We start from the raw sequence: 230,253 nt of genomic DNA, 5'->3' as shown, positions 1-230,253 counted from the left end.
CCTGATACGGACCTAATAGGTCGCTAATGAACAATGTTAGCCGTTTGGACAGGCATCTCGCGATGAGCTTGTAGTCGCAGTTCAGGAGCGTGATGGGACGCCAGGCTCTCAGGTCAGTGCGTCTCGACTCGTCCTTACACAGGAGAGTGATCAGCCCCTCCCTTTGAGTATCTGACAAAGCCCCCTCACTAAGGAGCCTATTCACTAATGAGGTGAAAGGACCCCCCAGTTGCCCCCAAAATTTGACGTAAAACTCAACGGGGAGGCCGTCCGTCCCTGGACTACGATTCCGATTGGAAGCCTTAATGGCTGCTAAAATTTCCTCTGCCTCTAAAGGACCACCTGGGACATCTACCATTTTTGACGGCCTCTCAAAAGGAAAAGAGGTCGTTGACGGAGGAGGAGCTGTGTATAAATTAACATAAAACTGCCTTGCCAATTTCAAAATGCCCTCAGGTGTTTTTTCAATGGAACCTGTATCGGGATCAGTTACTGCTGAGAGGATCGACTCTGTGCGTGCTAAGTGGCGTCGGAGCAGATGCCTACTGCACCACGTCTCCCTTTCCCACTTTTCAGCGCGCAATGTGGCCCTCAAACAATTCCATCTGCGCTGGAGGAGAGCGCGATATTCTTTTCGAAGTGACTGCAGTGCAGCGGTCACCCCCGGTCCCCCGGAGAGAGGCGCGGAAGCCAGGAGGATCGCATCAGAGACTATTTTAATCTCTTCGCGCTCCTCACGTGCCCTCCGCATTCCCCAGGACCGGCAGCAATCGCGTACACTAGCCTTCACTCTATCCCAATCAGCACCATCGAGAGAATTATTCAGATCGGAGCTTAAAATAGACTTAATGTCATTCGCTACCTCCTTATCTAATAATAATCGCGGGTTGAGACGCCACGGTCCCTTGCCGCGAGGAGCTAACGAACCGTGAGCGAAGCGGAGAATAACTAATTTATGGTCACTAAGGGCTGTTGAAAATGTCCACATGGATTGCATGCTGGGCACCAGTGACTGAGAAACGTAGAACCTGTCGATGCGGCTCTGCACGCGCCTCCCAGACCAAGTCATGCCTGACTGTCCTGAGCGGAGCGAGCGCCATGCATCATCAAGCTCTAGCTCACTCACTACTGCCCCAAGCGCTTGCGCCCCATTGCGGTCCCGCCTCCTTGGGGTACCGCGAGTGGACACTCGGTCCGTAACATCAAGCACGCAATTAAAGTCCCCAACAAAAACAACTCTGGAAGGACCAACCAGGTATGCATCCAAAGACGAAAAGAATGCACCCTGGTCACAGCCCGTACATGGAGCATACACATTCACCACGCGTAAGCCGCAATCAAGATCAACAGACAAAACACGGCCATCAGAATCTCTAGAGTGGCGCAGGACTTTACCGCGAAAACGTTTCATTAAAATAATGGCAACGCCGCGGGAGCCCGATGCTCCATAGCTCCAAAAAGATCTGGTGCCAAAGGTTTCGTCGAAGTTCCCAATCTGGCTTAAGCGATAAACAAAAGTCTCTTGCAAAACCAGTATATCTATGTTCTTAGCTCGCGCGAGTTCAATAACCTCTGCTTGTTTCGGACGGCGAGAAATTCCGCGGCAATTTAATGTGGCAATGGTGAGAGCGGCAGCCATGGCGGTTTATTTATTTTAAAGGAACACTGCAACCAATTATGAACAGAACAACACTGGGAAAGGAAAGGGCGCCAGCTGGAGAACACAGCAGAGGGGAGCAAGAGACTTTCTAAGGGGGGGTTTCCGTACTCGAGGCGTCAGATGCCGCCTCGGGCGAGGAGGGGTAGGTGGTTGACGATAGCAATGAACAATCGCAGCGAAGACTCTTACAATGGACACAAGGGGTTGAAGATTCCTTCTCACCACTTTCGTCCATCTCCGTGTCCGAGCTGCCGTCGTCCGAGAGCACCGCGAACCGACCACCGGTGATCTCAACCTCCGGCCGTTTGGCAAGGGGCTGTTCCAAGGGTGACGCGGTGGAATTCCCATCCGAGTCCTGCTCCGAGCCCTGCTTCTTGCGGTTGGCGACACCGCCGCGCAAGCGGCGTTTCCTGGCTGTCCGCGCGGGCAGATAGTCAGTCTCAGCCGCCGCTGCATCGGCTGCGACAACCGGTTCCTCCGGTGCCGGTCGCACTCCGTCCGGCGTGACCGCGTGGTCAGCTGGCTCCGCAGAAGGAGGGGGAGAAGCAGCTTTACCCTCTCCACTGCTAGCGCCCCCGCCAGCTGGGACCTCAGGCGCGTCGGCGGGAGCGCCGCTGTCAGCTTCCGCGTGGTGTGAAGCCTCGTTGGCGCCACCCGGCACGGCGGCTGCTACGAGGTCTCCCTCGTCCTGGCCTGCCTCCACGTGGGTGATGACGACCTCGGACGATAGACCTAGGGAAGGTACATTCTCCGGAGGTGCCTCTGGCTCCTCCGAGATCGCTGCCACCGTCGAGTACGTCCGCTTAGTGCAGTCGGCATACCGGTGGTCACCGCCGCACTTGGGACAGGGTGCGTTGCACGTCTCGTGCCCAAACTTAGCGCACCGCGGGCACTGCGGCGTCGTGCATGCTGCGGACAGATGTCCTCCGCCGCCGCACTTGCGGCACACACGCACTACACCGTCGTACTCGCACTGCACTGTTTTCTCGCCGATTTTCAAGAGGTTTGGCAGCTCCCTGGTCATTTCCATGCGGACCCTGACATTTCCTGACGGAACGTCGGGGAACCCCGGGACATGCTCCATCGCTCTTCCTAATACCTTACCATAAGCCTCCAGTTCTCTGGTCAGGAGAACTTCGGGCTGGTCCAGCTCGAAACAGTACACGCGCACCGTTTTGGTACGCACCCCTCTATACTCAAACGGTATATCTTGACCTTTCGCATGCACAACAGGTTCGGCTAGAAAGCGATCAACTGCTGCCCGTGTTTTGAAGTGCACTTCAAAACGACCTGCCCCAAAATCCTGAACTCCACCTAACTCATTCTTGGAAAACCTTTTGACAAGGTCCTTGCACAAATCGGTGTTCACAACACCTCTCGGAACGCGCGCATAGAACGTAAAAGGCCGCAGCCTGGACTGGCCTACCATCGCGGCTTATGCCACGTGGCGGCCGGTTGGCGCCTCTAAGCTCCCAAAAAATGCGACGCACAAATATTCCGCGCTACACACTGAAACCAAGCAATCCCGCACTTACCGGCGTAGAACAAACGACGCGGTAATCCACTCCCAGGAAACAGATGATTCCTCAGGCGTGCCGGCGGGAACCCACTGCTGCTTGGTACTTTGTCCTAGCCATAGCGGCGGGAGACGGGCGTCAGACGTGAGCGACGGAAGCGCGCGCAATGCCGCAATGCCCTGGCCCCTGAGGCATGGAGGTAACTGTAACCGTCCTTGGCACCATGCCATGCGTACCCTGAGGCTATCGGCCTGGTGCGCTGCAGCTTTGGCCGAACATGTGGCGCCGTCTGGGAGGCGCCGCTGTAAAACGCGGCTGTCTGGATCCGCAACCGTGGGTAGCACCGACGCTGTGTTCCGATTTCTTTTTGGGTCCCCGTAAGAATAAAAAAAAAATATACACCGACTGAAACAAGGGCCTGTACTTACTTAGTCATTTCGAATCTCATATCGCACCCATTGCTTGTCGTTAAGGCTGCGCATTTCCCACGTTTTTTGTTTTGGTACAGTACTTCACGCTAGGTTTTTTCAAGCATGCACGAGCTATCGCTAGCACGCGAAAAACACAAAATAAACGGGTCTTTTTTTTTTTTTACTTCTGGACCAAACTAGAGCTCTAAAAGTTGTGACAACTACTAAAAGTTGTAACCACAGCTGGCAGGCCTTCGGACACGGCCTGTGTTGTAGAGAGCGCGGAGCCTTCCTGCCCAACGGGAACTTTTTTTTTTTTTTCTAACGACTTCCTAATGACAGTTTCCAGCTGTTCTCGGCGCTCGCTTTTGGGAAGCCTAGCCTGACGCAGAAGACGTAGAAGCACGACATGGAGAGCGAAGCATATTGCAGGAGTGCGCGCTTTCTGACTTGCCGCACGTTCATGGTTCCCCGCAAAGAGAAAACGTCCTTTTAAACTAACAGCTCGATCTGCTCTTGTGTTTATGGGTGTCATAATAGTTATAAAAAAACAACCATCGGGAAGCAATCGAAAATCAAGTTGTTTTTGCGGTTTCCTTGGAAATCATACGAGAGCAATGTGTCGCATCGTTAACAGTGGCACCCGGCCTTGCAGACGCAACTGGCATCCGTGATATTGCGTGGGTTCGCCAACAACTACATACAAAAAGAAAGAATTACATATGTGGTGAAGAGATGCCGAAAGGGCCGAATAAAACTTACCTCCAAGCTGACGTCGTAGAAGGCGGTTTTCATTTCGGCAGCGCATTTTCTGAAGATATCCGAGGGCCCTTCTGCACTTTGAAGTTCCCCGCGCACTCCATGCACGTGCTGGCTGCGTACAGTTTCAGCTAAATGGAGCAGCTAAATGAACAGTAATAACACCATTTTGGAGCAGCCTTAGAGCCATAAAATGTCTTGCAGCATTCGAGTTGTTTTGGAGCATTTTTTTAGGATCAGCTGCTTTAAATAATTGCAATTTTCTATCTCTTAAGTAAAAAAATCATTTGATTTTTTTTATTTGACATTCAATGGTTTACTGACTGCATACACACCTCTAACAAGACAAGGCAAATGGGCAAAATATTGTTAGGGGAAAGTACATGCAGGTAGCTGCAACGGTTCACTGTCAAGGACACACCACTAGAACTAATCCAGCCTAGCTTCAGTGCCTTCTTCACACCAGCACATACTGCACAGCATAGCAGTGCCACCCGCATGGGAGAAGTACAGTGCCAGTGCGTACTACACAGGAAAACTCACATAATACAGTTTCAGGCAGGTGACATGCATGAGTTCTGGGTGAAGGGTTGTGGAAGGATACTTGGGCTGCAGAGGGGTGATCTGAGGTCACATTGAGTTGCGCAAGACGCGATAACGACCAACGCAGCGAGGCTGAAGTTTCTCATGCACGCCCATACAGCAGGCCGGGAGCCAGAAGCATAGTGATGTCACAGTGATTAATGTTGTAGTGATGCTTTTTAGAGTGGTGAGACGTGCCAAGCTGGTTTTGAGCAATGTGGCAGGTAGCATCAGCGTGGCAATGGCATCTAAAGTGTAACCGCAGGAAGAGTCATCAAGTCAGCAAGTTGTCAAACGGGAGTAAAGGGTCTCAGCCGAAAAGTAAATAAAAGGGAGTATCCGGCGGTATCATGCCGTGAGGAGTTATAGGTGAAATGTTACAAAAGGTAATGATCACGATGGTTGTCGGACAAATATATTGACAGTATGTCGGCCAGTGTGCAATTAAGGTGCCTAGTAAGACCATTCATTTGTGGATGGTAGGCCATTGTGAATTGGTGACGAAGCGGAGGTCATGAACTACTTGAAAGAGAAAGCAGCGGCCACGATCTGTGAGCAGTTGATGGGGAGCACCATGAAACAAGATGACATTATGCAGAACAAAGTTTGCAATGTCAGAGGCGCAGCAGGTGGGGATAGCTCTGGTTGTAGTATACCGGGTGGTATAATCAGTTCCCACAGCAATACATTTGTTTCTCGAAGTCGACGTCAGAAAAGGACGAAGATCGAGGCCCACACCACAAAATGGCAAAGTCAGAACTGTGATTGATTGCAGGGCCCACTAGGTTGAAGTGAGGGTGTCTTACCGTGCTGACACAGCTCACAAGCGGCGACACAGCAACGGACAGATTGGTAGAGACCAGGTGAGAAAAATTGTTGCACACTGTCGTACATGCCGACGCTCCCAGATGTAATGCTGTAGAGGAGTCATGAAGTTGAGCGGGAGGAGTAGAGTGCAGATGAGCCGGAACGACCAGTAAAATGCCCGCGCTGTCTGGACGCATATTGCATCGATATAATGTCTCGTGATGGAGCACAAACATGCTGGTGGAACGATCAGAGTTGTGTTGTGCAGCTGGTCAATAATGTGTTGCAGTGCGGGATCACGGTGCTGATTGGCACCGATGTTGATAAAGTCCAAGATGGGCAAATGTAGTCGTCTGTTGTATGGTCAGACAAATCGGGTGGATTTACGTGATTGCAGCACAAGCAATCAATGTCTTGGTGCAATTGGCCTGACTTGTAAACCACAGTAAATATGTACTCTTGCACGCGCAAGGCCCAGCAACCTAAGCGGCCGGTGGGCTCCTTAAGTGAAGACAGCTAACACAAAACATGATGGTCTGTCACTACGCAGGACCTCTCAAACAAATAAGGGTGGAATTCAGTCGATTCCCAAACAAGTGCAAGACATTCCCGCTCCATAATTAAATGTTTGCGCTCAGAGGGAGATAGCACGTGGCTGACATAAGAAATTATGCGGGAGTAACCATGCTGGTACTGGGCAAGGATAGCACCAATACCATGACCTCTAGCATCGGTGCACAGTTCTATAGGTGCAGAAGGTTCAAAGTGTGCCAGGACAGGTAGAGAGGTGAGGCCGGAAATAAGCATTATGCAGGCATGATCTTGATCACTGCGCCAGTGAAAGGGACGTTTTTCTGCAGAAGAGGTAAAAGAACAAGCGCAGTCTGCGAAGTTCTTAGAAACAGGCACAAAGCCCGAAAAAACTTCGCACATCACTTGAGCTATGAGGGTTAGGTAACTCGCTCACAGCTTGAACTTGGTCAGGGCTGGGCTGTGCACCAGCCGCATCAACCTAATGACCCAGGATTTTAATTTGGTGCTGGCCGAAGCTGCCTTTTTTGGTGTTCACTTAAGACGGGCACGGTAAAAATGGCCAGGATGGTAGAAAGTCAATCAAGGTGGGTTACGAACATGGGAGAAAACGATGTCATCGAAGTAGCATAAACATGTTGTCCATTTGAATCCATGGTGGAGCGAGTCCGTCGTGCTTGAATGTCACAAGAGCATTACAGAGGAGTTCATCGGCGGTGACAAATGCAGTTTTCTCACGATCCTGTTCGTCGACACAGCAATTTGCCAGTAGCCGGAACGCATGTCGATGGAAGAATAGCTAGCACCATGCAAGCAGTTAGGTGCATGTCATTTCTCTGAAGAGGATAAACATCTTTCTTTGTTATCCGATAAGGTGGCGATAGTTAACACAAACTCTCCAACTGCGGTCTTTTTGACTAATACAACAGGGGACTCCCAGGAACTGCAGGAAGGCTCAATAACGTTGTTTGCCAGCATCTTGTCAACTTCCTTCTGTACGACATGCCCCCCAGCAAGGGAGGCACAATAAGGCCTTCTGTGGATGAGGCTGGCCCGACCCGTATTGAAGCGATGGATCACAACGGATATTCGGCCCAATGCTCGGTTCCCAAAATCAAATGTACAGATGTTTGAAATAACATATCGTAGCTGACAGGAGTAAGAATTTCGAAAAGACTAGCAGGAAATGGAATACTTGCTTCTATGTTACACACCTGGCCGTCAAGTTCAACTAAAAGCTTTTTACTATTGTGGCATGGTAGATTCAAAGGAGCTTACCACTTTGATGTGTTCAAGCACCACCACTGGCTTGGAGTTCACAGCAATGAGCAGCACATTTCTGCTACCTTGTGCATACTTTTTTGTCCTACGCTTGTATTGATAAATTTACAGTGCCTTCAGGGAGGACAGGTGGCACTGAAGGGATAGCCGAGGAAAACAGCTTCTTTACTTCATTGTCTGCTGCCAGTGCCTCTTCACGTTTTCACTTCAGCGACGTTGGGGCATCCTTAGATTCAACTCTGGCAATAGTCTTTGTGGATCATGTGGCTTACTAACACTCTTGAGAACATTTCTAGTAAATGGCACCTTCGTGATGTCCCCCCATCACACAAGTATGCCTTTGTAGGCTTGACATGCTCATTATTGATGAAGACTATGGTGAGGTACCTCGCTGAATTCTTTCGAAAGCAAAAGCATTAAAGCAATTCGTGTGGCTCTTTGTAGCTGAAAAAGTTTTCTAACGCAGTGTTTGGTCTCTTCTGCATTCACTACTCTCACCATCAATGAGTCAAAAGGATGGGAGAAGTTGCTATTGCACTATTTTTTTCACAATTCCCTCCAATGGATGCGGATCGTTTTAAATTTACTTCCAAATATTTTGCTCCGTGCTTCTCCAGTTAAAGAAAACCTATGATTTGCAATATTGTATGGCAAGACGTTGAGGCAGCCAGATGTTTGGAGCTGTTTTGGAGCAATATTGTATTTTAGAGTAGGTAAAGCAGTTTGGAGCAGAATGGAGCAAATGAAGCAGCACTTCCACCCCAGAATTAGTTAACTTACTTAGTAAATAGAAAAGCTCTTCATGGTAAATGATATCTGCTGTAGCAATGTTTGTTCCTGAGAATATCTTAATTCTGATGTCAACTCCTTTTTGAACGTGCTCGCTGAAATTCTCGGTGCACGTAGCTCTGCTAGCACAGAATTTGCTGGCAGGCTGTGCTGACTGATTTCTGTTAATAGTTGCCTGCATCAGAAGCAGAGGGGACTTACTTGGGTGGTGTAGTCTGGAGAGGTTTATAGCTCAGCATCATACATACTTCCCTGTACGACCACACTATATCGAAGGTTGCACTGTTCATGGGTGTCGGTGACCAGATGTGTCCACTAATCAAGAGAATAGCAAATGCGGGAATGAAAAAGACGAACCTATTGAGACCAATTCATTCATTCGAAATCAGTAGGATCACATACGTGGCACCATGCCTATGGCTAGCAAAAGCAGAAAAGAACAAGGTTGAAATCCTAATTAAAAAATGCGTCAAAACCACCCTGGACCTCCCTCCGTACACATCCACCCAAAAAATTCTCAACATGGGGATTTCAAACACTAGGCGAGCTCATTGAGGCTACCAGAGTAGCACAGCAGCGACTCCTATGCAGCCGATCGGGACTAAAAATGCTAGAAAAGCTAGGTTTCGAACCTCGAGCGAGGCTCAAGCTGACTGAGGATATCGTAACAAACATAAGGAACTAAATAAGGATCCCACCACTCCCAAGGAACACGCACCCGGTATACCATGAGGGTAGACAGAGAAAGCTCTAGGAAAAAAAAGAACTAGCAAACAGGACGTGGCCTACATGGACATGGAATATGAACACAGAATGGACTTCGTAGCCCTCGCAACCAGGGAGGACGGGGACCAGGTCTTGTGCTACAGCCTTTGACAGAGGGACACAACATCGACTGAGGAGGTGGCCATTGCGCCGGCTCTCATTCAACAGAATGCAAGGGTGATTGTAAGCGATTCCCAATCGGCTGTCCGAAACTACAATGCAGGCAGGGTATCCGCCAAAGCAGTTAAAATTCTGGCTGCCGGACTGCTACCGGTGGAGCTAATTAACCTCGTGTTGACTCCGGCCCGCGAGGGCCTGCAAGGAAACGAGACAGTGCACGCATTGGCCCATGAACTTACATACCAGGATACCAGTGCGGTCTCATCGAGCCCCTTCAGTGCTGGGAGCTGAAAAAATCATAATATTCTCAATCATTACAGATCAGAAAGACAGTCATTGCCTTGAGCAGACAAAATTCTAAGCAGGAAAGAAGAGGTTATACGGAGAAAGTTGCAGGCAGAGGTTTTTCCCAACCCACCCGCACTAAGCAGATGGCATCCGATGATACAGGACCCATGGTGCAAACACTGTGAAGAAATTGCAGGCATGATACACATGGTACAATGATACAATGAACCAGACATGAATTTGGAGTCCTGGAAGGCTTTAATGATCGGCGAGAACAAAGACGTCCAAAAGAAAATCATCCATCTGGCTCTGGACACCGCTGAATCTCATTGAATTCTCGCCTGCTGAAAAAGAAGACATCTTGATAGGTGTAAATAAAGGTATTCATCATCATGACGAGGAATGAAAGTACTTTTCCAGAATATCTGAAAAGATGTCACCTGCTTGTAGAAACCGGAGTTCTAGCTGTGCCGCTGGCATGCTAACTATACTGAAATAGAGAATTTTCTTCATAGCGTAATAACAATGGAGAAGGCATCAAAGCTGCCATATGCAAAGAGCAGTGACAGAAAACAGCACACTGCAGAGTTAACCTCTAAACTTAGTTTAATAATGAGTTAACATCACTAAAATCAAAAACCAATGAAGCATGCAGTTCAATGAGCAAAATACCTATGGGAAAGAAGTGGGGAAGACTACAAAAAGTGTGCAGCCTACGACTCAAAGCCACACTGCCCAAAGGTATTGCCGTACAGATTTTGCTCACCAATCTAAAGTTCCATTACTTTAGGTAGGTAAGGCAAGGTGTTCCTTTATGCAAGCTAAACGTTGGCAGTGTTAGAAGCTGCTCACTAGTACTTGCGAGTGGGCTAGTTAACAATGTGCTTTTTGGGCTGTATCTCAACGAGAGAAAGCCAACGGAGCTCGTTACATGCGCATGTTGCAAGCTGCCTTTTTGCCACAGGCTCAAGTTTTTAAGCTTGACAATATCACACCACTTTGTGCGTCGAAGCGAGTCTTTCAGCAGGAGCCATCTACCCAAAGTAAAGGCGACATTAGAGCATACAGCTTGCATTTTCCCAGCACATTTTGAATGTACAGCTATCTAAGCCGGCAGCCCATGTTAATATAGAGATGTTACTAACTGAATAATTCTAAGTTAGCCTGCTCACTGTAGATTTTCTTATGCGGTTGATTTGGTTTCCTTTTTTAAAACAGCACCTAACATTGGTCTCAAAGACTGCAGAATAGTAGCTATTTAGTGCAAAAGCTGTGGATATGGGTACCATCAAGAATATTTTGTAACAATTTCGGTAAGAAAATCTTGCCAATTTCTTTTTTTATTTTTTAGCCCTCGAAAATATTTTGTTTTTGTTACAGGGAACTGTGCTGACAGAGAGGAAACAAGGAAACGAATGAATGCATCCTAATTCAAGCAGGTGCCCAACATTTGCTTACCATACATTTGCATTACCGATGAAGTCAGGGGACACTTGTCAACATCATACGTATATTTTATTAAAGTATTCATTCAAAAAAATTGCAATATTATCACGCATAATATTTGCTTTCTAAACAGAAAGCTCCAGGGTACTCTTCACCATCTGACTTGTACAGGAGGAGTGCAGAGCCTGGTCTGACCTGCGAAGAAAAAAGGACTATAGTAAAAGAAATGCACAATGGAATGCAAAAGGTAACAACGGTTGCAATATCTGCTTCCAGGAAAGCGCATTTTATATTTTTTAGCATGTTTCACGTTTGTAGCTTCTTGTGCAACAGGATTGTCTTTCTATTCTAGTTGATCATTCATATCTTCACTAGAAGCACTCTTTCACTCATAGGGAAACATTCATTGATCACCCTCAGGAAGTATGTGTGTTTGTGCCACAGTTCTTGCCGCTGCTGCCAATGTGGTTCGATGACGATGAAATCATGAAAATTTTCCAAACATTTCTTTGAGTACATCATGAATGGTTGGCTTTTCCGGGCAGTTTATTCCTTCCATTTTCCATTTACCACTAAAAACAAGTCCAAACAAGGAGTTATCGGAAGGATCAGAGATACTGTCAGGGGTGAAATATGGGAGCACAACCAGCTAGTGATGCAGTAGTATGCGTACACGCACGATTTATCTTCTTCAACTTCTAACGAAAAAGCAATACCAATGCCACCAACGTAGTTCAAACAGCAAATATGAAAGAAACTTCAAAATTCAGACTTCAAATGCAGTGTTCCTGAGCTCTGTTATGCCCAGATGTTTATCAGTGGGTGACAGTTCCACTTTCTGACATAACCACCTGCACAATTTTACTCATCGGAGGTGCAGTAGTTTGCAGAAGACGAAGGGTATCGTAAACTTCGAGACAAGCACCACCAGCAGCATGACAGGAATTGTCAAAAACCATTCGACAAATTTTGACTGATAAAAAAGAAATGACACATTATGAGAAATGGCACACACTCACAAGTGCTATCTGACAATAGGTTTTGTTGTCAAAATATCGCATCTTACATAAGAAGGGTTGCTCTGTTCGTTCCGGCAAAATCATTGTGGGAATTGAATGACCAGGCATAAAAATTCATTTTGAAGTCTAGAGGCAAGTACATCTTCAAAGTTTAAAAATCATTTTAAGGATTCACCTTCAAAGACTAAGAAGCTTTCATTTTTGAATTAACCAGGTGCACAAGTCTCTAGGTAAGGGTGCATATCAAAGTAGTAGTTTCTGTTTACAGAGAAGCATTAAGAGATGTGGTGGTCCTCGGGATACTTCCTTCCCTGTCAATATATCACGTCTTCTGGAGGAGTGTCCTTAACGTTGTGTGTAATGTTGTGTTTTATCACATGAATTGCGTGAACCGAAAAGTGCCCCTGAAGGTGAAGGATGAAGACCGGCACGTTGCCTTCTTGACGGCATAGACTGCTTGCACATGTTTGCTTGAAATTGTGCTAAGTCGGGTGGTTTTTTGAAAAAATTGGAAGGACGTTCAAGCTCTGGATTTAAAGGGCCACTGTCCAGGGTAGGCCCTTTTAAGCAAAGGAGCCCAGTGTTTCGATCAGGTACCGGAGATAGTCTGTGCAAAATGCTAGTGACACGCGCGCCGCAAAGCATCGAAAATACAATTCAAAGCTCTCTCATGCTCTCCTTCGGGAAGCCAGCTTCCCCGTTTCCTGCGCTGGCCCAACGCGCCATAGTTATGACGTACGTACCGCAAACGACGTCCATTGGTCCGTCTCGCTGACCGACGGGAGAAGGATGGGTGTCTACTGCTCGCTGCGCGCTTTTCCCTCGCCACGGCCAGACTGAATCCAGCGGCGTGCGCTCCCTCGGCCGTTTTTTTTTTCTTTTTTTGTGCTCGCGGAGTGCCACGCCCCACCTCCCGCCAAACGCGGAGGAAGCGGAATTTGTCTTGCGGAGGCTAGACTTCGGGCAGGAGAGTGAAAGACCTTTGCGAGGGAACGGAAGGAGAGAAGCATGACAGAATCGGGCGATTGCGGTGGCTGTAACTGCATTATTAGTTACTCTTTTCAAAAGCATTTTGCGGCCTTGTGTTCTAGGGGTGAAGTCTCACAGTCAACGGGGAAGAAAATATTTTCGACCGGAGGGTGGACAGTGGGCCTTTAAGGCTTGAACGGGACAGTGTTAATAGCTCTCCTCTGCGGCTTTCCTTGGAGAAGCTTTTTCATTACTGAAGAAAAGTTTGTCTCTTGTTTAGAGAAAGCATTGTTAGAAAAGTTCTCCACAGGATATATTGTTTACTATCTTCCAATAGCATAGAGTCACGGACGACTGCATAAGGCATAAATGAGCACTCCAGAAAAATTTGGATGAAAGTTATGGCTCGTCAAACTTGCCAAGGAAAAATGACATTTCGGTGATTAAGACAAATACTTTTGATAATTCTGATAATTTTGAAAAAAACACTCCTTTAACCCTTTGAGCGTCGAATATTCCTAAAATTTTGAACGATATGCGGCCGCAGTACCCACACAGCAAAAACAGTCAAAGGGTTAAAGTAAGCAATACTGCATGTGCATTCATCTTTTCAGCGATAAAGAAATTATGGCGACAGGTGACCCAGAACCAGATATACTGCTCAAAATGCTGACGTTTCAAAAATGCAGTTGTTTGAAATCCACAAAGAAAAAAAAACGTTTTAGGAAGATTTTTTAAGCCCCGCGGCTAACAGCAACTTATTAAGTGAGTTATAACTGGTTTCTGGTGTGGATGCCCCATTTCCCGTCAAGATATTAACTTTGGGCTCGGCACCGCTAAGATCTTGTCAGCACTCGAGCAGGAATACCCATGACACCCACCCGCCATACTGAAGCCTCCCGGTAGTGTCAACTATACCAAGCATTTTGCTGGCACGATCCACAGGCAGCGCGATGCAGGTCTTGTACAGGAGGCCCGCTGAACAGTTCATAACACAAAAGCAGCAGGGTCACCCCAACCAAGCTGACACTGCTGTCACGTTAATGATCAGAATAACGTGCACATAGTAATGGGTTAGATGGTTATTAGGGATTAATGTCCTAAAGTGACCCACGCTATGAGAGACACTGCAGTAGAGGGTTTCAGAGTAATTTTGACAACCTGGAGATTTTTAACGTGCATTGACATTGCACAGCACATAAATCATCATCATTATCATCATCAGCCTGATTATACCCACTGCAGGGCGAAGGCCTCTCCTATATTTCTCCAATTAACCCAGGTCTGTGCTAGCTGCATCCACTTGACCCCTGCGAACTTCTTAAATTCATCTGCCCACCTAACTTTCTGCCGCACCCTGCTATGCTTTCCTTCCCTTGGAATTCAGTTTGTTACACTAAGCGACCATCGGTTATCCTCTCTTCACACTGTGTCCCGCCCATGCCAGCATACAAATGCCACTCCGTTTTGCCTCTATCGAAACGCAGCCATCAGCGGTCGGGTTTGAACCCGGGTACTCCTGTACAGTAGTCTGGCATTGTAATCACTGCACCACCGTATCGCATATAATAGGTAAACTTGCATAAACACGCTCGGTTATCACTAACTTCAGTTCCAAGCCATAGTTACAACCATTGGCCTTGGTAGCATATAAAGATTAGTGGTGGCACAGTTAGCTGGTATATTTAAACCCACTTATAACGCCATTGAAGTGCCACGAAAATGATTATTATAACCAATTTAGGCCGAAAAAACAAAGAAAACGTTATAAACTACGCATTTAATGACGAGGTAGCTTACACTTATTTCATAGTGGGAAGAAATTCGTAATCTGTAAGCATTGCCGTTTCACGGCAATCTGGCCGACATCTTTCAGCAGGGAATCCAACTGCTGAACATAGTGCAGTGGAAGGTTTTTGGAGGTGACTGCTGTGACAATAGCCTTGTCTGTCAGCTCTTCATCTGTTGCGACTGTATCGTCGGCACGTAAAAATTCTTTGTCCCAACGCGTCGCTGTCACTACCGCTCACTGTAGACCAAAGTTCCGTCATCACTGTGTCAGCAGGAATTACTCGACCTTCCGCGTTGCCGGCATCTCCAGTAAAGCCCACTTTCCTGAAGCAGTTCATGATGGTGGAGGAGCTTACTTCTACCCATGCCCCAAAAATTAACTGCACTGCTATCAGCAGCGAGATCTTCAAGTCTGTCGCCGGTCGCCGTTCTCGGACAGAAATGTCGAGGTTCAGCACGAGCCTGTGCAAAACACGTCGGCGATATAGCGCGTTGAAGCAGGCAGGCATCCATGAGGCTGCAAGCCTGCAGTGGTGTTAGATGGGAGGAAAAAAACTTCCACATGCGACAGCTTCTGAGCTGTCTGGTGCGCAGGGCAATTGTCGAGCACTAATGCCCCCTTCTTGCCATCACGCTGATCAAACTCGACCAGCTACTCGTGGAAAAATGCACTTGTCATCCATGCTTTTCCATTGTGATGGTAGTGAACTGGGACCCTCACGGCACCACGAAAACAGCGGGGATTTTTGGATTTCCCTGACTATGACGAAGGTGGGGCACTTGTCGCTGCCGTCCATGTTATCACATATGAAAATGGTCACGTGCAACCTGCTTTGCTTGCCACCCTTACAAGGGATCGTCCTTACAGGAATCGCCTTTGGCAGCATGCCTCTTCGATGGTAGCATCTGGAAAAATGGCTGTCTCGTCCTCAATGTACAATTCCCAGACAGCGTAAGCTTCTTGGATGCAAGGAAGCATTTCCTCAAGCCGTTTCTGCCTAGCGTCTACGCCAAGCGATCCTGCATCTCCCACGGTTGCCTTGTAGACGATTCCATGTCTCAAATTGAACCGTTGAATCCAAACACCCCCAGGCTGGAAATCGGTGTTGCACAGGAGGTATGCGAAGTTCCTCTGTCCACTAAAATGAAGGCACCAATCAGCAGGTTCGCTGCATAGGCGTTCAAGAACCACTGGTAGAGGGCCTGTTCTAAGCCTTTGCACGCCCCGTGTCGAACCCTTTTTCGGCGTTGTCCATTGCATGGGCAGGACTGGAATCACTTTCATTCTCAATCTTGAGCGTGTTGCAGATGATTGCAGATACTGTCAGTTGCATCAGGCCGTATTTGCGCACCAAGTTGCACACTTGCGCCATCCTTGTACTCTTGTACAATGTTCTGCTTTCCCTCTCCCTCAGAATGCAGTGGCTAGTAGTGCCTTAGGCCTTCCCTCCTCCTCAGCATGAGGAGTGCTCCCTCATGTCTGCAGCATGCAAGCTTCCCCGGCGCACCCGGCCAACACAATGGCTCGACGCGCTCTGTCCTGATTTTCGTTTTTGTCTGCTGCATCAGCGTTGTCGGCGTCTCTGTGTCAGTGGGTGATTTTGTGGCTGTCGCATTTAAGTTTTTGTTGACTTTTGGTGACCATATCTGATTGTTATATCCAACAATGTAATGTGACGCCATTGTAGTAAGTGGTTTATTTTATCATAGAACACATGGAAAATCTGATGGTGCAGTGGCTGCCCATTGTTATATCTGATATGCCATCAAAATCGGCATTATTATAAATGGGTTTGACTGCACCACTCATTTGGCGATAGCAAAATAACCAGTTGCTAAAATCATCAGTACTTCCATCGCTGCTACCGCTTAAATGCCAAGCTTGTTGTGGCCCAACCGCTATAGTGACTGCCTGTGGTCCTAGCTCCTGCAACCCATCTAGAGGCATGGAAATATTTGAACCTCCTTAACATCCAGAAACTGAATTTACTGTTCATCTAAACTCAAGACAAAACACTACGACATTAGTATTTCACTCTTGTCACATGGTTTAACTTGCTTTTTACTCAGAGTATCGACAACTAGCACGCAACAAAAGCCCACGCATGGTAATGTCACGCATTGCATAAAACCGCTACGTTGACAGCAAGCATGTGGGTCCAAAACCAACTGCAGCTGCATGCGGCATGTTACTGGGCTGCACCATCCTGCAGTTGACAGATTTGAGGCTGACAAGCGGCGATTATCTTGCTTCAACCACTGTAATAAGATATGTGGTTCATGCAGAAGCGACTCAGCTTGTGGAAGGTAACAGAAGGAATGAAGTTGTGGCCCACGTGCACAGCTGAAGCTGCTTCGCAGTGACTGCTTTGATTGCTCTCACTCTGTCAGTTATAACCCATAAACTACTTATCTCAGTTCACATAAAGAACAAAAGTGTACAACAGAAACATTGGTGCAGTGCGGCCCTCAAGCAATGGCATCTAATGGTATGGTTTCGTGTTGATGCCTCTGGTTTGCCACAGCATTTGGCCCATCACATGGCTTTTAGTCCGGCAACAACAATGCTCGAGGGCTTAACAGAGGCCAGATCCCGCGATGGTCCTGTTTGTGAACTGATTCCTTTTGCCGCTCCTAACTGGCTGACTGCTGTCATGTCTGGCATGACGTCAAATTTCCGGTGGTGGCTTCGCGCTTTTCGATGACGTCACGAAGCGTGGCCACTGCTTTGAAAGGAACCATTCTGTCGTGCGGTGCAGGAGCCTCGGAGAGTTGGTTCGCTTCAATAGGGAACCGGTCTGCGCATGCAGTTTGTAAACATGACGCCGCGTATGCATCCTTTCCTTTTCGCTGCACTTTGCAGCCGCAGTCAAAAAAGGCGGCAAAAGGAACAAGATGATGCCTTCTGCATGCTTAAGGCGGGTTTGCAGCCAAACGTCAGGCTGACGAATTAAAGCAGTAGGCCTGTGCCGATCGTGATGAGAAGTGGGTACGAAGGGGTAGCGCGAGCAGTACATTTGGCGAAGGCACGACAGGCACTGCTGCCAAAAGCGAAGGTGATCTATGCACTCCGATTACTACTTTGCGATCGGGAGCTCTCTGTTAGTAGAAAGGCAGCCATTAGGCTCCCGCAGTGCCCGAGGCAAATAATTCACGTCGGTAAGTGTGCTGGCTGGGTTTTTTTTTTCGCTTTCTACATCAGCAGATAGGGAGAAGACTGTGGTGGCTAGAAGGGGAGGAGACGCCAGCGCCGGCGTATACGCCAAGAAAGCGCGATCCTCTGGTTCATGCGCTGCCGCAAAGGCCGCGGTGGCGCTGCGGTCAGCTTGGCGATGCAGTCACACGATCGCACTCATGTGCAGGTTCTCGCGGTGTCTGGACGGCATGGCAGCGTTCCTGTTTGTTCGCAGCTGTCAGCGTGATTTCTTGTTTATGGCAAGATGTGTTTCGCTGCTGGCATGTTAATGTGAGTGCCTAACTTTGCCATACAGATGAACTCCAGCGCAAAAAAAAATCGCAGTATGTCCCTCACAAACAAAATTAAGTTTATGTTCTTACTAGGCTCCACTTCAATATTTTAAAGCCCAGAACTGTCAGTGCAACGCTACGCAGGAAAGAAAAAATATGCTGGAACTTAGGAGGGTGCTGTAAGTTGCATATTTATTCAAGGTCGAATGTATTAATTCTTGTTTTAGTGGAAAGTGATATCCTTTCCTCCCCATTTCTTAGTGTCAAGCGATGCAGTGTTGGTATTCAATGTTTAATGTTTTTTCTTTCTAATTACACAGAAGCGTGTGTAAATGTATCTTTTATTCTGAATTACCCTGAATGGTATGATGTGCAGTACATTGCTATTACTATGATGTACAATAAATTTTTGATATGCTTTGTTTTCTTGTTTGGAACCCCAATCACAAATTTTAGGAGTAATGCTGATGCTTCCTATTTTTGAAACTGAAGGAGGTGGAAAACATCGACCAAAGAACAGCCAACCTTTTTTCTTTCGTTTAATACTCCTTTTTAATTTTCTTCTTACATATTCTTTTATGCCCCGGGGCAATAAACAACATCGTTGAAAAAGAAAATGCGACCGCACGGAGCAGAAACTTCTTTCCATCCTTATTCTTTTGGTCTATCTCCTGCTTTCGACATGCACTATCTTGACCAGACGAGAATCATTCAGACCCTTCAATTCCTGAAACTGAAAGGATTCGCGAATAAAGCTTATATAGATACGCTGATGCTCGCGGCACCAGAAGTATTGGAGTACCAATAAATCGATTTTAATGGTTTTGCTTGTCGGGTTTCACGTGCCAAAATTACTCGGGCTATGAGAGACACCGCAGTGCAGGACATCGGAATTTCGACCACCTGGAGTTCTTTAACTTGTACTAACATCAAACAGCACACGGGCGCCTTGCATTTCGCCTCCATCGAAAAGCGGCCGCCGCGGTCGGGATGCGATCCCTCATCCATGGGCACAACAGTCGAATTCAAATTCGACTAGCGTTTAATGAGCTAAACCATTACCTGCGACATCACTGAAAGGCCGCGTGCTGCATGAGCGGCAGGCATGCGTATGCTCAAGTACCGTGGTTCAAGACGAGTGGCGTGTACCATGCATTGCACTACGGCCAACAGCGCCACCTACGCTCGGCTTGAAATGGAGGAGCAGCTTCCATGCGCCGTTGGCGTCCCCTCCCCCTTCTAGCCACCACAGAGAAGACTGACCAATGTCTGGAATGTGGCCAAATTCCCGGTGTCATCGGCTGCATTCTCATCATACTAACAGCCATTCACGAAATTTTCACATGCACTGAAAATGCTTGAGTGGCTGGCAAAGCTGAGGACGCAGCCCCCCAAGACAGGTAGGCGGTTGTGCTGGCGTGGTGCCCCCATATGACGTCACTTGTGCGCCGCGATGGTGACAGTATCTCCTCAGTCATAGAGCTAGCGTGATTTGGAGGCTACGCATCACTATGGGTGTTGTAGACCGTGCTGTTCGAATAGTTTCCACTTTGTGAAAACAGAGAACTTATTCAATTCAAGCAAAATTTTCACTGTGCACGAGAAAGAAGACAAATGTGCGTGCAACACCATCTAGCTGCGAAAAAAGGTACTTGTGCACCAAGAAAACGCTGTGGCAGTTGTTAACAGGAAGTTTTGCACCAATATTTCAGTCTACTATTATCTAATTTGATTTACTACGTAATTATGAGATTTATTTCTTGTTTGACACCAACCCGATAGGCATATTCGGTGTAAGAAAAAGCCACATGCTTGTCGCATACACGCCCGAGATTTGGTGCTCACGCTGATTGGTCGTCGCCTTTCCCACCCTCCTCCCAAAGTGGAACCTGCAGTCTCGTTGACATCAAACTGACGTCATCATGAAAGAAAACGGTTCCCAAAAGGAACCTCCCTTGGATACGGCCCCAGGCTATGTATTGTTTAGAAAGGTGCATTCGAGGTGGCATTCCACAACTGGCACTGTATTGCCGCAGCTCAGGTTGCTCTTGAATCTGCCTTGCATGTCATCTTGTGTTTTGGCAGCTGTGTGTGGCACCTAAATAACTGCTGACAATGTTTCCAGTAAAAGGTGCCTGGCTGCCTTTGCAATGCATCAAAAAAGCACTAAATTTCTTTGTCCCGAGAGAACGAAGTTAAACAGTGATGTGGATTTTGCTTCCATTGAACGCAGTTGCAATCCAAAGGACAGTAAAAAAAAAAGTAATTACATTGCAAGAAGGCTATATCATCTACAAAACAATTTATATTACTCTAAATACTATGATTCCCCCCCCTCGCATATGATTTCTAGTAAACATTACAAATGTAGCATACTACGTACACTAACAATGGGTGAAAAGAAAATTTACAATATCTTGTACTCTTCAGAGTCTCTTGTGGAAATGTGAGGTTGCAGCGGTGGCCTAGTTGTACTACAGGCATGCTGAAGGTGCTGGGTTCGATCCCCTGTGCTCCGATTCAATGAGTACAAGCTTCCCATGGCCTGGTACTTGGCTTATCAATTTAATTTGCAACCAATGTTAATTACTCATATTCACTTTGCAACCAAAAATTTAATATTCATACATCCTCCGTAGCACATAGTATACAGTGCAGTTTGACCATGGAATTTCACTGATTTGCACAATACTCAAGATCAGCCATGTATCATGACAAAGATTGTACTCTAACTGGTAAAACTTGGTAGTAGCATGGCCTCTTTTTTTTCTGCTGCATCGGGACATAAAAACCCCACATAACATTTCTTTTTTTTTTTTTGTCTAACTCCTTTGGCCTGTCATTTTCAACAGTGCCCATGGTTTCAGGGTAGGGACATGTAATATGTAAAATCTCGAGTAATTTGTAAACCACAGTTGCTATAAGACTCAATTCACGTCACACTTTTATTGTTTCAAGTGTCCAAACCTTCTGCATATGCAAGTTTCAAACTTTCATATTCACTAGGGCTTATTTGCAAAGCATTGCAGTTGCCCCCCCCCATTCATGAGTGCACAAGTCTTGTGATCTGAAGCAGTGTGGTTCTTATACCACGAACCAGTACCAATTTTTGCACTGTCACTCGACTGTCACATTGACGCACTGCTGTGACAAAGCCAGTGAACTCACCCACTGCATTTCGGTAGACAGCGAGAAAAAGTGACCGGAAGGAACCCCGCACTGGACTCGTGGGCTAGTGCATGAGTGAATTCGAGTATCATATCCTGCTGCAGCCGGAGGAATGTGTCTGTAGGCACGCCAAGCTGCTCCAGGATGGTGATCAGAGGTCTGTTTAAGGTCACTGCCCCTGGAAAGTAAAAGAAATGAAACATTCTCCAACCTTGACAAATTCCCAGTATACTTAAGGGGGGATATGGATCTTAGAGACATTGTTTTTATTTACAGATCAATTTTAATGAAACTGCACATACTTGTCCAGTTTTTCTTGCTTATTTCAAATATGCAATTATTTTTCTTGTCGGCCAATCGATTCCAGAGATATTAAGAAATTTCATGTCATTGTTTGCTCAAACAATGAAAAAAAATTACTCATCAGAAATTTATTTTTAATATAAGAGTAGATACTGCAGTGTCTGATAAATGCAACACTGGAAGCAGTTTTCAAACTGATCTAATAATATAGATTTAACAGTTCACTGAACTTAGTGCTCCCATAATGGCAGCTGGAGGTGAAAAATTAAGAGGAAAAAAAAATTTGAAGGTGAAAATAAAAACTATTCCCAGCATTGCTTGCCCCGTGCTTTCAGCTGCACACTGCAAAAAGAATTGTAGCTCTAGCTGTCCTAGGTGCCGAGAATGACTTGAGCAAGCTTTGAACATCAACGATAAACACAATTTTGAGAAAATGACAAAAAACAAACAAAACAAATTTAATGAGGGAATGTGAAAAATATGTGCAAATTTCATTTCAAAATGACTAATAAGCTCCTGGCATATATTCTGACTGGGTTTTGCCATGAATATGGTGCTTTCGTAGGGCTTTTTGCACATTCTCAGATTTTGCCCGCCTGCGTGCAGATTCCCTGCTTCTGCGCAAGTCCTTCTCTAACATGCACTTTTCGCTTTGCATGCTTGGTTTTAGACTCATCTCACTGAGTATGGCTGCTGATGAATTTGAGCTACCTGCGTTGAATTTTATTACGGCTTTGGCTACAGCAGCCTCTACAGCAAACAGCGAGGCATTGGACGCCTTAGGTGCCAGAGCCCATATCATTGAATAGAAGCTTTCATTGTTGTTCTGAGTTTTGCCGTGCAGGCATCTCTCAAGCAGCTTCTTGTCTGATAACCGCTGATAGATGGGAAGCAGGGCCTCGAAAACTTGGGGAGGCAGGTTTCTGGGATGCTTAGGCACTGGCTCAGCCCTAGACTTTGCTGAACTTTGCTTGCGCTAGGAGCTAGGCCCTGATGGGCAAAAACTGTGTTGAGACTTTGCATCAATGGATGTGATATGATATGTGGCCATTACTGCCCTGTGCATGGCATCAATGTCTCTTGTGTGTCATTAGGGCCCATCCATAATAGGAGGTCAGCCTACTGATGAGGTCTCCTGTCAGTTTGCCGATGTGCTGTACGCGCAGCTAGCGTAAAATATGGTGGCTGCAGACGTTAAGAAGCAAGTTTTTCTTTTTTTTTTTGCGGGAGTCATTTATCCTTGCATGTATGAATCAACAAAAACATGTGGTCAGCTGCGATCATGATTTGCCCCAAGTGCGGCGTGATAATCGAACCAGGCTTGTGCAATCAAGCCATCATGGGCACTCTGCCAAGTTCACTCCCCACCACCGCAGGAGCTATCAAAAGATAAATGCGCCGTGACGTTATTGCTGCGCAGCATCTTGGCACGCTGCCAAGAAATGAGCTGTGGATGAGACGACCAAAACGAAGTGGCGCGCGCCATCGACATGCAAACGAAAACGCTCGCGATTTCTGCTGCCGCAACACAAAAACCTTGTTTTGAGCTGCCGCGGTGGCTCGAGCAGCGAGAGGGACGCAGTTCCAACAAGTTGGAAATTTTTCGCTCTGTCGCTGCCACTCGCCGCTGAGATCGCTAATCGCTTGCATGTGAGCGAGCTGGCCTTAACGTTTTTTTTTTTTTCAAAATTCTGGGCGCAAAAGTGGAGGGTGAGTTCATTATGCGACAAATACAGTATCGTTTTCTTGCGTAAGTGCCGTTACAAGCAGATTTCTGTATTAGAATTATCGATATATCGAACTATTTCACGATCCCCTTTCGAGTTCGATATATCCGAGTTCGACTGTATATCCATACACCTTTTTCTTGCTCCAAGACGAGGTATGTCTTGCTGTCACCATCACACAGCACTGTAGTGTACCGCAGTTGGTGGCGCTTGAGGGACCTGCTGAACAGTATATCAAGGTGGCCTCCACTTCCATTTCTCCTGCCTTTTTCGTTGTTTTTTTGGCATACATGGCTGGCTGCCCATGTTTCATACGAAGGGTCATCTTCCTTTAGACCCAACTTGCACCCGGCACAGAAATTACTCAACACAACATAATCAAGTATCAAGCCACTGAACAGTTCAATTACTACACCGACGCCGATGTGGGATGAATGTCCGCGTGTCATCCAGGAACCATAGTAAGAAATGGCGATGTTGCCGGGATTATCAACGTTTAGTTCGGAGTAGAGATCGCGCCGCCATGCTGCAAAACGACGGCACGACCTCGAGGAAAGTGAGCACACGCGCGGGTCGGCAAAAAGTAGGGGCAGGGGCACGCGGGCGGTGGTTCGATCACGTGCAGGTCACATGCCAGGCAGACGATGCTAGATTCACTCGCGGTCCCTAGATAGCGTGGCGTGCAAAAGCGCGGGTGATTTAAACACATTTTAGGTGGAGATGATTGATAAAACCGAAATTTAGCGTTTTGAAAATGTTTTTTTTTTTTTGCTTCTTTGCGGATTTTGTGTCGTGTGAATACAAAATATGCTTCGTTATAACCGATTTAGTGTCAAATTTTCAGTTTTTCATTTTGTTATACAGATAGAACTCCCATAGAAATAAAGCACAGCCAACCAAACTTTGCTTTTACTTCGTTATATCCAATAATTTGCTGTATCCGTGTTCGTTATAACGAGGTTCGACTCTATATGGAGCTCGACGGGGATAGCAAAATAGTTCGATATATTGATACAAAAATTGTCTTGAGACGCCACCTGGGATCGTGAAAAATGATAGGGTAATTGTCGCGTAGTCAACCCAGTAGCATAATTAACCCACCCCCAACTTTTGGCCCCGAGAATCTGAAAAAAAAAAAAAAAAAAAAATGTTCGGAGGAGAGTCTCTTCGTTTCAACCGTCGCATCCACCGTTCATTTATAGGCAGCGCGTCAAGATGCTACGCAGCGATAACATCAGGACATGTCTATCTTTTGACTATGTGTTTGATAGATCCAGTGGTGGCAGGGAGCGAACATGGCAGAGTGCCCGTGACGGCTTGATTGCACAAGCCTGGTTTGATTTATCACGTCCCACTTGGGGCGGGCGTAGTCCACTGCCACAAAATCATTGGAAGTGCGATAGCTGCAAATGCCATTTGAAAAAAAACAATGCTAAAAGTCGGTGTCGTAATCGCAGCTGACTGCGTGCTTTCGTTAAATCATAGATAAAAGAATGAACGACTTGCAAAAAAAAAAGACGTTCGCAGCAGCCATGGCTTACGCTGCGCGGCACGTTCAGCACGACAAGTAACATTATGTACAGGGCGAAAAACGAGGATGAAAAAAAAATGCAAACAAACAAGAGCTTGTTTGTTTGCGTGTTTCTGCCCATCTTCGGCCTGTCTACGGCAAGGATGAACGACCCCAATCCCCCCCAAAAAAAGGGAAAAAGAAACTGCCGCTTCTGTGTCCGAAACCACGCATGTGCAGCACGACGACATGAGACGCCTTCATGGACGCGCATCGCGCGTCAGCCGCCGCACGCAGACCGTTCCCAACACACACTGGAGAAAGTGTCTGCCACAGGCTGTGCTGGCTTGTCTGCGCATGCATAGTGCGTGCTGCTGCGAACGGAGACCGGGTAAGAGAGAGAAAGCGGAGAGATGAGTGGGCACATCCTTGCGCTTCGCTCTATCGTGTTTTTCTTCTCTCCTGAACACCACTGCTGCATTGGCTCTTTCGTTCCTTCCCGCACATAGCTTGCAAATGTCACATTATGGCGTGCAGCAGCGATCACCACAGATGCGGGCGCCTTTGGGGAAAGGGCGCGGCGCTGCCCTAGACCCGCCGTCGCCAATCTGCGCCCTCTCATTCCGTCCGCGTGTAGCTTGAAAACGTCATGCAGCAAACGGCCGATGATGCGATCGTCTTTGGGGAAGTTGCACCGTCCAATGCGTGCTGTGGAGTTTGATATATCGAATGACCGGTGAAATTGAGTTCGATATATGACGCAGCTTTCCTATACTTTTACATGAGATTTTCAAGGGGATATTCCATGCGTACGAGTATGGTATAACCAAAATTCAGAATATCCGGGTTCAACTGTAATACGAATTCATAAAATTCCCCGGACAAATTGCATTGCATTCAATGGGCAAAAAATTTGGTTGTTACGAACCCTTGTTCTCTTCACGACGGGCGATATGGACTTCGGTATTACGACCATTGAGGCTCGCGCATATGTACAGCAAGAAAAGCAGCACAGCACGAATCACGCACACATGCCAAAAAAGAAAGCCGGAAAAACCATCTTGGGAACCTGCGGCAACAGCGAAGTTGGTGAAGAAGCGTTTCTCCCTCAGTTGACGGCAGAGATCTCTTTTATTTCGTTGTTGCTCACTGCAAACGAACCAACCAGCCCGGCGGAGTTGTGCCTTGCTGCCCCCTCCACATTTCTCCACCACCCCTCAGTCTCCCCTGCAGAATACTGCAATGTCACGAAAGCGGAAGGCAATGACCTTTAAGGACAAATTGGAAATTTCAAATAAGGTGGACAGAGAGCCCAAGAAAAAGTGCACTGACATGGCCTAGGCCTGCCGCTGTCAACGTTGTCAACAATCGTTGGTCAGCGTGACCAAATTATACAAAATGTACAATGCTTCATGATAAATTCAAAAGAAGCGAAAACTGCCCACCATCTGAAGTTGTAAGAGGCTCTCCTAATGTGGCTCAGAGAGGTCCCGGCAGCCCGCATCAACATCGACAGAAAAGTGCTTCGCAAGAAGGCAGCAGACATTGCACTCACATTGGGAATTAACCTTCAGGCCTCTAGTAGGTGGATTCACCGGTTCAAGGTACGGCATAACCTTTCGTACAAGGCCATTGCGTGGCGAAAGAAAAAAAGTTGACGCCTACGCCGTGGAAGACCGGATGGCAACAGCGCTGCCCTCCTATATACAGTCGAACCTCGATATATCGAACACAGATATATCAAATTATTGATTATATCGAACACTTTCTATATCCCGCGGAAAATCGCATGCATTTTTAATTTTTTATTTCGAACGGCGTCGGTTGCCAAATGGATAAATCGAACTCCACCACCCCAAACCATGTGCACTCTGTTGACAGGAGGCGAGCTTTCCCTCAACGCCCTCGAAGATAGCGGCGGCGCGATGGGCGTTCCCGACTGCTGCGCACGATCGCTGCATACATCGGTCGTGCCGAGGGCGTCATTTGAACGTAGCGGCGTATGCACGCGGCGGCTTGGCCGGGCTAGGGTAGCTAGCCTGATTTAGTTTGTCAACGACTAACCGCGTCTCGGCGCCGCCACTTGTGCTGCGCCAGTCGTTATCGTGTGTGGCCTAGGCCTGTCACGGCGTGGTCAGTGTTGTGATGGCTGCAAACGCGAAGAAGCGGACGACCCTGACATTTGCTGCGAAATTGGAAGTGATCCGCCGCGTTGAAAATGGTGAAAAAAAGTCAAGCGTTGCCGAAGCTTTCAGCATACCGAGGAGCCCTTTGAGCACTCTGCTGAAAAACAAGAGTGACATAAAGGCCAAGGCGGAACAAAACCAGCACTCAGGCGCGGCAGGTACGCAAAGCTGCCTTTGAAGACGTTGAGAAGGCGCTGCACAAATGGTTCATCGACGCAAGGGCCCGGAATATTCCTGTATCGGGACCGATGATACAACAGAAGGTCAAGAACTTTGCGTTCATTCTCGGTGCCGAGAACTTCAATGCCAGCAGCGGTTGGCTGCAACGTTTTAAGGCCCGCTTTAACCTTGTCGGGAAGACAGTCTCGGGGGAAAGTGAGGACGCCAATGAAGGCGAGATCAAGAAGTGGCTTGAAGAAGAGTGGCCTAAGATTCTCGTCAAGTATGAGCCCAATCAGATATTCAATGCTGACGAGACGGGCCTGTTCTGGCAAATGCTTCCGCGACAAACGCTCGACACGTGCGGAGACAAGTGCCACGGCGGCAAGCAAGGCAAGGCTCGTATTACAGTTCTGTTGGCTGGAATATGGACGGCAGCACGAAGCTGCGGCCACTTGTCATAGGCAAGTTCCAAACCCCGAGATGCATGCGCAACTGCCCCAGTGTTCCGGTGACATACGCATGGAACAAGAAATCGTGGATGACTCGGGAGATATTCCAAAAATGGTTGAAGGCATGGGACTCGGAGCTGGCGCGTCAAGGCCGGACAGTTTGCCTCATCGTTGACAATTGCACAGCACACCACACTGATGTCCAGCTGAGCAACATTGAAATTAAGTTTTTGCCGCCGAACACGACGTCGAAGCTGCAACGATTGGACCAGGGCATTATTCGCACTTTCAAATCCATTTATAAACGTCGGCTGATCGACATTTTGCTTCTCAAGCTGCGGATGGGCCAAGAGCTAAAGATAGACCTTTTGGGTGCCATTCAAATGCTGAAAGCCTCGTGGGACAGCGTCAAGCAGTCGACAGTAGTTCACTGCTTTCGGCATGCGGGATTTGTAAGCCGCATTGAAGAAGCTTCCGAGCAAGCAACTGAAGAATCAGCGTTGGACGACAGCACAGAGGAAGAATGCCAGCTCAAAGAAACCTGGAGCCAGTTGGAGCGCTTTGTCGGTGCTGAGCCACACAGCATGTGCATTGATGACTTCGTTGGTGGTGATGACAGCACCGGAACAGTGGCGGAGTTGACAGATGTAGAGATTGCGGCGGAAGTTACTGCTGAGCGGCCAAACGAAGACGCTGCCGAGATTGATCCCGTAAGCGCTGCCCCGCTCCCGACTGCAACTGAGGCTGTAGCTGCTTTGGACCTTGTACGCCGCTACTGCGGCGCAATAGAAGGCGCTGGACTATCGCTTGTGGACCGTTTAGACTACGTTGAGGACGCCGTGGTTAAGCACGCGGTTGCCAATTTGAAGCAAGCTACGCTGCTACAGTACTTTAAGCCAAAGGAATAAATACTTTGTTTGAAACTTCAAGTGAGTATTTATTGCGCCACTGTGCCATGATTTGTACTAGTTTTTGACGCGTTTTCTACGTGATTTTGTATATCGAATTCCGGCAATATCGAACTATTTTGCAATCACCGCGCTGTTCGATATATCGAGGTTCGACTGTAGTAGGATATGAGGCAGGTGATGTCTTTATTGTAGACTAAACAGGGCTGTAGGGCTGTTCTACAATCTCCAGCCCGAAAAAAGTTTTTGCTTCAAAGGCGATACCTGCCAGGACAGAAAAGATGCCACTGACTGTCATTGGCAAGTATCAAACGCCTTGATGCTTTATGGCAGCCGGTGGATTGCCGTGCATCTACATGGCAAATAAAAAGGCGTAAAATTTGTCAGGTACCTTGATCGCAAAATTTCTTGCCAAAATATAAAAATTGTTTTGCTGTTGAACAAGCGTACCACCCACCCGAAACAAATGACACTACAGAGTGCTAAGGGGCTATTCCTGCCCCCGAACACAGCGTCATTTGCAACCACTGGATGCTGGATTTATAAGAAATGTTAAGCACTATTTCAAAGCTTTGCTGGTGCGCTGCCTCCTCACGAAGGTGAACGAAAGGACATGAATTTTCAGATCAGTCTTCTGGACGCTATGCATTTTCTCGCAATGACCTGGGATTGTATCACTCTTGCGACCATCGTTAATTGTTTCACGAAGTATGGGATTTTCAAATCCCAGACCCGATTCTGATCGATGTCTGGAACAAACTTGACGTCGACTGTTGCGTTGACGATTTCGTCACCGCGGACGACGACCTCGCCACCTGTGGTCTCCGCACTGATGAAGATATTGCAGAGGAAGCGTCACAACAGCCTGGCATTCCATGCAGTGACGAAGATGATGGCCAAAGCAGTCATGACTCACAGCCGACGGCAGCAGAAACGATGCACGCCCTCGATATTCTGCGGCGCGCCGTGACCTTTGAGTCTGTGTGGCAGAACCCAGCGGTCCAATTTTTCAGCTTTCATAGCTCTCTGCTGTCAGATTTCACGGAAAAGAAGGCGCAGTATATGCGACTTCTTTCAATGAAAATGAATGTTTCATACATGTTGAAAGGTTTGGAAACTGATTTTGCTCATTTTTTGATGATACGAAATTTCGGGTCATACACAAATTTTCACTTCCCATTGAGTTTCATATCACCGAGATTCTACTGTACCAAGGAATGGAAAGTGTCGCAGGGGGTGGCAGAAAGGCGGACAGATGAAGTTAGAAGTTTGCAAGAGTTAAGTGGGTGCAGCTAGCACAAGATTGGGGTACTTGGAGGAATATGGGAGAGGCCCTCGCCCTGCAATGGGTATAGTCCGGCTGATGATGACCATGCACAGCCTGCACTCGAATGCTGTGCTTATCGCATTTACCAATTCCTGAAGTCCCTTTGCAAAATGGCAGCCAGAGAAGCCAACAGTACTTACGTGGTACAGAAACCTTGATCACTTCCAGATACTCCCAGCTGGTGCAGGGAACCTTCCGCATGCTTGACTGCAAGCACAGCCGCTTATTGGGCAGCTTGGGGTTGACACAGAGCATGCCCTTGGCGCCCGCATAGCGAATCTGCATTGCTGATATGCAGTCCTTCAGTTTTATCGCCTTGTACACCTGCAGGATGCAAGCCACACAGCAGACTCAACATACTGGTGACAGCGGAGTAGTAGTGGACAAGACAGTTTTCATGGACACCACTGCAGCAGCACAATTCTGCCTTTCATCCTTAGGAACTGAACTAAATAAAAGCTTTCTCTCTGGTCTTCAGTGTTGATACTGCACAGAACGTTTCTTGCACCGACCAAAATGTGAGATGGCTGTGCTCAAGCAGATCCGGAAAAATGAAGATGAAGTAGCACTTGGCCTTTATAACAGTTAATTTTCAGAAAAAAGCCAAGTGACCGGAAACTGATGCAAGTTCCTAATGTATCCTCACAACTAAAATCTCGCTAATTCACCCTTCAAGGAGGGACCGGAAAATTGTTCGATTTAATTATCCCAAAGTTTGAATTATCGAATGGGCAGAAAAAACTGCCAAAAACCATTTGCATCAAAGCAATTTTATTTAATGAACACTTGGAATATAGCCGTATATACATTTAAAATGAAAGCTAAATGACAACAATTTCTCTTGGCTTCATCAACTGCTTTGTTTAGTACACTGTCAGCTTTTTCCCCTTGCATTTTTGAGGATGCTTCACCATATGGACGGTGATCCATGCTGTGAAGCGTTTTCACTAATGGCCCCTTTGCATTAAATATGAAAAATATGAAAATAACTGCATGGCACCGTCCCAACACCGAACTAATAAACCAGTGGCACAAGTTGAGATATCTGAAACGGTGTGACCAGGTGATGAGAGTGCCCCGATGGCAACTACAGGATAGAGGTGACTCCCCGACCTTCCTTAAACCTGCCTTAGCATGCACGCCTGAGGTGCACGGGAACCGCGGCTCTATGAAATTCAGGTATGGGGAGGTCAATTTGAACAAGCGATAGCCTAGCGGGTTGTACTTCGACGTGATCGCCCTCTGAATTAACTGATGCAAGCCGGCCCACGCACGAATTACAGTAGAATCTCGGTGATACGAACTCTGCTGATACGAAATTTGGTGTGATACGAATTCATAAAATTCCCCGGCCGAATTGCATTGCATTCAGTGGGCAAAAAATCAGATGTTCCGAACACTTTTTCTTTTCGCTACGGGTGATACGAACTTCGGTATCACGACCGGTCGAGGCCCACGCACACACGCACAGCGAGAAAAGCGTGCGCAGCGGCACAGCACTGATAGCACGGATCACGCACACGCGCGCGAAAGAAGAAAAAAAATTACAGCGGGAAAAAACCGGCTTGGCAACCCGCGGCAGCAGCGAAGTTGGCGAAGGAAGGTGGCGATATCTTGCCCCCCCCCCCCCCCCCCCCCCCCCCGCTCTCTCTCTCTCCCCTCCCCCCCGCATTTTTTTTTTTTAGTTGTGCGCACAGCCTTGCGGCCCTCTCCACATTTCTCCGCCACCCCGCAGGCCAGGCTCTTCCGCTTTCCGGAGTCTCCGCTGCAGCGGCAACACGTTGCTACACGTTGCTTTGTTTTCTCGTTTGTTGAGGCTGACACCGCATTGATAGCGCGTCGTTTTGTGATCATCTCGGCAACGCGAAAAGGTACATCATGCTGCAATGTCACGGAAGAGAAAGGCGTTGACCTTTAAAGACAAATTGGAAATTTTAAATAAGGTGGACAAAGAGCCCAAGAAAAGGCGCACTGACATGGCCAAGGAGCTAGGCCTGCAGCTGTCAATGTTGTCAACGATCGTTGGTCAGCACGACCAAATTATGCAGAATGTGCAGTACTTCGCGATGAATTCTAAAGAAGCCAAAACCGCCCACCATGTGAAGTTGGAAGATGTTCTTCTAACGTGGTTCAGAGAGGTCACGGCGGCCGGCGTCAACATCGACGGAAAAGTGCTTCGTGAGAAGGCAGCGGACATCGCACTCACACTTGGAATTGGTGACTTTCAGGCCTCCGGTAGATGGATTCACCGGTTCAAGGTGCGTCATAATCTTCCCTACAAGACCGTTTGTGGCGAAGGAAAAAAAGTCGACGCCTGCGCCGTGGAAGACTGGATGACAACCACACTGCCGTCTTACATAGCGGGATATGAGGCACGTGATGTTTTCAATGTAGATGAAGCAGGGCTGTTTTACTATCTCCAGCCCGAAAAAAGTTTGTGCTTTAAAGGCAATGCCTGCCGGGGCGGACAAAAGAGCAAACAACGTATCACAGTTTTGTTTTGTTGCAACGCCGATGGATCGGAAAAGATGCCGCTGACAGTCATTGGCAAATATCAAAAGCCCCGATGCTTTAAGGCAGCCGGTCGATTGCCCTGCGTCTAGAAGGCGAACAAAAAAGCATGGATGACGTCTTCTTTGTTTATGGAATTCGTCACGTACCTCGACCGCAAGATGTCTAGCCACAACAGAAAAATAGTTTTGCTGCTGGACCAGTGCACCGCCCATCCAAAACAAATGACACTACAGAGTGTTAAGTGGTGTTCCTGCCCCCGAACGCAACAAGTCATTTGCAACCACTGGATGCTGGGATTATAAGGAATGTTAAGTACCATTTCAAAGCTTTGTTGGTGCGCCGCCTCCTCGCGAAGAAAGAAAGGAAGGACGCGAATCTCCAGATAACTCTTCTGGACGCTGTGCATTTTCTTGCAATTGCCTGGGATTGTATCACTCTTGCGACCATCGTTAATTGTTTCGCGAAGTGTGGGGTTTTCAAATCCGCTGTGGCTACTGCCTCGCAAGTGCCAGACCCGATTCCCATCGATGTCTGGAATCAACTTGACGTCGACTGTTGCGTTGACGATTTCGTCACCGCGGACGACGACCTCGCCACCTGTGGTCTCCGCACGGTTGAAGATATTGCGGAGGAAGCGTCATCACAGCCTGGCATTCCATGCAGTGACGAAGATGACGATGACCAAAGCGTTGATGACCCACCGCCAACGGCAGCAGAAACTATGCACGCCATCGATGTTCTACGGTGCGCCGTGACCTCCGAGTCTGTGCGGGAGAAGACAGCGGCCCAATTTTTCAGTTTTCAAAACTCTGTTATCAGATCTCGCGGAAAAGAAGGTGCAGAAGGATATACGCGATTTCTTTCAAAGAAAATAAATATTTCGTACCTGTTGGAAGGCTTGAAAACGGATTTTGCTCGTTTTTTGGTGATACGAAATTTCGGGTGATACGAAAATTTTAGTCTCCCTTTGAATTTCGTATCACCGAGATTCTACTGTAACAAGTGTCTGACATCATATACTTGTATAGCTGTAGGCCAGGAATACCCTCGTCTCGTCTTCACCGAAAGGTGCAGACACTTTCTTGGAAATGCCTCGAAGTGCTACACTAGCCAGCAGTCCACAGGCACCACCACCACAACCAGACCCACGACAACTGCATGCATTGCACAATGGCAGCAAGCAGTGCATTGGCAAGGCAGACCACCATGCATACCATGCTTAAGGTGCGAATGATGAGGTATCAGGATGAAGTGACATACGTACCCGGGAAAGGCCTCGCAGCCGACAGACTTTCTAGAGCACCTGTGCAGGAGACTGGCGACATAGAGCTAGAGAGCAATGTCGAAGCTTTCGTCCGCTGCATGAGGACAACTCTCCCCATCAAGCAGCACTGCCTTGAGTGGCTAAAAGAAGCCCAGAAATCCAATCGCGTGTGCATATATCTCCGAGAACACTGCACAAAAGACTGGCCTTCCTGACAAGGTTTGCCCCTGGACGTAAGAGCTTTCTACGAGCATCGTCAACAGCTCACCGTAGAAGACGATTTGCTACTCTACGCAACTCGTGTGGTGGTGCCACTCACATGCATAAAAGAAATCTTGTGCCTTTTGCCCGAAGGTCACTTCAGCATCACGAAGACACAGGCCCACGCAAAGGACTCCGTTTGGTGGCCTACAGTGGCCAAAGATATCGAAACCATCGTAAAACATTGTCAAGAATGTGTCAAGACGTCCAGCAACTGCAAAAAGCCGCTTAGGAGTACTGAATTTCAGTCAAGATCATGGCAGAGAGTTGTAATGGACCTTTTCTTGTTCAATAGCTACTGGTGGTTGATTGTGACTGATTACTACTCCAGATACCCGGAACTGACTCGTCTAGAGAAGCTATCATCGAGTGCAGTGATCAATCACTGTAAATCAATTTTTGCCCGACATGGCATTCCAGAGGTGGTGGTCTCCGACAATAGTCCGCAGTTCTAGTCCTCTGACTTCAAGTTTGCTCAAGAATACAGATTCAAACACATCACATCAAGTCCACACTACCCTCAGAGCAACGGACTCGCCGGGGCTGCTGTGAAAATCATTAAAACTTCAATGAAGAAGACTCAAGACCCTTACCTGACCCTCTTATCCTACAGGGAGACTCCATTGAAAAATGGCTACAGCCCCTCTGAACTATTGATAGGGAGGCGGTTAAGGGCAAAGCTTCCTCTTATTCCCAGAATGCTTGTTTGCCATTTGCCAGAGGTCACTAAACTCTGGAATTTTGAAACCCAATACCACGAGCAGCAGCGAAGAAACTAACGACATGGCGTGCGGCAACTTCCCAACCTTCTGGAAGGGGATGAAGTATGAGTGATGGACTTTAAGCGAAAAGAAACCATGGTGGCACCCTCGGGCGAGCCTAGATCGTTTATGGTTGACACTGGAGACGGTACTGTGCGGCAAAATTGAACCCATCTTGTCCCTTTTCTCAAGCCTGCGGAAGAGAAACGAGAGAACCAAGGCATCTATGAGGCTTCTCTACATGGACACACATGAAGGTGACGGCACGGATGTAAGGCTGCCGGAGATTTGTTTCCCCAAGAGATTCACACACAGCTTGCGCGGACGCCTCCCCCCAGCACACAAAGTGTGGACGTTGCGTCATTCCGCCCAAGAGACTGCTTCTCTGTCAGAGGAGATGTAGTAGACAGTAGCTACTATAGCCACTTGCAGTGGCTCGTCTTGGATAGCCTGGGGGATCGCTGCTGTGCGCTCGCAGAAGCTAGAAAGAGCTTCGGGTGCCACGGGCAAGCTGTTGGGGCTTCTCGTCACGGAAGAGGGTACAGCATGCTTCAAATGCTCACTTGAACAGCACGACACTTCCTGCTTCAATGCTGGACATAATGTGGCTGAGTGCTCGCTCCACTGTCGATGGCTCACTCACTGCTCGGTGGAAGGCGGCGATTCGCACAGCGTCGCTTCGCTTCGTAAAGCTTATTCGGTGACGCGAAAAATATTTTATCAGGCCAGTGAAAATGTGTGCAACAGCAGCAATTTAAGGACTGCAACCTAGCAATTCATTTGTGACTATAGAATGCCGCGAATCGAAAGAACGAACGGCGAATGCGACCCACGCACAGCAGATCCGCCGCGTCTCCGCTGCACGGCCGGGCGCACGTCTCCCTACCAAACTGTTCTTCCCGCCGCGAGGGGCGCGCGCGTCGCACCCCGAGTTACTCCTGCACGGTGCCTATTGCAATGCAAGGCTAGCTTTAATCGCTTTGCGTATGCAATAACGTTTTTCAGGCGACTAGCCGCAACAACTTTTAGACTAAGTATTTCACTTGAAGCACGCGGGCAATTGAGCCGCACATACACGAAGAAAAATTTGGAACATTAAACGGCTTACACTCTTAACCCTAAAACTTGTCATCATTCCAAACTGGCACGTGTCTCTTAAGAAAGAGCAAATGCCCGCCAGCTTATGCAATGGAATTAGACCTAAGCTAATTACCGCTGCAGTTTGACAGAAAAGCAGACGACAGTCATGAAGATGTACGCGATAGGGCCACACAATTCTGATCACGCATTCAGCAAATCCTCGAAGGGCCCAGAACAGCATCATGCTGTAGAAAGACATTCATGGCTGAAAACCGTACCACATGAATGAACACAGCCATCAACAGTAAAGCGATCCTGTGCTGCATAAGCGAACTGGGCCAAGTGCCCGACTACAGGCAGCCACGAGACGTACCCGACATAGCGCCAGCATGCGAACGCGAGTGTGTGCAGGAATGTATGTCGTCATCAGGAAAAAAGAAAATAAAAGCAACGCAAGACAGTATACAGCAAGACAACTTACGCAACAACGAATTCATTACAGCGCGCAGCATGCGGGAAACAAATCTGCCTCGCCTTACCTTCTCAGTTCTATCATAGCCGCCACTACTTGGTTCAACTCATGGCCTCATGGCGTCCACAATTGCAGTCATCTTCATTGTGACAGGTGGATGGAATGCGTAAGCGTGCGCACGTAGCGCTGCACCTTTCTCGCGCAAGGTGCACGCGCAATGCCCTGAGGCATGGAGGTAACTGTAACCGTCCTTGGCACCATGCCATGCGTACCCTGAGGCTATCGGCCTGGTGCGCTGCAGCTTTGGCCGAACATGTGGCGCCGTCTGGGAGGCGCCGCTGTAAAACGCGGCTGTCTGGATCCGCAACCGTGGGTAGCACCGACGCTGTGTTCCGATTTCTTTTTGGGTCCCCGTAAGAATAAAAAAAAAATATACACCGACTGAAACAAGGGCCTGTACTTACTTAGTCATTTCGAATCTCATATCGCACCCATTGCTTGTCGTTAAGGCTGCGCATTTCCCACGTTTTTTGTTTTGGTACAGTACTTCACGCTAGGTTTTTTCAAGCATGCACGAGCTATCGCTAGCACGCGAAAAACACAAAATAAACGGGTCTTTTTTTTTTTTTACTTCTGGACCAAACTAGAGCTCTAAAAGTTGTGACAACTACTAAAAGTTGTAACCACAGCTGGCAGGCCTTCGGACACGGCCTGTGTTGTAGAGAGCGCGGAGCCTTCCTGCCCAACGGGAACTTTTTTTTTTTTTTTTCTAACGACTTCCTAATGACAGTTTCCAGCTGTTCTCGGCGCTCGCTTTTGGGAAGCCTAGCCTGACGCAGAAGACGTAGAAGCACGACATGGAGAGCGAAGCATATTGCAGGAGTGCGCGCTTTCTGACTTGCCGCACGTTCATGGTTCCCCGCAAAGAGAAAACGTCCTTTTAAACTAACAGCTCGATCTGCTCTTGTGTTTATGGGTGTCATAATAGTTATAAAAAAACAACCATCGGGAAGCAATCGAAAATCAAGTTGTTTTTGCGGTTTCCTTGGAAATCATACGAGAGCAATGTGTCGCATCGTTAACAGTGGCACCCGGCCTTGCAGACGCAACTGGCATCCGTGATATTGCGTGGGTTCGCCAACAACTACATACAAAAAGAAAGAATTACATATGTGGTGAAGAGATGCCGAAAGGGCCGAATAAAACTTACCTCCAAGCTGACGTCGTAGAAGGCGGTTTTCATTTCGGCAGCGCATTTTCTGAAGATATCCGAGGGCCCTTCTGCACTTTGAAGTTCCCCGCGCACTCCATGCACGTGCTGGCTGCGTACAGTTTCAGCTAAATGGAGCAGCTAAATGAACAGTAATAACACCATTTTGGAGCAGCCTTAGAGCCATAAAATGTCTTGCAGCATTCGAGTTGTTTTGGAGCATTTTTTTAGGATCAGCTGCTTTAAATAATTGCAATTTTCTATCTCTTAAGTAAAAAAATCATTTGATTTTTTTTATTTGACATTCAATGGTTTACTGACTGCATACACACCTCTAACAAGACAAGGCAAATGGGCAAAATATTGTTAGGGGAAAGTACATGCAGGTAGCTGCAACGGTTCACTGTCAAGGACACACCACTAGAACTAATCCAGCCTAGCTTCAGTGCCTTCTTCACACCAGCACATACTGCACAGCATAGCAGTGCCACCCGCATGGGAGAAGTACAGTGCCAGTGCGTACTACACAGGAAAACTCACATAATACAGTTTCAGGCAGGTGACATGCATGAGTTCTGGGTGAAGGGTTGTGGAAGGATACTTGGGCTGCAGAGGGGTGATCTGAGGTCACATTGAGTTGCGCAAGACGCGATAACGACCAACGCAGCGAGGCTGAAGTTTCTCATGCACGCCCATACAGCAGGCCGGGAGCCAGAAGCATAGTGATGTCACAGTGATTAATGTTGTAGTGATGCTTTTTAGAGTGGTGAGACGTGCCAAGCTGGTTTTGAGCAATGTGGCAGGTAGCATCAGCGTGGCAATGGCATCTAAAGTGTAACCGCAGGAAGAGTCATCAAGTCAGCAAGTTGTCAAACGGGAGTAAAGGGTCTCAGCCGAAAAGTAAATAAAAGGGAGTATCCGGCGGTATCATGCCGTGAGGAGTTATAGGTGGAATGTTACAAAAGGTAATGATCACGATGGTTGTCGGACAAATATATTGACAGTATGTCGGCCAGTGTGCAATTAAGGTGCCTAGTAAGACCATTCATTTGTGGATGGTAGGCCATTGTGAATTGGTGACGAAGCGGAGGTCATGAACTACTTGAAAGAGAAAGCAGCGGCCACGATCTGTGAGCAGTTGATGGGGAGCACCATGAAACAAGATGACATTATGCAGAACAAAGTTTGCAATGTCAGAGGCGCAGCAGGTGGGGATAGCTCTGGTTGTAGTATACCGGGTGGTATAATCAGTTCCCACAGCAATACATTTGTTTCTCGAAGTCGACGTCAGAAAAGGACGAAGATCGAGGCCCACACCACAAAATGGCAAAGTCAGAACTGTGATTGATTGCAGGGCCCACTAGGTTGAAGTGAGGGTGTCTTACCGTGCTGACACAGCTCACAAGCGGCGACACAGCAACGGACAGATTGGTAGAGACCAGGTGAGAAAAATTGTTGCACACTGTCGTACATGCCGACGCTCCCAGATGTAATGCTGTAGAGGAGTCATGAAGTTGAGCGGGAGGAGTAGAGTGCAGATGAGCCGGAACGACCAGTAAAATGCCCGCGCTGTCTGGACGCATATTGCATCGATATAATGTCTCGTGATGGAGCACAAACATGCTGGTGGAACGATCAGAGTTGTGTTGTGCAGCTGGTCAATAATGTGTTGCAGTGCGGGATCACGGTGCTGATTGGCACCGATGTTGATAAAGTCCAAGATGGGCAAATGTAGTCGTCTGTTGTATGGTCAGACAAATCGGGTGGATTTACGTGATTGCAGCACAAGCAATCAATGTCTTGGTGCAATTGGCCTGACTTGTAAACCACAGTAAATATGTACTCTTGCACGCGCAAGGCCCAGCAACCTAAGCGGCCGGTGGGCTCCTTAAGTGAAGACAGCTAACACAAAACATGATGGTCTGTCACTACGCAGGACCTCTCAAACAAATAAGGGTGGAATTCAGTCGATTCCCAAACAAGTGCAAGACATTCCCGCTCCATAATTAAATGTTTGCGCTCAGAGGGAGATAGCACGTGGCTGACATAAGAAATTATGCGGGAGTAACCATGCTGGTACTGGGCAAGGATAGCACCAATACCATGACCTCTAGCATCGGTGCACAGTTCTATAGGTGCAGAAGGTTCAAAGTGTGCCAGGACAGGTAGAGAGGTGAGGCCGGAAATAAGCATTATGCAGGCATGATCTTGATCACTGCGCCAGTGAAAGGGACGTTTTTCTGCAGAAGAGGTAAAAGAACAAGCGCAGTCTGCGAAGTTCTTAGAAACAGGCACAAAGCCCGAAAAAACTTCGCACATCACTTGAGCTATGAGGGTTAGGTAACTCGCTCACAGCTTGAACTTGGTCAGGGCTGGGCTGTGCACCAGCCGCATCAACCTAATGACCCAGGATTTTAATTTGGTGCTGGCCGAAGCTGCCTTTTTTGGTGTTCACTTAAGACGGGCACGGTAAAAATGGCCAGGATGGTAGAAAGTCAATCAAGGTGGGTTACGAACATGGGAGAAAACGATGTCATCGAAGTAGCATAAACATGTTGTCCATTTGAATCCATGGTGGAGCGAGTCCGTCGTGCTTGAATGTCACAAGAGCATTACAGAGGAGTTCATCGGCGGTGACAAATGCAGTTTTCTCACGATCCTGTTCGTCGACACAGCAATTTGCCAGTAGCCGGAACGCATGTCGATGGAAGAATAGCTAGCACCATGCAAGCAGTTAGGTGCATGTCATTTCTCTGAAGAGGATAAACATCTTTCTTTGTTATCCGATAAGGTGGCGATAGTTAACACAAACTCTCCAACTGCGGTCTTTTTGACTAATACAACAGGGGACTCCCAGGAACTGCAGGAAGGCTCAATAACGTTGTTTGCCAGCATCTTGTCAACTTCCTTCTGTACGACATGCCCCCCAGCAAGGGAGGCACAATAAGGCCTTCTGTGGATGAGGCTGGCCCGACCCGTATTGAAGCGATGGATCACAACGGATATTCGGCCCAATGCTCGGTTCCCAAAATCAAATGTACAGATGTTTGAAATAACATATCGTAGCTGACAGGAGTAAGAATTTCGAAAAGACTAGCAGGAAATGGAATACTTGCTTCTATGTTACACACCTGGCCGTCAAGTTCAACTAAAAGCTTTTTACTATTGTGGCATGGTAGATTCAAAGGAGCTTACCACTTTGATGTGTTCAAGCACCACCACTGGCTTGGAGTTCACAGCAATGAGCAGCACATTTCTGCTACCTTGTGCATACTTTTTTGTCCTACGCTTGTATTGATAAATTTACAGTGCCTTCAGGGAGGACAGGTGGCACTGAAGGGATAGCCGAGGAAAACAGCTTCTTTACTTCATTGTCTGCTGCCAGTGCCTCTTCACGTTTTCACTTCAGCGACGTTGGGGCATCCTTAGATTCAACTCTGGCAATAGTCTTTGTGGATCATGTGGCTTACTAACACTCTTGAGAACATTTCTAGTAAATGGCACCTTCGTGATGTCCCCCCATCACACAAGTATGCCTTTGTAGGCTTGACATGCTCATTATTGATGAAGACTATGGTGAGGTACCTCGCTGAATTCTTTCGAAAGCAAAAGCATTAAAGCAATTCGTGTGGCTCTTTGTAGCTGAAAAAGTTTTCTAACGCAGTGTTTGGTCTCTTCTGCATTCACTACTCTCACCATCAATGAGTCAAAAGGATGGGAGAAGTTGCTATTGCACTATTTTTTTCACAATTCCCTCCAATGGATGCGGATCGTTTTAAATTTACTTCCAAATATTTTGCTCCGTGCTTCTCCAGTTAAAGAAAACCTATGATTTGCAATATTGTATGGCAAGACGTTGAGGCAGCCAGATGTTTGGAGCTGTTTTGGAGCAATATTGTATTTTAGAGTAGGTAAAGCAGTTTGGAGCAGAATGGAGCAAATGAAGCAGCACTTCCACCCCAGAATTAGTTAACTTACTTAGTAAATAGAAAAGCTCTTCATGGTAAATGATATCTGCTGTAGCAATGTTTGTTCCTGAGAATATCTTAATTCTGATGTCAACTCCTTTTTGAACGTGCTCGCTGAAATTCTCGGTGCACGTAGCTCTGCTAGCACAGAATTTGCTGGCAGGCTGTGCTGACTGATTTCTGTTAATAGTTGCCTGCATCAGAAGCAGAGGGGACTTACTTGGGTGGTGTAGTCTGGAGAGGTTTATAGCTCAGCATCATACATACTTCCCTGTACGACCACACTATATCGAAGGTTGCACTGTTCATGGGTGTCGGTGACCAGATGTGTCCACTAATCAAGAGAATAGCAAATGCGGGAATGAAAAAGACGAACCTATTGAGACCAATTCATTCATTCGAAATCAGTAGGATCACATACGTGGCACCATGCCTATGGCTAGCAAAAGCAGAAAAGAACAAGGTTGAAATCCTAATTAAAAAATGCGTCAAAACCACCCTGGACCTCCCTCCGTACACATCCACCCAAAAAATTCTCAACATGGGGATTTCAAACACTAGGCGAGCTCATTGAGGCTACCAGAGTAGCACAGCAGCGACTCCTATGCAGCCGATCGGGACTAAAAATGCTAGAAAAGCTAGGTTTCGAACCTCGAGCGAGGCTCAAGCTGACTGAGGATATCGTAACAAACATAAGGAACTAAATAAGGATCCCACCACTCCCAAGGAACACGCACCCGGTATACCATGAGGGTAGACAGAGAAAGCTCTAGGAAAAAAAAGAACTAGCAAACAGGACGTGGCCTACATGGACATGGAATATGAACACAGAATGGACTTCGTAGCCCTCGCAACCAGGGAGGACGGGGACCAGGTCTTGTGCTACAGCCTTTGACAGAGAGACACAACATCGACTGAGGAGGTGGCCATTGCGCCGGCTCTCATTCAACAGAATGCAAGGGTGATTGTAAGCGATTCCCAATCGGCTGTCCGAAACTACAATGCAGGCAGGGTATCCGCCAAAGCAGTTAAAATTCTGGCTGCCGGACTGCTACCGGTGGAGCTAATTAACCTCGTGTTGACTCCGGCCCGCGAGGGCCTGCAAGGAAACGAGACAGTGCACGCATTGGCCCATGAACTTACATACCAGGATACCAGTGCGGTCTCATCGAGCCCCTTCAGTGCTGGGAGCTGAAAAAATCATAATATTCTCAATCATTACAGATCAGAAAGACAGTCATTGCCTTGAGCAGACAAAATTCTAAGCAGGAAAGAAGAGGTTATACGGAGAAAGTTGCAGGCAGAGGTTTTTCCCAACCCACCCGCACTAAGCAGATGGCATCCGATGATACAGGACCCATGGTGCAAACACTGTGAAGAAATTGCAGGCATGATACACATGGTACAATGATACAATGAACCAGACATGAATTTGGAGTCCTGGAAGGCTTTAATGATCGGCGAGAACAAAGACGTCCAAAAGAAAATCATCCATCTGGCTCTGGACACCGCTGAATCTCATGGAATTCTCGCCTGCTGAAAAAGAAGACATCTTGATAGGTGTAAATAAAGGTATTCATCATCATGACGAGGAATGAAAGTACTTTTCCAGAATATCTGAAAAGATGTCACCTGCTTGTAGAAACCGGAGTTCTAGCTGTGCCGCTGGCATGCTAACTATACTGAAATAGAGAATTTTCTTCATAGCGTAATAACAATGGAGAAGGCATCAAAGCTGCCATATGCAAAGAGCAGTGACAGAAAACAGCACACTGCAGAGTTAACCTCTAAACTTAGTTTAATAATGAGTTAACATCACTAAAATCAAAAACCAATGAAGCATGCAGTTCAATGAGCAAAATACCTATGGGAAAGAAGTGGGGAAGACTACAAAAAGTGTGCAGCCTACGACTCAAAGCCACACTGCCCAAAGGTATTGCCGTACAGATTTTGCTCACCAATCTAAAGTTCCATTACTTTAGGTAGGTAAGGCAAGGTGTTCCTTTATGCAAGCTAAACGTTGGCAGTGTTAGAAGCTGCTCACTAGTACTTGCGAGTGGGCTAGTTAACAATGTGCTTTTTGGGCTGTATCTCAACGAGAGAAAGCCAACGGAGCTCGTTACATGCGCATGTTGCAAGCTGCCTTTTTGCCACAGGCTCAAGTTTTTAAGCTTGACAATATCACACCACTTTGTGCGTCGAAGCGAGTCTTTCAGCAGGAGCCATCTACCCAAAGTAAAGGCGACATTAGAGCATACAGCTTGCATTTTCCCAGCACATTTTGAATGTACAGCTATCTAAGCCGGCAGCCCATGTTAATATAGAGATGTTACTAACTGAATAATTCTAAGTTAGCCTGCTCACTGTAGATTTTCTTATGCGGTTGATTTGGTTTCCTTTTTTAAAACAGCACCTAACATTGGTCTCAAAGACTGCAGAATAGTAGCTATTTAGTGCAAAAGCTGTGGATATGGGTACCATCAAGAATATTTTGTAACAATTTCGGTAAGAAAATCTTGCCAATTTCTTTTTTTATTTTGTAGCCCTCGAAAATATTTAGTTTTTGTTACAGGGAACTGTGCTGACAGAGAGGAAACAAGGAAACGAATGAATGCATCCTAATTCAAGCAGGTGCCCAACATTTGTTTACCATACATTTGCATTACCGATGAAGTCAGGGGACACTTGTCAACATCATACGTATATTTTATTAAAGTATTCATTCAAAAAAATTGCAATATTATCACGCATAATATTTGCTTTCTAAACAGAAAGCTCCAGGGTACTCTTCACCATCTGACTTGTACAGGAGGAGTGCAGAGCCTGGTCTGACCTGCGAAGAAAAAAGGACTATAGTAAAAGAAATGCACAATGGAATGCAAAGGTAACAACGGTTGCAATATCTGCTTCCAGGAAAGCGCATTTTATATTTTTTAGCATGTTTCACGTTTGTAGCTTCTTGTGCAACAGGATTGTCTTTCTATTCTAGTTGATCATTCATATCTTCACTAGAAGCACTCTTTCACTCATAGGGAAACATTCATTGATCACCCTCAGGAAGTATGTGTGTTTGTGCCACAGTTCTTGCCGCTGCTGCCAATGTGGTTCGATGACGATGAAATCATGAAAATTTTCCAAACATTTCTTTGAGTACATCATGAATGGTTGGCTTTTCCGGGCAGTTTATTCCTTCCATTTTCCATTTACCACTAAAAACAAGTCCAAACAAGGAGTTATCGGAAGGATCAGAGATACTGTCAGGGGTGAAATATGGGAGCACAACCAGCTAGTGATGCAGTAGTATGCGTACACGCACGATTTATCTTCTTCAACTTCTAACGAAAAAGCAATACCAATGCCACCAACGTAGTTCAAACAGCAAATATGAAAGAAACTTCAAAATTCAGACTTCAAATGCAGTGTTCCTGAGCTCTGTTATGCCCAGATGTTTATCAGTGGGTGACAGTTCCACTTTCTGACATAACCACCTGCACAATTTTACTCATCGGAGGTGCAGTAGTTTGCAGAAGACGAAGGGTATCGTAAACTTCGAGACAAGCACCACCAGCAGCATGACAGGAATTGTCAAAAACCATTCGACAAATTTTGACTGATAAAAAAGAAATGACACATTATGAGAAATGGCACACACTCACAAGTGCTATCTGACAATAGGTTTTGTTGTCAAAATATCGCATCTTACATAAGAAGGGTTGCTCTGTTCGTTCCGGCAAAATCATTGTGGGAATTGAATGACCAGGCATAAAAATTCATTTTGAAGTCTAGAGGCAAGTACATCTTCAAAGTTTAAAAATCATTTTAAGGATTCACCTTCAAAGACTAAGAAGCTTTCATTTTTGAATTAACCAGGTGCACAAGTCTCTAGGTAAGGGTGCATATCAAAGTAGTAGTTTCTGTTTACAGAGAAGCATTAAGAGATGTGGTGGTCCTCGGGATACTTCCTTCCCTGTCAATATATCACGTCTTCTGGAGGAGTGTCCTTAACGTTGTGTGTAATGTTGTGTTTTATCACATGAATTGCGTGAACCGAAAAGTGCCCCTGAAGGTGAAGGATGAAGACCGGCACGTTGCCTTCTTGACGGCATAGACTGCTTGCACATGTTTGCTTGAAATTGTGCTAAGTCGGGTGGTTTTTTGAAAAAATTGGAAGGACGTTCAAGCTCTGGATTTAAAGGGCCACTGTCCAGGGTAGGCCCTTTTAAGCAAAGGAGCCCAGTGTTTCGATCAGGTACCGGAGATAGTCTGTGCAAAATGCTAGTGACACGCGCGCCGCAAAGCATCGAAAATACAATTCAAAGCTCTCTCATGCTCTCCTTCGGGAAGCCAGCTTCCCCGTTTCCTGCGCTGGCCCAACGCGCCATAGTTATGACGTACGTACCGCAAACGACGTCCATTGGTCCGTCTCGCTGACCGACGGGAGAAGGATGGGTGTCTACTGCTCGCTGCGCGCTTTTCCCTCGCCACGGCCAGACTGAATCCAGCGGCGTGCGCTCCCTCGGCCGTTTTTTTTTTCTTTTTTTGTGCTCGCGGAGTGCCACGCCCCACCTCCCGCCAAACGCGGAGGAAGCGGAATTTGTCTTGCGGAGGCTAGACTTCGGGCAGGAGAGTGAAAGACCTTTGCGAGGGAACGGAAGGAGAGAAGCATGACAGAATCGGGCGATTGCGGTGGCTGTAACTGCATTATTAGTTACTCTTTTCAAAAGCATTTTGCGGCCTTGTGTTCTAGGGGTGAAGTCTCACAGTCAACGGGGAAGAAAATATTTTCGACCGGAGGGTGGACAGTGGGCCTTTAAGGCTTGAACGGGACAGTGTTAATAGCTCTCCTCTGCGGCTTTCCTTGGAGAAGCTTTTTCATTACTGAAGAAAAGTTTGTCTCTTGTTTAGAGAAAGCATTGTTAGAAAAGTTCTCCACAGGATATATTGTTTACTATCTTCCAATAGCATAGAGTCACGGACGACTGCATAAGGCATAAATGAGCACTCCAGAAAAATTTGGATGGAAGTTATGGCTCGTCAAACTTGCCAAGGAAAAATGACATTTCGGTGATTAAGACAAATACTTTTGATAATTCTGATAATTTTGAAAAAAACACTCCTTTAACCCTTTGAGCGTCGAATATTCCTAAAATTTTGAACGATATGCGGCCGCAGTACCCACACAGCAAAAACAGTCAAAGGGTTAAAGTAAGCAATACTGCATGTGCATTCATCTTTTCAGCGATAAAGAAATTATGGCGACAGGTGACCCAGAACCAGATATACTGCTCAAAATGCTGACGTTTCAAAAATGCAGTTGTTTGAAATCCACAAAGAAAAAAAAACGTTTTAGGAAGATTTTTTAAGCCCCGCGGCTAACAGCAACTTATTAAGTGAGTTATAACTGGTTTCTGGTGTGGATGCACCATTTCCCGTCAAGATAATAACTTTGGGCTCGGCACCGCTAAGATCTTGTCAGCACTCGAGCAGGAATACCCATGACACCCACCCGCCATACTGAAGCCTCCCGGTAGTGTCAACTATACCAAGCATTTTGCTGGCACGATCCACAGGCAGCGCGATGCAGGTCTTGTACAGGAGGCCCGCTGAACAGTTCATAACACAAAAGCAGCAGGGTCACCCCAACCAAGCTGACACTGCTGTCACGTTAATGATCAGAATAACGTGCACATAGTAATGGGTTAGATGGTTATTAGGGATTAATGTCCTAAAGTGACCCACGCTATGAGAGACACTGCAGTAGAGGGTTTCAGAGTAATTTTGACAACCTGGAGATTTTTAACGTGCATTGACATTGCACAGCACATAAATCATCATCATTATCATCATCAGCCTGATTATACCCACTGCAGGGCGAAGGCCTCTCCTATATTTCTCCAATTAACCCAGGTCTGTGCTAGCTGCATCCACTTGATCCCTGCGAACTTCTTAAATTCATCTGCCCACCTAACTTTCTGCCGCACCCTGCTATGCTTTCCTTCCCTTGGAATTCAGTTTGTTACACTAAGCGACCATCGGTTATCCTCTCTTCACACTGTGTCCCGCCCATGCCAGCATACAAATGCCACTCCGTTTTGCCTCTATCGAAACGCAGCCATCAGCGGTCGGGTTTGAACCCGGGTACTCCTGTACAGTAGTCTGGCATTGTAATCACTGCACCACCGTATCGCATATAATAGGTAAACTTGCATAAACACGCTCGGTTATCACTAACTTCAGTTCCAAGCCATAGTTACAACCATTGGCCTTGGTAGCATATAAAGATTAGTGGTGGCACAGTTAGCTGGTATATTTAAACCCACTTATAACGCCATTGAAGTGCCACGAAAATGATTATTATAACCAATTTAGGCCGAAAAAACAAAGAAAACGTTATAAACTACGCATTTAATGACGAGGTAGCTTACACTTATTTCATAGTGGGAAGAAATTCGTAATCTGTAAGCATTGCCGTTTCACGGCAATCTGGCCGACATCTTTCAGCAGGGAATCCAACTGCTGAACATAGTGCAGTGGAAGGTTTTTGGAGGTGACTGCTGTGACAATAGCCTTGTCTGTCAGCTCTTCATCTGTTGCGACTGTATCGTCGGCACGTAAAAATTCTTTGTCCCAACGCGTCGCTGTCACTACCGCTCACTGTAGACCAAAGTTCCGTCATCACTGTGTCAGCAGGAATTACTCGACCTTCCGCGTTGCCGGCATCTCCAGTAAAGCCCACTTTCCTGAAGCAGTTCATGATGGTGGAGGAGCTTACTTCTACCCATGCCCCAAAAATTAACTGCACTGCTATCAGCAGCGAGATCTTCAAGTCTGTCGCCGGTCGCCGTTCTCGGACAGAAATGTCGAGGTTCAGCACGAGCCTGTGCAAAACACGTCGGCGATATAGCGCGTTGAAGCAGGCAGGCATCCATGAGGCTGCAAGCCTGCAGTGGTGTTAGATGGGAGGAAAAAAACTTCCACATGCGACAGCTTCTGAGCTGTCTGGTGCGCAGGGCAATTGTCGAGCACTAATGCCCCCTTCTTGCCATCACGCTGATCAAACTCGACCAGCTACTCGTGGAAAAATGCACTTGTCATCCATGCTTTTCCATTGTGATGGTAGTGAACTGGGACCCTCACGGCACCACGAAAACAGCGGGGATTTTTGGATTTCCCTGACTATGACGAAGGTGGGGCACTTGTCGCTGCCGTCCATGTTATCACATATGAAAATGGTCACGTGCAACCTGCTTTGCTTGCCACCCTTACAAGGGATCGTCCTTACAGGAATCGCCTTTGGCAGCATGCCTCTTCGATGGTAGCATCTGGAAAAATGGCTGTCTCGTCCTCAATGTACAATTCCCAGACAGCGTAAGCTTCTTGGATGCAAGGAAGCATTTCCTCAAGCCGTTTCTGCCTAGCGTCTACGCCAAGCGATCCTGCATCTCCCACGGTTGCCTTGTAGACGATTCCATGTCTCAAATTGAACCGTTGAATCCAAACACCCCCAGGCTGGAAATCGGTGTTGCACAGGAGGTATGCGAAGTTCCTCTGTCCACTAAAATGAAGGCACCAATCAGCAGGTTCGCTGCATAGGCGTTCAAGAACCACTGGTAGAGGGCCTGTTCTAAGCCTTTGCACGCCCCGTGTCGAACCCTTTTTCGGCGTTGTCCATTGCATGGGCAGGACTGGAATCACTTTCATTCTCAATCTTGAGCGTGTTGCAGATGATTGCAGATACTGTCAGTTGCATCAGGCCGTATTTGCGCACCAAGTTGCACACTTGCGCCATCCTTGTACTCTTGTACAATGTTCTGCTTTCCCTCTCCCTCAGAATGCAGTGGCTAGTAGTGCCTTAGGCCTTCCCTCCTCCTCAGCATGAGGAGTGCTCCCTCATGTCTGCAGCATGCAAGCTTCCCCGGCGCACCCGGCCAACACAATGGCTCGACGCGCTCTGTCCTGATTTTCGTTTTTGTCTGCTGCATCAGCGTTGTCGGCGTCTCTGTGTCAGTGGGTGATTTTGTGGCTGTCGCATTTAAGTTTTTGTTGACTTTTGGTGACCATATCTGATTGTTATATCCAACAATGTAATGTGACGCCATTGTAGTAAGTGGTTTATTTTATCATAGAACACATGGAAAATCTGATGGTGCAGTGGCTGCCCATTGTTATATCTGATATGCCATCAAAATCGGCATTATTATAAATGGGTTTGACTGCACCACTCATTTGGCGATAGCAAAATAACCAGTTGCTAAAATCATCAGTACTTCCATCGCTGCTACCGCTTAAATGCCAAGCTTGTTGTGGCCCAACCGCTATAGTGACTGCCTGTGGTCCTAGCTCCTGCAACCCATCTAGAGGCATGGAAATATTTGAACCTCCTTAACATCCAGAAACTGAATTTACTGTTCATCTAAACTCAAGACAAAACACTACGACATTAGTATTTCACTCTTGTCACATGGTTTAACTTGCTTTTTACTCAGAGTATCGACAACTAGCACGCAACAAAAGCCCACGCATGGTAATGTCACGCATTGCATAAAACCGCTACGTTGACAGCAAGCATGTGGGTCCAAAACCAACTGCAGCTGCATGCGGCATGTTACTGGGCTGCACCATCCTGCAGTTGACAGATTTGAGGCTGACAAGCGGCGATTATCTTGCTTCAACCACTGTAATAAGATATGTGGTTCATGCAGAAGCGACTCAGCTTGTGGAAGGTAACAGAAGGAATGAAGTTGTGGCCCACGTGCACAGCTGAAGCTGCTTCGCAGTGACTGCTTTGATTGCTCTCACTCTGTCAGTTATAACCCATAAACTACTTATCTCAGTTCACATAAAGAACAAAAGTGTACAACAGAAACATTGGTGCAGTGCGGCCCTCAAGCAATGGCATCTAATGGTATGGTTTCGTGTTGATGCCTCTGGTTTGCCACAGCATTTGGCCCATCACATGGCTTTTAGTCCGGCAACAACAATGCTCGAGGGCTTAACAGAGGCCAGATCCCGCGATGGTCCTGTTTGTGAACTGATTCCTTTTGCCGCTCCTAACTGGCTGACTGCTGTCATGTCTGGCATGACGTCAAATTTCCGGTGGTGGCTTCGCGCTTTTCGATGACGTCACGAAGCGTGGCCACTGCTTTGAAAGGAACCATTCTGTCGTGCGGTGCAGGAGCCTCGGAGAGTTGGTTCGCTTCAATAGGGAACCGGTCTGCGCATGCAGTTTGTAAACATGACGCCGCGTATGCATCCTTTCCTTTTCGCTGCACTTTGCAGCCGCAGTCAAAAAAGGCGGCAAAAGGAACAAGATGATGCCTTCTGCATGCTTAAGGCGGGTTTGCAGCCAAACGTCAGGCTGACGAATTAAAGCAGTAGGCCTGTGCCGATCGTGATGAGAAGTGGGTACGAAGGGGTAGCGCGAGCAGTACATTTGGCGAAGGCACGACAGGCACTGCTGCCAAAAGCGAAGGTGATCTATGCACTCCGATTACTACTTTGCGATCGGGAGCTCTCTGTTAGTAGAAAGGCAGCCATTAGGCTCCCGCAGTGCCCGAGGCAAATAATTCACGTCGGTAAGTGTGCTGGCTGGGTTTTTTTTTTTCGCTTTCTACATCAGCAGATAGGGAGAAGACTGTGGTGGCTAGAAGGGGAGGAGACGCCAGCGCCGGCGTATACGCCAAGAAAGCGCGATCCTCTGGTTCATGCGCTGCCGCAAAGGCCGCGGTGGCGCTGCGGTCAGCTTGGCGATGCAGTCACACGATCGCACTCATGTGCAGGTTCTCGCGGTGTCTGGACGGCATGGCAGCGTTCCTGTTTGTTCGCAGCTGTCAGCGTGATTTCTTGTTTATGGCAAGATGTGTTTCGCTGCTGGCATGTTAATGTGAGTGCCTAACTGCCATACAGATGAACTCCAGCGCAAAAAAAAATCGCAGTATGTCCCTCACAAACAAAATTAAGTTTATGTTCTTACTAGGCTCCACTTCAATATTTTAAAGCCCAGAACTGTCAGTGCAACGCTACGCAGGAAAGAAAAAATATGCTGGAACTTAGGAGGGTGCTGTAAGTTGCATATTTATTCAAGGTCGAATGTATTAATTCTTGTTTTAGTGGAAAGTGATATCCTTTCCTCCCCATTTCTTAGTGTCAAGCGATGCAGTGTTGGTATTCAATGTTTAATGTTTTTTCTTTCTAATTACACAGAAGCGTGTGTAAATGTATCTTTTATTCTGAATTACCCTGAATGGTATGATGTGCAGTACATTGCTATTACTATGATGTACAATAAATTTTTGATATGCTTTGTTTTCTTGTTTGGAACCCCAATCACAAATTTTAGGAGTAATGCTGATGCTTCCTATTTTTGAAACTGAAGGAGGTGGAAAACATCGACCAAAGAACAGCCAACCTTTTTTCTTTCGTTTAATACTCCTTTTTAATTTTCTTCTTACATATTCTTTTATGCCCCGGGGCAATAAACAACATCGTTGAAAAAGAAAATGCGACCGCACGGAGCAGAAACTTCTTTCCATCCTTATTCTTTTGGTCTATCTCCTGCTTTCGACATGCACTATCTTGACCAGACGAGAATCATTCAGACCCTTCAATTCCTGAAACTGAAAGGATTCGCGAATAAAGCTTATATAGATACGCTGATGCTCGCGGCACCAGAAGTATTGGAGTACCAATAAATCGATTTTAATGGTTTTGCTTGTCGGGTTTCACGTGCCAAAATTACTCGGGCTATGAGAGACACCGCAGTGCAGGACATCGGAATTTCGACCACCTGGAGTTCTTTAACTTGTACTAACATCAAACAGCACACGGGCGCCTTGCATTTCGCCTCCATCGAAAAGCGGCCGCCGCGGTCGGGATGCGATCCCTCATCCATGGGCACAACAGTCGAATTCAAATTCGACTAGCGTTTAATGAGCTAAACCATTACCTGCGACATCACTGAAAGGCCGCGTGCTGCATGAGCGGCAGGCATGCGTATGCTCAAGTACCGTGGTTCAAGACGAGTGGCGTGTACCATGCATTGCACTACGGCCAACAGCGCCACCTACGCTCGGCTTGAAATGGAGGAGCAGCTTCCACGCGCCGTTGGCGTCCCCTCCCCCTTCTAGCCACCACAGAGAAGACTGACCAATGTCTGGAATGTGGCCAAATTCCCGGTGTCATCGGCTGCATTCTCATCATACTAACAGCCATTCACGAAATTTTCACATGCACTGAAAATGCTTGAGTGGCTGGCAAAGCTGAGGACGCAGCCCCCCAAGACAGGTAGGCGGTTGTGCTGGCGTGGTGCCCCCATATGACGTCACTTGTGCGCCGCGATGGTGACAGTATCTCCTCAGTCATAGAGCTAGCGTGATTTGGAGGCTACGCATCACTATGGGTGTTGTAGACCGTGCTGTTCGAATAGTTTCCACTTTGTGAAAACAGAGAACTTATTCAATTCAAGCAAAATTTTCACTGTGCACGAGAAAGAAGACAAATGTGCGTGCAACACCATCTAGCTGCGAAAAAAGGTACTTGTGCACCAAGAAAACGCTGTGGCAGTTGTTAACAGGAAGTTTTGCACCAATATTTCAGTCTACTATTATCTAATTTGATTTACTACGTAATTATGAGATTTATTTCTTGTTTGACACCAACCCGATAGGCATATTCGGTGTAAGAAAAAGCCACATGCTTGTCGCATACACGCCCGAGATTTGGTGCTCACGCTGATTGGTCGTCGCCTTTCCCACCCTCCTCCCAAAGTGGAACCTGCAGTCTCGTTGACATCAAACTGACGTCATCATGAAAGAAAACGGTTCCCAAAAGGAACCTCCCTTGGATACGGCCCCAGGCTATGTATTGTTTAGAAAGGTGCATTCGAGGTGGCATTCCACAACTGGCACTGTATTGCCGCAGCTCAGGTTGCTCTTGAATCTGCCTTGCATGTCATCTTGTGTTTTGGCAGCTGTGTGTGGCACCTAAATAACTGCTGACAATGTTTCCAGTAAAAGGTGCCTGGCTGCCTTTGCAATGCATCAAAAAAGCACTAAATTTCTTTGTCCCGAGAGAACGAAGTTAAACAGTGATGTGGATTTTGCTTCCATTGAACGCAGTTGCAATCCAAAGGACAGTAAAAAAAAAAGTAATTACATTGCAAGAAGGCTATATCATCTACAAAACAATTTATATTACTCTAAATACTATGATTCCCCCCCCTCGCATATGATTTCTAGTAAACATTACAAATGTAGCATACTACGTACACTAACAATGGGTGAAAAGAAAATTTACAATATCTTGTACTCTTCAGAGTCTCTTGTGGAAATGTGAGGTTGCAGCGGTGGCCTAGTTGTACTACAGGCATGCTGAAGGTGCTGGGTTCGATCCCCTGTGCTCCGATTCAATGAGTACAAGCTTCCCATGGCCTGGTACTTGGCTTATCAATTTAATTTGCAACCAATGTTAATTACTCATATTCACTTTGCAACCAAAAATTTAATATTCATACATCCTCCGTAGCACATAGTATACAGTGCAGTTTGACCATGGAATTTCACTGATTTGCACAATACTCAAGATCAGCCATGTATCATGACAAAGATTGTACTCTAACTGGTAAAACTTGGTAGTAGCATGGCCTCTTTTTTTTCTGCTGCATCGGGACATAAAAACCCCACATAACATTTCTTTTTTTTTTTTGTCTAACTCCTTTGGCCTGTCATTTTCAACAGTGCCCATGGTTTCAGGGTAGGGACATGTAATATGTAAAATCTCGAGTAATTTGTAAACCACAGTTGCTATAAGACTCAATTCACGTCACACTTTTATTGTTTCAAGTGTCCAAACCTTCTGCATATGCAAGTTTCAAACTTTCATATTCACTAGGGCTTATTTGCAAAGCATTGCAGTTGCCCCCCCCCATTCATGAGTGCACAAGTCTTGTGATCTGAAGCAGTGTGGTTCTTATACCACGAACCAGTACCAATTTTTGCACTGTCACTCGACTGTCACATTGACGCACTGCTGTGACAAAGCCAGTGAACTCACCCACTGCATTTCGGTAGACAGCGAGAAAAAGTGACCGGAAGGAACCCCGCACTGGACTCGTGGGCTAGTGCATGAGTGAATTCGAGTATCATATCCTGCTGCAGCCGGAGGAATGTGTCTGTAGGCACGCCAAGCTGCTCCAGGATGGTGATCAGAGGTCTGTTTAAGGTCACTGCCCCTGGAAAGTAAAAGAAATGAAACATTCTCCAACCTTGACAAATTCCCAGTATACTTAAGGGGGGATATGGATCTTAGAGACATTGTTTTTATTTACAGATCAATTTTAATGAAACTGCACATACTTGTCCAGTTTTTCTTGCTTATTTCAAATATGCAATTATTTTTCTTGTCGGCCAATCGATTCCAGAGATATTAAGAAATTTCATGTCATTGTTTGCTCAAACAATGAAAAAAAATTACTCATCAGAAATTTATTTTTAATATAAGAGTAGATACTGCAGTGTCTGATAAATGCAACACTGGAAGCAGTTTTCAAACTGATCTAATAATATAGATTTAACAGTTCACTGAACTTAGTGCTCCCATAATGGCAGCTGGAGGTGAAAAATTAAGAGGAAAAAAAAATTTGAAGGTGAAAATAAAAACTATTCCCAGCATTGCTTGCCCCGTGCTTTCAGCTGCACACTGCAAAAAGAATTGTAGCTCTAGCTGTCCTAGGTGCCGAGAATGACTTGAGCAAGCTTTGAACATCAACGATAAACACAATTTTGAGAAAATGACAAAAAACAAACAAAACAAATTTAATGAGGGAATGTGAAAAATATGTGCAAATTTCATTTCAAAATGACTAATAAGCTCCTGGCATATATTCTGACTGGGTTTTGCCATGAATATGGTGCTTTCGTAGGGCTTTTTGCACATTCTCAGATTTTGCCCGCCTGCGTGCAGATTCCCTGCTTCTGCGCAAGTCCTTCTCTAACATGCACTTTTCGCTTTGCATGCTTGGTTTTAGACTCATCTCACTGAGTATGGCTGCTGATGAATTTGAGCTACCTGCGTTGAATTTTATTACGGCTTTGGCTACAGCAGCCTCTACAGCAAACAGCGAGGCATTGGACGCCTTAGGTGCCAGAGCCCATATCATTGAATAGAAGCTTTCATTGTTGTTCTGAGTTTTGCCGTGCAGGCATCTCTCAAGCAGCTTCTTGTCTGATAACCGCTGATAGATGGGAAGCAGGGCCTCGAAAACTTGGGGAGGCAGGTTTCTGGGATGCTTAGGCACTGGCTCAGCCCTAGACTTTGCTGAACTTTGCTTGCGCTAGGAGCTAGGCCCTGATGGGCAAAAACTGTGTTGAGACTTTGCATCAATGGATGTGATATGATATGTGGCCATTACTGCCCTGTGCATGGCATCAATGTCTCTTGTGTGTCATTAGGGCCCATCCATAATAGGAGGTCAGCCTACTGATGAGGTCTCCTGTCAGTTTGCCGATGTGCTGTACGCGCAGCTAGCGTAAAATATGGTGGCTGCAGACGTTAAGAAGCAAGTTTTTCTTTTTTTTTTTGCGGGAGTCATTTATCCTTGCATGTATGAATCAACAAAAGCATGTGGTCAGCTGCGATCATGATTTGCCCCAAGTGCGGCGTGATAATCGAACCAGGCTTGTGCAATCAAGCCATCATGGGCACTCTGCCAAGTTCACTCCCCACCACCGCAGGAGCTATCAAAAGATAAATGCGCCGTGACGTTATTGCTGCGCAGCATCTTGGCACGCTGCCAAGAAATGAGCTGTGGATGAGACGACCAAAACGAAGTGGCGCGCGCCATCGACATGCAAACGAAAACGCTCGCGATTTCTGCTGCCGCAACACAAAAACCTTGTTTTGAGCTGCCGCGGTGGCTCGAGCAGCGAGAGGGACGCAGTTCCAACAAGTTGGAAATTTTTCGCTCTGTCGCTGCCACTCGCCGCTGAGATCGCTAATCGCTTGCATGTGAGCGAGCTGGCCTTAACGTTTTTTTTTTTTTCAAAATTCTGGGCGCAAAAGTGGAGGGTGAGTTCATTATGCGACAAATACAGTATCGTTTTCTTGCGTAAGTGCCGTTACAAGCAGATTTCTGTATTAGAATTATCGATATATCGAACTATTTCACGATCCCCTTTCGAGTTCGATATATCCGAGTTCGACTGTATATCCATACACCTTTTTCTTGCTCCAAGACGAGGTATGTCTTGCTGTCACCATCACACAGCACTGTAGTGTACCGCAGTTGGTGGCGCTTGAGGGACCTGCTGAACAGTATATCAAGGTGGCCTCCACTTCCATTTCTCCTGCCTTTTTCGTTGTTTTTTTGGCATACATGGCTGGCTGCCCATGTTTCATACGAAGGGTCATCTTCCTTTAGACCCAACTTGCACCCGGCACAGAAATTACTCAACACAACATAATCAAGTATCAAGCCACTGAACAGTTCAATTACTACACCGACGCCGATGTGGGATGAATGTCCGCGTGTCATCCAGGAACCATAGTAAGAAATGGCGATGTTGCCGGGATTATCAACGTTTAGTTCGGAGTAGAGATCGCGCCGCCATGCTGCAAAACGACGGCACGACCTCGAGGAAAGTGAGCACACGCGCGGGTCGGCAAAAAGTAGGGGCAGGGGCACGCGGGCGGTGGTTCGATCACGTGCAGGTCACATGCCAGGCAGATGATGCTAGATTCACTCGCGGTCCCTAGATAGCGTGGCGTGCGAAAGCGCGGGTGATTTAAACACATTTTAGGTGGAGATGATTGATAAAACCGAAATTTAGCGTTTTGAAAATGTTTTTTTTTTTTTGCTTCTTTGCGGATTTTGTGTCGTGTGAATACAAAATATGCTTCGTTATAACCGATTTAGTGTCAAATTTTCAGTTTTTCATTTTGTTATACAGATAGAACTCCCATAGAAATAAAGCACAGCCAACCAAACTTTGCTTTTACTTCGTTATATCCAATAATTTGCTGTATCCGTGTTCGACTGTATATGGAGCTCGACGGGGATAGCAAAATAGTTCGATATATTGATACAAAAATTGTCTTGAGACGCCACCTGGGATCGTGAAAAATGATAGGGTATTTGTCGCGTAGTCAACCCAGTAGCATAATTAACCCACCCCCAACTTTTGGCCCCGAGAATCTGAAAAAAAAAAAAAAAAAAAAAAAAAATGTTCGGAGGAGAGTCTCTTCGTTTCAACCGTCGCATCCACCGTTCATTTATAGGCAGCGCGTCAAGATGCTACGCAGCGATAACATCAGGACATGTCTATCTTTTGACTATGTGTTTGATAGATCCAGTGGTGGCAGGGAGCGAACATGGCAGAGTGCCCGTGACGGCTTGATTGCACAAGCCTGGTTTGATTTATCACGTCCCACTTGGGGCGGGCGTAGTCCACTGCCACAAAATCATTGGAAGTGCGATAGCTGCAAATGCCATTTGAAAAAAAACAATGCTAAAAGTCGGTGTCGTAATCGCAGCTGACTGCGTGCTTTCGTTAAATCATAGATGAAAGAATGAACGACTTGCAAAAAAAAAAGACGTTCGCAGCAGCCATGGCTTACGCTGCGCGGCACGTTCAGCACGACAAGTAACATTATGTACAGGGCGAAAAACGAGGATGAAAAAAAAATGCAAACAAACAAGAGCTTGTTTGTTTGCGTGTTTCTGCCCATCTTCGGCCTGTCTACGGCAAGGATGAACGACCCCAATCCCCCCCAAAAAAAGGGAAAAAGAAACTGCCGCTTCTGTGTCCGAAACCACGCATGTGCAGCACGACGACATGAGACGCCTTCATGGACGCGCATCGCGCGTCAGCCGCCGCACGCAGACCGTTCCCAACACACACTGGAGAAAGTGTCTGCCACAGGCTGTGCTGGCTTGTCTGCGCATGCATAGTGCGTGCTGCTGCGAACGGAGACCGGGTAAGAGAGAGAAAGCGGAGAGATGAGTGGGCACATCCTTGCGCTTCGCTCTATCGTGTTTTTCTTCTCTCCTGAACACCACTGCTGCATTGGCTCTTTCGTTCCTTCCCGCACATAGCTTGCAAATGTCACATTATGGCGTGCAGCAGCGATCACCACAGATGCGGGCGCCTTTGGGGAAAGGGCGCGGCGCTGCCCTAGACCCGCCGTCGCCAATCTGCGCCCTCTCATTCCGTCCGCGTGTAGCTTGAAAACGTCATGCAGCAAACGGCCGATGATGCGATCGTCTTTGGGGAAGTTGCACCGTCCAATGCGTGCTGTGGAGTTTGATATATCGAATGACCGGTGAAATTGAGTTCGATATATGACGCAGCTTTCCTATACTTTTACATGAGATTTTCAAGGGGATATTCCATGCGTACGAGTATGGTATAACCAAAATTCAGAATATCCGGGTTCAACTGTAATACGAATTCATAAAATTCCCCGGACAAATTGCATTGCATTCAATGGGCAAAAAATTTGGTTGTTACGAACCCTTGTTCTCTTCACGACGGGCGATATGGACTTCGGTATTACGACCATTGAGGCTCGCGCATATGTACAGCAAGAAAAGCAGCACAGCACGAATCACGCACACATGCCAAAAAAGAAAGCCGGAAAAACCATCTTGGGAACCTGCGGCAACAGCGAAGTTGGTGAAGAAGCGTTTCTCCCTCAGTTGACGGCAGAGATCTCTTTTATTTCGTTGTTGCTCACTGCAAACGAACCAGCCAGCCCGGCGGAGTTGTGCCTTGCTGCCCCCTCCACATTTCTCCACCACCCCTCAGTCTCCCCTGCAGAATACTGCAATGTCACGAAAGCGGAAGGCAATGACCTTTAAGGACAAATTGGAAATTTCAAATAAGGTGGACAGAGAGCCCAAGAAAAAGTGCACTGACATGGCCTAGGCCTGCCGCTGTCAACGTTGTCAACAATCGTTGGTCAGCGTGACCAAATTATACAAAATGTACAATGCTTCATGATAAATTCAAAAGAAGCGAAAACTGCCCACCATCTGAAGTTGTAAGAGGCTCTCCTAATGTGGCTCAGAGAGGTCCCGGCAGCCCGCATCAACATCGACAGAAAAGTGCTTCGCAAGAAGGCAGCAGACATTGCACTCACATTGGGAATTAACCTTCAGGCCTCTAGTAGGTGGATTCACCGGTTCAAGGTACGGCATAACCTTTCGTACAAGGCCATTGCGTGGCGAAAGAAAAAAAGTTGACGCCTACGCCGTGGAAGACCGGATGGCAACAGCGCTGCCCTCCTATATACAGTCGAACCTCGATATATCGAACACAGATATATCGAATTATTGATTATATCGAACACTTTCTATATCACGCGGAAAATCGCATGCATTTTTAATTTTTTATTTCGAACGGCGTCGGTTGCCAAATGGATAAATCGAACTCCACCACCCCAAACCATGTGCACTCTGTTGACAGGAGGCGAGCTTTCCCTCAACGCCCTCGAAGATAGCGGCGGCGCGATGGGCGTTCCCGACTGCTGCGCACGATCGCTGCATACATCGGTCGTGCCGAGGGCGTCATTTGAACATAGCGGCGTATGCACGCGGCGGCTTGGCCGGGCTAGGGTAGCTAGCCTGATTTAGTTTGTCAACGACTAACCGCGTCTCGGCGCCGCCACTTGTGCTGCGCCAGTCGTTATCGTGTGTGGCCTAGGCCTGTCACGGCGTGGTCAGTGTTGTGATGGCTGCAAACGCGAAGAAGCGGACGACCCTGACATTTGCTGCGAAATTGGAAGTGATCCGCCGCGTTGAAAATGGTGAAAAAAAGTCAAGCGTTGCCGAAGCTTTCAGCATACCGAGGAGCCCTTTGAGCACTCTGCTGAAAAACAAGAGTGACATAAAGGCCAAAGCGGAACAAAACCAGCACTCAGGCGCGGCAGGTACGCAAAGCTGCCTTTGAAGACGTTGAGAAGGCGCTGCACAAATGGTTCATCGACGCAAGGGCCCGGAATATTCCTGTATCGGGACCGATGATACAACAGAAGGTCAAGAACTTTGCGTTCATTCTCGGTGCCGAGAACTTCAATGCCAGCAGCGGTTGGCTGCAACGTTTTAAGGCCCGCTTTAACCTTGTCGGGAAGACAGTCTCGGGGGAAAGTGAGGACGCCAATGAAGGCGAGATCAAGAAGTGGCTTGAAGAAGAGTGGCCTAAGATTCTCGTCAAGTATGAGCCCAATCAGATATTCAATGCTGACGAGACGGGCCTGTTCTGGCAAATGCTTCCGCGACAAACGCTCGACACGTGCGGAGACAAGTGCCACGGCGGCAAGCAAGGCAAGGCTCGTATTACAGTTCTGTTGGCTGGAATATGGACGGCAGCACGAAGCTGCGGCCACTTGTCATAGGCAAGTTCCAAACCCCGAGATGCATGCGCAACTGCCCCAGTGTTCCGGTGACATACGCATGGAACAAGAAATCGTGGATGACTCGGGAGATATTCCAAAAATGGTTGAAGGCATGGGACTCGGAGCTGGCGCGTCAAGGCCGGACAGTTTGCCTCATCGTTGACAATTGCACAGCACACCACACTGATGTCCAGCTGAGCAACATTGAAATTAAGTTTTTGCCGCCGAACACGACGTCGAAGCTGCAACGATTGGACCAGGGCATCATTCGCGCTTTCAAATCCATTTATAAACGTCGGCTGATCGACATTTTGCTTCTCAAGCTGCGGATGGGCCAAGAGCTAAAGATAGACCTTTTGGGTGCCATTCAAATGCTGAAAGCCTCGTGGGACAGCGTCAAGCAGTCGACAGTAGTTCACTGCTTTCGGCATGCGGGATTTGTAAGCCGCATTGAAGAAGCTTCCGAGCAAGCAACTGAAGAATCAGCGTTGGACGACAGCACAGAGGAAGAGTGCCAGCTCAAAGAAACCTGGAGCCAGTTGGAGCGCTTTGTCGGTGCTGAGCCACACAGCATGTGCATTGATGACTTCGTTGGCGGTGATGACAGCACCGGAACAGTGGCGGAGTTGACAGATGTAGAGATTGCGGCGGAAGTTACTGCTGAGCGGCCAAACGAAGACGCTGCCGAGATTGATCCCGTAAGCGCTGCCCCGCTCCCGACTGCAACTGAGGCTGTAGCTGCTTTGGACCTTGTACGCCGCTACTGCGGCGCAATAGAAGGCGCTGGACTATCGCTTGTGGACCGTTTAGACTACGTTGAGGACGCCGTGGTTAAGCACGCGGTTGCCAATTTGAAGCAAGCTACGCTGCTACAGTACTTTAAGCCAAAGGAATAAATACTTTGTTTGAAACTTCAAGTGAGTATTTATTGCGCCACTGTGCCATGATTTGTACTAGTTTTTGACGCGTTTTCTACGTGATTTTGTATATCGAATTCCGGCAATATCGAACTATTTTGCAATCACCGCGCTGTTCGATATATCGAGGTTCGACTGTAGTAGGATATGAGGCAGGTGATGTCTTTATTGTAGACTAAACAGGGCTGTAGGGCTGTTCTACAATCTCCAGCCCGAAAAAAGTTTTTGCTTCAAAGGCGATACCTGCCAGGACAGAAAAGATGCCACTGACTGTCATTGGCAAGTATCAAACGCCTTGATGCTTTATGGCAGCCGGTGGATTGCCGTGCATCTACATGGCAAATAAAAAGGCGTAAAATTTGTCAGGTACCTTGATCGCAAAATTTCTTGCCAAAATATAAAAATTGTTTTGCTGTTGAACAAGCGTACCACCCACCCGAAACAAATGACACTACAGAGTGCTAAGGGGCTATTCCTGCCCCCGAACACAGCGTCATTTGCAACCACTGGATGCTGGATTTATAAGAAATGTTAAGCACTATTTCAAAGCTTTGCTGGTGCGCTGCCTCCTCACGAAGGTGAACGAAAGGACATGAATTTTCAGATCAGTCTTCTGGACGCTATGCATTTTCTCGCAATGACCTGGGATTGTATCACTCTTGCGACCATCGTTAATTGTTTCACGAAGTATGGGATTTTCAAATCCCAGACCCGATTCTGATCGATGTCTGGAACAAACTTGACGTCGACTGTTGCGTTGACGATTTCGTCACCGCGGACGACGACCTCGCCACCTGTGGTCTCCGCACTGATGAAGATATTGCAGAGGAAGCGTCACAACAGCCTGGCATTCCATGCAGTGACGAAGATGATGGCCAAAGCAGTCATGACTCACAGCCGACGGCAGCAGAAACGATGCACGCCCTCGATATTCTGCGGCGCGCCGTGACCTTTGAGTCTGTGTGGCAGAACCCAGCGGTGCAATTTTTCAGCTTTCATAGCTCTCTGCTGTCAGATTTCACGGAAAAGAAGGCGCAGTATATGCGACTTCTTTCAATGAAAATGAATGTTTCATACATGTTGAAAGGTTTGGAAACTGATTTTGCTCATTTTTTGATGATACGAAATTTCGGGTCATACACAAATTTTCACTTCCCATTGAGTTTCATATCACCGAGATTCTACTGTACCAAGGAATGGAAAGTGTCGCAGGGGGTGGCAGAAAGGCGGACAGATGAAGTTAGAAGTTTGCAAGAGTTAAGTGGGTGCAGCTAGCACAAGATTGGGGTACTTGGAGGAATATGGGAGAGGCCCTCGCCCTGCAATGGGTATAGTCCGGCTGATGATGACCATGCACAGCCTGCACTCGAATGCTGTGCTTATCGCATTTACCAATTCCTAAAGTCCCTTTGCAAAATGGCAGCCAGAGAAGCCAACAGTACTTACGTGGTACAGAAACCTTGATCACTTCCAGATACTCCCAGCTGGTGCAGGGAACCTTCCGCATGCTTGACTGCAAGCACAGCCGCTTATTGGGCAGCTTGGGGTTGACACAGAGCATGCCCTTGGCGCCCGCATAGCGAATCTGCATTGCTGATATGCAGTCCTTCAGTTTTATCGCCTTGTACACCTGCAGGATGCAAGCCACACAGCAGACTCAACATACTGGTGACAGCGGAGTAGTAGTGGACAAGACAGTTTTCATGGACACCACTGCAGCAGCACAATTCTGCCTTTCATCCTTAGGAACTGAACTAAATAAAAGCTTTCTCTCTGGTCTTCAGTGTTGATACTGCACAGAACGTTTCTTGCACCGACCAAAATGTGAGATGGCTGTGCTCAAGCAGATCCGGAAAAATGAAGATGAAGTAGCACTTGGCCTTTATAACAGTTAATTTTCAGAAAAAAGCCAAGTGACCGGAAACTGATGCAAGTTCCTAATGTATCCTCACAACTAAAATCTCGCTAATTCACCCTTCAAGGAGGGACCGGAAAATTGTTCGATTTAATTATCCCAAAGTTTGAATTATCGAATGGGCAGAAAAAACTGCCAAAAACCATTTGCATCAAAGCAATTTTATTTAATGAACACTTGGAATATAGCCGTATATACATTTAAAATGAAAGCTAAATGACAACAATTTCTCTTGGCTTCATCAACTGCTTTGTTTAGTACACTGTCAGCTTTTTCCCCTTGCATTTTTGAGGATGCTTCACCATATGGACGGTGATCCATGCTGTGAAGCGTTTTCACTAATGGCCCCTTTGCATTAAATATGAAAAATATGAAAATAACTGCATGGCACCGTCCCAACACCGAACTAATAAACCAGTGGCACAAGTTGAGATATCTGAAACGGTGTGACCAGGTGATGAGAGTGCCCCGATGGCAACTACAGGATAGAGGTGACTCCCCGACCTTCCTTAAACCTGCCTTAGCATGCACGCCTGAGGTGCACGGGAACCGCGGCTCTATGAAATTCAGGTATGGGGAGGTCAATTTGAACAAGCGATAGCCTAGCGGGTTGTACTTCGACGTGATCGCCCTCTGAATTAACTGATGCAAGCCGGCCCACGCACGAATTACAGTAGAATCTCGGTGATACGAACTCTGCTGATACGAAATTTGGTGTGATACGAATTCATAAAATTCCCCGGCCGAATTGCATTGCATTCAGTGGGCAAAAAATCAGATGTTCCGAACACTTTTTCTTTTCGCTACGGGTGATACGAACTTCGGTATCACGACCGGTCGAGGCCCACGCACACACGCACAGCGAGAAAAGCGTGCGCAGCGGCACAGCACTGATAGCACGGATCACGCACACGCGCGCGAAAGAAGAAAAAAAATTACAGCGGGAAAAAACCGGCTTGGCAACCCGCGGCAGCAGCGAAGTTGGCGAAGGAAGGTGGCGATATCTTGCCCCCCCCCCCCCCCCCCGCTCTCTCTCTCTCTCCCCTCCCCCCCGCATTTTTTTTTTTAGTTGTGCGCACAGCCTTGCGGCCCTCTCCACATTTCTCCGCCACCCCGCAGGCCAGGCTCTTCCGCTTTCCGGAGTCTCCGCTGCAGCGGCAACACGTTGCTACACGTTGCTTTGTTTTCTCGTTTGTTGAGGCTGACACCGCATTGATAGCGCGTCGTTTTGTGATCATCTCGGCAACGCGAAAAGGTACATCATGCTGCAATGTCACGGAAGAGAAAGGCGTTGACCTTTAAAGACAAATTGGAAATTTTAAATAAGGTGGACAAAGAGCCCAAGAAAAGGCGCACTGACATGGCCAAGGAGCTAGGCCTGCAGCTGTCAATGTTGTCAACGATCGTTGGTCAGCACGACCAAATTATGCAGAATGTGCAGTACTTCGCGATGAATTCTAAAGAAGCCAAAACCGCCCACCATGTGAAGTTGGAAGATGTTCTTCTAACGTGGTTCAGAGAGGTCACGGCGGCCGGCGTCAACATCGACGGAAAAGTGCTTCGTGAGAAGGCAGCGGACATCGCACTCACACTTGGAATTGGTGACTTTCAGGCCTCCGGTAGATGGATTCACCGGTTCAAGGTGCGTCATAATCTTCCCTACAAGACCGTTTGTGGCGAAGGAAAAAAAGTCGACGCCTGCGCCGTGGAAGACTGGATGACAACCACACTGCCGTCTTACATAGCGGGATATGAGGCACGTGATGTTTTCAATGTAGATGAAGCAGGGCTGTTTTACTATCTCCAGCCCGAAAAAAGTTTGTGCTTTAAAGGCAATGCCTGCCGGGGCGGACAAAAGAGCAAACAACGTATCACAGTTTTGTTTTGTTGCAACGCCGATGGATCGGAAAAGATGCCGCTGACAGTCATTGGCAAATATCAAAAGCCCCGATGCTTTAAGGCAGCCGGTCGATTGTCCTGCGTCTAGAAGGCGAACAAAAAAGCATGGATGACGTCTTCTTTGTTTATGGAATTCGTCACGTACCTCGACCGCAAGATGTCTAGCCACAACAGAAAAATAGTTTTGCTGCTGGACCAGTGCACCGCCCATCCAAAACAAATGACACTACAGAGTGTTAAGTGGTGTTCCTGCCCCCGAACGCAACAAGTCATTTGCAACCACTGGATGCTGGGATTATAAGGAATGTTAAGTACCATTTCAAAGCTTTGTTGGTGCGCCGCCTCCTCGCGAAGAAAGAAAGGAAGGACGCGAATCTCCAGATAACTCTTCTGGACGCTGTGCATTTTCTTGCAATTGCCTGGGATTGTATCACTCTTGCGACCATCGTTAATTGTTTCGCGAAGTGTGGGGTTTTCAAATCCGCTGTGGCTACTGCCTCGCAAGTGCCAGACCCGATTCCCATCGATGTCTGGAATCAACTTGACGTCGACTGTTGCGTTGACGATTTCGTCACCGCGGACGACGACCTCGCCACCTGTGGTCTCCGCACGGTTGAAGATATTGCGGAGGAAGCGTCATCACAGCCTGGCATTCCATGCAGTGACGAAGATGACGATGACCAAAGCGTTGATGACCCACCGCCAACGGCAGCAGAAACTATGCACGCCATCGATGTTCTACGGTGCGCCGTGACCTCTGAGTCTGTGCGGGAGAAGACAGCGGCCCAATTTTTCAGTTTTCAAAACTCTGTTATCAGATCTCGCGGAAAAGAAGGTGCAGAAGGATATACGCGATTTCTTTCAAAGAAAATAAATATTTCGTACCTGTTGGAAGGCTTGAAAACGGATTTTGCTCGTTTTTTGGTGATACGAAATTTCGGGTGATACGAAAATTTTAGTCTCCCTTTGAATTTCGTATCACCGAGATTCTACTGTAACAAGTGTCTGACATCATATACTTGTATAGCTGTAGGCCAGGAATACCCTCGTCTCGTCTTCACCGAAAGGTGCAGACACTTTCTTGGAAATGCCTCGAAGTGCTACACTAGCCAGCAGTCCACAGGCACCACCACCACAACCAGACCCACGACAACTGCATGCATTGCACAATGGCAGCAAGCAGTGCATTGGCAAGGCAGACCACCATGCATACCATGCTTAAGGTGCGAATGATGAGGTATCAGGATGAAGTGACATACGTACCCGGGAAAGGCCTCGCAGCCGACAGACTTTCTAGAGCACCTGTGCAGGAGACTGGCGACATAGAGCTAGAGAGCAATGTCGAAGCTTTCGTCCGCTGCATGAGGACAACTCTCCCCATCAAGCAGCACTGCCTTGAGTGGCTAAAAGAAGCCCAGAAATCCAATCGCGTGTGCATATATCTCCGAGAACACTGCACAAAAGACTGGCCTTCCTGACAAGGTTTGCCCCTGGACGTAAGAGCTTTCTACGAGCATCGTCAACAGCTCACCGTAGAAGACGATTTGCTACTCTACGCAACTCGTGTGGTGGTGCCACTCACATGCATAAAAGAAATCTTGTGCCTTTTGCCCGAAGGTCACTTCAGCATCACGAAGACACAGGCCCACGCAAAGGACTCCGTTTGGTGGCCTACAGTGGCCAAAGATATCGAAACCATCGTAAAACATTGTCAAGAATGTGTCAAGACGTCCAGCAACTGCAAAATGCCGCTTCGGAGTACTGAATTTCAGTCAAGATCATGGCAGAGAGTTGTAATGGACCTTTTCTTGTTCAATAGCTACTGGTGGTTGATTGTGACTGATTACTACTCCAGATACCCGGAACTGACTCGTCTAGAGAAGCTATCATCGAGTGCAGTGATCAATCACTGTAAATCAATTTTTGCCCGACATGGCATTCCAGAGGTGGTGGTCTCCGACAATAGTCCGCAGTTCTAGTCCTCTGACTTCAAGTTTGCTCAAGAATACAGATTCAAACACATCACATCAAGTCCACACTACCCTCAGAGCAACGGACTCGCCGGGGCTGCTGTGAAAATCATTAAAACTTCAATGAAGAAGACTCAAGACCCTTACCTGACCCTCTTATCCTACAGGGAGACTCCATTGAAAAATGGCTACAGCCCCTCTGAACTATTGATAGGGAGGCGGTTAAGGGCAAAGCTTCCTCTTATTCCCAGAATGCTTGTTTGCCATTTGCCAGAGGTCACTAAACTCTGGAATTTTGAAACCCAATACCACGAGCAGCAGCGAAGAAACTAACGACATGGCGTGCGGCAACTTCCCAACCTTCTGGAAGGGGATGAAGTATGAGTGATGGACTTTAAGCGAAAAGAAACCATGGTGGCACCCTCGGGCGAGCCTAGATCGTTTATGGTTGACACTGGAGACGGTACTGTGCGGCAAAATTGAACCCATCTTGTCCCTTTTCTCAAGCCTGCGGAAGAGAAACGAGAGAACCAAGGCATCTATGAGGCTTCTCTACATGGACACACATGAAGGTGACGGCACGGATGTAAGGCTGCCGGAGATTTGTTTCCCCAAGAGATTCACACACAGCTTGCGCGGACGCCTCCCCCCAGCACACAAAGTGTGGACGTTGCGTCATTCCGCCCAAGAGACTGCTTCTCTGTCAGAGGAGATGTAGTAGACAGTAGCTACTATAGCCACTTGCAGTGGCTCGTCTTGGATAGCCTGGGGGATCGCTGCTGTGCGCTCGCAGAAGCTAGAAAGAGCTTCGGGTGCCACGGGCAAGCTGTTGGGGCTTCTCGTCACGGAAGAGGGTACAGCATGCTTCAAATGCTCACTTGAACAGCACGACACTTCCTGCTTCAATGCTGGACATAATGTGGCTGAGTGCTCGCTCCACTGTCGATGGCTCACTCACTGCTCGGTGGAAGGCGGCGATTCGCACAGCGTCGCTTCGCTTCGTAAAGCTTATTCGGTGACGCGAAAAATATTTTATCAGGCCAGTGAAAATGTGTGCAACAGCAGCAATTTAAGGACTGCAACCTAGCAATTCATTTGTGACTATAGAATGCCGCGAATCGAAAGAACGAACGGCGAATGCGACCCACGCACAGCAGATCCGCCGCGTCTCCGCTGCACGGCCGGGCGCACGTCTCCCTACCAAACTGTTCTTCCCGCCGCGAGGGGCGCGCGCGTCGCACCCCGAGTTACTCCTGCACGGTGCCTATTGCAATGCAAGGCTAGCTTTAATCGCTTTGCGTATGCAATAACGTTTTTCAGGCGACTAGCCGCAACAACTTTTAGACTAAGTATTTCACTTGAAGCACGCGGGCAATTGAGCCGCACATACACGAAGAAAAATTTGGAACATTAAACGGCTTACACTCTTAACCCTAAAACTTGTCATCATTCCAAACTGGCACGTGTCTCTTAAGAAAGAGCAAATGCCCGCCAGCTTATGCAATGGAATTAGACCTAAGCTAATTACCGCTGCAGTTTGACAGAAAAGCAGACGACAGTCATGAAGATGTACGCGATAGGGCCACACAATTCTGATCACGCATTCAGCAAATCCTCGAAGGGCCCAGAACAGCATCATGCTGTAGAAAGACATTCATGGCTGAAAACCGTACCACATGAATGAACACAGCCATCAACAGTAAAGCGATCCTGTGCTGCATAAGCGAACTGGGCCAAGTGCCCGACTACAGGCAGCCACGAGACGTACCCGACATAGCGCCAGCATGCGAACGCGAGTGTGTGCAGGAATGTATGTCGTCATCAGGAAAAAAGAAAATAAAAGCAACGCAAGACAGTATACAGCAAGACAACTTACGCAACAACGAATTCATTACAGCGCGCAGCATGCGGGAAACAAATCTGCCTCGCCTTACCTTCTCAGTTCTATCATAGCCGCCACTACTTGGTTCAACTCATGGCCTCATGGCGTCCACAATTGCAGTCATCTTCATTGTGACAGGTGGATGGAATGCGTAAGCGTGCGCACGTAGCGCTGCACCTTTCTCGCGCAAGGTGCACGCGCAATGCCCTGAGGCATGGAGGTAACTGTAACCGTCCTTGGCACCATGCCATGCGTACCCTGAGGCTATCGGCCTGGTGCGCTGCAGCTTTGGCCGAACATGTGGCGCCGTCTGGGAGGCGCCGCTGTAAAACGCGGCTGTCTGGATCCGCAACCGTGGGTAGCACCGACGCTGTGTTCCGATTTCTTTTTGGGTCCCCGTAAGAATAAAAAAAAAATATACACCGACTGAAACAAGGGCCTGTACTTACTTAGTCATTTCGAATCTCATATCGCACCCATTGCTTGTCGTTAAGGCTGCGCATTTCCCACGTTTTTTGTTTTGGTACAGTACTTCACGCTAGGTTTTTTCAAGCATGCACGAGCTATCGCTAGCACGCGAAAAACACAAAATAAACGGGTCTTTTTTTTTTTTTACTTCTGGACCAAACTAGAGCTCTAAAAGTTGTGACAACTACTAAAAGTTGTAACCACAGCTGGCAGGCCTTCGGACACGGCCTGTGTTGTAGAGAGCGCGGAGCCTTCCTGCCCAACGGGAACTTTTTTTTTTTTTTCTAACGACTTCCTAATGACAGTTTCCAGCTGTTCTCGGCGCTCGCTTTTGGGAAGCCTAGCCTGACGCAGAAGACGTAGAAGCACGACATGGAGAGCGAAGCATATTGCAGGAGTGCGCGCTTTCTGACTTGCCGCACGTTCATGGTTCCCCGCAAAGAGAAAACGTCCTTTTAAACTAACAGCTCGATCTGCTCTTGTGTTTATGGGTGTCATAATAGTTATAAAAAAACAACCATCGGGAAGCAATCGAAAATCAAGTTGTTTTTGCGGTTTCCTTGGAAATCATACGAGAGCAATGTGTCGCATCGTTAACAGTGGCACCCGGCCTTGCAGACGCAACTGGCATCCGTGATATTGCGTGGGTTCGCCAACAACTACATACAAAAAGAAAGAATTACATATGTGGTGAAGAGATGCCGAAAGGGCCGAATAAAACTTACCTCCAAGCTGACGTCGTAGAAGGCGGTTTTCATTTCGGCAGCGCATTTTCTGAAGATATCCGAGGGCCCTTCTGCACTTTGAAGTTCCCCGCGCACTCCATGCACGTGCTGGCTGCGTACAGTTTCAGCTAAATGGAGCAGCTAAATGAACAGTAATAACACCATTTTGGAGCAGCCTTAGAGCCATAAAATGTCTTGCAGCATTCGAGTTGTTTTGGAGCATTTTTTTAGGATCAGCTGCTTTAAATAATTGCAATTTTCTATCTCTTAAGTAAAAAAATCATTTGATTTTTTTTATTTGACATTCAATGGTTTACTGACTGCATACACACCTCTAACAAGACAAGGCAAATGGGCAAAATATTGTTAGGGGAAAGTACATGCAGGTAGCTGCAACGGTTCACTGTCAAGGACACACCACTAGAACTAATCCAGCCTAGCTTCAGTGCCTTCTTCACACCAGCACATACTGCACAGCATAGCAGTGCCACCCGCATGGGAGAAGTACAGTGCCAGTGCGTACTACACAGGAAAACTCACATAATACAGTTTCAGGCAGGTGACATGCATGAGTTCTGGGTGAAGGGTTGTGGAAGGATACTTGGGCTGCAGAGGGGTGATCTGAGGTCACATTGAGTTGCGCAAGACGCGATAACGACCAACGCAGCGAGGCTGAAGTTTCTCATGCACGCCCATACAGCAGGCCGGGAGCCAGAAGCATAGTGATGTCACAGTGATTAATGTTGTAGTGATGCTTTTTAGAGTGGTGAGACGTGCCAAGCTGGTTTTGAGCAATGTGGCAGGTAGCATCAGCGTGGCAATGGCATCTAAAGTGTAACCGCAGGAAGAGTCATCAAGTCAGCAAGTTGTCAAACGGGAGTAAAGGGTCTCAGCCGAAAAGTAAATAAAAGGGAGTATCCGGCGGTATCATGCCGTGAGGAGTTATAGGTGGAATGTTACAAAAGGTAATGATCACGATGGTTGTCGGACAAATATATTGACAGTATGTCGGCCAGTGTGCAATTAAGGTGCCTAGTAAGACCATTCATTTGTGGATGGTAGGCCATTGTGAATTGGTGACGAAGCGGAGGTCATGAACTACTTGAAAGAGAAAGCAGCGGCCACGATCTGTGAGCAGTTGATGGGGAGCACCATGAAACAAGATGACATTATGCAGAACAAAGTTTGCAATGTCAGAGGCGCAGCAGGTGGGGATAGCTCTGGTTGTAGTATACCGGGTGGTATAATCAGTTCCCACAGCAATACATTTGTTTCTCGAAGTCGACGTCAGAAAAGGACGAAGATCGAGGCCCACACCACAAAATGGCAAAGTCAGAACTGTGATTGATTGCAGGGCCCACTAGGTTGAAGTGAGGGTGTCTTACCGTGCTGACACAGCTCACAAGCGGCGACACAGCAACGGACAGATTGGTAGAGACCAGGTGAGAAAAATTGTTGCACACTGTCGTACATGCCGACGCTCCCAGATGTAATGCTGTAGAGGAGTCATGAAGTTGAGCGGGAGGAGTAGAGTGCAGATGAGCCGGAACGACCAGTAAAATGCCCGCGCTGTCTGGACGCATATTGCATCGATATAATGTCTCGTGATGGAGCACAAACATGCTGGTGGAACGATCAGAGTTGTGTTGTGCAGCTGGTCAATAATGTGTTGCAGTGCGGGATCACGGTGCTGATTGGCACCGATGTTGATAAAGTCCAAGATGGGCAAATGTAGTCGTCTGTTGTATGGTCAGACAAATCGGGTGGATTTACGTGATTGCAGCACAAGCAATCAATGTCTTGGTGCAATTGGCCTGACTTGTAAACCACAGTAAATATGTACTCTTGCACGCGCAAGGCCCAGCAACCTAAGCGGCCGGTGGGCTCCTTAAGTGAAGACAGCTAACACAAAACATGATGGTCTGTCACTACGCAGGACCTCTCAAACAAATAAGGGTGGAATTCAGTCGATTCCCAAACAAGTGCAAGACATTCCCGCTCCATAATTAAATGTTTGCGCTCAGAGGGAGATAGCACGTGGCTGACATAAGAAATTATGCGGGAGTAACCATGCTGGTACTGGGCAAGGATAGCACCAATACCATGACCTCTAGCATCGGTGCACAGTTCTATAGGTGCAGAAGGTTCAAAGTGTGCCAGGACAGGTAGAGAGGTGAGGCCGGAAATAAGCATTATGCAGGCATGATCTTGATCACTGCGCCAGTGAAAGGGACGTTTTTCTGCAGAAGAGGTAAAAGAACAAGCGCAGTCTGCGAAGTTCTTAGAAACAGGCACAAAGCCCGAAAAAACTTCGCACATCACTTGAGCTATGAGGGTTAGGTAACTCGCTCACAGCTTGAACTTGGTCAGGGCTGGGCTGTGCACCAGCCGCATCAACCTAATGACCCAGGATTTTAATTTGGTGCTGGCCGAAGCTGCATTTTTTGGTGTTCACTTAAGACGGGCACGGTAAAAATGGCCAGGATGGTAGAAAGTCAATCAAGGTGGGTTACGAACATGGGAGAAAACGATGTCATCGAAGTAGCATAAACATGTTGTCCATTTGAATCCATGGTGGAGCGAGTCCGTCGTGCTTGAATGTCACAAGAGCATTACAGAGGAGTTCATCGGCGGTGACAAATGCAGTTTTCTCACGATCCTGTTCGTCGACACAGCAATTTGCCAGTAGCCGGAACGCATGTCGATGGAAGAATAGCTAGCACCATGCAAGCAGTTAGGTGCATGTCATTTCTCTGAAGAGGATAAACATCTTTCTTTGTTATCCGATAAGGTGGCGATAGTTAACACAAACTCTCCAACTGCGGTCTTTTTGACTAATACAACAGGGGACTCCCAGGAACTGCAGGAAGGCTCAATAACGTTGTTTGCCAGCATCTTGTCAACTTCCTTCTGTACGACATGCCCCCCAGCAAGGGAGGCACAATAAGGCCTTCTGTGGATGAGGCTGGCCTGACCCGTATTGAAGCGATGGATCACAACGGATATTCGGCCCAATGCTCGGTTCCCAAAATCAAATGTACAGATGTTTGAAATAACATATCGTAGCTGACAGGAGTAAGAATTTCGAAAAGACTAGCAGGAAATGGAATACTTGCTTCTATGTTACACACCTGGCCGTCAAGTTCAACTAAAAGCTTTTTACTATTGTGGCATGGTAGATTCAAAGGAGCTTACCACTTTGATGTGTTCAAGCACCACCACTGGCTTGGAGTTCACAGCAATGAGCAGCACATTTCTGCTACCTTGTGCATACTTTTTTGTCCTACGCTTGTATTGATAAATTTACAGTGCCTTCAGGGAGGACAGGTGGCACTGAAGGGATAGCCGAGGAAAACAGCTTCTTTACTTCATTGTCTGCTGCCAGTGCCTCTTCACGTTTTCACTTCAGCGACGTTGGGGCATCCTTAGATTCAACTCTGGCAATAGTCTTTGTGGATCATGTGGCTTACTAACACTCTTGAGAACATTTCTAGTAAATGGCACCTTCGTGATGTCCCCCCATCACACAAGTATGCCTTTGTAGGCTTGACATGCTCATTATTGATGAAGACTATGGTGAGGTACCTCGCTGAATTCTTTCGAAAGCAAAAGCATTAAAGCAATTCGTGTGGCTCTTTGTAGCTGAAAAAGTTTTCTAACGCAGTGTTTGGTCTCTTCTGCATTCACTACTCTCACCATCAATGAGTCAAAAGGATGGGAGAAGTTGCTATTGCACTATTTTTTTCACAATTCCCTCCAATGGATGCGGATCGTTTTAAATTTACTTCCAAATATTTTGCTCCGTGCTTCTCCAGTTAAAGAAAACCTATGATTTGCAATATTGTATGGCAAGACGTTGAGGCAGCCAGATGTTTGGAGCTGTTTTGGAGCAATATTGTATTTTAGAGTAGGTAAAGCAGTTTGGAGCAGAATGGAGCAAATGAAGCAGCACTTCCACCCCAGAATTAGTTAACTTACTTAGTAAATAGAAAAGCTCTTCATGGTAAATGATATCTGCTGTAGCAATGTTTGTTCCTGAGAATATCTTAATTCTGATGTCAACTCCTTTTTGAACGTGCTCGCTGAAATTCTCGGTGCACGTAGCTCTGCTAGCACAGAATTTGCTGGCAGGCTGTGCTGACTGATTTCTGTTAATAGTTGCCTGCATCAGAAGCAGAGGGGACTTACTTGGGTGGTGTAGTCTGGAGAGGTTTATAGCTCAGCATCATACATACTTCCCTGTACGACCACACTATATCGAAGGTTGCACTGTTCATGGGTGTCGGTGACCAGATGTGTCCACTAATCAAGAGAATAGCAAATGCGGGAATGAAAAAGACGAACCTATTGAGACCAATTCATTCATTCGAAATCAGTAGGATCACATACGTGGCACCATGCCTATGGCTAGCAAAAGCAGAAAAGAACAAGGTTGAAATCCTAATTAAAAAATGCGTCAAAACCACCCTGGACCTCCCTCCGTACACATCCACCCAAAAAATTCTCAACATGGGGATTTCAAACACTAGGCGAGCTCATTGAGGCTACCAGAGTAGCACAGCAGCGACTCCTATGCAGCCGATCGGGACTAAAAATGCTAGAAAAGCTAGGTTTCGAACCTCGAGCGAGGCTCAAGCTGACTGAGGATATCGTAACAAACATAAGGAACTAAATAAGGATCCCACCACTCCCAAGGAACACGCACCCGGTATACCATGAGGGTAGACAGAGAAAGCTCTAGGAAAAAAAAGAACTAGCAAACAGGACGTGGCCTACATGGACATGGAATATGAACACAGAATGGACTTCGTAGCCCTCGCAACCAGGGAGGACGGGGACCAGGTCTTGTGCTACAGCCTTTGACAGAGAGACACAACATCGACTGAGGAGGTGGCCATTGCGCCGGCTCTCATTCAACAGAATGCAAGGGTGATTGTAAGCGATTCCCAATCGGCTGTCCGAAACTACAATGCAGGCAGGGTATCCGCCAAAGCAGTTAAAATTCTGGCTGCCGGACTGCTACCGGTGGAGCTAATTAACCTCGTGTTGACTCCGGCCCGCGAGGGCCTGCAAGGAAACGAGACAGTGCACGCATTGGCCCATGAACTTACATACCAGGATACCAGTGCGGTCTCATCGAGCCCCTTCAGTGCTGGGAGCTGAAAAAATCATAATATTCTCAATCATTACAGATCAGAAAGACAGTCATTGCCTTGAGCAGACAAAATTCTAAGCAGGAAAGAAGAGGTTATACGGAGAAAGTTGCAGGCAGAGGTTTTTCCCAACCCACCCGCACTAAGCAGATGGCATCCGATGATACAGGACCCATGGTGCAAACACTGTGAAGAAATTGCAGGCATGATACACATGGTACAATGATACAATGAACCAGACATGAATTTGGAGTCCTGGAAGGCTTTAATGATCGGCGAGAACAAAGACGTCCAAAAGAAAATCATCCATCTGGCTCTGGACACCGCTGAATCTCATGGAATTCTCGCCTGCTGAAAAAGAAGACATCTTGATAGGTGTAAATAAAGGTATTCATCATCATGACGAGGAATGAAAGTACTTTTCCAGAATATCTGAAAAGATGTCACCTGCTTGTAGAAACCGGAGTTCTAGCTGTGCCGCTGGCATGCTAACTATACTGAAATAGAGAATTTTCTTCATAGCGTAATAACAATGGAGAAGGCATCAAAGCTGCCATATGCAAAGAGCAGTGACAGAAAACAGCACACTGCAGAGTTAACCTCTAAACTTAGTTTAATAATGAGTTAACATCACTAAAATCAAAAACCAATGAAGCATGCAGTTCAATGAGCAAAATACCTATGGGAAAGAAGTGGGGAAGACTACAAAAAGTGTGCAGCCTACGACTCAAAGCCACACTGCCCAAAGGTATTGCCGTACAGATTTTGCTCACCAATCTAAAGTTCCATTACTTTAGGTAGGTAAGGCAAGGTGTTCCTTTATGCAAGCTAAACGTTGGCAGTGTTAGAAGCTGCTCACTAGTACTTGCGAGTGGGCTAGTTAACAATGTGCTTTTTGGGCTGTATCTCAACGAGAGAAAGCCAACGGAGCTCGTTACATGCGCATGTTGCAAGCTGCCTTTTTGCCACAGGCTCAAGTTTTTAAGCTTGACAATATCACACCACTTTGTGCGTCGAAGCGAGTCTTTCAGCAGGAGCCATCTACCCAAAGTAAAGGCGACATTAGAGCATACAGCTTGCATTTTCCCAGCACATTTTGAATGTACAGCTATCTAAGCCGGCAGCCCATGTTAATATAGAGATGTTACTAACTGAATAATTCTAAGTTAGCCTGCTCACTGTAGATTTTCTTATGCGGTTGATTTGGTTTCCTTTTTTAAAACAGCACCTAACATTGGTCTCAAAGACTGCAGAATAGTAGCTATTTAGTGCAAAAGCTGTGGATATGGGTACCATCAAGAATATTTTGTAACAATTTCGGTAAGAAAATCTTGCCAATTTCTTTTTTTATTTTGTAGCCCTCGAAAATATTTAGTTTTTGTTACAGGGAACTGTGCTGACAGAGAGGAAACAAGGAAACGAATGAATGCATCCTAATTCAAGCAGGTGCCCAACATTTGTTTACCATACATTTGCATTACCGATGAAGTCAGGGGACACTTGTCAACATCATACGTATATTTTATTAAAGTATTCATTCAAAAAAATTGCAATATTATCACGCATAATATTTGCTTTCTAAACAGAAAGCTCCAGGGTACTCTTCACCATCTGACTTGTACAGGAGGAGTGCAGAGCCTGGTCTGACCTGCGAAGAAAAAAGGACTATAGTAAAAGAAATGCACAATGGAATGCAAAAGGTAACAACGGTTGCAATATCTGCTTCCAGGAAAGCGCATTTTATATTTTTTAGCATGTTTCACGTTTGTAGCTTCTTGTGCAACAGGATTGTCTTTCTATTCTAGTTGATCATTCATATCTTCACTAGAAGCACTCTTTCACTCATAGGGAAACATTCATTGATCACCCTCAGGAAGTATGTGTGTTTGTGCCACAGTTCTTGCCGCTGCTGCCAATGTGGTTCGATGACGATGAAATCATGAAAATTTTCCAAACATTTCTTTGAGTACATCATGAATGGTTGGCTTTTCCGGGCAGTTTATTCCTTCCATTTTCCATTTACCACTAAAAACAAGTCCAAACAAGGAGTTATCGGAAGGATCAGAGATACTGTCAGGGGTGAAATATGGGAGCACAACCAGCTAGTGATGCAGTAGTATGCGTACACGCACGATTTATCTTCTTCAACTTCTAACGAAAAAGCAATACCAATGCCACCAACGTAGTTCAAACAGCAAATATGAAAGAAACTTCAAAATTCAGACTTCAAATGCAGTGTTCCTGAGCTCTGTTATGCCCAGATGTTTATCAGTGGGTGACAGTTCCACTTTCTGACATAACCACCTGCACAATTTTACTCATCGGAGGTGCAGTAGTTTGCAGAAGACGAAGGGTATCGTAAACTTCGAGACAAGCACCACCAGCAGCATGACAGGAATTGTCAAAAACCATTCGACAAATTTTGACTGATAAAAAAGAAATGACACATTATGAGAAATGGCACACACTCACAAGTGCTATCTGACAATAGGTTTTGTTGTCAAAATATCGCATCTTACATAAGAAGGGTTGCTCTGTTCGTTCCGGCAAAATCATTGTGGGAATTGAATGACCAGGCATAAAAATTCATTTTGAAGTCTAGAGGCAAGTACATCTTCAAAGTTTAAAAATCATTTTAAGGATTCACCTTCAAAGACTAAGAAGCTTTCATTTTTGAATTAACCAGGTGCACAAGTCTCTAGGTAAGGGTGCATATCAAAGTAGTAGTTTCTGTTTACAGAGAAGCATTAAGAGATGTGGTGGTCCTCGGGATACTTCCTTCCCTGTCAATATATCACGTCTTCTGGAGGAGTGTCCTTAACGTTGTGTGTAATGTTGTGTTTTATCACATGAATTGCGTGAACCGAAAAGTGCCCCTGAAGGTGAAGGATGAAGACCGGCACGTTGCCTTCTTGACGGCATAGACTGCTTGCACATGTTTGCTTGAAATTGTGCTAAGTCGGGTGGTTTTTTGAAAAAATTGGAAGGACGTTCAAGCTCTGGATTTAAAGGGCCACTGTCCAGGGTAGGCCCTTTTAAGCAAAGGAGCCCAGTGTTTCGATCAGGTACCGGAGATAGTCTGTGCAAAATGCTAGTGACACGCGCGCCGCAAAGCATCGAAAATACAATTCAAAGCTCTCTCATGCTCTCCTTCGGGAAGCCAGCTTCCCCGTTTCCTGCGCTGGCCCAACGCGCCATAGTTATGACGTACGTACCGCAAACGACGTCCATTGGTCCGTCTCGCTGACCGACGGGAGAAGGATGGGTGTCTACTGCTCGCTGCGCGCTTTTCCCTCGCCACGGCCAGACTGAATCCAGCGGCGTGCGCTCCCTCGGCCGTTTTTTTTTTCTTTTTTTGTGCTCGCGGAGTGCCACGCCCCACCTCCCGCCAAACGCGGAGGAAGCGGAATTTGTCTTGCGGAGGCTAGACTTCGGGCAGGAGAGTGAAAGACCTTTGCGAGGGAACGGAAGGAGAGAAGCATGACAGAATCGGGCGATTGCGGTGGCTGTAACTGCATTATTAGTTACTCTTTTCAAAAGCATTTTGCGGCCTTGTGTTCTAGGGGTGAAGTCTCACAGTCAACGGGGAAGAAAATATTTTCGACCGGAGGGTGGACAGTGGGCCTTTAAGGCTTGAACGGGACAGTGTTAATAGCTCTCCTCTGCGGCTTTCCTTGGAGAAGCTTTTTCATTACTGAAGAAAAGTTTGTCTCTTGTTTAGAGAAAGCATTGTTAGAAAAGTTCTCCACAGGATATATTGTTTACTATCTTCCAATAGCATAGAGTCACGGACGACTGCATAAGGCATAAATGAGCACTCCAGAAAAATTTGGATGAAAGTTATGGCTCGTCAAACTTGCCAAGGAAAAATGACATTTCGGTGATTAAGACAAATACTTTTGATAATTCTGATAATTTTGAAAAAAACACTCCTTTAACCCTTTGAGCGTCGAATATTCCTAAAATTTTGAACGATATGCGGCCGCAGTACCCACACAGCAAAAACAGTCAAAGGGTTAAAGTAAGCAATACTGCATGTGCATTCATCTTTTCAGCGATAAAGAAATTATGGCGACAGGTGACCCAGAACCAGATATACTGCTCAAAATGCTGACGTTTCAAAAATGCAGTTGTTTGAAATCCACAAAGAAAAAAAAACGTTTTAGGAAGATTTTTTAAGCCCCGCGGCTAACAGCAACTTATTAAGTGAGTTATAACTGGTTTCTGGTGTGGATGCACCATTTCCCGTCAAGATAATAACTTTGGGCTCGGCACCGCTAAGATCTTGTCAGCACTCGAGCAGGAATACCCATGACACCCACCCGCCATACTGAAGCCTCCCGGTAGTGTCAACTATACCAAGCATTTTGCTGGCACGATCCACAGGCAGCGCGATGCAGGTCTTGTACAGGAGGCCCGCTGAACAGTTCATAACACAAAAGCAGCAGGGTCACCCCAACCAAGCTGACACTGCTGTCACGTTAATGATCAGAATAACGTGCACATAGTAATGGGTTAGATGGTTATTAGGGATTAATGTCCTAAAGTGACCCACGCTATGAGAGACACTGCAGTAGAGGGTTTCAGAGTAATTTTGACAACCTGGAGATTTTTAACGTGCATTGACATTGCACAGCACATAAATCATCATCATTATCATCATCAGCCTGATTATACCCACTGCAGGGCGAAGGCCTCTCCTATATTTCTCCAATTAACCCAGGTCTGTGCTAGCTGCATCCACTTGATCCCTGCGAACTTCTTAAATTCATCTGCCCACCTAACTTTCTGCCGCACCCTGCTATGCTTTCCTTCCCTTGGAATTCAGTTTGTTACACTAAGCGACCATCGGTTATCCTCTCTTCACACTGTGTCCCGCCCATGCCAGCATACAAATGCCACTCCGTTTTGCCTCTATCGAAACGCAGCCATCAGCGGTCGGGTTTGAACCCGGGTACTCCTGTACAGTAGTCTGGCATTGTAATCACTGCACCACCGTATCGCATATAATAGGTAAACTTGCATAAACACGCTCGGTTATCACTAACTTCAGTTCCAAGCCATAGTTACAACCATTGGCCTTGGTAGCATATAAAGATTAGTGGTGGCACAGTTAGCTGGTATATTTAAACCCACTTATAACGCCATTGAAGTGCCACGAAAATGATTATTATAACCAATTTAGGCCGAAAAAACAAAGAAAACGTTATAAACTACGCATTTAATGACGAGGTAGCTTACACTTATTTCATAGTGGGAAGAAATTCGTAATCTGTAAGCATTGCCGTTTCACGGCAATCTGGCCGACATCTTTCAGCAGGGAATCCAACTGCTGAACATAGTGCAGTGGAAGGTTTTTGGAGGTGACTGCTGTGACAATAGCCTTGTCTGTCAGCTCTTCATCTGTTGCGACTGTATCGTCGGCACGTAAAAATTCTTTGTCCCAACGCGTCGCTGTCACTACCGCTCACTGTAGACCAAAGTTCCGTCATCACTGTGTCAGCAGGAATTACTCGACCTTCCGCGTTGCCGGCATCTCCAGTAAAGCCCACTTTCCTGAAGCAGTTCATGATGGTGGAGGAGCTTACTTCTACCCATGCCCCAAAAATTAACTGCACTGCTATCAGCAGCGAGATCTTCAAGTCTGTCGCCGGTCGCCGTTCTCGGACAGAAATGTCGAGGTTCAGCACGAGCCTGTGCAAAACACGTCGGCGATATAGCGCGTTGAAGCAGGCAGGCATCCATGAGGCTGCAAGCCTGCAGTGGTGTTAGATGGGAGGAAAAAAACTTCCACATGCGACAGCTTCTGAGCTGTCTGGTGCGCAGGGCAATTGTCGAGCACTAATGCCCCCTTCTTGCCATCACGCTGATCAAACTCGACCAGCTACTCGTGGAAAAATGCACTTGTCATCCATGCTTTTCCATTGTGATGGTAGTGAACTGGGACCCTCACGGCACCACGAAAACAGCGGGGATTTTTGGATTTCCCTGACTATGACGAAGGTGGGGCACTTGTCGCTGCCGTCCATGTTATCACATATGAAAATGGTCACGTGCAACCTGCTTTGCTTGCCACCCTTACAAGGGATCGTCCTTACAGGAATCGCCTTTGGCAGCATGCCTCTTCGATGGTAGCATCTGGAAAAATGGCTGTCTCGTCCTCAATGTACAATTCCCAGACAGCGTAAGCTTCTTGGATGCAAGGAAGCATTTCCTCAAGCCGTTTCTGCCTAGCGTCTACGCCAAGCGATCCTGCATCTCCCACGGTTGCCTTGTAGACGATTCCATGTCTCAAATTGAACCGTTGAATCCAAACACCCCCAGGCTGGAAATCGGTGTTGCACAGGAGGTATGCGAAGTTCCTCTGTCCACTAAAATGAAGGCACCAATCAGCAGGTTCGCTGCATAGGCGTTCAAGAACCACTGGTAGAGGGCCTGTTCTAAGCCTTTGCACGCCCCGTGTCGAACCCTTTTTCGGCGTTGTCCATTGCATGGGCAGGACTGGAATCACTTTCATTCTCAATCTTGAGCGTGTTGCAGATGATTGCAGATACTGTCAGTTGCATCAGGCCGTATTTGCGCACCAAGTTGCACACTTGCGCCATCCTTGTACTCTTGTACAATGTTCTGCTTTCCCTCTCCCTCAGAATGCAGTGGCTAGTAGTGCCTTAGGCCTTCCCTCCTCCTCAGCATGAGGAGTGCTCCCTCATGTCTGCAGCATGCAAGCTTCCCCGGCGCACCCGGCCAACACAATGGCTCGACGCACTCTGTCCTGATTTTCGTTTTTGTCTGCTGCATCAGCGTTGTCGGCGTCTCTGTGTCAGTGGGTGATTTTGTGGCTGTCGCATTTAAGTTTTTGTTGACTTTTGGTGACCATATCTGATTGTTATATCCAACAATGTAATGTGACGCCATTGTAGTAAGTGGTTTATTTTATCATAGAACACATGGAAAATCTGATGGTGCAGTGGCTGCCCATTGTTATATCTGATATGCCATCAAAATCGGCATTATTATAAATGGGTTTGACTGCACCACTCATTTGGCGATAGCAAAATAACCAGTTGCTAAAATCATCAGTACTTCCATCGCTGCTACCGCTTAAATGCCAAGCTTGTTGTGGCCCAACCGCTATAGTGACTGCCTGTGGTCCTAGCTCCTGCAACCCATCTAGAGGCATGGAAATATTTGAACCTCCTTAACATCCAGAAACTGAATTTACTGTTCATCTAAACTCAAGACAAAACACTACGACATTAGTATTTCACTCTTGTCACATGGTTTAACTTGCTTTTTACTCAGAGTATCGACAACTAGCACGCAACAAAAGCCCACGCATGGTAATGTCACGCATTGCATAAAACCGCTACGTTGACAGCAAGCATGTGGGTCCAAAACCAACTGCAGCTGCATGCGGCATGTTACTGGGCTGCACCATCCTGCAGTTGACAGATTTGAGGCTGACAAGCGGCGATTATCTTGCTTCAACCACTGTAATAAGATATGTGGTTCATGCAGAAGCGACTCAGCTTGTGGAAGGTAACAGAAGGAATGAAGTTGTGGCCCACGTGCACAGCTGAAGCTGCTTCGCAGTGACTGCTTTGATTGCTCTCACTCTGTCAGTTATAACCCATAAACTACTTATCTCAGTTCACATAAAGAACAAAAGTGTACAACAGAAACATTGGTGCAGTGCGGCCCTCAAGCAATGGCATCTAATGGTATGGTTTCGTGTTGATGCCTCTGGTTTGCCACAGCATTTGGCCCATCACATGGCTTTTAGTCCGGCAACAACAATGCTCGAGGGCTTAACAGAGGCCAGATCCAGCGATGGTCCTGTTTGTGAACTGATTCCTTTTGCCGCTCCTAACTGGCTGACTGCTGTCATGTCTGGCATGACGTCAAATTTCCGGTGGTGGCTTCGCGCTTTTCGATGACGTCACGAAGCGTGGCCACTGCTTTGAAAGGAACCATTCTGTCGTGCGGTGCAGGAGCCTCGGAGAGTTGGTTCGCTTCAATAGGGAACCGGTCTGCGCATGCAGTTTGTAAACATGACGCCGCGTATGCATCCTTTCCTTTTCGCTGCACTTTGCAGCCGCAGTCAAAAAAGGCGGCAAAAGGAACAAGATGATGCCTTCTGCATGCTTAAGGCGGGTTTGCAGCCAAACGTCAGGCTGACGAATTAAAGCAGTAGGCCTGTGCCGATCGTGATGAGAAGTGGGTACGAAGGGGTAGCGCGAGCAGTACATTTGGCGAAGGCACGACAGGCACTGCTGCCAAAAGCGAAGGTGATCTATGCACTCCGATTACTACTTTGCGATCGGGAGCTCTCTGTTAGTAGAAAGGCAGCCATTAGGCTCCCGCAGTGCCCGAGGCAAATAATTCACGTCGGTAAGTGTGCTGGCTGGGTTTTTTTTTTCGCTTTCTACATCAGCAGATAGGGAGAAGACTGTGGTGGCTAGAAGGGGAGGAGACGCCAGCGCCGGCGTATACGCCAAGAAAGCGCAATCCTCTGGTTCATGCGCTGCCGCAAAGGCCGCGGTGGCGCTGCGGTCAGCTTGGCGATGCAGTCACACGATCGCACTCATGTGCAGGTTCTCGCGGTGTCTGGACGGCATGGCAGCGTTCCTGTTTGTTCGCAGCTGTCAGCGTGATTTCTTGTTTATGGCAAGATGTGTTTCGCTGCTGGCATGTTAATGTGAGTGCCTAACTTTGCCATACAGATGAACTCCAGCGCAAAAAAAAATCGCAGTATGTCCCTTACAAACAAAATTAAGTTTATGTTCTTACTAGGCTCCACTTCAATATTTTAAAGCCCAGAACTGTCAGTGCAACGCTACGCAGGAAAGAAAAAATATGCTGGAACTTAGGAGGGTGCTGTAAGTTGCATATTTATTCAAGGTCGAATGTATTAATTCTTGTTTTAGTGGAAAGTGATATCCTTTCCTCCCCATTTCTTAGTGTCAAGCGATGCAGTGTTGGTATTCAATGTTTAATGTTTTTTCTTTCTAATTACACAGAAGCGTGTGTAAATGTATCTTTTATTCTGAATTACCCTGAATGGTATGATGTGCAGTACATTGCTATTACTATGATGTACAATAAATTTTTGATATGCTTTGTTTTCTTGTTTGGAACCCCAATCACAAATTTTAGGAGTAATGCTGATGCTTCCTATTTTTGAAACTGAAGGAGGTGGAAAACATCGACCAAAGAACAGCCAACCTTTTTTCTTTCGTTTAATACTCCTTTTTAATTTTCTTCTTACATATTCTTTTATGCCCCGGGGCAATAAACAACATCGTTGAAAAAGAAAATGCGACCGCACGGAGCAGAAACTTCTTTCCATCCTTATTCTTTTGGTCTATCTCCTGCTTTCGACATGCACTATCTTGACCAGACGAGAATCATTCAGACCCTTCAATTCCTGAAACTGAAAGGATTCGCGAATAAAGCTTATATAGATACGCTGATGCTCGCGGCACCAGAAGTATTGGAGTACCAATAAATCGATTTTAATGGTTTTGCTTGTCGGGTTTCACGTGCCAAAATTACTCGGGCTATGAGAGACACCGCAGTGCAGGACATCGGAATTTCGACCACCTGGAGTTCTTTAACTTGTACTAACATCAAACAGCACACGGGCGCCTTGCATTTCGCCTCCATCGAAAAGCGGCCGCCGCGGTCAGGATGCGATCCCTCATCCATGGGCACAACAGTCGAATTCAAATTCGACTAGCGTTTAATGAGCTAAACCATTACCTGCGACATCACTGAAAGGCCGCGTGCTGCATGAGCGGCAGGCATGCATATGCTCAAGTACCGTGGTTCAAGACGAGTGGCGTGTACCATGCATTGCACTACGGCCAACAGCGCCACCTACGCTCGGCTTGAAATGGAGGAGCAGCTTCCATCCGTTGTTGGCGTCCCCTCCCCCTTCTAGCCACCACAGAGAAGACTGACCAATGTCTGGAATGTGGCCAAATTCCCAGTGTCATCGGCTGCATTCTCATCATACTAACAGCCATTCACGAAATTTTCACATGCACTGAAAATGCTTGAGTGGCTGGCAAAGCTGAGGACGCAGCCCCCCAAGACAGGTAGGCGGTTGTGCTGGCGTGGTGCCCCCATATGACGTCACTTGTGCGCCGCGATGGTGACAGTACCGTAAAAACCCGCGTATAATACGAGTTTTTTTTCCAACTTTCAGCGTTCCAAATTTCCGCCTCGTATTATTTGCGGATCCCAACCAAAATGTCAAAGTTTTGCGAGAAGTTTTGGTTTCGTTGTTGCCGCGTGGCTACGGCTTGGCTTTGTTATCGATGTGCGGCTACGGCTTGGCTTCGTTGCCCTAACGTGGCCGCACCCCGCAGTGGCCACGACGTCGAGGTGTCGTCTCTTTGTTGTTGAGTCGTCGAGTGCGCACAGCATCAGCGCATGTGCTCTCGTGCAAACCACGGTTCGCGAAAAAGTGCACGCTTTTTTCTTTAAGTGAACGAGCAGGATGCCAGGGTCTCGGAAACAGTACTCGGCTGCTTTTAAGAGAAAGGTGATTTTAGTTGCTGAAAACATCGGCAACAGTGCGGCCGGGAGGCAGTTTGGCGTCACCGAGGGAAGCATTCGCGGATGGCGACGACAGAAAGAAGCCCTTTTCGCGTGCAAGGGAGTGCGAAGAAGCTTTCGCGGGCCAAAGAATGGCGCATTCCCGGAAATTGAACTCGCTCTGACGGAGTTCGTACGAGAACAGCGAGCATCGCATCTAGGTGTGAGCGTAGAGCTTATGCAAGCAAAAGCTAGGGAGCTTGCAAGGGAAAAGGGAATTCCGAGCTCCGCCTTCAAAGCAAGCAAGCACTGGATACATCGCTATATGTGCCGTGCTGGATTCTCGCTACGCCGGCGAACCTCGATTTCACAAAAGCTGCCCGAATCCTTCGAAGAGCTGCTGGTGGCTTTTCAGCGCCACGTGATTTCTTTGCGAAAGACCAAAAACTTTCAGCTGGGGCAAATAGGCAATGCTGACCAGACGCCGGTTTACCTGGACATGCCATCGCCCCTCACCGTCCATGAGAAAGGCTCTAAACAAGTTTGTATCCGGTCTACTGGAAACGAGAAGACGCGGGTTACAGTCATGCTATCGTGCACGGCAGACGGCCGCAAGCTCCCGCCCTATGTCATCTTCAAGCGCAAGACAATGCCGAAAGGTGAGGAGCTGCCGAAGAATGTCATCGTGAGATGCCACGAAAAAGGTTGGATGAACGAGGATCTTGTCCTCGACTGGGTGAAGTCAGTGTGGTGCAAACGGCCCGGTGCACTGTTGTCCTTTCCATCCATCCTCGTGCTGGACGCGTTTCGTTGCCATTTGGCCGACTCGGTGAAAAGGCTGCTAAGCGACTGCCGCACAGAACTTGTTGTGATTCCGGGTGGGATGACCTCACAACTTCAGCCTCTCGACGTTTGTGTCAACAAACCCTTCAAGGACGCAGTCAAGCGATGCTACGCGGAATGGATGCGGTCAGGTGAGCCTGCAGTGACGCCGGCCGGGCGGCTGAAGCGAGCATCGCCAGCCACGCTGTGCAAATGGATTGTGGACGCGTGAGCAAGCATCCCAGAGGAGCTTGTGCGCCGTTCGTTTAAGAAGTGCGGCATCTCAAACGCCCTCGATGGCACAGAAGATGAGTACCTGTGGGATGATTTGTCCGACAAAGAAATTTCCGAGGAAAGCGCTGCTGAAGATGAAAGTGATTGAAGTGTGAGGTCCGATTTCAATAAATGTCTTGTTTTTTCTCTCTCGTATTATATGCGGTAAAAACTTTTTTTTTCCATTTCGCATCTCCAGAAGTTCACCTCGTATTATATTCGGGTTCGTATTATACGCGGGTTTTTACGGTATCTCCTCAGTCATAGAGCTAGCGTGATTTGGAGGCTACGCATCACTATGGGTGTTGTAGACCGTGCTGTTCGAATAGTTTCCACTTTGTGAAAACAGAGAACTTATTCAATTCAAGCAAAATTTTCACTGTGCACGAGAAAGAAGACAAATGTGCGTGCAACACCATCTAGCTGCGAAAAAAGGTACTTGTGCACCAAGAAAACGCTGTGGCAGTTGTTAACAGGAAGTTTTGCACCAATATTTCAGTCTACTATTATCTAATTTGATTTACTACGTAATTATGAGATTTATTTCTTGTTTGACACCAACCCGATAGGCATATTCGGTGTAAGAAAAAGCCACATACTCGCCGCATACACGCCCGAGATTTGGCGCTCACGCTGATTGGTCGTCGCCTTTCCCACCCTCCTCCCAAAGTCGAACCCGCGGTCTCGGTGACATCAAACTGACGTCATCATGAAAGAAAACGGTTCCCAAAAGGAACCTCCCTTGGATACGGCCCCAGGCTATGTATTGTTTAGAAAGGTGCATTCGAGGTGGCATTCCACAACTGGCACCGTATTGCCGCAGCTCAGGTTGCTCTTGAATCTGCCTTGCATGTCATCTTGTGTTTTGGCAGCTGTGTGTGGCACCTAAATAACTGCTGACAATGTTTCCAGTAAAAGGTGCCTGGCTGCCTTTGCAATGCATCACAAAAGCACTAGATTTCTTTGTCCCGAGAGAACGAAGTTAAACAGTGATGTGGATTTTGCTTCCATTGAGCGCAGTTGCAATCCAAAGGACAGTAAAAAAAAAGTAATTACATTGCAAGAAGGCTATATCATCTACAAAACAATTTATATTACTCTAAATACTATGATTCCCCCCCCTCGCATATGATTTCTAGTAAACATTACAAATGTAGCATACTACGTACACTAACAATGGGTGAAAAGAAAATTTACAATATCTTGTACTCTTCAGAGTCTCTTGTGGAAATGTGAGGTTGCAGCGGTGGCCTAGTTGTACTACAGGCATGCTGAAGGTGCTGGGTTCGATCCCCTGTGCTCCGATTCAATGAGTACAAGCTTCCCATGGCCTGGTACTTGGCTTATCAATTTAATTTGCAACCAATGTTAATTACTCATATTCACTTTGCAACCAAAAATTTAATATTCATACATCCTCCGTAGCACATAGTATACAGTGCAGTTTGACCATGGAATTTCACTGATTTGCACAATACTCAAGATCAGCCATGTATCATGACAAAGATTGTACTCTAACTGGTAAAACTTGGTAGTAGCATGGCCTCTTTTTTTTCTGCTGCATCGGGACATAAAAACCCCACATAACATTTCTTTTTTTTTTTGTCTAACTCCTTTGGCCTGTCATTTTCAACAGTGCCCATGGTTTCAGGGTAGGGACATGTAATATGTAAAATCTCGAGTAATTTGTAAACCACAGTTGCTATAAGACTCAATTCACGTCACACTTTTATTGTTTCAAGTGTCCAAACTTTCTACATATGCAAGTTTCAAACTTTCATATTCACTAGGGCTTATTTGCAAAGCATTGCAGTTGCCCCCCCCCATTCATGAGTGCACAGTCTTGTGATCTGAAGCAGTGTGGTTCTTATACCACGAACCAGTACCAATTTTTGCACTGTCACTCGACTGTCACATTGACGCACTGCTGTGACAAAGCCAGTGAACTCACCCACTGCATTTCGGTAGACAGCGAGAAAAAGTGACCGGAAGGAACCCCGCACTGGACTCGTGGGCTAGTGCATGAGTGAATTCGAGTATCATATCCTGCTGCAGCCGGAGGAATGTGTCTGTAGGCACGCCAAGCTGCTCCAGGATGGTGATCAGAGGTCTGTTTAAGGTCACTGCCCCTGGAAAGTAAAAGAAATGAAACATTCTCCAACCTTGACAAATTCCCAGTATACTTAAGGGGGGATATGGATCTTAGAGACATTGTTTTTATTTACAGATCAATTTTAATGAAACTGCACATACTTGTCCAGTTTTTCTTGCTTATTTCAAATATGCAATTATTTTTCTTGTCGGCCAATCGATTCCAGAGATATTAAGAAATTTCATGTCATTGTTTGCTCAAACAATGAAAAAAAATTACTCATCAGAAATTTATTTTTAATAGCATTGCTTGCCCCGTGCTTTCAGCTGCACACTGCAAAAAGAATTGTAGCTCTAGCTGTCCTAGGTGCCGAGAATGACTTGAGCAAGCTTTGAACATCAACGATAAACACAATTTTGAGAAAATGACAAAAAACAAACAAAACAAATTTAATGAGGGAATGTGAAAAATATGTGCAAATTTCATTTCAAAATGACTAATATGCTCCTGGCATATATTCTGACTGGGTTTTGCCATGAATATGGTGCTTTCGTAGGGCTTTTTGCACATTCTCAGATTTTGCCCGCCTGCGTGCAGATTCCCTGCTTCTGCGCAAGTCCTTCTCTAACATGCACTTTTCGCTTTGCATGCTTGGTTTTAGACTCATCTCACTGAGTATGGCTGCTGATGAATTTGAGCTACCTGCGTTGAATTTTATTACGGCTTTGGCTACAGCAGGTTCTACAGCAAACAGCGAGGCATTGGACGCCTTAGGTGCCAGAGCCCATATCATTGAATAGAAGCTTTCATTGTTGTTCTGAGTTTTGCCGTGCAGGCATCTCTCAAGCAGCTTCTTGTCTGATAACCGCTGATAGATGGGAAGCAGGGCCTCGAAAACTTGGGGAGGCAGGTTTCTGGGATGCTTAGGCACTGGCTCAGCCCTAGACTTTGCTGAACTTTGCTTGCGCTAGGAGCTAGGCCCTGATGGGCAAAAACTGTGTTGAGACTTTGCATCAATGGATGTGATATGATATGTGGCCATTACTGCCCTGTGCATGGCATCAATGTCTCTTGTGTGTCATTAGGGCCCATCCATAATAGGAGGTCAGCCTACTGATGAGGTCTCCTGTCAGTTTGCCGATGTGCTGTACGCGCAGCTAGCGTAAAATATGGTGGCTGCAGACGTTAAGAAGCAAGTTTTTCTTTTTTTTTTGCGGGAGTCATTTATCCTTGCATGTATGAATCAACAAAAGCATGTGGTCAGCTGCGATCATGATTTGCCCCAAGTGCGGCGTGATAATCGAACCAGGCTTGTGCAATCAAGCCATCATGGGCACTCTGCCAAGTTCACTCCCCACCACCGCAGGAGCTATCAAAAGATAAATGCGCCGTGACGTTATTGCTGCGCAGCATTTTGGCACGCTGCCAAGAAATGAGCTGTGGATGAGACGACCAAAACGAAGTGGCGCGCGCCATCGACATGGAAACGAAAACGCTCGCAATTTCTGCTGCCGCAACACAAAAACCTTGTTTTGAGCTGCCGCGGTGGCTCGAGCAGCGAGAGGGACGCAGTTCCAACAAGTTGGAAATTTTTCGCTCTGTCGCTGCCACTCGCCGCTGAGATCGCTAATCGCTTGCATGTGAGCGAGCTGGCCTTAACGTTTTTTTTTTTTTCAAAATTCTGGGCGCAAAAGTGGAGGGTGAGTTCATTATGCGACAAATACAGTATCGTTTTCTTGCGTAAGTGCCGTTACAAGCAGATTTCTGTATTAGAATTATCTATATATCGAACTATTTCACGATCCCCTTTCGAGTTCAATATATCCGAGTTCGACTGTATATCCATACACCTTTTTCTTGCTCCAAGACGAGGTATGTCTTGCTGTCACCATCACACAGCACTGTAGTGTACCGCAGTTGGTGGCGCTTGAGGGACCTGCTGAACAGTATATCAAGGTGGCCTCCACTTCCATTTCTCCTGCCTTTTTCGTTGTTTTTTTGGCATACATGGCTGGCTGCCCATGTTTCATACGAAGGGTCATCTTCCTTTAGACCCAACTTGCACCCGGCACAGAAATTACTCAACACAACATAATCAAGTATCAAGCCACTGAACAGTTCAATTACTACACCGACGCCGATGTGGGATGAATGTCCGCGTGTCATCCAGGAACCATAGTAAGAAATGGCGATGTTGCCGGGATTATCAACGTTTAGTTCGGAGTAGAGATCGCGAACCGACTGCGCGCACTCATTGGTGTGTTTCCAGGCCGCTCGATCAGCAGCAGGCATTAAATTTTTCGTGTGCAGACTCTGGTGGCTGATATTCGTCACCGAAACCACATCGTTGAAGGCCGTTTGGAGATTACCAGTTGCAAGCATGGCACGCGCTGAGAGAACGTTCACAGTGAAGGGATTCACCTTTTGAGTCCCTTCGACGCACGGCGAACTCCACGCTGGCGCAGTCTCGCTGCAATTGTCACACACAATGTGCAACTTCACAGCAAGTCCATATTCACGTTCATCATTGCGTATTTGCACACCCCCGGAGCACGATTTGCACTTCACAGACTGGAGCAAAGCTTTCAGAGAATTCAGGCACAAGGTGGTGAACGAAGTCCCGCTGTGTGGTCGGACCGCAGCGTCGTCGCTGTCGGCAAGAAGTTCTTTCTTTCTGTCTGTTGCTGCCATCGATGACAGCTTCTTAAGCTTGTCTGCAATTTTTTGCTGGTATTCTGCAGCCTTCCAAGGCTGCAGAAATGCAGTGTTGTGGTGTTCATGGCCGCTGTCAGGTTCCGCTGATGCTAGGCCTAGGCCTGGCGTGGTAGCGTCGCTGCTCCCGTCACAGGATGCGTGAGGCTGGTCCATCAGGGCATCCTGGGATGCTACGGTGCGTTTTTGGAAGTTCTCACTTAACAAACGCTTCAGCTTCTTTCCAAACTGGTGTCTGGCACGAAACTTCGTCAATTCATCGTGAAACCTCTGGCCCCAACTCAAAAACAAAATGGCACTAGGGCTGCAGTTGCTGCCGCGGCCAAGCGCATCTTGCAGACAACAGAGAAAGATTCAGCCAATAGCGTAGTGCCATCGTGTCACGTGCTCCGAGCAACAATCGGGATTGCGTGTCTGACCTTTTTTTTGGCGCATTTTTTTTCTGTAACCAATGGTTGGACGAAGACGTCGGTGGCGGGAAACTGAAGTGCAAAAACTCCTCTTCCGGACGAGACTAAGATGGCCCTGGTAGCGCAGAGTCAAAAGTGCCGTTTTGGTGTCAATTTCGGCTCATATTCTGTCGATACCGATGGCGTTAATTAGCCTTACGTGAAAAATATTGAACGTAGCAGTGTGAAAGTTTGTAGACTGGTGAATAATTAGCTGCAGATTTCAAAAATAACATAAAAAAAAAAGATTTTCCGTCAATTTTTCGAGCTCTAAGACCCGTGTCTTTCCTTAAACCCCCAACCTCCAAGTTTCCCACAACCGGTATCATTCAGGAGCTAACTATGGCACTCCAAGATATAGTTACAGCTCCATTTAAAGGTCCACAGAAACAGTCACCAAGAAGCCACTGATAAATGTGTTCAGTGTATAGAACGAATCCTTTTGAGCATTAACCCAAAGTATAACTCTTTGGAGCAAAGCCAGCAAGTTATTATAAATTTTTAAAAACAGCGTTTTTTGAAATTTGCGGGCAGAGAGGTTGTCGCTTGGCGGTGTCGCATGGAACTATTTCCTTAAACTGTGACAGCACGGGTGAGTTGACTGGTAAGGCTTGCTAGAAGCTGCCATTCGCTACGGCCACTGTAGCCATGACGTCGTGGACACACTTCCGGTAACTGCGAAAGTCGTCAGCTCGTGCGCTGCTCGAACTCTGTGCAGGCTGTTTTTACACAGCAGCAAATTGCTGGTAAGAGCGATAGCCGTGATATAAGCAAGTTTCTGCTTAAGCCAGCTGCCGCTGGTGCATTTCAGCTCATCGGATCTGCTCGTACTAGCTCTGCGATTAATGCGTCGCCAGAGTTAATCCTATGATTATTTTACTATGGCAGGATAGGATTCACAATAAGGCAGTTTTATAAGTAGACGATTTACGACAGCGCTGATCAGTTCCAAAGCGCTGACCGCCACGGCTTCAAAGCGAAACAATGTAGACCTAGCGACGACTAGGGACAGTCACGCACGGCGCCGCCGTTCACCGTGCTCATGCGCCCCACCCCCGTGGTAATTGTGTAACGTACCTAAGCCTGCTCGCGGCATCCCGTGCTGTGTTGCAAACTCGTGTACTTTCATAACTAAGGCCGCGCATTTTGTGACGTTCTGCTCAGCAACAAGCCGCTCAAACGATACTGCAGGCAAGACAAGGCTTCAGTACACAGTCCCTGCGCTGTCGGCCGTAATCGAAGATGTCAGGTGGCACCATATTCTATACATCGATCTCTAAACGTGGTACAGTGGGCAAATAAATAACTTTGTGAAACAGATTTGCTCGTACATTTCGCGCACTTGGGTGCTGAGAAGTAGCCTCCGTGAACAGACGCTGCCATAACCTCGGTTAATGACGCAAACCGAGGTCGCCAAGCTCAGTTTGCGATAAATGCGGTCAGTGGTGTAACCATGGTTTGGTCTGCCATGTACATGGGCTAACCGTGGGTTCGCGTAACTGCGGTTACACTAACCGTCACTGCGTGAACTGGCAAACTTCCCAGGTGTGTGCGAGCAAGGACAGGTTGACGAGAGTACGCCAGCGAGCGCGTGGCAACCGTAAGTTCGTCGAAGTGACGTATTTCTGGGCAGAGCTTTGAACTTGCTTGTATTTTTTATTTTTTTATGACTCCCTTAGGCATACCAGTTGAGGGGGAAAATTGTAAGGGTCATTTTTAATCGCCGATATCTCTGGTGTTGCAGAAGCTAGATCGAAAATGTTTGTGGCAGAATGATGAGTGGCTCAATGTCTATCCGTGTTATGGCGTTGATTACCCTTCTTGGTGACCCATTTCTGTAGACCTTTAACAAACTCAAATGCCATAAACATCTAACAAAGCATCTTAGTCTCCAAAACCTATGTCCACAAGAACAACATGTATGTGTTTAGCTTCAATACAATGAAGTAAATATTGCTGTGCCTTCAACGGAATGAAACTTCGATGCTGGCTTGTACAGGCTCGTTTTACTGCACAGAGCATATATTGAAATGCGCACTATAGACTACACCCCCACTGCCCGACTGCTGGCCGATGTAGAGTGCATGGGAACAGGGAAATGTGACGACAATCGCAGCAGTATATGCACGGTGTCGTACCTTTTGGAAGCGTAGAGGCAGACATACACGAGAGAAGTGGATGGGATAAACGCTACTTGCAATTGTGTTTAGAGGAACCTTCCTGTCTGGAGACCAGTCTGCCTGTGCAGATACAACAGCATCGAGCAATGCAACACACTTAAAGATAAGACGACTATCTATTCAAGAGGTAGATGCCACATGTGCGTGCCACTAAATAGACAATGGGAAGAGTGACCAAACCGCTAACTTCCTGTGCACATAAGCAGCACCTCTTTTTGCAGCAATGTCACTCACGTATTGCTGACACACTTTTCATCCAAGCCGTGAATAGGAAACCTGCACTGGAGTTTTCTGCGTACAGCCAGCGCCGCCTAGTGGCCGTCACGCCACTATCTAGGTAGGAAATAGCTCCATAGCCCCGTAGAGCGCCATTTTGCATTTCACTGCGGATGGGGTAAAAAAAAAAAACATGGCCAAGAACGGCGCTAGTGTGAAGCTGAAAAAAAAAAAGGCAGTGTTCGCCATCCGCACTGTCATCGCCATCAGCAGAATGAAGCGAGGGGAGCGAGGTCAGCCGGAAGTTGGTTCATTTCTAGCCCTACCTTCGTGCAGTGGAGTCGTCGAGCTTCGCCTCAGCATGTGTCGTCGCCATGTGCTTTTTGCATCTACGGTCACGCTTCGCCTACGTGTTTACTGTGCTGCGTGTGTGTATAGAGTGCTGTGCCTGCGCATCTTGACGCTGAGTGCTGCTGCGATAGCGACACCAGCAAAGCAGCCAAAGTATAAAGCGAAGGACCTGTCCACAAAAGTGCAAATATTGAAGGCAATCAAGGAGGGTGTTTCACGCCAAGACGTGATGAACAAGTATGGAGTGAAGAGGACAACCTTGGCCACGTATATAAAAAATGAAAAGAGCATCTTGGAGGCGTTCAACAGTGAAAGCTTCAATGCTAAAAGGAAAAGACTGCGGACAGCGGCTTGCTGATTACATCACCATCGATGATGGCGTCGCAGTCGCCGGACAGCTGACTGAGGACGACATAATTCAGGAAGTTAAAAGTACCAACAACGACGATTCATCAGAAGATGATTGTGAACAGCTGCCCCCGCCGTCGAAGCGCACGGTTAAAGAAGCTGCAGAAGCGCTGTCCGTTCGGGAAGAATTCTGCGAACAGATTACCAATGGTGCGCATGCCTCGGAGCATCTGGCAGCGGTTAGCGCTAATGTCGCTGGTCAAATTCGCCCGAAAAAACAGATGGTGATAACTAACTTGTTTACCAAATAAAGGTATGTCATTCAGGGGCTCATTTCGTTTTTCTTTTTTTCTTTTCATTCGATAATTCGATAGTCGGATTAGACAATTTTTCACGGTCCCGTCGATGTCGAATTAACGAGCTTTTACTGTATAAAGTTCTGTTTATTCGCTTTTATCATTTGCGCAACCTGATGAGAACGTGTTGTGAAGGGCATCTTTAGAACTGGGCGTGATTGGGGCCATTGCAAGATGAACTGCAACTTAAACAACGGGCGAATGTAGTGGAATCCTGATATCCATATTGTGGTCATATAGCTGACAAGCTGGGAGAGTTAACCTATCCGAATACGCAGTAATTTTTCGGAATTACAAAAAGTTGGGTAATGCCCTAACCGGCATGCTTTCAGACTTCTTCCTGCATTAAACCAGCGCGACTCACCTAGTGACCCTTCAATTTTTCAATGGTTCAGTAAATTAGCTGCAAATGGAAACAATTACAGAATTAATTTGTTCGTTGTTTGCTTTGAATAAAAGAGTACTGCTTCACAGAAAGCGCTTTTTCTTTTTAAGTTGGATATTTTAGACTGCTGGCTGACGTATCACCGAAAAAAAAAAATCGTGCAATATTTGTTTTAGCACACGTACAAATCAATAGGTAGACATTCTTCATTCTTAATCCAGAAATACTTGCCTATTGTAAATATCACGCTGTACAATCATGCTGCTTCACAATGAATTATTTATGTAAGGCACCTATGCTGCTAACTGACCATGATTGCTCGAATCTTTTATTTAGGCACAAAATAGTATAGATACGCCGATCTCTAGTCGCAGTCGGCGCACAGGGTGGTTGGGGGGAAGGGTGAGAAGGGCAGAAGGGGAGTATACATCAACGTATAATCACACACATCACACCTTTAAATGGTGCCTGCTGCAATTTTCATTTTGTGCTAGGAACAAAGCATAGCAACTTTGTTACTTCAAGAACGGACTGGTATTTTTTTTTTGTATTATAATCAGCGATAATCACCTTCGATGCTGTTCATTCTTGACTTTTAAGATAGAGCGCGCGGGTTTAGACTAAAGGGATTTAAGGTATGGCATCTTTCCACCACGGTCTCACATTGTAGAGCACCGATTTCCGCCCAACATTTATCAACAGGACAATTGCGGCCACTTAACTATTTACAGTGCTAGCAGTGTGAGAATTTTAGATGCATGCTTCACAGTGGACCTCGGTGTCATTCGCTTGCAACTGCTACCGTTCGTTATTGTGAACAAGTAAGTGTCGAAACGAGACTCCCGATTTTTGTTCCTGCAGATGAGTTCAATAATGTCGCCCTAAAAGCGGCGCATTATATTTCGCGACACAGGAGGCATCATTTTAGTCTACAAGTTTTTCATCATGAAGCTAGTTGAATCATCACTCTTCTTCGAAAAGATAGTAGGTAAGTACTGCACGTGTTCAATGCGCTTAACGCACACAGTATTCTCAAATTCTACCGAATGTTAATATGGTAGGGAGGTCATTCCATTTTGCTTTGATATATTTACCCTCTACTAGCGATGCCTCATCGCAGGTGAATATTAACTGCTAGAAAGTGTGCACGTAATTCACGGTGCACACATACTCTACTTTGCAAGCGCCCCACAGCAAAAAAAAAAAGGAAGAACTGAACCCACGAGAACCGTTTCAAACCTGCGCATAGTGACGATACAGCTTCGATAATGCAGCAGCAGTGTGACTCTTGGCAGGAGGCCGCTAAAATGGTCAGATTGTGCCTTTAAGCCAACCAAAAAGGAAACTCCAAGTTCTTCAGAACATTAAATCTGCGATAAAAGCATTATGCAGGAAATAGAAAGCTCACAATCCGCCGATGGGTGCTGCCACGGCACGAGGAGTGCCGTGCTCCGTCCTACTATACGCTTGCTCATTTTGAAACCAGGAGGCGCTGAGTGTCAGATTTTAGAAGCGCCCCCTGGGCAGCACAGGTTCCCTATAAGCTAGGCTTCCAATATTTCTCTTTTTGCCTCGTCCTACTATAGCAATTTTGTGCAGTGCAGGGGAGCAACCTAAGCACATTTCACAGTGCAGTGACAAGTTTGAGCCACTGCCTGCTGGCAAGGAACGTTCATGCTCCTGAGGCGTTCATTAATACATCGGCCAGACTGGCCGATAGCTCAGTGGTATCGGGTAGAAGACACCTGTGCGGTAGGCAACATATACTCTTTGATGCCGTTTTTCGCAATCATCTCGGTGGCGTGGCCCTTCTACAAGCCTGTACAGCTGTGAGAGCTTGCATGGCACAGAAAACTACACGTCATACTTCGAGGCAATCCTCTTAAGATTATGCGATATTCTGCTGGTAGGGCATAACCTCATACTTATTATTTTTCCCTAGCTGATGTTCCGACGTGCCAGGATCAGAATAAAGGCAATTGGTTTTCTTTAAAAGCGATTCTGCTACCACCTGCACCAGGGCCTTCGCGTGGTCAGATCTGCTCAGTTTCTCAAACTGTGTGACAAACAAAACAGCTATCATGTGTTCACAAGGCTTTGACAATGCTGACTTCAAGCAAGAAGCCACCAGGCCTCGCTTTTTATCACCTTGGAGAGTAGCGAATGGAATGGAAAAAGTTACTTTCTGGACCTCGGCATGTACGGGTTTAACTGCACATGCCGAGGTCCAGAATGTCCCCTCGGCATGTACAGCTAAACCGGGTTATAACAAAATTAAAATGTCCGCAACTTTTCGTTACATCCAGGTTTTCTCTACATGCAGTTTTTGTGTGAATACCGAAAAGGAGAATGTAGAACGAAAACCAGATTATGAACTGATGTAAGGGAAACCACCCTGAAAGTGTTTACAGTAAATCAGAATTATTCGAAGTCATGGAAGCGGTGAAATGTTCCACAATCGCGCTAGCCTCCATCTCCTCTGCGGCTTGCGCGACACAATCTACGAAGGAGCGGGAAAAGGAGGTGGAGAAGGAATCAGTCTAGGGGAGAGAGCACGCGTTGGCGCCGCTGCCATCGCGCGCGCGCTTGCCTACCATCGTTGCCCCAGGAAACCAACTCTATCTCGCGTCGCCAATGCGCTCTGCCGTTCCTGCCCACGAGCAACAGCGTGGCAGCGATGGATGCGCGCTGCTCGTCCCGCATCTTTTTTCTGTTATTTTTGCCCCTTTCAAGTATGAACTGTCATGTTCCGACAGCAAAAGCAGCGGAGACTGCTGCATCTGCCAAGCAGATGCAGTGTTGGTGCTGGAACGCGAAGCTCTGGATCAACTGCGGTCGCTCGTTGCTATAGTAGGCATTCCTCTCACTCCAGTTCGTGTTTTATAGTCCTGAATTTTGCGGAGTTGTGCCAAATTTCCAGTGACTCAACACTAGCTAAGAGGCCGCCGGCGCCGCGAGTTTGTTATATCAAGGGGAACCGCGCCGACGTGTTCGTTACATGGAGTTTTCAAATACATGCACTTCAATGGGGGCAGCGTTGGGGAATTGAAAAACTTCGTAATATCGAGGAATTCGCTACATGGAGGTTCATTACATAGAGGTTTAACTGTATTCCCATGACTGTCGCGCCTAAAAGTAATCTGTAGGTCTAAAATTGAAAGGGCTTTGCCTTTTGGAATTTCCACAGTAAAGCACAACTGCTCAGAACAATTGCTAAAGGACTGTAAGATCTTGTCTGCTGTAGCTCTTAGCTGAGAAGTGTATGATAAATGAAAGTCTACCTTAAAGTCGTCAACGTAGCAGCAGACTAACTACACTCGAATGAGCTGCGTCAAGCTCCTGCAACAGCAGACGGTAAAAATGACCCAAGTATATCTCACATGAAACTGAGGCGACACACGAGCAAATGCAGATAACGCAAGGGTGTCTGCATTGGCTTGTGTGTCGCCCCAGTTTTATGAGAGATATTCTTAACTCATTTTGACGATCTGCTGTTGCAGGAACTGGACACAGCTTGCGCTCGTGCGATCATGTATGCCGGGGATACATGCCGAGGTCCAGAGTCACTTGCCGTTCCATTCGCAAAACTCCACAGTGATAAAGCGAGGACTGGAAGCTCCACTGTGAAAAGTGCTCAGGCTGCTCCCCTGCACTGCACAAAACTACTATCGTGGGACGAGGCAAAAAAAAGAGCTTGAATGAGGAATATTGGAAGCCTCGCTTGTTCAAGGCTTGGGCGAAAAGTGCATCAGTGATACGTCACTGACAGTGCTGCAGAAAAAGTTGCTGTTTAAGGGGGGACCTGGGTCTTTGCAGCCGAAAATCGGTCAGAAAATCGGATTTTCAATCTTATCATTTTCGCGATTCTGGAATCTTTTCGCAGCTATCTCCGAAGTTTTGTTGAAAAATATCGCCTAATTTGCGTGTTACAGCGTTCCAAAGATGAGAACCTGAGGGTGTGGCCACCCTCAGATTCTGAGGGTAGCCACTGAGGTCAAACTGCGCCGAATTTCGATCTCCCGCAGTTCAAGAAATACGCTATCCGCGGGCATAATCTTGGTGTCGTTCGAAAGATCGCGATTCAGGCCATTCCTATATCTCGGTTAGTGACCATAGGCGAGTCCACCGCCCACCGCACGTGAGCAAAAGGCGAGCTTTGGTTGGCTGGCGGCGTCAACTGCTAGCGGTCCGCCGCCATTTTCAAAAGGTCTCTCCTTTAGGCCTAGTCTGCCTAGCGCACAATATTGAGATTCACGCTTCGTTATTAGCCTAAAAAAAAAGTAGCGAGAGGAGATAAACGCGCCGGGGGCGCTGCATCGCCGCATCTGGTTATCTGCGATGGCCTGGTAACGGCGTAGCATAGCCGATCGTGCTCAGTGCGACAGCCAGGAGCGGCACGATCTGCCGCGTACGGAACCGTGAGGGTGCAGATGAGCAAGTGCAGCTTTCAACGCCGGGATAGATCGCCCTGTGAGGCAGTGCCGCGACCAGCCGCAGCAGCAGTCGCGAAGCAGCGTCCCGCGACACGCGGAACATAGAGAAGATTGTGCGGAATCCCAAATCTTGTCGAAATAAACTTTCTTCTGAATGCTACGCAGTGCAAGACGAGCAACGGTCGCTTATCACTAGTTGCAGGCCGACTGCGTTTACTGCATGAACGTGAGAATGGCGATCGCGCGCCAGAACTTGGCACCAACTTTTACGGAGGTCACGATGCAAACGCACTCGTCTTGGTGGCGGCCTCCGCACCATGCGTTCCGTTCGCCGGAAATTTCATTCTTTGAGGGCGAATTATATCGATGGTAAATGATGCATTGGCATCAGAAGCTGGTCAGAACCCACTTTAATAAGTTACTGTTAGCTTTAGTGCTTCGGAAATTTATCAACACGTTTTTCCTCAATTTCTCAAAATCAAAATATTGAGGACAGTACATGTTTGGGGGTGCGATAACTCTGGTTCTACTTATGATATTGCTGTAATTGCTTTTGCACCAGAAAGGTAGACTCATGTACAGTGCAAAAATATAAATGAATTTGTGGTATTTAATGAGGAAAGTTTTTAAAAATTTCATGTTTTCTGGAGTGTCAAGGTGGCTTTTTGGTCTCTGAACGAACTTTGACAAGCTGTAACTTTGGTTAAAGTGGAAACAGGACATTGAATCTTGATTTTTGCATTCTCTATGTGTTCTAAATTGATTTGATATGTCAGTTTTTATTATAACTCCTGTAGTTTTATTGACGGCTCACCTCCAAACAAAGAAAATAAAGTGCTCAATATCTTCAGAATTAAATTGCTTACATAAAATTAATGTGCATATTTGAAATCAGCACAAAAAGCTGCATAAATGGTACAACTTTCATCAAAATCTACCAGTAAATAAAAAATATTGTCTTAAGACCAGGGTTCCCCCTTAAGTGCAAAGGAAGTTAGCGGTTCGGACACGCTCCCCATTGTCTATTTAGCGGCACGCACACGTGGCATCTACCCTTTCATTAGATGATGATTGTCTTATCTTTGATGATTACGTAGCGCTGGTCGATGCTATTGCATCTGCGCAGGAAGACTGGTCTCCGAACAGGAAGGTTCAAATAAGCACAGTTGCAAGTAGCATTTGTCCCGCCCACTCCTCTAGTGTATATCTGCCTCTGCACTTACAAAGGTTATGATGCCATTCCAACTAGCTCAGCAAACAACCTTGTTAAATTACATGCATAATGACAGCTGGGCTATCTTTGTCTAGCATGGGCAATGCTGACACGAGTGTCTGCCTATCCAGCAAGGTCAGCCCGTGGCTCACTACTTGGCCCGAAATTGGGGCTGAATACCGTGGAGAAGCAGCAACGGCATAGAGGTAGAACATCATCTGCCTTGCGTACAAGAGGACAGTGGTTAAAATACAGTAAAAGCTCGTTAAATCGGACTTCTAGGGACCGTAAGATATGTCCGAATTAACCGAATGTCAGAATTATCGAGAGAACAAAAAAAAAAAAAAAAACATGCACGATTTTATCTAAACATACCTTTATTACTTAAAGTAATCACGGATGCTTGTCTGCTTTCCCGCAGAAACCCGCGCGGATACTATTTTCCTCAGTCCTTCCAGGTGCTCAGCAGCACGCATGCCATCTGCAGTGCCCCAACAAAATTCCTCTAACACAACGAGGGCCTCTGCTGCTTCCTTCACAGTGCGAGGGGGCCGAGGCTGCTCCTCTCGTAGCCCCTCTTCCTCCTCCGAATCTTCGCCGTGCAGTACGTCCCGGACAATTTCTTCCTCAACGAGCCGGCTGTAGCAACGCCATCATCAATGCTGATGTAATCGGTGAGTGTCACCGCATCCGGCAGCACACCTCCGAAGTCCGGGCAGTCATCTGCATTGTCGTCTGGCGACACTTCTGCCACTGTGTCATTGCACGGCTCAGGCAAAACGAGCCACTGTGTTGAAAACAGTTAGCAATGACGTGCGCAGGCGTGTTCTTCCAAACGTAGGCAAGAATGTTGACCGCGCTCACAAGATCCACGTCGTACTGCTTACAGACTTCATTGCACAGTAGCATGCATTCCAGCACGCGCCTGCGGTATTTATTCTTCCCATACTGAATTATACCTTGGTCCATCGGTTGGAGGGCCGATGTAGTGTTGGGCGGCAAAAAAACAACTTCAATGTTGTTCAGTCCGGTGGCACTGTTATGTGCACTACAGTTGTCAAGGACAATTAACACCTTGCGGTTCTTCGCAGAAAACTGTCGGTCTAGTTTTTGTATCCAGCCGCGAAAAATTTCCAATGTCATCCAGGCCTTTTTATTAGCCCGGTACTCAACCGGAAGAGCAGGCACGTTCTTAAAGCACCGTAGCTTTTGCGCCTTTTTTTCTTTCTAATTACACAGAAGCCTGTGTAAATGTATCTTTTAATCTGAATTACCCTGAATGGTATGATGTGCAGTACATTGCTATTACTACGATGTACAATAAATTTTTGATATGCTTTGTTTTCTTGTTTGGAACCCCAATCACAAATTTTAGGAGTAATGCTGATGCTTCCTATTTTTGAAACTGAAGGAGGTGGAAAACATCGACCAAAGAACAGCCAACCTTTTTTCTTTCGTTTAATACTCCTTTTTAATTTTCTTCTTACATACTCTTTTATGCCCTGGGGCAATAAACAACATCGTTGAAAAAGAAAATGCGACCGCACGGAGCAGAAACTTCTTTCCATCCTTATTCGTTTGGTCTGTCTCCTGCTTTCGACATGCACTATCTTGACCAGACGAGAATCATTCAGACCCTTCAATTCCTGAAACTGAAAACATTCGCAAATAAAGCTTTATATAGATACGCTGATGCTCGCGGCACCAGAAGTATTGGAGTACCAATAAATCGATTTTGATGGTTTTGCTTGTCGGGTTTCATGTGCCAAAATTACTCGGGCTATGAGAGACACCGCAGTGCAGGACATCGGAATTTCGACCACCTGGAGTTCTTTAACTTGTACTAACATCGCACAGCACACTGGCGCCTTGCATTTCGCCTCCATCGAAAAGCGGCCACCGCGGTCGGGTTGCGATCCCTCATCCTTGGGCACAACAGTCGAATTCAAATTCGACTAGCGTTTAATGAGCTAAACCATTACCTGCGACATCACTGAAAGGCCGCGTGCTGCATGAGCGGCAGGCATGCGTATGCTCAAGTACCGTGGTTCAAGACGAGTGGCGTGTACCATGCATTGCACCACGGCCAACAGCGCCACACACGCCCGGCTTGAAATGGAGGAGCAGCTTCCATCCGTTGTTGGCGTCCCCTCCCCCTTCTAGCCACCACAGAGAAGACTGACCAATGTCTGGAATGTGGCCAAATTCCCAGTGTCATCGGCTGCATTCTCATCATACTAACAGCCATTCACGAAATTTTCACATGCACTGACAATGCTTGAGTGGCTGGCAAAGCTGAGGACGCAGCCCCCCAAGACAGGTAGGCGGTTGTGCTGGCGTGGTGCCCCCCGTATGATGTCACTTGTGCGCCGCAATGGTGACAGCATCTCCTCAGTCATAGAGCTAGCGTGATTTGGAGGCTACGCATCACTATGGGTGTTGTAGACCGTGCTGTTCGAATAGCTTCCACTTTGTGAAAACAGAGAACTTATTCAATTCAAGCAAAATTTTCACTGTGCACGAGAAAGAAGACAAATGTGCGTGCAACACCATCTAGCTGCGAAAAAAGGTACTTGTGCACCAAGAAAACGCTGTGGCAGTTGTTAACAGGAAGTTTTGCACCAATATTTCAGTCTACTATTATCTAATTTGATTTACTACGTAATTATGAGATTTATTTCTTGTTTGACACCAACCCGATAGGCATATTCGGTGTAAGAAAAAGCCACATACTCGCCGCATACACGCCCGAGATTTGGCGCTCACGCTGATTGGTCGTCGCCTTTCCCACCCTCCTCCCAAAGTCGAACCCGCGGTCTCAGTGACATCAAACTGACGTCATCATGAAAGAAAACGGTTCCCAAAAGGAACCTCCCTTGGATACGGCCCCAGGCTATGTATTGTTTAGAAAGGTGCATTCGAGGTGGCATTCCACAACTGGCACCGTATTGCCGCAGCTCAGGTTGCTCTTGAATCTGCCTTGCATGTCATCTTGTGTTTTGGCAGCTGTGTGTGGCACCTAAATAACTGCTGACAATGTTTCCAGTAAAAGGTGCCTGGCTGCCTTTGCAATGCATCACAAAAGCACTAGATTTCTTTGTCCCGAGAGAACGAAGTTAAACAGTGATGTGGATTTTGCTTCCACTGAGCGCAGTTGCAATCCAAAGGACAGTAAAAAAAAAGTAATTACATTGCAAGAAGGCTATATCATCTACAAAACAATTTATATTACTCTAAATACTATGATTCCCCCCCCTCGCATATGATTTCTAGTAAACATTACAAATGTGGCATACTACGTACACTAACAATGGGTGAAAAGAAAATTTACAATATCTTGTACTCTTCAGAGTCTCTTGTGGAAATGTGAGGTTGCAGCGGTGGCCTAGTTGTACTATAGGCATGCTGAAGGTGCTGGGTTCGATCCCCAGTGCTCCGATTCAATGAGTACAAGCTTCCCATGGCCTGGTACTTGGCTTATCAATTTAATTTGCAACCAATGTTAATTACTCATATTCACTTTGCAACCAAAAATTTAATATTCATACATCCTCCGTAGCACATAGTATACAGTGCAGTTTGACCATGGAATTTCACTGATGTGCACAATACTCAAGATCAGCCATGTATAATGACAAAGATTGTGCTCTAACTAGTAAAACTTGGTAGTAGCAAGGCCTCTTTTTTTTCTGCTGCATCTGGGACATCAAAACCCCACATAACATTTCTTTTTTTTTGTCTAACTCCTTTGGCCTGTCATTTTCAACAGTGCCCATGGTTTCAGGGTAGGGACATGTAATATGTAAAATCTCGAGTAATTTGTAAACCACAGTTGCTATAAGACTCAATTCACGTCACACTTTTATTGTTTCAAGTGTCCAAACTTTCTGCATATGCAAGTTTCAAACTTTCATATTCACTAGGGCTTATTTGCAAAGCATTGCAGTTGCCCCCCCCCATTCATGAGTGCACAGTCTTGTGATCTGAAGCAGTGTGGTTCTTATACCACGAACCAGTACCAATTTTTGCACTGTCACTCGACTGTCACATTGACGCACTGCTGTGACAAAGCCAGTGAACTCACCCACTGCATTTCGGTAGACAGCGAGAAAAAGTGACCGGAAGGAACCCCGCACTGGACTCGTGGGCTAGTGCATGAGTGAATTCGAGTATCATATCCTGCTGCAGCCGGAGGAATGTGTCTGTAGGCACGCCAAGCTGCTCCAGGATGGTGATCAGAGGTCTGTTTAAGGTCACTGCCCCTGGAAAGTAAAAGAAATGAAACATTCTCCAACCTTGACAAATTCCCAGTATACTTAAGGGGGGATATGGATCTTAGAGACATTGTTTTTATTTACAGATCAATTTTAATGAAACTGCACATACTTGTCCAGTTTTTCTTGCTTATTTCAAATATGCAATTATTTTTCTTGTCGGCCAATCGATTCCAGAGATATTAAGAAATTTCATGTCATTGTTTGCTCAAACAATGAAAAAAAATTACTCATCAGAAATTTATTTTTAATATAAGAGTAGATACTGCAGTGTCTGATAAATGCAACACTGGAAGCAGTTTTCAAACTGATCTAATAATATAGATTTAACAGTTCACTGAACTTAGTGCTCCCATAATGGCAGCTGGAGGTGAAAAATTAAGAGGAAAAAAAAATTTGAAGGTGAAAATAAAAACTATTCCCAGCATTGCTTGCCCCGTGCTTTCAGCTGCACACTGCAAAAAGAATTGTAGCTCTAGCTGTCCTAGGTGCCGAGAATGACTTGAGCAAGCTTTGAACATCAACGATAAACACAATTTTGAGAAAATGACAAAAAACAAACAAAACAAATTTAATGAGGGAATGTGAAAAATATGTGCAAATTTCATTTCAAAATGACTAATATGCTCCTGGCATATATTCTGACTGGGTTTTGCCATGAATATGGTGCTTTCGTAGGGCTTTTTGCACATTCTCAGATTTTGCCCGCCTGCGTGCAGATTCCCTGCTTCTGCGCAAGTCCTTCTCTAACATGCACTTTTCGCTTTGCATGCTTGGTTTTAGACTCATCTCACTGAGTATGGCTGCTGATGAATTTGAGCTACCTGCGTTGAATTTTATTACGGCTTTGGCTACAGCAGGTTCTACAGCAAACAGCGAGGCATTGGACGCCTTAGGTGCCAGAGCCCATATCATTGAATAGAAGCTTTCATTGTTGTTCTGAGTTTTGCCGTGCAGGCATCTCTCAAGCAGCTTCTTGTCTGATAACCGCTGATAGATGGGAAGCAGGGCCTCGAAAACTTGGGGAGGCAGGTTTCTGGGATGCTTAGGCACTGGCTCAGCCCTAGACTTTGCTGAACTTTGCTTGCGCTAGGAGCTAGGCCCTGATGGGCAAAAACTGTGTTGAGACTTTGCATCAATGGATGTGATATGATATGTGGCCATTACTGCACTGTGCATGGCATCAATGTCTCTTGTGTGTCATTAGGGCCCATCCATAATAGGAGGTCAGCCTACTGATGAGGTCTCCTGTCAGTTTGCCGATGTGCTGTACGCGCAGCTAGCGTAAAATATGGTGGCTGCAGACGTTAAGAAGCAAGTTTTTCTTTTTTTTTTTGCGGGAGTCATTTATCCTTGCATGTATGAATCAACAAAAGCATGTGGTCAGCTGCGATCATGATTTGCCCCAAGTGCGGCGTGATAATCGAACCAGGCTTGTGCAATCAAGCCATCATGGGCACTCTGCCAAGTTCACTCCCCACCACCGCAGGAGCTATCAAAAGATAAATGCGCCGTGACGTTATTGCTGCGCAGCATTTTGGCACGCTGCCAAGAAATGAGCTGTGGATGAGACGACCAAAACGAAGTGGCGCGCGCCATCGACATGGAAACGAAAACGCTCGCAATTTCTGCTGCCGCAACACAAAAACCTTGTTTTGAGCTGCCGCGGTGGCTCGAGCAGCGAGAGGGACGCAGTTCCAACAAGTTGGAAATTTTTCGCTCTGTCGCTGCCACTCGCCGCTGAGATCGCTAATCGCTTGCATGTGAGCGAGCTGGCCTTAACGTTTTTTTTTTTTTCAAAATTCTGGGCGCAAAAGTGGAGGGTGAGTTCATTATGCGACAAATACAGTATCGTTTTCTTGCGTAAGTGCCGTTACAAGCAGATTTCTGTATTAGAATTATCTATATATCGAACTATTTCACGATCCCCTTTCGAGTTCGATATATCCGAGTTCGACTGTATATCCATACACCTTTTTCTTGCTCCAAGACGAGGTATGTCTTGCTGTCACCATCACACAGCACTGTAGTGTACCGCAGTTGGTGGCGCTTGAGGGACCTGCTGAACAGTATATCAAGGTGGCCTCCACTTCCATTTCTCCTGCCTTTTTCGTTGTTTTTTTGGCATACATGGCTGGCTGCCCATGTTTCATACGAAGGGTCATCTTCCTTTAGACCCAACTTGCACCCGGCACAGAAATTACTCAACACAACATAATCAAGTATCAAGCCACTGAACAGTTCAATTACTACACCGACGCCGATGTGGGATGAATGTCCGCATGTCATCCAGGAACCATAGTAAGAAATGGCGATGTTGCCGGGATTATCAACGTTTAGTTCGGAGTAGAGATCGCGAACCGACTGCGCGCACTCATTGGTGTGTTTCCAGGCCGCTCGATCAGCAGCAGGCATTAAATTTTTCGTGTGCAGACTCTGGTGGCTGATATTCGTCACCGAAACCACATCGTTGAAGGCCGTTTGGAGATTACCAGTTGCAAGCATGGCACGCGCTGAGAGAACGTTCACAGTGAAGGGATTCACCTTTTGAGTCCCTTCGACGCACGGCGAACTCCACGCTGGCGCAGTCTCGCTGCAATTGTCACACACAATGTGCAACTTCACAGCAAGTCCATATTCACGTTCATCATTGCGTATTTGCACACCCCCGGAGCACGATTTGCACTTCACAGACTGGAGCAAAGCTTTCAGAGAATTCAGGCACAAGGTGGTGAACGAAGTCCCGCTGTGTGGTCGGACCGCAGCGTCGTCGCTGTCGGCAAGAAGTTCTTTCTTTCTGTCTGTTGCTGCCATCGATGACAGCTTCTTAAGCTTGTCTGCAATTTTTTGCTGGTATTCTGCAGCCTTCCAAGGCTGCAGAAATGCAGTGTTGTGGTGTTCATGGCCGCTGTCAGGTTCCGCTGATGCTAGGCCTAGGCCTGGCGTGGTAGCGTCGCTGCTCCCGTCACAGGATGCGTGAGGCTGGTCCATCAGGGCATCCTGGGATGCTACGGTGCGTTTTTGGAAGTTCTCACTTAACAAACGCTTCAGCTTCTTTCCAAACTGGTGTCTGGCACGAAACTTCGTCAATTCATCGTGAAACCTCTGGCCCCAACTCAAAAACAAAATGGCACTAGGGCTGCAGTTGCTGCCGCGGCCAAGCGCATCTTGCAGACAACAGAGAAAGATTCAGCCAATAGCGTAGTGCCATCGTGTCACGTGCTCCGAGCAACAATCGGGATTGCGTGTCCGACCTTTTTTTTGGCGCATTTTTTTTCTGTAACCAATGGTTGGACGAAGACGTCGGTGGCGGGAAACTGAAGTGCAAAAACTCCTCTTCCGGACGAGACTAAGATGGCCCTGGTAGCGCAGAGTCAAAAGTGCCGTTTTGGTGTCAATTTCGGCTCATATTCTGTCGATACCGATGGCGTTAATTAGCCTTACGTGAAAAATATTGAACGTAGCAGTGTGAAAGTTTGTAGACTGGTGAATAATTAGCTGCAGATTTCAAAAATAACATAAAAAAAAAAGATTTTCCGTCAATTTTTCGAGCTCTAAGACCCGTGTCTTTCCTTAAACCCCCAACCTCCAAGTTTCCCACAACCGGTATCATTCAGGAGCTAACTATGGCACTCCAAGATATAGTTACAGCTCCATTTAAAGGTCCACAGAAACAGTCACCAAGAAGCCACTGATAAATGTGTTCAGTGTATAGAACGAATCCTTTTGAGCATTAACCCAAAGTATAACTCTTTGGAGCAAAGCCAGCAAGTTATTATAAATTTTTAAAAACAGCGTTTTTTGAAATTTGCGGGCAGAGAGGTTGTCGCTTGGCGGTGTCGCATGGAACTATTTCCTTAAACTGTGACAGCACGGGTGAGTTGACTGGTAAGGCTTGCTAGAAGCTGCCATTCGCTACGGCCACTGTAGCCATGACGTCGTGGACACACTTCCGGTAACTGCGAAAGTCGTCAGCTCGTGCGCTGCTCGAACTCTGTGCAGGCTGTTTTTACACAGCAGCAAATTGCTGGTAAGAGCGATAGCCGTGATATAAGCAAGTTTCTGCTTAAGCCAGCTGCCGCTGGTGCATTTCAGCTCATCGGATCTGCTCGTACTAGCTCTGCGATTAATGCGTCGCCAGAGTTAATCCTATGATTATTTTACTATGGCAGGATAGGATTCACAATAAGGCAGTTTTATAAGTAGACGATTTACGACAGCGCTGATCAGTTCCAAAGCGCTGACCGCCACGGCTTCAAAGCGAAACAATGTAGACCTAGCGACGACTAGGGACAGTCACGCACGGCGCCGCCGTTCACCGTGCTCATGCGCCCCACCCCCGTGGTAATTGTGTAACGTACCTAAGCCTGCTCGCGGCATCCCGTGCTGTGTTGCAAACTCGTGTACTTTCATAACTAAGGCCGCGCATTTTGTGACGTTCTGCTCAGCAACAAGCCGCTCAAACGATACTGCAGGCAAGACAAGGCTTCAGTACACAGTCCCTGCGCTGTCGGCCGTAATCGAAGATGTCAGGTGGCACCATATTCTATACATCGATCTCTAAACGTGGTACAGTGGGCAAATAAATAACTTTGTGAAACAGATTTGCTCGTACATTTCGCGCACTTGGGTGCTGAGAAGTAGCCTCCGTGAACAGACGCTGCCATAACCTCGGTTAATGACGCAAACCGAGGTCGCCAAGCTCAGTTTGCGATAAATGCGGTCAGTGGTGTAACCATGGTTTGGTCTGCCATGTACATGGGCTAACCGTGGGTTCGCGTAACTGCGGTTACACTAACCGTCACTGCGTGAACTGGCAAACTTCCCAGGTGTGTGCGAGCAAGGACAGGTTGACGAGAGTACGCCAGCGAGCGCGTGGCAACCGTAAGTTCGTCGAAGTGACGTATTTCTGGGCAGAGCTTTGAACTTGCTTGTATTTTTTATTTTTTTATGACTCCCTTAGGCATACCAGTTGAGGGGGAAAATTGTAAGGGTCATTTTTAATCGCCGATATCTCTGGTGTTGCAGAAGCTAGATCGAAAATGTTTGTGGCAGAATGATGAGTGGCTCAATGTCTATCCGTGTTATGGCGTTGATTACCCTTCTTGGTGACCCATTTCTGTAGACCTTTAACAAACTCAAATGCCATAAACATCTAACAAAGCATCTTAGTCTCCAAAACCTATGTCCACAAGAACAACATGTATGTGTTTAGCTTCAATACAATGAAGTAAATATTGCTGTGCCTTCAACAGAATGAAACTTCGATGCTGGCTTGTACAGGCTCGTTTTACTGCACAGAGCATATATTGAAATGCGCACTATAGACTACACCCCCACTGCCCGACTGCTGGCCGATGTAGAGTGCATGGGAACAGGGAAATGTGACGACAATCGCAGCAGTATATGCACGGTGTCGTACCTTTTGGAAGCGTAGAGGCAGACATACACGAGAGAAGTGGATGGGATAAACGCTACTTGCAATTGTGTTTAGAGGAACCTTCCTGTCTGGAGACCAGTCTGCCTGTGCAGATACAACAGCATCGAGCAATGCAACACACTTAAAGATAAGACGACTATCTATTCAAGAGGTAGATGCCACATGTGCGTGCCACTAAATAGACAATGGGAAGAGTGACCAAACCGCTAACTTCCTGTGCACATAAGCAGCACCTCTTTTTGCAGCAATGTCACTCACGTATTGCTGACACACTTTTCATCCAAGCCGTGAATAGGAAACCTGCACTGGAGTTTTCTGCGTACAGCCAGCGCCGCCTAGTGGCCGTCACGCCACTATCTAGGTAGGAAATAGCTCCATAGCCCCGTAGAGCGCCATTTTGCATTTCACTGCGGATGGGGTAAAAAAAAAAAACATGGCCAAGAACGGCGCTAGTGTGAAGCTGAAAAAAAAAAAGGCAGTGTTCGCCATCCGCACTGTCATCGCCATCAGCAGAATGAAGCGAGGGGAGCGAGGTCAGCCGGAAGTTGGTTCATTTCTAACCCTACCTTCGTGCAGTGGAGTCGTCGAGCTTCGCCTCAGCATGTGTCGTCGCCATGTGCTTTTTGCATCTACGGTCACGCTTCGCCTACGTGTTTACTGTGCTGCGTGTGTGTATAGAGTGCTGTGCCTGCGCATCTTGACGCTGAGTGCTGCTGCGATAGCGACACCAGCAAAGCAGCCAAAGTATAAAGCGAAGGACCTGTCCACAAAAGTGCAAATATTGAAGGCAATCAAGGAGGGTGTTTCACGCCAAGACGTGATGAACAAGTATGGAGTGAAGAGGACAACCTTGGCCACGTATATAAAAAATGAAAAGAGCATCTTGGAGGCGTTCAACAGTGAAAGCTTCAATGCTAAAAGGAAAAGACTGCGGACAGCGGCTTGCTGATTACATCACCATCGATGATGGCGTCGCAGTCGCCGGACAGCTGACTGAGGACGACATAATTCAGGAAGTTAAAAGTACCAACAACGACGATTCATCAGAAGATGATTGTGAACAGCTGCCCCCGCCGTCGAAGCGCACGGTTAAAGAAGCTGCAGAAGCGCTGTCCGTTCGGGAAGAATTCCTGCGAACAGATTACAATGGTGCGCATGCCTCGGAGCATCTGGCAGCGGTTAGCGCTAATGTCGCTGGTCAAATTCGCCCGAAAAAACAGATGGTGATAACTAACTTGTTTACCAAATAAAGGTATGTCATTCAGGGGCTCATTTCGTTTTCTTTTTTTCTTTTCATTCGATAATTCGATAGTCGGATTAGACAATTTTTCACGGTCCCGTCGATGTCGAATTAACGAGCTTTTACTGTATAAAGTTCTGTTTATTCGCTTTTATCATTTGCGCAACCTGATGAGAACGTGTTGTGAAGGGCAATCTTTAGAACTGGGCGTGATTGGGGCCATTGCAAGATGAACTGCAACTTAAACAACGGGCGAATGTAGTGGAATCCTGATATCCATATTGTGGTCATATAGCTGACAAGCTGGGAGAGTTAACCTATCCGAATACGCAGTAATTTTTCGGAATTACAAAAAGTTGGGTAATGCCCTAACCGGCATGCTTTCAGACTTCTTCCTGCATTAAACCAGCGCGACTCACCTAGTGACCCTTCAATTTTTCAATGGTTCAGTAAATTAGCTGCAAATGGAAACAATTACAGAATTAATTTGTTCGTTGTTTGCTTTGAATAAAAGAGTACTGCTTCACAGAAAGCGCTTTTTCTTTTTAAGTTGGATATTTTAGACTGCTGGCTGACGTATCACCGAAAAAAAAAAAATCGTGCAATATTTGTTTTAGCACACGTACAAATCAATAGGTAGACATTCTTCATTCTTAATCCAGAAATACTTGCCTATTGTAAATATCACGCTGTACAATCATGCTGCTTCACAATGAATTATTTATGTAAGGCACCTATGCTGCTAACTGACCATGATTGCTCGAATCTTTTATTTAGGCACAAAATAGTATAGATACGCCGATCTCTAGTCGCAGTCGGCGCACAGGGTGGTTGGGGGGAAGGGTGAGAAGGGCAGAAGGGGAGTATACATCAACGTATAATCACACACATCACACCTTTAAATGGTGCCTGCTGCAATTTTCATTTTGTGCTAGGAACAAAGCATAGCAACTTTGTTACTTCAAGAACGGACTGGTATTTTTTTTTTGTATTATAATCAGCGATAATCACCTTCGATGCTGTTCATTCTTGACTTTTAAGATAGAGCGCGCGGGTTTAGACTAAAGGGATTTAAGGTATGGCATCTTTCCACCACGGTCTCACATTGTAGAGCACCGATTTCCGCCCAACATTTATCAACAGGACAATTGCGGCCACTTAACTATTTACAGTGCTAGCAGTGTGAGAATTTTAGATGCATGCTTCACAGTGGACCTCGGTGTCATTCGCTTGCAACTGCTACCGTTCGTTATTGTGAACAAGTAAGTGTCGAAACGAGACTCCCGATTTTTGTTCCTGCAGATGAGTTCAATAATGTCGCCCTAAAAGCGGCGCATTATATTTCGCGACACAGGAGGCATCATTTTAGTCTACAAGTTTTTCATCATGAAGCTAGTTGAATCATCACTCTTCTTCGAAAAGATAGTAGGTAAGTACTGCACGTGTTCAATGCGCTTAACGCACACAGTATTCTCAAATTCTACCGAATGTTAATATGGTAGGGAGGTCATTCCATTTTGCTTTGATATATTTACCCTCTACTAGCGATGCCTCATCGCAGGTGAATATTAACTGCTAGAAAGTGTGCACGTAATTCACGGTGCACACATACTCTACTTTGCAAGCGCCCCACAGCAAAAAAAAAAAGGAAGAACTGAACCCACGAGAACCGTTTCAAACCTGCGCATAGTGACGATACAGCTTCGATAATGCAGCAGCAGTGTGACTCTTGGCAGGAGGCCGCTAAAATGGTCAGATTGTGCCTTTAAGCCAACCAAAAAGGAAACTCCAGTTCTTCAGAACATTAAATCTGCGATAAAAGCATTATGCAGGAAATAGAAAGCTCACAATCCGCCGATGGGTGCTGCCACGGCACGAGGAGTGCCGTGCTCCGTCCTACTATACGCTTGCTCATTTTGAAACCAGGAGGCGCTGAGTGTCAGATTTTAGAAGCGCCCCCTGGGCAGCACAGGTTCCCTATAAGCTAGGCTTCCAATATTTCTCTTTTTGCCTCGTCCTACTATAGCAATTTTGTGCAGTGCAGGGGAGCAACCTAAGCACATTTCACAGTGCAGTGACAAGTTTGAGCCACTGCCTGCTGGCAAGGAACGTTCATGCTCCTGAGGCGTTCATTAATACATCGGCCAGACTGGCCGATAGCTCAGTGGTATCGGGTAGAAGACACCTGTGCGGTAGGCAACATATACTCTTTGATGCCGTTTTTCGCAATCATCTCGGTGGCGTGGCCCTTCTACAAGCCTGTACAGCTGTGAGAGCTTGCATGGCACAGAAAACTACACGTCATACTTCGAGGCAATCCTCTTAAGATTATGCGATATTCTGCTGGTAGGGCATAACCTCATACTTATTATTTTTCCCTAGCTGATGTTCCGACGTGCCAGGATCAGAATAAAGGCAATTGGTTTTCTTTAAAAGCGATTCTGCTACCACCTGCACCAGGGCCTTCGCGTGGTCAGATCTGCTCAGTTTCTCAAACTGTGTGACAAACAAAACAGCTATCATGTGTTCACAAGGCTTTGACAATGCTGACTTCAAGCAAGAAGCCACCAGGCCTCGCTTTTTATCACCTTGGAGAGTAGCGAATGGAATGGAAAAAGTTACTTTCTGGACCTCGGCATGTACGGGTTTAACTGCACATGCCGAGGTCCAGAATGTCCCCTCGGCATGTACAGCTAAACCGGGTTATAACAAAATTAAAATGTCCGCAACTTTTCGTTACATCCAGGTTTTCTCTACATGCAGTTTTTGTGTGAATACCGAAAAGGAGAATGTAGAACGAAAACCAGATTATGAACTGATGTAAGGGAAACCACCCTGAAAGTGTTTACAGTAAATCAGAATTATTCGAAGTCATGGAAGCGGTGAAATGTTCCACAATCGCGCTAGCCTCCATCTCCTCTGCGGCTTGCGCGACACAATCTACGAAGGAGCGGGAAAAGGAGGTGGAGAAGGAATCAGTCTAGGGGAGAGAGCACGCGTTGGCGCCGCTGCCATCGCGCGCGCGCTTGCCTACCATCGTTGCCCCAGGAAACCAACTCTATCTCGCGTCGCCAATGCGCTCTGCCGTTCCTGCCCACGAGCAACAGCGTGGCAGCGATGGATGCGCGCTGCTCGTCCCGCATCTTTTTTCTGTTATTTTTGCCCCTTTCAAGTATGAACTGTCATGTTCCGACAGCAAAAGCAGCGGAGACTGCTGCATCTGCCAAGCAGATGCAGTGTTGGTGCTGGAACGCGAAGCTCTGGATCAACTGCGGTCGCTCGTTGCTATAGTAGGCATTCCTCTCACTCCAGTTCGTGTTTTATAGTCCTGAATTTTGCGGAGTTGTGCCAAATTTCCAGTGACTCAACACTAGCTAAGAGGCCGCCGGCGCCGCGAGTTTGTTATATCAAGGGGAACCGCGCCGACGTGTTCGTTACATGGAGTTTTCAAATACATGCACTTCAATGGGGGCAGCGTTGGGGAATTGAAAAACTTCGTAATATCGAGGAATTCGCTACATGGAGGTTCATTACATAGAGGTTTAACTGTATTCCCATGACTGTCGCGCCTAAAAGTAATCTGTAGGTCTAAAATTGAAAGGGCTTTGCCTTTTGGAATTTCCACAGTAAAGCACAACTGCTCAGAACAATTGCTAAAGGACTGTAAGATCTTGTCTGCTGTAGCTCTTAGCTGAGAAGTGTATGATAAATGAAAGTCTACCTTAAAGTCGTCAACGTAGCAGCAGACTAACTACACTCGAATGAGCTGCGTCAAGCTCCTGCAACAGCAGACGGTAAAAATGACCCAAGTATATCTCACATGAAACTGAGGCGACACACGAGCAAATGCAGATAACGCAAGGGTGTCTGCATTGGCTTGTGTGTCGCCCCAGTTTTATGAGAGATATTCTTAACTCATTTTGACGATCTGCTGTTGCAGGAACTGGACACAGCTTGCGCTCGTGCGATCATGTATGCCGGGGATACATGCCGAGGTCCAGAGTCACTTGCCGTTCCATTCGCAAAACTCCACAGTGATAAAGCGAGGACTGGAAGCTCCACTGTGAAAAGTGCTCAGGCTGCTCCCCTGCACTGCACAAAACTACTATCGTGGGACGAGGCAAAAAAAAGAGCTTGAATGAGGAATATTGGAAGCCTCGCTTGTTCAAGGCTTGGGCGAAAAGTGCATCAGTGATACGTCACTGACAGTGCTGCAGAAAAAGTTGCTGTTTAAGGGGGGACCTGGGTCTTTGCAGCCGAAAATCGGTCAGAAAATCGGATTTTCAATCTTATCATTTTCGCGATTCTGGAATCTTTTCGCAGCTATCTCCGAAGTTTTGTTGAAAAATATCGCCTAATTTGCGTGTTACAGCGTTCCAAAGATGACTGAACCTGAGGGTGTGGCCACCCTCAGATTCTGAGGGTAGCCACTGAGGTCAAACTGCGCCGAATTTCGATCTCCCGCAGTTCAAGAAATACGCTATCCGCGGGCATAATCTTGGTGTCGTTCGAAAGATCGCGATTCAGGCCATTCCTATATCTCGGTTAGTGACCATAGGCGAGTCCACCGCCCACCGCACGTGAGCAAAAGGCGAGCTTTGGTTGGCTGGCGGCGTCAACTGCTAGCGGTCCGCCGCCATTTTCAAAAGGTCTCTCCTTTAGGCCTAGTCTGCCTAGCGCACAATATTGAGATTCACGCTTCGTTATTAGCCTAAAAAAAAAGTAGCGAGAGGAGATAAACGCGCCGGGGGCGCTGCATCGCCGCATCTGGTTATCTGCGATGGCCTGGTAACGGCGTAGCATAGCCGATCGTGCTCAGTGCGACAGCCAGGAGAGGCACGATCTGCCGCGTACGGAACCGTGAGGGTGCAGATGAGCAAGTGCAGCTTTCAACGCCGGGATAGATCGCCCTGTGAGGCAGTGCCGCGACCAGCCGCAGCAGCAGTCGCGAAGCAGCGTCCCGCGACACGCGGAACATAGAGAAGATTGTGCGGAATCCCAAATCTTGTCGAAATAAACTTTCTTCTGAATGCTACGCAGTGCAAGACGAGCAACGGTCGCTTATCACTAGTTGCAGGCCGACTGCGTTTACTGCATGAACGTGAGAATGGCGATCGCGCGCCAGAACTTGGCACCAACTTTTACGGAGGTCACGATGCAAACGCACTCGTCTTGGTGGCGGCCTCCGCACCATGCGTTCCGTTCGCCGGAAATTTCATTCTTTGAGGGCGAATTATATCGATGGTAAATGATGCATTGGCATCAGAAGCTGGTCAGAACCCACTTTAATAAGTTACTGTTAGCTTTAGTGCTTCGGAAATTTATCAACACGTTTTTCCTCAATTTCTCAAAATCAAAATATTGAGGACAGTACATGTTTGGGGGTGCGATAACTCTGGTTCTACTTATGATATTGCTGTAATTGCTTTTGCACCAGAAAGGTAGACTCATGTACAGTGCAAAAATATAAATGAATTTGTGGTATTTAATGAGGAAAGTTTTTAAAAATTTCATGTTTTCTGGAGTGTCAAGGTGGCTTTTTGGTCTCTGAACGAACTTTGACAAGCTGTAACTTTGGTTAAAATGGAAACAGGACATTGAATCTTGATTTTTGCATTCTCTATGTGTTCTAAATTGATTTGATATGTCAGTTTTTATTATAACTCCTGTAGTTTTATTGACGGCTCACCTCCAAACAAAGAAAATAAAGTGCTCAATATCTTCAGAATTAAATTGCTTACATAAAATTAATGTGCATATTTGAAATCAGCACAAAAAGCTGCATAAATGGTACAACTTTCATCAAAATCTACCAGTAAATAAAAAATATTGTCTTAAGACCAGGGTTCCCCCTTAAGTGCAAAGGAAGTTAGCGGTTCGGACACGCTCCCCATTGTCTATTTAGCGGCACGCACACGTGGCATCTACCCTTTCATTAGATGATGATTGTCTTATCTTTGATGATTACGTAGCGCTGGTCGATGCTATTGCATCTGCGCAGGAAGACTGGTCTCCGAACAGGAAGGTTCAAATAAGCACAGTTGCAAGTAGCATTTGTCCCGCCCACTCCTCTAGTGTATATCTGCCTCTGCACTTACAAAGGTTATGATGCCATTCCAACTAGCTCAGCAAACAACCTTGTTAAATTACATGCATAATGACAGCTGGGCTATCTTTGTCTAGCATGGGCAATGCTGACACGAGTGTCTGCCTATCCAGCAAGGTCAGCCCGTGGCTCACTACTTGGCCCGAAATTGGGGCTGAATACCGTGGAGAAGCAGCAACGGCATAGAGGTAGAACATCATCTGCCTTGCGTACAAGAGGACAGTGGTTAAAATACAGTAAAAGCTCGTTAAATCGGACTTCTAGGGACCGTAAGATATGTCCGAATTAACCGAATGTCAGAATTATCGAGAGAACAAAAAAAAAAAAAAAACATGCACGATTTTATCTAAACATACCTTTATTACTTAAAGTAATCACGGATGCTTGTCTGCTTTCCCGCAGAAACCCGCGCGGATACTATTTTCCTCAGTCCTTCCAGGTGCTCAGCAGCACGCATGCCATCTGCAGTGCCCCAACAAAATTCCTCTAACACAACGAGGGCCTCTGCTGCTTCCTTCGCAGTGCGAGGGGGCCGAGGCTGCTCCTCTCGTAGCCCCTCTTCCTCCTCCGAATCTTCGCCGTGCAGTACGTCCCGGACAATTTCTTCCTCAACGAGCCGGCTGTAGCAACGCCATCATCAATGCTGATGTAATCGGTGAGTGTCACCGCATCCGGCAGCACACCTCCGAAGTCCGGGCAGTCATCTGCATTGTCGTCTGGCGACACTTCTGCCACTGTGTCATTGCACGGCTCAGGCAAAACGAGCCACTGTGTTGAAAACAGTTAGCAATGACGTGCGCAGGCGTGTTCTTCCAAACGTAGGCAAGAATGTTGACCGCGCTCACAAGATCCACGTCGTACTGCTTACAGACTTCATTGCACAGTAGCATGCATTCCAGCACGCGCCTGCGGTATTTATTCTTCCCATACTGAATTATACCTTGGTCCATCGGTTGGAGGGCCGATGTAGTGTTGGGCGGCAAAAAAACAACTTCAATGTTGTTCAGTCCGGTGGCACTGTTATGTGCACTACAGTTGTCAAGGACAATTAACACCTTGCGGTTCTTCGCAGAAAACTGTCGGTCTAGTTTTTGTATCCAGCCGCGAAAAATTTCCAATGTCATCCAGGCCTTTTTATTAGCCCGGTACTCAACCGGAAGAGCAGGCACGTTCTTAAAGCACCGTAGCTTTTGCGCCTTTTTTTCTTTCTAATTACACAGAAGCCTGTGTAAATGTATCTTTTAATCTGAATTACCCTGAATGGTATGATGTGCAGTACATTGCTATTACTACGATGTACAATAAATTTTTGATATGCTTTGTTTTCTTGTTTGGAACCCCAATCACAAATTTTAGGAGTAATGCTGATGCTTCCTATTTTTGAAACTGAAGGAGGTGGAAAACATCGACCAAAGAACAGCCAACCTTTTTTCTTTCGTTTAATACTCCTTTTTAATTTTCTTCTTACATACTCTTTTATGCCCTGGGGCAATAAACAACATCGTTGAAAAAGAAAATGCGACCGCACGGAGCAGAAACTTCTTTCCATCCTTATTCGTTTGGTCTGTCTCCTGCTTTCGACATGCACTATCTTGACCAGACGAGAATCATTCAGACCCTTCAATTCCTGAAACTGAAAACATTCGCAAATAAAGCTTTATATAGATACGCTGATGCTCGCGGCACCAGAAGTATTGGAGTACCAATAAATCGATTTTGATGGTTTTGCTTGTCGGGTTTCATGTGCCAAAATTACTCGGGCTATGAGAGACACCGCAGTGCAGGACATCGGAATTTCGACCACCTGGAGTTCTTTAACTTGTACTAACATCGCACAGCACACGGGCGCCTTGCATTTCGCCTCCATCGAAAAGCGGCCACCGCGGTCGGGTTGCGATCCCTCATCCTTGGGCACAACAGTCGAATTCAAATTCGACTAGCGTTTAATGAGCTAAACCATTACCTGCGACATCACTGAAAGGCCGCGTGCTGCATGAGCGGCAGGCATGCGTATGCTCAAGTACCGTGGTTCAAGACGAGTGGCGTGTACCATGCATTGCACCACGGCCAACAGCGCCACACACGCCCGGCTTGAAATGGAGGAGCAGCTTCCATCCGTTGTTGGCGTCCCCTCCCCCTTCTAGCCACCACAGAGAAGACTGACCAATGTCTGGAATGTGGCCAAATTCCCAGTGTCATCGGCTGCATTCTCATCATACTAACAGCCATTCACGAAATTTTCACATGCACTGACAATGCTTGAGTGGCTGGCAAAGCTGAGGACGCAGCCCCCCAAGACAGGTAGGCGGTTGTGCTGGCGTGGTGCCCCCCGTATGATGTCACTTGTGCGCCGCAATGGTGACAGCATCTCCTCAGTCATAGAGCTAGCGTGATTTGGAGGCTACGCATCACTATGGGTGTTGTAGACCGTGCTGTTCGAATAGCTTCCACTTTGTGAAAACAGAGAACTTATTCAATTCAAGCAAAATTTTCACTGTGCACGAGAAAGAAGACAAATGTGCGTGCAACACCATCTAGCTGCGAAAAAAGGTACTTGTGCACCAAGAAAACGCTGTGGCAGTTGTTAACAGGAAGTTTTGCACCAATATTTCAGTCTACTATTATCTAATTTGATTTACTACGTAATTATGAGATTTATTTCTTGTTTGACACCAACCCGATAGGCATATTCGGTGTAAGAAAAAGCCACATACTCGCCGCATACACGCCCGAGATTTGGCGCTCACGCTGATTGGTCGTCGCCTTTCCCACCCTCCTCCCAAAGTCGAACCCGCGGTCTCGGTGACATCAAACTGACGTCATCATGAAAGAAAACGGTTCCCAAAAGGAACCTCCCTTGGATACGGCCCCAGGCTATGTATTGTTTAGAAAGGTGCATTCGAGGTGGCATTCCACAACTGGCACCGTATTGCCGCAGCTCAGGTTGCTCTTGAAACTGCCTTGCATGTCATCTTGTGTTTTGGCAGCTGTGTGTGGCACCTAAATAACTGCTGACAATGTTTCCAGTAAAAGGTGCCTGGCTGCCTTTGCAATGCATCACAAAAGCACTAGATTTCTTTGTCCCGAGAGAACGAAGTTAAACAGTGATGTGGATTTTGCTTCCACTGAGCGCAGTTGCAATCCAAAGGACAGTAAAAAAAAAGTAATTACATTGCAAGAAGGCTATATCATCTACAAAACAATTTATATTACTCTAAATACTATGATTCCCCCCCCTCGCATATGATTTCTAGTAAACATTACAAATGTGGCATACTACGTACACTAACAATGGGTGAAAAGAAAATTTACAATATCTTGTACTCTTCAGAGTCTCTTGTGGAAATGTGAGGTTGCAGCGGTGGCCTAGTTGTACTATAGGCATGCTGAAGGTGCTGGGTTCGATCCCCAGTGCTCCGATTCAATGAGTACAAGCTTCCCATGGCCTGGTACTTGGCTTATCAATTTAATTTGCAACCAATGTTAATTACTCATATTCACTTTGCAACCAAAAATTTAATATTCATACATCCTCCGTAGCACATAGTATACAGTGCAGTTTGACCATGGAATTTCACTGATGTGCACAATACTCAAGATCAGCCATGTATAATGACAAAGATTGTGCTCTAACTAGTAAAACTTGGTAGTAGCAAGGCCTCTTTTTTTTCTGCTGCATCTGGGACATCAAAACCCCACATAACATTTCTTTTTTTTTGTCTAACTCCTTTGGCCTGTCATTTTCAACAGTGCCCATGGTTTCAGGGTAGGGACATGTAATATGTAAAATCTCGAGTAATTTGTAAACCACAGTTGCTATAAGACTCAATTCACGTCACACTTTTATTGTTTCAAGTGTCCAAACTTTCTGCATATGCAAGTTTCAAACTTTCATATTCACTAGGGCTTATTTGCAAAGCATTGCAGTTGCCCCCCCCCATTCATGAGTGCACAGTCTTGTGATCTGAAGCAGTGTGGTTCTTATACCACGAACCAGTACCAATTTTTGCACTGTCACTCGACTGTCACATTGACGCACTGCTGTGACAAAGCCAGTGAACTCACCCACTGCATTTCGGTAGACAGCGAGAAAAAGTGACCGGAAGGAACCCCGCACTGGACTCGTGGGCTAGTGCATGAGTGAATTCGAGTATCATATCCTGCTGCAGCCGGAGGAATGTGTCTGTAGGCACGCCAAGCTGCTCCAGGATGGTGATCAGAGGTCTGTTTAAGGTCACTGCCCCTGGAAAGTAAAAGAAATGAAACATTCTCCAACCTTGACAAATTCCCAGTATACTTAAGGGGGGATATGGATCTTAGAGACATTGTTTTTATTTACAGATCAATTTTAATGAAACTGCACATACTTGTCCAGTTTTTCTTGCTTATTTCAAATATGCAATTATTTTTCTTGTCGGCCAATCGATTCCAGAGATATTAAGAAATTTCATGTCATTGTTTGCTCAAACAATGAAAAAAAATTACTCATCAGAAATTTATTTTTAATATAAGAGTAGATACTGCAGTGTCTGATAAATGCAACACTGGAAGCAGTTTTCAAACTGATCTAATAATATAGATTTAACAGTTCACTGAACTTAGTGCTCCCATAATGGCAGCTGGAGGTGAAAAATTAAGAGGAAAAAAAAATTTGAAGGTGAAAATAAAAACTATTCCCAGCATTGCTTGCCCCGTGCTTTCAGCTGCACACTGCAAAAAGAATTGTAGCTCTAGCTGTCCTAGGTGCCGAGAATGACTTGAGCAAGCTTTGAACATCAACGATAAACACAATTTTGAGAAAATGACAAAAAACAAACAAAACAAATTTAATGAGGGAATGTGAAAAATATGTGCAAATTTCATTTCAAAATGACTAATATGCTCCTGGCATATATTCTGACTGGGTTTTGCCATGAATATGGTGCTTTCGTAGGGCTTTTTACACATTCTCAGATTTTGCCCGCCTGCGTGCAGATTCCCTGCTTCTGCGCAAGTCCTTCTCTAACATGCACTTTTCGCTTTGCATGCTTGGTTTTAGACTCATCTCACTGAGTATGGCTGCTGATGAATTTGAGCTACCTGCGTTGAATTTTATTACGGCTTTGGCTACAGCAGGTTCTACAGCAAACAGCGAGGCATTGGACGCCTTAGGTGCCAGAGCCCATATCATTGAATAGAAGCTTTCATTGTTGTTCTGAGTTTTGCCGTGCAGGCATCTCTCAAGCAGCTTCTTGTCTGATAACCGCTGATAGATGGGAAGCAGGGCCTCGAAAACTTGGGGAGGCAGGTTTCTGGGATGCTTAGGCACTGGCTCAGCCCTAGACTTTGCTGAACTTTGCTTGCGCTAGGAGCTAGGCCCTGATGGGCAAAAACTGTGTTGAGACTTTGCATCAATGGATGTGATATGATATGTGGCCATTACTGCACTGTGCATGGCATCAATGTCTCTTGTGTGTCATTAGGGCCCATCCATAATAGGAGGTCAGCCTACTGATGAGGTCTCCTGTCAGTTTGCCGATGTGCTGTACGCGCAGCTAGCGTAAAATATGGTGGCTGCAGACGTTAAGAAGCAAGTTTTTCTTTTTTTTTTTGCGGGAGTCATTTATCCTTGCATGTATGAATCAACAAAAGCATGTGGTCAGCTGCGATCATGATTTGCCCCAAGTGCGGCGTGATAATCGAACCAGGCTTGTGCAATCAAGCCATCATGGGCACTCTGCCAAGTTCACTCCCCACCACCGCAGGAGCTATCAAAAGATAAATGCGCCGTGACGTTATTGCTGCGCAGCATTTTGGCACGCTGCCAAGAAATGAGCTGTGGATGAGACGACCAAAACGAAGTGGCGCGCGCCATCGACATGGAAACGAAAACGCTCGCAATTTCTGCTGCCGCAACACAAAAACCTTGTTTTGAGCTGCCGCGGTGGCTCGAGCAGCGAGAGGGACGCAGTTCCAACAAGTTGGAAATTTTTCGCTCTGTCGCTGCCACTCGCCGCTGAGATCGCTAATCGCTTGCATGTGAGCGAGCTGGCCTTAACGTTTTTTTTTTTTTCAAAATTCTGGGCGCAAAAGTGGAGGGTGAGTTCATTATGCGACAAATACAGTATCGTTTTCTTGCGTAAGTGCCGTTACAAGCAGATTTCTGTATTAGAATTATCTATATATCGAACTATTTCACGATCCCCTTTCGAGTTCGATATATCCGAGTTCGACTGTATATCCATACACCTTTTTCTTGCTCCAAGACGAGGTATGTCTTGCTGTCACCATCACACAGCACTGTAGTGTACCGCAGTTGGTGGCGCTTGAGGGACCTGCTGAACAGTATATCAAGGTGGCCTCCACTTCCATTTCTCCTGCCTTTTTCGTTGTTTTTTTGGCATACATGGCTGGCTGCCCATGTTTCATACGAAGGGTCATCTTCCTTTAGACCCAACTTGCACCCGGCACAGAAATTACTCAACACAACATAATCAAGTATCAAGCCACTGAACAGTTCAATTACTACACCGACGCCGATGTGGGATGAATGTCCGCGTGTCATCCAGGAACCATAGTAAGAAATGGCGATGTTGCCGGGATTATCAACGTTTAGTTCGGAGTAGAGATCGCGAACCGACTGCGCGCACTCATTGGTGTGTTTCCAGGCCGCTCGATCAGCAGCAGGCATTAAATTTTTCGTGTGCAGACTCTGGTGGCTGATATTCGTCACCGAAACCACATCGTTGAAGGCCGTTTGGAGATTACCAGTTGCAAGCATGGCACGCGCTGAGAGAACGTTCACAGTGAAGGGATTCACCTTTTGAGTCCCTTCGACGCACGGCGAACTCCACGCTGGCGCAGTCTCGCTGCAATTGTCACACACAATGTGCAACTTCACAGCAAGTCCATATTCACGTTCATCATTGCGTATTTGCACACCCCCGGAGCACGATTTGCACTTCACAGACTGGAGCAAAGCTTTCAGAGAATTCAGGCACAAGGTGGTGAACGAAGGCCCGCTGCGTGGTCGGACCGCAGCGTCGTCGCTGTCGGCAAGAAGTTCTTTCTTTCTGTCTGTTGCTGCCATCGATGACAGCTTCTTAAGCTTGTCTGCAATTTTTTGCTGGTATTCTGCAGCCTTCCAAGGCTGCAGAAATGCAGTGTTGTGGTGTTCATGGCCGCTGTCAGGTTCCGCTGATGCTAGGCCTAGGCCTGGCGTGGTAGCGTCGCTGCTCCCGTCACAGGATGCGTGAGGCTGGTCCATCAGGGCATCCTGGGATGCTACGGTGCGTTTTTGGAAGTTCTCACTTAACAAACGCTTCAGCTTCTTTCCAAACTGGTGTCTGGCACGAAACTTCGTCAATTCATCGTGAAACCTCTGGCCCCAACTCAAAAACAAAATGGCACTAGGGCTGCAGTTGCTGCCGCGGCCAAGCGCATCTTGCAGACAACAGAGAAAGATTCAGCCAATAGCGTAGTGCCATCGTGTCACGTGCTCCGAGCAACAATCGGGATTGCGTGTCTGACCTTTTTTTTGGCGCATTTTTTTTCTGTAACCAATGGTTGGACGAAGACGTCGGTGGCGGGAAACTGAAGTGCAAAAACTCCTCTTCCGGACGAGACTAAGATGGCCCTGGTAGCGCAGAGTCAAAAGTGCCGTTTTGGTGTCAATTTCGGCTCATATTCTGTCGATACCGATGGCGTTAATTAGCCTTACGTGAAAAATATTGAACGTAGCAGTGTGAAAGTTTGTAGACTGGTGAATAATTAGCTGCAGATTTCAAAAATAACATAAAAAAAAAAGATTTTCCGTCAATTTTTCGAGCTCTAAGACCCGTGTCTTTCCTTAAACCCCCAACCTCCAAGTTTCCCACAACCGGTATCATTCAGGAGCTAACTATGGCACTCCAAGATATAGTTACAGCTCCATTTAAAGGTCCACAGAAACAGTCACCAAGAAGCCACTGATAAATGTGTTCAGTGTATAGAACGAATGCTTTTGAGCATTAACCCAAAGTATAACTCTTTGGAGCAAAGCCAGCAAGTTATTATAAATTTTTAAAAACAGCGTTTTTTGAAATTTGCGGGCAGAGAGGTTGTCGCTTGGCGGTGTCGCATGGAACTATTTCCTTAAACTGTGACAGCACGGGTGAGTTGACTGGTAAGGCTTGCTAGAAGCTGCCATTCGCTACGGCCACTGTAGCCATGACGTCGTGGACACACTTCCGGTAACTGCGAAAGTCGTCAGCTCGTGCGCTGCTCGAACTCTGTGCAGGCTGTTTTTACACAGCAGCAAATTGCTGGTAAGAGCGATAGCCGTGATATAAGCAAGTTTCTGCTTAAGCCAGCTGCCGCTGGTGCATTTCAGCTCATCGGATCTGCTCGTACTAGCTCTGCGATTAATGCGTCGCCAGAGTTAATCCTATGATTATTTTACTATGGCAGGATAGGATTCACAATAAGGCAGTTTTATAAGTAGACGATTTACGACAGCGCTGATCAGTTCCAAAGCGCTGACCGCCACGGCTTCAAAGCGAAACAATGTAGACCTAGCGACGACTAGGGACAGTCACGCACGGCGCCGCCGTTCACCGTGCTCATGCGCCCCACCCCCGTGGTAATTGTGTAACGTACCTAAGCCTGCTCGCGGCATCCCGTGCTGTGTTGCAAACTCGTGTACTTTCATAACTAAGGCCGCGCATTTTGTGACGTTCTGCTCAGCAACAAGCCGCTCAAACGATACTGCAGGCAAGACAAGGCTTCAGTACACAGTCCCTGCGCTGTCGGCCGTAATCGAAGATGTCAGGTGGCACCATATTCTATACATCGATCTCTAAACGTGGTACAGTGGGCAAATAAATAACTTTGTGAAACAGATTTGCTCGTACATTTCGCGCACTTGGGTGCTGAGAAGTAGCCTCCGTGAACAGACGCTGCCATAACCTCGGTTAATGACGCAAACCGAGGTCGCCAAGCTCAGTTTGCGATAAATGCGGTCAGTGGTGTAACCATGGTTTGGTCTGCCATGTACATGGGCTAACCGTGGGTTCGCGTAACTGCGGTTACACTAACCGTCACTGCGTGAACTGGCAAACTTCCCAGGTGTGTGCGAGCAAGGAAAGGTTGACGAGAGTACGCCAGCGAGCGCGTGGCAACCGTAAGTTCGTCGAAGTGACGTATTTCTGGGCAGAGCTTTGAACTTGCTTGTATTTTTTATTTTTTTATGACTCCCTTAGGCATACCAGTTGAGGGGGAAAATTGTAAGGGTCATTTTTAATCGCCGATATCTCTGGTGTTGCAGAAGCTAGATCGAAAATGTTTGTGGCAGAATGATGAGTGGCTCAATGTCTATCCGTGTTATGGCGTTGATTACCCTTCTTGGTGACCCATTTCTGTAGACCTTTAACAAACTCAAATGCCATAAACATCTAACAAAGCATCTTAGTCTCCAAAACCTATGTCCACAAGAACAACATGTATGTGTTTAGCTTCAATACAATGAAGTAAATATTGCTGTGCCTTCAACGGAATGAAACTTCGATGCTGGCTTGTACAGGCTCGTTTTACTGCACAGAGCATATATTGAAATGCGCACTATAGACTACACCCCCACTGCCCGACTGCTGGCCGATGTAGAGTGCATGGGAACAGGGAAATGTGACGACAATCGCAGCAGTATATGCACGGTGTCGTACCTTTTGGAAGCGTAGAGGCAGACATACACGAGAGAAGTGGATGGGATAAACGCTACTTGCAATTGTGTTTAGAGGAACCTTCCTGTCTGGAGACCAGTCTGCCTGTGCAGATACAACAGCATCGAGCAATGCAACACACTTAAAGATAAGACGACTATCTATTCAAGAGGTAGATGCCACATGTGCGTGCCACTAAATAGACAATGGGAAGAGTGACCAAACCGCTAACTTCCTGTGCACATAAGCAGCACCTCTTTTTGCAGCAATGTCACTCACGTATTGCTGACACACTTTTCATCCAAGCCGTGAATAGGAAACCTGCACTGGAGTTTTCTGCGTACAGCCAGCGCCGCCTAGTGGCCGTCACGCCACTATCTAGGTAGGAAATAGCTCCATAGCCCCGTAGAGCGCCATTTTGCATTTCACTGCGGATGGGGTAAAAAAAAAAAACATGGCCAAGAACGGCGCTAGTGTGAAGCTGAAAAAAAAAAAGGCAGTGTTCGCCATCCGCACTGTCATCGCCATCAGCAGAATGAAGCGAGGGGAGCGAGGTCAGCCGGAAGTTGGTTCATTTCTAACCCTACCTTCGTGCAGTGGAGTCGTCGAGCTTCGCCTCAGCATGTGTCGTCGCCATGTGCTTTTTGCATCTACGGTCACGCTTCGCCTACGTGTTTACTGTGCTGCGTGTGTGTATAGAGTGCTGTGCCTGCGCATCTTGACGCTGAGTGCTGCTGCGATAGCGACACCAGCAAAGCAGCCAAAGTATAAAGCGAAGGACCTGTCCACAAAAGTGCAAATATTGAAGGCAATCAAGGAGGGTGTTTCACGCCAAGACGTGATGAACAAGTATGGAGTGAAGAGGACAACCTTGGCCACGTATATAAAAAATGAAAAGAGCATCTTGGAGGCGTTCAACAGTGAAAGCTTCAATGCTAAAAGGAAAAGACTGCGGACAGCGGCTTGCTGATTACATCACCATCGATGATGGCGTCGCAGTCGCCGGACAGCTGACTGAGGACGACATAATTCAGGAAGTTAAAAGTACCAACAACGACGATTCATCAGAAGATGATTGTGAACAGCTGCCCCCGCCGTCGAAGCGCACGGTTAAAGAAGCTGCAGAAGCGCTGTCCGTTCGGGAAGAATTCTGCGAACAGATTACCAATGGTGCGCATGCCTCGGAGCATCTGGCAGCGGTTAGCGCTAATGTCGCTGGTCAAATTCGCCCGAAAAAACAGATGGTGATAACTAACTTGTTTACCAAATAAAGGTATGTCATTCAGGGGCTCATTTCGTTTTTCTTTTTTTCTTTTCATTCGATAATTCGATAGTCGGATTAGACAATTTTTCACGGTCCCGTCGATGTCGAATTAACGAGCTTTTACTGTATAAAGTTCTGTTTATTCGCTTTTATCATTTGCGCAACCTGATGAGAACGTGTTGTGAAGGGCATCTTTAGAACTGGGCGTGATTGGGGCCATTGCAAGATGAACTGCAACTTAAACAACGGGCGAATGTAGTGGAATCCTGATATCCATATTGTGGTCATATAGCTGACAAGCTGGGAGAGTTAACCTATCCGAATACGCAGTAATTTTTCGGAATTACAAAAAGTTGGGTAATGCCCTAACCGGCATGCTTTCAGACTTCTTCCTGCATTAAACCAGCGCGACTCACCTAGTGACCCTTCAATTTTTCAATGGTTCAGTAAATTAGCTGCAAATGGAAACAATTACAGAATTAATTTGTTCGTTGTTTGCTTTGAATAAAAGAGTACTGCTTCACAGAAAGCGCTTTTTCTTTTTAAGTTGGATATTTTAGACTGCTGGCTGACGTATCACCGAAAAAAAAAAATCGTGCAATATTTGTTTTAGCACACGTACAAATCAATAGGTAGACATTCTTCATTCTTAATCCAGAAATACTTGCCTATTGTAAATATCACGCTGTACAATCATGCTGCTTCACAATGAATTATTTATGTAAGGCACCTATGCTGCTAACTGACCATGATTGCTCGAATCTTTTATTTAGGCACAAAATAGTATAGATACGCCGATCTCTAGTCGCAGTCGGCGCACAGGGTGGTTGGGGGGAAGGGTGAGAAGGGCAGAAGGGGAGTATACATCAACGTATAATCACACACATCACACCTTTAAATGGTGCCTGCTGCAATTTTCATTTTGTGCTAGGAACAAAGCATAGCAACTTTGTTACTTCAAGAACGGACTGGTATTTTTTTTTTGTATTATAATCAGCGATAATCACCTTCGATGCTGTTCATTCTTGACTTTTAAGATAGAGCGCGCGGGTTTAGACTAAAGGGATTTAAGGTATGGCATCTTTCCACCACGGTCTCACATTGTAGAGCACCGATTTCCGCCCAACATTTATCAACAGGACAATTGCGGCCACTTAACTATTTACAGTGCTAGCAGTGTGAGAATTTTAGATGCATGCTTCACAGTGGACCTCGGTGTCATTCGCTTGCAACTGCTACCGTTCGTTATTGTGAACAAGTAAGTGTCGAAACGAGACTCCCGATTTTTGTTCCTGCAGATGAGTTCAATAATGTCGCCCTAAAAGCGGCGCATTATATTTCGCGACACAGGAGGCATCATTTTAGTCTACAAGTTTTTCATCATGAAGCTAGTTGAATCATCACTCTTCTTCGAAAAGATAGTAGGTAAGTACTGCACGTGTTCAATGCGCTTAACGCACACAGTATTCTCAAATTCTACCGAATGTTAATATGGTAGGGAGGTCATTCCATTTTGCTTTGATATATTTACCCTCTACTAGCGATGCCTCATCGCAGGTGAATATTAACTGCTAGAAAGTGTGCACGTAATTCACGGTGCACACATACTCTACTTTGCAAGCGCCCCACAGCAAAAAAAAAAAGGAAGAACTGAACCCACGAGAACCGTTTCAAACCTGCGCATAGTGACGATACAGCTTCGATAATGCAGCAGCAGTGTGACTCTTGGCAGGAGGCCGCTAAAATGGTCAGATTGTGCCTTTAAGCCAACCAAAAAGGAAACTCCAAGTTCTTCAGAACATTAAATCTGCGATAAAAGCATTATGCAGGAAATAGAAAGCTCACAATCCGCCGATGGGTGCTGCCACGGCACGAGGAGTGCCGTGCTCCGTCCTACTATACGCTTGCTCATTTTGAAACCAGGAGGCGCTGAGTGTCAGATTTTAGAAGCGCCCCCTGGGCAGCACAGGTTCCCTATAAGCTAGGCTTCCAATATTTCTCTTTTTGCCTCGTCCTACTATAGCAATTTTGTGCAGTGCAGGGGAGCAACCTAAGCACATTTCACAGTGCAGTGACAAGTTTGAGCCACTGCCTGCTGGCAAGGAACGTTCATGCTCCTGAGGCGTTCATTAATACATCGGCCAGACTGGCCGATAGCTCAGTGGTATCGGGTAGAAGACACCTGTGCGGTAGGCAACATATACTCTTTGATGCCGTTTTTCGCAATCATCTCGGTGGCGTGGCCCTTCTACAAGCCTGTACAGCTGTGAGAGCTTGCATGGCACAGAAAACTACACGTCATACTTCGAGGCAATCCTCTTAAGATTATGCGATATTCTGCTGGTAGGGCATAACCTCATACTTATTATTTTTCCCTAGCTGATGTTCCGACGTGCCAGGATCAGAATAAAGGCAATTGGTTTTCTTTAAAAGCGATTCTGCTACCACCTGCACCAGGGCCTTCGCGTGGTCAGATCTGCTCAGTTTCTCAAACTGTGTGACAAACAAAACAGCTATCATGTGTTCACAAGGCTTTGACAATGCTGACTTCAAGCAAGAAGCCACCAGGCCTCGCTTTTTATCACCTTGGAGAGTAGCGAATGGAATGGAAAAAGTTACTTTCTGGACCTCGGCATGTACGGGTTTAACTGCACATGCCGAGGTCCAGAATGTTCCCTCGGCATGTACAGCTAAACCGGGTTATAACAAAATTAAAATGTCCGCAACTTTTCGTTACATCCAGGTTTTCTCTACATGCAGTTTTTGTGTGAATACCGAAAAGGAGAATGTAGAACGAAAACCAGATTATGAACTGATGTAAGGGAAACCACCCTGAAAGTGTTTACAGTAAATCAGAATTATTCGAAGTCATGGAAGCGGTGAAATGTTCCACAATCGCGCTAGCCTCCATCTCCTCTGCGGCTTGCGCGACACAATCTACGAAGGAGCGGGAAAAGGAGGTGGAGAAGGAATCAGTCTAGGGGAGAGAGCACGCGTTGGCGCCGCTGCCATCGCGCGCGCGCTTGCCTACCATCGTTGCCCCAGGAAACCAACTCTATCTCGCGTCGCCAATGCGCTCTGCCGTTCCTGCCCACGAGCAACAGCGTGGCAGCGATGGATGCGCGCTGCTCGTCCCGCATCTTTTTTCTGTTATTTTTGCCCCTTTCAAGTATGAACTGTCATGTTCCGACAGCAAAAGCAGCGGAGACTGCTGCATCTGCCAAGCAGATGCAGTGTTGGTGCTGGAACGCGAAGCTCTGGATCAACTGCGGTCGCTCGTTGCTATAGTAGGCATTCCTCTCACTCCAGTTCGTGTTTTATAGTCCTGAATTTTGCGGAGTTGTGCCAAATTTCCAGTGACTCAACACTAGCTAAGAGGCCGCCGGCGCCGCGAGTTTGTTATATCAAGGGGAACCGCGCCGACGTGTTCGTTACATGGAGTTTTCAAATACATGCACTTCAATGGGGGCAGCGTTGGGGAATTGAAAAACTTCGTAATATCGAGGAATTCGCTACATGGAGGTTCATTACATAGAGGTTTAACTGTATTCCCATGACTATCGCGCCTAAAAGTAATCTGTAGGTCTAAAATTGAAAGGGCTTTGCCTTTTGGAATTTCCACAGTAAAGCACAACTGCTCAGAACAATTGCTAAAGGACTGTAAGATCTTGTCTGCTGTAGCTCTTAGCTGAGAAGTGTATGATAAATGAAAGTCTACCTTAAAGTCGTCAACGTAGCAGCAGACTAACTACACTCGAATGAGCTGCGTCAAGCTCCTGCAACAGCAGACGGTAAAAATGACCCAAGTATATCTCACATGAAACTGAGGCGACACACGAGCAAATGCAGATAACGCAAGGGTGTCTGCATTGGCTTGTGTGTCGCCCCAGTTTTATGAGAGATATTCTTAACTCATTTTGACGATCTGCTGTTGCAGGAACTGGACACAGCTTGCGCTCGTGCGATCATGTATGCCGGGGATACATGCCGAGGTCCAGAGTCACTTGCCGTTCCATTCGCAAAACTCCACAGTGATAAAGCGAGGACTGGAAGCTCCACTGTGAAAAGTGCTCAGGCTGCTCCCCTGCACTGCACAAAACTACTATCGTGGGACGAGGCAAAAAAAAGAGCTTGAATGAGGAATATTGGAAGCCTCGCTTGTTCAAGGCTTGGGCGAAAAGTGCATCAGTGATACGTCACTGACAGTGCTGCAGAAAAAGTTGCTGTTTAAGGGGGGACCTGGGTCTTTGCAGCCGAAAATCGGTCAGAAAATCGGATTTTCAATCTTATCATTTTCGCGATTCTGGAATCTTTTCGCAGCTATCTCCGAAGTTTTGTTGAAAAATATCGCCTAATTTGCGTGTTACAGCGTTCCAAAGATGAGAACCTGAGGGTGTGGCCACCCTCAGATTCTGAGGGTAGCCACTGAGGTCAAACTGCGCCGAATTTCGATCTCCCGCAGTTCAAGAAATACGCTATCCGCGGGCATAATCTTGGTGTCGTTCGAAAGATCGCGATTCAGGCCATTCCTATATCTCGGTTAGTGACCATAGGCGAGTCCACCGCCCACCGCACGTGAGCAAAAGGCGAGCTTTGGTTGGCTGGCGGCGTCAACTGCTAGCGGTCCGCCGCCATTTTCAAAAGGTCTCTCCTTTAGGCCTAGTCTGCCTAGCGCACAATATTGAGATTCACGCTTCGTTATTAGCCTAAAAAAAAAGTAGCGAGAGGAGATAAACGCGCCGGGGGCGCTGCATCGCCGCATCTGGTTATCTGCGATGGCCTGGTAACGGCGTAGCATAGCCGATCGTGCTCAGTGCGACAGCCAGGAGCGGCACGATCTGCCGCGTACGGAACCGTGAGGGTGCAGATGAGCAAGTGCAGCTTTCAACGCCGGGATAGATCGCCCTGTGAGGCAGTGCCGCGACCAGCCGCAGCAGCAGTCGCGAAGCAGCGTCCCGCGACACGCGGAACATAGAGAAGATTGTGCGGAATCCCAAATCTTGTCGAAATAAACTTTCTTCTGAATGCTACGCAGTGCAAGACGAGCAACGGTCGCTTATCACTAGTTGCAGGCCGACTGCGTTTACTGCATGAACGTGAGAATGGCGATCGCGCGCCAGAACTTGGCACCAACTTTTACGGAGGTCACGATGCAAACGCACTCGTCTTGGTGGCGGCCTCCGCACCATGCGTTCCGTTCGCCGGAAATTTCATTCTTTGAGGGCGAATTATATCGATGGTAAATGATGCATTGGCATCAGAAGCTGGTCAGAACCCACTTTAATAAGTTACTGTTAGCTTTAGTGCTTCGGAAATTTATCAACACGTTTTTCCTCAATTTCTCAAAATCAAAATATTGAGGACAGTACATGTTTGGGGGTGCGATAACTCTGGTTCTACTTATGATATTGCTGTAATTGCTTTTGCACCAGAAAGGTAGACTCATGTACAGTGCAAAAATATAAATGAATTTGTGGTATTTAATGAGGAAAGTTTTTAAAAATTTCATGTTTTCTGGAGTGTCAAGGTGGCTTTTTGGTCTCTGAACGAACTTTGACAAGCTGTAACTTTGGTTAAAATGGAAACAGGACATTGAATCTTGATTTTTGCATTCTCTATGTGTTCTAAATTGATTTGATATGTCAGTTTTTATTATAACTCCTGTAGTTTTATTGACGGCTCACCTCCAAACAAAGAAAATAAAGTGCTCAATATCTTCAGAATTAAATTGCTTACATAAAATTAATGTGCATATTTGAAATCAGCACAAAAAGCTGCATAAATGGTACAACTTTCATCAAAATCTACCAGTAAATAAAAAATATTGTCTTAAGACCAGGGTTCCCCCTTAAGTGCAAAGGAAGTTAGCGGTTCGGACACGCTCCCCATTGTCTATTTAGCGGCACGCACACGTGGCATCTACCCTTTCATTAGATGATGATTGTCTTATCTTTGATGATTACGTAGCGCTGGTCGATGCTATTGCATCTGCGCAGGAAGACTGGTCTCCGAACAGGAAGGTTCAAATAAGCACAGTTGCAAGTAGCATTTGTCCCGCCCACTCCTCTAGTGTATATCTGCCTCTGCACTTACAAAGGTTATGATGCCATTCCAACTAGCTCAGCAAACAACCTTGTTAAATTACATGCATAATGACAGCTGGGCTATCTTTGTCTAGCATGGGCAATGCTGACACGAGTGTCTGCCTATCCAGCAAGGTCAGCCCGTGGCTCACTACTTGGCCCGAAATTGGGGCTGAATACCGTGGAGAAGCAGCAACGGCATAGAGGTAGAACATCATCTGCCTTGCGTACAAGAGGACAGTGGTTAAAATACAGTAAAAGCTCGTTAAATCGGACTTCTAGGGACCGTAAGATATGTCCGAATTAACCGAATGTCAGAATTATCGAGAGAACAAAAAAAAAAAAAAAAAACATGCACGATTTTATCTAAACATACCTTTATTACTTAAAGTAATCACGGATGCTTGTCTGCTTTCCCGCAGAAACCCGCGCGGATACTATTTTCCTCAGTCCTTCCAGGTGCTCAGCAGCACGCATGCCATCTGCAGTGCCCCAACAAAATTCCTCTAACACAACGAGGGCCTCTGCTGCTTCCTTCACAGTGCGAGGGGGCCGAGGCTGCTCCTCTCGTAGCCCCTCTTCCTCCTCCGAATCTTCGCCGTGCAGTACGTCCCGGACAATTTCTTCCTCAACGAGCCGGCTGTAGCAACGCCATCATCAATGCTGATGTAATCGGCGAGTGTCACCGCATCCGGCAGCACACCTCCGAAGTCCGGGCAGTCATCTGCATTGTCGTCTGGCGACACTTCTGCCACTGTGTCATTGCACGGCTCAGGCAAAACGAGCCACTGTGTTGAAAACAGTTAGCAATGACGTGCGCAGGCGTGTTCTTCCAAACGTAGGCAAGAATGTTGACCGCGCTCACAAGATCCACGTCGTACTGCTTACAGACTTCATTGCACAGTAGCATGCATTCCAGCACGCGCCTGCGGTATTTATTCTTCCCATACTGAATTATACCTTGGTCCATCGGTTGGAGGGCCGATGTAGTGTTGGGCGGCAAAAAAACAACTTCAATGTTGTTCAGTCCGGTGGCACTGTTATGTGCACTACAGTTGTCAAGGACAATTAACACCTTGCGGTTCTTCGCAGAAAACTGTCGGTCTAGTTTTTGTATCCAGCCGCGAAAAATTTCCAATGTCATCCAGGCCTTTTTATTAGCCCGGTACTCAACCGGAAGAGCAGGCACGTTCTTAAAGCACCGTAGCTTTTGCGCCTTTTTTTCTTTCTAATTACACAGAAGCCTGTGTAAATGTATCTTTTAATCTGAATTACCCTGAATGGTATGATGTGCAGTACATTGCTATTACTACGATGTACAATAAATTTTTGATATGCTTTGTTTTCTTGTTTGGAACCCCAATCACAAATTTTAGGAGTAATGCTGATGCTTCCTATTTTTGAAACTGAAGGAGGTGGAAAACATCGACCAAAGAACAGCCAACCTTTTTTCTTTCGTTTAATACTCCTTTTTAATTTTCTTCTTACATACTCTTTTATGCCCTGGGGCAATAAACAACATCGTTGAAAAAGAAAATGCGACCGCACGGAGCAGAAACTTCTTTCCATCCTTATTCGTTTGGTCTGTCTCCTGCTTTCGACATGCACTATCTTGACCAGACGAGAATCATTCAGACCCTTCAATTCCTGAAACTGAAAACATTCGCAAATAAAGCTTTATATAGATACGCTGATGCTCGCGGCACCAGAAGTATTGGAGTACCAATAAATCGATTTTGATGGTTTTGCTTGTCGGGTTTCATGTGCCAAAATTACTCGGGCTATGAGAGACACCGCAGTGCAGGACATCGGAATTTCGACCACCTGGAGTTCTTTAACTTGTACTAACATCGCACAGCACACGGGCGCCTTGCATTTCGCCTCCATCGAAAAGCGGCCACCGCGGTCGGGTTGCGATCCCTCATCCTTGGGCACAACAGTCGAATTCAAATTCGACTAGCGTTTAATGAGCTAAACCATTACCTGCGACATCACTGAAAGGCCGCGTGCTGCATGAGCGGCAGGCATGCGTATGCTCAAGTACCGTGGTTCAAGACGAGTGGCGTGTACCATGCATTGCACCACGGCCAACAGCGCCACACACGCCCGGCTTGAAATGGAGGAGCAGCTTCCATCCGTTGTTGGCGTCCCCTCCCCCTTCTAGCCACCACAGAGAAGACTGACCAATGTCTGGAATGTGGCCAAATTCCCAGTGTCATCGGCTGCATTCTCATCATACTAACAGCCATTCACGAAATTTTCACATGCACTGACAATGCTTGAGTGGCTGGCAAAGCTGAGGACGCAGCCCCCCAAGACAGGTAGGCGGTTGTGCTGGCGTGGTGCCCCCCGTATGATGTCACTTGTGCGCCGCAATGGTGACAGCATCTCCTCAGTCATAGAGCTAGCGTGATTTGGAGGCTACGCATCACTATGGGTGTTGTAGACCGTGCTGTTCGAATAGCTTCCACTTTGTGAAAACAGAGAACTTATTCAATTCAAGCAAAATTTTCACTGTGCACGAGAAAGAAGACAAATGTGCGTGCAACACCATCTAGCTGCGAAAAAAGGTACTTGTGCACCAAGAAAACGCTGTGGCAGTTGTTAACAGGAAGTTTTGCACCAATATTTCAGTCTACTATTATCTAATTTGATTTACTACGTAATTATGAGATTTATTTCTTGTTTGACACCAACCCGATAGGCATATTCGGTGTAAGAAAAAGCCACATACTCGCCGCATACACGCCCGAGATTTGGCGCTCACGCTGATTGGTCGTCGCCTTTCCCACCCTCCTCCCAAAGTCGAACCCGCGGTCTCGGTGACATCAAACTGACGTCATCATGAAAGAAAACGGTTCCCAAAAGGAACCTCCCTTGGATACGGCCCCAGGCTATGTATTGTTTAGAAAGGTGCATTCGAGGTGGCATTCCACAACTGGCACCGTATTGCCGCAGCTCAGGTTGCTCTTGAATCTGCCTTGCATGTCATCTTGTGTTTTGGCAGCTGTGTGTGGCACCTAAATAACTGCTGACAATGTTTCCAGTAAAAGGTGCCTGGCTGCCTTTGCAATGCATCACAAAAGCACTAGATTTCTTTGTCCCGAGAGAACGAAGTTAAACAGTGATGTGGATTTTGCTTCCACTGAGCGCAGTTGCAATCCAAAGGACAATAAAAAAAAAGTAATTACATTGCAAGAAGGCTATATCATCTACAAAACAATTTATATTACTCTAAATACTATGATTCCCCCCCCTCGCATATGATTTCTAGTAAACATTACAAATGTGGCATACTACGTACACTAACAATGGGTGAAAAGAAAATTTACAATATCTTGTACTCTTCAGAGTCTCTTGTGGAAATGTGAGGTTGCAGCGGTGGCCTAGTTGTACTATAGGCATGCTGAAGGTGCTGGGTTCGATCCCCAGTGCTCCGATTCAATGAGTACAAGCTTCCCATGGCCTGGTACTTGGCTTATCAATTTAATTTGCAACCAATGTTAATTACTCATACTCACTTTGCAACCAAAAATTTAATATTCATACATCCTCCGTAGCACATAGTATACAGTGCAGTTTGACCATGGAATTTCACTGATGTGCACAATACTCAAGATCAGCCATGTATAATGACAAAGATTGTGCTCTAACTAGTAAAACTTGGTAGTAGCAAGGCCTCTTTTTTTTCTGCTGCATCTGGGACATCAAAACCCCACATAACATTTCTTTTTTTTTGTCTAACTCCTTTGGCCTGTCATTTTCAACAGTGCCCATGGTTTCAGGGTAGGGACATGTAATATGTAAAATCTCGAGTAATTTGTAAACCACAGTTGCTATAAGACTCAATTCACGTCACACTTTTATTGTTTCAAGTGTCCAAACTTTCTGCATATGCAAGTTTCAAACTTTCATATTCACTAGGGCTTATTTGCAAAGCATTGCAGTTGCCCCCCCCCATTCATGAGTGCACAGTCTTGTGATCTGAAGCAGTGTGGTTCTTATACCACGAACCAGTACCAATTTTTGCACTGTCACTCGACTGTCACATTGACGCACTGCTGTGACAAAGCCAGTGAACTCACCCACTGCATTTCGGTAGACAGCGAGAAAAAGTGACCGGAAGGAACCCCGCACTGGACTCGTGGGCTAGTGCATGAGTGAATTCGAGTATCATATCCTGCTGCAGCCGGAGGAATGTGTCTGTAGGCACGCCAAGCTGCTCCAGGATGGTGATCAGAGGTCTGTTTAAGGTCACTGCCCCTGGAAAGTAAAAGAAATGAAACATTCTCCAACCTTGACAAATTCCCAGTATACTTAAGGGGGGATATGGATCTTAGAGACATTGTTTTTATTTACAGATCAATTTTAATGAAACTGCACATACTTGTCCAGTTTTTCTTGCTTATTTCAAATATGCAATTATTTTTCTTGTCGGCCAATCGATTCCAGAGATATTAAGAAATTTCATGTCATTGTTTGCTCAAACAATGAAAAAAAATTACTCATCAGAAATTTATTTTTAATATAAGAGTAGATACTGCAGTGTCTGATAAATGCAACACTGGAAGCAGTTTTCAAACTGATCTAATAATATAGATTTAACAGTTCACTGAACTTAGTGCTCCCATAATGGCAGCTGGAGGTGAAAAATTAAGAGGAAAAAAAAATTTGAAGGTGAAAATAAAAACTATTCCCAGCATTGCTTGCCCCGTGCTTTCAGCTGCACACTGCAAAAAGAATTGCAGCTCTAGCTGTCCTAGGTGCCGAGAATGACTTGAGCAAGCTTTGAACATCAACGATAAACACAATTTTGAGAAAATGACAAAAAACAAACAAAACAAATTTAATGAGGGAATGTGAAAAATATGTGCAAATTTCATTTCAAAATGACTAATATGCTCCTGGCATATATTCTGACTGGGTTTTGCCATGAATATGGTGCTTTCGTAGGGCTTTTTGCACATTCTCAGATTTTGCCCGCCTGCGTGCAGATTCCCTGCTTCTGCGCAAGTCCTTCTCTAACATGCACTTTTCGCTTTGCATGCTTGGTTTTAGACTCATCTCACTGAGTATGGCTGCTGATGAATTTGAGCTACCTGCGTTGAATTTTATTACGGCTTTGGCTACAGCAGGTTCTACAGCAAACAGCGAGGCATTGGACGCCTTAGGTGCCAGAGCCCATATCATTGAATAGAAGCTTTCATTGTTGTTCTGAGTTTTGCCGTGCAGGCATCTCTCAAGCAGCTTCTTGTCTGATAACCGCTGATAGATGGGAAGCAGGGCCTCGAAAACTTGGGGAGGCAGGTTTCTGGGATGCTTAGGCACTGGCTCAGCCCTAGACTTTGCTGAACTTTGCTTGCGCTAGGAGCTAGGCCCTGATGGGCAAAAACTGTGTTGAGACTTTGCATCAATGGATGTGATATGATATGTGGCCATTACTGCACTGTGCATGGCATCAATGTCTCTTGTGTGTCATTAGGGCCCATCCATAATAGGAGGTCAGCCTACTGATGAGGTCTCCTGTCAGTTTGCCGATGTGCTGTACGCGCAGCTAGCGTAAAATATGGTGGCTGCAGACGTTAAGAAGCAAGTTTTTCTTTTTTTTTTGCGGGAGTCATTTATCCTTGCATGTATGAATCAACAAAAGCATGTGGTCAGCTGCGATCATGATTTGCCCCAAGTGCGGCGTGATAATCGAACCAGGCTTGTGCAATCAAGCCATCATGGGCACTCTGCCAAGTTCACTCCCCACCACCGCAGGAGCTATCAAAAGATAAATGCGCCGTGACGTTATTGCTGCGCAGCATTTTGGCACGCTGCCAAGAAATGAGCTGTGGATGAGACGACCAAAACGAAGTGGCGCGCGCCATCGACATGGAAACGAAAACGCTCGCAATTTCTGCTGCCGCAACACAAAAACCTTGTTTTGAGCTGCCGCGGTGGCTCGAGCAGCGAGAGGGACGCAGTTCCAACAAGTTGGAAATTTTTCGCTCTGTCGCTGCCACTCGCCGCTGAGATCGCTAATCGCTTGCATGTGAGCGAGCTGGCCTTAACGTTGTTTTTTTTTCAAAATTCTGGGCGCAAAAGTGGAGGGTGAGTTCATTATGCGACAAATACAGTATCGTTTTCTTGCGTAAGTGCCGTTACAAGCAGATTTCTGTATTAGAATTATCTATATATCGAACTATTTCACGATCCCCTTTCGAGTTCGATATATCCGAGTTCGACTGTATATCCATACACCTTTTTCTTGCTCCAAGACGAGGTATGTCTTGCTGTCACCATCACACAGCACTGTAGTGTACCGCAGTTGGTGGCGCTTGAGGGACCTGCTGAACAGTATATCAAGGTGGCCTCCACTTCCATTTCTCCTGCCTTTTTCGTTGTTTTTTTGGCATACATGGCTGGCTGCCCATGTTTCATACGAAGGGTCATCTTCCTTTAGACCCAACTTGCACCCGGCACAGAAATTACTCAACACAACATAATCAAGTATCAAGCCACTGAACAGTTCAATTACTACACCGACGCCGATGTGGGATGAATGTCCGCGTGTCATCCAGGAACCATAGTAAGAAATGGCGATGTTGCCGGGATTATCAACGTTTAGTTCGGAGTAGAGATCGCGAACCGACTGCGCGCACTCATTGGTGTGTTTCCAGGCCGCTCGATCAGCAGCAGGCATTAACTTTTTCGTGTGCAGACTCTGGTGGCTGATATTCGTCACCGAAACCACATCGTTGAAGGCCGTTTGGAGATTACCAGTTGCAAGCATGGCACGCGCTGAGAGAACGTTCACAGTGAAGGGATTCACCTTTTGAGTCCCTTCGACGCACGGCGAACTCCACGCTGGCGCAGTCTCGCTGCAATTGTCACACACAATGTGCAACTTCACAGCAAGTCCATATTCACGTTCATCATTGCGTATTTGCACACCCCCGGAGCACGATTTGCACTTCACAGACTGGAGCAAAGCTTTCAGAGAATTCAGGCACAAGGTGGTGAACGAAGTCCCGCTGTGTGGTCGGACCGCAGCGTCGTCGCTGTCGGCAAGAAGTTCTTTCTTTCTGTCTGTTGCTGCCATCGATGACAGCTTCTTAAGCTTGTCTGCAATTTTTTGCTGGTATTCTGCAGCCTTCCAAGGCTGCAGAAATGCAGTGTTGTGGTGTTCATGGCCGCTGTCAGGTTCCGCCGATGCTAGGCCTAGGCCTGGCGTGGTAGCGTCGCTGCTCCCGTCACAGGATGCGTGAGGCTGGTCCATCAGGGCATCCTGGGATGCTACGGTGCGTTTTTGGAAGTTCTCACTTAACAAACGCTTCAGCTTCTTTCCAAACTGGTGTCTGGCACGAAACTTCGTCAATTCATCGTGAAACCTCTGGCCCCAACTCAAAAACAAAATGGCACTAGGGCTGCAGTTGCTGCCGCGGCCAAGCGCATCTTGCAGACAACAGAGAAAGATTCAGCCAATAGCGTAGTGCCATCGTGTCACGTGCTCCGAGCAACAATCGGGATTGCGTGTCTGACCTTTTTTTTGGCGCATTTTTTTTCTGTAACCAATGGTTGGACGAAGACGTCGGTGGCGGGAAACTGAAGTGCAAAAACTCCTCTTCCGGACGAGACTAAGATGGCCCTGGTAGCGCAGAGTCAAAAGTGCCGTTTTGGTGTCAATTTCGGCTCATATTCTGTCGATACCGATGGCGTTAATTAGCCTTACGTGAAAAATATTGAACGTAGCAGTGTGAAAGTTTGTAGACTGGTGAATAATTAGCTGCAGATTTCAAAAATAACATAAAAAAAAAGATTTTCCGTCAATTTTTCGAGCTCTAAGACCCGTGTCTTTCCTTAAACCCCCAACCTCCAAGTTTCCCACAACCGGTATCATTCAGGAGCTAACTATGGCACTCCAAGATATAGTTACAGCTCCATTTAAAGGTCCACAGAAACAGTCACCAAGAAGCCACTGATAAATGTGTTCAGTGTATAGAACGAATCCTTTTGAGCATTAACCCAAAGTATAACTCTTTGGAGCAAAGCCAGCAAGTTATTATAAATTTTTAAAAACAGCGTTTTTTGAAATTTGCGGGCAGAGAGGTTGTCGCTTGGCGGTGTCGCATGGAACTATTTCCTTAAACTGTGACAGCACGGGTGAGTTGACTGGTAAGGCTTGCTAGAAGCTGCCATTCGCTACGGCCACTGTAGCCATGACGTCGTGGACACACTTCCGGTAACTGCGAAAGTCGTCAGCTCGTGCGCTGCTCGAACTCTGTGCAGGCTGTTTTTACACAGCAGCAAATTGCTGGTAAGAGCGATAGCCGTGATATAAGCAAGTTTCTGCTTAAGCCAGCTGCCGCTGGTGCATTTCAGCTCATCGGATCTGCTCGTACTAGCTCTGCGATTAATGCGTCGCCAGAGTTAATCCTATGATTATTTTACTATGGCAGGATAGGATTCACAATAAGGCAGTTTTATAAGTAGACGATTTACGACAGCGCTGATCAGTTCCAAAGCGCTGACCGCCACGGCTTCAAAGCGAAACAATGTAGACCTAGCGACGACTAGGGACAGTCACGCACGGCGCCGCCGTTCACCGTGCTCATGCGCCCCACCCCCGTGGTAATTGTGTAACGTACCTAAGCCTGCTCGCGGCATCCCGTGCTGTGTTGCAAACTCGTGTACTTTCATAACTAAGGCCGCGCATTTTGTGACGTTCTGCTCAGCAACAAGCCGCTCAAACGATACTGCAGGCAAGACAAGGCTTCAGTACACAGTCCCTGCGCTGTCGGCCGTAATCGAAGATGTCAGGTGGCACCATATTCTATACATCGATCTCTAAACGTGGTACAGTGGGCAAATAAATAACTTTGTGAAACAGATTTGCTCGTACATTTCGCGCACTTGGGTGCTGAGAAGTAGCCTCCGTGAACAGACGCTGCCATAACCTCGGTTAATGACGCAAACCGAGGTCGCCAAGCTCAGTTTGCGATAAATGCGGTCAGTGGTGTAACCATGGTTTGGTCTGCCATGTACATGGGCTAACCGTGGGTTCGCGTAACTGCGGTTACACTAACCGTCACTGCGTGAACTGGCAAACTTCCCAGGTGTGTGCGAGCAAGGACAGGTTGACGAGAGTACGCCAGCGAGCGCGTGGCAACCGTAAGTTCGTCGAAGTGACGTATTTCTGGGCAGAGCTTTGAACTTGCTTGTATTTTTTATTTTTTTATGACTCCCTTAGGCATACCAGTTGAGGGGGAAAATTGTAAGGGTCATTTTTAATCGCCGATATCTCTGGTGTTGCAGAAGCTAGATCGAAAATGTTTGTGGCAGAATGATGAGTGGCTCAATGTCTATCCGTGTTATGGCGTTGATTACCCTTCTTGGTGACCCATTTCTGTAGACCTTTAACAAACTCAAATGCCATAAACATCTAACAAAGCATCTTAGTCTCCAAAACCTATGTCCACAAGAACAACATGTATGTGTTTAGCTTCAATACAATGAAGTAAATATTGCTGTGCCTTCAACGGAATGAAACTTCGATGCTGGCTTGTACAGGCTCGTTTTACTGCACAGAGCATATATTGAAATGCGCACTATAGACTACACCCCCACTGCCCGACTGCTGGCCGATGTAGAGTGCATGGGAACAGGGAAATGTGACGACAATCGCAGCAGTATATGCACGGTGTCGTACCTTTTGGAAGCGTAGAGGCAGACATACACGAGAGAAGTGGATGGGATAAACGCTACTTGCAATTGTGTTTAGAGGAACCTTCCTGTCTGGAGACCAGTCTGCCTGTGCAGATACAACAGCATCGAGCAGTGCAACACACTTAAAGATAAGACGACTATCTATTCAAGAGGTAGATGCCACATGTGCGTGCCACTAAATAGACAATGGGAAGAGTGACCAAACCGCTAACTTCCTGTGCACATAAGCAGCACCTCTTTTTGCAGCAATGTCACTCACGTATTGCTGACACACTTTTCATCCAAGCCGTGAATAGGAAACCTGCACTGGAGTTTTCTGCGTACAGCCAGCGCCGCCTAGTGGCCGTCACGCCACTATCTAGGTAGGAAATAGCTCCATAGCCCCGTAGAGCGCCATTTTGCATTTCACTGCGGATGGGGTAAAAAAAAAAAACATGGCCAAGAACGGCGCTAGTGTGAAGCTGAAAAAAAAAAAGGCAGTGTTCGCCATCCGCACTGTCATCGCCATCAGCAGAATGAAGCGAGGGGAGCGAGGTCAGCCGGAAGTTGGTTCATTTCTAGCCCTACCTTCGTGCAGTGGAGTCGTCGAGCTTCGCCTCAGCATGTGTCGTCGCCATGTGCTTTTTGCATCTACGGTCACGCTTCGCCTACGTGTTTACTGTGCTGCGTGTGTGTATAGAGTGCTGTGCCTGCGCATCTTGACGCTGAGTGCTGCTGCGATAGCGACACCAGCAAAGCAGCCAAAGTATAAAGCGAAGGACCTGTCCACAAAAGTGCAAATATTGAAGGCAATCAAGGAGGGTGTTTCACGCCAAGACGTGATGAACAAGTATGGAGTGAAGAGGACAACCTTGGCCACGTATATAAAAAATGAAAAGAGCATCTTGGAGGCGTTCAACAGTGAAAGCTTCAATGCTAAAAGGAAAAGACTGCGGACAGCGGCTTGCTGATTACATCACCATCGATGATGGCGTCGCAGTCGCCGGACAGCTGACTGAGGACGACATAATTCAGGAAGTTAAAAGTACCAACAACGACGATTCATCAGAAGATGATTGTGAACAGCTGCCCCCGCCGTCGAAGCGCACGGTTAAAGAAGCTGCAGAAGCGCTGTCCGTTCGGGAAGAATTCTGCGAACAGATTACCAATGGTGCGCATGCCTCGGAGCATCTGGCAGCGGTTAGCGCTAATGTCGCTGGTCAAATTCGCCCGAAAAAACAGATGGTGATAACTAACTTGTTTACCAAATAAAGGTATGTCATTCAGGGGCTCATTTCGTTTTTCTTTTTTTCTTTTCATTCGATAATTCGATAGTCGGATTAGACAATTTTTCACGGTCCCGTCGATGTCGAATTAACGAGCTTTTACTGTATAAAGTTCTGTTTATTCGCTTTTATCATTTGCGCAACCTGATGAGAACGTGTTGTGAAGGGCATCTTTAGAACTGGGCGTGATTGGGGCCATTGCAAGATGAACTGCAACTTAAACAACGGGCGAATGTAGTGGAATCCTGATATCCATATTGTGGTCATATAGCTGACAAGCTGGGAGAGTTAACCTATCCGAATACGCAGTAATTTTTCGGAATTACAAAAAGTTGGGTAATGCCCTAACCGGCATGCTTTCAGACTTCTTCCTGCATTAAACCAGCGCGACTCACCTAGTGACCCTTCAATTTTTCAATGGTTCAGTAAATTAGCTGCAAATGGAAACAATTACAGAATTAATTTGTTCGTTGTTTGCTTTGAATAAAAGAGTACTGCTTCACAGAAAGCGCTTTTTCTTTTTAAGTTGGATATTTTAGACTGCTGGCTGACGTATCACCGAAAAAAAAAAATCGTGCAATATTTGTTTTAGCACACGTACAAATCAATAGGTAGACATTCTTCATTCTTAATCCAGAAATACTTGCCTATTGTAAATATCACGCTGTACAATCATGCTGCTTCACAATGAATTATTTATGTAAGGCACCTATGCTGCTAACTGACCATGATTGCTCGAATCTTTTATTTAGGCACAAAATAGTATAGATACGCCGATCTCTAGTCGCAGTCGGCGCACAGGGTGGTTGGGGGGAAGGGTGAGAAGGGCAGAAGGGGAGTATACATCAACGTATAATCACACACATCACACCTTTAAATGGTGCCTGCTGCAATTTTCATTTTGTGCTAGGAACAAAGCATAGCAACTTTGTTACTTCAAGAACGGACTGGTATTTTTTTTTTGTATTATAATCAGCGATAATCACCTTCGATGCTGTTCATTCTTGACTTTTAAGATAGAGCGCGCGGGTTTAGACTAAAGGGATTTAAGGTATGGCATCTTTCCACCACGGTCTCACATTGTAGAGCACCGATTTCCGCCCAACATTTATCAACAGGACAATTGCGGCCACTTAACTATTTACAGTGCTAGCAGTGTGAGAATTTTAGATGCATGCTTCACAGTGGACCTCGGTGTCATTCGCTTGCAACTGCTACCGTTCGTTATTGTGAACAAGTAAGTGTCGAAACGAGACTCCCGATTTTTGTTCCTGCAGATGAGTTCAATAATGTCGCCCTAAAAGCGGCGCATTATATTTCGCGACACAGGAGGCATCATTTTAGTCTACAAGTTTTTCATCATGAAGCTAGTTGAATCATCACTCTTCTTCGAAAAGATAGTAGGTAAGTACTGCACGTGTTCAATGCGCTTAACGCACACAGTATTCTCAAATTCTACCGAATGTTAATATGGTAGGGAGGTCATTCCATTTTGCTTTGATATATTTACCCTCTACTAGCGATGCCTCATCGCAGGTGAATATTAACTGCTAGAAAGTGTGCACGTAATTCACGGTGCACACATACTCTACTTTGCAAGCGCCCCACAGCAAAAAAAAAAAGGAAGAACTGAACCCACGAGAACCGTTTCAAACCTGCGCATAGTGACGATACAGCTTCGATAATGCAGCAGCAGTGTGACTCTTGGCAGGAGGCCGCTAAAATGGTCAGATTGTGCCTTTAAGCCAACCAAAAAGGAAACTCCAAGTTCTTCAGAACATTAAATCTGCGATAAAAGCATTATGCAGGAAATAGAAAGCTCACAATCCGCCGATGGGTGCTGCCACGGCACGAGGAGTGCCGTGCTCCGTCCTACTATACGCTTGCTCATTTTGAAACCAGGAGGCGCTGAGTGTCAGATTTTAGAAGCGCCCCCTGGGCAGCACAGGTTCCCTATAAGCTAGGCTTCCAATATTTCTCTTTTTGCCTCGTCCTACTATAGCAATTTTGTGCAGTGCAGGGGAGCAACCTAAGCACATTTCACAGTGCAGTGACAAGTTTGAGCCACTGCCTGCTGGCAAGGAACGTTCATGCTCCTGAGGCGTTCATTAATACATCGGCCAGACTGGCCGATAGCTCAGTGGTATCGGGTAGAAGACACCTGTGCGGTAGGCAACATATACTCTTTGATGCCGTTTTTCGCAATCATCTCGGTGGCGTGGCCCTTCTACAAGCCTGTACAGCTGTGAGAGCTTGCATGGCACAGAAAACTACACGTCATACTTCGAGGCAATCCTCTTAAGATTATGCGATATTCTGCTGGTAGGGCATAACCTCATACTTATTATTTTTCCCTAGCTGATGTTCCGACGTGCCAGGATCAGAATAAAGGCAATTGGTTTTCTTTAAAAGCGATTCTGCTACCACCTGCACCAGGGCCTTCGCGTGGTCAGATCTGCTCAGTTTCTCAAACTGTGTGACAAACAAAACAGCTATCATGTGTTCACAAGGCTTTGACAATGCTGACTTCAAGCAAGAAGCCACCAGGCCTCGCTTTTTATCACCTTGGAGAGTAGCGAATGGAATGGAAAAAGTTACTTTCTGGACCTCGGCATGTACGGGTTTAACTGCACATGCCGAGGTCCAGAATGTCCCCTCGGCATGTACAGCTAAACCGGGTTATAACAAAATTAAAATGTCCGCAACTTTTCGTTACATCCAGGTTTTCTCTACATGCAGTTTTTGTGTGAATACCGAAAAGGAGAATGTAGAACGAAAACCAGATTATGAACTGATGTAAGGGAAACCACCCTGAAAGTGTTTACAGTAAATCAGAATTATTCGAAGTCATGGAAGCGGTGAAATGTTCCACAATCGCGCTAGCCTCCATCTCCTCTGCGGCTTGCGCGACACAATCTACGAAGGAGCGGGAAAAGGAGGTGGAGAAGGAATCAGTCTAGGGGAGAGAGCACGCGTTGGCGCCGCTGCCATCGCGCGCGCGCTTGCCTACCATCGTTGCCCCAGGAAACCAACTCTATCTCGCGTCGCCAATGCGCTCTGCCGTTCCTGCCCACGAGCAACAGCGTGGCAGCGATGGATGCGCGCTGCTCGTCCCGCATCTTTTTTCTGTTATTTTTGCCCCTTTCAAGTATGAACTGTCATGTTCCGACAGCAAAAGCAGCGGAGACTGCTGCATCTGCCAAGCAGATGCAGTGTTGGTGCTGGAACGCGAAGCTCTGGATCAACTGCGGTCGCTCGTTGCTATAGTAGGCATTCCTCTCACTCCAGTTCGTGTTTTATAGTCCTGAATTTTGCGGAGTTGTGCCAAATTTCCAGTGACTCAACACTAGCTAAGAGGCCGCCGGCGCCGCGAGTTTGTTATATCAAGGGGAACCGCGCCGACGTGTTCGTTACATGGAGTTTTCAAATACATGCACTTCAATGGGGGCAGCGTTGGGGAATTGAAAAACTTCGTAATATCGAGGAATTCGCTACATGGAGGTTCATTACATAGAGGTTTAACTGTATTCCCATGACTGTCGCGCCTAAAAGTAATCTGTAGGTCTAAAATTGAAAGGGCTTTGCCTTTTGGAATTTCCACAGTAAAGCACAACTGCTCAGAACAATTGCTAAAGGACTGTAAGATCTTGTCTGCTGTAGCTCTTAGCTGAGAAGTGTATGATAAATGAAAGTCTACCTTAAAGTCGTCAACGTAGCAGCAGACTAACTACACTCGAATGAGCTGCGTCAAGCTCCTGCAACAGCAGACGGTAAAAATGACCCAAGTATATCTCACATGAAACTGAGGCGACACACGAGCAAATGCAGATAACGCAAGGGTGTCTGCATTGGCTTGTGTGTCGCCCCAGTTTTATGAGAGATATTCTTAACTCATTTTGACGATCTGCTGTTGCAGGAACTGGACACAGCTTGCGCTCGTGCGATCATGTATGCCGGGAATACATGCCGAGGTCCAGAGTCACTTGCCGTTCCATTCGCAAAACTCCACAGTGATAAAGCGAGGACTGGAAGCTCCACTGTGAAAAGTGCTCAGGCTGCTCCCCTGCACTGCACAAAACTACTATCGTGGGACGAGGCAAAAAAAAGAGCTTGAATGAGGAATATTGGAAGCCTCGCTTGTTCAAGGCTTGGGCGAAAAGTGCATCAGTGATACGTCACTGACAGTGCTGCAGAAAAAGTTGCTGTTTAAGGGGGGACCTGGGTCTTTGCAGCCGAAAATCGGTCAGAAAATCGGATTTTCAATCTTATCATTTTCGCGATTCTGGAATCTTTTCGCAGCTATCTCCGAAGTTTTGTTGAAAAATATCGCCTAATTTGCGTGTTACAGCGTTCCAAAGATGAGAATCTGAGGGTGTGGCCACCCTCAGATTCTGAGGGTAGCCACTGAGGTCAAACTGCGCCGAATTTCGATCTCCCGCAGTTCAAGAAATACGCTATCCGCGGGCATAATCTTGGTGTCGTTCGAAAGATCGCGATTCAGGCCATTCCTATATCTCGGTTAGTGACCATAGGCGAGTCCACCGCCCACCGCACGTGAGCAAAAGGCGAGCTTTGGTTGGCTGGCGGCGTCAACTGCTAGCGGTCCGCCGCCATTTTCAAAAGGTCTCTCCTTTAGGCCTAGTCTGCCTAGCGCACAATATTGAGATTCACGCTTCGTTATTAGCCTAAAAAAAAAAGTAGCGAGAGGAGATAAACGCGCCGGGGGCGCTGCATCGCCGCATCTGGTTATCTGCGATGGCCTGGTAACGGCGTAGCATAGCCGATCGTGCTCAGTGCGACAGCCAGGAGCGGCACGATCTGCCGCGTACGGAACCGTGAGGGTGCAGATGAGCAAGTGCAGCTTTCAACGCCGGGATAGATCGCCCTGTGAGGCAGTGCCGCGACCAGCCGCAGCAGCAGTCGCGAATCAGCGTCCCGCGACACGCGGAACATAGAGAAGATTGTGCGGAATCCCAAATCTTGTCGAAATAAACTTTCTTCTGAATGCTACGCAGTGCAAGACGAGCAACGGTCGCTTATCACTAGTTGCAGGCCGACTGCGTTTACTGCATGAACGTGAGAATGGCGATCGCGCGCCAGAACTTGGCACCAACTTTTACGGAGGTCACGATGCAAACGCACTCGTCTTGGTGGCGGCCTCCGCACCATGCGTTCCGTTCGCCGGAAATTTCATTCTTTGAGGGCGAATTATATCGATGGTAAATGATGCATTGGCATCAGAAGCTGGTCAGAACCCACTTTAATAAGTTACTGTTAGCTTTAGTGCTTCGGAAATTTATCAACACGTTTTTCCTCAATTTCTCAAAATCAAAATATTGAGGACAGTACATGTTTGGGGGTGCGATAACTCTGGTTCTACTTATGATATTGCTGTTATTGCTTTTGCACCAGAAAGGTAGACTCATGTACAGTGCAAAAATATAAATGAATTTGTGGTATTTAATGAGGAAAGTTTTTAAAAATTTCATGTTTTCTGGAGTGTCAAGGTGGCTTTTTGGTCTCTGAACGAACTTTGACAAGCTGTAACTTTGGTTAAAATGGAAACAGGACATTGAATCTTGATTTTTGCATTCTCTATGTGTTCTAAATTGATTTGATATGTCAGTTTTTATTATAACTCCTGTAGTTTTATTGACGGCTCACCTCCAAACAAAGAAAATAAAGTGCTCAATATCTTCAGAATTAAATTGCTTACATAAAATTAATGTGCATATTTGAAATCAGCACAAAAAGCTGCATAAATGGTACAACTTTCATCAAAATCTACCAGTAAATAAAAAATATTGTCTTAAGACCAGGGTTCCCCCTTAAGTGCAAAGGAAGTTAGCGGTTCGGACACGCTCCCCATTGTCTATTTAGCGGCACGCACACGTGGCATCTACCCTTTCATTAGATGATGATTGTCTTATCTTTGATGATTACGTAGCGCTGGTCGATGCTATTGCATCTGCGCAGGAAGACTGGTCTCCGAACAGGAAGGTTCAAATAAGCACAGTTGCAAGTAGCATTTGTCCCGCCCACTCCTCTAGTGTATATCTGCCTCTGCACTTACAAAGGTTATGATGCCATTCCAACTAGCTCAGCAAACAACCTTGTTAAATTACATGCATAATGACAGCTGGGCTATCTTTGTCTAGCATGGGCAATGCTGACACGAGTGTCTGCCTATCCAGCAAGGTCAGCCCGTGGCTCACTACTTGGCCCGAAATTGGGGCTGAATACCGTGGAGAAGCAGCAACGGCATAGAGGTAGAACATCATCTGCCTTGCGTACAAGAGGACAGTGGTTAAAATACAGTAAAAGCTCGTTAAATCGGACTTCTAGGGACCGTAAGATATGTCCGAATTAACCGAATGTCAGAATTATCGAGAGAACAAAAAAAAAAAAAAACATGCACGATTTTATCTAAACATACCTTTATTACTTAAAGTAATCACGGATGCTTGTCTGCTTTCCCGCAGAAACCCGCGCGGATACTATTTTCCTCAGTCCTTCCAGGTGCTCAGCAGCACGCATGCCATCTGCAGTGCCCCAACAAAATTCCTCTAACACAACGAGGGCCTCTGCTGCTTCCTTCACAGTGCGAGGGGGCCGAGGCTGCTCCTCTCGTAGCCCCTCTTCCTCCTCCGAATCTTCGCCGTGCAGTACGTCCCGGACAATTTCTTCCTCAACGAGCCGGCTGTAGCAACGCCATCATCAATGCTGATGTAATCGGCGAGTGTCACCGCATCCGGCAGCACACCTCCGAAGTCCGGGCAGTCATCTGCATTGTCGTCTGGCGACACTTCTGCCACTGTGTCATTGCACGGCTCAGGCAAAACGAGCCACTGTGTTGAAAACAGTTAGCGATGACGTGCGCAGGCGTGTTCTTCCAAACGTAGGCAAGAATGTTGACCGCGCTCACAAGATCCACGTCGTACTGCTTACAGACTTCATTGCACAGTAGCATGCATTCCAGCACGCGCCTGCGGTATTTATTCTTCCCATACTGAATTATACCTTGGTCCATCGGTTGGAGGGCCGATGTAGTGTTGGGCGGCAAAAAAACAACTTCAATGTTGTTCAGTCCGGTGGCACTGTTATGTGCACTACAGTTGTCAATGACAATTAACACCTTGCGGTTCTTCGCAGAAAACTGTCGGTCTAGTTTTTGTATCCAGCCGCGAAAAATTTCCAATGTCATCCAGGCCTTTTTATTAGCCCGGTACTCAACCGGAAGAGCAGGCACGTTCTTAAAGCACCGTAGCTTTTGCGCCTTTTTTTCTTTCTAATTACACAGAAGCCTGTGTAAATGTATCTTTTAATCTGAATTACCCTGAATGGTATGATGTGCAGTACATTGCTATTACTACGATGTACAATAAATTTTTGATATGCTTTGTTTTCTTGTTTGGAACCCCAATCACAAATTTTAGGAGTAATGCTGATGCTTCCTATTTTTGAAACTGAAGGAGGTGGAAAACATCGACCAAAGAACAGCCAACCTTTTTTCTTTCGTTTAATACTCCTTTTTAATTTTCTTCTTACATACTCTTTTATGCCCTGGGGCAATAAACAACATCGTTGAAAAAGAAAATGCGACCGCACGGAGCAGAAACTTCTTTCCATCCTTATTCGTTTGGTCTGTCTCCTGCTTTCGACATGCACTATCTTGACCAGACGAGAATCATTCAGACCCTTCAATTCCTGAAACTGAAAACATTCGCAAATAAAGCTTTATATAGATACGCTGATGCTCGCGGCACCAGAAGTATTGGAGTACCAATAAATCGATTTTGATGGTTTTGCTTGTCGGGTTTCACGTGCCAAAATTACTCGGGCTATGAGAGACACCGCAGTGCAGGACATCGGAATTTCGACCACCTGGAGTTCTTTAACTTGTACTAACATCGCACAGCACACGGGCGCCTTGCATTTCGCCTCCATCGAAAAGCGGCCACCGCGGTCGGGTTGCGATCCCTCATCCTTGGGCACAACAGTCGAATTCAAATTCGACTAGCGTTTAATGAGCTAAACCATTACCTGCGACATCACTGAAAGGCCGCGTGCTGCATGAGCGGCAGGCATGCGTATGCTCAAGTACCGTGGTTCAAGACGAGTGGCGTGTACCATGCATTGCACCACGGCCAACAGCGCCACACACGCCCGGCTTGAAATGGAGGAGCAGCTTCCATCCGTTGTTGGCGTCCCCTCCCCCTTCTAGCCACCACAGAGAAGACTGACCAATGTCTGGAATGTGGCCAAATTCCCAGTGTCATCGGCTGCATTCTCATCATACTAACAGCCATTCACGAAATTTTCACATGCACTGACAATGCTTGAGTGGCTGGCAAAGCTGAGGACGCAGCCCCCCAAGACAGGTAGGCGGTTGTGCTGGCGTGGTGCCCCCCGTATGACGTCACTTGTGCGCCGCAATGGTGACAGCATCTCCTCAGTCATAGAGCTAGCGTGATTTGGAGGCTACGCATCACTATGGGTGTTGTAGACCGTGCTGTTCGAATAGCTTCCACTTTGTGAAAACAGAGAACTTATTCAATTCAAGCAAAATTTTCACTGTGCACGAGAAAGAAGACAAATGTGCGTGCAACACCATCTAGCTGCGAAAAAAGGTACTTGTGCACCAAGAAAACGCTGTGGCAGTTGTTAACAGGAAGTTTTGCACCAATATTTCAGTCTACTATTATCTAATTTGATTTACTACGTAATTATGAGATTTATTTCTTGTTTGACACCAACCCGATAGGCATATTCGGTGTAAGAAAAAGCCACATACTCGCCGCATACACGCCCGAGATTTGGTGCTCACGCTGATTGGTCGTCGCCTTTCCCACCCTCCTCCCAAAGTCGAACCCGCGGTCTCGGTGACATCAAACTGACGTCATCATGAAAGAAAACGGTTCCCAAAAGGAACCTCCCTTGGATACGGCCCCAGGCTATGTATTGTTTAGAAAGGTGCATTCGAGGTGGCATTCCACAACTGGCACCGTATTGCCGCAGCTCAGGTTGCTCTTGAATCTGCCTTGCATGTCATCTTGTGTTTTGGCAGCTGTGTGTGGCACCTAAATAACTGCTGACAATGTTTCCAGTAAAAGGTGCCTGGCTGCCTTTGCAATGCATCACAAAAGCACTAGATTTCTTTGTCCCGAGAGAACGAAGTTAAACAGTGATGTGGATTTTGCTTCCACTGAGCGCAGTTGCAATCCAAAGGACAGTAAAAAAAGAAGTAATTACATTGCAAGAAGGCTATATCATCTACAAAACAATTTATATTACTCTAAATACTATGATTCCCCCCCTTCGCATATGATTTCTAGTAAACATTACAAATGTGGCATACTACGTACACTAACAATGGGTGAAAAGAAAATTTACAATATCTTGTACTCTTCAGAGTCTCTTGTGGAAATGTGAGGTTGCAGCGGTGGCCTAGTTGTACTATAGGCATGCTGAAGGTGCTGGGTTCGATCCCCAGTGCTCCGATTCAATGAGTACAAGCTTCCCATGGCCTGGTACTTGGCTTATCAATTTAATTTGCAACCAATGTTAATTACTCATATTCACTTTGCAACCAAAAATTTAATATTCATACATCCTCCGTAGCACATAGTATACAGTGCAGTTTGACCATGGAATTTCACTGATGTGCACAATACTCAAGATCAGCCATGTATAATGACAAAGATTGTGCTCTAACTAGTAAAACTTGGTAGTAGCAAGGCCTCTTTTTTTTCTGCTGCATCTGGGACATCAAAACCCCACATAACATTTCTTTTTTTTTGTCTAACTCCTTTGGCCTGTCATTTTCAACAGTGCCCATGGTTTCAGGGTAGGGACATGTAATATGTAAAATCTCGAGTAATTTGTAAACCACAGTTGCTATAAGACTCAATTCACGTCACACTTTTATTGTTTCAAGTGTCCAAACTTTCTGCATATGCAAGTTTCAAACTTTCATATTCACTAGGGCTTATTTGCAAAGCATTGCAGTTGCCCCCCCCCATTCATGAGTGCACAGTCTTGTGATCTGAAGCAGTGTGGTTCTTATACCACGAACCAGTACCAATTTTTGCACTGTCACTCGACTGTCACATTGACGCACTGCTGTGACAAAGCCAGTGAACTCACCCACTGCATTTCGGTAGACAGCGAGAAAAAGTGACCGGAAGGAACCCCGCACTGGACTCGTGGGCTAGTGCATGAGTGAATTCGAGTATCATATCCTGCTGCAGCCGGAGGAATGTGTCTGTAGGCACGCCAAGCTGCTCCAGGATGGTGATCAGAGGTCTGTTTAAGGTCACTGCCCCTGGAAAGTAAAAGAAATGAAACATTCTCCAACCTTGACAAATTCCCAGTATACTTAAGGGGGGATATGGATCTTAGAGACATTGTTTTTATTTACAGATCAATTTTAATGAAACTGCACACACTTGTCCAGTTTCCAATGACGACAAGCGGCAAGCGCTCTGTCCCTGTCATGTTTGCGGCTAAAAGAACGGTGACTCGTTCTTTTAGCCGCACTTTTCTCCGTTCTTTTACTCCTTTTTCCGCCGATGCAGGGATCTCCTTTCATTGTCACATTCTTGTTAGGCAATGCCTTAAAGAAAAGTGGTTTCATCAGCATTAAAAATGTCATTTGGATCATATGCTGCGATATGTTCCAGCAGCCGAGCGTTCTTCCAGTTGTTGGCAACATCTTCGTTGACGGCACCTCTTTCGCCGCACACAGTCTTGAAAACGAGACCATGTCTGTCTCTAAAGCACGCACACCACCCTTCCGACGCTTTGAATCCATCGATATGCATCATCAGTGCAAACCTCTCGGCCTGCGCCATGATGAGGGGTCCACTCAATGGGAGGTTTGCATCACGCGAGTTGACCACCCACCGAAGCAAGGCTTCTTCCAACTCCGGATGAGCTGCTGCTCGCAGACGCTTTCTTGACGCTTGGAACTTCTCGCTTTCGAACGCCTGAAGAATCTGTTCTTCATTTTTTACATATGTGCTTAAAGTACTCCTTTTAACATCATATTTTTTCATTGCTCCTTGTCGGGAGAGCCCGTTCTTAAGGGCCCGCAAAATTTCCACTTTGGTAGCCAAGTCCTTGGCCTCGTAGCTCTTCGGCCGTTTCGCCGGTGTTGCCATCGGGGGCGAGTGCGGTGATACCAGCGCACAACAAAGAAGCAATGAGCTGGACTAAAGCGAGCAGTCTTCAATACAACAGCGTAGCGCACCGACAGCAGCAAAACGACAAAATGGCACCGCCAGTAACGTGACTCGTGAAAAAACAAGAAAATGCGCCCATCCAGCCACAAGTCGAGCCAAGTTGATTCATTGATGTCCATGGCGATGCTGCTTTTGGGTATCGCTATTGTGCCGCGTTCGTCTTATTTTCGTTTTCGAGCCTCGGTAGCTGCCCGAAGTTGTCCGAATTATTCGTCGTGCCGTCAAATCCATCCGAATTAACAAGAGTTTCGTCCCATAGACTCCTATACATAATTCTGGGGACCAGGCGCAAAGGTTGAATTATCAGATTTTCCAAATTAACGAGAGTCGAATTAACGAGCTTTTACTGTACTGGTGCTGCGCAATTCTCCACCGGATTACAAATTTTTTTTTTTAAATCCATGTACAAATCGAATCGCATAACAGATTTGGGGTGAGACACGATGCTTGTGAGCACTTCTGGAAACGCACTTCTCACCAGGACAGGATCTGATGCTAGAAAAACGTGTGACGGCAATGCATACCTGCCAACCTAGCAACATGAAAAGCAACATGAAAAGCAACATGCCTCGACAGTGGGAAAACCTACTCTAGCACTTCGTATGCTCGCCGATGCATGGAAGTCGGTGGCACCCTCAACATTGCGCAATTGCTTCCGCCACGCGGGATTTGTGCTGAAAGAAGAGTTGGCTGCCTTGGACGAGGAGAGCGTCGTCGAGCAGCTGTCGCACAGTGAGCAGCTCATTGACGACCTTCGCACTGTCGGAATTCCATCGACCGCCTCGTTTTCAAAGTTCACAGACATGGACCACGAGTTGGAACTGTGCGCTGGGCTCACAGATGGCAAAATAATTCGTCAAGTGCTCACAGAGTCGGAGGAAGATGACGACGACGACTCACCAACAGCAGCGCAGCCTACGCAAGCTGAGCGGTCGCAACCCTTTCTTCGGTTTACAGCAACACTAAGAGTCTCGCCGAAATTCAGGCGGGCCTGTTATTACAGAAGCGGAGCGTGGTGCAGAAAAGCATTCATGACTTTTTCCGGCCTCAAGGTCAATAAATTGAGCTTTTTTGGTGCACATTTGTTTTTTCGGACTGCCCGATTTTTTGGACATTTTCGCGGTCCGTTGAGAGTCCGAAAAATCAGTCTTCGACTGTAAACTCGGGGGATGAAATGCAAAAAATGATTGATGACCACATAGGAAAAGCAGAAAGGTAGGCCTAGAAATCAATACTGTATGCAGAAGACTAAGGTAATGTTCAACAGACTCGGAAGAAACAACTGTTTACAATAGGCAGCGAAGCAATAGGTATAAGCGGGGCAATGCAGAGGGCAATGGAGCAAAAAATGATAGGGGTAAAATTAAGAGGTAGGAAACGTGCAGAGTGGGTCAGAGAAATAATTCAAGTTGCTGACATTCTAGTGGAAATCAAGAAGAAATGGGCGTGGGCAGACATGTAGTGGAAAGAAAGGATAACCGATGGTCGCTTAGGGGTAACGAACTTGATTCCAAGGGAAGGAAAGCGTAGCAGGGGGTGGCAGAAAGTTAGGTGGGCGGATGAGGTTAATAATTTCACAGGGGTCAAGTGGATGCAGCTAGCACAGGACCGTGTTAATTGGAGAAATATGGGAGAGGCATTCGCCCTGCAGCGGGTATAATCAGGCCTATGATGATGATGATGAGCGAAGCACTGGAAGTGGTACGAGAATATATCTACTTAGAACAGGTAGTGACCACAGATCCAGACCATGAAAGGGAAATAACTAGGAGAATAAGATTGGGATGGAGCACATTTGGCAAGTATTCCGCAGATTATGCCTAGCAGCTTACCGGTACACAAGAGGAAAGTATACAACTGTTGCATCTTACCTGTACTCACCTATGGGGCTGAAAAATGGAGGCTAACAAAAAGGATTCCACTTAAGTTGAGGACAATGCAGAGAGCTATGAAATAGAAAAAGGCAGGTGTATTGTCAAGAGATAGGAAGCATGCACAGTAGATCAGAGAAATACCTCGAATTGCTTTACAGTGGAAACCAAGAACAGGGCATAGGTGGGAAATGTAGTGCGAAGAGAGAACCGATGGTTGAAAAGGTACCAAATTGAATACAGTAGAATTCTGATGATACGAACTCGGCTCATACAAATTTCAGTATACAGTCGAACCCGGATACAGTCAAACCTCGTTATAACGCAGTCTCATTTTGTGCGGAAATTCGTTCGTTATATCAGATATTCGCTGTAAAAGTACACACAAATTCCTACAAAAAAAATTCTGTTCATAAACCCAAGTAAAGGCTACCCTAAAATGGAAAGCACAGAGCTGAAAAAAAAAAAAGCATTTTTTTTTCTTTAAAGCGTGGTATAAGCACGCGAAACATTACCTTTCATTTTGCACTGCCAAGCAAAAATGAGCACACAAATCGGGATTTAGGCCACGCAGAACTGATTTATTTAAAAAACGACGTAATCTTCATTTGGCGGCACTTAACACTATTCAATAGAATAAATTTCTCAACGAAATCGACAATGTGCAGCGCTTTCCCAATGTCAACTGATTTGGCCACAGGTAGGTTCTCAAGGTACCTTCTCAATTTCCTCGCCATATCGGCAGCCTCGGTGCTGCTGAGAGCTCGCTCTTCGCCTTCTTCTTCACTCTCATCGCTGCTCGCAGCATCATCTGTAGGAAGCAGCTGATCGACTATTTCTTGGTCGGTCAATTCGGGCGCCACAGCCAAGTTGTCATCGGCAGCAATAAAGTCCTCGAACGTAACATTCGGAACCACCAGTTGACGCCAAGTCGTCTCGTCGAAATTGTCCGCTTCACCTTCAGAATCGTGGGCGTCGTTGGGCTCAGTCTCGCAGGTGGATGGGTTCTTCACGGCGCCTGCAGAGTGCACGTTTTCTATCTTCTGCCTTGCGCTCAATATGGTTGACAGAGTGCTAGGCGCAATGCCGAAGTGTGCGGCAATCTCTTTTTTCTTGCGCCCGCTGTCAACCGCCCTGAATATTTTTATCTTTGTTTCAAGAGAAACTGCTTTGTGTTTCGGCGCCGCCATGCTGCAAAACGACGGCACGACCTCGAGGAAAGTGAGCACACGCGCGGGTCGGCAAAAAGTAGGGGCAGGGGCACGCGGGCGGTGGTTCGATCACGTGCAGGTCACATGCCAGGCAGACGATGCTAGATTCACTCGCGGTCCCTAGATGGCGTGGCGTGCGAAAGCGCGGGTGATTTAAACACATTTTAGGTGGAGGCGATTGATAAAACCGAAATTTAGCGTTTTGAAAATGTTTTTTTTTTGCTTCTTTGCGGATTTTGTGTCGTGTGAATACAAAATATGCTTCGTTATAACCGATTTAGTGTCAAATTTTCAGTTTTTCATTTTGTTATACAGATAGAACTCCCATAGAAATAAAGCACAGCCAACCAAACTTTGCTTTTACTTCGTTATATCCAATAATTTGCTGTATCCGTGTTCGTTATAACGAGGTTCGACTGTATATGGAGCTCGACGGGGATAGCAAAATAGTTCGATATATTGATACAAAAATTGTCTTGAGACGCCACCTGGGATCGTGAAAAATGATAGGGTATTTGTCGCGTAGTCAACCCAGTAGCATAATTAACCCACCCCCAACTTTTGCCCCCGAGAATCTGAAAAAAAAAAAAAAAAAATGTTCGGAGGAGAGTCTCTTCGTTTCAACCGTCGCATCCACCGTTCATTTATAGGCAGCGCGTCAAGATGCTACGCAGCGATAACATCAGGACATGTTTATCTTTTGACTATGTGTTTGATAGATCCAGTGGTGGCAGGGAGCGAACATGGCAGAGTGCCCGTGACGGCTTGATTGCACAAGCCTGGTTTGATTTATCACGTCCCGCTTGGGGCGGGCGTAGTCCACTGCCACAAAATCATTGGAAGTGCGATAGCTGCAAATGCCATTTGAAAAAAAACAATGCTAAAAGTCGGTGTCGTAATCGCAGCTGACTGCGTGCTTTCGTTAAATCATAGATGAAAGAATGAACGACTTGCAAAAAAAAAAGACGTTCGCAGCAGCCATGGCTTACGCTGCGCGGCACGTTCAGCACGACAAGTAACATTATGTACAGGGCGAAAAACGAGGATGAAAAAAAATGCAAACAAACAAGAGCTTGTTTGTTTGCGTGTTTCTGCCCATCTTCGGCCTGTCTACGGCAAGGATAAACGACCCCAATCCCCCCCAAAAAAAGGGAAAAAGAAACTGCCGCTTCTGTGTCCGAAACCACGCATGTGCAGCACGACGACATGAGACGCCTTCATGGACGCGCATCGCGCGTCAGCCGCCGCACGCAGACCGTTCCCAACACACACTGGAGAAAGTGTCTGCCACAGGCTGTGCTGGCTTGTCTGCGCATGCATAGTGCCTGCTGCTGCGAACGGAGACCGGGTAAGAGAGAGAAAGCGGAGAGATGAGTGGGCACATCCTTGCGCTTCGCTCTATCGTGTTTTTCTTCTCTCCTGAACACCACTGCTGCATTGGCTCTTTCGTTCCTTCCCGCACATAGCTTGCAAATGTCACATTATGGCGTGCAGCAGCGATCACCACAGATGCGGGCGCCTTTGGGGAAAGGGCGCGGCGCTGCCCTAGACCCGCCGTCGCCAATCTGCGCCCTCTCATTCCGTCCGCGTGTAGCTTGAAAACGTCATACAGCAAACGGCCGATGATGCGATCGTCTTTGGGGAAGTTGCACCGTCCAATGCGTGCTGTGGAGTTTGATATATCGAATGACCGGTGAAATTGAGTTCGATATATGACGCAGCTTTCCTATACTTTTACATGAGATTTTCAAGGGGATATTCCATGCGTACGAGTATGGTATAACCAAAATTCGGAATATCCGGGTTCAACTGTAATACGAATTCATAAAATTCCCCGGACAAATTGCATTGCATTCAATGGGCAAAAAATTTGGTTGTTACGAACCCTTGTTCTCTTCACGACAGGCGATATGGACTTCGGTATTACGACCTTTGAGGCTCGCGCATATGTACAGCAAGAAAAGCAGCACAGCACGAATCACGCACACATGCCAAAAAAGAAAGCCGGAAAAACCATCTTGGGAACCTGCGGCAACAGCGAAGTTGGTGAAGAAGCGTTTCTCCCTCAGTTGACGGCAGAGATCTCTTTTATTTCGTTGTTGCTCACTGCAAACGAACCAACCAGCCCGGCGGAGTTGTGCCTTGCTGCCCCCTCCACATTTCTCCACCACCCCTCAGTCTCCCCTGCAGAATACTGCAATGTCACGAAAGCGGAAGGCAATGACCTTTAAGGACAAATTGGAAATTTCAAATAAGGTGGACAGAGAGCCCAAGAAAAAGTGCACTGACATGGCCTAGGCCTGCCGCTGTCAACGTTGTCAACAATCGTTGGTCAGCGTGACCAAATTATACAAAATGTACAATGCTTCATGATAAATTCAAAAGAAGCGAAAACTGCCCACCATCTGAAGTTGTAAGAGGCTCTCCTAATGTGGCTCAGAGAGGTCCCGGCAGCCCGCATCAACATCGACAGAAAAGTGCTTCGCAAGAAGGCAGCAGACATTGCACTCACATTGGGAATTAACCTTCAGGCCTCTAGTAGGTGGATTCACCGGTTCAAGGTACGGCATAACCTTTCGTACAAGGCCATTGCGTGGCGAAAGAAAAAAAGTTGACGCCTACGCCGTGGAAGACCGGATGGCAACAGCGCTGCCCTCCTATATACAGTCGAACCTCGATATATCGAACACAGATATATCGAATTATTGATTATATCGAACACTTTCTATATCACGCGGAAAATCGCATGCATTTTTAATTTTTTATTTCGAACGGCGTCGGTTGCCAAATAGATAAATCGAACTCCGCCACCCCAAACCATGTGCACTCTGTTGACAGGAGGCGAGCTTTCCCTCAACGCCCTCGAAGATAGCGGCGGCGCGATGGGCGTTCCCGACTGCTGCGCACGATCGCTGCATACATCGGTCGTGCCGAGGGCGTCATTTGAACGTAGCGGCGTATGCACGCGGCGGCTTGGCCGGGCTAGGGTAGCTAGCCTGATTTAGTTTGTCAACGACTAACCGCGTCTCGGCGCCGCCACTTGTGCTGCGCCAGTCGTTATCGTGTGTGGCCTAGGCAGCCTAGGTGGCCTAGGCCTGTCACGGCGTGGTCAGTGTTGTGATGGCTGCAAACGCGAAGAAGCGGACGACCCTGACATTTGCTGCGAAATTGGAAGTGATCCGCCGCGTTGAAAATGGTGAAAAAAAGTCAAGCATTGCCGAAGCTTTCAGCATACCGAGGAGCCCTTTGAGCACTCTGCTGAAAAACAAGAGTGACATAAAGGCCAAGGCGGAACAAAACCAGCACTCAGGCGCGGCAGGTACGCAAAGCTGCCTTTGAAGACGTTGAGAAGGCGCTGCACAAATGGTTCATCGACGCAAGGGCCCGGAATATTCCTGTATCGGGACCGATGATACAACAGAAGGCCAAGAACTTTGCGTTCATTCTCGGTGCCGAGAACTTCAATGCCAGCAGCGGTTGGCTGCAACGTTTTAAGGCCCGCTTTAACATTGTCGGGAAGACAGTCTCGGAGGAAAGTGAGGACGCCAATGAAGGCGAGATCAAGAAGTGGCTTGAAGAAGAGTGGCCTAAGATTCTCGTCAAGTATGAGCCCAATCAGATATTCAATGCTGACGAGACGGGCCTGTTCTGGCAAATGCTTCCGCGACAAACGCTCGACACGTGCGGAGACAAGTGCCACGGCGGCAAGCAAGGCAAGGCTCGTATTACAGTTCTGTTGGCTGGAATATGGACGGCAGCACGAAGCTGCGGCCACTTGTCATAGGCAAGTTCCAAACCCCGAGATGCATGCGCAACTGCCCCAGTGTTCCGGTGACATACGCATGGAACAAGAAATCGTGGATGACTCGGGAGATATTCCAAAAATGGTTGAAGGCATGGGACTCGGAGCTGGCGCGTCAAGGCCGGACAGTTTGCCTCATCGTTGACAATTGCACAGCACACCACACTGATGTCCAGCTGAGCAACATTGAAATTAAGTTTTTGCCGCCGAACACGACGTCGAAGCTGCAACGATTGGACCAGGGCATTATTCGCGCTTTCAAATCCATTTATAAACGTCGGCTGATCGACATTTTGCTTCTCAAGCTGCGGATGGGCCAAGAGCTAAAGATAGACCTTTTGGGTGCCATTCAAATGCTGAAAGCCTCGTGGGACAGCGTCAAGCAGTCGACAGTAGTTCACTGCTTTCGGCATGCGGGATTTGTAAGCCGCATTGAAGAAGCTTCCGAGCAAGCAACTGAAGAATCAGCGTTGGACGACAGCACAGAGGAAGAATGCCAGCTCAAAGAAACCTGGAGCCAGTTGGAGCGCTTTGTCGATGCTGAGCCACACAGCATGTGCATTGATGACTTCGTTGGCGGTGATGACAGCACCGGAACAGTGGCGGAGTTGACAGATGTAGAGATTGCGGCGGAAGTTACTGCTGAGCGGCCAAACGAAGACGCTGCCGAGATTGATCCCGTAAGCGCTGCCCCGCTCCCGACTGCAACTGAGGCTATAGCTGCTTTGGACCTTGTACGCCGCTACTGCGGCGCAATAGAAGGCGCTGGACTATCGCTTGTGGACCGTTTAGACTACGTTGAGGACGCCGTGGTTAAGCACGCGGTTGCCAATTTGAAGCAAGCTACGCTGCTACAGTACTTTAAGCCAAAGGAATAAATACTTTGTTTGAAACTTCAAGTGAGTATTTATTGCACCACTGTGCCATGATTTGTACTAGTTTTTGACGCGTTTTCTACGTGATTTTGTATATCGAATTCCGGCAATATCGAACTATTTTGCAATCACCGCGCTGTTCGATATATCGAGGTTCGACTGTAGTAGGATATGAGGCAGGTGATGTCTTTATTGTAGACTAAACAGGGCTGTAGGGCTGTTCTACAATCTCCAGCCCGAAAAAAGTTTTTGCTTCAAAGGCGATACCTGCCAGGACAGAAAAGATGCCACTGACTGTCATTGGCAAGTATCAAACGCCTTGATGCTTTATGGCAGCCGGTGGATTGCCGTGCATCTACATGGCAAATAAAAAGGCGTAAAATTTGTCAGGTACCTTGATCGCAAAATTTCTTGCCAAAATATAAAAATTGTTTTGCTGTTGAACAAGCGTACCACCCACCCGAAACAAATGACACTACAGAGTGCTAAGGGGCTATTCCTGCCCCCGAACACAGCGTCATTTGCAACCACTGGATGCTGGATTTATAAGAAATGTTAAGCACTATTTCAAAGCTTTGCTGGTGCGCTGCCTCCTCACGAAGGTGAACGAAAGGACATGAATTTTCAGATCAGTCTTCTGGACGCTATGCATTTTCTCGCAATGACCTGGGATTGTATCACTCTTGCGACCATCGTTAATTGTTTCACGAAGTATGGGATTTTCAAATCCCAGACCCGATTCTGATCGATGTCTGGAACAAACTTGACGTCGACTGTTGCGTTGACGATTTCGTCACCGCGGACGACGACCTCGCCACCTGTGGTCTCCGCACGGTTGAAGATATTGCGGAGGAAGCGTCATCACAGCCTGGCATTCCATGCAGTGACGAAGATGATGGCCAAAGCAGTCATGACTCACAGCCGACGGCAGCAGAAACGATGCACGCCCTCGATATTCTGCGGCGCGCCGTGACCTTTGAGTCTGTGCGGCAGAACCCAGCGGTCCAATTTTTCAGCTTTCATAGCTCTCTGCTGTCAGATTTCACGGAAAAGAAGGCGCAGAAGGATATACGCGATTTCTTTCAAAGAAAATAAATATTTCGTACCTGTTGGAAGGCTTGAAAACGGATTTTGCTCGTTTTTTGGTGATACGAAATTTCGGGTGATACGAAAATTTTAGTCTCCCTTTGAATTTCGTATCACCGAGATTCTACTGTAACAAGTGTCTGACATCATATACTTGTATAGCTGTAGGCCAGGAATACCCTCGTCTCGTCTTCACCGAACGGTGCAGACACTTTCTTGGAAATGCCTCGAAGTGCTACACTAGCCAGCAGTCCACAGGCACCACCACCACAACCAGACCCACGACAACTGCATGCATTGCACAATGGCAGCAAGCAGTGCATTGGCAAGGCAGACCACCATGCGTACCATGCTTAAGGTGCGAATGATGAGGTATCAGGATGAAGTGACATACGTACCCGGGAAAGGCCTCGCAGCCGACAGACTTTCTAGAGCACCTGTGCAGGAGACTGGCGACATAGAGCTAGAGAGCAATGTCGAAGCTTTCGTCCGCTGCATGAGGACAACTCTCCCCATCAAGCAGCACTGCCTTGAGTGGCTAAAAGAAGCCCAGAAATCCAATCGCGTGTGCATATATCTCCGAGAACACTGCACAAAAGACTGGCCTTCCTGACAAGGTTTGCCCCTGGACGTAAGAGCTTTCTACGAGCATCGTCAACAGCTCACCGTAGAAGACGATTTGCTACTCTACGCAACTCGTGTGGTGGTGCCACTCACATGCATAAAAGAAATCTTGTGCCTTTTGCCCGAAGGTCACTTCAGCATCACGAAGACACAGGCCCACGCAAAGGACTCCGTTTGGTGGCCTACAGTGGCCAAAGATATCGAAATCATCGTAAAACATTGTCAAGAATGTGTCAAGACGTCCAGCAACTGCAAAATGCCGCTTCGGAGTACTGAATTTCAGTCAAGATCATGGCAGAGAGTTGTAATGGACCTTTTCTTGTTCAATAGCCACTGGTGGTTGATTGTGACTGATTACTACTCCAGATACCCGGAACTGACTCGTCTAGAGAAGCTATGATCGAGTGCAGTGATCAATCACTGTAAATCAATTTTTGCCCGACATGGCATTCCAGAGGTGGTGGTCTCCGACAATAGTCCGCAGTTCTAGTCCTCTGACTTCAAGTTTGCTCAAGAATACAGATTCAAACACATCACATCAAGTCCACACTACCCTCAGAGCAACGGACTCGCCGGGGCTGCTGTGAAAATCATTAAAACTTCAATGAAGAAGACTCAAGACCCTTACCTGACCCTCTTATCCTACAGGGAGACTCCATTGAAAAATGGCTACAGCCCCTCTGAACTATTGATAGGGAGGCGGTTAAGGGCAAAGCTTCCTCTTATTCCCAGAATGCTTGTTTGCCATTTGCCAGAGGTCACTAAACTCTGGAATTTTGAAACCCAATACCACGAGCAGCAGCGAAGAAACTAACGACATGGCGTGCGGCAACTTCCCAACCTTCTGGAAGGGGATGAAGTATGAGTGATGGACTTTAAGCAAAAAGAAACCATGGTGGCACTCTCGGGCGAGCCTAGATCGTTTATGGTTGACACTGGAGACGGTACTGTGCGGCAAAATTGAACCCATCTTGTCCCTTTTCTCAAGCCTGCGGAAGAGAAACGAGAGAACCAAGGCATCTATGAGGCTTCTCTACATGGACACACATGAAGGTGACGGCACGGATGTAAGGCTGCCGGAGATTTGTTTCTCCAAGAGATTCACACACAGCTTGTGCGGACGCCTCCCCCCAGCACACAAAGTGTGGACGTTGCGTCATTCCGCCCAAGAGACTGCTTCTCTGTCAGAGGAGATGTAGTAGACAGTAGCTACTATAGCCACTTGCAGTGGCTCGTCTTGGATAGCCTGGAGGATCGCTGCTGTGCGCTCGCAGAAGCTAGAAAGAGCTTCGGGTGCCACGGGCAAGCTGTTGGGGCTTCTCGTCACGGAAGAGGGTACAGCATGCTTCAAATGCTCACTTGAACAGCACGACACTTCCTGCTTCAATGCTGGACATAATGTGGCTGAGTGCTCGCTCCACTGTCGATGGCTCTTTCCTCGACTGCAGCTCGATCTTCCGCACGAGTATGCCAAACGCCATCTCCGACATGAGCACCATCTGGTCCAGGACGTCAAAGGTGATTTGGAGGAGTGCCTTCAAGGCATAGGCACACGAGAACGATAGAATCTTCTGGATGAACTCGCATCGCTTTTGCACAACGAAGTGCGGCCATGAGTCTACTACAATCCCCACCAGCCACTTCTTATCCTCAAAAATATCCATAAAGTATCCAACCTCAAGCAATCACAAAGGTTCTAAATAAAGCCCACTGAAGTACAGTAAAACCTTAATAACTCTAACTCGCTGAAATCCAAATTACTGGATAATTCGAATAATTTCTGAGGTCCCATAATTTTTATGCAAATTTAACCACGCCATTCAAACAGTGGCCTGCACTAGCCCTGAAAATTCAAGTTTTCGGTGCTTTGCTGGAATGCCCGACCCCAATTTCACCACAAACCAATGAAACGATGGCACCTCTGAGCCGTGGCACCACAAAGCGATGCTTACACTTGATATGCATTAGCGCCCTAAGCCTAGACCTACCAACACAGAAAACCACTTTTCCTATTTTTGGTGGAGCTGAAAAGTGAAGCGCCCGTGTGCTGTGCAATATCAGTGCACGTTAAAGAAGCCAAGGTGGCCAAAATTTCCAGAGTCCTCCACTACGCCGTCTAGCATAGCCAGAGTCGCTTTGGGACGACATGAACCAAACCAAACCATAGCAAAGATTAGTGCCGCATTTTTAACAGCTATGGCTTCAGTTTTGTCACACCTAAATTGAGAGCTACTGCTTCGCTGTTTTGCATATATAATTTAACGCCGAAAGTTCACAGAGTTGGTGTTTAGATTAAACAGACATAGTTCTAGCGTGTATCACAGGGACGAAGGGAGAACACAGACACCACAAACACTAGATATTGACTGAATTTATTGACCAATAATCACATATGTATGCAAACACACTCGTGCTTCAAAGTGTCAACAGTTAAACCGCATGCGTGATGGCACTCCTCTCTAAAAACTTCCCTTCCTTTTTTGTCAAAACAACATTTGGCTTGCTCACGCACAACTGCCTCTCCACGTGTATATGGAAGGTTTCAAGTATCTCATGCTCTTTTTAATCGGCGTTTACAGAGATAACACGTCAGCTCATATAGGGAGGATATGCATTTTTCGCTTCTGTGATATGCGCTAGAACTATGCTGTTGCATAATTAACACTTTCCTGTCCATGCCTATTCCCATCGATAGCCCGCTATCAATAGTTTCACGATTCGAATTTTTCCGCTTTCTAAGTGCTTCTTAACGAGTGATGTCATTCAAAGGGAAATAGAAGAACCCTTCTTTCAGTTTTGCTTTTGGTTTTATTTTTTGGTTTGGTTTGGTTTGTGGGGTTTAACGTCCCAAAGCAACTCAGGCTATGAGAGACGCCGTAGTGGAGGACTCCGGAAATTTCGACCACCTGGGGTTGGTTTTATTTTTTTCTGCTGTGCCACGCCCATCCAGGTGGTCTCCAGAGTCGCGTGATCGGCGCTCTTGCTTACATCATGGCGTCGACGTCGCGCACTCCTGCTGCGCGGAAACGGGAGTCTCCGCAGTAGTTGACGCATTGGAGAGCTCGTTTTTGGATGCGAATAGAGGCAGTGATGACTCGGAAGACGTATTCAGCTTTTGAAACTTTAGCACTGACAGCGATACATCAAACCGACCCGGAAAAATCAACCATCAATAGCGGGCGATACTTATCGGGGCATGGCTGTCGATGTTCCGGGTCAGTCTGACGTAGTTTCGCTGTCAGTGCTAAAGTCTGAAGAGCTGAATTCGTCTTCCGAGTCATCACTGCTGCTTTTCGCATCCAAAAACAAGCTCTCTGATGTGTCAACTTCCGCAGAAATGACCATTTCTGCGCAACAGGAGTGCATGATGTCGATGTCGTGATGTAAACCAGGAGCGTCGATCACCTGACTCCAAAGACGATCTGGACATATGCGGCATGGCGGAAAAATTTATTCAAAAGCAAACTTGAAAGAGGGGTTCCTCTAATTCCCATTGGATGGTGCCATTTGTCAAGGAGCGCTTCGAAAGCGTAAAAAATTCGAATTGTGAAACCATCGATAGTGGGCTGTCGATGGGAGCTTGAAACCCATTCCAGGGTGATCGTCGCTTTACACCGCAAGCGAGAACATGCACATCTTTGTTCATGTGCGCACACAGCATGAGTGGAAAGTGAGGTTGTCAGGCAGATGGGTGTGCCTACCCTTCTAGTTTTTTGTGAGTGCTATGAATAAATGCGATAATTGCAGCATAGCTCCTTTTGAGTACTGGCCCTGCAGCAGTGGATTCAGTGCCCAGGTTGGGCAGGATTATGTCAGATTGAGACATTATGCCAGAGCTGCATTCGGTTCTACTGGCTACGCGTTGCGCAGGTGTTCATGCCGCTTAGTTGTTCCCCCCAACACTACGTTTGCCTAACCAGTACTGCCCTAGATGGCAGAGCAGGTGATGCGCTCTGCCATCACGCACTCTTCCTCTGTTTTCTGGGCAGAAAATCTTCACTCACGTGCTCTGATGTGTGTTTGGCCTCGTGCTCCACTCAACCATTCGCGCTTGCGGCACAATTTCTCAGCTGGTTTGTTTTGACGCAGCAACGAAACTTTGCTACATTGAATCTGCAATGAAATTTACTTAGTTATACCAAGGATAAAAATACATGGTGTTCTATGGACACAAATTTGTGAAAACATTATTACTTCGTTATATCGAGGTTTAACTGTAACACGTGCTAACGCTGTTTACTTGCGCTAATCAGCAAACAAATGTAGGGAAAATGGCTGCTCGTTCTGAGATGCATACAAGTATACAGAGCCAATAGCCAGTTGTCCACTAAGCTTATTAGATCTTTTTGTACTGATGAATGAAATAATATAATCAGGGAGGTAATTGATTAGAAAGTAGAAGAATGAACAACCATATGTAGTACGAAGCCATAGAGATAAATGGTAGTGCTAATTATTGGTTACAATTTTCATTAACTTGCAGTAATGCAATGTGTGGCTATTACCGGCCTACTCTATGGTAAGAAGCAGCAAGTTGCATAATGTCTATATACTACCACACTAAGGGAATGATCTCCAGTGATGTCGAGGCTTGGTTTGGTCACACTTAAAGAGTTTAACGTCCCAGTGCAACTCAGGCTATAAGAGATACTGTGGTGGAGGACTGCAGCAATTTTAGCCACTTGTTCTTTAAGGTCCACCGACATCACACAGCATACAGACTCTTCTCCGTTTCATCAACCTCCAAAAACAGCTGGCACGGTCTGGATTCGATACCGCATCCTTGGGCACAGCAGTCGAGCTGCCACTGCACCACTACAGCGAGGTAGGGGCATTACACAGCATAGCCTGGCAACTTGCCAAGACTAAATGAGTAATCTCGTATAGACCAACACCATGTTTACAAACAAAAGGGGTGCTTGCAGGTACTGCAGAAAATAAGGGGATGACTGTAGGCTCACAGCTTATTGGAACGAATGGAAAAGAAAGATTTCAACAAGTGGTGCAACTTCGGTGTGCCTTCGATGCTGTCCTTCGAAGAAGAGCAACCAGTGAGTAACCGGAGTCAAAAGAAGAGCATTTTTAAAAACACCGCAACATATGGATGTGTAAGTTGGGAGTGCGACCCACAGAAATACATGATGCAAAACTTGACAATGTTTTTCTCGTTTCACAAAGCATAAATGAAGATGGCAGTCGCTAAAAGTTGCCGAGTGCTTTAAAGAAGAGTTTGACAAAGTATGCTACATCATTTACATTTTATATACCTCCATAAATGCGAATAGTGAAGCTGGACATACTCCTGTAAGGTTCACACATTGCACTGGGTGCCTCCGAATTGCGTGAGCTTCTCGTATAGTTTAACATGCTGCCCCCCCATGCACTAAATTTGCTTACTAATATTGTTCAGCTATAAAGCCCAGACCGCACAGCAACCAAAAACAGTGCTCAAACGCTATGACAATGGAATGAAAGAGGATTGCACACTAGCAGTTGATGGAATAGACAATCATGGCTGCCTTCAGCGTAAAAAAGTGCAACCAGTTTCTGGAAACGGTTATCTGCTACTATAAATGGCTGGTTCCTGCTTATCGTGCCTTCTCAAGACAGTTTTCATTGCTATGGTGTGAACATTTGTATTACTGAAAATGCGTCATGCATGCAGACTACACGAGCAGTTTGCACGATTTGGAGGAGTGCAGAGCAGACAGTGAGCCCTTTAGCGGTACATCTAGCCTTAGAGCACATATTTATCCAGGTGTTTTAAATATAGACTACCTTCGAAACATAGCAAGCTGTTTCGCAATCTTCTTCAATGCACTCGCCAAATGTTAATGACCAATAGTGCCTCCATCGATGCCATGCAAAGCAAAAAAAATGTATCAGTAAATTTTACGATAATATTAAAAACATGCAGTAAACTCCCAGTCGAGCCCACTTACAACGAACCTGAGCGTTACGGGGAATTCGTTCGTTGTATCCAGAAGTTCGTGATATGTGGGCCGCTCACAAAAATAGTCGACATCAATGAAAAAAAAATTTATTCAAAAAAAAAGTCTGTGATCTTTGCCTGCCTCGTAAGGGGGGACGGGACCTTTGAAAACCAAAAATTGCGAAACAGTCGATTTTTGGAAAATATATTCCGGTAGTATGTCTTATACACGAGTTTACAAAGGGGTGAAGGGTGCTGCCATATTGGGGAGCTGCGCTGCTATCGTAGCACAGGAAAGTTTTGATGACTTCTCCCCTTAACAGCCCAGTCAAACCAGTTTCTCCAAGGGTTGTAAAATGGTCTATAAACTACCCTTTCTGTAATTATCAATGCCCAACTCCCCGTAGAAATACTCGAAATTAATTATACAACAAGCAGTGGCAGCTGCGGAGCAGCAAGCAAGCGCCGAAAATTCCCAAACTTCGCGCGCGCCATTCCTCTCCCGCCGAACTGAGCGCCACCATCTTGGTTTTGTTTTGTTTGTTAATTCTTGCGCTGCCTTCTGCTACAGTGTTCTAGAAGGCTTTGTAGTGGCAAGAGCAGGGCACGTTTCGCTGGGAGGTGCTGAGGCAAAAAAAAGCGGTTGGCCGCGCGCGGTGTTGCCGTCGAACACTGGAGGAGAAAAGTTGGCCGTCTGCTTCGCGCTGGGCAAAGGAGCGAGGAGGCGCATCGCAGTGAGTTCAAGCGCTGCCGTTGGAGAAAAGCGACGAATTCGGCTGGTGGTTGTGTTGAGGTGCAAAACGAAAAAAAAATTGTCAGGAATATTCATGGGGGCGAGAACACAGGGGGATTCCCTCACATGTGGCACCACTAAACAAAAAGGGAGCCGCGAACAAGCAGCCTGAACTGGACACTGCGCGGAAGCATTGCTATCGCCGAAGGTTAGGGTGCGTCGCTGACACGTATAGAGAGTGAAAAACACCTGGAGCAATGAAATTGCGCAACAGTGTGTTTGTTTTTGTTTTTTTATACCCGCTTTCATTTCTTATTTTGCTTTAATTGGTTCGTTGCTACGGTCGGATACAGCTCAAGCAGAGCGTATTTATCACTGGCAGAGCGTATGTATCACTTCCTTTAATCGAGTATGTGTCATGAACTGAGCAAAAAGCCACATTTAAATTTTTCCCCCTTAAAACAATTTATACGCCACCCACTTTCTCTCTCAATTGCCCTCTTTATTCCCTCCCCATCTAAGCTTGAATTACTAGTGACTCCCTCCGAAGGAGCTGCACCAGTGCTAACTGTTTTCAAAATGTGCGATGTTTACTTAAGGTTGTCAGGTATGTTCTCACTCGTGCGCACTGTCAAGATAAAAATTTACCTGTGTCTTTCTATTTTACATGCGTGCATTTTTATGGCGTATAAGGAACAAGATTTTGGTTATATAATCATTGTTGCAGCAATAAATGTCCGCAAAAATATATTTTCAGTGGTTTCTCAATTTTCATATTTCCCCGTGTAAGCCCTGAAAATTGAGAAAAGTGCCATTAGGTCAGAATTGATTCATAGCTGTGCGTTTGCACTTCTTTCCATTGCACGGAAATCGGCCCTTCAACCAATGAATAGATCAGAAACATCGTTGATCGTATTACAGAACGAGCTTCAGGCTTGCACCTAAGCTGACCAAACACACCCAGATCAAGCTTCGGTATGGACAAAACTGGTCTTTCTGTTTGAGAAATAAAGTTTATTCCTCTCTCTCTCTCTCTGTCCTTTGTTCTGCAGTTTTACTTCATTGCCGTGTCTCAAAGCAGCGATAGCTGTTTGTGTAGTTGCAATATGTAACCTTATATATTGATTTGTTCTACTTATTACGCCGCAGTCAGAGTTTCGGTACGCTTGTAGATTTATGTTGCGCACAAAATAATTATACCAATTAAATATGGGCAGTAATAATTGTGATGGCCTGTATTGTTTATTTTAACGAGTGTCGGGAAGTTGTATATATTTCACATCGCCACCGATCTTGAAAGAAATTAAATAAAATAAAACTATACCTACTGCAGCCAACTGATTTACTTAAAGAAGTGTAGGAAGCAAGGACCCATTCTGCTTTATGCATCTCCTACAAGGTCAATGTACAACTGGTCGCGCAACTTGGAAGAAAACGCGTGTAGCTGCCTACTGCCAGCGGCATCAACTCGATGATGAGGACTCCTGCGAACTGTGAGGCAAATTACTAGCGCACAGAAAATAAGATCTGCCAGAACTCCAAAGAACTAGAAAGTAAACATAATATTCGCGCTCAGGAATGAATGCAGTTTTTGTTTCTTGCGCAAGAAAAAACGTGTCACATTTTTAATAATATTTCAACTTGTTTCTAACGGCCTCTCTCGGCCACTTATTATCCGCTGCGTAGTTGCCCAAAGCTCAGATATGGCTCAGACCAAAGCTTTTTTCATCCGCGAGATGGGTGCGTCGTCGGCCCCGGTTCAACGTTCATCGTTGCTTGCTGCGTACAGAGTGGGTTATCTGTAACAAACAGTCAGTATTTCATTCTGCTGGTTGTGGTAGAGCTTTACAGCAAGGCGAAGACTGTCTGTGCTCGATGAGAAACTGATTGCCGCTGCATGTGCGCATTTCCGGACGATTGGACAATGCTGCGTCACAGCTCGGCAACTCGGCTCGGCCTCCCAGGCACGTCGCAAAAGTGGTGGCTTGTTTTACGGATACACGTCTGCATGAGCGGCGTATCGCTGCAGTTTTAATTGAGTGGTGAAGGTGAGATTTTATTGCCCCCAAGACGCGTGTCGCATTGCTCAGAGCCTTCCGTTCCGCTCCCTTTGCTGCGTGTTTTGCTTACTGCGTCGTATTACCGCACCAACGTTCGCTGAATGTGCTTCAGCTGTTATTACAGTGATGTTCCTATTGTCAATGGGATCTTTCTCATGAACATGTTAAATGCTTAAGATGTAAATTTGTAACCTCACATTGAGTCCTTTCAGTGGCAAATAAAGCGCGAGCAAAATATGGGAATCATGAACAGGGCGAGATTAATTGGAGCGAAGCTATATCGTAGATATTTTCACTTCTCAGACGCATTAACTTCTAAATACTAGCAATCCCAATTTGAATTGCTTACCTAAGCTCTTACAGGTTGGCGTTCTAGCGCTAGCGTTAGTTATTCCGTTCGTTTGTTTTTGTTGTTCTTTGACGCTGATATGTGTACTTTGTTAGCAAGATCTTTCACCCTTTTATAATCTCACCGCGTCTCGTTTGGAGACCTACGCTCAGGAAATTTTGTTATCACTAGGATTTCATGAAGACCGTGACGAATGAGCGGTGGTCGCTCTCCTACACTTAGATTTCATTGTCGTGAAGCGTCTATGTAAGTAATCGTGAATTAATAAAGCCTGGCTTTCTATGCAGCACAGCTTCACTCATTTATGCCCTTAGTGAAATGCCTCAAGCCATGTGGTTCTATCCATGTGCTTGCCGAATTCACTTGAAGGCCTTTGTTCACAAACGTGCCCGAAGAAATAAGCCCCAGAATGCGTTTACATGACGCGCGACGAAAGACTAGGCTAACGACGACGGAGGCAGAACGATGCTATGATAAGGTGGTTAAAGATGCCGTAACATTTCAGTTAACGTAAAACTTGACAGTAGAAATACATGTCAAGTAAAGTTGGCTGAACAGTTACGGTGTCCATTTTTCTGCCTTATCCGAGCATCGTTCTGCCTCCGTCGTTGTTGGCCTTGTTTTTCGTTCATAAGTAAAAAGACAATCAAATTCCCCGCCAAAAGTACGTTACTGTGACGTCACAAGCAACGTCACGTGTTTGTTGTGCCTCACAGTTCGCAGGGGGCACTGGGAAACTAAAGCCTCGCTCAGAGTCGACACGCAGGCTTCTATGGGAGTTACGCTACCATTTGTTCTTCTACCATGTCTCCTATGCCAGCCAGGCGAGAAAAAAGCAAGAGAGAAAGCTTAGGAGACGCTTGCTCAAGTGTTATTTTTTACTTTTTTTTTTTTTTTTTTTTTTTTGGCATGGTAGCGCCTTCTAAACAACCCCCTATCCGCAAGTTTTTACTTTTTGTTAATGTTGGGTTTTGGGGAAAGGAAGGGTGCAGTATCTGTCACAGTTCTCGGTGGACGCCTACACTTACAATCACCAGCATGCAGTCGGAGGTACGTACGTATATGTCGTCAGGATTATAATCCATATCGCAGACTAGCCTTCAACTTGTCTAGCAAATGGATACTAAGTGGGAAACAAAATGGTATGACACCACCCTGAACATTGTGCAAAAAAAAAAAAAAAAAAAAAAAGATTGCGGCACAGTTCTTATATGTTAAATCATCACAGCTATGTAACCGAGTTCGATTAAATGGGTCTGCAAGGCTATTTTGCTTTTATTTTTTGCTTCCCACTGATTTTGAGCGTTAAACCCAGGGCAATGCTAACACCGGATTTTCTGTGACACGGGGCCCTTACTTTATTGTGTAAAAAGCTGGATGTTTATGATATAACGCCACAACGAACGCTGCGATTGTCTGATCGGCCCTCGTAGCCGCGCGTACCGGCGGCGGGACGACATCAGCTCCAGAAGTCGACACCAGAGCCACGTCACGGCAACCGCCTAAAAAGCCTCACCCGGAGGGCGCCGCTTTTGCCACTACAAAGCCTTCTATTACACTGTACTTCTGCCAACCTTGGCGACGGCGACGGCGCCGCGGTCGAGGCGTGGCTTGCTTCAGATTGGAAGCCTCGCAGAGGCTTTAAAGTTTCCCGCGCTCGAATTCAAGGCTGCGATTAGGCAAAACGTGCGCTCCGCTAGAATGCGGGGGATCGAACGATCGCTATCGGCTGCTGCGCCCGCTGACGCGTCGGTCTCCGCCGGCTACCTCCCCGTGTCGTCTCCGGCTCTTTGCTGTCGTTGGCTCAGCTGTCTTTGTACTTCGTGAATCGTGCGTTCTATTCCTCTGAATGGTTTCGAGCAACGTGTAAACATTGCGTGGTCACTCACGATGCCTCAAGATGCGACACGCGTTCAATGCAGGCTTGGCAAGTTTTTTTTTTTTTTTTTTTTTCTCCGTCTTGGCACTTTATTTGCCGTGTCGCCGCTCTTCCGCGCCTCCGCCGATGCCGCGAAAGAAAACCCGAGAAGTCGCTTGCCGCGTTTGGGCCGCTCCTCATTCCTCCGGCGAGATGCCGCGAGAGATAAACCGGGAAGCAGCTTGCTGCATCTGCACCACCCCTCATGCTTCGGGCGAAATGCCGCGGGGGAATCGGAAATGCGATTGTCGTGGCTTGCAGAGCAAGTACAGGATCGATGGATCTCAGCATGCGGAAAGTGGTCCACGGTGCCAAGGCGTTCGCTGTAGCCGATCGGCTAGTCGCACATATGTTTGTTGTAGCCGAGACAGAGTGCCATAGCCCTAATGTATATTTTGACGGTCGCACTGGACTTGTTTGTTATAAGCGAGCGTTCGTCTTAAGTGGGGTCGTTATAAGTGGGCTCGACCTCGCGGGGTTTTAAATATAGTCGAGTTTGAAATTATATTTTGTCCTTTCACAACTTAGTTCCAGGATGTTCACGACTACTCTTCACAAAGGGACAGCATCCAAGGAGCACTGCAAAATCAGAAAAGCTGCTTAGTAGAGGTATTTAACTTCTAGCTCCAGTTGGCTCAGCTGGGTGACAACTCCACAGTGTGATGTTGGCAAAGCCCTGGACCATCTGCAAGTCTCGAAATCACAAGAAACTTTTACTCCCACGAATCTCATGGTCATGTCATGAACACACCAATCACATGAGCATCCTCTGTACAGGTTGGGTGCTCACAATTATTTCTGTGGAAACCTTGGGACAATTATAAATTTCAATCTGTGAATGTGTTAACTCCTCCCAGCTTTCCTTCCTAAACTTATTTATGTAACTTCAGAGTGCGCACTCCTCCCATGCAAAACTGCTCACTGTCAGGCTTTTCCTTTTTTTTGACAATGCACTCTCCAGCATGCTCTCTTTGATCAAGACAGCTGTTCAAGATAGCTTTTCATTTTCATGATATAATGGAAGTCACCCTGATGCGATGACAGTCGCGAAAAATGGCAACAAACAAGCACACATAAGGAAAAGGGCTCAAAGCTTTGCTGACCAAGTTTATTGCTATGATTACACAGGAACAGGCATGCAAGGGGGACATTGTGGAGGGCATATCACTGCAAGATGCGTGCCAGTGAAATTTTGTAGGCCACAACGGTCACCCTCCACCAGCAAACAGGTTTATAGTATAGTGTGATCCGTGATTCGTCACCGTGATCAAAGTCCTTCAATACCATTTATGGTCATGAAACTTCTCATTCACTCTATGGGAGAGCTTGGTACGCTGCCAAAAGCAGCCGCACAGTGATGGTGGCATCGATTGAGGTGCATGCTTTACTGCCGGTGGAGAAGGCAGCCGTTGCTTTGTGGCATGAGCAAGTATTTTCTTAATGTGGTGTATTAAAAGGCATAGTGCTGAAATATGTGAATGCGTATGTTGTGAGAACGATGCCGTCATCTTGCGAGAGGCTGCCACTCCAGCTACAGGAGCAACGACAAAAAGATGTCTTTTTTTCGTTTCCCATCGGATGCCTAGCTGCAACAGAAGTGGCGGCACGCCATTTCCAGAAAATAAGTTGCTGGCATCTTCCGCCATTTCCAGAAAATAAGTTGCTGGCATCTTATCTGATCCCCCAAATGTATGTGTTCGCGAGAAGCATTTCAACACCATAGACATCATCCGGTATGACGAGTCTGCAGTGAACAGGGAGGTTGGGTCTCTGCAACGAGACCAGCCGAAGCTGAAGCCCGATGCTGTTTTAAGAATATCTCAAGAGCTTTCGTGGTATTTGACCAACACTAAACCATGTTATCGAGCATCTCCAAAGCGCCGCCATATTGCATCAGATGCCAGCATTGCAGTTTATGCTCCCAATACCTCATGCACGAGTAGTCTGACAAACAACGATTCTGGTACTGCAGCCAGAGTCCATACAGGTAAGGGTGGTAATAAAGCCTCCCAAACTATCAAGATGTTGCACAAACCAAGATGCGCAAACTTAAATTGGTGCTCCGCAAGAAGAGTGCCAGCTAAAGCTTGCTAAGCAACAGCACGTGCGAAAAAAGCTGAGAAATCTAGTTGACAGTTTTCAAAAGCATTTGCAGTGTGAAAAAATAATATTCCACCAATGCTTGATGAAGGCTAGTACAAAGTCTGCAAAAGCTGTGCAGTATGTGCAAACAGTGCTCTTTCTTGGTTTGGACAATAACCAATATAAAATTTGCGCATTCACAGTGCACTGCCTCAAAACTTAGTTATACATTCAACCTTCCATTGAAATCACACGACGGTTACTGCCGAGCACTCCGAAGTTTAAAACATGGTTAAAGCTATGGCTAGGACAGGCAGGTACACAAGCTGTGCGAACAACCCAAGCACGGAGCGAATCTAGCGAGCACCATATGCTAATGCAGCCACTGCCTTACCGCGCACTATGCAGGAGTAACACTTATGTCTCAGGTTAAAGAACACACCACACCTATCGGCACAGTTTCAGTGTCGCATTATAAGCATGAAAAGTCCCCACACCACAGCCAAACGATCAAGGGTGAAGATTCGGCTGTGGTTCTGCCGGCAGAGCTTTTCCTATAAGCGTCAGGCGGACTACTATTTTGGGCCTGCAGCGGATACTGAAAAATTGTGATCAATTTCACTTAATGTAATGAGAAGAGGAAATAACTGCATGGGTGTGAATGAAAGTGTCCCGGGTGCAACCGTACCGTACGCCGCCGCGCGGTCTCCTAACACCTCAATCGACGATCGCGCCCCTGGCGGCCACTCTTGTCCATGAACCAGACATCAGCGGCAGTTTCATGACCATTGGAGTATTGAAGGACTCTGCCATGGCCCACTACCGTGCGTCCCGATGCAGCAGGTCTATATACTGACGTCCAGCATGTGCGCCATCTATTGGAGTCAAGGGGATCTGGGCATTGCAGTGGAACGCGAGGTGGCAGATGATGACAACATATTGTGGTACATTAAAACCTTCTGTGATGAAGGCTGTGGGCCCTCCTGTAACAGGGCTATTGACACTGCTTTCACTTCTTTGGTCCAAAAGGGAGATAAGATTGGCAGGTCCCTCTTTAACAGCAAGGGCTGGAAGGCCACATTGCTTGTTTATGTGACGTTGATGTTGGTGTAAGTGAGAAGGGGAGAAAGCAGGTGCATACTGATTCATCCCAACACAGTAAAGTGACGCCTAACATAGACAAATGAGGGAACGTGTGCAATGAAGCAGAATGCTTGTGACACGTGGACGCATGTTTGTGCATGAGGCACCACTCCGACAAATACTCAGGGTTATACCCTCGTGAAGCACGCAAGTTATTACGGGCAGTGTAGTGCACTTTACATCTCAAAAGACACTTCAAACTACACAGTGCTAAATAAGAAAGCATAGTGCCCTTGCAGGTGAGAAATTGGCAACTATAAAATATTACAAAAGAAATATATGCACCTCCATGTCTAAAGTTCAGAATACTGCTTTCTAATATAGCACAACGCCAAAAAATTACTAAAACTTGATATCGTGCCATTAATCGGATACTGCATGCCAGTAAATATCACAAATAAACTGAAAATGGCTTCGCCACAGTGCCAGAACAAAACTTAATTTGGAAGTTGCATACATATTTATATCACGTTTTTGTTATGTGATGTCTTGCTTGTCGTTATCATAAAACAACTACTATCATAAAACAAAATAAAATACATACAAAACACGTATGTCAACTTGTATGCCCATACATTCTGTGACGAAGAAATTGCTGCCTGCAAGGCTACAGACAGCCCTCAAAGTTTATTCTGTGAACATACTCTCACTCGAGTGCACTTATGCTACATCGTTTAAAAGAGGCAGAGTGCACTTTTCGTGAGTAACACTCCCCACAAGTGCGCTTTAACTTACGAACTTATAAGGGCTATTACTAAATGTGACGACTGAAACAGCATTTCGAAAAGCATCAGCTCTCAGTGAAACTGAAATCCCCACAATCATAAATATGTAGCCTACTTTGAATTTTACAGTACCACACGCAATACTTCTATGTGCTCCTCTGATCACTTTTTCAGTTCCATGATACTAATTTTTGAATTTTCAAAGATTAATTTTTTTCTATGTTCAACTTCGAACCTTCGTAATCCACTTCCTTTTTCATATTTTACACCTTGGTATGTACTACCCAAGCAATGTTTGATTAGCTACTTTTCTCCTCTTCGCTCTTCTTGCACGAGTAGTATTCTCTTCACATTCACCTTTCATACTTTTCTTTTGAATACCCCTCCCAAACTATCTCACGTGCATCAGGTTAGCAGTTAAGGTAAAAATGAACTAAGCCCCATGCAGACCAGTTCAAAACTAAACCCCTACCTGCTGGTATTTGTAAGACTGGTTGAACATCATAGCTGACCACTGAATTATGCAGTCCATCTGGTATATGGGCTCTTCGTAGAGGTTCTTCACCGCCTTCCTGTACACATCGCTGAGCCCAAATGTTGTTCCAACATCCCGTAGGGGTGCCTGCAGCACAAAGAATACCCGGTAGGCCGTAAGACGCCAGTCGTGACTCTCCTCTTTATCCGAGACGAGCCACGACAGCTGGAGCTTCAGCTGTGACGGCATTTTGCACAAGCAACAAGAAATCACATAGCACAAAATTGAGTGAGGAGCAACGTCAAACCAGTTAGCCAAACTGTCAGCCTTTCTAGGGACACCAAAGAAAGACTGAAGCTGCAGCTGACAAACAGGCTGCTGCCATAGAAAGCGGTGGTTACTTAAGCTAGGTAATGTGAAAAAAGAGAAACAGAGGCATCACCTGCCACGACCACCTTTTGCAAGGAAACTACAATCACATCACTGCAGTTTTTTCATTCCAGATCTGTGACACAAGGTTCCTGCATCATTTCCAAATCATGACAGGGATCATAATTTGGATTGCATGGCAGAAAAGAAAAAAGGAAGTGTTCAAATGTTGAGCTAATTTAGGTTACACAAAACTCTATATCACCAATTTCTTCTTTTTTTTATTTTGCCATGAGCACAAAACAAATTTGGTGAAATTGCCCGGAGTGCCAATTTATTAACTGATACTATAACAAGAGCCTTGATGCCCTTAGTCCACTGTGTAAAAGCAGAAAGCTCTTTAAAAAAATAACAGCACGAACGACGGGGATGAAGGCTAGAGAAACACAGGACAAGCATCCCCGTTGTTCGTGCTGTTATTTTTTTAAATATATCACCAACTCACCCGCCTAGCTATCGTGCAGAAAGCCCACCACAACCATGAGCAGCACAAATATTTTTTAAAAGTGCCATTATCGCATAAACTGATATGCATTTGACATGGTCGCAGACATTAAATATATTTGCCAGTGCTTGGCAGAACAATGACAGTGAAAGCTGGATCAGTTTGGAAAATGAGCACCGGTACAAGAGCTGCTATAAGGCATGCATCATTAACAGCACCACATGGAATGCAACTGAATTGCTCGTGTATTGTACACAGCGGATTACACATAAGCCTATATACTGTATATGAAAAGCCCTAAAAACATGACAGCTCACACAAAGTCAGGCCCAAACTCTCCTCCTCTCTCATTTCCTCTAAGCATGCCTTGAATAAGGTCCTCATCCTCAGTCGGAATATACTGAGGCAGGGCGAAGGTCTCTCCCATATTCCTCCAATTGACCCGGTCCTGTGCTGCCTCTGTCCACTTGACCGCCCCCCAAACTTCTCAGCCCCATCCACCCACCTATCTTTCTGCCGCCCCTTGCTACGCATTCCATCCCTTGGAATTCAATTTGTGCCATGCATATCCGCAGCAGCTGACATGGAACGTTATGTGTTACTGTGATTGTCACATAGAAGGTTATCTAGTGGGAATGGGACCTTGTAATAACTCTCTTACACAACCTATGATAAAGTCCTCGTTAAGGTAACCAGCAAACAAAATGTAGAAAAACTAAAAATCTCTCATGTGCTCTTTCGCATCTATTACAGCAACTGAGGTAATTATTCCTCCCACATTTCCAGAAGTAGGATTGCACCTAAAATGAAAATGAGGCAACGGAGCACGTCACATCAAGAATTACGAGCCAAGGCTTACAGACACATCTTACAGTATTTGATTTTACTGGTGTGCAGAAAAACAATGGAAAGAACAATGTCTGCTTGTTCCAAAGGCAAAACTGCTTCTTTTGTAGAGCCTTGCAAGGGTGTTTTTATATGAACAGAAGCTACAGGCAATTTTCAAGGATAAGAACCTCAGACATACAGAGGAAAAAACCTTAAATCTCCTCCTCACCTGAAAAACAGCTCTACGCACGTTACACTGCCCTGGAAAAACAGCTACATTTTAACTTTAAGCACACCTCAACAGAATGGTTCTGCAGAAGATCAGTCTTAAGCAACTCTGCATTCACATCTCAACTGTTTCGATTTTGAAAACGAAGAAAAGGATAAGGTGTTTAGCTGCAGTCCTTGCAACTTCAATACTTTTCTTAAGATGCCCGTATGTGGCATTCGTATATACAGCGAGGTTGACTTCAGACATGGTATTTGTGCAAAAAAACACACACAAGACAAGGTACAGGATGAGTGCAAGCACGACAAATTTTCCCTCCTTGTCGGCCTGCATCAGTTGCAGGTCTTGCTTCCTGAAGAAATGAAGCACAGCTACCATTCTTGTTGCATCCTTGCAAAGGAAGGCTTGACAACAGGACTCGAGTATCTATGCCTTCTTAAAGGCACCTCTGCTGATTTTTGATACCTGTTTTTGTAGCCACTCTTCGATTCACCTCCTTGATTCAAGAAGGCACAAATGTGAAAAAATTTTAAGAATTCCAAGTTTATGCTTTCAGAACTATTGCTCCTGTGCATTATTTGCATCAGGTTGCCTTAACACAGTTGCTATTGCACTAATGTTACAAAACATTTTAATTCTCCAACCATGCTCTAACCTGCATTTCTGCACTTAAAAAAGAAGCATTGGGCTTCTAAGTGCTTTCATGCAGAAGACTTATTTGTGTCCCCTTTTATGTACAGAGGTTCTTAAAGGAAATTCACATTGTTTTTCAGTGAAGAAAATTTCCTCTTCAACAGCGCACACAACACTACATGCAAGAAATTAAGCAAAGAGCAGCGAGCCAGGAGAACACTCGTTTATCCGTCTACTGCATGCAGACGTGGAGAAATATAATTGAATAATAATTATTGGTTCAAAGGAAGGGAAATGTGCAGTATCTGTCACACTTGCTCTGTGGACACCTGAACCATGCCGTAAGGGAAGGGAGAAAGGGGAGCCAGTAGTGGAGGGCTACAGAGTAATTTCGACCACCTGGGGATCTTTAACGTGCGCTGACATATAACAGCAAACGGACTCCACTTTATTTCGCCTCCACCGTGATCGAACCCGGGAACAGTAGTCGGGCATGGTACCACTGCAAGACATGGAGAAAGCATTAGGCAACAATATGGAATTCAGAAGCATCAAATATTAAACTGAACACGATGAAAGGGTGTTATGTCAACCCAGAATACATGTGTTGTGCTCAGGATGTGTTGTGTGTTGTCGATTTGCATGCAGTGTGATGGATACAAAGGTGTCAGGCTCACGTTGGGAAAATATTTTTTCTTATTCTTACAACGCAAACATATGTTTGCATCTATAGGCACCGTGCAAAAACCCAGAGGGCAGCACTCGCGGTGAACAGGCAGTGCCACGAGTGAGCGCCGGAACAGTTTGATAGGGAGACGCGCGGCCGGCGCAGCCGCCTGGGCTGGGCGCGCGCTTAAAAAAGGCGGCCTGCACAGCGAAATGGTAGCAGTTCCAGCCTGCTCGAGTGACGTAGAGAAGCAGAAACAATGCGAGAGCCACACGACACAAGGCGAAGAGACAGGGACGAGCCCTGGCCGCCCAGTGGGCGTTTATTTCTAGGCTGGAAACACGTGAAACGGAAGACGTCAGGAGAAGCACGCGCAGTTGGAAAAGGCCGAGCAAAAAGAGGGTGGAAGGGTGGGGGGGCGTAAAAAAACGCGGTAAAAATGTAGAAAATGCAAAAAACATTTGTGGCGAACGCCCCTCCTCCCAAGTGTGGTACAGCTTCACAAAGGCCAGCTCGAACGCCCCAAGCTGGAGTGGTTGAGAAAAAAAAGAAAAAAAAAGAAAGCTGCGGGGAATCGAGCGGCCGAGAAGGATGGAACGAGTGTGGGAGAAAAATAGGAATAGATGTAGTCGAAAAAGCCTAAAAAGAAGCGACAAGCCTGAAAACTTGAGAACACGATTGCCAGGGCCTGTAAATGCCGCAGTCACATTATGCAGACAGAATTTGAAGAGCTTTAGCTGTTTTCTGGTGAGGCGGTTGCCACTTTTCTCGACGATAAAGGAAAAGATGGCAGATGGCACGCGGTCGCTGATACAGCAACACAGCTATGAGAACAGAAACTCCCTTATAGTACTGCTCAAGCGATCTACACTTTAGTACACATGCATGTCTTCTCTCTGTCACATGTCAGAATTGTAGCATGCTTAATTTTCTTATGCGTTGAAAGAACGTCCTGCCTCATCCGGACTTGAATGCTAGTTTTCTTTCGTTTTTTTTTTTTTTTTTAACTATCCTTAATGCCTTTTTAACGGTACTTTCAAGTGCTCTGCCACAAAGTTAAGTTTTGACAGGGGAAGGTAACAGCTAGGTGGCAGCCAGCCGCTCGACACATTTTTTGGAGCAGGATGGCATGTATTGAATGCAAGATCTGTTCAGAGCATCCACGAATAAGTAAAAAAAGAAAATAACATTGATTTCTTTTGCTTATTTTTTACTATAGTCTCAATTGAGCAGTATTGCATGAGAAACAGCTTAATTATCATTCGAGGTTCAATAGCTCAGTAGACATCGAAATGTCATTAGCACAACTAAATGAATAAAGCTTATTGAATGGCAGACAGGGGCTTTATGAATCACATCTACAGAGGAGGGCGAAGCGGACAGCGAAAGATGGCGAGGAAAAAAAAATAACGTCAGGCTGGCGGACGGACAAAGGAAGCCGCCCAAGAGGAGAAGGAATGTAGCGGCATAAGCGTGGAAGGAAAGGGTGTGGAAAGAAAAAAAGGAACGAGCTGAGAGCAAGGAAAAAAATAATGAAAGCAAGCAAGCAAGCAAAAGAAAAGTTGCCAAGGTAATTATCGCGAAACTAATGCGCAAAACATAGTAAATGCGCCATTAAAACGCTCCATTCCTGTTGATTACTGTCTGCATTGTACTAGTGCTTATGCAAGCTATCGTAGACAGGGAAATATAGACCACAGGACATCATAAATAAAGATTATGCAATGAACAACTGCATCCACGAGCGCGGCCCACTGGGCGCGCAAGGCGGTCCTAGTAGCGCTGATGCCAATAAGTTGCCCAATTTCTTTAAATATTTTTTTTTTTTTTTTGCGGGTTGAGAAAGGATGCTAATGCAGGTAAAGGTACAGTGTGTCCTCTTTCGGGAAAAATGCTTCGCGGTAGATCTGGACGCGGCAATACCCGGACATGATTACCAGCTCACTGCTCGGTGGAAGGCGGCGATTCGCACAGCGTCGCTTCGCTTCGTAAAGCTTATTCGGTGACGCGAAAAATATTTTATCAGGCCAGTGAAAATGTGTGCAACAGCAGCAATTTAAGGACTGCAACCTAGCAATTCATTTGTGACTATAGAATGCCGCGAATCGAAAGAACGAACGGCGAATGCGACCCACGCACAGCAGATCCGCCGCGTCTCCGCTGCACGGCCGGGCGCACGTCTCCCTACCAAACTGTTCTTCCCGCCGCGAGGGGCGCGCGCGTCGCACCCCGAGTTACTCCTGCACGGTGCCTATTGCAATGCAAGGCTAGCTTTAATCGCTTTGCGTATGCAATAACGTTTTTCAGGCGACTAGCCGCAACAACTTTTAGACTAAGTATTTCACTTGAAGCACGCGGGCAATTGAGCCGCACATACACGAAGAAAAATTTGGAACATTAAACGGCTTACACTCTTAACCCTAAAACTTGTCATCATTCCAAACTGGCACGTGTCTCTTAAGAAAGAGCAAATGCCCGCCAGCTTATGCAATGGAATTAGACCTAAGCTAATTACCGCTGCAGTTTGACAGAAAAGCAGACGACAGTCATGAAGATGTACGCGATAGGGCCACACAATTCTGATCACGCATTCAGCAAATCCTCGAAGGGCCCAGAACAGCATCATGCTGTAGAAAGACATTCATGGCTGAAAACCGTACCACATGAATGAACACAGCCATCAACAGTAAAGCGATCCTGTGCTGCATAAGCGAACTGGGCCAAGTGCCCGACTACAGGCAGCCACGAGACGTACCCGACATAGCGCCAGCATGCGAACGCGAGTGTGTGCAGGAATGTATGTCGTCATCAGGAAAAAAGAAAATAAAAGCAACGCAAGACAGTATACAGCAAGACAACTTACGCAACAACGAATTCATTACAGCGCGCAGCATGCGGGAAACAAATCTGCCTCGCCTTACCTTCTCAGTTCTATCATAGCCGCCACTACTTGGTTCAACTCATGGCCTCATGGCGTCCACAATTGCAGTCATCTTCATTGTGACAGGTGGATGGAATGCGTAAGCGTGCGCACGTAGCGCTGCACCTTTCTCGCGCAAGGTGCACGCGCAATGCCCTGAGGCATGGAGGTAACTGTAACCGTCCTTGGCACCATGCCATGCGTACCCTGAGGCTATCGGCCTGGTGCGCTGCAGCTTTGGCCGAACATGTGGCGCCGTCTGGGAGGCGCCGCTGTAAAACGCGGCTGTCTGGATCCGCAACCGTGGGTAGCACCGACGCTGTGTTCCGATTTCTTTTTGGGTCCCCGTAAGAATAAAAAAAAAATATACACCGACTGAAACAAGGGCCTGTACTTACTTAGTCATTTCGAATCTCATATCGCACCCATTGCTTGTCGTTAAGGCTGCGCATTTCCCACGTTTTTTGTTTTGGTACAGTACTTCACGCTAGGTTTTTTCAAGCATGCACGAGCTATCGCTAGCACGCGAAAAACACAAAATAAACGGGTCTTTTTTTTTTTTTTACTTCTGGACCAAACTAGAGCTCTAAAAGTTGTGACAACTACTAAAAGTTGTAACCACAGCTGGCAGGCCTTCGGACACGGCCTGTGTTGTAGAGAGCGCGGAGCCTTCCTGCCCAACGGGAACTTTTTTTTTTTTTTTTCTAACGACTTCCTAATGACAGTTTCCAGCTGTTCTCGGCGCTCGCTTTTGGGAAGCCTAGCCTGACGCAGAAGACGTAGAAGCACGACATGGAGAGCGAAGCATATTGCAGGAGTGCGCGCTTTCTGACTTGCCGCACGTTCATGGTTCCCCGCAAAGAGAAAACGTCCTTTTAAACTAACAGCTCGATCTGCTCTTGTGTTTATGGGTGTCATAATAGTTATAAAAAAACAACCATCGGGAAGCAATCGAAAATCAAGTTGTTTTTGCGGTTTCCTTGGAAATCATACGAGAGCAATGTGTCGCATCGTTAACAGTGGCACCCGGCCTTGCAGACGCAACTGGCATCCGTGATATTGCGTGGGTTCGCCAACAACTACATACAAAAAGAAAGAATTACATATGTGGTGAAGAGATGCCGAAAGGGCCGAATAAAACTTACCTCCAAGCTGACGTCGTAGAAGGCGGTTTTCATTTCGGCAGCGCATTTTCTGAAGATATCCGAGGGCCCTTCTGCACTTTGAAGTTCCCCGCGCACTCCATGCACGTGCTGGCTGCGTACAGTTTCAGCTAAATGGAGCAGCTAAATGAACAGTAATAACACCATTTTGGAGCAGCCTTAGAGCCATAAAATGTCTTGCAGCATTCGAGTTGTTTTGGAGCATTTTTTTAGGATCAGCTGCTTTAAATAATTGCAATTTTCTATCTCTTAAGTAAAAAAATAATTTGATTTTTTTTATTTGACATTCAATGGTTTACTGACTGCATACACACCTCTAACAAGACAAGGCAAATGGGCAAAATATTGTTAGGGGAAAGTACATGCAGGTAGCTGCAACGGTTCACTGTCAAGGACACACCACTAGAACTAATCCAGCCTAGCTTCAGTGCCTTCTTCACACCAGCACATACTGCACAGCATAGCAGTGCCACCCGCATGGGAGAAGTACAGTGCCAGTGCGTACTACACAGGAAAACTCACATAATACAGTTTCAGGCAGGTGACATGCATGAGTTCTGGGTGAAGGGTTGTGGAAGGATACTTGGGCTGCAGAGGGGTGATCTGAGGTCACATTGAGTTGCGCAAGACGCGATAACGACCAACGCAGCGAGGCTGAAGTTTCTCATGCACGCCCATACAGCAGGCCGGGAGCCAGAAGCATAGTGATGTCACAGTGATTAATGTTGTAGTGATGCTTTTTAGAGTGGTGAGACGTGCCAAGCTGGTTTTGAGCAATGTGGCAGGTAGCATCAGCGTGGCAATGGCATCTAAAGTGTAACCGCAGGAAGAGTCATCAAGTCAGCAAGTTGTCAAACGGGAGTAAAGGGTCTCAGCCGAAAAGTAAATAAAAGGGAGTATCCGGCGGTATCATGCCGTGAGGAGTTATAGGTGGAATGTTACAAAAGGTAATGATCACGATGGTTGTCGGACAAATATATTGACAGTATGTCGGCCAGTGTGCAATTAAGGTGCCTAGTAAGACCATTCATTTGTGGATGGTAGGCCATTGTGAATTGGTGACGAAGCGGAGGTCATGAACTACTTGAAAGAGAAAGCAGCGGCCACGATCTGTGAGCAGTTGATGGGGAGCACCATGAAACAAGATGACATTATGCAGAACAAAGTTTGCAATGTCAGAGGCGCAGCAGGTGGGGATAGCTCTGGTTGTAGTATACCGGGTGGTATAATCAGTTCCCACAGCAATACATTTGTTTCTCGAAGTCGACGTCAGAAAAGGACGAAGATCGAGGCCCACACCACAAAATGGCAAAGTCAGAACTGTGATTGATTGCAGGGCCCACTAGGTTGAAGTGAGGGTGTCTTACCGTGCTGACACAGCTCACAAGCGGCGACACAGCAACGGACAGATTGGTAGAGACCAGGTGAGAAAAATTGTTGCACACTGTCGTACATGCCGACGCTCCCAGATGTAATGCTGTAGAGGAGTCATGAAGTTGAGCGGGAGGAGTAGAGTGCAGATGAGCCGGAACGACCAGTAAAATGCCCACGCTGTCTGGACGCATATTGCATCGATATAATGTCTCGTGATGGAGCACAAACATGCTGGTGGAACGATCAGAGTTGTGTTGTGCAGCTGGTCAATAATGTGTTGCAGTGCGGGATCACGGTGCTGATTGGCACCGATGTTGATAAAGTCCAAGATGGGCAAATGTAGTCGTCTGTTGTATGGTCAGACAAATCGGGTGGATTTACGTGATTGCAGCACAAGCAATCAATGTCTTGGTGCAATTGGCCTGACTTGTAAACCACAGTAAATATGTACTCTTGCACGCGCAAGGCCCAGCAACCTAAGCGGCCGGTGGGCTCCTTAAGTGAAGACAGCTAACACAAAACATGATGGTCTGTCACTACGCAGGACCTCTCAAACAAATAAGGGTGGAATTCAGTCGATTCCCAAACAAGTGCAAGACATTCCCGCTCCATAATTAAATGTTTGCGCTCAGAGGGAGATAGCACGTGGCTGACATAAGAAATTATGCGGGAGTAACCATGCTGGTACTGGGCAAGGATAGCACCAATACCATGACCTCTAGCATCGGTGCACAGTTCTATAGGTGCAGAAGGTTCAAAGTGTGCCAGGACAGGTAGAGAGGTGAGGCCGGAAATAAGCATTATGCAGGCATGATCTTGATCACTGCGCCAGTGAAAGGGACGTTTTTCTGCAGAAGAGGTAAAAGAACAAGCGCAGTCTGCGAAGTTCTTAGAAACAGGCACAAAGCCCGAAAAAACTTCGCACATCACTTGAGCTATGAGGGTTAGGTAACTCGCTCACAGCTTGAACTTGGTCAGGGCTGGGCTGTGCACCAGCCGCATCAACCTAATGACCCAGGATTTTAATTTGGTGCTGGCCGAAGCTGCATTTTTTGGTGTTCACTTAAGACGGGCACGGTAAAAATGGCCAGGATGGTAGAAAGTCAATCAAGGTGGGTTACGAACATGGGAGAAAACGATGTCATCGAAGTAGCATAAACATGTTGTCCATTTGAATCCATGGTGGAGCGAGTCCGTCGTGCTTGAATGTCACAAGAGCATTACAGAGGAGTTCATCGGCGGTGACAAATGCAGTTTTCTCACGATCCTGTTTGTCGACACAGCAATTTGCCAGTAGCCGGAACGCATGTCGATGGAAGAATAGCTAGCACCATGCAAGCAGTTAGGTGCATGTCATTTCTCTGAAGAGGATAAACATCTTTCTTTGTTATCCGATAAGGTGGCGATAGTTAACACAAACTCTCCAACTGCGGTCTTTTTGACTAATACAACAGGGGACTCCCAGGAACTGCAGGAAGGCTCAATAACGTTGTTTGCCAGCATCTTGTCAACTTCCTTCTGTACGACATGCCCCCCAGCAAGGGAGGCACAATAAGGCCTTCTGTGGATGAGGCTGGCCTGACCCGTATTGAAGCGATGGATCACAGCGGATATTCGGCCCAATGCTCGGTTCCCAAAATCAAATGTACAGATGTTTGAAATAACATATCGTAGCTGACAGGAGTAAGAATTTCGAAAAGACTAGCAGGAAATGGAATACTTGCTTCTATGTTACACACCTGGCCGTCAAGTTCAACTAAAAGCTTTTTACTATTGTGGCATGGTAGATTCAAAGGAGCTTACCACTTTGATGTGTTCAAGCACCACCACTGGCTTGGAGTTCACAGCAATGAGCAGCACATTTCTGCTACCTTGTGCATACTTTTTTGTCCTACGCTTGTATTGATAAATTTACAGTGCCTTCAGGGAGGACAGGTGGCACTGAAGGGATAGCCGAGGAAAACAGCTTCTTTACTTCATTGTCTGCTGCCAGTGCCTCTTCACGTTTTCACTTCAGCGACGTTGGGGCATCCTTAGATTCAACTCTGGCAATAGTCTTTGTGGATCATGTGGCTTACTAACACTCTTGAGAACATTTCTAGTAAATGGCACCTTCGTGATGTCCCCCCATCACACAAGTATGCCTTTGTAGGCTTGACATGCTCATTATTGATGAAGACTATGGTGAGGTACCTCGCTGAATTCTTTCGAAAGCAAAAGCATTAAAGCAATTCGTGTGGCTCTTTGTAGCTGAAAAAGTTTTCTAACGCAGTGTTTGGTCTCTTCTGCATTCACTACTCTCACCATCAATGAGTCAAAAGGATGGGAGAAGTTGCTATTGTACTATTTTTTTCACAATTCCCTCCAATGGATACGGATCGTTTTAAATTTACTTCCAAATATTTTGCTCCGTGCTTCTCCAGTTAAAGAAAACCTATGATTTGCAATATTGTATGGCAAGACGTTGAGGCAGCCAGATGTTTGGAGCTGTTTTGGAGCAATATTGTATTTTAGAGTAGGTAAAGCAGTTTGGAGCAGAATGGAGCAAATGAAGCAGCACTTCCACCCCAGAATTAGTTAACTTACTTAGTAAATAGAAAAGCTCTTCATGGTAAATGATATCTGCTGTAGCAATGTTTGTTCCTGAGAATATCTTAATTCTGATGTCAACTCCTTTTTGAACGTGCTCGCTGAAATTCCCGGTGCACGTAGCTCTGCTAGCACAGAATTTGCTGGCAGGCTGTGCTGACTGATTTCTGTTAATAGTTGCCTGCATCAGAAGCAGAGGGGACTTACTTGGGTGGTGTAGTCTAGAGAGGTTTATAGCTCAGCATCATACATACTTCCCTGTACGACCACACTATATCGAAGGTTGCACTGTTCATGGGTGTCGGTGACCAGATGTGTCCACTAATCAAGAGAATAGCAAATGCGGGAATGAAAAAGACGAACCTATTGAGACCAATTCATTCATTCGAAATCAGTAGGATCACATACGTGGCACCATGCCTATGGCTAGCAAAAGCAGAAAAGAACAAGGTTGAAATCCTAATTAAAAAATGCGTCAAAACCACCCTGGACCTCCCTCCGTACACATCCACCCAAAAAATTCTCAACATGGGGATTTCAAACACTAGGCGAGCTCATTGAGGCTACCAGAGTAGCACAGCAGCGACTCCTATGCAGCCGATCGGGACTAAAAATGCTAGAAAAGCTAGGTTTCGAACCTCGAGCAAGGCTCAAGCTGACTGAGGATATCGTAACAAACATAAGGAACTAAATAAGGATCCCACCACTCCCAAGGAACACGCACCCGGTATACCATGAGGGTAGACAGAGAAAGCTCTAGAAAAAAAAAGAACTAGCAAACAGGACGTGGCCTACATGGACATGGAATATGAACACAGAATGGACTTCGTAGCCCTCGCAACCAGGGAGGACGGGGACCAGGTCTTGTGCTACAGCCTTTGACAGAGGGACACAACATCGACCGAGGAGGTGGCCATTGCGCCGGCTCTCATTCAACAGAATGCAAGGGTGATTGTAAGCGATTCCCAATCGGCTGTCCGAAACTACAATGCAGGCAGGGTATCCGCCAAAGCAGTTAAAATTCTGGCTGCCGGACTGCTACCGGTGGAGCTAATTAACCTCGTGTTGACTCCGGCCCGCGAGGGCCTGCAAGGAAACGAGACAGTGCACGCATTGGCCCATGAACTTACATACCAGGATACCAGTGCGGTCTCATCGAGCCCCTTCAGTGCTGGGAGCTGAAAAAATCATAATATTCTCAATCATTACAGATCAGAAAGACAGTCATTGCCTTGAGCAGACAAAATTCTAAGCAGGAAAGAAGAGGTTATACGGAGAAAGTTGCAGGCAGAGGTTTTTCCCAACCCACCCGCACTAAGCAGATGGCATCCGATGATACAGGACCCATGGTGCAAACACTGTGAAGAAATTGCAGGCATGATACACATGGTACAATGATACAATGAACCAGACATGAATTTGGAGTCCTGGAAGGCTTTAATGATCGGCGAGAACAAAGACGTCCAAAAGAAAATCATCCATCTGGCTCTGGACACCGCTGAATCTCATGGAATTCTCGCCTGCTGAAAAAGAAGACATCTTGATAGGTGTAAATAAAGGTATTCATCATCATGACGAGGAATGAAAGTACTTTTCCAGAATATCTGAAAAGATGTCACCTGCTTGTAGAAACCGGAGTTCTAGCTGTGCCGCTGGCATGCTAACTATACTGAAATAGAGAATTTTCTTCATAGCGTAATAACAATGGAGAAGGCATCAAAGCTGCCATATGCAAAGAGCAGTGACAGAAAACAGCACACTGCAGAGTTAACCTCTAAACTTAGTTTAATAATGAGTTAACATCACTAAAATCAAAAACCAATGAAGCATGCAGTTCAATGAGCAAAATACCTATGGGAAAGAAGTGGGGAAGACTACAAAAAGTGTGCAGCCTACGACTCAAAGCCACACTGCCCAAAGGTATTGCCGTACAGATTTTGCTCACCAATCTAAAGTACCATTACTTTAGGTAGGTAAGGCAAGGTGTTCCTTTATGCAAGCTAAACGTTGGCAGTGTTAGAAGCTGCTCACTAGTACTTGCGAGTGGGCTAGTTAACAATGTGCTTTTTGGGCTGTATCTCAACGAGAGAAAGCCAACGGAGCTCGTTACATGCGCATGTTGCAAGCTGCCTTTTTGCCACAGGCTCAAGTTTTTAAGCTTGACAATATCACACCACTTTGTGCGTCGAAGCGAGTCTTTCAGCAGGAGCCATCTACCCAAAGTAAAGGCGACATTAGAGCATACAGCTTGCATTTTCCCAGCACATTTTGAATGTACAGCTATCTAAGCCGGCAGCCCATGTTAATATAGAGATGTTACTAACTGAATAATTCTAAGTTAGCCTGCTCACTGTAGATTTTCTTATGCGGTTGATTTGGTTTCCTTTTTTAAAACAGCACCTAACATTGGTCTCAAAGACTGCAGAATAGTAGCTATTTAGTGCAAAAGCTGTGGATATGGGTACCATCAAGAATATTTTGTAACAATTTCGGTAAGAAAATCTTGCCAATTTCTTTTTTTATTTTGTAGCCCTCGAAAATATTTTGTTTTTGTTACAGGGAACTGTGCTGACAGAGAGGAAACAAGGAAACGAATGAATGCATCCTAATTCAAGCAGGTGCCCAACATTTGCTTACCATACATTTGCATTACCGATGAAGTCAGGGGACACTTGTCAACATCATACGTATATTTTATTAAAGTATTCATTCAAAAAAATTGCAATATTATCACGCATAATATTTGCTTTCTAAACAGAAAGCTCCAGGGTACTCTTCACCATCTGACTTGTACAGGAGGAGTGCAGAGCCTGGTCTGACCTGCGAAGAAAAAAGGACTATAGTAAAAGAAATGCACAATGGAATGCAAAAGGTAACAACGGTTGCAATATCTGCTTCCAGGAAAGCGCATTTTATATTTTTTAGCATGTTTCACGTTTGTAGCTTCTTGTGCAACAGGATTGTCTTTCTATTCTAGTTGATCATTCATATCTTCACTAGAAGCACTCTTTCACTCATAGGGAAACATTCATTGATCACCCTCAGGAAGTATGTGTGTTTGTGCCACAGTTCTTGCCGCTGCTGCCAATGTGGTTCGATGACGATGAAATCATGAAAATTTTCCAAACATTTCTTTGAGTACATCATGAATGGTTGGCTTTTCCGGGCAGTTTATTCCTTCCATTTTCCATTTACCACTAAAAACAAGTCCAAACAAGGAGTTATCGGAAGGATCAGAGATACTGTCAGGGGTGAAATATGGGAGCACAACCAGCTAGTGATGCAGTAGTATGCGTACACGCACGATTTATCTTCTTCAACTTCTAACGAAAAAGCAATACCAATGCCACCAACGTAGTTCAAACAGCAAATATGAAAGAAACTTCAAAATTCAGACTTCAAATGCAGTGTTCCTGAGCTCTGTTATGCCCAGATGTTTATCAGTGGGTGACAGTTCCACTTTCTGACATAACCACCTGCACAATTTTACTCATCGGAGGTGCAGTAGTTTGCAGAAGACGAAGCGTATCGTAAACTTCGAGACAAGCACCACCAGCAGCATGACAGGAATTGTCAAAAACCATTCGACAAATTTTGACTGATAAAAAAGAAATGACACATTATGAGAAATCGCACACACTCACAAGTGCTATCTGACAATAGGTTTTGTTGTCAAAATATCTCATCTTACATAAGAAGGGTTGCTCTGTTCGTTCCGGCAAAATCATTGTGGGAATTGAATGACCAGGCATAAAAATTCATTTTGAAGTCTAGAGGCAAGTACATCTTCAAAGTTTAAAAATCATTTTAAGGATTCACCTTCAAAGACTAAGAAGCTTTCATTTTTGAATTAACCAGGTGCACAAGTCTCTAGGTAAGGGTGCATATCAAAGTAGTAGTTTCTGTTTACAGAGAAGCATTAAGAGATGTGGTGGTCCTCGGGATACTTCCTTCCCTGTCAATATATCACGTCTTCTGGAGGAGTGTCCTTAACGTTGTGTGTAATGTTGTGTTTTATCACATGAATTGCGTGAACCGAAAAGTGCCCCTGAAGGTGAAGGATGAAGACCGGCACGTTGCCTTCTTGACGGCATAGACTGCTTGCACATGTTTGCTTGAAATTGTGCTAAGTCGGGTGGTTTTTTGAAAAAATTGGAAGGACGTTCAAGCTCTGGATTTAAAGGGCCACTGTCCAGGGTAGGCCCTTTTAAGCAAAGGAGCCCAGTGTTTCGATCAGGTACCGGAGATAGTCTGTGCAAAATGCTAGTGACACGCGCGCCGCAAAGCATCGAAAATACAATTCAAAGCTCTCTCATGCTCTCCTTCGGGAAGCCAGCTTCCCCGTTTCCTGCGCTGGCCCAACGCGCCATAGTTATGACGTACGTACCGCAAACGACGTCCATTGGTCCGTCTCGCTGACCGACGGGAGAAGGATGGGTGTCTACTGCTCGCTGCGCGCTTTTCCCTCGCCACGGCCAGACTGAATCCAGCGGCGTGCGCTCCCTCGGCCGTTTTTTTTTTTCTTTTTTTGTGCTCGCGGAGTGCCACGCCCCACCTCCCGCCAAACGCGGAGGAAGCGGAATTTGTCTTGCGGAGGCTAGACTTCGGGCAGGAGAGTGAAAGACCTTTGCGAGGGAACGGAAGGAGAGAAGCATGACAGAATCGGGCGATTGCGGTGGCTGTAACTGCATTATTAGTTACTCTTTTCAAAAGCATTTTGCGGCCTTGTGTTCTAGGGGTGAAGTCTCACAGTCAACGGGGAAGAAAATATTTTCGACCGGAGGGTGGACAGTGGGCCTTTAAGGCTTGAACGGGACAGTGTTAATAGCTCTCCTCTGCGGCTTTCCTTGGAGAAGCTTTTTCATTACTGAAGAAAAGTTTGTCTCTTGTTTAGAGAAAGCATTGTTAGAAAAGTTCTCCACAGGATATATTGTTTACTATCTTCCAATAGCATAGAGTCACGGACGACTGCATAAGGCATAAATGAGCACTCCAGAAAAATTTGGATGAAAGTTATGGCTCGTCAAACTTGCCAAGGAAAAATGACATTTCGGTGATTAAGACAAATACTTTTGATAATTCTGATAATTTTGAAAAAAACACTCCTTTAACCCTTTGAGCGTCGAATATTCCTAAAATTTTGAACGATATGCGGCCGCAGTACCCACACAGCAAAAACAGTCAAAGGGTTAAAGTAAGCAATACTGCATGTGCATTCATCTTTTCAGCGATAAAGAAATTATGGCGACAGGTGACCCAGAACCAGATATACTGCTCAAAATGCTGACGTTTCAAAAATGCAGTTGTTTGAAATCCACAAAGAAAAAAAAACGTTTTAGGAAGATTTTTTAAGCCCCGCGGCTAACAGCAACTTATTAAGTGAGTTATAACTGGTTTCTGGTGTGGATGCACCATTTCCCGTCAAGATAATAACTTTGGGCTCGGCACCGCTAAGATCTTGTCAGCACTCGAGCAGGAATACCCATGACACCCACCCGCCATACTGAAGCCTCCCGGTAGTGTCAACTATACCAAGCATTTTGCTGGCACGATCCACAGGCAGCGCGATGCAGGTCTTGTACAGGAGGCCCGCTGAACAGTTCATAACACAAAAGCAGCAGGGTCACCCCAACCAAGCTGACACTGCTGTCACGTTAATGATCAGAATAACGTGCACATAGTAATGGGTTAGATGGTTATTAGGGATTAATGTCCTAAAGTGACCCACGCTATGAGAGACACTGCAGTAGAGGGTTTCAGAGTAATTTTGACAACCTGGAGATTTTTAACGTGCATTGACATTGCACAGCACATAAATCATCATCATTATCATCATCAGCCTGATTATACCCACTGCAGGGCGAAGGCCTCTCCTATATTTCTCCAATTAACCCAGGTCTGTGCTAGCTGCATCCACTTGACCCCTGCGAACTTCTTAAATTCATCTGCCCACCTAACTTTCTGCCGCACCCTGCTATGCTTTCCTTCCCTTGGAATTCAGTTTGTTACACTAAGCGACCATCGGTTATCCTCTCTTCACACTGTGTCCCGCCCATGCCAGCATACAAATGCCACTCCGTTTTGCCTCTATCGAAACGCAGCCATCAGCGGTCGGGTTTGAACCCGGGTACTCCTGTACAGTAGTCTGGCATTGTAATCACTGCACCACCGTATCGCATATAATAGGTAAACTTGCATAAACACGCTCGGTTATCACTAACTTCAGTTCCAAGCCATAGTTACAACCATTGGCCTTGGTAGCATATAAAGATTAGTGGTGGCACAGTTAGCTGGTATATTTAAACCCACTTATAACGCCATTGAAGTGCCACGAAAATGATTATTATAACCAATTTAGGCCGAAAAAACAAAGAAAACGTTATAAACTACGCATTTAATGACGAGGTAGCTTACACTTATTTCATAGTGGGAAGAAATTCGTAATCTGTAAGCATTGCCGTTTCACGGCAATCTGGCCGACATCTTTCAGCAGGGAATCCAACTGCTGAACATAGTGCAGTGGAAGGTTTTTGGAGGTGACTGCTGTGACAATAGCCTTGTCTGTCAGCTCTTCATCTGTTGCGACTGTATCGTCGGCACGTAAAAATTCTTTGTCCCAACGCGTCGCTGTCACTACCGCTCACTGTAGACCAAAGTTCCGTCATCACTGTGTCAGCAGGAATTACTCGACCTTCCGCGTTGCCGGCATCTCCAGTAAAGCCCACTTTCCTGAAGCAGTTCATGATGGTGGAGGAGCTTACTTCTACCCATGCCCCAAAAATTAACTGCACTGCTATCAGCAGCGAGATCTTCAAGTCTGTCGCCGGTCGCCGTTCTCGGACAGAAATGTCGAGGTTCAGCACGAGCCTGTGCAAAACACGTCGGCGATATAGCGCGTTGAAGCAGGCAGGCATCCATGAGGCTGCAAGCCTGCAGTGGTGTTAGATGGGAGGAAAAAAACTTCCACATGCGACAGCTTCTGAGCTGTCTGGTGCGCAGGGCAATTGTCGAGCACTAATGCCCCCTTCTTGCCATCACGCTGATCAAACTCGACCAGCTACTCGTGGAAAAATGCACTTGTCATCCATGCTTTTCCATTGTGATGGTAGTGAACTGGGACCCTCACGGCACCACGAAAACAGCGGGGATTTTTGGATTTCCCTGACTATGACGAAGGTGGGGCACTTGTCGCTGCCGTCCATGTTATCACATATGAAAATGGTCACGTGCAACCTGCTTTGCTTGCCACCCTTACAAGGGATCGTCCTTACAGGAATCGCCTTTGGCAGCATGCCTCTTCGATGGTAGCATCTGGAAAAATGGCTGTCTCGTCCTCAATGTACAATTCCCAGACAGCGTAAGCTTCTTGGATGCAAGGAAGCATTTCCTCAAGCCGTTTCTGCCTAGCGTCTACGCCAAGCGATCCTGCATCTCCCACGGTTGCCTTGTAGACGATTCCATGTCTCAAATTGAACCGTTGAATCCAAACACCCCCAGGCTGGAAATCGGTGTTGCACAGGAGGTATGCGAAGTTCCTCTGTCCACTAAAATGAAGGCACCAATCAGCAGGTTCGCTGCATAGGCGTTCAAGAACCACTGGTAGAGGGCCTGTTCTAAGCCTTTGCACGCCCCGTGTCGAACCCTTTTTCGGCGTTGCCATTGCATGGGCAGCACTGGAATCACTTTCATTCTCAATCTTGAGCGTGTTGCAGATGATTGCAGATACTGTCAGTTGCATCAGGCCGTATTTGCGCACCAAGTTGCACACTTGCGCCATCCTTGTACTCTTGTACAATGTTCTGCTTTCCCTCTCCCTCAGAATGCAGTGGCTAGTAGTGCCTTAGGCCTTCCCTCCTCCTCAGCATGAGGAGTGCTCCCTCATGTCTGCAGCATGCAAGCTTCCCCGGCGCACCCGGCCAACACAATGGCTCGACGCGCTCTGTCCTGATTTTCGTTTTTGTCTGCTGCATCAGCGTTGTCGGCGTCTCTGTGTCAGTGGGTGATTTTGTGGCTGTCGCATTTAAGTTTTTGTTGACTTTTGGTGACCATATCTGATTGTTATATCCAACAATGTAATGTGACGCCATTGTAGTAAGTGGTTTATTTTATCATAGAACACATGGAAAATCTGATGGTGCAGTGGCTGCCCATTGTTATATCTGATATGCCATCAAAATCGGCATTATTATAAATGGGTTTGACTGCACCACTCATTTGGCGATAGCAAAATAACCAGTTGCTAAAATCATCAGTACTTCCATCGCTGCTACCGCTTAAATGCCAAGCTTGTTGTGGCCCAACCGCTATAGTGACTGCCTGTGGTCCTAGCTCCTGCAACCCATCTAGAGGCATGGAAATATTTGAACCTCCTTAACATCCAGAAACTGAATTTACTGTTCATCTAAACTCAAGACAAAACACTACGACATTAGTATTTCACTCTTGTCACATGGTTTAACTTGCTTTTTACTCAGAGTATCGACAACTAGCACGCAACAAAAGCCCACGCATGGTAATGTCACGCATTGCATAAAACCGCTACGTTGACAGCAAGCATGTGGGTCCAAAACCAACTGCAGCTGCATGCGGCATGTTACTGGGCTGCACCATCCTGCAGTTGACAGATTTGAGGCTGACAAGCGGCGATTATCTTGCTTCAACCACTGTAATAAGATATGTGGTTCATGCAGAAGCGACTCAGCTTGTGGAAGGTAACAGAAGGAATGAAGTTGTGGCCCACGTGCACAGCTGAAGCTGCTTCGCAGTGACTGCTTTGATTGCTCTCACTCTGTCAGTTATAACCCATAAACTACTTATCTCAGTTCACATAAAGAACAAAAGTGTACAACAGAAACATTGGTGCAGTGCGGCCCTCAAGCAATGGCATCTAATGGTATGGTTTCGTGTTGATGCCTCTGGTTTGCCACAGCATTTGGCCCATCACATGGCTTTTAGTCCGGCAACAACAATGCTCGAGGGCTTAACAGAGGCCAGATCCAGCGATGGTCCTGTTTGTGAACTGATTCCTTTTGCCGCTCCTAACTGGCTGACTGCTGTCATGTCTGGCATGACGTCAAATTTCCGGTGGTGGCTTCGCGCTTTTCGATGACGTCACGAAGCGTGGCCACTGCTTTGAAAGGAACCATTCTGTCGTGCGGTGCAGGAGCCTCGGAGAGTTGGTTCGCTTCAATAGGGAACCGGTCTGCGCATGCAGTTTGTAAACATGACGCCGCGTATGCATCCTTTCCTTTTCGCTGCACTTTGCAGCCGCAGTCAAAAAAGGCGGCAAAAGGAACAAGATGATGCCTTCTGCATGCTTAAGGCGGGTTTGCAGCCAAACGTCAGGCTGACGAATTAAAGCAGTAGGCCTGTGCCGATCGTGATGAGAAGTGGGTACGAAGGGGTAGCGCGAGCAGTACATTTGGCGAAGGCACGACAGGCACTGCTGCCAAAAGAGAAGGTGATCTATGCACTCCGATTACTACTTTGCGATCGGGAGCTCTCTGTTAGTAGAAAGGCAGCCATTAGGCTCCCGCAGTGCCCGAGGCAAATAATTCACGTCGGTAAGTGTGCTGGCTGGGTTTTTTTTTTCGCTTTCTACATCAGCAGATAGGGAGAAGACTGTGGTGGCTAGAAGGGGAGGAGACGCCAGCGCCGGCGTATACGCCAAGAAAGCGCGATCCTCTGGTTCATGCGCTGCCGCAAAGGCCGCGGTGGCGCTGCGGTCAGCTTGGCGATGCAGTCACACGATCGCACTCATGTGCAGGTTCTCGCGGTGTCTGGACGGCATGGCAGCGTTCCTGTTTGTTCGCAGCTGTCAGCGTGATTTCTTGTTTATGGCAAGATGTGTTTCGCTGCTGGCATGTTAATGTGAGTGCCTAACTTTGCCATACAGATGAACTCCAGCGCAAAAAAAAATCGCAGTATGTCCCTCACAAACAAAATTAAGTTTATGTTCTTACTAGGCTCCACTTCAATATTTTAAAGCCCAGAACTGTCAGTGCAACGCTACGCAGGAAAGAAAAAATATGCTGGAACTTAGGAGGGTGCTGTAAGTTGCATATTTATTCAAGGTCGAATGTATTAATTCTTGTTTTAGTGGAAAGTGATATCCTTTCCTCCCCATTTCTTAGTGTCAAGCGATGCAGTGTTGGTATTCAATGTTTAATGTTTTTTCTTTCTAATTACACAGAAGCGTGTGTAAATGTATCTTTTATTCTGAATTACCCTGAATGGTATGATGTGCAGTACATTGCTATTACTATGATGTACAATAAATTTTTGATATGCTTTGTTTTCTTGTTTGGAACCCCAATCACAAATTTTAGGAGTAATGCTGATGCTTCCTATTTTTGAAACTGAAGGAGGTGGAAAACATCGACCAAAGAACAGCCAACCTTTTTTCTTTCGTTTAATACTCCTTTTTAATTTTCTTCTTACATATTCTTTTATGCCCCGGGGCAATAAACAACATCGTTGAAAAAGAAAATGCGACCGCACGGAGCAGAAACTTCTTTCCATCCTTATTCTTTTGGTCTATCTCCTGCTTTCGACATGCACTATCTTGACCAGACGAGAATCATTCAGACCCTTCAATTCCTGAAACTGAAAGGATTCGCGAATAAAGCTTATATAGATACGCTGATGCTCGCGGCACCAGAAGTATTGGAGTACCAATAAATCGATTTTAATGGTTTTGCTTGTCGGGTTTCACGTGCCAAAATTACTCGGGCTATGAGAGACACCGCAGTGCAGGACATCGGAATTTCGACCACCTGGAGTTCTTTAACTTGTACTAACATCAAACCGCACACGGGCGCCTTGCATTTCGCCTCCATCGAAAAGCGGCCGCCGCGGTCGGGATGCGATCCCTCATCCATGGGCACAACAGTCGAATTCAAATTCGACTAGCGTTTAATGAGCTAAACCATTACCTGCGACATCACTGAAAGGCCGCGTGCTGCATGAGCGGCAGGCATGCGTATGCTCAAGTACCGTGGTTCAAGACGAGTGGCGTGTACCATGCATTGCACTACGGCCAACAGCGCCACCTACGCTCGGCTTGAAATGGAGGAGCAGCTTCCATGCGCCGTTGGCGTCCCCTCCCCCTTCTAGCCACCACAGAGAAGACTGACCAATGTCTGGAATGTGGCCAAATTCCCGGTGTCATCGGCTGCATTCTCATCATACTAACAGCCATTCACGAAATTTTCACATGCACTGAAAATGCTTGAGTGGCTGGCAAAGCTGAGGACGCAGCCCCCCAAGACAGGTAGGCGGTTGTGCTGGCGTGGTGCCCCCATATGACGTCACTTGTGCGCCGCGATGGTGACAGTATCTCCTCAGTCATAGAGCTAGCGTGATTTGGAGGCTACGCATCACTATGGGTGTTGTAGACCGTGCTGTTCGAATAGTTTCCACTTTGTGAAAACAGAGAACTTATTCAATTCAAGCAAAATTTTCACTGTGCACGAGAAAGAAGACAAATGTGCGTGCAACACCATCTAGCTGCGAAAAAAGGTACTTGTGCACCAAGAAAACGCTGTGGCAGTTGTTAACAGGAAGTTTTGCACCAATATTTCAGTCTACTATTATCTAATTTGATTTACTACGTAATTATGAGATTTATTTCTTGTTTGACACCAACCCGATAGGCATATTCGGTGTAAGAAAAAGCCACATGCTTGTCGCATACACGCCCGAGATTTGGTGCTCACGCTGATTGGTCGTCGCCTTTCCCACCCTCCTCCCAAAGTGGAACCTGCAGTCTCGGTGACATCAAACTGACGTCATCATGAAAGAAAACGGTTCCCAAAAGGAACCTCCCTTGGATACGGCCCCAGGCTATGTATTGTTTAGAAAGGTGCATTCGAGGTGGCATTCCACAACTGGCACTGTATTGCCGCAGCTCAGGTTGCTCTTGAATCTGCCTTGCATGTCATCTTGTGTTTTGGCAGCTGTGTGTGGCACCTAAATAACTGCTGACAATGTTTCCAGTAAAAGGTGCCTGGCTGCCTTTGCAATGCATCAAAAAAGCACTAAATTTCTTTGTCCCGAGAGAACGAAGTTAAACAGTGATGTGGATTTTGCTTCCATTGAACGCAGTTGCAATCCAAAGGACAGTAAAAAAAAAGTAATTACATTGCAAGAAGGCTATATCATCTACAAAACAATTTATATTACTCTAAATACTATGATTCCCCCCCCTCGCATATGATTTCTAGTAAACATTACAAATGTAGCATACTACGTACACTAACAATGGGTGAAAAGAAAATTTACAATATCTTGTACTCTTCAGAGTCTCTTGTGGAAATGTGAGGTTGCAGCGGTGGCCTAGTTGTACTACAGGCATGCTGAAGGTGCTGGGTTCGATCCCCTGTGCTCCGATTCAATGAGTACAAGCTTCCCATGGCCTGGTACTTGGCTTATCAATTTAATTTGCAACCAATGTTAATTACTCATATTCACTTTGCAACCAAAAATTTAATATTCATACATCCTCCGTAGCACATAGTATACAGTGCAGTTTGACCATGGAATTTCACTGATTTGCACAATACTCAAGATCAGCCATGTATAATGACAAAGATTGTGCTCTAACTGGTAAAACTTGGTAGTAGCAAGGCCTCTTTTTTTTCTGCTGCATCTGGGACATCAAAACCCCACATAACATTTCTTTTTTTTTGTCTAACTCCTTTGGCCTGTCATTTTCAACAGTGCCCATGGTTTCAGGGTAGGGACATGTAATATGTAAAATCTCGAGTAATTTGTAAACCACAGTTGCTATAAGACTCAATTCACGTCACACTTTTATTGTTTCAAGTGTCCAAACTTTCTGCATATGCAAGTTTCAAACTTTCATATTCACTAGGGCTTATTTGCAAAGCATTGCAGTTGCCCCCCCCCATTCATGAGTGCACAGTCTTGTGATCTGAAGCAGTGTGGTTCTTATACCACGAACCAGTACCAATTTTTGCACTGTCACTCGACTGTCACATTGACGCACTGCTGTGACAAAGCCAGTGAACTCACCCACTGCATTTCGGTAGACAGCGAGAAAAAGTGACCGGAAGGAACCCCGCACTGGACTCGTGGGCTAGTGCATGAGTGAATTCGAGTATCATATCCTGCTGCAGCCGGAGGAATGTGTCTGTAGGCACGCCAAGCTGCTCCAGGATGGTGATCAGAGGTCTGTTTAAGGTCACTGCCCCTGGAAAGTAAAAGAAATGAAACATTCTCCAACCTTGACAAATTCCCAGTATACTTAAGGGGGGATATGGATCTTAGAGACATTGTTTTTATTTACAGATCAATTTTAATGAAACTGCACATACTTGTCCAGTTTTTCTTGCTTATTTCAAATATGCAATTATTTTTCTTGTCGGCCAATCGATTCCAGAGATATTAAGAAATTTCATGTCATTGTTTGCTCAAACAATGAAAAAAAATTACTCATCAGAAATTTATTTTTAATATAAGAGTAGATACTGCAGTGTCTGATAAATGCAACACTGGAAGCAGTTTTCAAACTGATCTAATAATATAGATTTAACAGTTCACTGAACTTAGTGCTCCCATAATGGCAGCTGGAGGTGAAAAATTAAGAGGAAAAAAAAATTTGAAGGTGAAAATAAAAACTATTCCCAGCATTGCTTGCCCCGTGCTTTCAGCTGCACACTGCAAAAAGAATTGTAGCTCTAGCTGTCCTAGGTGCCGAGAATGACTTGAGCAAGCTTTGAACATCAACGATAAACACAATTTTGAGAAAATGACAAAAAACAAACAAAACAAATTTAATGAGGGAATGTGAAAAATATGTGCAAATTTCATTTCAAAATGACTAATAAGCTCCTGGCATATATTCTGACTGGGTTTTGCCATGAATATGGTGCTTTCGTAGGGCTTTTTGCACATTCTCAGATTTTGCCCGCCTGCGTGCAGATTCCCTGCTTCTGCGCAAGTCCTTCTCTAACATGCACTTTTCGCTTTGCATGCTTGGTTTTAGACTCATCTCACTGAGTATGGCTGCTGATGAATTTGAGCTACCTGCGTTGAATTTTATTACGGCTTTGGCTACAGCAGGTTCTACAGCAAACAGCGAGGCATTGGACGCCTTAGGTGCCAGAGCCCATATCATTGAATAGAAGCTTTCATTGTTGTTCTGAGTTTTGCCGTGCAGGCATCTCTCAAGCAGCTTCTTGTCTGATAACCGCTGATAGATGGGAAGCAGGGCCTCGAAAACTTGGGGAGGCAGGTTTCTGGGATGCTTAGGCACTGGCTCAGCCCTAGACTTTGCTGAACTTTGCTTGCGCTAGGAGCTAGGCCCTGATGGGCAAAAACTGTGTTGAGACTTTGCATCAATGGATGTGATATGATATGTGGCCATTACTGCCCTGTGCATGGCATCAATGTCTCTTGTGTGTCATTAGGGCCCATCCATAATAGGAGGTCAGCCTACTGATGAGGTCTCCTGTCAGTTTGCCGATGTGCTGTACGCGCAGCTAGCGTAAAATATGGTGGCTGCAGACGTTAAGAAGCAAGTTTTTCTTTTTTTTTTTGCGGGAGTCATTTATCCTTGCATGTATGAATCAACAAAAGCATGTGGTCAGCTGCGATCATGATTTGCCCCAAGTGCGGCGTGATAATCGAACCAGGCTTGTGCAATCAAGCCATCATGGGCACTCTGCCAAGTTCACTCCCCACCACCGCAGGAGCTATCAAAAGATAAATGCGCCGTGACGTTATTGCTGCGCAGCATCTTGGCACGCTGCCAAGAAATGAGCTGTGGATGAGACGACCAAAACGAAGTGGCGCGCGCCATCGACATGCAAACGAAAACGCTCGCGATTTCTGCTGCCGCAACACAAAAACCTTGTTTTGAGCTGCCGCGGTGGCTCGAGCAGCGAGAGGGACGCAGTTCCAACAAGTTGGAAATTTTTCGCTCTGTCGCTGCCACTCGCCGCTGAGATCGCTAATCGCTTGCATGTGAGCGAGCTGGCCTCAACGTTTTTTTTTTTTTTTCAAAATTCTGGGCGCAAAAGTGGAGGGTGAGTTCATTATGTGACAAATACAGTATCGTTTTCTTGCGTAAGTGCCGTTACAAGCAGATTTCTGTATTAGAATTATCGATATATCGAACTATTTCACGATCCCCTTTCGAGTTCGATATATCCGAGTTCGACTGTATATCCATACACCTTTTTCTTGCTCCAAGACGAGGTATGTCTTGCTGTCACCATCACACAGCACTGTAGTGTACCGCAGTTGGTGGCGCTTGAGGGACCTGCTGAACAGTATATCAAGGTGGCCTCCACTTCCATTTCTCCTGCCTTTTTCGTTGTTTTTTTGGCATACATGGCTGGCTGCCCATGTTTCATACGAAGGGTCATCTTCCTTTAGACCCAACTTGCACCCGGCACAGAAATTACTCAACACAACATAATCAAGTATCAAGCCACTGAACAGTTCAATTACTACACCGACGCCGATGTGGGATGAATGTCCGCGTGTCATCTAGGAACCATAGTAAGAAATGGCGATGTTGCCGGGATTATCAACGTTTAGTTCGGAGTAGAGATCGCGCCGCCATGCTGCAAAACGACGGCACGACCTCGAGGAAAGTGAGCACACGCGCGGGTCGGCAAAAAGTAGGGGCAGGGGCACGCGGGCGGTGGTTCGATCACGTGCAGGTCACATGCCAGGCAGACGATGCTAGATTCACTCGCGGTCCCTAGATGGCGTGGCGTGCGAAAGCGCGGGTGATTTAAACACATTTTAGGTGGAGATGATTGATAAAACCGAAATTTAGCGTTTTGAAAATGTTTTTTTTTTTGCTTCTTTGCGGATTTTGTGTCGTGTGAATACAAAATATGCTTCGTTATAACCGATTTAGTGTCAAATTTTCAGTTTTTCATTTTGTTATACAGATAGAACTCCCATAGAAATAAAGCACAGCCAACCAAACTTTGCTTTTACTTCGTTATATCCAATAATTTGCTGTATCCGTGTTCGTTATAACGAGGTTCGACTGTATATGGAGCTCGACGGGGATAGCAAAATAGTTCGATATATTGATACAAAAATTGTCTTGAGACGCCACCTGGGATCGTGAAAAATGATAGGGTATTTGTCGCGTAGTCAACCCAGTAGCATAATTAACCCACCCCCAACATTTGGCCCCGAGAATCTGAAAAAAAAAAAAAAAAAAAAAAAAGTTCGGAGGAGAGTCTCTTCGTTTCAGCCGTCGCATCCACCGTTCATTTATAGGCAGCGCGTCAAGATGCTACGCAGCGATAACATCAGGACATGTCTATCTTTTGACTATGTGTTTGATAGATCCAGTGGTGGCAGGGAGCGAACATGGCAGAGTGCCCGTGACGGCTTGATTGCACAAGCCTGGTTTGATTTATCACGTCCCACTTGGGGCGGGCGTAGTCCACTGCCACAAAATCATTGGAAGTGCGATAGCTGCAAATGCCATTTGAAAAAAACAATGCTAAAAGTCGGTGTCGTAATCGCAGCTGACTGCGTGCTTTCGTTAAATCATAGATGAAAGAATGAACGACTTGCAAAAAAAAAAGACGTTCGCAGCAGCCATGGCTTACGCTGCGCGGCACGTTCAGCACGACAAGTAACATTATGTACAGGGCGAAAAACGAGGATGAAAAAAAAATGCAAACAAACAAGAGCTTGTTTGTTTGCGTGTTTCTGCCCATCTTCGGCCTGTCTACGGCAAGGATGAACGACCCCAATCCCCCCCAAAAAAAGGGAAAAAGAAACTGCCGCTTCTGTGTCCGAAACCACGCATGTGCAGCACGACGACATGAGACGCCTTCATGGACGAGCATCGCGCGTCAGCCGCCGCACGCAGACCGTTCCCAACACACACTGGAGAAAGTGTCTGCCACAGGCTGTGCTGGCTTGTCTGCGCATGCATAGTGCGTGCTGCTGCGAACGGAGACCGGGTAAGAGAGAGAAAGCGGAGAGATGAGTGGGCACATCCTTGCGCTTCGCTCTATCGTGTTTTTCTTCTCTCCTGAACACCACTGCTGCATTGGCTCTTTCGTTCCTTCCCGCACATAGCTTGCAAATGTCACATTATGGCGTGCAGCAGCGATCACCACAGATGCGGGCGCCTTTGGGGAAAGGGCGCGGCGCTGCCCTAGACCCGCCGTCGCCAATCTGCGCCCTCTCATTCCGTCCGCGTGTAGCTTGAAAACGTCATGCAGCAAACGGCCGATGATGCGATCGTCTTTGGGGAAGTTGCACCGTCCAATGCGTGCTGTGGAGTTTGATATATCGAATGACCGGTGAAATTGAGTTCGATATATGACGCAGCTTTCCTATACTTTTACATGAGATTTTCAAGGGGATATTCCATGCGTACGAGTATGGTATAACCAAAATTCGGAATATCCGGGTTCAACTGTAATACGAATTCATAAAATTCCCCGGACAAATTGCATTGCATTCAATGGGCAAAAAATTTGGTTGTTACGAACCCTTGTTCTCTTCACGACGGGCGATATGGACTTCGGTATTACGACCATTGAGGCTCGCGCATATGTACAGCAAGAAAAGCAGCACAGCACGAATCACGCACACATGCCAAAAAAGAAAGCCGGAAAAACCATCTTGGGAACCTGCGGCAACAGCGAAGTTGGTGAAGAAGCGTTTCTCCCTCAGTTGACGGCAGAGATCTCTTTTATTTCGTTGTTGCTCACTGCAAACGAACCAGCCAGCCCGGCGGAGTTGTGCCTTGCTGCCCCCTCCACATTTCTCCACCACCCCTCAGTCTCCCCTGCAGAATACTGCAATGTCACGAAAGCGGAAGGCAATGACCTTTAAGGACAAATTGGAAATTTCAAATAAGGTGGACAGAGAGCCCAAGAAAAAGTGCACTGACATGGCCTAGGCCTGCCGCTGTCAACGTTGTCAACAATCGTTGGTCAGCGTGACCAAATTATACAAAATGTACAATGCTTCATGATAAATTCAAAAGAAGCGAAAACTGCCCACCATCTGAAGTTGTAAGAGGCTCTCCTAATGTGGCTCAGAGAGGTCCCGGCAGCCCGCATCAACATCGACAGAAAAGTGCTTCGCAAGAAGGCAGCAGACATTGCACTCACATTGGGAATTAACCTTCAGGCCTCTAGTAGGTGGATTCACCGGTTCAAGGTACGGCATAACCTTTCGTACAAGGCCATTGCGTGGCGAAAGAAAAAAAGTTGACGCCTACGCCGTGGAAGACCGGATGGCAACAGCGCTGCCCTCCTATATACAGTCGAACCTCGATATATCGGACACAGATATATCGAATTATTGATTATATCGAACACTTTCTATATCACGCGGAAAATCGCATGCATTTTTAATTTTTTATTTCGAACGGCGTCGGTTGCCAAATGGATAAATCGAACTCCACCACCCCAAACCATGTGCACTCTGTTGACAGGAGGCGAGCTTTCCCTCAACGCCCTCGAAGATAGCGGCGGCGCGATGGGCGTTCCCGACTGCTGCGCACGATCGCTGCATACATCGGTCGCGCCGAGGGCGTCATTTGAACGTAGCGGCGTATGCACGCGGCGGCTTGGCCGGGCTAGGGTAGCTAGCCTGATTTAGTTTGTCAACGACTAACCGCGTCTCGGCGCCGCCACTTGTGCTGCGCCAGTCGTTATCGTGTGTGGCCTAGGCAGCCTAGGTGGCCTAGGCCTGTCACGGCGTGGTCAGTGTTGTGATGGCTGCAAACGCGAAGAAGCGGACGACCCTGACATTTGCTGCGAAATTGGAAGTGATCCGCCGCGTTGAAAATGGTGAAAAAAAGTCAAGCGTTGCCGAAGCTTTCAGCATACCGAGGAGCCCTTTGAGCACTCTGCTGAAAAACAAGAGTGACATAAAGGCCAAGGCGGAACAAAACCAGCACTCAGGCGCGGCAGGTACGCAAAGCTGCCTTTGAAGACGTTGAGAAGGCGCTGCACAAATGGTTCATCGACGCAAGGGCCCGGAATATTCCTGTATCGGGACCGATGATACAACAGAAGGTCAAGAACTTTGCGTTCATTCTCGGTGCCGAGAACTTCAATGCCAGCAGCGGTTGGCTGCAACGTTTTAAGGCCCGCTTTAACCTTGTCGGGAAGACAGTCTCGGGGGAAAGTGAGGACGCCAATGAAGGCGAGATCAAGAAGTGGCTTGAAGAAGAGTGGCCTAAGATTCTCGTCAAGTATGAGCCCAATCAGATATTCAATGCTGACGAGACGGGCCTGTTCTGGCAAATGCTTCCGCGACAAACGCTCGACCCGTGCGGAGACAAGTGCCACGGCGGCAAGCAAGGCAAGGCTCGTATTACAGTTCTGTTGGCTGGAATATGGACGGCAGCACGAAGCTGCGGCCACTTGTCATAGGCAAGTTCCAAACCCCGAGATGCATGCGCAACTGCCCCAGTGTTCCGGTGACATACGCATGGAACAAGAAATCGTGGATGACTCGGGAGATATTCCAAAAATGGTTGAAGGCATGGGACTCGGAGCTGGCGCGTCAAGGCCGGACAGTTTGCCTCATCGTTGACAATTGCACATCACACCACACTGATGTCCAGCTGAGCAACATTGAAATTAAGTTTTTGCCGCCGAACACGACGTCGAAGCTGCAACGATTGGACCAGGGCATTATTCGCGCTTTCAAATCCATTTATAAACGTCGGCTGATCGACATTTTGCTTCTCAAGCTGCGGATGGGCCAAGAGCTAAAGATAGACCTTTTGGGTGCCATTCAAATGCTGAAAGCCTCGTGGGACAGCGTCAAGCAGTCGACAGTAGTTCACTGCTTTCGGCATGCGGGATTTGTAAGCCGCATTGAAGAAGCTTCCGAGCAAGCAACTGAAGAATCAGCGTTGGACGACAGCACAGAGGAAGAATGCCAGCTCAAAGAAACCTGGAGCCAGTTGGAGCGCTTTGTCGGTGCTGAGCCACACAGCATGTGCATTGATGACTTCGTTGGCGGTGATGACAGCACCGGAACAGTGGCGGAGTTGACAGATGTAGAGATTGCGGCGGAAGTTACTGCTGAGCGGCCAAACGAAGACGCTGCCGAGATTGATCCCGTAAGCGCTGCCCCGCTCCCGACTGCAACTGAGGCTGTAGCTGCTTTGGACCTTGTACGCCGCTACTGCGGCGCAATAGAAGGCGCTGGACTATCGCTTGTGGACCGTTTAGACTACGTTGAGGACGCCGTGGTTAAGCACGCGGTTGCCAATTTGAAGCAAGCTACGCTGCTACAGTACTTTAAGCCAAAGGAATAAATACTTTGTTTGAAACTTCAAGTGAGTATTTATTGCGCCACTGTGCCATGATTTGTACTAGTTTTTGACGCGTTTTCTACGTGATTTTGTATATCGAATTCCGGCAATATCGAACTATTTTGCAATCACCGCGCTGTTCGATATATCGAGGTTCGACTGTAGTAGGATATGAGGCAGGTGATGTCTTTATTGTAGACTAAACAGGGCTGTAGGGCTGTTCTACAATCTCCAGCCCGAAAAAAGTTTTTGCTTCAAAGGCGATACCTGCCAGGACAGAAAAGATGCCACTGACTGTCATTGGCAAGTATCAAACGCCTTGATGCTTTATGGCAGCCGGTGGATTGCCGTGCATCTACATGGCAAATAAAAAGGCGTAAAATTTGTCAGGTACCTTGATCGCAAAATTTCTTGCCAAAATATAAAAATTGTTTTGCTGTTGAACAAGCGTACCACCCACCCGAAACAAATGACACTACAGAGTGCTAAGGGGCTATTCCTGCCCCCGAACACAGCGTCATTTGCAACCACTGGATGCTGGATTTATAAGAAATGTTAAGCACTATTTCAAAGCTTTGCTGGTGCGCTGCCTCCTCACGAAGGTGAACGAAAGGACATGAATTTTCAGATCAGTCTTCTGGACGCTATGCATTTTCTCGCAATGACCTGGGATTGTATCACTCTTGCGACCATCGTTAATTGTTTCACGAAGTATGGGATTTTCAAATCCCAGACCCGATTCTCATCGATGTCTGGAACAAACTTGGCGTCGACTGTTGCGGCGACGATTTCGTCACTGCGGACAACGACCTTGCTACCCGTAGTCTCCGCACTGATGAAGATATTGCAGAGGAAGCGTCACAACAGCCTGGCATTCCATGCAGTGACGAAGGTGATGGCCAAAGCAGTCATGACTCACAGCCGACGGCAGCAGAAACGATGCACGCCCTCGATATTCTGCGGCGCGCCGTGACCTTTGAGTCTGTGTGGCAGAACCCAGCGGTCCAATTTTTCAGCTTTCATAGCTCTCTGCTGTCAGATTTCACGGAAAAGAAGGCGCAGGATATATGCGACTTCTTTCAATGAAAATGAATGTTTCATACATGTTGAAAGGTTTGGAAACTGATTTTGCTCATTTTTTGATGATACGAAATTTCGGGTCATACACAAATTTTCACTTCCCATTGAGTTTCATATCACCGAGATTCTACTGTACCAAGGAATGGAAAGTGTCGCAGGGGGTGGCAGAAAGGCGGACAGATGAAGTTAGAAGTTTGCAAGAGTTAAGTGGGTGCAGCTAGCACAAGATTGGGGTACTTGGAGGAATATGGGAGAGGCCCTCGCCCTGCAATGGGTATAGTCCGGCTGATGATGACCATGCACAGCCTGCACTCGAATGCTGTGCTTATCGCATTTACCAATTCCTGAAGTCCCTTTGCAAAATGGCAGCCAGAGAAGCCAACAGTACTTACGTGGTACAGAAACCTTGATCACTTCCAGATACTCCCAGCTGGTGCAGGGAACCTTCCGCATGCTTGACTGCAAGCACAGCCGCTTATTGGGCAGCTTGGGGTTGACACAGAGCATGCCCTTGGCGCCCGCATAGCGAATCTGCATTGCTGATATGCAGTCCTTCAGTTTTATCGCCTTGTACACCTGCAGGATGCAAGCCACACAGCAGACTCAACATACTGGTGACAGCGGAGTAGTAGTGGACAAGACAGTTTTCATGGACACCACTGCAGCAGCACAATTCTGCCTTTCATCCTTAGGAACTGAACTAAATAAAAGCTTTCTCTCTGGTCTTCAGTGTTGATACTGCACAGAACGTTTCTTGCACCGACCAAAATGTGAGATGGCTGTGCTCAAGCAGATCCGGAAAAATGAAGATGAAGTAGCACTTGGCCTTTATAACAGTTAATTTTCAGAAAAAAGCCAAGTGACCGGAAACTGATGCAAGTTCCTAATGTATCCTCACAACTAAAATCTCGCTAATTCACCCTTCAAGGAGGGACCGGAAAATTGTTCGATTTAATTATCCCAAAGTTTGAATTATCGAATGGGCAGAAAAAACTGCCAAAAACCATTTGCATCAAAGAAATTTTATTTAATGAACACTTGGAATATAGCCGTATATACATTTAAAATGAAAGCTAAATGACAACAATTTCTCTTGGCTTCATCAACTGCTTTGTTTAGTACACTGTCAGCTTTTTCCCCTTGCATTTTTGAGGATGCTTCACCATATGGACGGTGATCCATGCTGTGAAGCGTTTTCACTAATGGCCCCTTTGCATTAAATATGAAAAATATGAAAATAACTGCATGGCACCGTCCCAACACCGAACTAATAAACCAGTGGCACAAGTTGAGATATCTGAAACGGTGTGACCAGGTGATGAGAGTGCCCCGATGGCAACTACAGGATAGAGGTGACTCCCCGACCTTCCTTAAACCTGCCTTAGCATGCACGCCTGAGGTGCACGGGAACCGCGGCTCTATGAAATTCAGGTATGGGGAGGTCAATTTGAACAAGCGATAGCCTAGCGGGCTGTACTTCGACGTGATCGCCCTCTGAATTAACTGATGCAAGCCGGCCCACGCACGAATTACAGTAGAATCTCGGTGATACGAACTCTGCTGATACGAAATTTGGTGTGATACGAATTCATAAAATTCCCCGGCCGAATTGCATTGCATTCAGTGGGCAAAAAATCAGATGTTCCGAACACTTTTTCTTTTCGCTACGGGTGATACGAACTTCGGTATCACGACCGGTCGAGGCCCACGCACACACGCACAGCGAGAAAAGCGTGCGCAGCGGCACAGCACTGATAGCACGGATCACGCACACGCGCGCGAAAGAAGAAAAAAAATTACAGCGGGAAAAAACCGGCTTGGCAACCCGCGGCAGCAGCGAAGTTGGCGAAGGAAGGTGGCGATATCTTGCCCCCCCCCCCCCCCCCCCCCGCTCTCTCTCTCTCTCCCCTCCCCCCCGCATTTTTTTTTTTTAGTTGTGCGCACAGCCTTGCGGCCCTCTCCACATTTCTCCGCCACCCCGCAGGCCAGGCTCTTCCGCTTTCCGGAGTCTCCGCTGCAGCGGCAACACGTTGCTACACGTTGCTTTGTTTTCTCGTTTGTTGAGGCTGACACCGCATTGATAGCGCGTCGTTTTGTGATCATCTCGGCAACGCGAAAAGGTACATCATGCTGCAATGTCACGGAAGAGAAAGGCGTTGACCTTTAAAGACAAATTGGAAATTTTAAATAAGGTGGACAAAGAGCCCAAGAAAAGGCGCACTGACATGGCCAAGGAGCTAGGCCTGCAGCTGTCAATGTTGTCAACGATCGTTGGTCAGCACGACCAAATTATGCAGAATGTGCAGTACTTCGCGATGAATTCTAAAGAAGCCAAAACCGCCCACCATGTGAAGTTGGAAGATGTTCTTCTAACGTGGTTCAGAGAGGTCACGGCGGCCGGCGTCAACATCGACGGAAAAGTGCTTCGTGAGAAGGCAGCGGACATCGCACTCACACTTGGAATTGGTGACTTTCAGGCCTCCGGTAGATGGATTCACCGGTTCAAGGTGCGTCATAATCTTCCCTACAAGACCGTTTGTGGCGAAGGAAAAAAAGTTGACGCCTGCGCCGTGGAAGACTGGATGACAACCACACTGCCGTCTTACATAGCGGGATATGAGGCACGTGATGTTTTCAATGTAGATGAAGCAGGGCTGTTTTACTATCTCCAGCCCGAAAAAAGTTTGTGCTTTAAAGGCAATGCCTGCCGGGGCGGACAAAAGAGCAAACAACGTATCACAGTTTTGTTTTGTTGCAACGCCGATGGATCGGAAAAGATGCCGCTGACAGTCATTGGCAAATATCAAAAGCCCCGATGCTTTAAGGCAGCCGGTCGATTGCCCTGCGTCTACAAGGCGAACAAAAAAGCATGGATGACGTCTTCTTTGTTTATGGAATTCGTCACGTACCTCGACCGCAAGATGTCTAGCCACAACAGAAAAATAGTTTTGCTGCTGGACCAGTGCACCGCCCATCCAAAACAAATGACACTACAGAGTGTTAAGTGGTGTTCCTGCCCCCGAACGCAACAGGTCATTTGCAACCACTGGATGCTGGGATTATAAGGAATGTTAAGTACCATTTCAAAGCTTTGTTGGTGCGCCGCCTCCTCGCGAAGAAAGAAAGGAAGGACGCGAATCTCCAGATAACTCTTCTGGACGCTGTGCATTTTCTTGCAATTGCCTGGGATTGTATCACTCTTGCGACCATCGTTAATTGTTTCGCGAAGTGTGGGGTTTTCAAATCCGCTGTGGCTACTGCCTCGCAAGTGCCAGACCCGATTCCCATCGATGTCTGGAATCAACTTGACGTCGACTGTTGCGTTGACGATTTCGTCACCGCGGACGACGACCTCGCCACCTGTGGTCTCCGCACGGTTGAAGATATTGCGGAGGAAGCGTCATCACAGCCTGGCATTCCATGCAGTGACGAAGATGATGGCCAAAGCAGTCATGACTCACAGCCGACGGCAGCAGAAACGATGCACGCCCTCGATATTCTGCGGCGCGCCGTGACCTTTGAGTCTGTGCGGCAGAACCCAGCGGTCCAATTTTTCAGCTTTCATAGCTCTCTGCTGTCAGATTTCACGGAAAAGAAGGCGCAGAAGGATATACGCGATTTCTTTCAAAGAAAATAAATATTTCGTACCTGTTGGAAGGCTTGAAAACGGATTTTGCTCGTTTTTTGGTGATACGAAATTTCGGGTGATACGAAAATTTTAGTCTCCCTTTGAATTTCGTATCACCGAGATTCTACTGTAACAAGTGTCTGACATCATATACTTGTATAGCTGTAGGCCAGGAATACCCTCGTCTCGTCTTCACCGAACGGTGCAGACACTTTCTTGGAAATGCCTCGAAGTGCTACACTAGCCAGCAGTCCACAGGCACCACCACCACAACCAGACCCACGACAACTGCATGCATTGCACAATGGCAGCAAGCAGTGCATTGGCAAGGCAGACCACCATGCGTACCATGCTTAAGGTGCGAATGATGAGGTATCAGGATGAAGTGACATACGTACCCGGGAAAGGCCTCGCAGCCGACAGACTTTCTAGAGCACCTGTGCAGGAGACTGGCGACATAGAGCTAGAGAGCAATGTCGAAGCTTTCGTCCGCTGCATGAGGACAACTCTCCCCATCAAGCAGCACTGCCTTGAGTGGCTAAAAGAAGCCCAGAAATCCAATCGCGTGTGCATATATCTCCGAGAACACTGCACAAAAGACTGGCCTTCCTGACAAGGTTTGCCCCTGGACGTAAGAGCTTTCTACGAGCATCGTCAACAGCTCACCGTAGAAGACGATTTGCTACTCTACGCAACTCGTGTGGTGGTGCCACTCACATGCATAAAAGAAATCTTGTGCCTTTTGCCCGAAGGTCACTTCAGCATCACGAAGACACAGGCCCACGCAAAGGACTCCGTTTGGTGGCCTACAGTGGCCAAAGATATCGAAATCATCGTAAAACATTGTCAAGAATGTGTCAAGACGTCCAGCAACTGCAAAATGCCGCTTCGGAGTACTGAATTTCAGTCAAGATCATGGCAGAGAGTTGTAATGGACCTTTTCTTGTTCAATAGCCACTGGTGGTTGATTGTGACTGATTACTACTCCAGATACCCGGAACTGACTCGTCTAGAGAAGCTATGATCGAGTGCAGTGATCAATCACTGTAAATCAATTTTTGCCCGACATGGCATTCCAGAGGTGGTGGTCTCCGACAATAGTCCGCAGTTCTAGTCCTCTGACTTCAAGTTTGCTCAAGAATACAGATTCAAACACATCACATCAAGTCCACACTACCCTCAGAGCAACGGACTCGCCGGGGCTGCTGTGAAAATCATTAAAACTTCAATGAAGAAGACTCAAGACCCTTACCTGACCCTCTTATCCTACAGGGAGACTCCATTGAAAAATGGCTACAGCCCCTCTGAACTATTGATAGGGAGGCGGTTAAGGGCAAAGCTTCCTCTTATTCCCAGAATGCTTGTTTGCCATTTGCCAGAGGTCACTAAACTCTGGAATTTTGAAACCCAATACCACGAGCAGCAGCGAAGAAACTAACGACATGGCGTGCGGCAACTTCCCAACCTTCTGGAAGGGGATGAAGTATGAGTGATGGACTTTAAGCGAAAAGAAACCATGGTGGCACCCTCGGGCGAGCCTAGATCGTTTATGGTTGACACTGGAGACGGTACTGTGCGGCAAAATTGAACCCATCTTGTCCCTTTTCTCAAGCCTGCGGAAGAGAAACGAGAGAACCAAGGCATCTATGAGGCTTCTCTACATGGACACACATGAAGGTGACGGCACGGATGTAAGGCTGCCGGAGATTTGTTTCCCCAAGAGATTCACACACAGCTTGCGCGGACGCCTCCCCCCAGCACACAAAGTGTGGACGTTGCGTCATTCCGCCCAAGAGACTGCTTCTCTGTCAGAAGAGATGTAGTAGACAGTAGCTACTATAGCCACTTGCAGTGGCTCGTCTTGGATAGCCTGGGGGATCGCTGCTGTGCGCTCGCAGAAGCTAGAAAGAGCTTCGGGTGCCACGGGCAAGCTGTTGGGGCTTCTCGTCACGGAAGAGGGTACAGCATGCTTCAAATGCTCACTTGAACAGCACGACACTTCCTGCTTCAATGCTGGACATAATGTGGCTGAGTGCTCGCTCCACTGTCGATGGCTCACTCACTGCTCGGTGGAAGGCGGCGATTCGCACAGCGTCGCTTCGCTTCGTAAAGCTTATTCGGTGACGCGAAAAATATTTTATCAGGCCAGTGAAAATGTGTGCAACCGCAGCAATTTAAGGACTGCAACCTAGCGATTCATTTGTGACTATAGAATGCCGCGAATCGAAAGAACGAACGGCGAATGCGACCCACGCACAGCAGATCCGCCGCGTCTCCGCTGCACGGCCGGGCGCACGTCTCCCTACCAAACTGTTCTTCCCGCCGCGAGGGGCGCGCGCGTCGCACCCCGAGTTACTCCTGCACGGTGCCTATTGCAATGCAAGGCTAGCTTTAATCGTTTTGCGTATGCAATAACGTTTTTCAGGCGACTAGCCGCAACAACTTTTAGACTAAGTATTTCACTTGAAGCACGCGGGCAATTGAGCCGCACATACACGAAGAAAAATTTGGAACATTAAACGGCTTACACTCTTAACCCTAAAACTTGTCATCATTCCAAACTGGCACGTGTCTCTTAAGAAAGAGCAAATGCCCGCCAGCTTATGCAATGGAATTAGACCTAAGCTAATTACCGCTGCAGTTTGACAGAAAAGCAGACGACAGTCATGAAGATGTACGCGATAGGGCCACGCAATTCTGATCACGCATTCAGCAAATCCTCGAAGGGCCCAGAACAGCATCATGCTGTAGAAAGACATTCATGGCTGAAAACCGTACCACATGAATGAACACAGCCATCAACAGTAAAGCGATCCTGTGCTGCATAAGCGAACTGGGCCAAGTGCCCGACTACAGGCAGCCACGAGACGTACCCGACATAGCGCCAGCATGCGAACGCGAGTGTGTGCAGGAATGTATGTCGTCATCAGGAAAAAAGAAAATAAAAGCAACGCAAGACAGTATACAGCAAGACAACTTACGCAACAACGAATTCATTACAGCGCGCAGCATGCGGGAAACAAATCTGCCTCGCCTTACCTTCTCAGTTCTATCATAGCCGCCACTACTTGGTTCAACTCATGGCCTCATGGCGTCCACAATTGCAGTCATCTTCATTGTGACAGGTGGATGGAATGCGTAAGCGTGCGCACGTAGCGCTGCACCTTTCTCACGCAAGGTGCACGCGCAATGCCCTGAGGCATGGAGGTAACTGTAACCGTCCTTGGCACCATGCCATGCGTACCCTGAGGCTATCGGCCTGGTGCGCTGCAGCTTTGGCCGAACATGTGGCGCCGTCTGGGAGGCGCCGCTGTAAAACGCGGCTGTCTGGATCCGCAACCGTGGGTAGCACCGACGCTGTGTTCCGATTTCTTTTTGGGTCCCCGTAAGAATAAAAAAAAAATATACACCGACTGAAACAAGGGCCTGTACTTACTTAGTCATTTCGAATCTCATATCGCACCCATTGCTTGTCGTTAAGGCTGCGCATTTCCCACGTTTTTTGTTTTGGTACAGTACTTCACGCTAGGTTTTTTCAAGCATGCACGAGCTATCGCTAGCACGCGAAAAACACAAAATAAACGGGTCTTTTTTTTTTTTTTACTTCTGGACCAAACTAGAGCTCTAAAAGTTGTGACAACTACTAAAAGTTGTAACCACAGCTGGCAGGCCTTCGGACACGGCCTGTGTTGTAGAGAGCGCGGAGCCTTCCTGCCCAACGGGAACTTTTTTTTTTTTTTTTCTAACGACTTCCTAATGACAGTTTCCAGCTGTTCTCGGCGCTCGCTTTTGGGAAGCCTAGCCTGACGCAGAAGACGTAGAAGCACGACATGGAGAGCGAAGCATATTGCAGGAGTGCGCGCTTTCTGACTTGCCGCACGTTCATGGTTCCCCGCAAAGAGAAAACGTCCTTTTAAACTAACAGCTCGATCTGCTCTTGTGTTTATGGGTGTCATAATAGTTATAAAAAAACAACCATCGGGAAGCAATCGAAAATCAAGTTGTTTTTGCGGTTTCCTTGGAAATCATACGAGAGCAATGTGTCGCATCGTTAACAGTGGCACCCGGCCTTGCAGACGCAACTGGCATCCGTGATATTGCGTGGGTTCGCCAACAACTACATACAAAAAGAAAGAATTACATATGTGGTGAAGAGATGCCGAAAGGGCCGAATAAAACTTACCTCCAAGCTGACGTCGTAGAAGGCGGTTTTCATTTCGGCAGCGCATTTTCTGAAGATATCCGAGGGCCCTTCTGCACTTTGAAGTTCCCCGCGCACTCCATGCACGTGCTGGCTGCGTACAGTTTCTTACCGCGCACCAAGCAGTTATTCTTAAATTAAGTCTCAACATTCCCGATCGCCCGAAATCCCCCGAACAGCACGCGCTGTGGAGCTTGCTCAGCCATGGCTGTTTTTCCGCGCACTGAACCGTCACCACTCGTTTCGACGCATCGAGTAGAAAATAAAAACTACGGTAGAAATGCCGAGTGCCGAAAAAGCACGTGCACGTACGGCCCGACGGGTACATCTCCATATACAGCCTGCTCGTCCCGTCTACTATCAACAATAGGCAGCTATAAAACTTGGCATTCGTGACTATGAAAGTACCTTGCCAACTGCCATATCACGTCTGCTGCGAGAGAGTTTTCGAGTCAGCTTGGATTCATTCATGTGTGGTGTGAACCAGCAGCTGACATAGAGTTAGCACCGATTGCATTCTTGGCTGGTTACCTTGCACACCCATTTGAAGAGAAATTATACGAATAGTTTTAAAATCTCATGAAACATTTTTATTTATTCAGTTTTCAGTGCCTGCCCGTGTTTTCATTATTTATATATTAACAAAGTTTAAAAAACTTCTAATGCTTACTTTAGAGTGTCAATAATTTTATTTTATTATAGCCCCCATCCATTTATTAACTCTGTGCCTTGCGATTCCTGCAAAACCCTGGACTTATCAAAATTCTTGATGATGGACGCCTAAGGTATCTGAAAATCACCATGCACCTTTGTTAGCAAGGTGATGAAGTGCCCGCAGGTTAAGAAGTAGCAAGCTATGCCACATGTTAGTTTCATCCCTTCTTCCCTATTTTGTGCAATTTCCGGAGTTGATTTGCGAGAGAGAAGACCGCAGTCACACTAAGAACCTAACCAAACTATATGCGACCACTGCTGACCAACTGGACAGGCAACATCAATTAGACAGTGGAAAAAATCACGCTTGCACGTAAACCTTTTTCGAGAAAAGTTCTTCGCTTGTAAAATAAGCTTGCGTGTCTTCTGTGCATACGCGGCTTCATAGTCAAACGAGAAAAAAAAAAATTGCCTGAGCCTGCGGGCGTGTCGTTGAACTGGCTGTCTTGTGTTGTTTCTTTTGCAACAGTTTGTGTTAGCTAGTATGTTTTGGTGATGGTACCCACTTGAATATTATTTCCAGTGAAAAGGGAGGAACAGGCTCAACAATAATAATGTTGAACGCTACGTCCTGAATTGTAAGTTTCCAGAAAAGTGCACGCTGAATAAATGGCCCCAGACCATGTCCCGATTTCAAGATTGCAATATCTAATACGTTATTACAGTGGTTGAAACGCAACTAAATGGGTGCGCACTCAGCGAAGCACACGACTGCCTCGTTCTCGTTGTAAACGGAAGACCACAAATGACTTGGAAAAGCCTATTGATGATGACTTGCCTCTATCACCTCATCAATAGCAAACTTGCACATAGCATCCCATAATGTGTGAAACACCGCTCATAATCCTAAATGAGCAAGCGCCGACCACGCGGACGCCGAAACGAAAGCACAGCCACGGCCGCTGCGCGCAGCTCTCCGCCCGGACTCGTCCCGGAGCGGTGGCGCCGCAGCGGTGGCGATGAGAACTAGGCGCAATACGGCTCTTCTGGGCGACGCGACGGGCCGCACCCAAGTGCGCCCGTGCGCCTCCATTGAGCGGCCGTGAAGAAACTCTATGGCACTCGGTAGCTCTATTGCGTTTTTATGCCAGAGCAAGTAAAGCACCTAAAGCTGAGGAGGTGCAAGTAATCGTCTCTCCGGACCATGATGATTTGAGCGCCCATGGTGGCTGAACTGGCCGTCTGAAACTCCCATATCGGCAGCACAGCTTTCCCTCTAGGTAAGAGTAAGAAACTCTATGCCCTGAGGCCCTTGCCATTCCCACCAACGTTTATATAAAGTATCTATAAACGTTGATTCCCACTGCATTGAAAAAGTGTGGCGGAAGTGACGTCAATCGTGATCGAAGTTTGCTTGCGCTTCGTGTCAACTGCCGCATGGTGCGCATACACATACATCGATCGAGGCTGGTTTGTGTCAACGCTTTATTATTGCGATATGCTAGCTGTTTGAAAATTGATCGTTATGCGCCGGTTGATGTGAGTGGCAATTACAAATAGCCGACCACATACGGTCGGCTTTTGTATACATATATGCATCGCATATTCATGAATGGATTATCGCCTGTGTATAGGGGGTATTCACTGACGCGCCGTGCGCGGTGCATTGTGGGTAATTGAGGCACAGTCGGCCATTTTTGTGTCCTCGGAACGAACAGGGCGAACGTATGTATCAAGTGCTGTCGTGCGGTTCTACAAGCAGTGACACCCGCAGCTATATGATTGTTTATTGAGCTATCGTAGACTGTAATAGACGCGTGCACAATGTAAACAACGGAAGCTGAAGAGCTGCGCGAAAGACCTCGGCATTTTAAGGTTCCGGAAGTACACACGAACAACTCCACCCGAACGAGACACTTCCCCGAGATGCGACGCCACGTATGGCTGGCACGGCACAACCGCACAATTATCATGGAATATGAGAAATGTATGTCAAAATGGGCTGACTGGAATCTTCTGAATGTGCCCTAGCAGCCAGCTCTTGTCACTATCTGTGCACGACTGTTCTTCACGCACTCGGAAGACACATTCCCGGTAAAAGAGCAGCGCGGCAATGTATCGCTTGCAGTCATGTGCATGCATTCAGCGCGCTGCCAACACCTCCTCGTCGTGTTTTGTTGAAATAAAATCATTCAAAGAGGACTCGCTAAACTTTGTGTTGCCGTACTTGCCTCATTCGATCAGAAGAAGTTGGATGTTTGCATCGTCTGTGTCGGCTGCTAATCAAAGCAGACCGCATGCAGATTCGGCGAAGGATCGTAGGCGGGCAGAGTTGTTTTGCAGAAGGTTTGAAGAACTTCATAAACAAATTTATCTCTAATAACAAATCAAGTTTAGCTTGGCCAAAACTGCGCTATATTTCAAGAGTTCTGTTGCAAAAGGTTATTTCGAGCCCGCAAGGCAACGAGGTGGCGCTACCGGTGTCATCGCTGTGGCGTGTGGCAGCGGTTTCTTTTGCTTCCTTACCGCCACAGACGATGCAAAGATCCGACTTCTTCTGATCGATTGAGGCAAGTACACCAAACAAGTTTTGTATAAAAGATACTGACTACTAAACGCCATTTCTATGCAGAATATCAGCTACAAAAACTCATTGGTTTAGTTGGTATAAACGTTGGACGGCACGCACGTAATTGCACAAAGAGCGAGTTCGTCTGCTTCAACCGCGGCTCTTAACCCAGCCGATTGCAACGTAGTTGCGTTCTTCGAGTGGTCAGTAGGCTTGCGATTGGTTTCTTGCGATGAAGCTCGTCTGTAGAACAAGGAATTCATGAATGTCGCACACATTTATGCGGGCACAGGCCGACGCTTACCGTGCAGTTGCGCATATCGACTGCACACGGGTTGGTACCAATGTTTTGTTTCGTACAGGTCCCTGTCCGCATCGCGCCCACTTTGCTGATAAATCGAACTGTCACTCATGATACCGATTGAGTTTTCATAACAACGGTGCTGGCATAAGGCAGAGTGACAGACCAAACGGACGCGCACGAAAAGCTAACCTAACCGCCGCTCCGTACTAGTACTATCAAAAACAGGACGCAAATATGGCGTCGGCTGCATACTGACGTCAGCTGTGACGTCATGTGAATACCTCCTATATGCTGCTCAGATCAACGGCGCTAATATCATCCCAAACATGATAATTTTCAAGTAGCGTATCACATTAAGAAAGTCTTGTGCAAATGCACATATATGCACATTTTGCGGCAGCCGGCGATCGAAGCACATGGCCATGATTGAAATATATAATCAGCATGCATCACACCGCATGCGTGTGTCTACAATTCTTGAGCATGCGTAGCCGATACCTTGGCGAACTCGATCGTGTTTGACAAGTGCCGCTTATTACAAAGCACGGGCCAAAAGCATCGCGGCTGAATATAATGTCAAAACTTCGTTGTCATGTGCTATTTGAAAATTCATTAAGTAACCGAAACGTTGGCGTCCGCTGACGTGATGTTGTACACAGCCGGCCGCAGCTTGTTGGCGACGCCAAGGCTAGCAGACGGCCCAGCCTGAACTCTACCATTCGTTTGTAAGTAGCTGGTGCCGATGCTGCACCTGAACTGCTGGAACTGGTGCTGAACGCTTGCGGCACTGCCGCAGAACTGTACGGAACTGGTGCAAAGAGTGCAGCTGAATCGAACAGACCTCAAGTCGGGCCATTAGCAACAGTGACGCTGTTGCTATGAAAACTCGGGCTACTAGCAACAGCGTTGCTAAGGGCGCTTGGTACGTGAGCGTCGCGCAGAAAGAAAAGGAGCAGACGACGCTCTGGCATGCAATCACGTGACAAGACGTCACCTCCACGAGTTGCCTGGTGCGCGCTCCGAAGCGGAGAGCGCAGCGTGTCGTCTGCTCGAGCAGACGACGCGTCTCTGTTTGCTCCAAAATGGAGTTATTTGTTTAGTGAGCGCTACGAAAGTTTCTACATGCTCAGAAGTCTGGGTGTAAATATCGCAAAATTAAATATCTAAGGGTTGGGGCCTTTTAATGCTGATTTAAGTGGGAAATTATAAAACAGCGGACTTCTTTCTATGGTTATGTGTATGGCGCCGTAAATATGTGTGTAGTAGATGATCAAATCGTTAGATTTTTAATTTATGAAGATTGTTTAGAAAGTTGTAAACAAAATTAATAGAATGAATGAACATTCGTGTGCAACACAACAACTTTCGGGATTGGTAACTAGCGGTTTCACAAGTCCGAGCCATCCGAGCGTCCCAGCGCCATCGCTAACAATCCAAAAACATGACCAAAAGGACTATTTGAAAAAATCGAGGAAGTTCGAAGGGACTAATGCTTCGGGCTGAAATGATTCGCGGGTCACTTGCCTGCGTCGCCTGCGCACGCGGAAAAATGGTGAGTTAGGTCTTATCTGAAGTTCGCGATTAGTGTCCATCCTATATTGCTTTTTTTTTTGATAATCTCGCTCCCTATTTGTATTCCCTTACCGTGCCCCTTACGTCCGATATGCATAAATGATGGAATCATCGTGTTGTTATTCAGGAAACAGATCTGTCAAATTCATTTCTTGTGCTTCCGTTTCGACTAACAACTTTATTATTATTATTATTTTTTTTTTTGTTTTTACTGCATTCCTTCAATATGCATGACCCGATCTGCTTGTCCTTCAGTTCGCTTGCTTGCTTGGTTTTCGTCAGGTAAATGTATTCAGCAAAAATGTTTCGCTACGTCCAGCTTCAACGGCTGTTCAAATGGGTCTTATTATGTCGAAGCAGAGAGAGTTGAAAAAGTTGCCCGTGCCGCCATTGAAAGAAACTTCAAATGTATGTGAAGTCAGTCAAGCCACTTGTTACATCTGGCCAACTTAATAAGACGCTAAAGGTATGCAGAGCTTTTCATCAAGATTTGGTTGGGTTGCTTCATGGAAACAACGCATTAAGTTTCATGTACTACTAGAAACGAGCTGTTCAACTACAACTGTTTGCTTTTACTTTCGACAAGGTCTAGATCATTACTGCAGTCTTGCTACTTCCTATAGTTTAGCCCTTGGAAACTGGACTTTAGTTTGAAAAGGAGTTTTTAATATTTGATACTGTCTTGCACTTATCATTTGTGTCTGTGCGTGAATTCTCAGTTGGTGCCAAAAATTGTAATTTAATATGATTGTGTTCACATTTATTTGCAGTTGCTATCAAGAGCAGGCATATATATATCCCTAGTAGCACACTTTGTTGCCTCAATGTGGCCGCAATGTTTGCTTTCAACATTGCCTTAACGTGGCTAGTGCCCTCTTTTTGCCACGTTGGTGCAACATACATAAGACAACATTGAAGCAACATTGCACCAATGTTACAACAACCTTTAGTCAATGTTTAAGCCACTTCTGAAGACGATATTAATGCAACATGGCTGCAACATTTTCTTAATATTGGTACAACTTTTTATTTGCACACAGGCAACATTCCAATGACAATGTTAGTGCAATATTGCTGCAAAGCTATTGTAATGTTTCAGAAACTTTCAGGCAGCATTTCCAAACTACTGAAATATTCCGTCGCATTGATGGCCACTAGCTATCGATGCTTGCTGTTCAATAAATTTATCTTGTGAAAGGCTAAACCATGTGCAATGGTATCGTCGTACCACAATTATTATGGTAGCTTAAGGTCGCAAGAATGAGCAACTGAACATTACTTGTTGCCACACGGCAGTGCGGTGCAGAGGAGTATGAATACCTAA

General features: G+C 46.6%; 2 protein-coding genes across 4 annotated transcripts; both read right to left on the bottom strand.

Moving 5' to 3' along the window:
- Positions 1-10,883: 10,883 nt before the first annotated feature.
- On the bottom strand, positions 10,884-36,574 carry LOC146172207 (uncharacterized). The gene is made up of 4 exons (XM_084585853.1): positions 36,362-36,574; positions 30,083-30,266; positions 21,371-21,548; positions 10,884-11,150 (listed from the first exon to the last, which is right to left on the bottom strand). The coding sequence occupies exons 2-4, from the start codon at positions 30,225-30,227 to the stop codon at positions 11,081-11,083; spliced, it is 393 nt and encodes a 130-aa protein (XP_084441979.1). The 5' UTR covers positions 30,228-30,266; positions 36,362-36,574; the 3' UTR covers positions 10,884-11,080.
- A 7,599-nt stretch (positions 36,575-44,173) lies between these two features.
- On the bottom strand, positions 44,174-222,873 carry LOC146172206 (uncharacterized). Of its 3 annotated transcripts, XR_014702543.1 has the most exons (9): positions 222,669-222,873; positions 216,394-216,577; positions 183,346-183,495; positions 157,366-157,543; positions 140,329-140,506; positions 123,288-123,465; positions 106,247-106,424; positions 89,379-89,556; positions 77,307-77,438 (listed from the first exon to the last, which is right to left on the bottom strand). XR_014702543.1 is itself a non-coding variant. In XM_084585921.1 (6 exons), the coding sequence occupies exons 1-6, from the start codon at positions 189,515-189,517 to the stop codon at positions 44,236-44,238; spliced, it is 705 nt and encodes a 234-aa protein (XP_084442047.1). In that variant the 5' UTR covers positions 189,518-189,713; the 3' UTR covers positions 44,174-44,235. The 3 variants fall into 3 exon arrangements, 2 of the variants coding, with proteins under 2 accessions (XP_084442047.1, XP_084442048.1); XM_084585921.1 differs by lacking the exons at positions 77,307-77,438; positions 89,379-89,556; positions 106,247-106,424; ... (3 more) ...; positions 216,394-216,577; positions 222,669-222,873 and adding exons at positions 44,174-44,305; positions 54,523-54,700; positions 63,225-63,408; positions 186,309-186,414; positions 189,501-189,713; XM_084585922.1 differs by lacking the exons at positions 77,307-77,438; positions 89,379-89,556; positions 106,247-106,424; ... (3 more) ...; positions 216,394-216,577; positions 222,669-222,873 and adding exons at positions 44,174-44,305; positions 54,523-54,700; positions 63,225-63,408; positions 186,312-186,414; positions 189,501-189,713.
- Between the last annotated feature and the right edge of the window lie 7,380 nt (positions 222,874-230,253).

Source organism: Amblyomma maculatum, unplaced genomic scaffold (assembly GCF_055883805.1).
Source record: "Amblyomma maculatum isolate TAMU_Amacu unplaced genomic scaffold, ASM5588380v1 scaffold_13, whole genome shotgun sequence".
Classification (NCBI taxonomy): domain Eukaryota; kingdom Metazoa; phylum Arthropoda; class Arachnida; order Ixodida; family Ixodidae; genus Amblyomma; species Amblyomma maculatum.
This window is presented reverse-complemented; position numbering and strand designations above follow the sequence as displayed.

Coding starts and splice junctions, on each gene's coding strand:
- LOC146172207 (XM_084585853.1), bottom strand. CDS start 30,227: ATGCAGATTCGCTATGCGGGCGCCAAGGGCATGCTCTGTGTCAACCCC. Junction 21,549..30,082: donor GATCAAGGTTTCTGTACCAC/GTAAGTACTGTT, acceptor TTTACTTTCCAG/GGGCAGTGACCTTAAACAGA. Junction 11,151..21,370: donor TGTCTACCGAAATGCAGTGG/GTGAGTTCACTG, acceptor TTTTCTTCGCAG/GTCAGACCAGGCTCTGCACT.
- LOC146172206 (XM_084585921.1), bottom strand. Junction 183,496..186,308: donor ACGTTAAAGATCCCCAGGTG/GTCGAAATTACT, acceptor TTTGTGCTGCAG/GCACCCCTACGGGATGTTGG. Junction 54,701..63,224: donor GATCAAGGTTTCTGTACCAC/GTAAGTACTGTT, acceptor TTTACTTTCCAG/GGGCAGTGACCTTAAACAGA.